Source organism: Artemia franciscana, chromosome 2 (genome assembly GCF_032884065.1).
Source record: "Artemia franciscana chromosome 2, ASM3288406v1, whole genome shotgun sequence".
Taxonomy (NCBI): domain Eukaryota; kingdom Metazoa; phylum Arthropoda; class Branchiopoda; order Anostraca; family Artemiidae; genus Artemia; species Artemia franciscana.
This window is the reverse complement of record NC_088864.1, coordinates 60,653,766-60,915,842: the sequence shown is the minus strand read 5'-3', so window position 1 is coordinate 60,915,842 and position 262,077 is coordinate 60,653,766. Positions and strand designations below refer to the sequence as shown.

The window sequence follows — 262,077 nt, the reverse complement described above, 5'->3', positions numbered from 1 at the left end:
GTACGGGTTTTGAAGACCCTCTCCTTGCTCACGTTCCAAGTCAAACTTTGGTTCATGCTTTTTTTCGTTTTTAAACGTTGTTTTGTTTCATTTTTCTTTTCACTTTTTTGTCTGGTCTACTTGGAATAAATACTGCATGCCAACAGTTTATTCTATCCTATATTTTGTGAGAGGTCAAATGTTCCCCAACACGATACTCGGATGCGAGGAAATATTGAGGTTCCTAGACTTGCTTCTAATAAGTCTTCTTTTTCTCTTGTTTATAGAGCTTCTAAGCTTTGGAGCAAAGTTAGTAAGGCTATTAAGGATAATGGTAATTTTAACCAGTTTAAATCTGATTTACGTGCGGAGTTGCTTGGTAGGTATGCTTTCGAAACAGATTAACTATATTTTCAGTGAATCATTTTTCTTTATTTTTCATTGTATTGTTTGGTGTTTTATATTGTAGTGTTTTGTTGTTTATTTTTATGTTGGTTTCGGTAAATGGTCTCATGCTCCATACTTTTTTCTTATTTTTTTATTATAGCACATCTTCGCAAGCTCCGCTTTTGTTGTGCTATTATATAAAAATGATTATTTTCAATAAAATTGTTCTACTACTACTACTAAAGAATTGTTTTAGATTCGGAAGAACTGTCTCGACGCCAAGCAATGTTTGAAGCTGCATGCAATGAAAGTATATCCCCATTTGATGACGATGATATATGGGCTGATAGAGGGGAATTGGGTTTTTCACCTGGCAAAGCCCCTGGTAAATCTAGTGATGCTGTCACAAGGCTGGACAAGTCTGGATCGACTAGCTCTGATGATGACTCTGTTGCAGAAATGGGAAATATGAATATGGAAGTAGATCGTAAGTTTAAGAATAGGCTTACCGCTAGCCTTACCATCTAGAAGATAAAATAAGAGGTTTGGATGTCTCTAAAAATTTACGTGAATGAATACCATAGCCTTACCATCTAGAAAATAAAAAATGAGGTTTGTAAGTCTTTGAAAATTCACGTGAATGAATACCGTAGTCTTATCATCTAAAAAATAACAAAAGGAGTTTAAAAGTCTCTAAAAATTCACATAAATGAATACCGCAGCATCACATTCTAGAAAATAAAAAAAGAGGTTTGAAAGTCTTTAAAAATTCACATGAATTAATGACGTAGTCTTGTCATCTAGAAAATAAAAAAGGAGGTTTGGAAGTCTTTAAAAATTCACATGAATTAATTACGTAAACTTATCATCTAGAAAAAAAGGAAGTGGAAGTCTTTAAGAATTCATAGGAATTAAAATCGGAGTTTTACCATCTAGAAAATAAAAAAGAAGTTAGGAAGTTTTTAAAAATTCACATGAATTAATGACGTAGTCTTGTCATCTAGAAAATAAAAAAAAGGAGGTTCGGAAGTCTTTAAAAATTCACAGGAATGAATATCGTAGTCTTACCATCAGAAAATAAAGAAGGAGGTTTGGAAGTCTTTAAAAATTCAAATGAATTGATGACGCAGCCTTACCATCTAGAAAATGGAAAAGGAGGTTTGGAAGTCTTTAAAAATTCACATGAATTAATGACGCAGTCTTACTATCTAGAAAATGACGCAGTCTTACCATCTAGAAAATAAAAAAGGAGGTTTGGAAGTCTTTAAAAATTCAAATGAATTGATGACGCAGTCTTACCATCTAGAAAATAGAAAAGGAGGTTTGGAAGTCTTTAAAAATTCACATGAATTAATGACGCAGTCTTACCATCTAGAAAATAGAAAAGGAGGTTTGGAAATCTGTAAAAATTCAAATGAATTGATGACGCAGTCTTACCATCTAGAAAATAGAAAAGGAGGTTTGGAAGTCTTTAAAAATTATTTTCTGGGATGTGCCCAGGAATTCAGTTTTTTAATCTTTTCTATTGGGAAGTGAAATTTCCTTTTTGAAATTTTGAACATTCGTCTAGAGTAGACAAAGTAATTTGAAAGCATCAAGGTTTTCCTAAAAGCTGATTAAAATAAATAGCATCATACAGGTCGAACTTACGTCGAACTAGTATGGCCGAACTTATGTTTCCACAAAAACATTTCGAAGTTCAACTTTGTTTAGTTAGTTAAAATGAAATTCAAAGACTGACCGTGTTTCAAACAGTAGACTGTACGATAGATGTGGTTCAACCCCGCGCTCTAGGTCATCAATGAGGGAAAGATTGAGATGGGTAAAGCACGTTCTACGAATGAAGGATGACAGAATACCGAAGATTGTCCTTTTTGGCCAACCTTCTAGGGCTAAACGAAAAGCAGGTCGTCCACGTCTTAGATGCGAGGATGTCGTAAGAAAGATTTAAGGTAAATGGGAACTTCTTGGGAGGGTGTAAAGAGGGATGTTTTGAATAGATTGGGATGGAGGTGGAGCGTGCGTAGCTGTGTAGCCTTAGGCGGCTTGGTGGTGTGGTGAGTTGTTAGCAGTACTAGCAGTAGTATTATATAGAGGATTGAGATATAGCGAATGTGATACATCGAAATTCAATTCTAGCTCCAAATAGAACAAAGGTCATCTCATCACCTTTGTCATCTAAAAAATAGGAATTTTTTCCCCAAGATACTGAAAAAGTGCGGCTTATAGAAAATAATGTCAAAAGTGTTTGAAAAACGATTTTGTTCGAATATATTTTGCTGAACTGAAATGTAACGGAACATTTTCTAAACTTCAAATCTTGCAAATTAAATTTGTTGATTTGTGTTTCTATACTTCTGAAATTTAAACTTAAAAAAAAATGTATTTCTTGAAAATTGGAACCTAAATTAGTAATTTATTTAAACTTACTTATAAAACAACGCAACGCAATTAAAATATAATAACAAAGTTTTCGTCGCGCAGTTTTATTTCTCAGATACTAATCTCTATATATAAATGATTTGAGTTTTTACTGAGCTCATTTCGTATTATAGCTTGGAGTTCTTTGTCCGCTCCTAACCAGCAAGCAACCACCTCATTAGATAACCCTTGGGACAGTGAAAGTCGTGACGCAACTGAATTTGACTCCACCGACAATTGGGCCAATTTTGACAGCGCTAATTTTGAAAGTTTTGACTCGTCTAAATCCAATGAGAAAAGTGTTGCAATCAGCCCATGGGAAGCTAACACAGTTTCAGATACAGATATGGTCCCGCCTGGTATGGATAACAAAGAGGATAGGGAAATAATCCCTAATGGCCCTACCGAATAAATCGTATGCTGGTAAGTACTTTCAACAGATTTTTTTTTTCAGGGGTGATTGTATCAGTCAAGTAGTCAGGGAATATCGGAAGGAGGCTCATTTGAACGGAAATTAACAGTTTAACTGGAAATTAACAGGAAAAGGAACCTCACAATATGCATATACATTTACATAGATGTAAATATAAATGTCATGATACGTGAATGACAGCCGTGAAGAAAATCAAGTTTCGGTAGTATAATATTCATCCAAATGTAACGAAACATATTCTAACCTTCAAATCTTGCAAGTTAAATTTGTTGATTTCGGTTTTTTATCTTCTGAAATTTATATTTAAACAAAAATGTATTGCGTGAAATTTGGCGCCTAAATTAGTTAATAAATCCAAATCATCCAATATGTTATCAATATTATGGGTCACTACTGCAATTCTGATTAATTCGTATTGGTTCCTCATCCTTCATCATTGTCATCAGTAGTTGCCAGTAGTAGATCTCGGTTTTCTACTACCTATAGCGTTGCATAATTTCCATTTATATTTATGCAAATCTATCGAGGAAATAAAAAAGGAAGAATAAGTTATCAAAATTCTATTTTAGATGCAAAACGGTCAAAGATGAGTTGTATCTGAAAAAACCAATTTATCTGCTATTTAGAATCATCATTTCTATTGAGAAATTGTTTCTTCAATAATGCATGAAAAGGACTATTGATAGATCTTGTTGTGGATGATCTTTTTAAATCATGATTTGGTTTAAAAAATCTAAAAAATATAATACGGGAAGATTTAAGTTTACCGTATTGTTAAATAAAAAAAAAAAAAAGTTTTTTCAACTGAAAAGAAGGAGCAACATTAAAACTTACAACGAACAAAAATTATTACGTATATGAAAGGGTTCCCCCCTCCTTATTAATATCTCGTTCTTCAAGCTAATGTTTTTTGATATTCTTTAAAAAGCTTTTATTGTTCTAATGAAACGACGCTTGTGTTTAAGGAGTCGTTCTTAAAGAGATGAGACCATAATTCAAGCTTTAGTGTAAAGAGAGAGGCATTAAAGAGGTTGTAATTCCCCTCACATACGTAATAATTTCTATTGGTTTTAAGTTTTAATGTTGCTCCTTACTTTCAGCTAAAAAAGCTTCTTTTTTTATTTGATCTCTTATGATTTTTAAGTAATGCCGGAAATCCGACTCTGCCTCCACAGAAAAATCCCTCCTCCCCACGGAATGAAGATATTTAAGACAATTCAATCGGGGTAAAAATTTACCCGGGACAATTACCCTTAACATCTTCACGCCTAAAAATTAATCGGTAAAGAGAAAGTAAGATAAATAAAAAGAATTCAGTAGAGAAACTCTGGCAAATTTCCCAAGTGTAAAATTTACCCTAAAAAGTTTACTCCCGGAAACTTCATTGAAAATTCCCACGTGGTAAATCGCCCCAGAAGAAAATTTCCCCCCACCCAAAAAATGTGTAGATACTTCCCAATAACAAATACTATAGATAAACAAAGGGCAAATTTTTTAATTTAAAGATCGTTCTCCAGGGGCTGTGGGGGAGGGAGGGGTCATGTTATCTTCAACGGTATGGTTTTGCGCATTTCAATTATGCTAAGCAAAATGGCTATCTCAAATTTTTTAACGGACGATTTTGAGGTGGGAAGAGCGTGGTAGGGGGCATAGTTCGATCTTCTCGGTCACTTAAAAACAGTATTAAAATTTTTAATTTTCGTTCGAATGAGGTATCTCCTCATATTATAGGACTATTTGGTAGATACGATCACCCCTGGGAAAAAGCAAAAAGAATAAAAACGAAACATTAAACGCGCGTCCGCGATCTTTCTTCTGGCAACAATTACAAGATTTAACATTTTTGAAGGAAGGAGCTTGAAGCTCCTACAATAGAATTCTCCGATACGCTGAATATAATGGTTTGATTTTCATTAAGATTCTTTGACTTTTAGAGGTTCCCCCCTTTTTTTCAAAAATCTGGCACATTTCCTCAGAATCGCAGCCTTTGATGTGTAATACTAAACTTAATTAATCTTATATATTTGGAATAAGCATAATAAGTCGATTTTTTTTATATATCTATTCATATCAAAATTCCGTTTTTAGAGTTTTGGTTACTATTGAGCCTCTTCACTCCATTCTTATAGTTGCTTACCACGAACTGTTTAATAATAAAATATATTTAAACTCAGCATAAAAAGCAGCATTAAGAACGTGATTCATTTTCAGATGCTAATTCAAATTTATTTTTATCAAAATACAAAATGATTTTATTGAAAAATGTTTCCTAAAAATATGACTCAAAACAGGGGTATAATTTGCTATGGGACAGAGGGACATCTGCCCCTCCCATACCTTAGTTTGTCCCGCCCCCGACCCCAGTTAGCCCTCCAGTTGAGATTTAATTTCTTCAAAATTTTTATCAAAACTAAGATAAGCCTGCATAATTCAAGCATCCACAGAAACGGATCAATTTTCCTCAGTATATTTTTGCCTTTATGGTATTATATATGGCTCATATGGTTCATTTGTCGGTTTTCACTGTCATTTACATTTGATTTGGGAAAATTGGCTCCAACTTCCCCCCCCCCCCGGATTTTGACGGAATTACGCCACTGACTAAAAAGCAGTTGAACTGGCGCTGTAAGCTAGTCTTGTAATTGAAACCAGAAGGATAAAAGAAACCGAGAAGAAAGCAGAAAATTTCATCAAAAATTACAAATCTCAAAAATTTCTAGTTAAAAAAAGAGTACAATAATGCTTTTGATAAATTGTTAGGCTGCCTACGAAGTAATTCAGTGAAGTAGATTGGTTCTACCTACTACGAAACTTGTAATTCTTTTTGTAGTGTCATTGATAACCTCACTACTAACCTCGACCGGCTACTAGCCTCATTTACTACCTTAACCGCAGCAATGTTATAAATTTAAACTAAGTGAATTTCGGTTTGGCTAAATCTAGTTTACCTCCACAATCTATTGTTTATTAAATGTACATTAGTACATTGTAGAGTTAATTGTTTATTAAATTAACTCTACACATATCCGGATTTTAAATATTATAATGTCAGTGACTTTCAGTGAAAACAAGTTTTTCGGGGGTTTTCCTCAGAGGAAGTGTCGGTTTGACTCTTTCTCACAGCTCTGTTTTCAAAAAAAAAAAAATTTTAGCGTAAAGAGCGAGTCGTTGAGGAGGGGACAATTTCTTTCATATACGGAATAGTTTCTGTGTGTTTTAAGTTTTAATGTCGCTCCTTACTTTCAGCTGGAAAAAATCTTGTTGTTTATTTAATTCTAATAAAGTTCAGACCGGTTGCTTCACTCGCATTACCCTAGAGTTTTACGTGTGACGTGTAGGTGTCTCGTGTAATTATATTCTGTACGTAAAAGTATTCTGTACGGCCTTAGCCATCCTTGCCCCTATCCTGTTATAACAGTAATATACAAGAATATTGTTCTACCATTTTATTATAAAAATTATTTTACGTGTGATGTATGTCCACTTTTCTTCTCGTGAGTATTTTCTCCATAAAGCAAACTGACGTTTGAATGTGTTAATTTTACAACACTTTTTTGTTTCAAATAGTTTCTTTCCTTGTAATGATAAATTTTAATGATTCAGATGTTTTGTAATATCAATCAGAAATACGAAGTCTTGCAGACAAAATGGACCATTAAACAAGGTTGTGAGTTTGGTTCGAGTTGAAAATTGACATATTTCATCTTTCAAATCCATGAATGACTTCATAATCTGTAAGTCCCTGTCTATATTATGGCTTTTTCTGGCGATAACGGCCCATAATGACCTACTTCGCCTACTCTGCCTACCGTGCCTTTGCACTTGTCTCTATGCTGCCATCCAGGGCAAATATTTCAAAAGTTATGAGCATTGAAATGTTCTCATTTGGCTTGTGGTTTCATTCATTTAATTTTTTTTTTTAATTCCTTACAATCTTACTTTGGGCAATATTCTAGCATAATACCTGAGAACACATGCTTTAAATCCCAGAACAATTTAAATACAATTACAATAGTCTACCTAATTAGGCTTTGTGATTCCCAAGGCTGCTAACTGGTTGATTGAAGTTTTATTTTTCTTGGAGCTAGGGTGTGTTTGCACATTAGGGGGGTTTGGTATATATTCTATAAATAATAGGTTTACCACAAAATGTAACCTAACCTCAATGTAACCTATGTAACCAAAAAATTTTACTGTTACCAAATGTTACTATGTAACCAAAATGTGACCAAAAAAGATAATAATAAAGATAATAAATAATAATGTAATATTAAATAATATAATAAAATAAATAATATAATATAATAATAATAATAAATGGTAAAGATAATGAAGATAATAAATAATAAAGAAATAAAGATAATAAAAATAATAAAAGTAATAAAGATAATAAGTAATATAGATTTTAGTGCCTCCATGCGTAGCAGACGGTCGTGCTATTATTGTTCAGTTCACGTTTGCGCTGTTCGACTTTAATCAGTTTGGTTCAATTGTTGAGCCGCTACGTAAATAGTCATTGAGATTGGCGGAAAACCAAACTTTTACCATGCACAGTTTCCTCCAAGAATTTTTGTGCACGAATGGTACAGAGATACATAATGTTTTGTCGCCTACGAAGAATTTATTAAATTTTATAAGATCACTTGGATTAAATCATGGGCCGGGTCGTTCCTTACTGCAGTTCCTTACCACGAACTGTTTGATTAGACCTTTGCTAAGCGAAATAGAAAGCAATTATTCCGAGGTCCGCTGGCTATCACTATAAGTCAGTTTTAAGATTCTATAAATTAATCCACACTATTGTTAAGTGATTCATTTTGGCTAAAAGATTCCGTAATTCATAGTTAATGTAATAAAGTATTTGATTGATTAAATTTTATTGCTGTAAGGAAAGGAGCGGATTATAATCAAAAGGGGGATAAATCAGTGCATTCAAATCTAAGTTGGTTGAATAGAAACAACGTTTGCGAAAATTTTACACATTTCGCTACATGTCATATGTACAAATCAATTTCAAGGAAGCCAAAATAAATTAACAAAATTGAATGTTTTGGTACTGAGCCCCCCCCCCCTCCCAAAAAAAATCCCCCCTGGATCACTTTAGCTCTATTCTTATTTCAAAACTGCAGTTCTTTTGGTTATTCCAAAATTATGAATTTTTAGAGCAGTAATACATTTTTTTCAGTGTGCAACTTTGAACCCCAAAGAAAAAATAAACAAGCAAAACCAATAGGGTAGGGTAATACCTTGGTCAAGGGTAATACAAAGGTAACACAAATAATGGTAGTACCATGTTTGCATCAGTACTGCCACGTTGAACCATGAAAATAAATAAGCAGTACTAGCTATTTCAATTTGCCGACTGTTTTCTCCCGTAAAGCCGTCGTATTCAGTGGGGGGGAGGGCTAACGGGTTTGGACACCCCCCCCCTGATATTTCTGTCCGACTTCTAAAAGCGTAATATAAATGTGTGTAAAAAAATTATGATATATCTTTTAAAGTTTTTTTTGTAAGCCCTTTGTACACACATCCTGGATACACCCTTTGTCGTATGAAAAAAAAAATATTTTATGAAATGGAACAAATATGTGAAATTATGAGCAGAGAGCAAAAAGAGGAAGTAATTGTGAAAGGTTGCACATGGCACGGATTTGTAAATCAGACCAGTTTACAGTGGAGTCCATGTGATTTATGCTGTTAGTCGTCTAGTTGTTCATAGTGTTTCAGTTAACCAGTTAATTGATAAATGTCTGTTGTTAGTTTATACGGATTACCCGCAAAAGCTACTATTAAGTCACGCAGTCCGATTGGGGATGCTCGAACGCAAGGTGAAATTATGACATATGTAGATTGCGAAATATGGAAATCACGTAATATGAATGTTCTGAGTTGCCAAGTCTCCTCAGACTGAGGAGACTCTGTTAACAAGTTTCAGTTAACAAGTTAATTGATAAATGTATGTTGTTAGCTTCTACAGATTATATCCGTGAAAGTTACTGTTAAGCCACGCAGTTGGATTGGGGATGCTCGAATGTACTAAAAAACGTGAAATTACGACTTATGTAGATTGTGAAATATGGAAATCACGAAATACGAATATTCCGAGTTGCAAGTTTCCTCGGACTGATCATTGTAAAACAATTTGCAACAAGTCCTTTGAAGTAATTAATCTTGTCATATAGACTCTCTATATATTATTATATTTTTATATAATAGTGCCTAAAGTTTGATCTTTTACTGCTATATGCATTCTATTGAAAATTTATTGTAGTCAGAGTAAAGCATCGCCTGAAAAGTATCAACTATATACATCTTCTATGAGTCCTAATATTGTTTGTAGTTTTTTGTTAGTATTGGGAGATACGAGCTTTCATATCTTAATACAAACAATTTTGATCCTGGCTCAGAAACAAAATAAAACGATCCATATTAGGTTAATAATACTAAAATAATTCTTTAAATTTAATTTTAATTCTTTGGGAATTAAATTCAAAGTAAATTTGGAATTTACAAGCTATTAAGTTAATCCTTATTGTATTTCGTAAGTAAAATCTTAGTTTGTGTCAATTCAGCACTATTTATTAATAGCCGCTAGTTAGTAAATCATGATTTTTAGAAATTACAACCCATAATTCAAGCAACAACTCTTTCCTTACAATTCGAAACCCCAATTCAAATCTACTAATTTACTAATTATTAGTTACTAAATTACTTACTAGTTAAATATACTAATAAAATAAATTTTTTGAGTTTTATTGGAATTTATTTTGAGTGGACTAAAAATTAGTGAATCAGTTTTATTGATTTTTCCCCAAAGAAAATAATTGAATATAAAAAGGGAGATTAGAGTAGATAAAAAAAAATTTAATTTCTTCCTAAACTTAGGTATGCGTTCTGCCGCTCTAATGCTCACTGGTAGCGTATTCCATACAGATGTGCCCAGGTGTTTCATTAAAAATCTAGACCAGGTGCCATGATGTAAATCAACAATAATGTTATCACTACGCCTTGTTCCATAATTATTCAGTTCAGTATTAACTTTTAAAGGCTCTTAAAAACATCAGGGGCAAAACTATTAATACACTGAAACACAAATACTGCAGCTTCGTAATCTCTTATTTGACGTACATTAATTAAAAAAAGCAAAGTTTCCCGTGGGAAGTAAAGAGCGAAGTTTAAACTTAAAACGGACAAAAATTATTACTTTACAGCCTATCTAATATATATCAATAAAACTAGTACAAATAAACAAACTAATTATGTTTACCAATGCTTTTAGGGTTACAAAAAACTAGCGCTTTACTAAAACACAAAAGTCAAGTATGATAAACAGGAATATTGATTTGGGAGTCAAAAGTGAGTATGTAGCCTGACAACAATAAATGAATCTATAAAGGTTTTCATAGTATTCCGCTAGTTGTGACATCATTAACTTTTAGTGTACAATTAAAATTATCTTATAAACATAAGCGTAAAATTAATATTTTTAATTAAGCGTGAAGTAATTGAACAGCATATAGAAATATTGGATTGATTTATCAGGCAGCAGTAATATACAATAGTATATGATATATATGATAGCAGTAATATTACAAAAGCAATGATAAGAAGGGACAAACCATGATTGAAAAAGAATTCAAACTGGAATCAAACGCAATCTTATTTGAAGTTCAGTGCTGTACTAACAGAGCCACGCCCCTAATAATCTAATTCAATATATTGGTGTTTGTGGGACCTTAATTGCGTAGCTTATTAAGGAGGCCTGGAGGAGGAACATGTGGGAGGTGTTTTTGCAAACCCCCAGTTAAAAGTTTTGGACCATAATTATTACAATGATACCGTTTTACACTTCCAAGATTTTCCACTTAAAAAGTGACGACAAAAGTGTTGTTTTCACTGCTAGATCTCGCTTACGAATGGTAGAATCGATAAAAACACGTAAATGTTAGCAAAAGTTTCCAAATGAGTCATTAAATTTCACTCTAAAAAGTTCTGGTAGTCCACTAGCCCCAGCTTTTCCACTTGAGACATGGCACCAAACGTGCCGTACTTAGTGCCATTTCAAACTTACAGGGGGTGGAATTTATTCGTAGAATGTAGATATGAGCAATATTCTTTTATATGGACTATCATAAATCTATTTAATGTGTTCTGATAGCCCGCTAGCCCAACCCCTAGAGAAACGGCACAAAAAGTGCCTTTTTTCGAGTCATAGGGCACTTGCACGTGGTGGAATTTATATAAACCACGTACATATGAGAAATAGCTTTTGAATGAGCTCTTAAGTATATCTCTGTGATGCTCTAGCAACCCACCAGGCCTGGAAAAAAAAAGAAGAAAAAAAAGGACCGTTTTAACATTTTTCAACTTTTAGTTAGTATGGGCTGTGGTTCGCTCTTTACTAGGTGTCAGCTAATGCTTCAACCATGACAGAGTTCATTGCAAATTCTCCACAGAAACTAGTTAACATTGAAATCTGTGAAATCTAATAGATGGTAGAATGTGTAAAAACCTAGTAAATATGAGCAATAGCTTTTAATTGAACCATTAATCATCTATCTATGATGGTGTGGTTGCCTGCTAATGTTTCAGTAGTACTAATGAGCACAAAATTTATGAAACTTACTAAGGGGGCCGGGAGGGTGAGTATACGGGAGGTTTTTTTTTGTAAACCTCTAGTGAAGGGTTCTGGAATATTACTATAACAATAGTACCCGTTTTGTACTTCAGAGCTTTTCCACTTGAGAAGCGGCACAAAAAGCCTTGTTTTCACTGCTATATTGCACTTAAGAACGGTAAAATTGATAAAAAGGCACGTATATATTAGCAATAGCTTTCAAGTGAGCCATTATACATCACTCTTATAAGTTCTGCTAGTCCAATAGCACCAGCTTTTCCATTTGAGATACGGCACCAAATGTGCCATTTTTAGTGCCTTTTGGAACTTGCAGATGGTGGAATTTATAGAAGAATGTAGATATGAGCCATATCTTTTATATGAGCTAGAAAAAATCTTTACTATGTTTTGGTAGCCTGTTAGTGCCATCCCTTGAAAAATGGCACAAAAAGTGCCATTTTAGTGCCCTATGGCACTTGCTGATGGCGGAATTTGTAAGAAAGGTAGATATGCGAAATAGATTTTTAATGAGCCATTTATCACCTCTCTATATTGCTATGGTAGCCTGTTAGGCTTGCTGAAAAAAAAATCGGAGACGAATCAATGCTACCGGAGCAAAAAAGTGATTTTCCTTGTTGTTCAAGGAGGAGGACTGCAACTTCACTGAACATGGTGTTCGACCATGATGATGCCAATGGTACTCTTTTCATTTTGATCTGACACCATTTTTGAGGGCTTTCAGGCTTTTTCGAAATCACTATAATTTTTTTTAGCAATAAACACTTACTTTTAAGACGAGCCGAAATAATAGTTACCATTCCTGAGTCATTGTCAAATGGCAATTTTTTTTTCATTAGGCAGATTTTTTCAAAACCTATTTTGTAGCTTTTGGTTATTATGGGCTGTGGTTCGCTCTTTACTAGTTAGCAGCTACCGCTGCAACCATGATTAAGGTCCTTCTGGGATGTAAACAAGCACATATTAACGGATTGTTTTAAAAGCTTTATTTTGTAGAACTTATTCCTATTTTTGTTATTTCTATGCTACTGTATGTTATTTTATTTATATTATTATTTAGTTATATTTATGTTATGTTTTTAAATTTGCTCCCCTTTTCTTTCAGACAAGGAGTTGCAATGGTGTTCGCGTTTCTGATGTCTCCTGGGAGTCAACCAGTTACTAAAGTGATTTTTATTTTTGATACAAATAAGATGAAATGATAGCACATTCCTGGTTATGCCTATAGGTCCTGTTGATTACTTCGAAGAAATCGAGCTTTTTGTGCAACGTTGCAAGGTGCACACTTGCAGTTCCTGTAAACTTGGTTGTAATATTGAATTTAACATTTGGTTCACATTAAACAATTGTTATAAACAGTTTCTTTTATTATAAATATTCTTGACTTGATTTTTTTTTCGTTTAATAGTATCAAAGCGACATTGATCACGAAGTTCTGAAACAGAGGCGTCTATTTACGCATATATTGGGGGGTCAAGGATTTTTAAGGTACCAAAAAAGGTATATTTCGAAATTAGGAGGGGATTGGGGGGCCTTTTTAATTTTTCCTTTAAGGCTATTGGGGCCAGTTATTCCTCTCCCCCCCCCCCTATAATTGATTCTCCTGTTTAGACATCTGAAAAAATTCGTTGTATTTTTTTTACAGATAAAAGTCTGGTTGATTTTTTTTTTTTAGGCCTTTCAAGTAACACAATTAAAAAATGATGGATTTACGCAACCATTGTAACAGTCTTGGGCGTATATACCCCTTCTGAACCATTTAAAGATGAATTTTTAAATTGTATAAATGCCATAAGGGGGATGTAGACTTTGCACTTTTTGCAGCCCCCGCCACACCATCAATACTGTGAATATTACAATTTTTGCCCAAAAGGACTATAATTTAAGCTTATTTTGCCGCCCCCGGGCGTTCCGCTCGGGTTGCCTGCCTCCTCTAGCTCCCCCTAGATCCGGCCCTGGTCTTCGTTGAAGGTAAAATTTGTTATTTTCTGTGAATTGAGAAAACTCAAATAACGTGACTATAAGATGGAAATACATACTGACAAATATTACATTCTCCTATAAATTCCTCCATTAAAAACTGACTAAGACAATACTTTCTGCGATGTATGTATATTCTTATTAATTAAAAAAAAATATTGTCTGCAATCACTTAATTTCTCAAAAATTATCTAGTACACTAGGTATGCAGAAAGGGGGTCATTTGCAGGGGGTGGAACAGGGGCATCAGCCCACCTTTTATTTTTCCCTTCCCTTCCCCCAACCCCTCACTACATTCCGAAAAAATGGAACTATTATGGTTATTTTCATTGAGAATATTTCAAAAAAGCAACGCAAAAAATTCCCCTACCCAATTTTTTTTCAAAAGGACGTTTTTTCGCTCTCCCTACTTCCTACATTTTTGTGAATAGGGGTGCAATGGGTTGATTGGGGTGCAAGTTCCCACTCTTGATGCTAAAGTTCTGGCTATGCTTGAGGGTATAATTGGCATCTACAATATATTCGAAAATTAGTGCAATGAGTGAGAGGGAACACAGGGGGGGGGGGGGCTAAATCAACAAAAGTGATCTATACCTGCAGAGTTTAGTATGCACAAGTGGCGTTTAAGGGGTATTTCTGGGAACAATGTTTTCTTTAGTTATTTTTTAATGAAGGACAGAGATTCGCAAAATGTTGCATGGAAATTTGGTTGCGACTATACTAAGTGACAATACTGAAATCATACAAGAATAAAAATAAATATTCGAACAAGTATAACAGAGAATTAACTGTGATAGCTCTGGAGAAGAGTTTATATCGGAAAAGAGTGTATTAAATTGCATTCTCTAACATTTTTTTTAAGAAAGAGGAGGATCAAACCCCAAAAACTATCTACTGCCTAAGAATACCGTGGATTTCAAATTGATTTGATAATTCAATACAACGAAAGCGGAGGGGAAGGGTAAATCATGAAAACAATCCTCTTTAGACCTCTTTTTCCGTCATATAATTGAAAAATTGTCACTTTAAACGTAATCATTCTTATTATTGTTCATAGGGAGAAAGGGTTTGAAACTTGCAAACCTACTTATTACCTAGACATAATTTGTAATGGAGAAAGATAATATTAATAGTGAAATGACGATTCAAAATAAGGGCACCTTTGGGTCAATTTTCAACTGTCGACCATGTTCATACATCCTAGAGGGGGTTGCTTTTCACATGTGAAAGGTATATTTGGAGCCTGGTGGAAATCCCTTGCTAGTGGAATGTCAAGGAAGGAGGAGCATATCTCTGCAATCCTGCCCCCCCCCCCCACACACACTTCAGATGCAGTTTCCATGTATTTTAGGACTTTTTCTAGAGCTATAATCTGATAGGTGATAAAAATTTAAAATATTAAGGTGGGTAAATCCCTTGAAACTCCGTCTATAATGTGCATTTTGATATCTAAGTGACATAATGTCACCACACTTCGGATGCTGAGAAGGTTCTATCAGATTATTACAAAGGTTTCATTTATTTTATTGACTTGTGAATCATTAATACGATGTGGAACACTGTGAGTTAAAAAGGATAATAGAACTAAGATAGAAGAAGCAAACTAGAGTAGGAAGGAAAATTCATTTTCTTTTAAGAATTTTCCTCTCTATAAGTAGAACCTTCAACATTAAAGAAAAGAGACAAATAATTGCAGGAATTTCCCGTGGGGCAATTGGAGAATTTCCCATTTAGGGGAAATCGGATTTCCCGGTATTATTTGAAAACGACCAGAAATTCAATAGAAACGTGGTTTTTCAGCTGAAAGTAACGAGCAATGTTAAAACTTCAAACGAACATACATTATTCCGTAGATGAAAAGGGTTGGCCCCTCCTCGATATCCCACATTTTGCGCTAAGGTTTGACATTTAATCCCATTTCTTTAAATACAACTTATGAAGCACAAAGGCGGTTTAATTAAAATCATAATATTTTTGAAAAGTACTAAAAAACTTTAACGCAAAACAAGGAGTATTGAGCAAGGGGCAACCCTTTTCGTATACGGAATAGTTTCTGTTCATTTTAAGTTTTAGTGTTCCGAATTTCTGACGGTTTTTCAAGTAATACCGGGAAATCCTATTTCCCTTCTATGGAAAATTATCCATAATAATAAAATGTTATTTTGGAAACGAATTTAAGAAAATTTCGAAAAACTACCTGTAACTCCTAAAAACAGTGTTGGTTCAAAACAAAAAGTACACCATAGGAGTAGCCATGGATGAAAACCCTCAATTAAATTAAATTCAGTTTATTTTTAAAACGGGTAGCGAACAAGCCGAATATTCGTTTAGTCATCAAAACATAAATATATATACAATCTATAGTCAAATTTTCGAAATTGTATCGATAAGAAACTCAGAGTCCCCATCCCTCGAAAAGCAAGATAAATGCCTTTTTTGCATGAGCAGCTCTAATGTGTTTCCTTTTTTCTTTTCTTTCCCACTGCTAGGGGCGCTATACAATAGCAAAAATGATAGTAAATTTTGGTTATTTTAAATTTAAAAGTAAAGAAGAACATCTTGGCCGCAGTGACAGTAACTTCTTTGGGCAATGATGTCGTTTTCTGTCAGTGACGATCTGCTTATCCATTTCCTCAATTCATTGAATATTCTAATATAATACCTTGTGGCAGTGGAGAAGGCCGCGCCTGTGATCGATTAAGTATACGTTTTGATACCCCCTGGTGCAAGGAAGAATATACTCTCAACACAAAGGTGCAATTTTTTTTTTTTACATTTTACTTATAGGTTATTATTATTATTTTTGTTTTTTAATTTCTGTCAATTCATTTTTGTTAGTATTTCTAAAAGCAAGATTTTTCGTACTTTAGTCAAATGCCTAATTCGTTCGAATTGAAGAATTTGAAAAATCCCTCTTCATGGTCCTTCAAGATAAGATTTTATAAGATTTATTCATCATGAAATACGCATACAATATTACATTTTACTATTCCCCCAGAGACCCTTTGGCCTGTAAAGAAGGGGGAAGACGAACGAGTCACTTACTTAGAAATGAAAAAAAAACAAAAAAATAAATAAAAATAATCACTTACTAACAAAGAGAAGAGCAATTGAGAAGAAACGAAAATATAAATAAAATAAAACTATAGAAAACAAAACAAGATTGAATAGACTAAATTAATTCAGTAGACTAGTAAATTAAATAGAATCCAATGAAATAATAATAAATATATACATATTAAAAAAAAATAGAAACAATAACTTCAAAGAAGCCAAAGAATTTTTAACAATTTTTTTTGAACAAACTGAATGAGTGGCACGTCCGAGCTGATTCGGGCAACTTATTCCGTACAATATGACTCGCATTTAAAGGATTAAAATCTGACCTTACACACGGAGTAAAAGGAAAAGCATGGTCATGGAAAAAAATAAGTTGTTCTATGAGAGGTGAATTCCCATTTTGTAAACCTAGTTGGAATCATTGAGACACTTTTAAAGGGGGTACCCATCTTTGGAGCTTAAATCCAATGCATATATGTTTCTGCCACTTTAAAATGTAATTGGATAAAATTTTTGGTATTGTGAAGATTATAATTATTCTGATCAGAGGTAAAAGATGGCGGAGCACTTAGGGGATGGGGGAGGTCACCATGAGGCTGTGAAAAAGTAAAACATGCACACGAAAGAATATATTGTGACTCGAGATCAAATAATGGGATAACTCCTGGACGATTAATGAGGTTTCTAGCTTTATTGCAAACCTTAGAAAGTAGTTTTAACAGTAAAGGCAAGGTTGACATTCATACTATTGAACAGTTAAAAACGTAAAATTGGATCAAGCAGTGAAAAAGGATTTTCAAAATTGATCCAGGGAAAATATGTTTAAATTTCCTAAAATTACCGAGACTCCTGCATATCTTCATTTTAGTCAAATCAATGTGACGTTTGAAAGACAAGTTTATGTCTAAGAAACGAAGATATAGATCTTTAAATCTATGAATTGTCCCATTTGGCTAATGAATTTCTGATAGCTGGGGATAAATCTGAGAAGCATGCGAAAATGCCAAAAGCTGGATTTGGAAAAATTTAGGGTAAGATAATTAGCATCAAACCATAAAATTAAACACTCAGAAACAATTTCCAATTTAATCGATGCTCTCATTCACAATTTTCCGAAGTGCTTAGTGTGCTATCATCAGCAAAACGAACTAGGACATCAGAAGATGGCAAACCATAGTTAGCACTATTGGCAAGGGAAGTCTTAGGATGACATAGTTCTACAGCAATTAATAAGTTTCTGCTTTTTAACTCGTTTACATAAATCAAAAATAGCACAGGCTCTAGAACTGATCCCAGAGGGACGCCAAAATTCACTTGTGAGGTTGAACGGAAAAGTGGATCAACAGAAATTAACCTATCATTCAAATAAGACTGAAATCAAGAATACATTACCCCTAATACCAAAATGAAATACCTTTGTTAAAAGAATTTCATGGGTTAAGGAATCGAATGCCTTACGAATATCCAGGAATATAACAGCCGAATTAATCCCAAATCTTATGCAGAATGTAAATTAAAGATCAAACATTGCTCAGGGAATAGTATCTGGAGGTAATCAGTGTCAATTTCATTTCGGGGCAACAATAGCGAATGTGGATTCAAGGTAAAGATTTAGAAGAGATGTGTATCGATTGGTAATGGGAAGAGTTTCTTCCTGAGATTCAAAATTGGGAAGGCAAGGACTTGGTAACGGGACTACAGCCGGTCCACCAATTGTACGTTGAGGGAACTGGCACTCTTTCACGTCTTCCCACAGAGGATCCTCCACAAGGGACCCCCCTTATCAAAGACCAGAATATCTTTAAAGTTGATAACCCAATCTCAGATTCCTTCCCAAGTCCATCCAATCTAGCCCGAAATTCAATACCTCCCAACTTCTCCACAGCCCCATACTTTAAAGCCGCATTCCAAGTAAGTAGTGTCAAGTTAACACTGACATTCGTATGGAGATTATACTCGGCTTAGAATGAAGATCGACCAGATTTTAAGAAAAAATTGATTTAAGAGAAGGGTCAATATTTCACATTGATGGGTTTGCAATCTGTCAACTGTCAACATTGGACAGATATAGATTCTCCTAATATCTCAGCAAGGTTTAAGCATCCACTCAAGATTAATGTGATGTGGAATGACTTTAGATAGGATTCTGGGGTCTATCCTCTTTGTCGAATCTATGAATACCAAACAGGACTATAAATGTCAACATATGAATACAAGTCACCATAATAAAAGCTATAATCTGGACTGTTTCCTTTTAGTTTAGGAAATTAGTGAAGTTTATCTTTCGTTTATGCAAGATGGAGCTCTTCCACATGTTGTTATGGTAGTTCCTGAATCGTTGAATTAACATATTCTGGGAGACAGTTAGGATGGTGTAGTTCAATTGAATGGGCGACTAGAAGCCCTGATTTAACGGCTTGCCATTTTTTCTTTAGGGTTGATTAAAGAAGCAAGTCAGATCTGCAAAACCCGAATGTACAATAACTCAAGGGAAGACTACGAGAAAATGATTCTGTAACTCTGCAAGGGCCCCTGAGATAACAAGTCGACGAGATCTCGTAAAGCTTGAGCAGGGGCAGGCGAATGCTAGCACACAGTTTTTATTTCAAATAAAATCTCAAAGTAAGCGCGTTTTGTTCATGCTCATTTTCTCAAATTCGTTAACCCATAAATACATTACAAGATTCTTGGAAAAAGTGATCTTTTTTAAAAACAAGTTTGAAATAACTGACTTTCAATCATCTTGTATGTTTTTATTTTAAACTGGGTACTGACACTATATTCAGAGGCCCATATTCGTAAAAAAAAAAAAAAAAAAAAAAAAAAAAAAAAAAAAAAAAAAAAAAAAAAAAAAAAAAAAAAAAAAAAAAAAAAAAAATACAGAGGTATACTTTTTAACATGACTCAGTTGAGTTTATTTTTTTTCAGTTGTGAGTGAGATAAGCATGCTAGACTATGTCTCACCCACGGAATTTTCCAATACACCACTGAGTAACCGATCCTATTGACGCAACGGCTAAAGAGTTGATTTTTTTTCTAAATTTGCTCCAGCACGTTTTTACTCACAAATAATTAAACGAATCTTAGATAATACGTTTTATTCTCGAAAAATACATAGGACCAAAATTTTTACCAATACTAGGTAACACTAGCTGACCAAATTTAGGTCTAATTTTTCCTACGGCAAACTTAAATACGGACGAGAATTGTTCGGCGAAGCTTGAGAGATCCCTGAAAAATAAGGAAAAATCAACATTTAATTTGCATCAGTAAGAAGTATATTCCAATCAGGTTTCATACAAAATATTTAATATTTTTAATCACTCATTTATGAATCTCGAAAATACTTACATGCCCCTTGGTACGGTACTATAGCTATAGCCTTTAGCTTTTAATATCAACTAAAGTTCTACAATCTACACCTCTACAATTAAAAAAATTAATCAACTCTTTAGTTTAAACATTACTTGACAAATAAGTCAATAGATACCACGGAGCAAATGCCAGTGAATCGTCAAATTACCAAAACAAAGCCAGTTTTTTTTAAATAATGTCGTAAATTCAATTTTAGTCGCTGTCCGGAGAGTTCATATTTATTTCCGCGATTGAATCCCCCCCCCCAAATGTTTGTCTCATATAAACGTAACAAAAACATAAAATCAAATTTTTGATGTGTTTTGTAAAGTTTTTTTGTACCAGCCCCCTCCAAAACAAAATAACCCTATTTTGAACAGAAATCCTTGATATGGCCTATGAAATAGGGATATTATTATTTTCAGCGTAAAAACTTCCCAGAACACAAACTCTAATAAAACATTCCAATTTATTGAGCCTGATACATCACAAAGTATCTTCACCAAACTAATCTATGGTGACAAGAGGAGAAGCATAAACATGGAGGGCAAACACAAGTAAGAATGTTGAACAAATAAACGAAAAACAGTTCAGTATCACATTTTTCTTAAACTCATTCATAATAATAAATGCAAAAATTTGTAAAATAATTCGATTGAGATTAATAGTACCAATTTTGCTGAAGATAACTGTGACATTATTGGATATAATTATCGAAGGGATTCTTTTTATATTATGATGGCCCCTCATAAAGCTCATTTTTGTGTAACTGCCAGACTAGTGGCATATCAACGTGTAATTGACGGCACCGTGAATCATGGCATACAAATTCCTTGCTATACATGTATTTTGGCTTATTTTTGAATAATCTGCATTTCAATTTGGCAGTTAATAGTGTTTATTCCGCATGTAAGATCTGCCCTTTTTTTCTGAGGTTCCCTGAAGCCTTTTAAGTCTTCTTGCAATCTATCCAGTTTTTGCAACTCTTAGAAAATTAGAAATAATACAAAATATAACCATTATAACGCAAAATTGTAGGGCAAAATATCTCTATTCATTTATGAGTATTTTCCATTCAGATTTGTCAGTTAATACACCATGTTCGACCCAAAGAAAAGAGCTCAACCAAAAATAAACCAATGGTATAGAAAATAATGTAAAAAGATTTAGAAATCAGACAAGAGACGAGCCGTAACTAGTGACAAGTTTAGAAACAAAGGACACCAAAATTTCACTATACCAATTTGTATGGGTAAGGGTATGAACAGAAGATGGGTATTTTAATAGAATCTAATCGAAGGAATATGGTTCTGGTTAGATTGTTGGAAGTCCAAAAACCTTGGGTTTGACAATTAATTAATGTGAAATTTGTCAAACCCTAAACAAAGACCATAGCCCCAGTGCTAACCGTTAGTACTAGGTTAAGCTAGTACTACCAGTACCTGTCAATCTTATCCGTACAAAGAAGAAAACATCCAAGGATTTTTGGATACAACTTGACATTCTGGGAAACTACGCAGACATTTTAAAGTCATATTTATTTCTATTATTATGAAATAATTGGTGCTAAGTTTGCCTAGAGAACATGGACCAAGCGGAGAAAAGTGTGCATTGATACTACCAGTCTACCTTAGATAATTATGAGCACTATTTACTGATTTGGCTATAATTAGCTACACAACGTTGCTGTGTATTTTCTCTCTCTCAGAGATAAACTTGTGGTTCCTAATTTAAAGTAGCAAAGACTTCAAAGTATAAAAAAATTTCATTCCATCCAGCCTCTTTCAGTCTGTTCATACCTGAAAACCCAAATTTTCTCACATTTTTCCTTTGGTAGTTTTTAAAGTTTCAACTTTTCAAGAATGTTGACTCTTAGAAACAAAAAAACAGAAAAAAGAGAAAAAAATTCGCATGTTTTAGAGAGGACATAAACATTACCATAAGACCTATAATTTGTTTATAACCGGCTAATAACATAAGAGAAAAGCAGAATACAAAGAAAAAAAAAGGAGAAAAGACAATATAACACAAATACAGAAACTCTACAAATCATCAAAAGGACAAATGAGCTTGCCAAGGGCTGACTTTAGCAGCTTAATGTGAAGTAGCTCAAGCTTACTGGTCACACCAGATGCGCAGTAATTATGAATAAGTTTTCGGTTCTCAGTATGTGAAGGCAAATAAGAATGAACTTAAGATGAACCGAAAGTAATACGAGCGCAGGGGCCTGACATCCTGGCATTTTAGCGTACTGAAAACATCAACAAGGAAAATGCACAGCATGATCGCAAACAAATACAAAGTAGAAACAATAGATTTCTTTATAACAGTTTTTAAATTATCAAACACTAAATTAAGTGATAAATTAGTATACATTGTCGCAAAATCGAAAGACTCAATTCTTTTAGCTGGAACCATTGTTAAAGAATCTATCACCTGCAGTGAATTATTAACACTCCAATATGGATTAAAATTCGAAAATTTTTTAATACCAGAACAATAGGTTTTAAGTTTATTTACAATTTCCTTTAAAATTAAAGAGAGGTCAGTAGCAGCAATGCGGGTTGGACATTTAGCTGCTCCAGCAATAAACCGTGGTTTAGGGGGATTCTTATGAAATTTTACAGTCCAATATATATATATATATATATATATATATATATATATATATATATATATATATATATATATATATATATATATATATATATATATATAAACTTACATTAAATTATGAGAATTAAAACTAAACAATATTATTTAAAAACTTTTTTTTAAAACAGCCCTAGCATCCTTACTTCAACGAAGTTCAACCAGGGCTCAGTTCCTGGTTCAGTTCACCTGGTTCAGAATCAGTTGAATCAGGTTCGCTATTTTCATGATCGCAAAAAGTTAAATGTAACTTGCGTAAAGCTTTCCGGTTAAATTTCCCCCTATTTGCTTCAATTTTAAGATATCCAGCCTAAATCTTTTTTCTAGAATCATCCACAAGCTTATTACGTATACTCACAATGCTGGAGCGTATAGAAATACCAAGCCATTTCAAAGAAAAACAATAGGAAAAGTGAAATGAGAACATCCAAGCGGGATGATGGTGTGCGGGAGTTAAAACATAAAAACATAAATACTCGGAGTTAAAGCATACAAACATAAATGCTCGTAGTTAAAACATAAAAACATAAATACTCGGAATTAAAGCATAAAAAAATAAATACTCGGAGTTAAAACTTAAAAAACATAAATGCTCGGAGTTAAAACATAAAAACATAAGTACTCGGAGTTTTAAACATAAAAACATAAAAATACTCAGAGTCAAGAGACAAAAACATGAATACTCGCATTTCTCTAAATTTAAAGTTAAACTAGTTTGACTAAATGGAATAAAAAACAGTTTCAACCATTTCAGACAAGGATAACCTCGATCGGCTAATCCAATAAAATGTCATTCGCCTAAGCTAAATATGAACTATCAGACATTCCATTATAATAAGTTGGCCAAGTCAAGGCTAAGGTGGAAGCTATACACATTTTAAAAATATGCAGGGATAATACTCCTCCCTGGAACACACCACATCGAGAAGAGATATATTCAACTGGGATTCCTTTAAGTTGCAAGTACACAGGTTCATATCAATACTTCTAAACGAAAATAATATACAAATTCAAGCCAATATAAAAAGAGAAAGTAAACCTTCAGTATGAATAACACGGTCAAAAGCCTTTAGACGGTCTAGTGGTCCAGATGAATCTCACTACCACGTTCAGCAGAATCATTCAAAATTTTAACTAGAACCAGATGAGCATGAGCAACCGAGATCCTAAGGCACATTTTGCCTGGTTTTAACTCTTTTAATCTCAGGGTCGAAGTTCCAAATGGCTTTCCCCGTACAGACAAGAAATTTTTCAAGAGGCACTGCAGCATTTTCGGCGGCTTTTAGACAACAGATGATACTAAGGTAATACAAATTTAAATCTCGAGCTTTATAGGAAGAAAAGGCACTGAGCTGGAGTAAAGGGTAATGAGCTTTCAGTGACGACGTCTGTTAGCGTAACCAGCTAAACACTCCAGTTGGCCTTTTTCCAATTCCGTTGATAAAACCAGTTGGACTGCCTTTCTACTGTTGGGCAATCACTAATAGAAATAATGGTAGACAACCAGAGACTGTCTGCATCATTTACACCCTCATTCACTAAAACCTGACAAGCGGCTCTATCAGAACCACAGATACAAGTAGATATACATTGCATGGGCAAAGTGAGGTGTTGCAGCAAACTTTTTTCGGCTTCGCTGAATAAAGTGTTGCGAGAGCAAAACTTAACTCGAGAGCAAATTGGTCTTACCAACAAATACACCAGAAACAAATAATAGGTATACCAACTAGAGAAAATTGCGAACCCCTCATTGCTGAAGATGATTTTGAGCTAACAGCCACCTATTGCTTAAAACTCTCCTATGGAATTCACAATTGGTATCGGTCTATTTTTGGTTTCATTGTGTACCTTACTACTGAAGTTGTCAGCGCCTTGAAACTTCCAAACTGGTATATGTCATGAAGGAATTTTTCTACCAAAAATGAATGACATATACTTTGATCAGCTCATCAAGAGGCATCGACTGCCGTCAAAAAAAAATCTATCTGTCTTAGTTCAAAAGTTGACTTTTTTGCCGTAGGCCAAGTTTCTAACGTTCTCACTTAGAAAGGAGCTAAGGATAAACTCTAATTTCTTTAGAAATGAGAGAACTTTTAAGGTTTAAGAGACACATCTAATAACATTTCTGTATCGGCCAATTTTTGGTTTCAGTGTGTACCTTACTATTGAAGTTGTAAACGCCTTTAAATTTTCAAACTGATATATCTCATGAAGGAATTTTTCAAACAAAAAATGGATGACATATTCTTTGATCAGCTCATCAAGAGCTATCACCTGCCGTAAAAAAAAAGGATCTATCTGTCTTAGTTCGAAAGCTGACTTTTTTGCCGTAGGCCAAGTTTCTAACGTCATTACTTAGAAAGGAGCAAAGGATAAACTCTAATTTCCAAAAAGTCTAAGAGGCATATCTGATACCATTTCTCTACCGCAATCCCAAGTGCGAAAAACCGAATGATGAACTCAGCTGAAATCACGAACAGAAATGGGTAGAAACAATAGATTTTTGGCCCCAGGCAAGAGTGCTAAGAAGCTTTCCACAATGCAAATTCACATTCATCAATCCGGCCTAAGATCCACACTTTCCGTAACCATCGCAGAGGTTAGACCCTTACCTCTTTCTAGGAATAAGCTGAAATCAGGAGGCTACGAAAAAAAACACAATAAAACCAAAGTATTGCTCTCTTAACACAGTAATAAATGTTGGTTTTCGAACCAAATTGATGATATAGGAAAAGGGTAAATTCTTGGGAACAATCTGGAAGGCGTCCAGTACAGTTTTCAATAAAACATCACAACTAGGTCAACTACTAGTGGTGTCGTAGTTAAAATCATCGAGAATCATCTAGCTAAGACCTTTTAAAATAACACTGGAGATCAGATTTTTCAATTTCTTACAAACTATGCTTAAAGACGAAAAAGATCTGGTGTCAGTTTTATTACACGGTAAATAAAAGTTGATGAAAATTATATTTCCAACTCGAATAGCCAGTAGATGACTAAATACAGTTGTATTCCTAAATACAGTTGTTCTTAACTCAAAAAGCCACAAAAGAATTCACACTGAGGAGAAACCAGTTACTGTTTTAAAGTTTCTCATCAGAGTGGATTCCCCAGTAGCCGGTAACCGGCAGACAACCGGAGATTATCTGTAATCTGAGATGACTCTGTAAGCTAATCCCAGTGTACCCAATTCTTCAGTTTGGGACGGGGGTCAGTGGCGTGACTCTGTAAGCTTAGCCAGAGTCGACCCAGCTCTAAATGGGTACCTGGAGAAATCTGGGGAAGGTAAACAGGGAGGGTGTGCGAAAGCACAGGATGGCTGGCCCCCAACCCCCCATTGCACTTCCTGGCTGAAGGGCCAAGAAACGGAGATCAGCACCGCCGGTACGGACTGTAAAGTCTAATGCCGTATCCTTTACCTTTACCTCATACAGAAACGGGACGCAATTACCACATCCTTTACTATGCATGCTAGGCCGCCAGAGGACTGAACTTTCATCAATTGAGCATGTCTAATAAATAGTCTACGAAGCAGAAAGTTATTACTAGGCACTGTTAACAAATGTTCTTAAAAGAAAAACGATATCATAACTCAGCATCGAATTTTCAAGAGTGAGATCCTTATATTTGGTGCCATTAATGTAAAACAACACTACCGACAGATCTCGGGGATTTATGATATCTTAGAAATACTTTATTTTAGCACAGCGATATAACGTACTTTCGGGCACTGTGGGCTTATATGAAGCAAGGTCTGCACCACATCTCTTACTAGAGATGTGTATATTGAGGAGTAATTATGAAGCCCATTTTCCGGTGAAAAAAAAAAACATGCTCTACCGACAAACCTTACATTACTGCGACTTTTAAAAAACTAATAAGGAAAAATATCAATTTGTTCAAGCAAGGACATGACACACAGGCTAATGATCTAGGAAAGTTCTTGAAGAGAAAATTGAGAAAGGCAGCTTCTGAGTATTACAATAGTAAAGTTAAGGATCTGTATTCTAACAAGCCCAAACAATGGTACAGGAAAATTAAAGAGATTTGCGGAAAAAACCCTGTTGAAGTTAATTTTCATCTCCCTGAGCCCCTTTACAAGATAGCCAACGATTTGAACCTGCATCTTGCGTCCATAGTACGAAGTCTCCCCCCTTTCACTGGCTCAAGTCAAACTATTCCTCCCTCCTCCTCTTTCCCCCAAATTTATCCCTCTGATGTTATAAATAAGATCCGAAAGCTCAAAAAATCAAGTACTTGCCCATTAGACATCCCAACTGACTTGATTAAAGCCTTTTCAGACACAATTGCTGGACCTTTATCTGATATTTTTAACAAAATTACAAAATCTGGTAAATTCCCAAGTTGCTGGAAACTAGGTTTTATAACACCCATCCCAAAGAAATCTTCCAGTCTGACTAAAACCAACATGCGTCCTATTCCACTCACTCCAGGTTTTTCTAAGCTTTACGAAGGGTTCCTTTGTGACTGGCTTAAAATTTAAATTATACCACGCATTGACACCCGATAGTTTGGTAATTTAAGAAAAACCTTCACCACCCATTAGCCACCACCATTACCAAATGTTTGGCTAAACCTGATTTTAATCGATTTCCAAAAAGTGTTTGACTTAGTTGACCACAATATCTTAATTCGTTTACTACATGATAACTTTGAAATTGACCCACTATTAGTAAATATTGTTATATCGTTCCATCACAAGTTGTTAAATACAAAAATACTTACTCTAACCCCCTCCCTAGGTACTGTGGAATACCTCAAGGAACCTTATTGGGACCACTCTTATTTCTTGTCGTGATTAACAAAATTGGCAAGGAATTCCCCCAAAGATGGAAATATGTGGATGACTTGTCGATCCTTGAAGTATGTCATAGGAATATTAAAAGTGACAACGTTGAAATCCTACCCAATGTTCGGATGAATCTAAGAATCTAAATATGACAGTAAATCCTACTAAATTACAGAAAATGACAATCAACTTCTTGAAATCTACTCCTGTTTTTTGCGATCCGATCCCAAGCGAAATATTAGTGAAACATGTTAAGCTTCTTGGTGTCACAATTTCTAACGATCTTAAGTGGGACACACATGTTTCCAACATTGTTAAACAAGCAAATGTTTCACTATCCATTTTTGAGCTGCTAAAAAAATTTAATTGTCCTAAGATACATTCCCCCCGTGTTTACTTATCCTTTATCAGGCCGTTATTGGAATATGCATGTCCGGTCTGGCATTCGCAATTTTCAAATGAACCTAATGACAAAATCGAGTCGGTCCAAAAGCGTTCGCTCAGGATTATTTACGAAGAAGGCAAAATTCCATACTCCTATCTCCTTAAAGCTGCACGGATTACCACCTTAAAAGAAAGGAGGGAAAAAATTTGCCTGCTTTTCGCTAAATCAGTCATTCCCAATCCCCGTACTGAGGACTTACTCCCTGATTTTCACAATCCCATTAGACTCCGACTCCCCCGGTTACCTCCTTAGCAGCCCCAACTTACTCTCCGATCCATGCTGTTACAGAGAGGTTTCGTAAAAGTTTTATCCCCTTTATTCTGGAACACCTTAATAATAATTCGTAATTATATACTTGCCAAATTCCCCTTTTCCTCTATTGCCGTTTTTATTTTTGATTTACTGCAATGTTTTGGTAATTTAATTGCTAAGTTTACTGATTTGCCCTTTATCTTTGATGATTTTGCTTTTTTTAATTTCTTTTTAATTTTAAGTGTTTGACTTAATGTACTGATTTGAAATTATTTTTTTTTAGCTTTTACTGACATATAAAGCGAATTTGGCTCTATAGAGCTTGTGATAGTCTTTTGAAAATCAATATTATCTTATCTAGAGTTACATTCTCTAATGGGATTGTGAAAATCAGGGAGTAAGTCCTCAGTACGGGGTCTCCAGTACTCTACTGGACCAGTAGAGCCCTAGTAGGCTTAGGATGGACATAAGCCAGGAAAAAAGAAATTTACCATTAAATTGTATAATATTAATCATGAAAATATAAATCATGTTAATATAGCCTAAATATACCTAAATCTCGTACCCGACTTTCACACAATCTCTTGTTGCTAGCTTGAGTACGAGCTAGCAATACAGTAAACGAGCTAACTTACACTACGAGAGCTCCCAAACGTCACAGCCTCCTCAACTCCTAGGCACTCTTTAAATAGTAAGACATTGAAGTCAGCGTCAACATTGAAGTCAAGAAGTCACCTATTTGATCCGATGATCAAATAGGGTAGATTTTTGGCCGAATGTTTTCTCACATACGTCACACTTGAAAGATTTTTCTTCATTATGAATATCCTTATGTTTCGCTACATTATCTTCAGCAAATACACTTATGTTAATTCGGATATCACGTTGACAATTAAGATTCGTTAGATACCACATAGATACCACATAGTTAAGGTATGTGGCCCAGCGCAGCGACTATATTTTGGGTTGGGACTGGAACAATTCACCATTAAAATCAGAGAGAACGACACTTTTTACCACATCCAGGGTGTCTTATGAACCTGTGAATAGAAATAATCTCGTACCCGACTTTCACACAATCTCTTGTTGCTAGCTTGAGTACGAGCTAGCAATACAGTAAACGAGGTAACTTACACTACGAGAGCTCCCAAACTTCACAGCCTCCTCAACTCCTAGGCATTCTTTAAATAGTAAGACATTGAAGTCAGCGTCAACATTTGCAGGTACTTACGAAACCAAGGTACTTACGAGCGGAGACTTTTACCATAGCATTTTCCAATATGTTTGGCGGTATATTGGAAAAATCCATAATTCTTAACGAGTGGCCTGGAAAGTCACGACTGTCACACAGTCACAACTGAAGCTGCTTTCGCCTTCCTGGATTGTTCACTTCATCAGGTAACTTGATTACTATACCAGTAACAACATAAGTGAGAACAGCATTCACAGCTATAGCTAATGGAAGCTGAAACAAGTGTTCATTTTAAGCAGCCAAAGGAGCCATAATGACATTAAGTATTTGCTCGCACGCATTAACTTTAGTTGAAAGGCGAGAGTAAGCCACAATTGGAATACAGGGTACTTTGATTGGGCAGCAAATTACGAAATCGGGGACTTGGGCACTATTTGCATTATATTTACAGAAAAGGTCAAAAATGTCTTTCAGATTTCTCAATTTTACTTTAGTTCCAACCCGTTCTGGAATTTACTCGTTCGACCAAAACTTTCTAAAGAATTACACTTAGCTCTGCAAATATCAGCACTACAAAAAAATCTAAACCATAACGGATAATGTCATCCTCCTGAAAATTCCTTCGTACGAAATTCAGCAACGGGGAAATCATCAGTTCACCTTAATTGTCCGTTTCTCGCATTGCTAATTATATCATAATAATTTTCAACGCACTCTTAAGTCTGCAGTGAGAATTATTATAGACGACACTATTTCACTTCCAAGTAAGCAACATAAATTAGTAATAATTCACTACTGCAACTCCAAAAAAACAATCTGTTATTTTCGAAAAATATAAGCAAACAAATCTCACTTGTGTGTATGTATCATCGTAAGATGGGTCTAAGGTAGCCCGATCAAGTGTCTACAGGTTTGCTATAACAATAGCTCCGATAAAATCGATGCTATCCAAATTGATTTTTTTTCTTATTGCTCATCAAACAAACTTATTGAAAAAACTATGAACTAATGAAGAGAAGAGAATACAACTTACTCTACTTCACAAACAATACCATGTTCTTCTTCTAATCCTTTAAGAGTCATATGAACAACACCATCATTCTGTAATGGTGAAAGTGTACACGTCGAATACACTATCGTACCACCAGGCTTACACGCTCTCACCGACGACCTATGGAATTACATTCATTAATTAATTTCACATTAATTTATTAATTATGGTGCATTGATTATATTAATCAATTAATTACAATTCGAGCAGCACCAGCCGAGTGGTTAGCACGCAAGACCTAACATCATGTCTTCGTACTGGCAGGGGTTGGAATTCTGGTATCGCTGATTATTTGGTTTGGAGCAGGGGTATCAGATGGGTGGATCTGCACGCTCAGTCAGAGTCGACCCAGCTCCGAATAAGTACCTGAAAAATCTTGGGAGGAAACACGGGAGGCGTCGGGTGATTTGCACCCAACCATGTATTGCACTTCCGACCGAAGGCTGAGAATAAGAAGATCAGTACCTGCGCTACGAGGACAATTGGTCAGCATGGAAAATTGGACTTTATGTGTTTGAATTAATTAAAATTAATTAATTACAGCCATTAATGAATCTCACTGACAAATTTTTACCATTAATCAATTCATTACTGGGTTTATTTCTAACTTTTGTTTACACTGTGCCAAAGGTAAGATCTTAAATGTTCAGAAGGTAGTAAGGTGTGATCGCCTTTCTATTTTGTTTTTCTTTAAGAGCAAAGATTGAAGTTAAAAATTCAAAATATGGCTTCTGGAACTTTGCCCGAACACCCAGAAAATTTGAGGGATTAAGACAGAAATAAGCCAGTGACACATAATGCCTTTTATGATTTATATAAAAAAACAAGTTTTTTTAACTGCAAGTAGGAAGCACCATTAAAACTTCAAACGAAAAGAAATTATTCCGTATATGAAAGGGGTTGTCCCCTCCTCAACGCCCCGCTTTTTACGGTAAAGGTTGACTCTGTCACAACTCTACTTTCTAAAACAAATAAAAACTTTAGCGTAAAGAGCGAGGCGTTGAGGAGGGGACAACCCCTTTCATATAAGGAATAATTTCTGTTCGTTTTTAGTTTTAAAGTCGCTCCTTACTTGCAGTCAAAAAAACTTATTTTTTTTTATTTAACTTCTGAACGTTTTTGAATCATTGCATGTTTTGATTTTGGCTTACCGCACATGAATAAATGGAACAAAATTTGCATATTATTTTTTTTTTTTGCTAAATGGCTTTTTCATAGCTTTGATCGCACGATTTTGATAAAAAGGGGTGGGGGAGGAGGCCTAGTTGCCCTCCATTTTTCGGTTACTTAAAAATACAACTAGATTTTTAATTTTTTTTTTACAAACCTTTTTGTTATTAATAAACATACGTACCTTATGAATTAACTTACATAACGAAATTCTATATATAACGAAATATCTATATTTGTGTGTTTTTATTACATATATGGGGGGTTCAGCCCCTCGTCAATACCTCGCTCTTTACACTAAAGCTTGAATTTTGTCCCAAATCTTTAAGAATGACCCTTGAATCACAAAAGTCCCCCTAAAGATGTCTGAACACTTCATAATAACCATTACTATATGTAAACACAGGTCGAAGTTTGTAACTCGCAGCCCCTCCCCCGGGGACTGTGGGGTATTAAGTCGTCCCCAAAGACATGTTTATTAGGTTTTTGACTAAGCTGAACAGAATGTTTATCTCAAAATTTTGATACAGTGACTTTGGGGAAAATATGTGTGGGAGAGGGGGCTTAGGTGCCCTCCAATTTTTTGGTCACTTAAAAGGGGCACTAGAACTTTTAGGTTTTGTTAGAATGAGCCCTCTCGCGACATTCTAGGACCACTGGGTTGATATGATCACCCCTGGAAAAAAAAAACAAACAAGTAAACACGCATCCGTGATCTGTCTAGTGGCAAAAATACAAAATTCCACACTTTTTTAGATAGGAGCTTGAAACTTCTACAGTAAGGTTATCTGATATGCTGAATCTGAAGTGTGATTTTCGTTAAGATTCTATCACTTTTAAGGGGTGTTCCCCCCTATTTTCTAAAATAAGGCAAATTTTCTCAGGCTCGTAACTTTTGATGGGTAAGACTAAACTTGATGAAACTGTAATATCAGCATTAAAATGCGATTCTTTTGATGTTACTATTGGTATCATAATTCTGTTTTTTAGAGTTTCGATTACTATTGAGCCGGGTCACTCCTTACTACAGTTCGTTACGACGAACTGTTTGATAAGAATTTTCATTTATTTAACAAAATAAACAGACAGAAATATCTCAACAAAGTACGGTCAATTATCATCAAATAAATATTAGGCTATCATACATCAGAAGGCAAAAACGACACCAATAGCAAAGAAAAGCAAAACGACAAACGAAACAACTTGGAAAACATAAATGACAAGGCTGAGCGATGTTATTTTGCTAAATAAGTTTGTTTAAAAGGGTTTTTGTTTTCAGATTTATTTAAAACCATCACACCAGGCTCTGACATGAATAAAATCTTACTTTGTTCAGTTTCAACTTTACGGATAAAAATAAAGCGTCTTCAAGCGGGTATAAATTCAGCTCACTTCCAGGAAAATCCCTCATCCCGTGATATGGCCTTGTGTGAAGCTCAATTTGCAACGCATGATAGCGCACAAGTCAATAAGACGAAAGACGGGCAGTACGTGCGGTGGAGTGCGTTCTTTTTTACAGAATTCGAAGATGAATGTTACCATTTGTAAAATAGAAAGCAAACAATATAATTAGATTGCGAGAAAAGTTTGTTTAGCTTTTAAAACAATACAAGAATCCAAATTATAAACGTTGTCTTTGCTGCCGTCTTATTATGGAAGGCGATGCTCATCCTCGGTCGAGCATTCAACGTACCAAAACTCCTACATTCTGGTGTATTTTTCTGGTGTTACTTTTTTTATATTCGATATTTGCATTAGATAGTTACGGCTTAGCCTGTTTGCATTAATTCTAAGGATATTTTCAATTCGCTAGTTTATATTTTGTGTTCTTATCTAAGGAAAGCAAAAAAAACACTTGCAAGTTATACGCAAAATCAGATTTCAAGCATATATGGGGCCCTATCCCCCTCCCTCTGACTATAGACATAACATAATCTTAGGTGAATGCAACAAAAACCTCCTGGAAATAGATGATGGTATATAAGAACTAGCCCCTAAAACAGAATAAATAGTTTTTGGCAGTTGTTTTATTAATGTTGGACAATCAGGTATAAGCCCTGATTGTTGGGGCATGATGTAGCATCAATAAAACAATAAGTTACTGCATATTTTATGATGGATTGTAAATATGAACCCAGAAAGACAATATATCGTGTTTAAGTTTTTCTTTTTCATATTGGTTTTCAGCTATTTTCCACATAGGTTTTTGGTTGGTTGTTTTTCTTGATACTAGGAAACATGTACGAGAACGTACTCATTACTGGGATGTATTGGAGCATCAATAAAGGAATAAGCTAATGCATTTCTTTTTGTAAATTTGGACAGTCACCCTTTACTACTACTAACACTACTAACAACTCATCGCAGCACCAAGCCGCCTGAGGCCAACACAGCTACGTACGCTCCTCCTCCCTCTTTACAGCCTCCCAGAAAGTTCTCATTTACTTTTAAACTTCCTTTCTAACATCCTACCACCCCAGACGAAGAAGACCTGTTTTCCGTTTAGCCCTAGACGATTGGCCGAAAAGCACAGTCTTCAGCAATCTGTCATACTTCATGCACAAACCGTGTCATAACAATATCACCCTTTCTTTCATTATAGCCCTAGAAAGCGGGATTGAACCATATTTTTTGTAAAGCCTACAGTTTGAGATACGGTCAGTCAGCCGGGTGCCAAGAACAATCCGTAGACAATTTCTCTGGAAAACTTCTAGCAAATCTTATTTGCTTTTCGGAGCGCCCATGCCCCTGAGCTGTATTTGACCACTGTCATTACTGTACCATCCAATATTCTAATCTTGGTTTGCAAACTTGTCTTCCTAATCTTTCAAATTTTTTTTTTTATCTATAAAAAAAAACACACACTGAGCCTTGGCTATTCTACTTTTAACATTTTCACTACTCACACCGTCTGTATTAATAATACTACCAAGGTAAGTGAAACTGCCCATCTGATCAATCTTTTCGTTATCCAACGTCACCTTTTCCTCTTCACTCATTCCTAGCCTTAGTCACTTGTCTTCATAACATTAATTTTCACACTTATTCTAGCACCCTGAACTCGCAAAACCTCTAAAAGTTCATTCATTTTGATCATACTTTCATCTAGGACGCTTAAATCTTCAGCCTAATCTAAGTCCATGAGATTTTTTCCTCTCATTTGATTCCGTGGTCTACCATTCCCTTTTCTGTGTTCCTTAAAACAAAATCCATCAAAATGATCCATAAAAAGGGGGAGAGAACACAACCCTGATTAACTTCTGATTTAATACAAAACCAGCTGCTAACCTCATTTCCTGCCTTGACCGCAGCAGTGTTATTTTTGTACACAGCACTAATAATTTTAATGTATTTGTCTGGTATACCATGCAAGGATAAGATCTTTCCTAAAACTCTTCTATCAACAAAATTGAACGCTTGTTTATAATCTATAAAACTGAGGACCAAAGGTATTTAACAACTAAGGCACTTCTCAATTATTAACCTAAGAGTGAAAATTTGGTCGACACATCCTCTACCTTTTCTAAAGCGCACTGTTCTTCTCTTAAAACTTTGTCGACAGCATCTTTCAGTCTAAAAAGTATCATATTACTAAGTAATTTGCTACCCATAGAGAGCAGACTAATACCTCGATAATTCCGACACTCACTCTTATCAGCTTTCTTATACAGTGATTTAATTAAGGTTTTCCTAAAGTCGTTAGGTACAACCAATTTTTCACAAATCATATTCAAATCTTAAGTAACTTATTTCTAACCTCAGAACCACCATATTTAAGAAACTCATTTACCACACTTTACCAGCACCTGGAGCCTTATTATTTTTTAATCCTTTTAGTACTTTCGCTAAATCTCTCTCAAAAAATAAATCTTCCTTAACATCCAAGGTATCACAAACTTATTTATTTCCCTCTATCTTTTCCTGCAACTGTATATTGGTTTAGCACATTGTCAAAACGTTCCAACCATCTCTATTTAACTGTTTCTTAATCGCTAATTGTGGCCACGTTTCTATCTTTACCTGGGACAGGTCCAGATTGACTACTCTCTCTCAATTTATTAACATGCCAGTACAACATTTTACTATTATGCCGTATAGCTGCTTCTTCTAGATCCTCAGCAATTTTATCTATGGAATCCACTTTACACTTCCTTAGTTCATATTTCAATACTTTCTCCACTTTCTTTACATTCCTTTTATTTTCGTATGATCTATCAGTCAGATATTTCTTGTACAGACCTCTTCTATTCTCTATTAAACATAAAGCTTTTTCACTAATATTCGTAGCTGCAGCCTTCTTCCACATTGTTAAATTTTTAACTTTCAAGTTCAGTATTTAATTGTTCCTGGACAGTTCCTGTCAAATTCTCATCCTGAAGTCTACCCACATCATAACTTCCTAGGAGGTAGTTACCCTTCCGAAATTTCAGCTTTGAACTAACACTAGACACTACTAGATGGTGATTTTCACTTTTAGCATCAATAACAGCACTCCAATGTACCCTAGTGTCTTGGAGTGATCCTGCCAGTTTTCCGTTTAATATAACATAATCGTTAAGGTTTGCTTTACCATACCATGTCAACCAATGGGCCATTTTATGACCAGACACCGTATTGGTAACAACTAGATTGTTATTCCTACAAAATTACAAAAGTCTTTAGTTTCCTACACAAAATTTACATGCTAGGATACCATTTCTATTGCCCTGGGCGTTAAAATCTCCAAGTAAAAACACCGCATTTCTAACTGGGATGATATCTATTTGCCCATGCAGCTAAAATTTGTCTGAGCCACTAGTATCTCTGTCAGTTGGTTCTACAGGGACCTGAGTACCCCGAACTTTTTAGTCATAAAATAAACAACATTGTAATATTAATACCTTCCCAGCCTAAGCACAAGACTTTGCAGCTTCGTTATTCATCATAAGCCTTACTCCCTGTCTTTGTACCCCATCCTTCCTGCCTGAGTAAACAACTTCTATACCACCTAATTTCATTCTTCCTACCCCTTTTCATGCTTCATACCAGGGATATGAGTTTTTAAAACTCCTAATAAGTCCAGTTCGATTCGTCTGAATTTGTCAGTCAAAATGTGGATATTATAGTTCATTTTTTAACGTCATAACAGTCAAATTTGTTCAAGGATGTTCTTTAAATCACTGAAGTTATTTTGGCCTCAGGAAAAACAATGATCTCAGATACCATTACAGGGATCAACATATCCTCTCAATTCTACACCGAAGCGCTTAAGCTTGCTTAGAACCGGACAGCAAGAAGTCTCGGGGACCTACCCTACCTTTAGAGGGCTGCATTATTCCCCAAGCTAGTATCCTTTATAAAATCTTTCCCCACACACCAATTTACAATATGCTGATGATCTGATATTATGGGCAACTGGCCACACCTTTGAGATTGCACATTCAAAGTTACAAAAGTCACTTTTCCAATTTGAAAAGTTTTCTCAAAATTCTGATTTACCCACAGTACCCACCAAGTCGAAAATCATTCGATTCCACCATAAGCGAAATAATTTTAATGCAAGACTAAATCTAAATTGAATAATTATTCAAAAGGACAATCAAATTAACTACCCGGGTCTCATACTTGACCAAAAACTTAATTTCCGCCTTCGCATCAAAAACAGAATAAAAAAAAAATACTATAGAAAAATAAGAATAATAAAAAGACTATTATCCGCACCTTGGGGCTGTAATGAAAAAGCTTTACTCCAATTTTATAAATCACACATATAAGACCCCATATTGATTATGGGCTCATTGTTTATGGTGCTTGTGCAAAGACCCTGATGCAAAAAATTGAAACAACACAAAATGATTTAATCTGTCTTAGGAAACCAACAAGTACTAAGTTTCTGCTTACTGAGAGTGGATTATCAACAACAAATGAAAGACGAAGATTTATCTTCATAAATTATGTTACAAAAATTGAAGTCAATAGCTCTCATACCGTGTATAACTGGTTAAGAAACCCATCCATATATATAGGTATTGCAAATGCATTGGCCAATCCCCAGAAGAAATTCCCTGTGGCACCTTCCTCCAAAACCCCCCACCCATGGAGTTGGTCAATCCCCATAATAAATACTAATTTCTCAAAGTGGACTAAATAAATTACCTCCATTGATTTCATTCAGAAAAAATTTGCTGAACTTAATACAATTAAATATACAAACCATTTCCAAATTTTTATTGATGGGTCCAAAATGAATGAGAAGGTGACAAGTGGAGCTTTTCTCCCACTCCTTAATATTGCAATGGGTGAGAGAATTCGTGATAGTGTCTCTATTATGTCTGCAGAGTTAAATGTCATATTCATGGTATTAGAGAACCCCATGAATAATCAACCTCTGACTGCTAACTTACAAAATATTATAGTTTATTCTGACTCTTTGTCAGGCCTAGAGCTGCTGTCTTCAACTTCTAATTATAAGATGGTAGATACATTTCATTGTTTTAAGATTATTGATAATCTTGCTTCAAGAGCCTCCAGTATGTTCCAGGCCACTCAGATAAACCATCAGGATGATATTGCAAAAAATGTTTTAAATATTGACCAGCCAAGTGGGAGTCCAATCCCCATTAGAGGCATATACCGCTGAAGATTATAAGACGTATTGTTTCATAAGAATAATAAAATTTTATCGCTCTTCCCCAATAAGCACCTTTCCAAAATGTATCATAGAATTCGGTCTGACTCAAATGGGTTAAATTTTCAGGTGTTTTCATGTCAGTTCCCTAATTCAAGTGGCTCAATCCCCTCTTCCCCTCTTTACAGGTATTGTAATTTAAAAAATGAAACAACTGACTATTGCCTATTTGAATATAATAGGCTGACGTCTGCACAGTATATACTGCAATGTAAACTGTTGAAGTGCTCGAAACACCACAAAATCTCACTATCAGCTGAGAGTATATCTGACTATACCAGCATACCGAGCTCAGAAACCAGTGTTATATCTTCTTATATTTTAACTCTTAGAATCAAAAGATCTACTGAAAGAAATCTGAGCAGATTCTAGATGAATAAGAAGCAGCCGAACCAGTAGCTCTGTTCATCTCTCAGAGTGAGTCAAAAGGAAAAGGGCTGAATAGTCTGAGCAGAAATCTGAGCAGATTCTAGATGAATAAGAAGCAGCCAAACCAGTAGCTCTGTTCATCTCTCAGAGTGAGTCAAAAGGAAAAGGGCTGAATAGTCTGAGCAGATTCTAGATGAATAAGAAGCAGCCAAACCAGTAGCTCTGTTCATCTCTCAGAGTGAGTCAAAAGGAAAAGGGCTGAATAGTCTGAGCAGAAATCTGAGCAGATTCTAGATGAATAAGAAGCAGCCAAACCAGTAGCTCTGTTCATCTCTCAGAGTGAGTCAAAAGGAAAAGGGCTGAATAGTCTGAGCAGAAATCTGAGCAGATTCTATATGAATAAGAAGCAGCCAAATCAGTAGCTCTGTTCATCTCTCAGAGTGACTCAAAAGGAAAAGGGCTGAATAGTCTCGACTGAAAAGCCTACGTTTGCTGAAACAGAGGAAGAAGGACTCATTAATAGGATACATTTTTCCTTGACTTTAAATCTATATTTTTCAAACCATATATCATTAGTTATCATATTATTACTAGTCCATCAATTTAGAAATAAAATACAAATAAAAATGGCAAATAATAACTTAAAAATCGTAATTGGAATACATTTTTTCCTTAATTTTATTTCTAAATTCTTCAACCCTTTTTATCTCATTAATTGTCTCATCATTACTATTCCATAGCTTTATTCCCCGATAAATAAAGGAGACCTTAGACCTTGAAGTGATGACAACTGGAGCAGACAGCACCATGCTTGTTCGACTATTATAATTGTGGCAATCAGACCTAACTTGAAACATGCCTGAGAATCATCAAGGTAAATTATTAGTATTATACTTGAACACAAATAATTGGTCTTAAAAATCCCGTAAGCTAGCAGCTTGTAAAATTTTTTGTCTTCCATACTCCAGTCTCAAAAAATCACTACTAGAATCGTTGCAGATTAAACGGATCGCATTATTTCGGAGAACTCGAATTGGATTCACTAACGCCGGAAATTTCCCTAGCCATACCGAAGAACAAAATAAAATATACGGATGTATTATAGTGAAATACAGCAAACTTAAAATGCGATGCGGGACAAGGTGTGCGAGTTTTCTAAGGATTCCGATGTTCCGTGATAAAATCGCTGACATGTTCCAAACATGTTTCCTAAACGACAAAGTTTCATCAAGTGTAATACCTAAATACTTGACACAAGACTTCCTTTCAATCTCGCCAAAACTGTATTTTAATCGAGAAACACATGGATAATATGTAGCTGTTCTCAAAAATATAATAAAACTGCGCTTAGCTGGGCGAACTTGTAGTTTATTTACGGGCATCCAATTTAAACTATTTATTTATTTTCTTTATTTCCCTCAAAAAATGAGGAGTAAGCTACAATATAAATATAAAGAAAAGACAAATGATAACGCTTACAATAAAAAAAATATCAAATATTGATCAAACACTTAAAAAGAGAAAAAAAGATACAAAACACTTGCTAAATAATTTAGCCTATAAATCATCAAGAGCCAGAACTGTTACTAAAAGATGGAAATAAATTGTGGCCTAAAAGGATAATATTCGCCTTGTCTTCAAATGTTTTATATTTTTTCTTTATACAGACTACAGGATCCTTCACTTTAAGCTTTAAAACAATCTCAGTGTTACTAAAAGACAGGGGAAACCAAGTAAAAATTTGCAAAATTTAAAATAAGAAACTTTAATGGGCGAAAGATCAGAAGATCTGAAATTATGGAAGAGGAGGGACGGGAACAATACGTGAAGCAGAGCAATAGCGCTATACATACGACCAAGGACGTCCCGACGGTAAAGACGCCGAAAACGAATTAAAAGACCAAGTGCCTTGCGTAGTTTCATCTGAACATGCTGAACCAGGACTGGTTTAAAATCTCTTTTCGAAGCAGCATAAGGTAATCCCATATAAGTGACTATTGGCGACGACTGCAAAATAACACCATTGCCGCAATCGAGAGTCAACCTAATAAAGTATGCCTAACGATTGTTTTCTTAATTCAAGTAATCCCTTCTAAGTTCTTGGAAGACAAACAAGCGACGTGTCATCAGCAAACATCGGTACTGTCACTTCTTGTGGATCATGGAATAATTAACTAATATTCTTTTTGGTATTAGACATGGTTTGACTTAGGTCATTTACAAAACTAAGAATAATAGCGGTTCAAGAACAGAGCCCTGTGAGGCTCCACATGTAATAGGAAAGCTTGATGAACGCTTTGAGTCAATCTGAATATACTGCAGACGCCCTGATAAGAATGCACGAAGAAAATTAAACCCATGACCCCTTATGCCATAAAACTCACACTTTAGAAGTACAGGATCATGATCTAAAAATATCCCTAGGAATTAATCAAACAAAAAAAAGCAACCTAAGCCGCTTCAACAACAGTTAACTTAAATATTTACCAGGTTGTTGGCCTCTTCTGAAGGAAATAGGCTAGAAAAATAAAAGTAATACTACTAGATTCCTAATTTTATGTCTGTCCAAATATCTTGGTTACTTTTCTGACAATGCACCCCCCCCCCATCAGATGATCCCAGACATAGCCCTAAGAATATATAATAAACTAAATTATAACATCAATACAATAAAGTTCTTACTTTATAATTAACATATTTTATTAACAGATTATCACGTTTCCATCCATTGTTGTCTAATTTTTAAAATCGTTTGAAATAATATATATATATATATATATATATATATATATATATATATATATATATATATATGTATATATATATATATATATATATATATATATATATATATATATAAATATAATGACAATTCTATAGTTCTCACTGAGGCATAACTATATTTCATCGATCAGAGAACGCAATAGTTTATTTAAACTAAGAAGAAAGATGTCATCACAAGCACAACAGATATATTATAATATATTGGGCTATATGGGACTATAGGGGAGAGGCGGGGTACATTTTCAGAAAAGTGACCATGATATCTGAAAAGAGCAGAAAATAAGAAATCTAAAGGTACTAATTATTCTTGTTAAGCAATTTTACTTAAGAAAAGGTCAACCCTCGGTTGACCTCGGTTTGACATGTTTCATTCAAACAAATGTTTGAAGAGGCTAACCCTCACTGTTAAAGATGAACACTTAAAAGAAAGTTCTATTTCGAGGAAGGATACAATCCTCTCCATAATCTTAAAAAGCTTAAATTAAATATTTCCTTTTACTTTCCCAACTAAAACACCTGAAAAGTACATTTTCAAGCACGTTATATTGGAGTGTCTTTTCACCATACTCAATTAAATCAAGTGGTCTTGATTAGCGTCTCCTGGATAGCTCATCTATAATTTTTGTCTAATAGGAAACAAACAAGAAAATATATATTTTTAACAATAACTTACGTAAGTATTCCAGATTGGGTTTCCGGTAGAGTAATTCGCTCCCTTGAACGCGATGGTTTGAATATATTGTTGTCATTTTCGATGACTGAATGTCGGTCTGTTTGACACGGGACATCGGCTAAAACCTGAAAGAAGAGGAAATAAGCTTTACAAAAAAAAAAAATTCTTTAAAAAAAAAAAAGAAAGCAGCGGTATGATTTATCCTGAATATGTTAACAAGTTTCTTCAACAAGGTTTTGATGGAGGTAAACTTCGCCAAGAAAAAACGACAGGCAATATCGTTATGTGAATTCGGGCTGGTATGTGTAATTAAAGGCAAAATCCTCCGAAGTCTTCAAAAAGCTCCTGTCTAAAAAAGAATACGCTTGAAAAAGAAAGCTTTTGGGAGTTTAATGGTTATATATTAGCTTTTACATTAATACTCTTATCCACCCATTCTCGTTTAGAAGAAATTTTATTTAGAAGATAAAATGTTGGAACGCAAAGTCAAATATTCTACTCAAACTTAACAAGAGCCATGTGTAGAAATTCTTTTTGTTAGATTACTCAATTAGTGTAATTTTCACTAAAATACCAATAACACCTAAACAGAATAATTTTTTACCTCTTCGATCCTTCTTAGGTCTATTCATATCGGAAAAACTCAATTTTCTAAGATTTTTCTTTTCGTTCTTTCAAAATTACGACCTTTTAACGCAGTATTTTTATCAGTGTTGCAACGCAAAACCATGAAAATCAATTAACAAAACTAATTAGTTGAATTTGACAATGCTTTTTGTCTATTTCAAAATCATCAATCTGTAGATTCCTAAAGACAACTAAACCTTTAAATGAAAGCTGCACCTTCTTAAGCTTTCCAGAAATTTTTCCGTCTTTTTTTTAAAGGTTTAAAGAAAAACTTTTGGGAGCATACAGAGGGTGTGTCCTAAATATATCCACCTTGGAACTCCGACAATGTCGGTCATTGGAGGTTGTCAAGTCATTTCACGGCTGTGCAATTTTTTTGTCGTCTTCTGTGACTAGTGTTCAATATTCTGCGATGTCACGAGTTTTCACAAGCCAGGTTTTGATGGAGGTAAACTTTGCCAAGAAAAAACGAAAGGCAATGTCGTTATGTGAATTCGGCCTGGTACATGTAATTAAAGGCAAAATTCTCCAAAGTCTTCAAAAGTTCCTGTCTAAAAAAGAAAAGCTTTTGGGAGTTATGGCAATTCATATAAAGGCTGTGTCCTAAATATATCCACCTTGGAACTCGGACAATGTCGGTCACTAGAGGTTGTCACGTCATTTCACGCCTGTGCAATTTGTTTGTCGCCTTCTGTGACTAGTGTTCAATATTCTGCGAGTCACACGTTTTCAAAATCGAGGGCTCTCCTTGATTGTTCTTGATTCATGTGCCATGTTTCAGCTGCATTAAGTAGTACTGGTATAACATTGCTGTTAAAAGGCGTAGCTTCAGGCGAAGAGGAAAATTCTGAGACCTCCATATGTGACGTAGTTTGATTTAGCTGTCCTATTCTGGTGAGTACTTCTTTCATTGTCGAGTTCTCGATGAAAGTTCCTAGTATTTGAACTGGTTTCCTAGTATTTAAGAACGAAAAATAAGTTTAACGAACTTATTCAACGTCGTTTAAGGGATAACAGTCGCAAGGGACAGAAGAGCTGTCAGCTTAAAAAGTACATGATTGGAGGGGGCAGCAACCCCTTTATATACGAGTGTTTTTCTTTCTCGTTAAGTTTTGATGTCATTGCATACTTTCAATTGAAAAACCTATTTTTCATTTATTCAATTCATGTCCGTTTTTTTATATTGAATGTTACTTTAAATGAATGAATCAGCTGCCCTCTCGAAGACCTTTACACTTTAGCTTAACTTTCAAAAGTGAAAAGGGGAACCTTTACAAAATTTTCCAAGGGGGAATCTGAAATACTGAGATTTATTTTTGGGCTGTGGTGTGCAAATTTCTCAATGAGAGGGGACCGGGTCATTAGACAAACATCACTCCTTATGGAATAATTCCAATTTAACTAATTCCAACGGTTATTTAATTGTAAATACTGAAACTAATTCAGTGCCACTGAAACAAATTAGAAAACCAAGTAAAAACAACATTTAAATAAAAAAATATATACTTTATCAAACGCATCAAGTTCTGTCCAATGTTCAGCTTTGATTGTGGACGTAATTACTTTAGTTGAGAGGCTCTCTTCTAAATTACCCACGAAAGATTTCAGCACATTACGTATTCGTCTCTCCCTTGCCTTGCTTGCATCATTCGCAATAATTAGGGAGGGGTGCATTGTCTGTAGCATAACGTACATCTTTCCACCCGGAGCACTGCACATATCAAGAACCGATTGACCAGGGTTAATTCCGAGGGCAAGAACAGGTAATATTGACGCTCCATCCATGCAGTAGTAGCCTATAAAATACATGGAGATTACACCGACTCAAACAATTATAGGCTACAGATATAATTATGTAATATAATTTTAATAATATAATAATAATTATAAAAAATAATAGGCTACAGCAAGCGCTAGTTTTTGCGATTGTCATGCACCTTTTATTTAAAAATTTCGAGCAAAGGCCGCAACACTAATAAAGAAAGCGCCAATACTGACCAAAAAATAAACAAACTATTTCGTGAAAATCCAAAATTCGAAAAAAAATACAAGGCTGCAAAAAAAAAAAATACTGTAAAACTAAGAAAAATAATGATGCTTATTTGAAATAAATAACAATAAATAGATCCTTGACTTATTCATAGCTTTCATGAAGAAAAAAGTCATTTTTAAATAGAATAGATACATTTTATATGAACATATGGTAAATAATGAATATTTTGGAATTAATTGAGCAAATTTTATGAAAAGAAAAAGATCGTTTGCACCTCTCAAAATAATCAGAAAAAAAAGAAAACATGGACCCTTTTGCCCCTTGTATGAATATAGAATTCGTTCTTGCCATACAATGAGCTGTTGTTTACGTGCGTGCACCTCAGGGGCGTAGCTCCGCAAATTTATTACCTTAAATTACCTTAAATCGCATTTACAGCGAGATAAGGTGGACTGCATCCTCCTGTAGAACATCTCGCTGTTGAATTGAAGAGGTGACACAATTAGTGGGTGTGATGGGGTGTGGCGTCCCACTGGTACTTCCATTCCATTCCATTCTGCGTCTGGTGTGCTCCTGGTGCAGCTTCATTAAGTGGCGTCGTGTCATGGTGGCAAGGGAGGGAGTAAAAATGGAGTTAGCCAAGTTGTTTTGGTGCATTTTCTTGACAAAAATGACATCTCCTCTGTGCCGCCGGTAAACCAATGTGGGTATCTTCAGGCGATGCAGACGTTCAGGTTAGGGAAGCTGTTGGTGTGGGGCACAAAGCTTAGTTGCTCTTCTCTGTACGCTCTCTAGGGCTGCCACATCTCCCTTATTGGTGGGGCAAGAGGGTCTACATTCATATAGTCAAGGGGCATGGGTGTATCTTAATTTTTACCTCCAAATTACTGAGGGGCGCAAGTGCCCCCTTCCCCCAACGACGCTACGTGTGCACCATCCAATATTTTTTCTACAATATTTGGTAGCAACAACAACATAATGAATATATAGCATATTATCCAAAAATAAAATTTCAGGTATTTTATCTTCTTTCATTTTCGAAGCAAAAAATCAAAAACTACAAAGCACTCTCTCAATAAAGAAAAAAAAAAAAAAAAAAAAAAAAAAAAAAAAAAATTCAAAAATACACTTTTGGAAGTACATACCTTTCTGCAAACCATCATAAATTTTAAGGATTTTGGATAAATTTAGAGAATGGACTGAAAAAAAATTACTATTAAGCCGTTACTATAACGATGTACTACGCATTAACTTGTTATTACATTATCACGTTTTACTCTAAACATATGCATTAAAATGTTAATGGATTAAAATATATTATACGAGGAGATGCGTTAAGATACTATGATTAAACTACTATTAATACGATTTATTCTGAATTGTTTTATAAAAAACTACAGTGAGTTAATAATATGTTAATAATTAATAATATATTAAATATCAAATACACAGAAAAATACGCAGAATTTTCTTTATTTTCTTATTAATTCTTACATTAAAATTTCGTTTTTCTATACCAACTTTTCAACATAGCCTTAATCAAGGTTGATACACTACTACAGGCGGAGCTGCAATCTATTGACCGTTTTTGAAGAAATCCAGAGACCCTTTTCCTCTGTTCTTTGCGTTTTAGGGACAAATGGGGCTATATCGTAGGTATAATAGGGCTAGTTCTCGCAGCAAGCCTCATCAACTCACTCAAACCTTCTTGTGTAACGCGTGAAGAATACGCTGGAGCGCTGTCAAGATGGAAGGGAATTGTACAAGGAAGCTTTTCTAAATACTTTTTTTAAGGTAATTGCGTTCTCAATTTCTTCAAATGTATACATAATAGATTACTGTGACAGTTTATCCACCTTCTAAAAACAATAAAAATCCTTAAGGGTTAAAAAAAAAAAACCAGTTGCCATTACCTTGTTAAAAGAAAAGTGTTTTCTGAATGATCTTTGTAAGTTATTGCATAAAATCTAAAACAAAAAGTGAACTTGGTAAGTTATTGCATAAAATCTAAAACAAAAAGTGAACAAGTTCTCACCTTTTTTTAAATAAGCCCCTTCAACTCACCCACCCCTCTCCGTCATTGCTTCTGGATCATTATAATGTTCTAAAAGTGTTTACTCATCTATTTCTGACGTTTTCCTAAGTTCTGCGAGCGTCTGACATGGGTTTTGATCACGATGTCACATTCAAGAATTTGACAAATGTGTCACATTTTTGGTCTTTAAACTTCTTCGGTGTGCCAGAACGAGTCTCAAGTTAAAAAACGTTACCGGTGAAGAGTTGAAACCAGTCTCCGCATGTCGTATTCGATGGAAGATTATCCGACATGTTAATTCTTAACACGAACTTTGAGTGCTTCAGCTTAAAACTTCATCTTTCTAACGCAATAAAATTCCCTACAAATACACTCTATCTGGCAAGAAAAAAACAAGACATTTTTAGGAACAATAATAAAATCTTGTTTACACTAAAGTGAAAAAACCTGCACTAAGATTCAAGGTCACATAATATAGTTCTTTGCAATGGCGTCATCGTTTGAAATTTTATGCACGGAGTACTACTAATGCCATCTTTAAAGAAACGGCGAGAATTTATTCAAGGTCCTTCGAGATGGGACAGCCCTAGCTGAATGGATGTCTATCGGGGTGATGGCTTGAATCCTGGTATGGCAAATTCTTTGGCTTGGCGTGGGAGTCAGTGATATGACTCTGCAAGCTCAGCCATCGCAACACGCAGAGGGTTTTTAATTGATCATGCTTTCAACAACCCCAGCGTACATTTCTCTTCAGGTTCTTCTAATAAAACCTTATTAAAACTTGTTATAAACTGACTAATGCATTCAAATGGTATCATATTAACACATAGGTCACACTTTAGAGTAGAGAAACAAAAAAAAAAGAAATTTAATATTTTCAGTAGAATATGGCAAATAATAATTTCAGCACAGAGGGCAACTATTTTGATCTTTTGTTTTGTTCAAAATTGAGTTATTAACTAAACCTCTCAGGTTGTTATTAATGTGTTATCATATTGTTTTGGTTGCACATCAGAAAACTTTCATCAATGAAGAAAAAAAGATTGACATGGGCTCGAGTCCTGGTATGGCAAATCCTTTGGCTTGGGGTGGGAGTCAGTGATGTGACTCTGCAAGCTCAGCCACCTTAATACGCAGAGGGCAAAACCCCAGCGTACATTTCTCTTTAGGTCCTTCTTATAAAATCTTATTAAAACTTGTTATAGACTGACTAATGTATTCAAATGGAATCATATTAACAAATATGTCATACTTTACAGCAGAGAAATGGAAAAAAAAGAAATCTAATATTTTAAGCGGAAGGATTAGAGAGTTGACCAGATATTAACTAATTAAAATTATATACAGGAAATACTTCATTAATGTCAGCATAGGGTGAGGTTAACACTTATTATGAGCAAAGGTTGCTTATAAAGGGAGAGAAATACCACAATCTTCAGCCAAATTTTGTTAATACTACCATATAATTTGTACTTTGCTGATACCGATTGGATTATACATATTGTGTACAAAAGTACAAGGATTGGGGCCAAAAATAATGAAAAGAAAAGAGGATGAAAAAGTCGTATGTAGGCTTCTACAAACCTCCCTTTAACTCAATACAATATTTAACCCGCACCCAATAGAGATTAATACATTTACTTTTCACAGGGCTGTCGACTGAAAAGGGCTCTGATTGGTTGAAAGTGACTGCATGACATAACTTCCAACCAATCAGGGTCTTTTCCGTTGAATTCTAATTACGGCAAATTCTATTGAACGCGCCATTATATCATTCCTAACTCTGGGGTTATACTGGTTTCCCGAAGAGTCTATTGCATGTTTTGGCGTTGCAAAATAGACCCGTCACAACCGTAGAACAATGAAAGAGTAATAAAATCTGGGACTGAATAGAAAGCATGATCAGGTTTTTTCTATTAACTAACATTCATTCTTTAAACAGTATAGCTAAAATTAGTTTCTCCATCAATTTCAATTTCGATTTCTGATATCTGGGACACAATAGAAAGCACGTCATATAGAAAGCATGATCAAGTGTTTTCTAATAGCTTACATTCATTCTTTAAACAGCATAGCTAAAATTAGTTTTTCCATCAATTTCAAATTTCGATTTCTGAAATCTGGGACAGAATAGAAAGCATGTCATATAGAAAGCATGATCTTAGCATGTCATATAGGAAGCATTAGCTTATATTCATTCTTTAAACAGTATGGCAAAAATTAGTTTCTCGGTCAGTTTCCATCTCCAATTGCTAAAATCTGGGACTGAATAGAAAGGACGTAATATAGAAAGCATGATCAAGTTTTTTCTCTTAGCTTGCATTCATTCTTTAAACAGCATGGCTAAAATTAGTTTCTCGATCAGTTCTATTTCATGGACTTAATTAAAATTGTTTTCTTGAGCGTCAAGGACACAAAGAAAAGTCTTCTTTTAAGTAAACACTTTGCACCGTGTAGTAAAACACGTGTTTTTAAGCGAACATACATATTTGCCACCCTAGGGTGAGAGTTGTCAAAATAACTGGTTGTCTTCAAAAGGAATGGGAGTCAATGTTCTCGAGAGTGGTTAGTCTTGAAGTCTACCTCGAAAGGAATAATGAGCGTCATTTTGCTATTACAACGGTACTAAGATACATAGAAGAAGCATTTATCATGTTTGAGTTCCAGTAATTTTATCTCGTGTTTCTCTTTTAAAGAATGATTTAACCCATATTTTTCTTTGGAAGGGAGGGGTCATCTACAAGCCTCATCTTTTATACGCACCCCGACAACGTTTTATTTTAGAGAAATTAGATACTTACCAGAAGTATTTAAAACACCATGTCTAGGCTCAGGTAATTCTTCGTCATTTCCCTTTTCTCTTGTGTAAACATTCAACATAGCAGGAAAGCTGATTGGTTTTCCTTTAACAACTTTTACTTCATAGTCATAACATGATTGGAAGTATTTCATCTCATCCAGAGGCTCAGCTGAATTTTCACCTCCCTTAAAATGGATAAAAATATTACTAAAAAAAATGATTACTCCTTTTATGGAAGGATGAAAACGTCCCAGCACTCAATGAACTACCGGCTGTGAACTGAGCCCGAGTCACGGCTATGCAATTTGAAAGCGACTTTGCGGTATGAATTCGTTGATTTAGACCAGGCACTTGATGATCCCCGTACAAAATTAGCAGAAACATTCGAATGGTATCAAGTAGAAGGTACTCCCGCTTTTAACTCCACTTTTGTGGAGAGGTTATAATTCCAAAGTGTTTGATATCCCGTTACTCACTTTCAAATGAAGAGTTAATGAAAAGTGGTGCAAATCCACTGCACCACCACAGGACAAAAAAAAAAAAAAAAAAAAAAAAAAAAAAAAAAAAAAAAGGGGTTTTCAAATAAAGGTAAATAATGAGGTTAAGACCTAGGAAAGCATAAATGACACTCATGCCATAGTTAGGGTACAAGGGGGACGAATTCCCAGTTCTTATATCTAGTAGAAATATCCAAAAAACGATATAAGTGTGGTAAATTTCTTGGTCCCCATTTTTGCGACATTCGAATAACCTTTCCTTAGTCACTCTCCAAACACCAAACTTGGCACCCTGTTGTGGTGCCAGTTTGCCCCTGGTCCCGTCCCCCTTCCTCTGCATAATAACTAAGAGTTTGAAGACTTCTCCACCCCTTACCTCCGTATGCAAATGCATTTGTATATTTTCAGTATCCCCTTGCATGCTCCGTAAACCACAGAGACTTAAAATTAAGCAAGCTTCTTTCGCACTTAAACAGAGAACAGATGGCGCTAACAAAAATGTCAATCGATTTTGTAGGATTTTGATAAAAGTAATTTTATCCTGCTAACACTGTGCAATCCGAAGTTACTCTACGATTAATATGTTGACGAAGTTCTATTCATTTTTTGCATATATTCATTTTTTGCATATATTCATTTTTCATGGTCAATTTTTTGCATATAAAATTCTTCTGCATACATATTGTCGAGAGGTCAATATAGGAACAAGAAAGGCCTGGGAAGCAAGACTATGGACTACTGATCCATGATCAATACCTAGTAAAAGGATTAAATAGTACGTTTAGGACTCCTGACTAAAGGCCAAATTGTTACAGCTAGAGATAAAGTACAACTGACCATTCGGGGTTGGTTTTATCATTTTTTGGAATCTGTGGCGCTTTTAATCAAATTTAATATTAATAACAAAGCCTATGAATCAATTAAAAGCCGAAATGCGCCTGACTATGTCTCATAAGAAGAATAAAACTCCTTGTACTTATGTTGTCTATTGAGCTATATGTTGAACTGAACTGAAGAATTAATTCTGCAAAAATGATCGATGAATGAGTGAAGAGTACTTAGTATCTGTTGTCATACATCTTTATGCTCTTAGCGTAAAAACAAAATCTTTTGGTAAAAGCAAAGAGTAAAGTTGAACGTTATCAAATATTTACCGAGACCAACTTTTTACCGAGATCCATGTCAACAAAAATTTTTCGGTAAAAATGAAAAGTAGACTTGAACGTTATCAAATATTTACCGAGATCGACTTTTTATTGAGATCCACATCAACAAAAATATTTTGATAGAAAGGAAGAGTAAAGCTGAACGTTATTAAATATTTACCGAGATCGACTTTTTACCGAGATCCACATCAACAAAAATCTTTTGGTAGAAATGAAAAGTAAAGTTGAACGTTATCAAATATTTTCCGAGATCGACTTTTTTGTTAGAAATAACTAAAAAAGAGGTGAAAGCCTCCATCTTTTCAAATGAAACAATAATTTATATCTGAATTCTTCACTCTAATTAAGTGAAAGAGAAATTTAATCGTAAGTTTTACGTCTATAAGTGGAATACTGTTCGAATTACCCAATTACGCGAAGAATGCAATATTAAAGCTTCAATCCTACACAAACTTGGAATTTATCCAGAAATGTGACTATAATGTGGCTGGTAATTATGTTAAAAAGAGTCCTTAGCGAAAGAAAATGGTTTTAACCCGTTATAAAAAAAGAATGTTATGAGGTAGCTAGGGTTTTTTGTAAGAAGGTTTATGGTATAAAGTCCGTTTTCCGTCAGTATTTAGCTTTACGCTTTTTTAAAAGAATGTTATTGGTAAAAGAAGCATGAATTTCTTAGGCTACACAGTGTAGGCCAATCCTTAACTATAAGTTAAACAATCTTTACAGAGTCTTAACAAATGCAGCAGCAAGTAAAACATTTTTATGAATTGGCGTTTTTTATAACTTTGGGTTATTTATTGGAATTATTTATTTGAAATTATTGAATTTCATTATAACAAATGCAGCAGCAAGTAAAACATTTTTATGGATTGGCGTTTTTTATAAATTTGGGTTATTTATTGGAATTATTTATTTGAAATCATTGTATTTCGTTATAACAAATGCAGCAGCAAGTAAAACATTTTTATGGATTGGCGTTTATTATAAAGTTGGGTTATTTATTGGAATTATTTATTTGAAATTATTGAATTTCATTATTACAAAGGCAGTAACAAGCAAATCATCTTTATGGATTGGCGTTTTTCAACTGTGAGTTATTTATTGGAATTATTTATTTGAAATTATTGAATTTCACTATAACAAAGGCAGTAACAAGTAAAACATTTTTATGGATTGGCGTTTTTCATAACTGTGGGTTATTTATTGGAATTATTTATTTGAAATTATTGAATTTCGGTAGAACAAATACAGCAGCAAGTAAAACATTTTTATGGATTAGTGTTTATTATAAAGTTGGATAATTTATTGGAATTATTTATTTGAAATTATTGAATTTCATTATTACAAAGGCAGTAACAAGTAAATCATTTTTATGGATTGGCGTTTTTCAACTGTGGGTTATTTAATGGAATTACTTATTTGAAATTATTGAATTTCACTATAACAAAGGCAGTAACAAGTAAAACATTTTTACGGATTGGCGTTTTTCATAGCTGTGGGTTATTTATTGGAATTGTTTATTTGAAATTATTGAATTTCGTTATAACAAATGCAGCAGCAAGTAAAACATTTTTATGGATTGGCGTTTTTTGTAATTTTGGGTTATTTATTGGAACTATTTATTTGAAATTATTGAATTTCGTTATAACAAATGCAGCAGCAAGTAAAACATTTTTATGAATTGGCGTTTTTTATAACTTTGGGTTATTTATTGGAATTATTTATTTGAAATTATTGAATTTCATTATAACAAATGCAGCAGCAAGTAAAACATTTTTATGGATTGGCGTTTTTCATAACTGTGGGTTATTTATTGGAATTATTTATTTGAAATTATTGAATTTCGTTATAACATATGCAGCAGCAAGTAAAACATTTTTATGGATTGGCATTTTTTGTAAATTTGGGCTATTTATTGAAATTATTTATTTGAAATTATCGAATTTCATTATAACCAAGGCAGTAACAAGTAAAACATTTTTATGAATTGGCATTTTTTATAACTTTGGGTTATTTATTGGAATTATTTATTCGAAATTATTGAATTTCATTAAAAAAATTCCGCAGCAGCAAGTAAAACATTTTTATGGATTGGCGTTTTTCATAACTGTGGGTTATTTATTGGAATAATTTATTTGAAATTATTGAATTTCGTTATAACAAATGCAGCAGCAAGTAAAACATTTTTATGGATTGGCATTTTTTGTAATTTTGGGCTATTTATTGGAATTATTTATTTGAAATTATTGAATTTCATTATAATCAAGGCAGTAACAAGTAAAACATTTTTATGGATTGGCATTTTTTCATAACTGTGGGTTATTTATTGGAATTGTTTATTTGAAATTATTGAATTTCGTTATAACAAATGCAGCAGCAAGTAAAACATTTTTATGGATTGGCCTTTTTTTTGTAATTTTGGGTTATTTGTTGGAATTATTTATTTGAAATTATTGAATTTCCTTACATTTCATTATAACAAATGCAGTAGCAAGTAAAATATTTTTATGGATTGGCGTTTTTTATAACTTTGGGTTATTTATTAGAATTATTTATTTGAAATTATTGAATTTCGTTATAACAAATGCAGCAGCAAGTAAAACATTTTTAAGGATTGGCATTTTTTCTAAATTTGGGCTATTTAGTGGAATTATTTATTTGAAATTATTGAATTTCATTATAACCAAGGCAGTAACAAGTAAAACATTTTTATGGACTGGCGTTTTTCATAACTGTGGGTTATTTATTGGAATTATTTATTTGAAATTATTGAATTTCGTTATAACAAATGCAGCAGCAAGTAAAACATTTTTATGGATTGGCATTTTTTGTAAGTTTGGGCTATTTATTGGAATTCTTTATTTGAAATTATTGAATTTCGTTATAACAAATGCAGCAGCAAGTAAAACATTTTTATGGATTGGCGTTTTTTGTAATTTCGGGTTATTTATTGGAATTATTTATTTGAAATTATTGAATTTCGTTATAACAAATACAGCAGCAAGTAAAACATTTTTATGGATTGACTTTTTTTTATAAATTCGGGTTATTTATTGGAATTATTTATTTGAAATGATCGAATTTCATTATAACAAAGGCAGTAAAAAGTAAAACGTATTTTTGGATTGGCGTTTTTATAACTTTGGGTTATTTATTAGAATTATTTATTTGAAATTATTGAATTTCCTTACATTTCATTATAACAAATGCAGCAGCAAGTAAAATATTTTTATGGATTGGAGTTTTTTATAACTATGGGTTATTTATTGGGATTTATTTTTGCTGGTTTTTTACTTGAAGTTTTTTATTTGATATTATTGAATTTGGTTATTTATTTTTGAAATTTGAATTCAAAACTATTTTATTTATATAATAGTTTATTTACTAGTATATAATAGTTTATTTATTAGTATATAATAGTAAATTTGTTTGAAATTATCGAATTTGGTTATTTATTTTTGCAGGTTTTTTATTTGAAGTTCTTTATTTTGAGATAATTAATATCGTAATTTATATCGTAAATTTATGTCCTAACTATAAGTTAAACAATATTTGTAGAGTCTTAACAAATGCAGCAGCAAGTAGAACATTTTTATGGATTGGCGTTTTTTATAACTTTGGGTTAATTATTGGAAGTTATTTTTTGAGGTTTTTTATTTGAATTATTTATTTGAAATTATTGAATTTGGTTATTTATTTTAAGTTATTCAAGCAGGTAAGAAGTCATTTACAACATCAAGACCTACTGGTCTCGAAGTTATCAAATCTTTTTAACATTAAATTAAACATGAAGAGATAAAAAATATGGTAATCATGGGAATTCGATCAAAATTCGGTTCAAACCTTGCAAAAAGTATTATAAAAGAGAATAACAGTGCTTAACTAGAAAAACATTGATTTTGTAGAAGGCAGAAATAATTTCTACAAGGCACCCAATAAAGGATGAATGAAAAACTAATGTAGATATACACATGACACTTCTGCGAGGGGAGGGGCATGACAGAATTTCCTGAGGGGAGGGGTTAGAGACACAAAAGGTCATCTCTAAGACACGGCACTTTAATTACGCCAGGTGACGGATCATTACTAGCCTTAAGGGGGAAGAATTCCCCATTCCATGTCTACAAATTTATTTTTTTCAAGTAGTCCTAAGCTGTCTTAATAGTCATAGCATTAATGTACACGCAGTTTACTAAAGTAGACAGAGGTTCACTATTTCTAACATAAATGACCAATGTTCCAGAGCCTATAGCTATGTTCCCACGCAACAGTGTTTTTTAATCTCCATATTTTGTATTTCTGTGCATTGGGTACGTTCTACAGAGTACATTAAACTTAGGGTAATAAAAAATGTACCTTGATTTTCGTTGCAGGAAGGTAGTCCATCAAAATACTGAAGTCCTGACCTTTTGAAGGAACTATTACTCTCCCAAAATTCATATCCATCTCTTCTTTATCATCATCATTTATAGCCTGATATCTTGGTTCAGTGTCAACTGCAAAGATTCCTTTCTTTTCTATGACTTCTGTGGAATCTTTATTTCTATCTTCATTTTCATCAACATTTATCAACTCATCGCTAATGTTTATGCAGCCTTCGAGCTAAATTGAAAATTTCAAAATTAGTGGTTTTACCACATAGCTGTAGCACATGCTTTATACTCAAGTAACACTGTGGTAATTTTCAGTATTTTTACCATAAAACCTAGTGGTTTTACCATATAGCTGTAGCACATGCTTTATACTCAAGTAACACTGTGGTAATTTTCAGTATTTTTACCATAAAACCTAGTGGTTTTACCATATAGCTGTAGCACATGCTTTATACTCAAGTAACACTGTGGTAATTTTCAGTATTTTTACCATAAAACCTAGTGGTTTTACCATATAGCTGTAGCACATGCTTTATACTCAAGTAACACTGTGGTAATTTTCAGTATTTTTACCATAAAACCTAGTGATTTTACCATATAGCTGTAGCACATGCTTTATACTCAAATAACACTGCGGTAATTTTCAGTATTTTATATCGATATTTCTTTTTTTACTGTATATGAATGTATTTGATAGGCATAATCCGTGCTTTATCTAGGAGGCAAAAATTAATAAAAGAACAGGCCTGGGCTAAGTGCCATAATTTCTGAAAATTAACATTCTTTTAAACCCAAATATAAAATTTCGTCCTTATCAGAATTTCAGGATATCAAGCTTCTGAATATTCAAATTTATGGATTATGTTAATTATAAACCTAAATGCCTTTGATCGAACAGTTCATGCATTTGATCAAACAGTCCAAAGAGTTCATGCAAGAGTTTTAATATCAATAGGTACACCAAAAGAGTTGAATTATAAAAATTCCAACTTATAAAGTTTATCCAGTTTAATATAAACAATCAAAAGTTACGAGCCTGAGACTATTTGCCCTATTTCAAAAAAGGGCGGATACAGCCCCAAATAGTCAAGCGATCTGAATGAAAATCGAACCATCAGATTTAGCCTATCAGAGGAATATACTGAAGAGGTTTCTAGCTCCAATATACTACTAAATAAAAATAAAGTTTTTTTTAACTGAAAGTATGGAGCGACATTGAAACTTAAAGTGAACAGAAACTATTCCGTATATGAAAGGAACTGTCCCCTCTTCAACGCCCCGCTCTTTACACTAAAGTTTTTTATTGTTTTAAAATGTAGAGTTAGAAAAAGTCAAACTTTAGCGTACAGAGCGGGGCGTTGAGGAGGGGACAGTCCCCTTCATATACGAAATAATTTCTATTTGTTTTTAATTTTGATGTTGCTCCTTACTTTCAGTCAAAAATTGTTTTTTTTATATTTAATTTCTGAATATTTTTGAATTAATGCAGGTGTGGTTTTTAGACCACCGTACATGAATAATTAAAATGAAATCTGCGAATTAACTTTTTTTTTTTTTTTGGCTAAATGGCTTTCCCAAAGATTTGGTCGGACAATTTTGAGGAAAAAATGGGCAGGGGAGGGGGCCTAGTCCCCCCCCCCCTATTTTTTGGTTAATTAAAAAGACCACCACAACATTTAACTTTATTTACGAAATTTTTTATTGTAATAAATATAAGTAACTTAAAAATTAACTTACGTAACGAACTTCTATATTTGTCTATTTTTATTAAGTATAGGGGGGGGGGTTCGTTCCCTCGTCAATATCTCGCTTTTTACACTAAATTTTGAAATTGTTCCAATTATTTAAGAATGACCCCTGGACCACAAAGGCCGTTTAATTTGAATAAATAGCTCTTTAGAAATTATTAAAAAATATTAGCATAAAGAGAGAGGTATTGAGAAGGGGACGAAAGCCCTCATATACGTAATGATTTCTGTTTGTTGTTATAATGTTGCTCCTTATTTTCAGTTGAAAAAACTTGTTTTTTTTTAAATTTAACTTCTGAGAGTTTTTGAATTAATGAAGATTTTAATTTGGCTTACCGTACATGAATAATTAAAACGAAATTTGCATATTAATTTTACTTTTTTTGGCTAAATGACTTTCTCAAAGTTTTGATAAGACGATTTTGAGAAAAAAGGGCAGGCAGGGGGCCTAGTTGCCTCCAATTATTTTGTTTACTTAAAAAGGCGACTAACTTTTAATTTTATTTACGAACGTTTTTATTAGTAATAAGTATACGTAACTTACAAATTAACTTAGGTAACGAACTTCTATATTCGTACATTTTTATTACGAATATGAGGGGGTTCACCCCCTCGTCAATACCTCACTCTTTACATTAAAGTTCGAATTCTTTAAAAATGACCCCTGAACCACAAAGGCCGTTTAATTAGAATAAATAACTCTTTTGAATTTACCAAAAATACTTTAGTGCAAAGAGCGAGGTATTGAGGAGGAGACAAACCCTCTCAAAAATGTAATAATTTCTGTTCGTTTTAAGTTTTAATCTTGCTCCTTACTTTCAGTTGAAAAAACTTGTTTTTTTATTTAATTTCTCATTGTTGTTTTATATAATAATGGAAAATCCAGCGCCCCATTCATGGAAATTCTCTTCCCCCATCACAAATTCCTCCCTGGAAAGATCTTCTCGCGTAACCCCCGATCCCCCTCGCGTCACCACCATAAAAATACCCCTTGAAAATATCGTTATACTTCGTCAATAACCAATACTATATGTAAATTAAATAAAAAAAACTAGTTTTTTTAACTGAAAGTAAGGAGCGACATTAAAACTTAAAACGAACAGAAGAACGCCTCGCTCTTTACGCTAAAGCTTTTAATCGTTTTAAAAAGCAGAATTGTGGCAGAGTCAAACTTTAGCGTGAAGAGCGAGGGATTGCGGAGGGGACAACCCATTTCATATACGGAGTAATTTCTGTTCGTTTTAAGTTTTAATGTCGCTCCTTACTTTCAGTTAAAAAAACTAGTTTTTTTTTTTTTTATTTAATTTCTGAACGTTTTTGAATTAATGCATGTTTGATTTTGGCTCTCCGCACATAAATTATTGAAATGAAATTTGTATATTAATTTTTTTTTTGGCTAAATGGCTTCCTCTTAGTTTTGATCAGACGATTTTGAGAAATAAGGGGTGGGGAAGGAGGCCTAGCTGCCCTCCAATTTTTCGGTTACTTAAAAAGGCTACTAGAACTTTTAATTTTTAACGAACGTTTTTATTAGTAAAAAATATGCGTAACTTAAGAATTAACTTATGTAACAAACTTTTATATTCTTATATTTTTATTATGTGTACGAGGGGGTTTGTACCCTCGTTAATGCCTCACTCTTTACACTAAATCGTAAGTTTTGTCCCAATTCTTTAAGAATGACCCCTGAATCAAAAAGGCCGTAGAATAAATAGTTGAAATTACTAAAAATACTTTAGCATAAAGAGCGAGGTATTTATCTCCTCCTAAATACCTCGCTCTTTATGCTAAAGTATTTTTAGAACCCCTCATATGCGTAATAATCTCTGTTCGTTTTAAATTTCAATGCTATTCCTTACTTTCAATTGAAAAAACGTTTTCATGTTTATTTTTTCATTGTTTTTTTATAGTAATGCTAGAAAATCCTGCGCCCTTTTCATTGAATTGTTCTTCCCCGTGACATATTCCTCCAAGGAAAGATCCTCCCACATAGCCCCCTCCCATCAACCCCACCCCCCAAACCAAAAAAAATCCCCCTGAAAACGTCTGTACGCTTCCCAATAACCATTACTATATGTAAACACTGGTAAAAGTTTGTAACTTGCAGCCCCTCCCCCAGGGATTGTGGGGGAGTAAATCATCCCCAAATACATAGTTATTATGGCTTTCGACTATGCGGAATAAAATGGCTATTTCAAAATTTTAATCCGTTGACTTCTGGAAAAAAATGAGCGTGGGAGGGGGCCTAGGTTCCCTCCAATTTTTTTGATCACTTAAAAACGGCACTAGAACTTTTCATTTCCGTAAGAATGAGCCCTCTTGCGACACTCTAGGACCACTTGGTCGATACGATGACCCCTGGGAAAAAGAACAAGAAACAAATAAACACGCACCCGTGATTTGTCTTCTGGCAAAAAATACGAAATTCCACATTTTTTTAGATAGGAGCTTGAAATTTTTTCTATAGGGTTCTGTGATACGCCGAATGCGATGGTGTGACTTTCGTTAAGATTCTATGACGTTTAGGGGGTGTTACCCCCTATTTTCTAAAATAAGGCAAATTTTTTCAGGCTCGTAACTTTTGATGATAAAGACTAAATTTGATGAAACTTATATATTTAAAATCAGCATACAAATCCGATTCTTTTGATATATCTCTTAGTATCGAAACTCCGTTTTGTAGAGTTTCGTTTACTATTGAGCCGGGTCGCTCCTTACTACAGTTCGTTACCACGAACTGTTTGACAATGGGCGAAGTTCATCACTTGGAGCCCTCCCCCCGGGGCTGTGGGGGAATAAGTCGTCCTCAAACACTTATTTATTTGGTTTTCGACTATGCTCAACAAAATGGATATCTCAAAATTTGATCCGAGGGGGCCTAATTGGCTTCTAGAAACATGTTTTTTTGTTTTCTTCAGTAGCATTATGCTATTAGAAAGTAAAGCATTTAAATATCAAAAGTACTCCCGTTTTTATCTCGACAACTGAGCAGGCCCTCAAGAACTATCTTTTGCCGTGCAAGGCCAAATTTTTTATATTATTTGTCAAATTTAGCCCCATGCAACTTCTGCATTTCGGCTAAATAATATTGATTGTCTGCTCCAGGAACAGATGCGCTCATTGCTATGACGATTGTAGATGCTTTTCCATGAACAATTTCGCGATTCAAACAATTTTACGGTTGATATCTGCGACCCAAGGAGCATGGTGCTACAATAAGAAAAAAGAAGACCCCTGCCTATGAAACGTCCTGATTTCGTAAGCATATCTATATTTGGACTCTCGCTGATAAATTTCTACTTGGGATCTCTGATCAGAAACCCTGGAATTTCTTGCCTCAAAAAGTGTCTTCAGGTTTATAGTACCTGCGAAAGTTTTTGGCTTGTAATCCATTTTTATGCAGTCCTGAGGTTTTTATATTAAGGGAAAACCTAGCACAGAAACAACCATAGCCCATAGTAACAAAAATTTCAAACACGTTATAAAAAAAAGTCAATTGAGAAAGAAGCTGATTCAGGAAAATGTACTATTATTTTGTTCATTGACAAAAGTCTGTAAAAAAATCATGTGAATTCCAAAAATAGTCTTACGCCCCACAAAATCGTGTCAGATAGAATAAACCTTTCCAATGGAATCGCCATATCTGAAAATCCCATGAAGAATTATAGTAATTATAGTAATATATATATATATATATATATATATATATATATATATATATATATATATATATATATATATTTCTTTCGACCACTTAGCATAGTAGAGGTGGTTACAACTTAGCAGAAGGTTCATTCCACTGGAAATTGAAAGTCCTAGTGCTCCTTTTAAGAGCGAAAAGAGATTGGATTAAAGTAATATGCAATCTTAAAAAGATACAATTATTTGGTATTTAGATACCTTGAAGACGATAAAAATGTGGGGGAATTGCAATTCTAAGATAGCCAACTAATTTAGGCTCTAATATATTGCAGATACACGCTTTTGATAATCTAGATATCATACAAGACCCAAACTTCACAGACACATGGAAGCGAAGATTTCGACTTCGTAGGGGTTCTTATTTTGGGGGTACTTATTAAAGAATCTTATAGAAAAGACAAGAATAAATTGAAACTAGGCGACGCCAAAGTTATATGGCTGCGTACCTTAGGGCTGTGCAGCCTAAGTAATACCTGAAGTGGGTTGACGTCATGTCGTCATCCACTGCTACAAAATATAGGAGAACATAATTATGGAATGAGTGGCATTCATGAAAAATAGCTTCTAACGAAAAAAATGTTTGAATTAAGTATGTTAAGTCGACAACAGAGTTGAATATCCATTTGATTCATATAATTTTGGTCACAATTATAAAATGTTCGATAAAAGAAGGGCAATCAGGGAAAGTTTAACGTGTGTATACAGAAAGGTAAGCTCTTATTAGATTTTATCGATGTGCAAGATCTCAGTAACAAATTAAGAATAGTTTCGCAAAAAGTACTACTTAACTGACAAGAAACGTGACAAAGGGTCCTAGGGAGAATTTTTCAGGGGATTTAGCTAAGAGAACTGGGAATCCCAAGAAGTCCTAAAAACAGTTTCATTCGGCTTCATACAAAAATCTTCCACTGGTTTATTTGCTTCAGCTCATAGTAAAGGAAAATTTAAAAACACTTTTGAAAACAAAAACCGTCAAGTGAGAAACAGTTGGGCATTTGAAGCTGATTCGAGAATGGTAACTAATATTTCGACTACACAGTCAGGCTCTTTATTGTCTTTATAGTCACAGCATTAACCTTTCACTTATTTTTCTTCTTAAGTCTTGGCATAGTAAATCTTATCTTTGAATTACAACCAATGGTGCCCTTTCTTCTTCTATTTTCCATGTTCGTCGGGGTGAACGGCAGGGCGGAGTACTATCTCCAAGTATTTTTAAATTTTGTATTTCTAGTATTCTTGAGAACATTTCTTCTAGGTGTTTTGTTAGGTTAATTGATATTTCATACGTTGGTTATGCTGAGGTTATTTATCTACTTAGCTGGCCTAAACTCAGACTATCGCAGATAGTTTATATAGTTTCTTATGCCCTTACTAAAATCGGTCTTTCGCTCAACGTTGGTAAATGTGAGTATCTTTCTTTCAATTGTCTATCCCCTCCTAAGCCTCTAAGTTCTAAAAATTTTTCCATCCCTCATGTAGATTCAATGCGGTGGCTGAGTTAAAAATTTTTTTTAAAACTTTTCGTGTGTAAAATTGAAGCCAATCGAGGCAAATCTAATCGTACTGCCCTAGGAAAGCTTTATTCTACTTTGTCAGACCTTTGTTCTCTACCTTTCTAGGCTTTATCCTATTTTTAGGAATAAAAATTTTAGTGATATTCAAGTGGCCTATTTCCGTTTTTGTAAATATCTTCTCTATCTCCCTCTTTGGTATAGGAATTGAAGAATAATAAATAAGTTTTACCTTCCGAATATTGCTGAGAAGCTGACTGGTTTACATGAAAAGCTTTCGGAAACGGCTTATCGGCGTTTGTCGCCTCACCATGGTTAGATTCGTTTGTTTTATTCATCTTATTTATGTAATGTTATTGTTGTTTAATTGTTATTGGTGATCTATTGTTTTTTATTATGTAATGTTATTGTTGATTTTTGTTTTTGAATCACATTTTTTTTCTTCACTGTTTACTCCACTATTTATCATGTGATGTAAGTGGGTTATAAATGAATATTATTATGAATCTTAATGGTAAAAATTTAATGTGAAGACAATTTATGAGGATTCTGAAAGATAGCCTGAAAACCCTCAAAAATGGTGTCAGATCGAAATGAGAACTGCAATATTAGAATTGGATTTATCAAAATTAAACACAGAAAAGATACAGCCCCCCCCCTCCATGACCAGCAAAGAAAAATTTATTTTTTGCATGGCTCAATTAATCTGCAAGATCGATTTTTTATTTACTTACCTCTAATTGCGCACAATTTTCAACTGAATCGCCGAAATTGTTGATAACAGCACAATATTTAGGTTCAGACAGTAGGCCCTCGCGGATTTTCTCCCATTTTGCGCCAAAATAACTTCCATAAAAGGAGTCGAAATATTCTAAGGCTTTGGTTGTACCACTTCTTTTTAGCTATAAAAAATGCACAATCGATTATTTAAAACACACTTACATAGCTTAACACAGCCTAGTACAACTTAACACAGGTAATGTAAAACACAAGTCGGCTAACAAGACTGAATTGAATAAAAAGAAAGAACAAATGAACACATTTGATTTGTCAAGACCATAGAATTTCCCTTGCTTTGGTAATTTTCAAGATAAGTTGTAGTTACAACATGATAAATTCGAGAATCCTGTAAAACAAATTGTACAATAATTCCAAAATCTGTCCTTTTCTTTTATGATCTCAGAGAAGGTTTTTTTTTATTAAAATATGTCTACAGAAATAAGGAAAAAACGGGCGTCATTATACCGTTTTCTTTGCTTATTGAAATTTTAAAGTGATGAAGGATCATAGTGTCTGTGCCAGCATGTGTCCAAAAAACTACAAAGTTGGGTCGGAAAATCCTGACATGATTGGAAGTCACAAGTTATACATAGAACTTCAAAAAAAATTCGAGGATCGCAAATTGACAGAGAGTAACAAGAGTTTTGGAGTTGAAAAAAGAGGTTGTTTTGCAAATATTGATACCAAAATTCAAAATATGGACACTTCAAAGGGTGCTCTGACAAGCAGGTTTTTAACATGAAGCCAGTTAAAGTAAGAGAGGTGCTAAACTAGAATGTACAAAGAATATAACTCGAAACAGCTCAGGTTGTGCAACAAATATGACAGACCAGTAAAGTAATCCAGGGTTAGTGAGTGTGAGGTCCATGTGTGAATCCTACTCGTTATAAGGAGACCCAAATATACTGTGTAGCCTCGACATTTTACGTGCTGCATTTTTTTTTTCAACCCTGTGAGAGCAGAGTGGACAAAACTCTGCCTGGAAACTCTGAGGGCTGCAGTTCAAACAAACCTTTCACATAGTCCTCTCCTAAAGGAGCAGCAATTCTTGAGGTAAATGTAATAAAGAATCTGACACGGGTTTGTGATATGTTGTCCATGGGCACCATTGTGCTATGATAAGGTGTTCAAGCTGAAAAGCAACATTTCACATATTCCTTTCCTAAAAAAGCAGTAATTCTTGAGGTAAGTGTAATAAAAAATCTGACATAGGTTTGTGATATGTTGTCCATGGGCACCATTGTGCTATGATAAGGTATTCAAGCTGAAAAGCAACATTTCACATATTCCTTTCCTAAAAAAGCAGTAATTCTTGAGGTAAGTGTAATAAAAAATCTGACATAGGTTTGTGATATGTTGTCCATGGGCACCATTGTGCTATGATAAGGTGTTCAAGCTGAAAAGCAACATTTCACATATTCCTTTCCTAAAAAAGCAGTAATTCTTGAGGTAAGTGTAATAAAAAATCTGACATAGGTTTGTGATATGTTGTCCATAGGCACCTTTGTGCTATGATAAGGTGTTCAAGCCGAAAAGCAACATTTTACACATTCCTCTCCTAAAGAAGCGGAAATCCTCGATGTAAATGTAATAAAGATTCTGACACGGGTTTGTGATATGTTGTCCATGGGCACCATTGTGCTATGATAAGGTGTTCAAGCTGAAAAGCAACATTTCACATATTCCTTTCCTAAAAAAGCAGTAATTCTTGAGGTAAGTGTAATAAAGAATCTGACATAGATTTGTGATATGTTGTCCATGGGCACCATTGTGCTATGATAAGGTGTTCAAGCCGAAAAGCAACATTTCACATATTCCTTTCCTAAAAAAGCAGTAATTCTTGAGGTAAGTGTAATAAAAAATCTGACATAGGTTTGTGATATGTTGTCCATGGGCACCATTGTGCTATGATAAGGTATTCAAGCTGAAAAGCAACATTTTACACATTCCTCTCCTAAAGAAGCGGAAATCCTCGATGTAAATGTAATAAAGAATCTGACATGGATTTGTGACATGTTGTCCTTAGGCACTACAGTGCTATGATAAAGTAGGCTATTCAAACCGAGAAGCATATTTGTTAAGTGGACCAATAGCAACATGATCTGTTTGGCTCCAACACTTGTTGACATCTTCTTTCCAGTCAATTATATCTGATGTCAGATGGCTCTTAGGTAAAGTTGACCCTTATTTGCAAGCAAAACAAGAATATGGGTGGTACTAAATCAGCTGACATGTTTGCAGAAATCTATAGAACATATTTTCATTTGAAGAAATGATACAAGTAAAAATATTGGTGGCCCATTAACACACACAAATGCAATAGCAGACTACTATTTAGACTGTCAAGATCCTTCTATATACTGCTAACAAACAAATGTAGTAAACTTTATGGGCTAAAATAAAACTCTTATTATTTTATCTAAAATAAATTAATTAAATCTTATTATTTATCTAAAATAAATTAAAATTTAACTCTTTTTAAGAGTTAAAGTGATTAAGAGTAACTAGCCCCCCTTCCCCGCCCAACAACCTCTTCCTCAAGAAAGAGGTAAATATTGGCAAGGTTGGCATTTTCTTCACAATAATCGGAAGAACATAGAATAATGCATCCAGGATTGAGTCCTGGGGCAAGAGTTTTCAGTTATGCCCGTGGGGGTCATATAAGGTTTTTATAGAATGGCGTGGCCATATAATCTGCAGATGGGGCTCATCTAATTAAAAATTGGAAATTATAGCGTCCTTTTTAAGAGTCCAGTCAAAAGTGATGAGAGGGCGACCACCCTCCTCCCCCTAAACCCATCATTTATCAAAACAAACATCCAATCCCAATTTTCAAGACATCTATTCTCTTCAGCATTATTGAAAGGTTCAGAAATCATGCCTTTGGGGATGTTCAAAGCCCCCAGGACAAAAACTAAGTTTTGCATTAATATGGATATTGTGCATTAGTAGTATAGTAAATGTATCTTATGCTCCATTTAGATCAACCCATCAATTTAAACAATTTTCAGTACATTATACAACCTTTTAATATCAATTATTGCATATCGTGAACGTTTTCCATCCCTGAATTCAACATGAAAATTGGTTCTTGGTCAAACAGGCTAAATTGACTAATTAGGTCTACTTTTACAGTATTAGCAGAGTTTCTAATAAGTTTTCTTATTCATTTAAATTCTCAAAGGTGTTTTCTATAGGGTGTTGGCTTGTGAGATGTTTCAAACAGGCTAAATTGGCTACTTAGGTCTACTTTTGCAGTATTAGCAGAGTTTCTAATAAGTTTTCTTCTTCATTTAAATTCTCAAAGGTGTTCTCTATAGGGTGTTGGCTTGTGAGATGTTTCAAACAGGCTAAATTGGCTACTTAGGTCTACTTTTGCAGTATTAGCAGAGTTTCTAATAAGTTTTCTTATTCATTTAAATTCTCAAAGGTGCTTTATATATGGTTTTGGCTTGTGAGATGTTTCACACAGGCTAAATTGGCTACTTAGGTCTACTTTTGCAGTACCAGCAGAATTTCTAATAAGTTTTCTTATTCATTTAAATTATCAAAGGTGTTTTCTATAGGGTGTTGGCTTGTGAGATGTTTCAAACAGGCTAAATTGGCTACTTATGTCTACTTTTGCAGTACTAGCAGGGTTTCTAATAAGTTTCCTTCTTAATTTAAATTCTCAAAGGTGTTTTCTATAAGGTGTGGCTTGTGAGGTGTTGCAATCAGGCCAAATGGGCTATTTATTAGTTATTTATTAGTTAACATGCTAGGTTTTGGTAGAGGACAATAGAGCTTTTTTGTGTTTTCTTTATTTTAGGGTATAAATTAAAAGGAAAGTTGTACTTTATTGCAATTATTAATTAGTTGCAATAGTTAGCTAATTATTAGCTTGCATGCTAGGTTTTAGCAGAGGACAACAGAGCTTGTATATGTTATTTTTGTCCTTTACTTTATAGTCTAAATTAAAGTAAAGTTGCAATTTACTGCAACTATTTATTAGTTGCATTAGTTAGTTAATTATTAGATAATCATGCTAGGTTTTGGTGGAGGACAACAGATAGGGGAATGCCCTACAGATAGGTAGAGTAGCTCCATAGGAGACTTAGACCAAGTAGGACCTTGTCCCAGTGGGGCCTATAATAGAAACTGGGAAACCCTCCCCTGGGGGTCTTAATTACAGGTGGAGGAGGAAGAAGGCCCCTCAAATGTACACTCAGCAGGGCCAACTGCCGTGTTCACACGTCAGATGAGTTACAAACCTTCTCCCAGTAATGGGTTAAATTGCATGGTGAAGCAGAACACCATCGTGGGAGGATTCTCTATAGGAGGACAACTGCGGCAGGGCGTAAGATCCAGATTTATGGACAACGGCCTCTGTAAAGGGCTGCCTCGACCCTTTCGAGGTACCAACAAGACTGGGAAACTTGCGGTAAATTTTTCCCACTTGAGGAGTGGCGCCCCTAGAGGAAATTATAGCCTAGTAAACAACACAGCACTCGTGCGGGATTCTGATTATTAGATAATTTTCTGGGCTTGGTTCGTTTTGATGGGCGTTTTCGGGCTGAAAAACCTCTTCCAAGCTAATTTATCTACTATGGGCTGCCTCCCCGTAGTAGCATAATTCCGTATATTAATTGCGTATAGTAGCGTAGTAGGCATGAATATATTATGAGTCGGAGGTAATAGGCTTGGGACTGTCTGTGCAGGATTTCGACTCTTGTTGATAGAAGAGCGTCGCCAAGTGCTGAAAACCATGTTGTGACCAAGATGGGCCCAGGATTGCACAAAGCCTCCAACTTACTGGAGGTCCCAGGGACTTCTTGCTGTCCGGTTCTAAGCCGGCTTAAGCGCTTCGGTGTAGACTTGAGAAGATATGTTGGCCCCCATCCTGCACTGGTATCCGGGATCACTACTTTTCTTGAGGCCAAAATAATTTCAAAGATTTAAAGAACATGAAAATTGGAACTTGGAATGTTACGACGTTAAAAAATGACTATCGCATCGACATTTTGACTGACGAATTCAGACGGTTTGAACTGGATTTATTAGGAGTTTCAGAAACTCATATCCCCGGGGTAGGAAGCATGAAATTAGGTGACATAGAATTTGTTTACTCAGGCAGGAAGGATGGGGTACATAGACAGGGAGTAGGGCTCATGATGAATAAGGAAGCTGCTAAGTCTTGTTTATGCTGGGAAGGTATTAATAATAGAATACTAATTGCTCATTTTATGACTAGAAAGTTTAGGGTATCAGTTATAGTAGTATATACCCCCATTGAACCAACTGATGGAGATACTAGTGACTCAGATGAATTTTACTTACAGTTACAGGAGCAAATAGACAGGGTACCAGGTAGAAATATGGTGTTTTTGCTAGGAGATTTTAATGCCCAGGTTGGTAGAAATAGGGATAGATGATATCCTAGCCTAGGTAAATTTGGTGTAGGAAAAGAAAACAGTTATGGCTATAGGCTTTTGCAATTTTGTAGGTATAACAACCTAGTTATAACCAATACGGTGTTTGGTCACAAAATGGCCAATAAGTTGACATGGTATTCACGTGATGGTAAGACAGCAAACCTTATTGATTATGTTATTGTAAACAGAAGACTAGCAGGATCAATACAAGATACTAGGGTGTATAGGAGTGCCGTTATTGATGTTAAAAGTAAAGATCACCATCTAGTAGTGTCTAAGGTTAATTTAAAGCTTAAATTTCGGAAGGGTAACTCCCTCCCGGAAAGTTATGATGTGGGTAGACTTCAGGATGAAAATTTGAGAAAAAAAATTCCAGGAACAGTTGAGTACTAAACTTGAGGGTTTAAAATTTAACAATGTGGAGGATGGATGGAATAATTTCAGAAAAACAATTTGTGAAGTTGCTGATGGTGTCCTAGGGAAGAGTGTTAAGACTGCAACTAGGAATATTAGTGAAAAAGCTTTAGGTTTAATAGAGAGTAAAAGGGGTTTGTATAAGAATTATCTGAGTGATAGGTCGTATGAAAACAAAAGGAATGTAGAGAAAGTGGAGCAAGCATTAAAATATGAACTAAGGAGATGTGAAGTGGAGGCGATGGATAAAATCGCTGAGGATCTGGAAGATGCGGCTAGACGGCATAATAGTAAAATATTATACTGGCATGTTAATAAATTGAAAGGGAGTAGCCAATCCGGACTAGTCCCAGTTAAAGATAGAAATGGGGCCACAATTAGTGACAAGGAAAAAGTTAAAGAAAGATGGGTGGAACATTTTGAGAATGTGCTAAACCGAGATACAGTTGCAGGAAAAGATATAGATGAAAATGAAAAAGTTTGTGATACCTTGGATGTGAAGGAAGATTTGTTTAGTGAGGAAGAATTAGCGACAGTACTAAAAGGATTAAAAATAATAAGCCCCAGGTGCTGATAGTATGATTAATGAGTTTCTTAAATATGGTGGCTCTGAGGTTAGGAATAAGCTACTGAAGATTATGAACATGATTTTTGAAAAAGGAGAAGTACCCAATGATTTTAGGAAAACTTTAATTAAACCACTGTATAAGAAAGGTGATAAGAGTGAGTGTCGTAATTATCGAGGCATTAGTCTGGTCTCTGTAGGTAGCAAATTACTGAATAATATGATACTTTTTAGACTGAGACATGCTGTAGACAAAGTTTTAAGGGAAGAACAATGCGGTTTTAGAAAAGGTAGAGGATGTGTCGACCATGTTTTCACTCTTAGGCTAATAACTGAGAAGTCCCTTCGTTGTCAAACACCTTTGGTCCTTAGTTTTATCGATTATGAGCAAGCTTTCAATTCTGTTGATAGAACAGCGTTAACAAAGGTCTTATCGTTCTATGGTATACCAGAAAAATACATTAAAGTGATTTGCGCTATGTACGAGAATAATACTGCTGCGGTTAAGGTAGGAAATGAGGTTAGCAACTGGTTTATTATTAAATCAGGAGTTAAGCAGGGTTGTGTTCTATCCCCCTTTATATGGATCATTTTGATGGACTTCGTCTTAAGGAGCACAGGAAAGGCAATTGGAGACCATGGAATCAAATAGGGAGGAAGAACGCTCCTGGACTTAGATTATGCTGATGATTTAAGCATATTAGATGAAAGTGTGAGCAAAATGAATGAATTTTTAGAAGTTTTACGAGTTCAGGGTGCTAAAATAGGCTTGAAAATTAATGTTAAGAAGACTAAGTCACTAAGGCTAGGAATAAGTGAGGATGAACAGATGACATTAAGTAACGAAAAGATTGATCAGGTTGGGAGCTTCAGTTACCTTGGTAGTATTATTAGTAAAGATGGTGGGAGCAGTGAAGATGTTAAAAGTAGAATAGCTAAAGCTCAGGGTGTTTTTTCACAGTTAAAAAAAATTTGGAAGAATAGAAAGATAAGTCTACAAACCAAGATTAGAATATTGGAAGCTACAGTGATGACAGTGGTCAAATATGGCTCTGAAGCATGGGCACTCCGAAAAGCAGATGAAAATTTACTAGATGTTTTCCAGAGAAATTGCCTACGGATTGTTCTGGGTACCCGGCTGACTGACCGTATTTCAAACAGTAGGTTGTACGAAAAGTGTGGTTCAATCCCGCTTTCTGGGGCTGTAATGAAAGAAAGGTTGAGATGGCTAGGCCACGTTCTACGGATGAAGGATGACAGATTACCGAAGATTGTCCTTTTTGGCCAACCGTCTGGGGCTACACGGAAAGCAGGTCGTCCTTGTCTGGGTTGGGAGGATGTCATAAATAAAGATTTAAAGGAAATGGGAACTTCCTGGGAGGGTGTAAAGAGGGAGGCTTTAAATAGATTAGGTTGGAGGAGGAGCGTGCGTAGCTGTGTTGGCCTCAGGCGGCTTGGTGCTGCAGTGAGTTATTAGTAGTAGTAGTAGTAGTAGTAGTAGTAGTAGTAGTAGTATTTATGGGCTGCTTTGCATTCTGCTCATTCCTCTCAGAGCACTATGAGAACTGAGCCACGAGGATTATTTCTCAGCAACTCTAGCAAAATCAGAGTGGGTGCAGTTATTAGGGAAATTGACAGGTTCATAGACACTACTTCCTTTATACTTTTATAAATATTATAGTCATACTGATCATAGATTGCCAAAGATTGTACTAGTCAGCCAACCATCTAGGGCCAAATGAAAAGCAGGTTGTCCCCAAATGGGATGGAAGGATGACATGAGGAAAGATTTAAGAGAAATAGGAACTTTTTGGAAGGGTTTAAAGAGAGAGGCTTTGAATAGATTGGGATGGGGGAGGAGCATGTGCAGCTGTGTTGGCCTTAGGTGGCTTGGTATTGCAGTGAGTTGTTAGTAGTAGTAGTAGTAAACCCATCCAAAATGTATATGCTCATACAATCATCCATACTGCATTTCTCAAATGACTATAATCAAACAGACTTGATTAATATTCAAAATGAACATTTTACAATCAATTTGTAACAGACAAGAGATTAGTGCTATAGAATCAAGTCAAAATCACAAAAACCAAGTTAGGAAGTGCTTGTTTTGCCTTAGCTATCTGTGATAAGCTATGACAAACTACCTGTAGTTTGACTTTTGTCAAACTACGTAGTCCTGTGCTGAAAACACAGGTAGTACTACCTGTAGTCCTGCGCTGAAAACAAAACAAACAAAAAAATAAGCTAACTGCTATTTCACAATGGGATTCATGAGTGGGAATAATGAGCACAAGGGGAAGAAATGTTACATAGAAAAGCCATATACTCCTTAAAAACAATCTCTGGGAGCCAAATTTGTCAAAACAGTGAAGAACGTGGGGTTTATACAAGAACTAAAATAATTATGGAAATTTTTTTAAAGGGATGGGTATTCTAGTCCCTTCCACTTCTCAAGCTTATTTCTTTTTCTTTTTTTAATTTCTTTGGTAATTCTTCCAAATTATGAAGCAGAGAAATTCAAAGAATGCAGCACTGCAACTATATTTAGTCTTGTTTGAGAGTTCATACAGTAAACAACTCTATTGGATACAATCTGGATATAATCTCATTATACAGTAAGACTCAATTGTGATTCCCTATGGACTTCTCTTAATCAACCTTGAACTTGGATTATTTAGTTATTTGATTTCCCTATGGACTTTTATTGAAAATATTTCAAGAATCAGAACTTGAATTATTTGACAACTAATTATTATTGATTTTCGACTCATTAATTAGTTGTGTTACCAGTAAAATTGTACAATGAATATGACACAAACCAGAGCTACTTATATCTGCCCTGGATGTGAGAGGTCGTGTGGGAAAGGTGTGACGATTCAGTGCTCAAAGCGCCTTTTATGGTTCCATCCGCCGTGTGCTGGAATCACACCAGTGTTACGGGAAGAAAACCCCAACTGGAAATGCAGTTCATGCGTTATGGTTGTTGTAACTGAGCACCCTATTGCTGATAATCCTGCATACTCTGTCGTTAACCTCAGCAATATGTATTCCTCACCTTTGGAGAACCCACCCCCTCAAAATTGTCCCAGTAGCTTTGAGAGTTGCCTTTCAAATGACAGTTTAATCCTGCAACTTGAAAAAAAGATCCACAACATGGAAATAAAACTTGAATCTCAAGTCCAATCCCTGTCGCTGAAACAGACCGAAATCGACACTCCTAATTTACAGCTATTCGAAAAAAGTTGTGACGATGTCATGAAAATCGCTGAAAGACTAGGAATTATCGGAGAGGTGAAACTAAGAAAAAGTGTTCCTTTTTTATGTCGACTGGTGCATGCAAACTTGGTGAACAATGTCCGTTTATTCAAGAAAGCAAAAATGATACCGATAAGAAAGATAAACCAAATCAACGAGAAAATACCTGTGTAATCAAAGTGTGCAAGTATTTCGAAGGAGATTCCTGCTACAAAAAAGAGAACTGTATAGTTCTACACATATGCCGAAAATACAAACTGAAAAAGTGCAAAGCAACAACTTGCAATTTCGATCATGTCGATCTTTGCCCTATGTTGGCTTATGCCAAAAAGTTGTGCAGTTTTGCTCATAGTGATTTAAAATGTCACATTAATCGTTCAGTGCCTTTTAAGTATTTTGACCGTTTGTCTCGTTTTAACCGTGATCCAGTATTCGATTATAAAATGCCGAGCCATAGTCAGGTTGTTTATCGGGGCAATGTTTCAAGCAATAATCCTAGACCTGAACCGGTGCTAAAAAATTTGTCGAGGCGAGGGGACCAAGAGCTGAGTCAAAGAAACCCACTTTTTAGGTTCCCCTTCTCCCAATTGCGCCCACGACAACCTTTTCCAATACCGACATTGCGTTACTGGATCCCTTCTTCGCGGTCACCGCGGGTCAGTCGGGCTCAGCATATCTCTCCGGTTCTCCTTAGAGCTCTCCCCCTTCCTCCTTCTCACTGACCCTCCGCCAATCCCTAGGTCTATCCTTCCTAAAATATCAGCGTCCCGCATTTCGACTATAAGCCACGCCATCCCACTTAGTAACAGGTTTTCGCTATTAGAAGAAACGGATCTTATAGAATCGTTTGAACACCAGGAAACTTTTACCCCGGGCTCTCTCAATTTACCCCCAACTTTTAAAACTGAACGTCTTCCCCTCCCACTTCAAAATCGGTTTATTAGTCACCCTACTACTATGCAAATTGATCTTGAGCCTACCCATAGCACCTCCATCCTTGCAAAATATGATAAACCCAAGCCACCCCCAGAAAATGTTCATACACCTCCTCACCCTCATACTCCTTTTTCAAATCGTTTTCCAGATAAAACGGGTGTTTCTAGTACTCGTAATAGTAAACATAAGAATAATAAACTACATTACCATTTCCCTAGGTTGTTATTAAGTAATACAGAAAGCCTTAATTTAAAAAAAAACTTATTGAGCTTGAAATTACAGCGAATAAGCTAGCAGCAGATTTAATTTGTATGACCGAGATTCGGTCCCAAAACCCGGATACTCTGAAGATGGCTCATTCTAATGAGTTTATTAAACTCCGCTCACATGATCATTACCTTGGTAAAAAGGGTAGAGGGGTAATGATTTTTTGTCGCCGATATTTTTCGCCAAGGGAAGTTATTGTTCCAGGAATAAATGAGTATGATAAAATAATTTGGATTAAAGTTAAACCGAAAGTTCTACCACGCCCATTAACTAATATTATTGTAGGTTGTTTTTATTATTCACCCAGCCAAAAATCGGGAAGCTACTTTAAAACAAATTGTTAATATCCCAACCACAAAAAGTGGTACTTCCCTTGACATTATTTGTACAAACATGCATGAATTCTATCAAAGACCCAATTCCCTCCCCCCACTTGGTGGCAGTTACCATCTTACACTTTCGCTAAATCCGATACGAGATCATCCGCAAGCATAAACTTGATGTATTTAAGTGTCGACCAATTACTGATAGCCGTCTACTCAATTTTTGTACATGGCTTTCAGAAGAGAAATGGGAAGACGTATTTGCTGCAGACGATTCGAATAAGAAAGCCGAACTTTTCCAAGAAAAACTTATCAATAATTATTTAATTCATTTTCCAGAGGTCAAAAAGAAAAAATGTTCTAATGATAAGGCGTATATAAATGATACAATAAAAAGTTTAATCTGTTAAAAATTAAGACTGTTCTGCCAAAGAAAAATTGAAGAAGCTAACCCACTAAGAAAATCTATAAAGAAGCAGATTCGGAAAGCTTCAGCCCAGTATTACCGTAATAAAGTAAGTGAACTCTTTAAAGCACGGCCGATATAATACAGTCAAGAAAGTTAGTGGTAAAACAGTCAAAAATGTTGACTTTAATTTTGATGTACGGCCGGTACATCTTAATTTTACGGCCGGTACATCAAAATGTTTGATTGTACGGCCGGTACATTTTAATTTTGAAGCACGGCCGGTAGAATACAGTCAAGAAAGTTAGTGGTAAAACAGTCAAAAATGTTGACTTTAATCTTGATGTTCCCTCTGAAACTACAGCTACCTCATTAAGTGAGCACTTTGCTGCTATTGTACAAACCCTTCCAGGTCTCTCATTTCATATTCCCCCACCCCGAGCACCAGACCAGGAAATCACTATAGTACAACCTATTGATGTTTAGGCTAAAATACGTAAACTAAAGAGAAGTTCAATATGCCTCCTTGACATTCCAATTGATTTAGTAAAAGCATTTCCTGATAAGTTATCAAAACCTTTATAAAATATTTTTAAGACAATTACCTAAGTGCTGGAAAAAAGGATACATTACACCCATACAGAAGAAAGGTTTTAGATTAGATTTTTATGGAGTTCGACCAATTACCTTAACACTAATATTCTCTAAACTGTATGAGAGTTTCACAGCAGATTGGCTTAAAAAAACGATATTTGTACTTACTGATGAACAACAATTCGGAAACATGAAAGGTTTATCAACAACACATTACCTGGTCAGTCTCATCGATACTGTATGAAAATTACTTGACGAGCCAGATATCTGGCTCAGTCTCGTTTTGATTGACCTCCAAAAGGCTTTTGATCTAGTTAGTCATAATGTGTTAGTTGAAAAATTTCTGAATGAATTTTTTGTCCTCCATTTTCTAGTCAATATTACTGGATCTTTTCTGTCAAATAGAAGTCAACTTGTTAAGTATAAAATGTTTATTCTGATTCACTCCCTATTTCTCGCGGAGTTCCGTAGGGTACGCTATTAGGTCCTTTACTATTTTTGGTAATGATTAACAATCTTGCTAATGAATCAGCCAATTGATGGAAGTTTGTGGATGAAACGCCATTGCTCGAAAAGTGCAGAAAAAAGATTAAGAGCAGTGCAATGGAAATTCTTGAAGACGTTGCAAGTGAAGCAGTCCAGTCAAAAATTAAAGTGAACTCCCATAAATCTCACATTTTGATCTTTAGTATTCTTAAATCAAAGCCATCCTTTATAACCCCAATACCTAATGAAATAATTATAGCAAAAACTAAACTCTTAGGGGTCACACTGACTAGCGATTTGAAATGGGATGCCCACATTTGCTCTATTGTTAAACAGGCTAGTACATCTCTGTCTCTCCTTAAGCTATTTGCTAAATTTTCGTGCCCAAAAACACAATATTCTCCACCATTATATATCTTTTATCCGTCCACAGCTCGAGTATGCTTGACCAGTGAGGCATTTTGGTCTTACGACGGATCAGTCCGATAGATTAGAAATTATCTAGAAGAGAGCCCTGAGAATTATTTACGGTCACGGCAAAGTGCCTTACATTCTTGTCCTCAAGGAATTCCACCTCCCTACCTTGGCAGCCCGACATCTTACTCTTTGCATCAATTTCGGAAATAATCTGCGTTATAGCCCACGCTTCCAATGTATACTCCCAGCCCATTACTGTCCTCCCAAACCCTGTTTACCTTGATCAAAAGCACAAAAAATCCCGGGTTTATATCAAATTAATGTAAGAACTGAGCGCTACAGAAAGAGCTTTGTGCCAGCAATTGCTGTATTCATAAATAAAGGAAACTTGTAATGCATCATGTTAATGTGTCATTTATATTGTTAATGTGTTAGTTTTGTTGTTTCATTTTTATCTGACAGGCCAGTTGGATTCATCAGTTTATGTTTTTATAATGTAGTCTACTAATGTTTTTGCTTATGCCCTCATTTTTTTATGTCCAAATTTTATTCATTGTGCTCATTGTATTTGACAGGCCATCGCAGTAGGCAATGTTTAATATTTCATTGATGTGCTTATGTAGGCTAGCTGACTGAAGGCAACAAGTTCGGCAGTTTTTGTTGTGAGAGTTTGCTAGATGATAAAGTACTTCTATCTATTATTATGAATTAAACATACAAAAGTAATAACATTGGGTGTGAACAATTTAAGGCATTGCTATATATATTCAGGTACCATGACAGAAAAGAACTCAGGATTGAACAAAGTTTAGTTCAGAGAGAGAGTCGGAAAAATCCACTGGTTTTGCTTTCAAGTGGATGAAAACTGTAATAAAAGATTCAAAATTTTTGGAAATATCATAACCTGGAGTGTAGAAATCTTCCAGTGTCCCTCCTAGTATCAGAAAGCATTGACGGCAAAAAGCTACAGTAGGATGATGTCTGAGAAGGGTGCTGTTCTCTCAGATTGGCAATGGAAGATCTCTTGTCTGCAGCACTAGAGAGGTCTTTGTGGAGCAGCACTTTTGTCACCTTATGCGCCAGACGGCATGGGAAGATGTAAGTATACGTAAGTAAGTTCAACTTTGGAGTTGATCAAGCGCACCCTTTCCACTCGCTATTCTACTCACTAGTCACCTATATATATCTCTAGCCTCCCCACATTTTTAAGAAAGATGTTAAGGTTCTTGAAGAAACACAAAGATGTACCAATAAAATGGGCATGCGCATCCTGCAATTTGGGCATACAGGAATTCTCTTACCACACAAGACTGGCTAAACTAAAGATCCCAACACTAAACAGCAGAGTGGCCAGATGGGGCGCATTTGCACCATTTTGGTGCTGTTTTGAGTAGTTTGCATGTTAACTTGTTCAAATTGGTGCATTTTTTTTGGGGGGGGGGTCGTTCATTCGGTGCATTTTCTCTTTTATGGTGGAGCAACTTCAAACCAAACATCTGGCAACACTGGTATACAAGAGAAAAAGACATGATACCATTTTAATCTACAATTAATGAAGATCAACATTCTCCATGTATTGTTTCTAGTTGTTGGTCCTGATTGAAGAACCACAGGTCAACAAATGAAACTTTTAAAGCAGACTATCTGAATCAGAGTCTGTACTCAATTCTTTCCTCAAGAATTATCAACAATTGGAGCAAATTCTTTGTTGATACAGTTACTGCTGACTGGTAACATTTTCAAATGAAAGCTGGATGATGAGGGGTCCTCAAGGGAGTGGATACAACTTGGAAGGTATTGGTCACCACACTATACCTGGTCACTAAACAACACTGGATACGGTTTATAAATCATCAACTCCAGAGTTTCAAACAAAAAATCCTTAGATTGCTTCAAGCTGCAATTTAAGTTAAGTAATTTTTTTTTCAATAAAGTTTTTCTGGTGGCACTAAAGAGCAAAGGTAAACTTAAAATGTACAAAATTATTGCTTAGTAGTTTATGCAATACATAAATGCAATATTGGTTCAAACAAACTAACTAGTAATATTTTCCTATATTTGTAGAATTACAGAAAACTAGAAAAAAGCTTTATTGGAAACACAAATCAATGCAACCAAAAAAAGATTAGGAGCCAGATAATTTCATAAGTACCTTTTAGAAAATAAAAGACTAATTTCTGAGGTGGTCAATAGTCTTTTGCTGGTGGTCATGAAAGCAGTAAATTGATTTACATAATTTTAAATCTCTCAAATTCTCAAGTATAACCCGTTTTCAGTAAAGCGCTAGTTTTTAAAATTCTGCAAATTTAGAGAAATATAGCGAGTGAGTTTATTTGAACCCATTTTGTACATAAATGTTGCATAAACTGCGAAGCAATTTATTTTTTGTTAAGTTTTATGTTTGCTCTTTACTTCAATCAGAAAAAATTGCTTATTAAAATTAATATTTGTTCGTTTTAAGTTTTACAAACATACACAAAGAATCTTAGACACAGATTTTTTGTTGAAACAAATCAACTAAAGAAATCACACAAGAATTTGTTAATATAGAGGATAATACATATATAAGTTTTGTTTCCATTCCTCTTAAGCTTTCCCTGTAAAAATCTGGAATTTTGCCAAACAATGAGTCCAAGGGGTATATTATCCTATGTATCTTTGAGGAGCTGAAGATAAAAAATACTGTTGTAGCCTATATGAAGTTCTATCCTATATATGATATATAGATATTTTCGAAAACTGAAGAACATTAAGCAAAATTTAGATGCAATTAAAATAAAATACAAAAATTTGTGTTACAACTACTACAATTTTTCTGTCACATTGCTAAGAAAAATTTAGAGCTCCTCATGAGAAAAAATCCTTCTTTATTGCATCTTGGATTTCAAAATTTTAGGCAAAATCAGATTGTTTGGCAAAAAGACTGTAAAAAAATAAAAGCTTAAGTCAGCAAAAAAGTCAAGATTTAATAATTGCAAGCTACAGCTTAAAGCCTTATTTCAGAAGCTGGGAAGTAAAGTTTAAGAAGATGGAAAGTTTTCTTATCTTTACACAATCAAATCAGAGCAGATTTTAGTTGAGTCTATGGATGCATTGAACCAGAAATAAAAAAGAGGGAAAAATCATGAGCATTCAAGGCAAACGTATTTCCACGAAGTTGTATGTACTTTTTAAAATTCCTACAAAATTCCTTTTGTAATAAACTTTTACTATTAAGATTAATCGAAATAATATTTACTATTCCTGAATCAGCTTCAAATGGCAGTTTTTCTCATAGGACAATTTTTTTTTTTCATTACACGTTTTCAAACTTCAGATTATTTTGGGCTGTGGTTTGCTCTTTACTAGGGTGTTAAAAGGGCTCAGAAGTGGTACACAAAGGGTTTGATTATAAATCGTGGGTTATTGATTTTTGACCATACAGATTTGTACAGTACCATGATTATACCCTACCAGCATTTCTACTCCTGAAATTCTACTGAAAAAATACCACTTTGGATGGTATATTGTACTTTATGATGGAGCTATTGAGAAGTATTTACAAACAGTACATAGATATGATCAAGAATTAGACAAATGAGCCATTAGACATATCTCTATGATGTTGCAGTAGCTTGCTACTTCTGCTAGTAAGCCCATGATTTAGGAAAGTTACTAGGAGGATAGGAGGGAGAGTATATAAGAGGGGGAATTGTAAAACCCAGGTTTTAGGTCTTCAACCATTCAGATTATGCTAGTACCCTTTTCATAGTTTCTAGCCTTTCCACTCCAGATATGGCACTAAAAAGTGTAGTTTTTGGTGCCATATGGCATTTTTGATGGAATTATTAAGATAAGTTTATGAAAAGCATGTAGAGGGGAATATTAGCTTTTAAATAAGACCTTAAAAGCATCTCTATGATGTTCCATTAGCCTGCTAGATATGTTAGTTAGTAGATAATTTATAATAAATATCAAGGGGGCGGGGAGGGCTACCCATCCTCATTAATAAGAATTGTCTATTTATAGCTTCACTACTAGACAAGGCCCAATTATTAAACTCATTTTCAGTTATGATTTCAAACTAAAACATATAGGTACTATAAAAATATAAGGCAAACAAACGCAGAGCTAAGTCTTACTGAATAGGAAATAAATAACCAACTCAAAAACTCTACACCTACAAATGATAAAGTCCAAATGTAAACAAAACGTATTTCATAGACTCTAAAAAACGTATATATCAACTGCTACATATCTTTCAAAGACTAGACATATCATCGAAGGAGAACTCCCAAGACAATGGTCAGAAGCAACTGAAGCATGTGTTCACATAGGGCAAGAAAGGCCAAAGTAGAAAAATATCATTCAGTGTGCCCACTCATTATCTAGCAAGTAGATTCAAGGACATATTAGGGAAAGTAAAATTTTCCTGGCTCTAGTCAATAGCCTACAATTTCACTTTCTCAGTCCTTTTTGACAGGGAAAAACCTTTGAGTGTCCCATATCTACTGTTTATTAGCCAACTAGGGAAGTTTAACCTCTTATGAGAGATTTTAAATTGGATAGAAACATTCCTGAAAATCCAAATACAAAAACTCACAATTGAAGGTATTTTGTCTAAACCTGCCAATGTAATGAATGGAGCTGTGCTTGGTCTATTCCTTTTCATTTTATTCATAAAAAAAATTAAAAGAGGTGTCATAAAGATGTCAAACAATTTCCAACTAGACATTTAGCAGAAGATTAGAGGTATTCATTGAATCTGTTTTGAAAGAGCCCAGAAAGGAACAGCCAATCACTTCTTCTCCAATAGAATTGTGTCCTACTGAAAATCCTTGGCTGATGGAATGGTAACAGCCCCTAGAACCAATGCCTTCAAATTCAGAGCTAATCATGACAAGTAGATGCAACTATAGAAGACAGAGTGGGTTGCAACCAATTTGAGTCATTGACATTTATTACTAAAGGTAATAAACACAACAAGATCCATGTAGATGACAATAAACTATATATTAAACTATATTCCTGAAAGATGCAGTTACTTTTCAAGATGACATTGACAGGCTAGCTTACAGAAACCAGGACTGAATTTCAGCCTAAGCAAATCAAAGGCAATCTTCATAGGGAAGATAAGACAGTCACCTAGTCTATAAAGATACGACAAACTAAAAGATGTAATATTGGTCAAATCTAAAAAAAAAAAAAAAGAAAAAAAAAGATGCTCTTAATATTGGTCAAATCTAAAAAAAAGACTCTCAATCCAACTTTCACACAAAAAAAAAATCAAGATTAGGCCAATCCTGACCAGAAGTTGAAATAGGATATCAGACCAAATTTTTGGAGCCTTCAAGCTGTAGACAATTGGAATTCTCTCTCTGATTCAATACCATAATTAATAGTCCACCTAATATCCACCAAAATGAACTTAAGAATTTTTGAATAGATCATCTTTATACACATGACATCTAAAACATTAAAAACAAATTTATAGACAGACTATGCATACTGGGGATTCTGAATTTCGAGTACCAAAACTCAAAGCTTTAACAAAGGCACTACACTTGGTAGCTTAATATGCAATAATCTGTCTTGGAAGCTGGGAAGGAAGGCTTGGAAGCTGGGACAAACTTGTAAAAAAAAACAAAAAACAATTGTGTACAAAATGAATAGAATATATCCAGAAGGTGTGTAAAAGCATAAAACCATGAAGTTTTGGGAAGAGGTTCAGCTTGAAAAGCCACCTCAGCCTGCAGAGTCATGAATACCTTCCTTAACTGACATGTTTGGTGCTTCATTTCTTTTCTAAGCAAAACTATACAAAAAATACAACACATGACAGAAGTTAAGGGCTTCTTTGATCTCATAAAATTTTTGTAAGAGCAAGCAGCCTGTTCTAGCTGAATTTGTTGGAAAAGCAGCCATGATCTTCAGAAAGAGCATAAAAAAGAATATGATGGTTAGAAAAACAGATCCAGTATGTATTTGGCTCTAAAGTGCAAATAAGGTAGCATGCTACTTACACCCTATTGGTTCTTATTTGGTAGCAACCCCTGCCAGAAGGAAACACTATAAAATTCTGAACAAAGCTTTAAATGATAAAAAAATACTTATGTATATCTTTCTTAAAAGTAAATTGCATTACTTTAGGCTATCTCTGCTCCCATCCCTGTGATATGCAAATATGTAGAGCCAAATCATATACACTGATTGAATTTTACATGGGTCAACTCTTTGCTTCATTAAATAAGAAAAGAAAGTTTTTTTCAACTTAAAGTAAGGAGCAGCATTAAAACTTAAAACAAACAGAAATTACTACACATATGAGGGGAGTCATCCCTCCTCATTCACATTAAACTTTACATTATTATTTACTTTACATTAAAGTTTGACCTTTTCCCAATCATTTAAGAATGACTTCATAAAAACAAGGGTCACCTAATTAGAATAATAAGCTGTTTTAAAAGTTATAAAGAAAACAACTTTAGCACAAAGAGCAAGGTAATGAGGAGGGGCAAAATATTCTACAATATTTTGTGTTTGTTTTAAGCTTTGATGTTGATCCTTGCAATCAGCAAAAAAAATTGTTTATTTTTTATTTAATCTCTTATTTTTTTTACATAGTACTGGAAAATCCAGGTCCCCTCCATGAAAAAATCCCTTACCCCACAAAAAAATTTCTCTAAGGAAAGATAAATAAATTAAAAAATAAACAAGTATCCATGATCTTTCTCCTGGCAGAAAATATGAAGTGTGTATAGTAGCTTAAAACCTCTATGGTAGGGTTCTCTGATCTGCTAAATCTGATGGTGAGATTTTCATTAAGATCACTTGATTTTTTGGGGGTATTTCCACCCTTTTTAAAAAATTAAGCAAACATTCTCAGGCTTGTAACTTTCCATGGGTAACTTTAAACTTGAAGAAATTTTATATTTTGAATAAGCATCAGAGCTTGATTCTTTTGATGTGTCTATTATAACCAAAAATCTATTTCTTAGAGGTTTGGTTACTATCAAGCTGTATAACTATAGCTCCTTACTTACAGTTAATTGCCACAAACTGGAACATGAAAGGCTGAATCAGGATTTAACTGAGTAGTTAATGCAGTTTCTAACAAATACAGATGAAAACAGACAACAAATCTGATAGAAAACAGACAGTAGAGCATTTGGTGAGGATGGAAATACATTCTTTGCTGGAGTGGCTGCAGTTTAAAGTGGTGCTCCCCAGGACATAGTTTTCATGTCAATATATATATAAATGACAGACCAAAATCATTGAGAACAAACTAAAGTCTCTATGCTGATGACTTGAAACTTGTTGGTTATGCAGACACAGCACAGGATATTATGCCAACTCAAAGAAATCTATATGTATAACTTCCTGAATGGATACTTGAATTTAATGCTTCAAATTGCAAGACCATCAATAATGGAGAAAAAATCTATGTGCCAAGTACTATATGGACTATAATGATGGATTATGTAGAGTTACACCCAGAAACAACACAGACAGAGACCATGGTGTCCTGATTAATGATGAGCTGAAAGTTTCATCTTAATGCAAGTGGCTCTTGCATAGGCCAACCTGATATTAAGATTATCAAAAGAACACTCACAAGTAGATCTCCAACTGTCATAACCAAGCTATATAAGAATCTTGTTCAACCAAGACTACAGTTCAGGATGTATATTGTAGACTATACCTAATCAACAACACTAATAAAGCAGCCTGAGAGTTAGCCCAGAGAAGGGCAACAAAATGCATTAAAGGCTTGTGTGATGTCCAATATTCATCCTGTCTCTAGAAGCTTAAACTACTGTCTTCAACCCCTCATAGCAAACAAGGCAATTCAATAACAGTATACAAGCTTCTAAAAGCTGAAGATGTTATTCCTGGACTCGTTCTGCCTGTAAACTCAAAGAAGACTCAAGGTCACTTTCAACAGTTTTTCTGGAATAAGCAAACACCAAGCTCTTCTCTAGCAGAGTTGTCAGCCTGTGGAGTTACCTTAATGAAAGAACAATATCCTCTACCAGCATACATGTATTCAAGTTGTCTATGGATAAGGATTAGTTTAACAGACCACAGTACACTTCTTTGGGTGCCAAAGATGATGCATCTTAACACTGTCACTAAGCTGGGAAATACATAATTTCATTATACTGCTAGCAAATGCAATTTAAGGTAAGGTAATTAATGAATTCATATAGGCCAAATATAACTAAAAATTCAAGGCATATATAATAAGGTGGCTATTTATTTGGGTAACATTTATATTAATGGACTACTCAGGTAGCTAAGAAATAAATTTACCTTCATAGTCAGAATTACATCCTGAATCCAAATCTAATAGCCTATGCATTTGCATCAGAAATGAACTTTACCCCCAACCCTATACAGTGTGTTTCTTAGCTAACTGAATAGTTTGTTAATATAAGCATTAGCAATTTATTTGCATATTAGGGGTGGTGGGGGTAAAGTAAAGTAAATATTGCATAATTTTTTAAAGCAATTTTTAAAAGCATACGTGTGTGCATGTATGTATGTATATGTGTATATATATATAGAAGAAATATTAAGAACAGTGCAATGAAAATTCTCGAAGACGTTGCATAGTCTAAATTAAAGTAAAGTTGCAATTTACTGCAACTATTTATTAGTTGCATTAGTTAGTAAAATTATTAGATAATCATGCTAGATTTTTGTGGAGGACAACAGATAGGGGAAAGCCCTATAGATAGGTAGAGTAGCTCCATAGGAGGCTTAGACCAAGTAGGACCTTGTCCCAGTGGGGCCCATAATAGAAACTGGGAAACCCTCCCCTGGGGGTCATAATTTCAGGTGGAGGAGGAAGAAGGCCCCTCAAATGTACACTCAGCAGGGCCAACTGCCGTGTTCACGCGTCAGATGAGTTACAAACCTTCTCCCAGTAATCAGTTAAATTGCATGGTGAAGCAGAACACCATCATGGGAGGATTCTCTATAGGAGGACAACTGCGGCAGGGCGTAAGATCCAGATTTATGGACAACGGCCTCTGTAAAGGGCTGCCTCGACCCTTTCGGGGTACCTGCAAGACTGGGAAACTTGCGGTCAATTTTTCCCACTTGAGGAGTGGCGCCCCTCGAGGAAATTATAGCCTAGTAAACAACACAGCACTCGTACGGGATTCTGATTATTGGATAATTTTCTGGGCTTGGTTTGTTTTGATGGGTGTTTTCGGGCTGAAAAACCTCTTCCTAGCTGATTTATCTACTATGGGCTGCCTCCCTGTAGTAGCATAATATTTGTAGGCATGAATATATAATGAGTCGGAGGTAATAGGCTTGGGACTGTCTGTGCAGGATTTCGACTCTTGTTGATAGAAGAGCATCGCCAAGTGCTGAAAACCATGTTGTGACCAAGATGGGCCCAGGATTGCACAAAGCCTCCAACTTACTGGAGGTCCCAGGGACTTCTTGCTGTCCGGTTCTAAGCCGGCTTAAGCGCTTCGGTGTAGACTTGAGAAGATATGTTGGTCCCCATCCTGCACTGGTATCCGGGATCACTGCTTTTCTTGAGGCCAAAATAATTTCAAAGATTTAAAGAACATGAAAATTGGAACTTGGAATGTTACGACGTTAAAAAATGACTATCGCATCGACATTTTGACTGACGAATTCAGACGGTTTGAACTGGATTTATTAGGAGTTTCAGAAACTCATATCCCAGGGGTAGGAAGCATGAAATTAGGTGACTTAGAATTTGTTTACTCAGGAAGGAAGGATGGGGTACGTAGACAGGGAGTAGGGCTCATGATGAATAAGGAAGCTGCTAAGTCTTGTTTAGGCTGGGAAGGTATTAATAATAGAATACTAATTGCTCATTTTATGACTAAAAAGTTTAGGGTATCAATTATAGTAGTATATGCCCCCATTGAACCAACTGATGGAGATACTAGTGACTCAGATGAATTTTACTTACAGTTACAGGAGCAAATAGACAGGGTACCAGGTAGAAATATGGTGTTTTTGCTAGGAGATTTTAATGCCCAGGTTGGTAGAAATAGGGATAGATGGTATCCTAGCCTAGGTAATTTTGGTGTAGAAAAAGAAAACAGTAATGGCTATAGGCTTTTGCAATTTTGTAGGTATAACAACCTAGTTATAACCAATACGGTGTTTGGTCACAAAATGGCCCATAAGTTGACATGGTATTCACGTGATGGTAAGACAGCAAACCTTGTTGATTATGTTATTGTAAACAGAAGACTAGCAGGATCAATACAAGATACTAGGGTGTATAGGAGTGCTGTTATTGATGTTAAAAGTAAAGATCACCATCTAGTAGTGTCTAAGGTTAATTTAAAGCTGAAATTTCGGAAGAGTAACTCCCTCCCGGAAAGTTATGATGTTGGTAGACTTCAGGATGAAAATTTGACAAAAAAATTCCAGGAACAGTTGAGTACTAAACTTGAGGGTTTAAAATTTGACAATGTGGAAGATGGATGGAATAATTTCAGAAAAACAATTTGTGAAGTTGCTGATGGTGTCCTAGGGAAGAGTGCTAAGACAGCAACTAGGAATATTAGTGAAAAAGCTTTAGGTTTAATAGAGAGTAGAAGGGGTTTGTATAAGAATTATCTGAGCAATAGGTCGTATGAAAACAAAAGGAATGTAAAGAAAGTGGAGAAAGCATTAAAATATGAACTAAGGAGATGTGAAATGGAGGCGATGGATAAAATTGCTGAGGATCTGGAAGATGCGGCTAGACGGCATAATAGAAAAATATTATACTGGCATGTTAATAAATTGAAAGGGAGTAGCCGATCCGGACTAGTCCCAGTTAAAGATAGAAATGGGGCCACAATTAGTGATAAGGAAAAAGTTAAAGAAAGATGGGTGGAACATTTTGAGAATGTGCTAAACCGAGATACAGTTGCAGGAAAAGATATAGATGAAAATGAAAAAGTTTGTGATACCTTGGATGTGAAGGAAGATTTGTTTAGTGAGGAAGAATTAGCGACAATACTAGAAGGATTAAAAAATAATAAGGCCCCAGGTGCTGATAGTATGATTAATGAGTTCCTTAAATATGGTGGCCCTGAGGTTAGGAATAAGCTACTGAAGATTATGAACATGATTTTTGAAAAAGGGGAAGTACCCAATGATTTTAGGAAAACCTTAATTAAACCACTGTATAAGAAAGGTGACAAGAGTGAATGTCGGAATTATCGAGGCATTAGTCTGGTCTCTGTAAGTAGCAAATTACTGAGTAATATGATACTTTTTAGACTGAGACATGCTGTAGACAAAGTTTTAAGGGAAGAACAATGCAGTTTTAGAAAAGGTAGAGGATGTGTCAACCATGTTTTCACTCTTAGGTTAATAATTGAGAAGTCTCTTCGTTGTCAAACACCTTTGGACCTTAGTTTTATCGATTATGAGCAAGCTTTCGATTCTGTTGATAGAACAGCGTTAACAAAGGTCTTATTGTTATATGGTATACCAGAAAAATACATTAAAGTGATTTGCGCTATGTACGAGAATAATACTGCTGCGGTTAAGGTAGGAAATGAGGTTAGCAACTGGTTTTGTATTAAATCAGGAGTTAAGCAGGGTTGTGTTCTATCCCCCTTTATATGTATCATTTTGATGGACTTCATCTTAAGGAGCACAGGAAAGGCAATTGGAGACCATGGAATCAAATGGGGAGGAAGAACACTCCTGGACTTAGATTATGCTTATGATTTAAGCATATTAGATGAAAGTGTGAGCAAAATGAATGAATTTTTAGAGGTTTTACGAGTTCAGGGTGCTAAAATAGGCTTGAAAATTGATGTTAAGAAGACTAAGTCACTAAGGTTAGGAATAAGTGAAGATGAACAGGTGACCTTAGGTAACGAAAAGATTTATCAGGTTGGGAGCTTCAGTTACCTTGGTAGTATTATTAGTAAAGATGGCGGGAGCAGTGAAGATGTTAAAAGTAGAATAGCTAAAGCTCAGGGTGTTTTTTCACAGTTAAAAAAAGTTTGGAAGAATAGAAAGATAAGCCTACAAACCAAGATTAGAATATTGGAAGCTACAGTGATGACAGTGGTCAAATATGGCTCTGAAGCATGGACACTCCAAAAAGCAGATGAAAATTTACTAGATGTTTTCCAGAGAAATTGCCTACAGATTGTTCTGGGTACCCAGCTGACTGACCGTATTTCAAACAGTAGGTTGTACGAAAAGTGTGGTTCAATCCTGCTTTCTGGGGCTATAATGAAAGAAAGGTTGAGATGGCTAGGCCATGTTCTACGGATGAAGGATGACAGATTACCGAAGATTGTCCTTTTTGGCCAACCGTCTGGGGCTACACGGAAAGCAGGTCGTCCTTGTCTGGGTTGGGAGGATGTCATAAATAAGGATTTAAAGGAAATGGGAACTTCCTGGGAGGGTGTAAAGAGGGAGGCTTTAAATAGATTAGGTTGGAGGAGGAGCGTGCGTAGCTGTGTTGGCCTCAGGCGGCTTGGTGCTGCAGTGAGTTATTAGTAGTAGTAGTAGTAGTAGTTTTCAGAGTTTTGCAGTATAACCAACAAATAAGAACCTTAATTAGTATTTAACCTGGACAGTTAGTCTTTTTAAGATGAAGGGAAGGGTGAAATTTTGTCAAAACCTAGGGGAGGGATCAAAGTTGGAGCCAGTTTTTACAAATCAAGGGAAGATAACAGTGAAAAATGAAAAAGGATGCATATATTACCATAAAGACAAGGATATACTACCAGAAAACTGACCCTTTTCACTAGCCTATATACTTGAATTATCTTAGTTTGGAAAAGTTTGTTTTGGCAGAAATTAAATATCTACTGGCGGGACTGAAGTTTCAGAGAGGGGCAAAATTGGGTGTGGAAGGTGCAGTTGCTCCCTGCCTCATAGCAAATTACGCCCCTGGATGAAGGATAGATCAAGGGCCATGGCAAAAACAACCCTGGGTTAGCCTAGTAATTATTAGTCTGAGATAACAGTCCCAGAAGACAAGTATTAATAAAAAACCTCAGCTTCCTCTTTGCTGTATCTTGTTTTAACACCAACAGTTGGAAATCTACTTTTGGATCTTCTAAAAATAACTTGAAATTGCTTTGTACGAAGTCTGCATGCCATAGTGTTTAAATAATTATGCTGTTTAAATTACTATTATGCCATCTAATATATAATAGATATGTTTGATTTCTTCATGTAAATCAATCCATACCATCAGCCATTTTTTTGCACTTTGGGAATTTATACTGTTTAATTACATAAGAAGATGGTTTTGAAAGCAGTTTGTGTTCTTCGAGGTGAAAAAGTCAACGGAGTTGTTAAGTTTTCTCAGGATGTAAGTAGGCCTACTTTAATCAGGCTGCCACAATCTTAATGTAGCATTGCCTAAACAGGCTAGCCTAGTAGGCCTAGTTAGGTTGTTTATCATGGGAATAAGCTATTTCTATGCTCCATATCAAAAATAATTACATGAAATAATTTGTGCTAAAATTCTAGTTGATTGACTTTTGGCTATCTTGGAAAGGGGTTAGGTTAGGAAAATTAAACTTTCAGGGATGAGTCTAAAGGCTAAAGTATCTCCAGGGAAGGTATTTTGAAGTACCCACCTCCAACCCTTCTCTCTCTAAAGGGCTGTAGCCTAGACCCACCTGAAATGTTCACTTCCCTAACCTAAACCCTTTCTAAGATAGTAAGAAGTCAATTAACTAGAATTTTACCATAATAATTTGTGGTAAAACTCTAGTTGATTGACTTTTGGCTATCTTGGAAAGGGGTTAGGTTTGATTAGGAAAATTAAACTTTCAGGGATGAGTCTAAAGGCTAAAGTATGTCTCAGGAAGGTATTTTGAAGTACCCACCCCCACTCCTTCCTCTAGAGGGCCCTGAAATTTGCCTACATGACAGGTCCTATAGGCCTACTTATTGAAATTTTGACTAAACAACATTTTACCTTAATTTTCAGTTACTAGTTGCTTTTTCTCTGCCTTTAGTTCTGAAAATATAATTCCTGTTATTTGACTAGAATTTTGAGCCATATCAATGTTTTTTTTCAAAATTTAGGAAATGTATTTACATATCTTTAATTCTTTATAAAATGGAATCAAGTAAAGTTATGAAGCTGAAAACAATTTTTTTGTACTTCAATTAAGAAGATCTATTTTGCAAGGTTTCACTTTTATAACACATATATTTTGAAGGCCATCAAAGGTCAAGTCCTCTAGAGGAAGAAGGAGTAGAGGTAGTTGCTTTGAAATACCTTCCTGGGATGTACTTTAGACTGTACATTCATCCCTGAAAGTTTCATTTTCCTAACCTTAACCCTTTCTGAGATAGCAAGAAGTCAATTAACTAGAATTTTACCCAATTTTATTGTAGCCTACTTAATTCAAGCAGAAGATCTATATTGCAAGGTTTCACTTTTATAACTCACATATTTTTAAAGGTCAGGGCACTCTAGAGGGAGAAGGAGTGGAAGGAGGGTACTTTAAAATACCTTCCCAGGACAAACTTTAGCCTTTAGACCTATCCCTGAAAGTTTAATTTTTCTAACCTAACCTCTTTCCAAGATAGCCAAAAGTCAATCAACTAGAATTTTACCTAATTTGCTAGACTTTAAGCAACTCTTATTTTTGCATGTTGTTGGAACAATCACTTCTATTGCAAATTCAATTTTAAGCACTTTTTGACCTAACCTAACTATAAATAATTTTGGCACTGAGAAAATATAGGATTATTTTGTCAAAAACCACAGTGAGGGAAACATAGTATTATTTTGTTGAAAATAAAAGATAACTCATATTTTAATTTAAAATTCATCATTTTTAAGAGCAAAAAAGTGCTTAAATTTGGATTTGGGATAGAAGCAATTATTGTTTTCATTAAGAGCATAAAAAAGGCATCAAGTGGTATGTTCAATTTATTGGTAAGTCAATAATATGAACAGTGATATATTTACCTATTTTTTGTTATGTTATGATTCCTTTTTTTAGGGATCTCAGGCTCTTATTAAAATTTTCTCAAATTTGTTTTAAACAGGCCTAACATTTCATAAGTAAGGCAAAAGTGATTACCATTCTTGAATCACCTGCAAATGGTAATTTGTTCTCACTGGGTAGTTTTTTAGGAACACATTTTTAATTTTTGTATAGGCTACTAGGCTATGGGCTGTTTTGAGCCACTTTTAGGGTTCAAAATAAAATTTGTCCCCTAAATGGTTATTGAATTTGAGAAAAGCATCTTATGTTTCAGCAAACAAGGGCTTTTCAGTCAAGACTATGGCTAAACAAAAAAAAAAACAATTGTATATATAAATACTGGTTTTAGCTTCAAATGGCAATTTATTAGCACATTTTTAACTTTTGTACAGGCTACTAGGCTATGAGCTGTTTCAAGCCCCTCTTAGGGCTCAAAGTAGAATTTATCCCCACAGCAATTATTGAATTTGAGAAGAGCATCTTCTAATGTTTCAGCAAATAAGGGCTTTTCAGTTTAAGACTATTCAACTCTTCTCCTTTTGATTCATTCTGTGAGATAAACAAAGCTACTGAATTGGTTACTTCTTATCTATCTTGAACCTGTTCAGATTTCTTTCTGTTAATCTTTTGATACTAGGGGTTGAAATATAAGAAGGTATACATTGAGTTCTGATCTCCGTGTGCAGATATAGTCAGATAGACTCTTAGCTCATAGTGACAAAAAATGGAACAATTGACCATTGCCTACTTGAATGTAACATTCTGATATCTGTAGTGTATATCCTGCAATGTAAACTGTTACAGTGCTTGAAACACCCCAAAATCTCACTACCAACTAAGAGTCTATCTGACTATACCTGCACACACAACTCAGAACTCAATATTATCCTCTTATATCTCAACTATTAGAATCAAAAGATTTACTGAAATAAATCTGAACAGATTCAATATAAATAATAAGCAACCAATTCACTAACTCTATTCATCTCACAGATTGAATCTAAAGGAAAACAGCTGAAGAGTTTTGACTAAAAAGCCCCCATTTGTTGAAACAGAAGAAGAAGATCTAGCCAAGTATTGAAGACTTGGAACACTTGCTGAAATAGAAGAAAAAGAAGGAACACACTTTCATCAGAAACAGTTGCTATTATCATGATCTAGTCTTCCAAAGTAATTTAGCCTCTACTGATGCCCATACTAGGTCTTATCACAATCCAATTTGATTTTATTATTATTATTATTAACTGTTTTTGTGACTTGTATGTTTTCAGTGTTTTTTTTTTTTTTTTTTTTTAGATTTGTATATATGTATTATGTTGTCAGCACTGTCATAAATTTGTTTGTAATGTTTAGTGCAACAAGCTTGGAAAAAAACTTACTGTATTTTAGTATTAATAAATAAATATATAGAGTAGATTGTATATTTATCCATCAGCAGGAAAGAGGGGTGTATAGAACAATATGTTCTTAGAAATGAGATTAGTAGGTATGTATGGTTGTTCTATAATAAACATTTAATATATTTTAAGAATGTATTAAAGACGTTTTTATTAGTGCATTAGTCTTCTACTTAAGCTCTAGAAAAAGCCTCCACTAAATTAGCCTTAGGTTTCCTATTCAGGTACTCCCCAAGCATGGTAATGACATCTGTTGCGTTTTTTTTTTCAGAAACACTCCCCCCAAATGGGCTAGATATAGCCTTAGTAATGAATCTCTGGCTGGCCAGATGCAGTTCTACTGTGCATAGAGTTATGTTTATGGCATGTTACTTAGGTCTGTGCACAAAAGACTTTTTTTTTAATTTAGCATCAAGCATAAAGATTCTAATTTATTCTTTATACTTTGTTGTGAAAATTTTTCCTGAAATAGTGTGCTAATATTTATACATATGCTTCAAAATTAGGAGCTAACAGGGAAAATACTCAGTAGATAGACAGCTAATCAACACTTCAACAGCTAAACTACTATAAAATCTTTATCATACAACCTAGAAATTGGCTTTGTCCAAAAAAAATTAATGTGTATGTGATTAGCTTAAATGTAATGACCATATTTAATATTGAATATCTTAAAGGTGCTGATAATCAATGGCTTATCTGAATTATCTTGACACTAACACAGACAAGTCCAGTGGACACCAGTCCATGATGAAGGTGGCTCAAACATTGAAAAGTTTTAATGCTAATCAACATTGATTAGTATTAATCAGTTTCTATGAATCAAATACCCACAGGGTCAGGCTTAAAATACATGTATTGATGCAGCAAGTCATGATGTGCAACTTGAGAAGTGGCTGACATACTGAGCCATCTCCATCACTCATCTTGTCTTTTTTTTCTATTGGAATCCATGTTTGTTCCAACAGCCACAGGTCATCTGGGCTTCTCTCAAAGCCCAAGGCTGAAATAACTGTTTCATAGCAGCATTCTATTCTGCTGAGCATTCCATTGGATCAATACCTTGTCTGAAATTGCTCTTGCCAGTAACACAGACAAGTCCAATGGACACCAGTCCATGATGAAGGTGGCTCAATTTGTCAGCCACTTCTCAGGTTGCACACCATGGTCTTTCTGATGGTGGTAGTGTGGTATTTGAAGCACTTTATTAGCAATCTATTTTGAAGAGTATTCTGTGCTAGCATTAGTACAACACATTCAAATAGGCAATGGTTTCATTTCTATTTGCAGTGGAGATACTGTGGAATTGAGTGCAAAGGGCTAGTAGCAAAAGTAGTAGACAAACTCTCAAATATCACTAAATGCCACTGCTTAACAAATTGGCTTTTGAATTACATTCAAATCAGCAAGCTTTGATTAGATTTTAAAATTTAGCTTTTAAGCAGGAATAATCAAATTGAAAAATAGGTATCTCTCCCCCTGCTTCTTTGAAATGCTTATGGCTGAGTAATGTGAATGCTTATGGCTGGTTCATGTAAGAATTGTCCCTAAATGAATGAATGTTACTGTCAGAAGAGAACTAGTGCATATTTATTTGTGCAAAGCTTGACAAAACCACAAAATGAGTCAGATTGTATAACCATTACTGAGGAAGATAGATTTACATATTTCATATGCATGCTTAGTTTAATTTCAATAAATTCTAAGGGTTTTCAGCTAGAGAAACTATAAAATCTTTGGATTTTAATATTGTGCAGTATGTTTTCGTTTCTTTCAAAATGCAACTGCAGCAGAAAGGGAGATGGCTGATTCTCAATCAATTTTGAGCAAAAAAAATAATAGCCAAAATAAATCTGTATTGTTTTTGGAATCAGGTTGGAAGGCCAATAGCACAAGGAAATCTCCCACTGTTGCATATAGGAGAAGAGTTTATGCCATTTTAACCTACAAGCTGATGAAGGCTGACATGCTTCCAGCATTATTTCCTGTTTTTGATCCTAATTCGAGAACCAGAGAACATTGGGTGAAACTTGTAAGGCAGTCTACCCTAGCCATAGTCTACAAACAACTCTGTTCCTCAAGAATTATCAACAATTTGGAGCAAATTTTCCAAAGACATGTTTATGGTTAAATTTCTTGACATTTTCAAACAGAGGATGAATGCTGAGTGGCCTTAAAGGGAGCAAAAACTTGACTGGGAAGCTACTGATAATCCAACTCTGCATGACAACTAAACAACAATGAAAACAACTTCAAGCATCAACTCTGGAGCTTCACAAGGAAGATCCTTGATTGCTCCAAGCTGCAATTTAAAATAATTTGTAGTAAGGTAATATCGTATGGATAATCATACTACCAAGAAAATCTTAGTTACCGTTTATGAGTTTAAGGGTGATGATGACCAATAATCAGCATTTATATTCATATATCTATGCAAAAAGACTCCTATAATTCTGAAGCTGTCTTCCCTATTGAAAATACTTTTTAATATTTTTTCTGTTTGTACCTATGACTTAATCATCTTAGTGAGATATATTTCTAAGAGGCTCCAGCAATGATATGTCTGTTGTGGAATGTTTTACAATACAGTTAGGAGTAGGTCAAATCACATCTTTCTCATTTTCTTGTTTTACTTCCATATTACATTTTTTTTCTCCTTTTACAGACAGAAGAAGTACAATATCCTTTCTAGATTTCCAAATAATCAAATCCCCTGCACATAGGCCAAACAATGAGTGAGATAACTAAAATTCTGAAGCATACCAATAAAACAGAAGGGAACTCAAAATGCTCCTTGGGGAAGACTTCTGGTATTGGGACTAGTCTCCCCTCTAGTCTCATTAACTTGAACATAAAAAGGCCTTCATGAAATTTATGAAAGAGTAAGGGGAAGATCAATGTAAGGAAAAGATCAGTAAAGAAAAGAATAAGGTTAATTAAAAGATCAATCATTTTATCTTGGATTACATTTTCATTGGCATCTGACCAATCAGACACAACTGCAATTGTGACATGTATGGTTTTAAGACAATTACAAACATTAATTTCAGTGGGTGATGTTATCTGCAGAGCTACCATACAGTTAGGGGTAGATCTAAGCACATCTTCCCCATTTTCTTGTTTTACTTCCCTATTATATCTTTTTTTTATCTCCTTTTACAGACAGAAGAAGCGCCTATATCAATTTCAGGCTCAATTGATGGTCTCACTCCAGGCAAGCATGGGTTCCATGTTCATGAGTTTGGAGACAACACTGATGGTAAGATTAGTCAACTACTTAAAATGAGTTTAGAAATTAAGAGGGATTTAAGGAATATAGTTGGAGTTTTTAAAAAACTTGTTGATGTAAAAGAAATGAGGGACATATCTTCTCTATACTTGTCATTTATATATATAGTATTTGATTAGCTGATTTAATGTTTAATTTTACAGATATTTTGGAAAATTTGTGATGATTACAGAGTCTTGAAACTCATTTTACCCTAACAGCAGTATTTTAGAATACTTAACTTTCGGAAAACTTGGTGTATAACTTTAGCATGGACTTCAGTGTTTTCAAATACTATGTATAATTACTAGGAAATAGTGTACCATCAAATAGTAACAATTAATGTAATGTATTATTATGTAGTTACTATCATGTCTTAACAGCAATAGCTCTTCCTAGTTGTCTGTGAGCATAACCTGAATCAGCTATTAAATGATTTCTAATCACATGTTTTAATTTCTTCTTTATCAAAATTCATGGTCACCATGGTCATGAGACTTCTATTTTTTAAACCCAAATTGACCCCTGTAAAAGTAAACACCAACTGATACCCTGAATTTAAAACTGTTTCACACCACCTGTTAGTGTTCAGTATTACTGCTTAGTTCATCAATGAACATCAAAATAGGAAGATAACCTGTACTTACATGACTTTTCTATGAATACATGCATAATGTTTGACTCGGTAGAATCTGATAGGCAAAATGTTCCAGCTTGTCAAAAGAAAGTTTAGATTAGTAAGCATTGAGTCAGTATTCTAACATTCTTGTTTCAGTCACGTCTTGAGTTTTGAATGGCTCATTCATATGCAAATTCCTGAAAAGCATAATCATTAGCTCCCATTAAAATGCAGTTATAAAACAAGGAGAATTAAAACTGAGAAAAGTAATGGCAGGAGAAAATGAAAAAGAGAGCATGGGCACAAAGAAGCTCAACACAGGGCATAAATTCACTCACAGGAATGAAACAAATACTGCACAATACAGTAATGTGACAATGCTTCACCAGTCTAACTGAATTATGTGCATACATGCTATAATGTGTATTAAATTATATTATATTTATATTTAAATTATACAAAGTAATTTTCTGATGTGGAACAACACAAATTAGATACTAAAAATGGAAATAGAATTCAATAGGGATTAGTCATCAGATAACCATAGTAAAATATAGTTTAAAAACAACCTCAAATTTGCTTTAAATTTAAGAATACTATTTGGATTAGAATTTTGATGCGGAACTAGAATCAGGTAAATTTTTGATACTATCTTGTCCTTAGTAAGAAGTATGTTTGTGACAGTGATGTAAATTTTTGTTCTTGCTAGATTCTTTATGTGAAGTTTAGCTGATGTCACAAGCTTCTTATGGGTAGATGTTGTTTATGTGCCTAAGGTCATCACTTTTTCTATCCCTCTCTTACCATAGAAACAAGCGAATTCTGACCTTATTGAAAGAATAAACTTTTCTTTGGGTTTACATGTCCTTAAAAAAGAAAAAAAAAATGAGAGAAGGGCTTAATTATTTGGGTTCATATAGAGTTGTTTGTTTTAGTGAAACTTTTCTGGGCTAAATAACATTCCCAGCTTTTGTTTTTAATATGGGTCTTCCCCTCCTCCCCATCATAGTAGAAAATTTGTAGACATGAATATCTAATCAGCTGGAGGCTGCTTGTGCAGGAAGCTGACTGTTGCTAACAGAACTGGATCACCTAGTGCTGAAAACTATAATGAACAAGATTGTATACTTGATGTGTATTTGTATTCATTTATTTCAGTTCCAAAAATTGTAGGGAGGTATATGAACTAACAACAAGGCTTTCACCTCTTTGACTTCTTCTTCAGAAAAACTAGCTACTGGAAGTGCTATTCTCCTCCAGTCTACAATCAATGAATATATGCAATTATGAACAATAATACACTGTTATTGATTGTGGGAAGTGCGAGTACCTGAGCTACCTGTCCCCAGCAGTTTAAGGCCACTAGGCCAGCTGGTACCAATACAGCTCTTCCTACTCATTCCCGCTCTCTTCTGCACAATCAAAAACTAGAGATAAATCACGTCCTTTTAAAAATTGACTTCTTCAAGCTTTAATCATTATTAAACAATATTTCTCTTCTTTAAGATATCAATTGCTGCCTTAAATATCTTAACGATCAATTTCCCATGGCAGGTTAGAATCCAGGATAGCTGTATAAGTATTTTGAATCTTAGCCAAGGAGGAGAAATGCTTAAGAAAAATAGTTTCATCACTCTGAGCCTGGCAATTATTTAATTAAATTGTTTTCATAAAACTCAGGATGCTAAATTATATGCTTTTATGCAGGGTTTTCATGGTGTTAATAAAGTTAAAGCTGTATGCGGAGTTAATAAACCGTTTTATTCGCATAACTTTGTTGACGTTATTGCTGTCAGAAAAAAATTGAACTTTATTAAGTTTTTCAAGAAATTAGCACAAAGTTCAGCCAATAGCAGAAGACTTTTGGACAATTTTAAATAAATAAATAAGTGTCTACATATATAATAGGGTATACTTGTTTAAATATTTTACTTGGTAAGAGAATAAGGGTTTGATAAAAAAATATTTTCTTCCAAAGCCTTACTTAGTAAAAAGCAAACAATGCTAAGAAAACAGTTTTCTCAGCTCCACATCTGATTAATTCCATTATTTGGTATGAAAAGTTGGTTTACAGTCTAAAGGTGAAATTCTTGTGGACGGGGGTGGGTTTAGTTTTTTTCTAGTGAAATGTTATAATAGCTGGATCAAGTTTTATGAATGAAGGGAGAGAGGTTGCCAGGAATTTTGCTTTTTGGCCATCTGCTTATGGCCAAACAAAAAGCGGGTTGTTCTCAAATCAAGATGGAAGATGTAACAAATATGGTGTTAAGTATATTAGAACTTCTTTGGGGAATAAAAAAACTTTGAGCATATTGGAGGGAAGAGGAAGTGTTTACAGCTAAATTTGTCTTGGGTGGCTGTGTACTATAGTGAATTGCTAGTGGTAAAATTGTAGGGTAAGGACTTCTTGCTATCTAAAGAAGTAGCCAAGTTAGGTGAGTGAAATTTTAAAGAATTAATCCAAGGCCCAAAATATGTCCTGGAAAGGTGTTATCAAGCTACTATTTCTGTCTGATTCTTATTACTAATGCTTAGAAGATTGCATACAAGACAGGGACCTATTGAAGCTTTGACTATAAATATTTAACCTGATATTAAGTTTTTAATATCTTTCAAAGCCTTCAGTTTTTCAAAAGTAACTCCTAGTGTTTTAGTTGAATTTTAAGCCATATTTTGATTTCCCCCCAAAATCTAAGATATGAATTTTTGTAAAATTTTAAAGCCTAAAAATAAGGATTGAATATAGGTATTAGGCTAAAAATAATTTTTTTATGTCTCATTTTAGCATTAGACTTTTTTCTCAAGGCCTCATTTTCTCAACTTAAAGATTGTAAAAGGTCATCAAAGAGTAGAGCCCTTTGAAGGGTGGAGTGGAAGTTGGTATTTCAGAATATTTTCCCAGGGAATCATAAAGGCTCTGATACATTCCTGGGAGTTTCATTCACCCAACTCAATTACTTACCAAGCAGGAAAGATAACCTAGAGTTTTATTATTTCAATTAACCCTCTCCTCCCTATGAGTTTTTACCTATATCGGAAGGCTCACTAACTTTGGCAAAATTCTAGTTTGAGGGCTTTTGCTCACTTGGAAAGTAGTCGAGTTAGAAAAACATAACTCAAAAATTATTGTTATGAACAAAAGAAAAAAAATATTTAATGCCCATGAAATGTATTGCTCAGAACTTTTTTTATAGTAATCAATGCAAAAATAAGTTGTCCTTTTTGTGGGTTTTAGCCATCCTGATAATTCAAAATTAATTTTCAACAATTCCTGGATATAATATAGATTCCGTTCGAAGTTTGTGCTTAAAAGGAAGTCCCATAAGAATAAAGGTGATAGAGGCGTTTTTTGGCATGAATTCAAAATTGGTTCTCTGATTTACAGGCTGTACTTCCGCTGGAGCTCACTACAACCCTTTTGGAAAAACTCATGGAGCACCCGAAGATGAGGAGCGTCATTTGGGAGACCTAGGAAATGTTGTTGCTGATGCATCTGGAAAAGCTGCTGTTGAAATGACTGACCCTATGATGAAACTTTCTGGTCCACATTCCGTTATTGGCAGAACCTTAGTTGTGAGTTTTTTTGTTGTTGTTTTAATTCACAAATAAGTTTTTTTTTGTAATTGAACTACAGAGAGAAAAAATATGAAAGTGAAAGCTGACTCCTGAACTTTTGATTGTAAGCAAATTTGACCCCATTATGTAGCATGCAGTTTTGGGTCTAGGATTTTAAAGAAGGATAGCTGCCTTGAATATTGATTACCTTTTTTTATCTCAACATATTCTTAATCTAGTATTCGATGCAGGTTATTTCACTTGCGCCTTAAGGGGCTGGGGGGGGGGTCCTAGCACAAACAGCAAAAACCTAACACAAATCTTAGATTTGAAACCGAACATTTCAGCTTCTTATCTTGAAGCCTTTATCAAGGAAAAAAATGGCTATTTTAAGAATTATTTGTTATTTTTATGTTATACTCTCATTCCCATATGCCTGTTCTTTTTGCTAGATGTCTCACAAAAGATCAGCCATCCGAAATTGAGTATTCTCAATAAAGAACTCTGGTCTCCGTATCCTGTATTTATATTGATATTCTGTCTCCATATCCTGGTAATTTGGCAACTAAATACTATACTATACTAATAATGAGTAATCACACTTCCCATAATCCACACAATTCTCTCGTTGCTTAATTTCCTTGAGTATTATAATATTTAGAGGTTTGGCAAAATAAATAAACTGTCAAGTTGTATAGCAGAAAAAAATTAGACATTGAAGGCAAAAGGAAATCTTTTTGTTTATATGAAGATGGTATTGGGTATGGGTAGTCAAAACATCAAATGAACAATCAGAAGAAAACCTGCTAGAAGCCGAAAGGAGTCTATCGTGGATTCCAGGTGCTGTGTTTCAGAAGAAGAACATCACTGTCCTCTGCAATATTTAAAACAAAAACCTTCCAGTGCCCACTAAGTTCATTATGAAAAATCATATTGCAAAAAAATCTCTAAAGTTTGACTAGCCAAGTAGGTGACCAATCTCCATAAGAGACATATAATCCTGGAGAATATCAGAGGTGCAGTTAAATAAGAATAAACCAAATCTATCTACCATCACCAACAAGCAACTATCTAAAATATATAACAGAATTTGTTCAGACTCAAACTGGCTAAATTTTCGAGGGTTTTCATCAGTTTTCAAATTCGAATGGCTCAATTCCCTCGACCCCTCTTTGCAGACATTGTAATATAAAAATAAAACAATTGACCATTGCCAATTTGAATGTAATATGCTGATGTCTGCACAGTATATCCTGCAATGTAAACTGTTAAAGTGCTTGAAACACCACAAAATCTCACTATTAGCTAAAGAGTCTATCTGACTAAACCTGCACACAGAGCTCAAAACTCGGTTTATCCTCTTATATTTCAACTCCTAGAATCAAAAGATTTACTAAAAGAAATCTGAGCAGATGAGCATGTCCAACATAAATAAGAAGCAACCAATTCAGTAGCTTTCTTCATCTCACAGAGTGAATCAAAAGGAAAAGGGGTGAATAGTCTTGACTAAAAAGCCCTTATTTGCAGAAACAGAAGAAGATACTCGTCTCAAATTCAATAATTGCTGCGGGGATAAATTCTATTTTGAGCCCTAAAAAGGGCTCGAAACAGCCCATAGCTTAGTAGCCTGTACAAAAGTTAAAAATGTGCTCATAAAAAAAACTGCCTAGTGAGAACAAATTGCCATTTGAACCTAAGTCAAGAATGGTAATCATTTTTGTCATCTTGAATTTTTTAATTTTGACATTTGTCTTACATTTTTGTCATCTTAAAATGTTAGGCATATTTAAGAGGTTAAAAAGTGATTTCATTAGTCATTTTAACAGCCGATTTTTATTAATTTAGGTTTCTTTATATATCTAATTGTATGACCTTGAAGTAATACTTGCTAGTTTGTATTTTTGCTGTTATTTTTAGTAGTCCTTTGCATTAGTTAGTTGTTGTTTTTTACATTCTTATGTTAGCTTAAAGCTATAATACCTTTATTTTATTTTATTCTTGAAAATTTCCCTAAAGAGGCCTATATCTATCTGTTGTTTTGTATTCTGTATCATATCAGAGATATTTCGGAAGCTGAAATATCTGCTGAAGCTGAAGCTGTGAAGCAAATTTATCTGGGTTTGTTTGGTTTATACCTCTTGTCTTTGAAAGTAACTCAAATAATTTCTTAGACCATGCTGTTTTTTAATTTACAATTGAAACGAAAGTCTATTCATAACTGGGAAAAATTAATGCAGTGAGACAAAAAATATGTTTACTTCAAACTTGATTATAAAAGTCGATATTTTGGCTTCATATATGGAAGCCTTTATCAATGAAAAAAAAAGCTTAAACTAAACATGAAAAACGGAAGAAAACTCTAACGATATTCAAAAATTATCTTTTTTTATAATATTTGTATGTTTTCTTTTTTAAGCTAAATTTTTATATAATTTTTTCCCGGATTGTTAAGGGCTTCCTGATGTGAAGCCAAAATATTCGGACTTTTATAATAAATTATACATTCAAAAAGTTTTATTTTTACTGCCTTAAAAATTTATACCTTTTTTTAACAAATTTTTGCTTTAGTTGAAAATATCTAATTGTTTTCAACTATTAAAAGATACTGATTAGTCTGAAAAGAAAATGAGAAAGGAATAAATTTAAAAAGAGATGAAAAATATTAAAAGAAAAGTGTATCAAAATAAAATGTGATATTTAACACGTCTCAAAAACATCCTATTGTATATATTTATTCCTAATTTGCTTCATAAAATAATGACTAGGTAGTAATTTTTTAGCCAGCTATCAATCATTGCTTCAAAGCAAGTCATTTGAAATTTTAGTATTATTATTTTTGTAAGTTATGTAGTCTTTTTTAAATGAAAATAATCACTGAAATGATCCATAAGTTTGATTTTTAAAAAAGACTAGGTTTTTGCATTTGTTTCTGAATTCTTATTCTTAAACATTAATAAATATGAATTTGGTTTTAGGTTCATTACGATGAGGATGATCTTGGAAAAGGAGGTCATCAACTCAGCCCGACAACTGGCAATGCTGGGGGTCGTGCAGCGTGTGGTGTTATTGGCATTGCCAAACCTTGAAAAGCTTTTTCTATATGTGATTCCATGTGATTTTTGTGTACCTTAATGAAAATTTGTATGAAATAGAATAGTAAATGCAGACTTGCCAGCATATTTATTATTGCCTTTATCAAACAGTTCGTGTTAACAAACTGTAAGTTGGAGGATCTTTCCATTGAGGAATTTTCCATGGAGGGGAGCCATTTTACAGCATTATTTAAAAAAGGATCATAAATTAAATAAAAAACAAGTCTTTTCAACTGAAAGTAAAGACCCACATTCAAGCTTCAAACGAACAGAAATTATAAAATAAAACTTTCTTTTATTTAATCTTAAAGTTAGGTCTTAATGAGCAGTTCAGAAGCCCAATAGACCAATTTTAACATTTTATGAAAACTGTGAGTTTTAAGTTTATATTCAATAGATTCAAGCACATACTCTTTTTTCTATATAAATCAGTCTTCTTTTTAGTGTCCTATGTCAATTGTTTTATAGGTCATAAGTTTTGTCTTCTGAACAGGTCTTCCTCTTCTCTTTTAGGGAGGGAAATATGTGTGAAATGAAAAAAGTATGCTGATATTGAAGAAAATGGGCATTAAAGTTAAAATGGAGTACTTTAGACCCTTGTTGAATGTTTGAAAAAAACATGACATTTATAGTTCCCTAGTCTCACTTAGACCCTAAACTAAATGGTGGCATAAATAGTCTTGAAGGAACCTGCTCTTTAGTCAGATATTCAAAAAAAGATAGATCTTTTTATTTACTGAAAAAATCAGTGCTCAGATGACCCAACCAAGCAATGCTCAAATAAGTCATATTTAGTGGTTGAATCACGTATTATGTCTGATATTCCCAATTAGGAAGTAACTTGCTGCTTATAAAATTATTTCTAAAAGCAGCATATAAAAAAAGTTTGTTGTTTCTTCTGCACTTCAGGACCAGTTATTTAGGGATGTTTGTACCTTGAAAATTAACTGTTAATCTTGGTTTCCTGATATTATTCCCGAGTAGAAATTATGGAACATTTCAGAAGAAGATTAAGCATATTCTTTATTGGCTCTTTTCTCCCAGCAAACTGTTCGTCTCTAAAAACCATATTTGGGTGCACATCTTTTGAAATTTTTATTTCAAAATAAAACTTACGGGACTTGAAATTCGAAACTTGGATAATGCCATTTTTAATGCATTATCTCATAATTTCCAAGGACTAAGAGCTGACAATATACTGAATTGCTTTACCTATTTATATATATTCTTTCCAATTGTAAAACTGAAAGTGGGAATTTCTAAGGGGTCATAAGCTACATGTTTGTAATTCAGTCATTGTTTTTTGTTTCGTTTTTTCGAACTACTACTATGAATATGAGAGGAAAAACGTAAAAATCTAAGAATAAATAATATAAAGTTTTGTCGGGTAATCAATAACTGCATTAATTTGAACATTGGGAAGAAAGGATCAATGGATCCGTGGCATTTATCTGTGTTAACGACGATGCAGTAGTTAAACAAACGGTTACGTCATATTGGTACCTAAGGTAAATAATTCCGTAGTAAATAAATTTTACCCGTTTTTAATAGATTTCCTTTTAAATTACAAAGTACCTTCAGGCAAATAAACCAATGGGGTATATTTATGAGGACAGCAATTGAACTGTTTATTACTTCTTGTCCTCTTAAAAACCGCTATTCAAAATAGGTGGATATCTTCATTCGCCTCAACGTATGCTAAAGAAAAAACAAGCCTTGCAAGTCAGATAGAAAATTAAAGGTAAAGTCCATTCTTGCTATTAGTAGTTCGCAAAATAATTGAACGTTGTCTATTGTAATCTTATTTCAAACCCCCTAAGTGTATGTAAGCAAAATATCAGATGACCAGCAATGATGTAGATGTTTCAAAGAAATGCCCACCTAAATTGTTTAAGGGGGTTGGGACTGAAATTAGTCCATCGCAGTGAAAAAACCTCTCTTTTTCTCTGTGACAAGAGGTTTTGATGCTTTTTGCCTCTAAATGCTTTATTACGTATTCTGTTTGTGGACGAAAAACCACCAATTTCGTATCTAAAAATACCTGTGTTGAAAACTTTATATAGAAGTTGAGCTCTACTGTGTTTTAAAGCAGAGTTGAAACAAAACCCTTTGCTGTTGAAAGAATAAAGCTTGAAACACTGCTTCAGTTGGAAAGACAACTTTTGTTTATGTCCCGTAATCGTGAAGGCGCTTTCCTAAGGGTTACGTGGTTAGTTCGTGAAAAGTAACCAAGTTTAAATGCAGCACATTAGTTACAACGTTCAGTTGCATCATTTTATATGTAACCAAGAGCGCGGTCGGGCATCCCTTATCCGGCTAAGCTTAACTTCTCGAGGTAATTTGCAAAAGATAACAACAAGTACTTATCTGGTCAAGAATTGGCTGAAACAGTTACGGACAAATTAGTAAATAACATCAAGGATCGCGTGCATTCCAATGCAAACAGTTTATTTACAAATCCCTAATGGTGAGTCACTGTCCAGGGTGCTAAGCGTATTTTCCCTGGAAAATACCTTAATGGGAACCATGGCAAATGAAAATAATGAGGAAACAAAGGAATTTCGGAATATTCTACCTGTATTCCAATATGTAGGCGGAATAAATCCTATAGAATATCTTATACTATTCATTTTTGCTTTTTTTATTTAATTTTTTGTCATTGAACAGTTGCCTTGTGATGGAATTGAACGGTGGTAACAGACTGGGACGAAGAATCTGTTGATTCTGAATTATTGGACACCGTTCAACCGTTGATCTATGGTAGAAGTTGTCAAGGTTAACAGCCTGGGACTAAGAAGCACAATTAATCACTTCCCTTGGAGTTGGTCTGGTACCAACAGCTAGATGCCATGAAGTCAGTTCATGCTTTGTGGTCAAGAAAGTGTCCGCTAGGCGTACATCCGACAGTTGTCTCGTCTGAAGTACCGTCCAGGGGTATATTCTTACCTTTTTTTTATAATTCAATTTAAATAATATTGAGTCAAACTCTAAATCGGAATCAAGGAAATTTAGAATTAATTGAACTCCTTACTCAGAATAAATAAGCAATGGTTTAAGCAAAGAATAAACAAAAAAAGTTCATCAAATCCTGTTAACAACAAAATTTTGGACATCATGTCGAATAAAAGAATCATCTGTTAAAGCTATTAGCAATGATTTTCAAAAATGGCAAGTGAGCCCAGGGGTCACATGTTTGCAAAGTCCTGGAAATCCGAATTCCAAGGTTGTTCTTTGAGGGGGGGGCGGCTGTTGCTAATTAACAGATGGCAAATCTCAAGCACTCTTAATGGGGGGAGAAAATCCATATCCGAATTGTCAAGGGGCTAAAATTTTCCTCCACATTATTGGGGGGAGGCGGGCTGCTCCCCTTAAACGACGCCCCCGCTAATTGAGTGACAATAGTACTTAGGTAGCCCTGTTCGCGGCTCAGAGCTTCCAGGGTGGCAGCTACTGCGATCTTCCATCCGAGAGAGCCAGCTTTGCAATGAATTATTAGTTCGCAGAAGGCTTTGGGTGCATCGTATGTAAGCATTCCATAAAATAGAAAATGAGGAGGGATGATCAATTTTGCTCTTAGATGACAAATATAGGTGTCCTAAAACAAGTCTGTTAACTCGATAAAGATCATTGACAAACTCCTCCTGGAAATCTGCAAAACTTTGCTACTAGGAAGAAATGGTATCCTCCGAACCTGTAAAGAAAGCTCAGGGTCACCTCTGTATCACTGCTGGAGCCCAAGACCCTGGACTTTTCCGCAAACGCTCTGGCACAGATGGAAAAGCAATGTTTCGTCTTAATTGTAGGAAATGCCAACTTGAAGCCATTAATTGATGCAGCTTTTTAAATCTACTTTTACTAGCTGGGAGAAAGGACGGGCTCTATATCTCTGATCTCTTTTAAGGGACGGATATATGTGGCCTGGGATTCATTGGGCAGAAGGGTGAAAAGGCAACGAATGGTGCTGCTATCCTGAAGAGCTTGGATGGTGTAGAGCTGCTAAAATACATGGAGGTTATTTTAAAGGTCCCTTCTGAGACCATTGGTCGGACCTCCAGAGGACATCCAGGTTTCTCCGGGTTCCTAAAATGAAAAATCTTCAAGAATCTTTTACACAGCTGTAAGAAATCAGGAATCTATTCCTGATGCCAAGTTTTTGGAGATAGTCAGGTTTCCAGGGGGAGGGATATTCATGTCGTCAATGGTGTCCATGACGATTAGTTTTGGAAATCTCGCGTAAAAAGCATCGTTTTTGTACTGCTATCGCTTGCCTACTGATCTACTTAAATTGGAACCCAAAATGCTACGTGTGTCTAGCCCTTTATTTCTGATGTTATTTATGTCTCATCTAACCATTTACGGTTCTAAGACTCCAAGGACAAGTAATCGGATAATAAATCTTTGTGTGTTCGAACATACTACGACTAAGTTTTAATTAAAAGACTCATAGTAGGTATATTTTGATATTTACGGTCTATCTACAGAAACAAGAATTACATAAAAATTATAATTTTGGTTTGAAAATGTGCCTTATTAGCAAATCTATTGGGACAAAGGAAGCACGCGCATAAAATCTGTGTGCATAACCAAGCTTCGCATTTGATGCTAAATGATCAACTATTTTCTTAACGGTTCCTATGCTGTTGTCAAAGAAAGGATTAGTGGTTTAATGCAGATAAGGAGGATGGAAGTGTAATTAAAGATACTCACCCTTGTGGTCTTCACTTCGAATATAGTTCAGGAAAAGGTTATTTGGCAAGGACAATAGCAACATTCTCGTTAAAAAATACTAGATGGCATCCAAAATATCTTAATTCAATTTTATAAACATGCTCTTTCTAAAAGAACCTAAACTCTTGAAAGAATCCATGAAAAGATGTTAGTTAGTAGCCTAGCTGTGTTGAAAAATTCCAAAATGATTTGTTCAACCTCGCAAGTTTTTGAATAGAAAATGCTGCAAGAGGTAAATTTGAACAGGCCAATTGTACTAGACCATGATTCCAGGAAAAGACTAAATGATTTTTGTAGGCCTAGTTATTTGATAAATAATTGCTTCGGTGGTGTTAATTTTTTTTTAATATTTATTAAACCATAAGTCAAAGAAACGAATGATGATGAAGATTACCACCTCTCTCAGCAGGGGAGGATAGGCATAAGGGTAAATTTTGGGTAAATATTGAACAGTTATAGGCTATAATCAACCTACAAGTCAAATGAACATACCACTAGAGGCTATTTTTTATGCTCTCTCTGAATATAATAAGTGCTTCTCTTGCAAATTCAGTGATCAGCCTTTTCTGGGTCTGGAAAATGATATTTTTTCTGTAAAGAGTTAAAAAATTGATTTCATATGTACTATTTCACTATAAAATCCATTTTGTTGGTAAATGTGTGACAGTTCATATAATTGATTTACCAATAAAGTGAATATACCATTTGATGCCATTTTTTTGTTCTCTATGAATATAATAATTGCTTCTACTGTAAATTCAAATGTAAGCACTTTTTAACCTAACCTAAACTAATCTTGTAATAAATAATTTGGTAAAATTCTAGTTAATTGACTTCTTGCTATCTCAGAAAGGGTTAGCTTAGGAAAATGAAACTTTCAGGGATGAATCTACAGACTAAAGTATGTCCCAGGAAGGTATTTTGAAGCAACTACCTCCATTCTTTTCCCTCTAGAGGGCCCTGACCTTTGATGACCTTTAAAAATATGTGTGCTATAAAAGTGAAACCTTGCAAAATAGATCTTCTGCTTAATTGAAGTGCAACAAAATTGTTTTCAGCTCCATAACTTTGCTTAATTCCATTTTATAAGGTTTTAAAGATATGCAAATACATTTACTAAATTTTGAAAAAAAGGGTTTAGGTTAGGAAAATGAAACTTTCAGGGATGAATCTAGAGACTAAAGTATGTCCTGGGAAGGTATTTTGATGCAACTACCTCCACTCCTTTTCCCTCTAGAGGGCGCTGACTTCTAATGACCTTTAAAAATATGTGTGCTATAAAAGTGAAACCTTGCAAAATAGATCTTCTGCTTAATTGAAGCACAGCAAAATTGTTTTCAGCTTCATAACTTCGCTCAATTCCATTTTATAAGGTTTTAAAGATATGTAAATACATTTACTAAATTGTGAAAAAAAAAACATTGATATGGCTCAAAAATCTACTCAAATAACAGGAATTGCATTCTCAGAATTGAAAGATGAGAAAAAGCAACTAGTAACTGAAAATTAAGGTAAAATGTTGTTTTGTCAAAATTTCAATAGGTATAGACCTGTCATGTAGGCAAATTTCAGGGCCCTCTAGAGGGAGAAGGAGTGGAAGTGGGTACTTTAAAGTACCTTCCCAGGACATATTTTAGCCTGTAGACCCATGCCTGAAAGTTTCATTTTCCTAACCTAAACCCTTTCCAAGATAGCAAGAAGTCAATTAACTAGAGTTTTACCAATAATTTTAGCACTGAGAAAATGTAGCATTAATTTTTTTGAAAACAACTAAAAAAAAATGTTACTGAGAAAATGTGTTATTATTTTGTGGAACATGAGCAATAACTCATACTCTCATTGAAAATTTGTCATTTTTAAGATCTCAAAAAGTGCTTAATTTGAATTTGTGGTAGAAGCAATTATTATATTCATAAAGAACATAAAAAAGGCATCAAGTGGTATGTTCACTTTGTTGATAAGTCAGTTGTATTAACTGTCATAATTTTTTAAAAATTTGTCATTTTCAATAGCTCAGAAAGTGCTTAAATTTGAATTTATGGTAGTGGTGATTATTATATTTGTAAAGAACATAAAAAAGGCATTGAATGGTATATTCACTTTAATTAGTAAGTCAGTTGTATGAGCCATCATAATTTTACCCATTTTTTAAAATTATATAATCCACAATCATTGATTTGTCATAATTGAGTTGGATGACAAAATTCAGAATGATTTCTCAGTCCCTCAGCTGTAGACAATCAAGGTGTGTGTCCTGAAAATTGGATCATTTGCCCCTCTTCTATTTGGGTTGGGTTGATAAAACCCAACTTTAATTTATTCTTCTTTTCTCAGGATAAGTTCATAGGCTTCTTCTCAATTATGGCTGTATGAGATGTTGCCTTAATATGTAGTTTCTCTTGCCATAAAAATTACATTACTATTATGGTAAATGGCCTTGCTGTAAGCACTGCTTATTAATATTCAAAATATAGATGAATATGTAAAGATGTAAATCAGCTAATAAGGTGATAATATGAGTTAACATCATATTAGGGTTTATCCAATTCAATAAGGTCAGCATATTTTGACCTACTATATATTGTGTTGTAGATTTAGATCTATTATCTGTTTAAAAGCATGTATGAAGAAATCTTTTTTTGAAGATTAGGTTAAACTTTTTACTTCAGTCAGTGGGTTTGAGTTCAGTCTTAGTTTGATTTTCAAATTGAAGAAATTCACTTGTTTTCTTTCCAGTATTTTACAATTCCATGCTATGTGCTCAGGGGTTTCTTCTGTGTTCTTACAGTATCTGTAAAATGGGCTATTGGCAACTTTTCCATTTGGCCAGTTTATTTTGTATGAACAATAGTGGTGGTTGAGGTTAGCTGTATTTGTACACAGGTGATGAAACCAGACTGATTGTATCCTGGTCGGAAAGGGGGACAGATTTTGTGGTTTTAATTTAGGTAATGTTTTTAGTTGTAATCTAGTTGTATCCCTTATAATTAGAGGTTGCACCAGTTCCATTTGGCTTTTTGCTTCTTTCTTTGCTAACTTTTCCATTTTCTTCTATACCTAGATGACTAGGTGTATATTGGAATTTAATAACACAGCCTAATCTTCCAAGAATGTTTAGGTTTTTTTTGGTTTCATGTAGGTCTATGTCCAGTATTTCAAAATTAGTGTATCTTAGGATATTGAGAGCAGATTTAGGTTAAGAGAATATTACTATATGTTTATTGCTCTGGTTCAGTTTAATTAATGCCCAAATTGATTGCAGCTACTTCAGCTGTTAGTATGCTGGTCCTTGTTCTCAATTTTTCCACCTGCCATGTTTCTTCTATTGGATTTAATATTTTTCAACATTTATGTGAAATTATTGTTTTTAAGCAGCCTAACAGAATCAGAAGGAAACTTGGTGGAATTGTTTTGATTTTTTTGTTCAACTTAATCTTGACAAATTAATGTTTGTGAATTATATAACTTTGACAAAATGGATTTGTAATGAAATAGTAAGTTTGAAACAAAAGTTTTAACCCATTTTTATATCCTATAAAGATGCAAGGAAATTAAAATGAACCAATTGGATAACCAAGACAAACCAAAGCAGCTAAAGCAAAGGGCATTAAAAAAAATGTCTAAGTGATCATATTTGCAAATGAAAAACAAAGTAACATATGGTTAGAAGACAATCAGCAGTGAGAAGCACAGCAAAACAAAAGCAGAGAACAAAGAAGTATTCTATTAGAAGAACAACGCCATCACAATGTTTGATGCCAACAAGCCTTGGCACAAAACCCAGTAAAAATCTACAAAGATGCTATAAACTGTGTAAGTGTTAATTACAGGTCATTGAGACAGTCACATTATTTCATCAAAATCCTGGGGGGGGCAAAGTTGCAGAAGATTTTTCCAGTCAAGTGATAATGAACAGTTTTATTTCAGGAATAAAAACATAATCAAAACAAAGAGATTTTTCACTAATTGACCAAGGCAAAGTGATGCTTCTTCAAATTTGCAAATTTGTGCACTGCATGATTAACGTCAAGCCTCTTTGCTTTTTTGGGTTGGGTACCAATGACCAAAAGTTCACTTAGCTGGTCATCTCACATAGACATGCAAAGATATGTTTTTAGCTGTTTTACACAAAAAGAATCTTTCATTTGATGCAGTTGACACAGGAAGCAATTAAATTAGGTCAAATGCATTAAGGACCAAGCTGAATGTTTCCAGATTCTTCATGAGAAGTGATCAAGCATGCAATATGTTCTGTGGTCCAAGCTGTGTGAGGTATGTCTTTCCAAAATTTAATTGTGACATCAAAGTTAGCTCGTCACATTTCTGAGATGGTCACTCATTCTGAAGCACGTGAAACAATCTTGGATCAAGGAACTCAATAGACTTGGAGTTGAAGGCTTAAAGTGACTGCAATAGAGAGTTGTTGAGATCAAGCCAACAGTTCAGCTTGAAGACCAGTCAGTCAATAACAAAGTAGAGAAAATCCACTTTAAAGTCAATAAATGGTTCATAAGTCCTGCCATTCCTGGCGCATTTCTGTTTCCGGGAGTCAACAATGGAATCAACATAAGAGATGGCTAAACTTTTGTTCAAAGAAACAGAGTGTCTTGGTTGCTGAACTTCAATGTCCAGTCTCTGATACTTCTCTTTAACAGATGATACAACTGTATCCCAGTTGTTATATGGCCTCATCAGCTGCAGATGATCCTTGAGAGATATCAACAGGACATCTTCTTCTGAATATACAAAGGATCAGAATGTAGTTGTTTTGAGGTATAACCAATTAGACCAAGTAATATTTCCCTTCTCTCATCTGCTGTTCTTTCACTTGATGTGACCTGCAAAGTATCCATGATTGCTGTCAGTCTTAAGGCAATTTTCTGTACAGAAATATACTAATAAGACAACCTTGTTTCTACAAGCCGCTCTAGTTCTAATGGTTTTTCACCATGTTCTTCCTGGACCTTGACAAATAGTTTGTGACATGGCCTGCTTCTTGACTGGAATACATAGAGGGCCTGACAAGTTGAGAAAAAGTCCCTGACACTAGGACAGTCAGTAATGAACTGAACTAGTAACTTGTTCAGGCAATGGTCACAACAACGAATGTTCCTTGCTTGTGGTGTAAATTCCTTTAGAAAAGCTTGAACTCCATTGCAGGCTCCACTCATGACACTGGCTCCATCAAATCAATGGGCTTCACAGTTCTCCCATGCTAGATCATGCTTCTCCATTAAAACCCAAATGGTCGAAGCAAGGCTGCTTGCATTAAGCTTTTGAAAGTGAACACAGCCAAGTGGCTCTTCACACACATCCCCATTAAGATAAATAAATCTGACTATAAGGCTCAGTTTTTGGCTCAGTCTGGTCTATTTTCGATGGATAGTATAACAAATTATTATGAAAGAAAACTAATCTGTTTCTTTGGATTTTTGAATTATTCAGGCCGTTCTTATTTGGATGAGATTTTTGAAGACGCTAAATTCTGGGTGAAGGATGGGCAAACATCAAGCTGGGGGGGAGTGGGGTCTGCAAGGCAGTTGCCCCCTGCCCCATAGCAATTATGCCTCTAAATTGGGACCCTTCAATGTTGTACGTATTTATGGAGGAGCCCTCTGTTTTCCCAAAGAAAGAGTAGCAAACAAAATTGATTCATTTGGAGATAAGCATTTGCATTGTTGAATTGTATTACCACCTCCACAATTTCCGAATGAATTGTTTATCTTTTTTTAGGATGTCATAAATCATAAGGGGCTAAATCAGCAAGATCAGTTGAATTAAGAAACTTTCACATGAATTCAATTCTTCCTTACTGTTAATGCATCAAAAAATCCTTTATTTCATAGGATCAGTTTTCTGGGGTGTAATTTGGCATGAGATCATAGATACCGAAAGAACTTCTTTCCCAGCTTTTCCCCAGTCATTTATATTTTTGCTTTAATTGTGTTGTTATATAATTCAATTACAACCAGAAATGGTTCAATGACTATACCCTCTGAAACACGTAAATTAGAGATTAGCCTTAATTATCATTTTATTCTTCAGTTTCAAACCATAGGGTACCAAATCAGCAATTTTAGTTGAATTAAAATATTCTGTCATAAATCCAAGTCTTCCTTGCTGTTTATCCTTTACAGATGCTAAAAATAATATGTTCTATATTCCATTGTTATTTTAGGAGTATCTATGTAATTCCATAGCTATTGTGTTATTCTTTATCTTTAGGTCACATTTTCGTTTTTAATTCAATTTGATTTTTGTCATTTCTTGTTCCATGCCTTTTTCCTTGGCTATTTAGAGTTCCCTGATAGACCTGCCTCATGGGAAATTCCCTCTCTACTGAACATTATCCTTGGGCAATTCCCCAGTAACATTCTCTCCATATGTAAAATTATGCAGCCAAAGTTAAATAAAGACAGATAAAAAAAAAATTAGTACCTGAATTCAGGAAATTACTGCCAGAAAATTTCTTCCCCACTGAAAATTCTTCCTGTGGGAATCCCCTCCTCCTGCATAACATTTATAAAATTTATCTAAGGGGTCATGGAGAGCTAATTTAACTAAGCAAGCAATTAGGCTTACATATCAAACATAGTAAAGGACAAACCAAAGGGAGCTAGGCAACTGAATTAGTCAAATACGACATCATACTCAAGGAAAAAGTATTCCAACAAAGGAAAAGTTGAATGCCTTTTCCCTTTGATATTAAAAAAACTAACAAATTTCTTCTATAATTCACTGGCTATATATGATGAGATATGATATAACATACATAGTCCTACTAGGATGCACTGGAATAATATGTAAAAGATACCAAAGAATGTGATGTTTTGAAAAATAAATGGAGAGTCCCAAAGAATGGGATGTTTTGAAAAAAGTGATATTATAATGTGTGTAAAACTTGCATTTTTTATTTGTCTTGTGTATTCGTCTTGTATGTCTTTTTTTTGTACTTTTATTTATTCTGTCTCTTTTTTTGATTTTGACTGGTAATAATGATTTTGACTAGCTGAGTCCCGGCAGCTTTGCTGCCAGGCCCCAGCACGGCACACGGCGGGTTTCTATATATGGATTCTCATTGTCCCTTGTGTTCTATTGCAGTTTTTTCAAAGATATTTGATTATTAAAGAAAGTCCAATTTCTAACAATGATATCTACTAAACTTCATAGTTTTGGTTTTCTTTTTTAAGGTTTTTGAATTCTTGTAATCCCTTGTTTTTTAATTTTAATTTTTTTTGTTTTTTCTTTTTTTTAGTTTTTTTTTAGTTTTTACTTTTTAGTTTTTTTTTGTTTACCTTTTTTAGTTTTTTTTTACAGTTTTTTCTTCTTTCTTTATTTTATTTTTCGTCTTTATTTTTTAGTTTTTTCTGGAACATGCCCCAGCAACACATGTGCAAGGTGCTAATTTTTAACTGTATAAAACTTGCGGATATACAACTGGCAATTCCTCTGATATACTCTGGTAATTCCTCGACACGCATTCTTTTTTTACTTTCTCTTTCAGCCGCAGGCCAGGTTTCACGTTGCTCTTGTAATACATCACCCTCGGAAGGCCCTGTCGAGATTGTTGCCTCTATTGCGTTTTCCATTGTTTTTTTTTACACTAAGTCGCGTGCCGCTGCAAAGCTTTGGTGGGTTAATATTTCGCAACAGTATTATTGGTACGCCGGAAGATCCTCTGGAGATCCAGGGAATTTATAAATTCTGTTGGATAGTTAACCGCTTCATTTGATTCCAGAACTGTGTCGACTGGCTTGTAAATGACTGCCTGGTCTTGAATCTTGGTCAGAATAATATTGTTGATTTCGTGGACGTCTTTGTTTGTGGCTGCCAGAATCGCTCGTTCACTTAGCCATTTATGATTTTTGTAATTGGTTAGAATATTCGGAAATATCTTTTCAACCAAATCGTTTTTTGACGTCACTAAATTACAGAATTCAGGAGGTAGTTGTATACGTCCTGAAATTGAGTCAACTGGGAGCGTTCCGTTTCAAATTGCCAGCAATTTATCTGTTCTGAGTTCTGAGTTCTTTATTTAACAATAAAATCCATAAACAAAAAAAAATGCTTCAAGACAATCTCCCCCATAAGGCTCCATGGCCGGGAAAGAACAAGGGAGAAAAAAATACCAACAAAAAAAAATATATAAACAAAATCCAAAAAACAAAATTGAGTCGCCCGCCTTAATAATCTCCAAAAATGACAAGCTAGGCAGGGGGTAGCACATGATTTCACCAACTCAATTAAATATCCAGCTCAATCCAGAGACATCAACTCCAAGGGAAACCGGAATATAAAATAAAGAGAAAAAAAACAAACAAACAAAATTATTTACTAGCTAGAAAATCTCTAACATAATTTTTGAACATACTAAACGAGTGGCAGCTTCGTACGAACTCTGGGAACGTGTTTCAGATCCTGTTGCAAGCTGTCAAAGGGTTGAAGTCAGACCTCACTGACGGTGTGTGAAGAACCGGTAAATTGTTGGAAGTGCGGAGATGATAAGTCGATTGATCAGAAACAAAAGATATATTATTACATAGAACAGCAGGAAGATGGCCGTGCAACTGTAAAAAAATGAAAGAAGAACAAGAAAGAAAATAGAGAGATTTCAAATCAAGCAATGGTTTAAGTGAAAATCGGTTAGTTTCCTGAATAAGAGTCCTTGCTTTATCATAAAGTTTTGAAAGTGGCTTCAGAGACGAGGGAAAAGTTGACATCCAAATAACAGAACAATAAGAAACATAAGACTGAACTAGGCTGCAGAACAAGAATCTAAGAATCGACCCTGGAAATATATATTTGAGCTTTCTAAGGATTCCGAGACTCCTGGAGACTTTCATTTTAATCAGGTCAATATGATGCTGGAACGAAAGATTTTCGTCAAGCAAGAAGCCTAGGAATCGAACATAACGATCCTTAGGTCTACTTAGAGAACCTCTTGATACATTTTTTTCATTTAAATCAGGGCAAACCTTTGAGACTCTGGAGAAAATGAGAAAACATGACTTCGACATTTAAGGCAAGATTATTTACATCAAACCACTGGATAACTCTTTCAAAAAGGGCTATCATCCTTGAACGAAGATCAGACTCAGTTCCACCAGCTGTGCCAAGAGTACTGTCATCAGCAAAAGCAATAAGTGTATCTGGTAAGGACAAACTCTTGTCACAGCTAGTGACGGATACTGGTTGACAAAGACGACAGCAAATGGTAGGTTTTAAATTTTTAACCGCATTAATAAGGTCATTGACGTAGATTAAAAAGAGTATCAGTCCAATGACAGATCCTCGTGGAACGTCAAACTCTATTCCAGAAGGATTAGAAAAGTCCGGATGAACCGAGATGACTCGACCAGATAAATATGATAGAAACCATGAATAAGCATTCCCTCTTATACCAATATGGGACATTTTCAAAAGAAGAATCTTGTGTGTTATTGAGTCAAATGCTTTTCGAACATCAAGAAAAAGAGCAGCATGTATCAAACCAGAGTCAAGAGCTGAATTTAAATAATTCAAGAGAGTTGCACATGCATGCTCAGTTGAGTGTTTTGCCCTAAAACCAAACTGAAAATCATGAAAAAAGTATTTAGAATTAAGAAAATCAAGAAGTCGAGAAAGTATAGCTTTTTCAAAAATTTTACTAAACATTGATAAAAGAGATATTGGACGGTAATTTGCAGGATCATTCCTTGATCCACCCTTATAAAGGATGATAACACGAGCACGCTTTAGAGCACTTGGGAAGACACCATTTTCAAAAGAAAGATTGACAAGTCTCGTGAGGGCACACACAATGACAGGAAGAATGAACTTGACAACCTTAGTCGGAATACAGTCTGGGCCAGAGGATGAAGAACCCCTCAAACAATTGACAATTCTGGCTATTTCAGCTTCAGAGACAGATTCCAATGCCATTGATTTAGGACAAGGCGGTCCTAGATAAGACCTAAAATCAGGTAGAGAAGAAGAAGGACTTACAGAAGAGGCTGTAGTTTTGCCGATATTAGCAAAATAGGAAGTAAACGCATCTTGAACTTTTAGCTCACCCTCTACATTTTTCCCGTCAATTACAACACTTGAAGGGACAGAAGGAGGCAGAAAAGATGGCCTGATAACAGAATTGATTACTTGCCATGTCTTCCTAATGTCTTTACCGCACGCAGAGAATTTTCTATGATAAAATAGCGATTTAGCCCTTCGGCAAAGCAAATTGTAAACTCTTCTATAAGCTTTGAAAAATTGAAGCCGAGAATCACGCGAAAATGGCTTAGAGCACCTGTAAGCCTTCCAAAGATAATTTTTCTTCCTCCAACTTTTAAGGAGTCCAGGGGTCATCCAAGGATTCAAAGGGGTTGTTCTTTTCGATGCTGGATTCAACTGGGGTGCATCACTTGTATCAAAGATAACTTCTTTCAATGAATCATAAAACGAATTAAACAAAGAATCTATGTCAGATCCATTTTCAGAAATACTCCACGAACGACCTGCCAACCGTGACCTAAGAATATGCAAGCCCTGATCATTAAATTTTAAAGAGGAAAAACCTGCTTCTTGGCTCCTCCTTGGCAACGAATCGGAAAAATCATACATGGAAAAAACAGGAAAATGGTCTGAGATATCACTCATCAATATAGAATTTCGCACCAAGGTCAAAGATGAAAAAATATTATCAAGCAAAGAAGCAGTATTGTTAGTTATGCGAGTTGGAATGCATGCAGAAGGTAGTGTTCCACAAGCGAGCATTGTCTAAAGAAAATCCAAGGACGAGGATGACCTCCGGTCACACAAATTAAGGTTGAAGTCGCCTATAATTACAAGTTCACATGAATGAAGTTGGATTATTTCCAAGACCTCATCAAGAATCTGAAGGAAAGAGGGAACAGACCCACTAGGAGACCCGTATATATTACCAACTATCAAAGTTTTAGCTTGGGTTTTAATCTCAATAAATATGGATTCAAAAATTCCTTCTTCATTTCTTGACAGGTCATGTCTAACAGAGTACGGAAGATATTCCGAAACATAAACAGCAAGGCCACCTTTAGCCATCCTACTTCGATTCAAATATTCCATCTTATACCCAGGGAGATGCAATAAAGATTCATTTTTCGAATCAAGGAAAGTCTCACAAAGACCAATAAAGTCAGGGTGGCCACTACGCACAATTTTTTTCAACTCATCAAACGAAGAGCAAAGACCCTGAACATTAAGCTGAAGTATAGAGAATCGATCATCTCGTTTGGATGCTCGATCTAAATCCGATACGTATTTACTACTAACTGAAAAATGGGGATTTGATGGTGATTTGCTAGACTAGCCAACTGAATTATTTATCAAACTAAGAACATCAATTGGGTTATTTTGAATATGAAATAGTCGCTCACCCAAGGAGGAGATGTCACCCAAACTAGAGTCAGACAAATTAAAAAAAAACATACAAACTATGATCCATCATGTGCCACTCACCACCCAGCTTGGCATCTTCATAACAATGACATGTGGACAGCAACTAGGCAAACAGAACGATGAACTCATTTTTTGAGAAAAAAGAAACTGAAACAGAAAAAATAAAGGCCAAAAACAGAAAACCTGAATAAGAGAAAAACTTGTATACAAAATGAAAAACAACAAAAACATAACTAAATCTCCCAATCCAGGAGAAAAATTTATAGATCATAACTTACGAAAAAAAAATAACAACTAACAAACATCAAACAAATCACTAAAAAAATGAACAAATCACACATATTACTCATCATCTCCGACTATCACGGCGGGGGAGGGAACCACCGAGGTCGCATTACTAGATAGTTTAAAGGGGTCAAAACATGAGTCCTCAATTCGCAACCAAGTCTTACTCTTTGAAGACTTTTTCGCTTCAATCCATACACTAATTCCTTTCGTTATTACTCGGGTTTCAGCAACTCTTGTTGAAGTGTCAGATGATGTACGCAGATTATAGCCGAAAGATAGCAGTTCTTTTCTACGACGTACCAATTCACGCGGGAGGTCAGAAGTGATACTTTTTCCAGATCCTTTCAGCTTACCATAATTTTTCATAATAGCGTCTTTATCTGCTAAATTAGCCAAAGTGACGAAAACTGGCCCGGCTTTTAGTGTAGTCCTAGACGTTGCCCTAGTATTAGAGCCTGATGGTTTCTTTCCATCCAAACGATAGCAATTGACGAAGGGCATTGAATTTGCGTTACTGACTCCTATTTCAGTGAGAAACTCACGAGTAGCATTTTCCGAGTTACCACCTTGAACAGCTGGTATACCGTGAAGTAGAATATTCTGTCTTTTTGAAACAAGTTCAACTTGAAGACAAGACTTTTTTTAGATTTACTACTTCGGTTTTGAGAACCGTATTTTCTTCTTTAAGTTCCAAATTCTCATTTCGCAAAGCCTCAATCCCCTTTTCCAGGCTAAGAATCTTCGTCATAAGCTCAGTGTGTTTATGATCAAAGTGCGTGAGAGACATCATAAAATTATTCAATAATCTCCCCTAGATTGGTTAATAACCAAATCAAAAATCCATTAAACAGAGACTTACTGGCAAGTGTTCAGCAGAGTGATCGTATTGCAATCGGGCACGCATGTTTATAGTTAATTTTAATGTCTTTACGTGTACCCATGAATTCGAATTTTTAAGGCAAGTATTCATTTCGTCTGCTGGTGTCGATCTAGGAATAGCAGGTAATATTTGCCTGAAATCTTCCGCAAGCAATATTAATGTGCTGCCAAAGGGTTTGGAAATGTCCTCGCAAATATTGCAGTGATCGGTCAAGAGCCTCGAGTGATTTTTTGTGTGCCATTGGGCACTCGTCCCAAACAATAAGTTTGCATTGCTGCAATACTTTACCCATCCCAGATGATTTGGAAATGTTGCACATGGGAGTTTGTGTAGACTGCATATTCAGAGGCAGTTTCAAAGCGGAATGAGCCGTTCTTTCACCAAGCAGCAACGTTGTGGCTATTCCTGACGATGCAAGGGCCAATGCTATGTCATTTTTGGATCGAATTGACGACATAAATTGGAAATTCCTAATCTGGCCCTTTCTCTTTGAGCCGCAAGCCTGGTTTTGCGTTGCTCTGGTGTTTCCTCCTGCTGTTCCCTTTTTGGTGACATTGTAGGATAATTATACACGCATTGCTTTTGTAATACAGCAACACGCCTTCTTTTTTTACTATCTCTATCAGCCGCAAGCCTGGTTTCGCGTTGCGAACATAACGTTATTTATAGATTTTTATCTCTTTTCAGCTTTTTCCTTTTCTTAGATTTTTTAGTTTTTTTGATGTCATATTGAATATGACGTCATGTTTAGTTCTTTTTTAGTTTTTTCTTTTTTTTAGTTTTTCTTTTTTTGCTTTTTCTTTTTTTAGTTTTTTTCTTTGTTTAGTTTTTTTTTTAAGTTTTTTTAATTTTTACTTTTTTCTTTTTTAGTTTGTTTCTTTTTTAGTTTTTTTTCTTTTCTTTTAGTTTTTTATAGTTTTTTCTTTTTTTTTAGTTTTTTTTTAGTTTTTTACCTAATTTAGATTTTTTATTTTTTTCTTCTTTTTCTTTTTTAGTTTTTTCTTTTTTTCTTTTTAGTTTTTGGCCTTTTTAATTTTTTCTTTTTCAGTTTTTTTTTGTTTTCTTCTTTTTCTTTAGTTTTTGTCTTTTTTTAGCTTTTCTTTTTTTTAGTTTTTTTCTTTTTTAGTTTTTCCTTTTTTATTTTTTTTTATTTTTTTAGTTTTTTCTTTTTAGTTTTTTTTTTGGAAATGAAAATCACACTATCAGATTCAGCGTATCAGAAAACCCTACTGTAGAGGTTTCAAGCTCCTATCTGCAAAATGTGGAATTTTGTATTTTTTCGCCAGAAGAAAAGGTCACGGATGCGTGTTTGTTTGTTTTTATTTTCAGGGATGATCAATCACCCCATTGCTCCTTGAATATCTTGAGAGGTCTCATTCGAACGGAAATTAAAATTTCTAGTTCCCTTTTTAAGCGACCAAAAAGATTGGAGGGCAGCTATGCCCGCTCCCCTGCCCCCCTTTTTCCCAAAATAGTCTGATCAAAATTTTGAAATATTCATTTTATTCATCATAGTGGAAAGGCCCAATAACTATGCCTTTGAATATAATGTGTCCCCCCTCCACAGCCCCAGGGGAGAGGTCTTTGAGTTATAAAATTTACTTATTGTTTATTCATTAATTTGTTATTGAGAAGTATGTATACATTTTCCGATGGGGGTGGAACAAATTTTCTTCTGGGATTTTTTCCATGGGGGAATTTTCCGGGGGGGTGAACTTGTCAGAAAAAATTATACAGTGGGGGAATTTGCCAGAATTCCTATAAACGATTCTTTTTATATGTCTTGCTTTCTCTTTTCCGTCTCAATTTTACGAGTAATAGTCCAGGTAGATTTTCACCTTGGTTGAATTGTCTAGAAGATATTTCCATGGGGAGGAGGATTTCTCCGTGGAGGTGAGGCTAGATTTCCTGGCATTATTGAAAAAATGATCGAAAATTAAGTAAAAAACCAAGTTTTTCAACTGAAAGAAAGGCGCAACATTAAAACTTAAACGAACAAAAATTATTAATCTATGGCGTTTTAATCTATGGGTAGCCAAATCTAAGTGTAAGGAGACGTTTGCCTACTGAACTTTGCAAGAAAACAAATATTAATGTCTTTTAATTGACTCTAGGTAACAACTTTACCAGTTAATTGACTTTGGACAACAACAGTACCGGATCCTTGATTCTAGACAACACGGTACAAGGTGTAGTGTCCCAACAGATTAAAGGTACAATACGCAACTTACAACCACAATAAATACGCATGCTTACATCAATTCAAACCAATTAAAATTCCAGCAATGACCAGATGCCAAAGATATTTCAGGGTAACTGGCGCACTGGAAACTGGTGCTCGCGTGTCAGTGGTGTTAGCTTATATTCAATATGCCTATCCACGTATCTTGTTTCAAAACAGGGATGTGGGCATTTCTTAATTTCATATTTCAACCTATATATCCTGTAGCTTGGTTATTTTCAAAACTTCTTATCTTAGTCAAATTACGCCTGTTTATTTATTTTAATAAAATCAAATTCTTGCTAGAATTGTCAGCTTACCACAAAAGTCCATACTAACTAAAGGCCCATGTAAAGGGAGGTCCAGCTTTTCTGCTGGTTCTAGATATTTTTTTTTCCTTTTATTTAAATAATAAACAAAAATATAAACTATTACAGATACGCTAGGGAAAAATTTAAATTTTCCTAATGCGTAGCCATTAACTACATAAACATTGTTCCTGTTATGGGGAACAAGCTTCTTTGATTTAAACATGGACACGTCCTACTGGACTCGTTTATTGGACACGTCCTTTCATAACTAGATTGACACGTTCTTTCATGAATAATATAGCTTTTTTCCCTTTCACAATATACCTTTTGTTTATATTTTATGTCAGCAACTATCGCTATACACGTTGAAAATTTCGTTTAAAAGTATCATTTCTTAGGATCCTTTCCAAAACCAAAATTTTTATTATGTAAATTTCATTTGAACCGAAGCTCCATCTGTCATTAAACATATATATTTTAAATCAGTGTCAAAAGAGGAACTATTTTACTATTCAGAGAAGAAATGAGAAATTTTGAAAACTAAAGCCACTACAGGCTAACTATTCCCTAAACCCAGTAAATTCAAATTTTCCAATTCGTCATTTTGGACAAAAAAAAGGAATGGGAAAACACTAGGGACGTATAACTCTGAGAAGAAACCGTTCTTTTAACCTCTAATGCTGGGAATTAGGGTTGACACCATAAAGCGCAATTATTTTCGAATTTGGAGTGTTTCTTTTTTCATGTAAATAAATATTAAAATAAATAAATAAAATTAATTATTAATAATTATAAAAATAATTAATAATGATATAATATAAAAAATATTAAGAATATAATATATTAATAATAAAAAATTAATAATTAATAAATAAAAAAATAAATAAATAATAAAAATAAATAAAATTATTTATATTTTTATATAAAGACGACGTGTTGCACTTAACTTGCTGTTCTAAAAATATGTCAAAAGAAGTCCCAAAACTTTTCTCCACTAGAGAAACCCTACTTGTTAGTACAATTTTTTTTTATTTTGATTGAAATAGTTGTATATAAATTTTAATTTTCTTTTAGTGTTTGACCCATCCTGGATATACCTTTTAAAATGGATGAAAAAACCTTTTGTCTAAAATGGAGTAACTACACTGATGTACTTAGAACATATTTTGCTGCTCTTTTGAATTTTGAATATCTCACAGATGTGACGCTCTCCTGTGATAACCAAAGTTTGAAATGCCACAGAATAGTTTTGTCGGCATCCAGCCCCTACTTCCACAATTTACTTGTTAGCAATTCACAATCGCACCTTATAATCGTTTTGAAAGATGTTAAATTTTGCGACTTACAAGCTTTGATGAAGTTCATATACACTGGAGAAGTGATGGTTTCACAAGCCCAGTTGCGCTCTTTAATCAAACTTGGAGATACTTTAAAAGTTACTGGACTTTGTGATACTGGTGAACCATTAGATGTGATTAAAGAGACTAACTGCCCTTCAGAAGCAGTGGATGTATCTAAGCAACTTGTGAAGAGAAGAAGGATTGATACAGACCCAGAAAATAGTGTCTTGGGTGAGAATTTATTACAGTGCACTGAATCTTCTGTTTCAATTGACGCAAGTGGAGCCCTGTCAAGTGATATAAATGAGGTTGAGCCTAACTTCTTACCATTTCAGTCAAAAGATTATCAGTTCAGCTCAGCAGTTCACTCCAGCTCCTCAACAGTTCAGCAGAAAGATTTCAATGAAACAAATCCTGTCGTAAGTAATTTTTTTTTAAGAGACATGACCGGTCATAATATAAAGTAATGTCTGCATTAAAATAAAAAATCTGCGGGTGTGGGTGTTGAAGGTTTTTCTAGTTAAAACAGAGACAGAAGATAATTAAAAATCTAATAAACAACTGTAGGCTATTTTTTTTTCAGCAGGAGAATTTTTATGGACGAAACGTGGAAACCTTTTGCATGCCCATGTAGGGGCCCGACAGTAGGAGAGGGCTACAAATTCCTTCCTTCTTTTTCTTATCGAGACTGTTTAGTTGTCAAAGGAAGTTAAGTCTCTGAATTCAATCTTTTGTAAAATACTGTGTCTCCATGGTTATATGAGTAGACCTAAATAATGAGACACTTTTTGCCAGATATTTCTTTTATTTCAAAATTTTTTAGCACAGACTTCGCAATTCTATTCAGCATTTTCTGGTTGGAGAATAATCATATAATAAATTGTTATAATTAATAAATTAATAATAATAATATAATTAACAATAATAAATGATATGATATAAATAAACGTAAATAAGTAACAAAATATGTAATGTAAATTTAATAAGTATAATAAATGAAAATTTTCTCTTTACTACACTTTTTTGACTAAGAGTTAAGGTCTTTATTTTTTTTTACCTAGTATATAATTTACTTTAAATGCCTGAAATTGGTAGAAGTTACAAGTAGGCAGGCACGTACGCAGAAATTTTTTTCGGGGGGGGGGGACCAAAACTTTCGAAACAGCAGATACAAAGTAGCCCTTTTTTATTTAGTAACTAAATAAATTCAAAAAGCACGTATATCGGAAAATACAGATTAACTTTAATCTGCAGTATTGTAGCGGATGGGGGGAAGAAGACTGAAGCCTCAAAAGTACGTTTTAGGCTCAGGTTATGTTCATAGCGATTTAGAACCAGAGATTAATCTATTATATCCCAATGAAAGGGACATTTTAGGGTTAACAGTGCAATATGGGTGCTGTGGGGCGGTAGTTCTTCTATTGCGAAAACGTCGATTTTAATGAAAAATGATAGTTTCCAAAATTGATCCATTAAAAGTTGTACTTTATCCTGAAAATGGGGTATAAACGCCCTAATATCAAGGATAATTTTATTTTGTTGTGGAAATCAAACTCTCTTTAGGAAAAAAAAACAACAAAAACAGTACAATCGCTAATTACTTCAAAGAGGGTAAAATGTTAGGCAGAAAATGGGTTAATAATTGGGCAGTGACTTGACCGGATAATTGCATGCTGTAAAATCCCAGAAAAGGCTTGACACATGTATCTAGATTCTTAATAAACGTCCTACTTTTGCCAGAAATCCCAAGAAACCATGGGGAATTTAAACATTTCACAAAATTTTGGGAGGGGGCGGGCCCGAAGGCCCCCCCCCTGCGTACGTGCCAGCAAGTAGGCTTTTAAATTATCAAAATTTTGGGCTTTTTTTTATCCAGGAGACTAAATCTTGGTATTGACTAGATAAACGTAGAATGTACACAAATAGAGATTCGTAATGTAACCAAGTCATAAGTTACTAATAAGGACTGGATACAAACGAGGGTATCTATAAGGGGAATGGATATCTTGACTACTTTTCAGTCTAAACTGCGGTCATTTTATTTATGCATAATTAAGCACGGCGCCTAGTTATGGACACCAACCGTTCCTCACCAACACCGCTCTTAAGTCTACGGTCTATTTACATTATTTCTTGTGCTTCTTTTGTTTTTCATCAGCTTCACGGCAATCTTCCAAAATTTCTTCGGGAAACTCCTATATTTATTTCTGATTCAGCTCCATATAGCCTTCGTTCTTCATGTAATATCTGCATTTCACCTACCCCTACTATTTGATCAGATCACAATCCCCTCATTGCTTGTCAATAGATCTTGAATTCACTACCTTCTTCAGTGCAGAGATGCCACTCGTTTGGGACCTTTAAAAGGATTCTTAAGGATCATTTAGTAAACAATCAAAAAGAATAGCATTTTTTTCCCTTTTCCTTTTCCTCTGAGGTGTTGATATCCCCTGAGTGTTTGTTCATGGTGTATGGTTGTTTTCTCTCCGCTTTGACTCCGAGGCCTCAGGTATGTTCTCTTTTTCGTCTTGTATGTTATTTGGCTATTGTTCTCTTTTTTTGGTTGTTGCTTATATTGTATTCTTTTTGTATCCCCCTTGTATCCCTGGCCAGGGAGCCTTTCGAGGGGGAATAAGAGTATTGTATTTCCATTTTGTATTTATTGGTCAATAAAACTCGGAACTTTGATCCAACCTTAGAAAGGTAGAACTGTGTATCAGTTAGAAACCTCTTTTCAGACCTTTAGTCTTCATTAAAAAGTATTAGGATACAAAAACATAAGAATCTTTTTTTTTGGGTGGGGCATGGTATTTTATTAAATATTCGAATTCTTACTTTAAAATCAGCATAATATAATCTTTCACTTTGTTGTTTTTTGATTATTGATTTTTCATTTTTGACTTTATCTTGGTCATGTCAAATGCTCTACTTCCTTCTTTTAATTTTGATTACTAGAGTGAAAGTTTTATCATAATGGGTGGGAGGCTAATGCAAAAATGGAAAGTTCTTTATTTGTTTGAATTATAGTAGCTAGGAGCTCTGTCTGCTTTTTATTGTCAAAAGTTTCTTTTCTTTACGGAGCTCTATTTGTTTGGTTTTTGCTGTATTCTTATATTGCAATAAAATTATTGTTTTAGTTCATTAAGAATGAAGTTTTAGAAAATGTCTCTGAAGAAGTTGCTGTCGAGTCTGTCGTGATTGATGAAAAAATCCGAGATCAGGAATGCACTTATCAAAGCGTAAGTCGAAATAGATTCGTTTTCCTTTATTTTTCCGTTGGATGTTGTCAGTGTTGCAAAAAGCAAAATTATTCGTAAGAATCGCGTCTTGTTGTTAGTTTGCTTTTCTTTCTTTTTTTTGCCCAATGACACAACTTATACGTATATGGTACTTATCTGTAATTCAAGTAGATAAGTTTATTAGTTGTTTAATATGTATGATGAATAAAGATTTGGTCCATATAGTTGTGTATCTGCTATATGATGCAAATATTGTGCAAACACCAGATTTATTTTCTATTTCTAAGCTAGATTTTGTCAGTGATAGAATCAGTAAAATTGCTCTTAATGTACCAGTGACATGAAAATAAAACCTTTTTCTCTGGACCCCTCTTTCATGCCTGAAAATTTATATTTTCTCAGATTTTGCTTTTGGTTGTTTCCTATTGAGTTTTCAATGCAGTACTACATTATGATCAGTGTTGCCACGCTAAAGCCGTCCCAGCCGAGTGGTTGGCACGGTAAACTTGGCATACTTCGTCTGTTAGGATAAGGGTTTTGGTCCTGGTGTCGTTGGTTATTCGGTTTGGAACGGAGGTCAGTGGTGTAACTCAAGCTCTGACAGAGTCGACCCAGTTCTAAATGGTCACCTGGAGAAATCTGGGGAAGGTGAACAGGAAGGGTGTACAAAGGCACAAGACGGCTTGCTCCCCTCTCCCATTGCACTTCCTGGCTGAAGGACCATGAAACGGATGTCACCACCGCCATTAGGAACTGTTAAGTTCAGTGGTGTTTTCTAGGAAGTTCATTAGTTGATGGAATAAAAAGTTTAAGGGTTCTTAGGGCATTATTTTGTAAAATCTGTATTAGTTTAATAAGCTTTTAAATGTAGATTTATATACTAGAGAACAATAATTGATATTAGTTTGAATCAGAGCAAAATAAATACTTTGTGAGTAGGGTAAATAAACATTCAATCTTCGCATTAAACCAACATACCTTGAAATCTTTAAGCGTAGATTTTGAATGTGTCTTTTAAAAGATAAGCTATCGTCAATCACAAGTCCAAGGTACTTTATCGTTTTCACCCGAGATATTGATAATAGATACTTTGAAGAAGTAACTTAGGTAATACGAGGGCAGATATTTGACTTTCTGCCGTAAACTATGAAATTAGTTTTTGATAGGTTCAGAGCAATAAAATTTGATGAACACCAAACAAGAACATTAGAAAATGCAATATCCAGTTTTGCCTCCCAACTCCTCGTCACTCCTCTCAAAAATTGAAATTACCGTATCATCAGCAAAATGTGTGTTGAGACACGGGATTGTAAAAGCGCGGTGAATATCATTTATATAAATTAAAAAAGCAGAGGACCTAGAGCCCTGAGGTACCCCAACCTTCGAAGACTGAGGTACAGGCCAAGAGAGGAAATTGCCTCCATCTAATTGTTGCTTTCTCTTATCAAGATAAGATTTAACTAAATCCAACGCCGGTCCGCACACACCACTATTATCCAATTTATAAAAAAGAATACCATGGGATATTGTATCGAATACTTTTTTTAAATCTAAATATATTGTTGCTGGAATTTCACCTCTGTCTAAGCATTCATGAATATATTGGATGAGAGCAACGATAGCGTGTTCAGTATTGTGTCCAGGCCGGAAAGAATTTGTGAAGAAATTAGACGATTTAAGAAAGTCATAAAACCTCTTATAAATTGCCTTCTCAAATATTTTAGAAAATGCTGACGAAATAGAAATAGGGTGGTAATTATAGGGCGGTCACCTTTATGAAGCTGAATTATCCTCGCTTCTTTAAAAGCAGATGGGAAAACTCCAGTTTTAAATGAAAGATTAATTATATGCTGTAATGGTAATATTACTGCAGACAATATTTCTTTAACAATTATAGAACTGGACCCTTCAATTCCCGCTGAATTACCTGGATTTAGATCACACACTATTTTTGTTATTTCAGACTGAGAAATAGGCCCGAGAAAAATTGAATTAGTTTGAGGAGATGGAAGGTATGAAGAAAAATGTTTATTACTACGTAAATCAAACTGTTTCATTACTGATGAAACAATTTTCTCTCCTATATTAGCAAAATAAGTATTCAAAATATCAGCCACTTTCTCCGATTTATTAGTAGTCGATCCATCTTCTAAACTAATAACTTCAGGAAACTTAAACTTCCCTTCTTTTTTAATAAAATAATCAAATAAAGACCACGTTTTGCGAGGAGAATTTTGAGCTTCTTCGAAAGACTCATTATAATACCTATGTTTCGACAATCGTATCAGTGTGGTTAATTTATTTTTGAAAATTCGAAAATTTTTAATATTATATAATCAGTTCGATTCTTTGACTGCTTTTTAAATAACTAATTTTTTTCTTAACTGATGTCAAAATTCCAGACGTTATCCATGGCCTTATAGGAAATTTTCTCTGCAAATTTTATTCGTAACAAATGGGCAACTAGAATCATGGCAGCAATTGAAATTTCTTAGAAAAGTATCAGTTGCCATATCTTTCGCCATATCAGTCGCCATATCCTCCGTGGATATTACATCCTGTCAATCCAACAGTCCAAGGCTTTCAGTCAGGTGGTTAATGTTATTTTTATTTATTAACCGTACTTGACGTTCCTTACTTACCGTGGGTATTTTATAAATAAAAGCTAAATCTGAAATATTGAATATTGAAATATCCGGAAAGGATAACATCTTTACTTTGAAAATGAGGTTGATGCAAAAAAATCATGAAGTTTAGAGAGGAAAGACTTGACTGGAGAAGAAGGCGGTCGGTATCCTACGCAAAAAAAGTATATTTTTTTTTCCAAGACTAATTTCAGTCACCATTACTTCAAAAAGCATTTCTTCGTGAGAACCTTCATTTGCAAGGCGTCGAAAAGAGATATCTTCTTTAACTAATACTGCTAAACCACCTTGGTGCCTAGTCAATCGGTTTTTAAAAATAATTTGATATCCAGGAAAAACAACCTGAGGAGTCAGGTCGGTAAGAAAACTCTCACAGAATCTAACGACATGACAAGATGGTTTATGAACTACATCGACAAGATCATCCTGTGAAGTAAAAAAAAACCCTACAATTTAAAAATCCTGTTCTCACAACAACGGTACTTTGAAGATGAGAAACTTCGGAAGGTACTTTATGTTTACAATTTGGAAAATTAATTAGCCTACTATCATTTATCTCATTTTCTACAAATTTATCATGGCTCTGGAATATGGAAAAATCAAAAGGATTAGACTCAAGGTATCTCAGTCTATCCCCAATACAATTATCATCCAGTATACAAAATCAGAATTATGATCCGAACCAGCAGTAACTTTCCCAAAATGAACACCGTCGGAGACATAGAATAGATTCATAATAAGCTTCAGAGGGACAAAAAATCGCACAAGAAAAAATAGGATTTTATAAACAGAGAAACATTACTTGTTGTAAAGTAATAAAAATAATCTCACTAAACGAAATGTCATTATTAATCACCGTAACTAGTCAATCTTAACTTAGTGTGAAGACGGACACTTTTTACGTTCGCAAAAGTTGTGTCATGATTTTTCACTTTTTCCAGGAGGGTTCGTTTGGACAAATATCAGAGTCCATTCCCCTCTATGATATTTATAGAAGGATAGAATCTTAAATAAAAGTTATCTGTTTGCTGGAAAATATGACGCCTGTAAAACTAATAAGGAGTTTGACTTGAGACACTTCTTAGGTAATAATCTAAGCTTTTTAGTTAAGTGTCTATTTGATATTGCTTTCTGTTAAAAATTAAATTGTTATTCAGAACTTGTTTTAGCTTAGAAGACTTTGAATGGGCCACGATAAAATTCCTTTTCGTTCTTAAAATTGACTAATAAATTAAAAGGAAGAAAACGAGCTTAATCCAAACTCAAACATGAGTGGTGTTGAAATGTTTAATCGAAGAGTCGAATAAGGTTTTTTTTTAGGAATATGAACTGCAATCCTTAGAACTTGTAAATAATCTGGCTGACTATACCAAACAACCATTACTGTCCAACTATCTTATTTAACATTTATTGTGTTAAACATTTTTGACAATAGAGTTTGTTGTGGGCATTCCTGAAAAAGAGAATTGAAAATTTTGTATAGAATTATTTAGATTAATTGAGGTCAGTTATTTTTTACATTTTGTTTGTACTCCTAAAAATTAAAGATTTTCTTCCTATGTATGAGAAATTTCTTTTGAAAAAGCGAAAACTTAATAAGCATCATCACACATATATCTATCATATTTATGAATGGTTCTTCTTTCCCAGGAACATATTCGAGTTGAAAATTCACCGAAAGTTATTGAGCCAGCGATGACAGATGACCAATTTCAAGAGGTCTATCGTCTAAGTAGAACAACTTTCCAAATTTTGAAAGACATGTTAATCCAGGAAAAAGTGTGCAAGGAGATGTTCCCAAGTGAAACACTTATAGACAACGAACGTCCAGAACATCCAGTTCCTTTTGAAAAGGCACTATTGATGACACTTTGGTACCTTGGGTCGGCTATATCAATTGGTAAAATTGCATTGACTTTTGAGGTAGCAGAATCCACCGTTTCCAGATGCATTAAAAAACTTTGTCGTGTTATAGATTCGTTAGGCTACAAATTTGTTGTTTGGCCGACTAGTGCTGAAGATATTGCCAAAACTGAACAAGACTTTGTGGATTGCTGCGGCATCAAAAGGGTAATTGGTGCTGTTAATTGTTGCCATATTCGGATCAATTGCAATCACAGCCAGCATCAGGAGTCATATACAAACAAAAATGGTTATACGAGTACCATATTACAGGGAATCTGTAATGCGAACAAAATGTTCACTTCTTTCTTTTCAGGATTACAAGGCTCTAATAGTAATGCTACGGTTTTCCTGAGAAGTAGGGTTGGACAGAAAATCATCTTGAATCAGACAGAATTGGTACCAAGTGGGAAGCACATACTGGCAGACTCAACGTACCCCCTTACAAAGGAACTGCTAAAGCCCTTTGAAAACAAGGAATCTTTAACTGAAATGCAGAAAAGATACAATGTTAACCATTTTTCTGGAAGAATATGTATTGAAAAGGCTTTTTCATTGCTCAAAGGTAGATGGAGGAGACTTCTTTGCGTTGACTGTGATCCGTCTTTTGTTTCTCGTTTGATAGCCAGTTGTTGTATACTTCACAATATATGCATAGCAAATAAAGACAAGTTCCAACCGCAGTATGTGGAAGACCTGGATTCAAGTCCCCTTGCTATCGTGGAACCTGAAGCTCATAATGTCATAGATAAACTGCCTGACAAATCAGAAACGGATCTGTTAGCTACTACCACAGCTAAAAGGGATGGAATAGCTGCTAGTTTGTGGACTATTGTTACTCCTAAGGAACTTCGAGGTACTCCTAAGATACCAAATACTTCGGTGTATAATTCGATGTATTTTCACCCATGCTCATAGACTTCAAAGCTTCATCATAATCGCTTTCGCAAACAAACAATTCCCTGCGCCAACTGTTCTACAGTCTTATGTCAAAAGATGCCAAGTAATTTTGTCAGTGTTTGTTAAATAGAGTGAGTGCCTTTTTTTGGATAGATTTCTTTTTTAATCCCCTTGATGATCAGTTGAGTGGTCTAAGTTGGGTAAACATCCTCGCCCGAAGGCTTAAGGAGCTGTATTTAATATTTGCTTTCCAGTCGTATAGTACTGTATAAGTAATTTGCAAACTTTCTCGCCTCCCCTGATATTAAACACACGTACTCCAAATTGAAAATCTGGTAAAATCTTTGTTGAGGAGTTACGGCGTTTGACTCCCCTGAACTTTTTGTCTGACTCTTAAAAAATATTATAAAAATCCATATAAACGAATATGTGATGTGTTTTTAATTTTTTTATTGTACCCCCCCCCCCAACAAAAATCCTGGATGCTCCCTTGGATATAATTTACAGCTGAAAATGTTACTTCTTCAAAATGTTAAAAAGGCTACTCCTTTCGACCGTTTTCAGTATTTTGTGTTGTACTTTTTTATTATTTTGAAATAAACGAAAGCTGATGTCTTGATTATTTTCATTTCACATCTTGATAATGGAAAATGAAGATAAAAAGCTGAATTAAGCAATTGTAAATAAGAGGTTGTTTGCGACCGATAGTGCAAATTCATCTTATTTTGGTCACTGCTGTGTGACCTATAGAATACATACAACTACATTCAAATTTATCAAATTACCCTATTCAAGCTGAACCAGGTCTATTCCATGTTTCCTTGTTGCCAAACTCCCCGAAGACCTTGGGGTTGATTAGAGATGTACACATCCCAAATGAACGTCAAATTTCAAGACGACTCTGATTCCAGGATGACATTTTTGATCGCAGTCTGTTTATAAGTCAGTAAGATATTCCATGTTAGTGTGAGCTGGTTGCACTGCAAATCATTGTGTTTGATTTTTCAGACTGGTTCCAAAATAGCTCCAGGGCTGCTTTCAATCCCTGGGCCAGTTCTGGGTCCAAAAACGTGTAATGTACGTGCGTGGAGTATAGGTTCAAAAGAAGAATACGAAGAAACGAAAAGAGGTTCTAAAAATACCTTATCAAATTGTGAAAAACAACTATTGATTTACAAGGTGTAGGAAAATTTTTTTCTAATTAAAAAACTAGTTATACATGGAAAACTATGTATATCCATCGTTTTAATGGATTTTTAGACCTCAGAAGGTCTGGCCATAATTGTATTCATTTACTATGCTTGAGAAAAAAAAGCCAAATAAAATCTGGCCATTTTAGGTTATGATAACAGAATTGTTTTTTTTTTTTGCTAAGATCCTATTTCATCGATTGTAAATGATGGAAAAGACTAAAATGTAAGATATGAAATATTATATAAAATACGATATAATATAAATAATATAAAAAATAATATAAAATATTAGAAGATAAGAAGGAATTTTCTGAAGACAGTCACTATCCCTCGTTATCTTCTTGTATTTTGAACTTAGCTGACCTTACGTCGCTCTGCTCAGATTTTTGTTTTCGTAATCAAGTTGCTAAAATATGAAAACTCACTGTTATTTATTTAAAGTGCTCAAGTTTGTTTTCTGTCCAATAGGGCGTTGAACCAAGGATTTTGATGATAGAAAGGATCTAGAAAAAACGAACAAAAACAACCGAATGAAGAATAGCAGGCGTCCGATTTTTTTGAAGTTGTTTTTTATAAAAAGTTGTCCGATCTTATCACATTGATTGGCAAACAACTCAGCCTAGTGGCTTATTCCTATTAGTTCGTTCACGTATTTCTGTATTCTATTCTTCGTATAGTTCGTTCGTTTATTGTTTGCTTAGTTCGTTCATCTAAATTAAATAAAAAAACTAATTCTTTTAACTGAAAGTAAGGAGCGACATTAAAACCTAAAACGAACAGAAATTACTCCGTATATGAAATGTGTTGTCCCCTCCGCAATCCCTCGCTCTTTACGCTAAAGTTTTTAATTGTTTTAAAAAGTAGAACTGTGGCAAAGAGTCAAACTTTAGAATAAACAGAGCGAGGGATTACGGAGGGGACAACCCATTTCATATACGGAATAATTTCTGTTCGTTTTAAGTCTTAATTTCGCTCCTTACTTTCAGTTAAAAAAACTAGTTGTTTTTATTTAATTTCTGAACTTTTTTGAATTAATGCATGTTTGATTTTGGCTCTCCGCACATAAATTATTAAAATGAAATTTGCATATTAATTCTATTTATGGCTAAATGGCTTTCACTTAGTTTTGATCAGACGATTTTGAGCAATAAGGGGTGGGGAAGGAGGCCTAGTTGCCCTCCAATTTTTCGGTTACTTAAAAAGGCAGCTAGAACTTTTGATTTTTAACGAACGTTTTTATTAGTAAAAAATATACGTAACTTAAGAATTAACTTACGTAACAAACTTTTATATTCTTATATTTTTATTATGTATATGAGGGGGTTTGTCCCCTCGTTAATACCTCGTTCTTTACGCTAAATCTTAAGCTGTGTCCCAATTCTTTAAGAATGACCCCTGAATCAGAAAGGCCGTAGAATAAATAGTTGAAATTACAAAAAATACTTTAGCATAAAGAGCGAGGTATTTATCTCCTCCTAAATACCTCGCTCTTTATGCTAAAGTATTTTTAGAAACCCTTCATATGCGTAATAATCTCTGTTTGTTTTAAGTTTTAATGCTACTCCTTACTTTCAATAGAGAAAACTTTTTCATGTTTATTTTTTCATTTTTTTTTATAGTAATGCTAGAAAATCCCGACCTCTTTTCATTGAATTTCTCTCCCCCATGACATATTCCTCCAAGGAAAGACCCTCCCACATAGCCCCATCCCCTCAACCCCACCCCTAAACCAAAAAAAAATTCCCTGAAAATGTCTGTACACTTCCCAATAACCATTACTGTATCTAAACACTGGTCAAAGTTTGTAACTTGCAGCCCCTCTCCCAGGAACTGTGGGGGAGTAAGTCATCCCCAAAGACATAGTTATTATGGTTTTCGACTATTCGGAACCAAATGGCTATCTCAAAATTTTGATCCGTTGACTTTGGGAAAAATGAGCGTGGGAGGGGGCCTAGGTGCCCTCCAATTTTTTGGTCATTTAAAAAGGCCACTAGAACTTTTCATTTCCGTTAGAATGAGCCCTCTTGCAACATTCTAGGACCACTGGGTCGATAAAAACACCCGTGATCTGTCATCTGGCAAAAAATACGAAATTCCACATGTTTGTAGATAGGAGCTTGAAATATTCGCTATAGGGTTCTCTGATACACTGAATGCGATAGTGTGATTTTAGGGGGTGTTTCCCCCTATTTTCCAAAGTAAGGAAGAATTTCACAGGCTCGTTACTTTTGATGACAAAGACTAAATTTGATAAAACTTCTATATTTAAAATCAGCATGAAAATCCGATTCTTTTGATGTATCTTTTAGCATCATAATCCCGTTTTTTAGAATTTCGTTAACTATTGAACCGGGTCGCTCCTTACTAGAGTTCGTTATCACGAACTGTTTGATGCATCAAAATACATTTCGGAAAATATTGAAATTAGATGTGCTTTAAGCTAGAAACCTCTGAAATCTGAAATCTTTTATTTTCAGCCTTGTAAAATTCCTAGTTTCTCCGGCGATTCTGCCAATGGGATGCATATCATCACCAAGTCCATATATTCAACACGACACTCAAAGTATATCTAAACTTGAAATAAAGCGTCACGGGTCCAGAAAGTCCAGTTTCAAAACTTCGTGAAAAACGGAAAAGAAAAGAGCAGGACAAGTGTCGTTTAGCTTTCTTGTTCGAATTATAATTAAATAGCTTTTTTTCTTATATTTTGAAGATACCTGACATTCTGGACCATTCAATTGTTCATAATACATAAAACTTTATTTACACCATGCTAGGTGAATTTTCGTTTGAACGGGAATGTTGCATTTTTTTTTTCTTCCAAGTATGTCTAATTAAGTCTAATTTGACTTTTAATTCTTAACTCTTTAATTCTTAATTTTTGCGAGTCTTTGTGGGCTAAATAGAATTTCAGTTGAGATTGTACTTAAAATCCGCATTTTTTGTGTAGATTTCGTCGAGTTTATACCGATGTATCGATATGTCGTCGATTTTCCATCACGTACATTTTCCTAGAATGTTCAGTTCCATTGTTTGTTCTCGAGTGTTAAGTTTAACAACACGCATTCTTGAAAGCATCAAAATGAATATCCCCAAAGTTTTTTTTTATCCTCTTTTGCGCTGAAATTGATGCATCCTTTGACATATTCCAGTCGCCAAGTTTTCTGTAGAAAAACTTTTTTCTGGAGTATGGAGGATTAGTAGGCTTTCGGACTTGACCTTGCCTTTTCATATATTGAAGCATTTTTGTGGTCAATAAAACTAAATTCGTCTTGACCCCTGAAATTCTTTGTTTTCAGAAAGGACGAAACCGAGTTTCATGACTTCTCACATACATATCCATCCTGTAAGTGGTTATTAGTTTTTTGAACAATGCATATTTTTGAAAGGATCATATGCACTTCGGTGATGCTCAGTTATGACGTTTAGATAAGACACAGTTGCCATTGTTTTTCATTTTATTGGGTACTCTGGATTTCAGCGGATTCTTTCTTCTCATGCTCATTCTTTTATGAAGAGTATCATACATTTTTTAGCTATTATGAGTGATATTTCAGCCATTTTTTCCGAAGTTTTAGCTTAAAAGTTTGTTTTAGTCCTATCTTTACATTTTTCTCTCCACGTTTGCTGGCACTCCGAATCCTGTTTTTATAGAAGTTTATAAATTGCTCGTTACTCGAAGATTACCCTTCCCCCAAGAATGACGTTGCCTGTCATGTCATATCATCGATTGGGGAATGGTTTTCTCATGTCTGGGAAAAGAAAACGAGATAAATTGGATACTACGAAGCCAAATATCTTTGTCTAGTTAACTGAAATTAGAGCTGGTACAGTGTCAAAGAGAAAGAGAAACGCACCTAGAGAAATGAAGGATTTTGAAACAAAAATGGCGAAACAAAAGTTTTCAAGGACTTTGGTAGAGCATGTTTTTTACTATTGTGGTCATTTTGTATAGTTTGAGGAGGCTACATCAAGGGCGTAAATTGCTATCGGACGGGGAGGGGGCTCCATCTCTAACGATAGAAGCTTAACACAATGGGCCTGGGAACTCATAAAAAAACACAGTTTTGCGAAAATGTCAATAGAGACACTAGAAGCTTCAGTATTGATTCAATCTGTGCTGTTATTTTAAAATTAGCCCATAGTTAATAATTGTAATAGGTCTGGTAAAGTCGCTAGGGGATTAGAGTAAATACAAGGCCAAAAAGAAGAGCAACATTGGATGACAAAAGGATTATTTCCCATCAAAATAATTCATTACATGTCAAATTCGTTTCTAATTTTTTTTTATCCATTTATTTTTGTGAGCTTATAAAGCATTCTCAAAGTGTATGTTCTCTACGCTGTGTTGGATCCTTTAGCATTTGTATATATATTGGTTTTCTCTTTTTTTTTAATTTTTGATTTGATTCTTTTTCTCTTGTAATTGGTCATGTTATAAATTATTTTAGTTTTTATCGCTGAAGACACCCATTTTTATCCAGGTGAAGTATCTATCGTGACTCTTGTCTTTTCTTTCTACTGGCCATTGACCCGTTTTTTTGTTTTTTCTTGAGACTTTTCTCTTTTTGTTTTGTTTAGGCCAGTTCGGCTTTAGATCTTTTACGAGTTAGTTTTAACTGGAGCTGGTCAGTGTCATCGGGAAAACAAATGTGTCTAGAAAAATAAAAGATACAGTAAACTGATTTTCTCGCTGCTTGAACAAGGCTTTTTTCTATTTCAAACAAATGAGATTTTCTAGCGAAAAAAAATATCGTCACACAAATATAGAGCCATAAATCTTTATTAATAAAAATATGAAGTTATATACAACACAGTGTTTCATCAGAGGCCTTTCTCCTTGGATTGGAAGCACCTGCGACAAATCCCGCTTGTGTTCTAAGGGAAATTATCCTCGGTGCTGCTATTAATATATCTGGTTCACCAGGGTTCCTTTCCAATACTACATTCTGCCTTTTCACTCGTGAAGCCACATCTATAGAATCAACTGAAATAGAATCCTTGTCATCATTTTCTGTGATGATAGAAAATTGTTTCTTTCGTCTATTTTCATTTGCAAGTGGACTTCCATCAACAGTGGCAAATTCTTTAGAAAAAACTTCCCGTTTGGTTTGAAATCCCAGTGAAGAAGAAGCGGAGTATTTTACGCGGACAGGCCTGCCATCTTTTTCAGTAAAACCATAATATCCAGACACACTTCCATCGCTTTTTCGCTCTTCTGTTTTGTAGTGATCATCGGTTTTGTAGCCGTACCTGTCAAATAAAATACAAAGTGTCAATGTTTTGCGTCCGCTTCTAAGCTGAAAAAACAACAACTATTGAAATTTGGCAGTTATGCACAATAATGCAGTACAATAATGCAGAGAGAATTTCCCTCGATTTTTCTGGCATAAATTTCATGTCGGGGAGCAGTGGCGGTTCTAGGCCTAGGTAGGGGGCAGATGCTCCCAGTTTTTCTGACATCTGTCATTAAATTTCTTTTATTTCATATCTTTACACTCCTATTAAGGTACTTTGCACCCCGCCCTCAGGTTATAAGGCCTTAGAACGCTACGGAGGGGGAGGGGTTGGACACCCCCAAACTGAATTTATATTATAGTTCTAATGCCATCTGGTTCGGCCTTATACATCTCTCGACTAAGGGTGTTTTTAAATCAGGTCTTTGTTTTCTTTATATTGAGTGTTTTCTTTGTTCAGTATTTGAAACTGTTCGGTTCTTTCTTTTTTTTTCTCCATTTCGTATCCCCAGCTATAACTCAATTCAAGATTTCCTAAGAAATTTCTTTCAAATGTTTCAAATCTATAAAATTTTTAGGACAGTACAACTTTTGGTAAGTGTTGCCATGTTGAAAATCGAAAGAAAATAAGCAATTGAATTTGACAACGCTTCTCGTCCGTAAAAATTGATAAAATTAACAATTTGTTAATTCCAAAAGACAAGTACGCCTTCTAAGAAAAGCTATTTTGAGGTATTTTAAAATGGTAGTCTACCCGCGAACAGAAACTACTACAAATAAATGTAGAGGTATCGCTTCTACAAACCTTTCAAAGGCCATAGCATAATTTGTGCTTCACTAGAAACAAACTGAATTTTAAATATTTTCTCTTTTATAACACAAATAAACCGAAATTGCTATATCTAAGAACTTGTATCATTGTATTTTGAACAGTCATTCTACTTTCATTAGTTTTTCCTGTAATCACAAGGATTATCGGGATTTTCTTCCTTTTTCTGTATTTTGGCATAATACAACAATGTATAAACTCCATATTATTCTCGGTAGAATGCGAATGACAATCCACGTCATTTAAAGGATTGAGAAGGGGTGGCCCAACTCTTCTTTGACTTAACCTTTATTTGTAAAACTTGATTATTTGGTAGTATTATTCTATTGTTTTGTTGTTGATATTATGAATAAAAAACACTACTCGAAATATAAAGCATTGTCGGTTAAATACAAATTACGCTCTGATCTTTAGAAGGTTTAGGGAGACAGTAAACCTATTAAATTCCGTCGAATTTTTAGCTAGTTCTGAATGCAAACGACTTTGGTCCGAGCTAAATGCCATTCGGTACTCAACTGGATTCTGGCGCATTGGCAAATTACGAGCGGAGAACGGGCGTTAGATTAAAAGAGTCATGACAGTGATGGGTAAATGCTGTTACTTCCTAAGAAAACATTAATCCTGGCTGAAATGATGCTCGTTTAAGTGCCATTAGGTTTTGGTCAAGTAGAAGAAGTAAATTGTTTCTCTATTCATACTCCAAATCACGAAATAACGCATATAACCTATTGGTCGAACGCATCAAACTACAAATAACAAATCAGGAAATTATACATATTATACATACGAATGTAGAAAACATGAAATTACACATATGAATTTATGGTATGGGGTAGTAAAGATTTTTGTTTGATGAAGCACAAAAGGTATGAAAGCAATTCGATGAACGCGAAATGAAATGGAGACAAAAGGTATGAAATTAATTCAACATAAAATGAGTGAAACAGAAACTGAAACACAATGAACACAAAAGGAAACACAAAATGTACGAAAGTAACTCTATGAACTCTTTACAAAAGTTAAAAAGTCACGCACATGTATAAGCCTTTTTTGGTGAGCTGAAGTTTCTTTGGTTACTTATTTCTCAGAACACCAGATAAATAAACGATATAGGAATCGCACAAGATTATGAAACAATCTCTGATATTTAAGAGGCCTTAACTTGAAGACTATCCCCAACACTTTTTTTTTTCAAACTAAGTATCAGCAAGTTTTAATGAACGTTATAATATCTTACTTGTAAATCCCTTCTCCAAAATCAAGCCTTACGATATTTTCAACTGCTGAGTACTTGATTTTCGGAGGACTGACCTTCTTGATCTGTTGCCGTTGTATCGGTTTGTCATCGTCTATTGGTAAGGCTACAGCGTGTAGTGCCAGCAATGAAAGTAATGCGACTGATAAGAATGATGTATCTTTTGGAATGATAAAGAAAATAAACAAATTTAATGATAATTGACTATATCTTTTAATGTATCAAAGCCAAAGACCTTATTACTAGCTTGGTAAAATTTCATTCAGAAGTTTGAGATAATCACATTTCTAATGGGTGAAATATATGGCGATCGCTTAGCACGTGAGATTTAAAGCCCCACGGAATTACTCATGGTAAGCGATCTTCTAACTCCCGTCTCTGCAACAGTATACATTGGGGAAAAAACTGAAGAAAAGACGCCTAGAGGCTGCTGAAAATAGCATAATTTGATGTCAATGCGTCACCTGAGAGCAATTTGACTAAAAGTAACAATTTATGGCGAAACTGAGTTACAAAGGCTGAGTTACTATATTGTGATTTGTACTGAAAAATATTTTTTCTTTACCAAGAGGGGATGTTTGGTATATCTATCTGTCTATTTGTCTGTCGGTCCTGGCTTTGCTAGTTCGGGCACTTCCAGATAAGCTAGGACGATGAAAGTTGGCAGGCGTATCACGGAGCTACTAGAAATTAAATTAGAAATAGCTCATTTCCCCAATTCGACTATTTGGGTGAGGGGAGCGAGCGAACAAGGTAGCTGAGAAGAATTTTATTAGAATAATTTTCATCATGTCCCTAACCTAACAACCAGGGGCCCTACAATCCAGTTTCACTGGAGACCTTAACATTCAATTCCAATGGGGGCCCTATCATCCAGTTTCACAAGGCCCCTAGCCTAACCACCGGGACCATCGAATCCTATTTTCACTGGGGGTCTAGGATCCAATTCCATCAGGACCTCAGCATCCAAGTTCATCAGGCCCCTAACCTAACCCCCAGGGGTCCCTAGCATCAAATTTCACTGGATGCCCTAAATCCAATTCTGACGGGGGACCCTAGCATCCAATATCACCGGGTCCCTAACCTATCCATCCCCTAGTGAGCAATTCCATCCAGAAGGTCCTTACGTAATGGGTTTTGTCTACTTTTGACTGTAACGTAATAGGACTTGTTACAGTCTGTTTTTCAAGTGGGGAATCCCCGGTCGTAACTGAGGGGAAGCACACATGTGGGTGCTACATAATGACGATGTACATGTGGGATATTACATAATACTTTAAACGATTTTTCTTCGGGATTTCTTTTTTTTCAAGGTGTTTTATCTTCAGGATTTAATTTTCTTTCAAGGCGTTTTTTTCTTTCAAGGCGATTTTTTTTCTTTCAAGGCATTTTACTCAGGGAACCCTATATAACTAAATATTTTTGTCCGTAGTAGGTTTCGAAAGGGGTCCCCCATCAAAGGAATGAAGCCCAAGACATCTGGACCAAGAAACTCTCTAATGTTTTAGTTTGGGAAATAGATTCTATGAAATAACCTATTGCACGCAAGGAAAATCCCCAATTCACATATACCAGAATGATTACATGAATTGCGTGTTTACATATGATTACAGTGACTGATATGCAGGGTCAAAAATCGATTACTGAAATTTACTTACATTTGAAGTACACCTGCTTGTTGAGTAATGAATTAGAGGATATTATCAAATAATATTGAGGTATTTTTTCACTAATACAGTCTTTTTCACACGTATGACATTTTTTCGGGCATTTTCATGCAAAAATATTCGTTACACTAGAATCGACCATTTATGCTTAGTGAAAAAATACCCATTAGCGTTTCTTCTTATGACTCCTAGCAATTGAGGCCACCATGGCAATATGTGGCTGGCCAGTAAAATACAGAAAAAGTAATTCAAACTCAAAAAATGGAAAAAAACAAAACATGAAATAAAGCTTATAAAGTATAAAATATAAGCAAAAAGAACCATAAAATTAAAGAAAGGTAGGGATCCTACCAACCAATTCCAGAGGGGATGCTTGTTATTAGAGCTGAATATAAAACACATAAGATATTTTGAGGGCTTTTAATGGAAATGCCTCGTTTCTTTGAGCTAAGACTATGCACTCCCGGGTGACAAGCGCACACTTGGATAATATTTTCTCTTCAAATTTCACAATCTCGTTAGAGGTAAATTTAAGCCCTATTAATAGCTATTTCTGAGAGCTTACAATGAAAATACCACGTTTCTTTGAGTCAAGGCTATTCACGCCACCGTGACACTATGTGGCTAGCCCACCCTTCTGGAACAAATTTCAGAGGGGGAGGGTAGTTATTAGAGATGCATTTAAGCAATATTAATAGGTTTTTCTGAGAGGTCCTAACGAAAATCCCTCATTTCATTGACTGGGGTGTTAGATTTCAGACACCCCATCGCCGAAAAACTCATTTAACACCTCCCATCTTAATTTTAAGCTTTAGAGCATGTTAGTACAAGCAGTTCATGCCACCGTGGTAATATGTGACTACCGCATGGCACACCGATGATACATATTATCATTCCTAGGACATTTTTACCTGAAATTTTCATGATAAAATATGATTTAAATCCATTGATTCATGTTTTTCGCAAGCCAGCCATCCGTGATACACAATGTCGATTCACGCCACGGTGTCACACAATGGCCCCTGGCACCCCCTTATTATTCTTAATACATTTTCAAACATTCTCATAATAAAAAAAATCATGCTTTAAATCCATTGTTTCGTGTTTTTCTTAAGGAGACTTCTTCGTGGTGCCTACCCCCAAAAAACATTTCACACCACCATGATAATATGTTTCTGGCCCGTAAAACACAAAAAGAGCAATTCAAACCCAAGAAATGGAAAAAAAGAGAACTTGGAAAAAGCTCATAAAGGATAAAATATAAGCAAAATGAACCATTAATTAAAGAAAGGTAGGGATCCTACCAACAAATTTCAGAGGGGGAGCTTGTTATTATAACTAAATTTAAACCACATTAAGATATAGATGAGGGCTTTTAATGAAAATGCCTCGTTTCTTTGAGCCATACTTATGCACATTCACAGCACCATGGTAATATGTGGCTGACCCGTAAAACACAGAAAAAAGCGATTCAAAGTCAAAAATGAAAAAAAGCATGAAAAAAGCTTATAAAGGATAAAATATAAGCAACAAGAACCATGAGTTAAGGAAAGGTAGGAATCCTACCAACCAATTCCTGAGGGGAGGCTTCTGATTAGAGCTAAATTTAAACCACATTAATATATTTTTGAGGGCTTTTAATGAAAATGCCTCTTTTCTTTGAGTCAAGATTATGCTTATTACCTCCTACTCATTATATATTCATGCCTAAAAATATTATGCTATTACGGGGAGGCATCCTATAGTAGATAAATTAGCTAGGAAAAGTTTTTTCAGCCTGAAAACGCCCACCAAAACAGACCAAACCCAGAAAAAATATCCATTAATCAAAATCCTGTGCGAATGCTGTGTCGTTTACTAGGCTATAATTCCCTCGAGGGGCGCCACTCAAGGGGAAATAGAGCTGACCGTAAGGTCCCAGTCTTGCAGGTACCCCGAAAGGGTGGAGACAGTCCTTTACAGTGGCTTTCTCTGCAACCTCTGTAATTGAATTAATTCGTAAACACATATTAATCAAATTAATCAAATTTGTAAACATATTTAAACATATGTTTACTAATATAAATCATTCTTATTTAGATTTTACAGTTTTCTTTAAATAAGCTAAACTAATCACACTAGAAACGCAAAAATTTATAAACCACACCTTTTTTTAAACCATATGCACTTTACTAGTGAAAGTGAACGCAAAACAGATATTTTTGTGCAAAAAAACCACTAGACAAGATGAGTTTGTTCTAAAGTAAGATTAATAACTGATAAACATATATCATAGGTATTATAGCTATTATGTTAAGAAATTCATATTTTTTGATGTGCTACATTACTAAATTTTAGAGACAGTCATTTGTTCAAAAGCCGTCCAAAGATCACATAACAAGGCCTTTGGGGTTGACACAACCCCCCAGAGTCTGGGGCAAGGGCTGTAAATTATGCCCCGGGCATATAAGGTTCTTATGGGACGGATGGTTGCATAAACTTCGGATTGGATGGGACAATTCGATTAGAAGTCGGAAGATCTAGTGCCGTTTCTAAGAGTGAAAAGTGAAAGGAGGACAAACAGCCTCTTCCCATGATCCTGTCATTCCCCAATACACATCCAGTCAAAATTTTAAGAGAACCATTTTGCTCAGTATTATTGAAAGGTCAAGTAATTATGTCTTTGGGGATGTCAACCTCTTCACATTGTCAACTTATATTATCAATTTAGACACTTAAGGGTAAGTTGTGGGTGATTTTGAACTATCCGGAAGGCACTATAAGTATACTTTCAATACTACCACTACAGTTAATGTAACTAATGGCCTAAAGGTATTAAGATGAAACTCTTAGGGAACGTTGAGGAGTTTCAATTAAAGGAAAAAGCTGTAAGCATACAGATATCCAAAAGGGCATATAAGCAATATCATAGGCAGCACCACTCTATAATAGCAAGAAATATCATTGAAACTTTTAAATTAGCTGATACAAAACTAAAAGTTCTGGTGCCCTTTTTAAGAGTAAAAAGAGATTGGAGGGCAGGCAACCCTTCTCTCAAGCCCATTCATTTTCCAAACGAATCCAGTCAAAACTTTGAGACATTAATTTTGTTCAGCATAGTAGAACGGTCCAGCAACTATGTCTTTAGGGATATTAGGCATGTCAACCACCCACAATTATGCAATTGGCCCATTATGCTTTAAAACTAAATGTATGTATACGTTTATTTCCTGTCATATTGCAAAAAAATTACAAAACTGACGGAGTAATACGAGAAAAAAAACGAAAGAAAAAAAACACACTTCTGAAAACGAAATCAAATTCAGCCTTTATAACAAGAAAAAACTATCGGAAAACACTTAGCAAAACTCTATTACTGTCCAGGCGTGTTGTATAACGCTCATTTCGCTTTTTTACTGCACGCACTGGACTAGCTACTCCGTAACGAGTTGATAGAGTTGCAGTACTGGTCCATAGAGGTAATCTAAGCAGATATTTTACATATTTGTAAAAACACTTCTTTATGTCGCTGACATCTGTCTGCGAGAAAAGAGACCAAAATGGAGCAAGCGCAAACAAGTGGGAACTACGAAAGCATTATATAACGTAGCAAGGATGCGACGGTTAAATTTGAACTTCAGCGCTACCAACAGGCCATATGCATTCCTAGTTTTATTCGTAAAAAAAATCTTTAAGCAAGACCTGTGTCGATCGGATATTTTTTCCAATTGGGGCTCCAAGGTACGTAAGACGTTCTTGGTCTTGTATGACGTGCACACCAAGAGATACAACAACGGGATCTTGGCAATGGCGATCAAAAACTACTATCTTTCTCTTACTATGATTAAAATTGAGACCAATACGATTATATTCATCTGAAAATATACCAAAGTTTTCTTCAATCCCTGCTTGTGTTCTACTTACATTCAATATGTCATCTGCGTAATTTACTTATGAAACGTCTATTCCATTAAAATTACATGTCGTGAGGGCCTTTTGCTGGGGCTCGATTACACTGTTATTGAACAGGGGCAGGGAGGCCAGAGCTCTTTGTCTGATACCTTTTTAAGTGGGTATTGGCAGGGTAAGATCTACAACACCAGGTAAAATAGGGACCTTTACTCTAGAATTAAGCTTTCTATACATGTCACGCATAGCCCTAACTACCGAATAATCTGTACCGCGTATATATGCTATCAGCAGTATCTGTGCATGTATGCCGGAGTCAAACGCACTAGAAACTTCTATCTCAGCAAAAAACCTCATCATTTTCAGCGGCATGAAGTAACAAATTTGCAATGAGATGATGAGCATGCTCACGACCTAAACCTTTCTTAAAACCAAATTGGTTCTCTGGCGTGTAACACTTACTAGAAATTTCATCAACAACCAATAGCTCAAATACTTTGCATAAAACGGGAGAAACAGTAATTGGCCTAAAGGAGGAACAACAGTCAGCTGGCTTTCCTTTTTTCAAAATAGGACTAATTAAACCAGTACTGAATAAATTGGGGACAATACCCGTAACAAAAATGGGTATCGGGACTGGAGAATTCACCTTTTAAAGTATTTGTACCACTGTTCAGTACTGATTTGAACATCGCTGCAAAATTTAGACTTATAATGCCTTAGAACAAGAACCAAATTCCAAATGCTTCGCACAAATCAAATCCGCACCACGGGAAGTCTTTTTTCGTAGTTTCAGGATGCATTTCGGGACCATTGATGGAGTTACGACGAAACCGATGTCATTAGCAGACTCGAGTGAGAGCCCGTCAAGTTCTTTCTCAAACTGAATCTCGAGCAATGTATCGGGAGTGGAGAATTCACCTTTTAGAGTATTTGTACCACTGTTCAGTACTGATTTGAACATCACTGCAAGATTTAGACTTATAATGCCTTAGAACTTTCCAAATAAAATTGGGATCACTTTTAGCCTTGCTAGACATTTCGGCTATTGACTTTGCCTAGTGACGTTTTAACACTTTTCCAAAATAGCGCTTTGTGTAGAGACGGATTTCATTCAACACTCCACCAAGCGGTCTGCCACACTCCCTCTAGATATGGAACCAAAGTTTTGACTTTACACAGGAATTGACGAGATCTGGATTACCTAACCAGCCAGGTTTTCGGGTTCCGACTTGAAACCTCCGGACTTGGACACTTGAATGCTCAGCGACACGTAAGGCATGGACAATTTTAGCATAATAAATATTTAGCAGAATTTGCTGCTCATGCACACTAATAGACGATTTCTGAGAGAGAATCTGAAAAGGCACTTTGATTTTAGTAAGGATACCATCACTTATAGCCTGAAATGTGAGCAAATCGGTTTTTTTTCAATCACTGATTTCGCGCCACTTGCTACAGCTGCTTGACCTGGTGGGCTCGGGAGGCATCAGACTAATGGGAAAGATGTTTCTGATCGGCAGATGGTCAGAGGTCTGGAACGAAGTGATAACAGTAGTTTTTGAGTCCGGTTTTTATTTCGAGATAGCAAAACATAAAATCAACGGATGATGTGCTTCCTGAGGGGTGGATGTATGTAAAGTCTTGGTCTTTTTCTACTGGGACAAGCTGGTGGCACATGCTGCTTAGAATATTCGTTCGACTACTACAGTCGTCAAAGAGATTACACTTGATGTCGCCAGCCAAAATTACTGCAAGATTAAGAGACTCACAATCTGAGGCAAGGGTGCTGAGAGCTCGACACGTTTCATCAAAGAGCACTTCGCAGTAATTAGTAGGTAAGTACACCGAAGCAATCACAAGATTCTGGATTTTAACCGCAATGAAATAGTCACTATCACGAAAGAGCTCAGGCATTAGTTCGTTTCGTACGAGCACAGCAGTGCCACCACTCGGTCTACCCATACCTCTATATTTAGCAGCACGACAGTAAGTGATAGTATTAGCGTCAACATTAAGGAGAGGGAGGCTATCTGAGGTAAGCAGGTACTCTTGCACGCAAATTACGTCATTTGTTTTGCATAGAGTCTGAATAATTGACAGCTTTAGTTGGACCCCACCGTTAATATTCCACGGTGCGACTCGTTGTCCAGGATTCATTTTGGCGGATGCATGAGTTTCTGTGCAACTGGAAAATTGTAACTATAACACGGGTGATCAGTCTGGGAGCAAAGGGCACACAGGACATTTTTCAGGCAGGGAAAATCACGTTTGCTGGAGTGTCCTTCTTGTCCACAGCGTGAACAACGGGCAGTGACCTTACAGGCGCCAGACATATGACCATACGCCTGACAGTTATAGCAGCGGCTTGGGAGGGGCACGAATTCCTCCACATGAACCCGCTCATATTCGACGGCAACAGGAACCAACATGGCGGCAGTGAGATCATCACGGCATGAAAATTGCAGCTTAAAAGTCCCAGTACTGCCAATACATGAGGCTTTGATGCAGTTGGTTACTAAATCACAAAGATGGTCTTCAGTAACGTTTTCAGGGACGAAGCGACCTATTCCATAGAACATAGGAATTTTCAACTGGGGCTTTAGAGATTCATCTTTGGCCTTAATAGAGTTAGCGATTGCGGATGCTGCATTTTTGTCACTGACGACAAGGCGCCATGTCTCTCTACCAGGTTTTAGCTCGGCTATCGATATTTTCGAATCGCCACAAAGATTGTCTATAAAGGCTCTACGCTCCTTGGGATCAACCAACTCTTTTGGCGGGTTTTTCAGGACGACGGCATAGGTTGGCTTTGGAGGTGGCTTCAGAGATGCTTCTGGAGTGGGTATGTTGCTACGTTGCGTCTGGACAAAATTGTCCAGTTTCAAGCACAGTTCATTAACTTTGCGGGTTAGGGTTGCACTCATCTCGCCGGGGATAACGGGAACTTCGTCAGGCTCGTAGATCACAAAACGTGGCAAAAGTATTTGGCACTTGGCACACTTTTCTAGAATTTTCACCATGTCAAGACAGTTTTCTGATCATTTCTGCCTGTCACTAGGACGATTACTGCAGTTCGCGAAACCCCAAAGTTTTTTCTTAGCTTCCACTATCTTTTCACTTTCAAAAAAATCCCAGGCAGTTTTCGCTATACCAACATGAATATTTCCAATCGCCCTCACTCGAAACAGAAAGTTGAGAATAGGGCACCTTACCAGTTGATCGTTATGCATCTTGAATGCAATTAAATATGATATATAAGCGATAATAAGCGAGGGAAGCGTAGTTTCTTGCTACCTGATCCCCGCAGTTTAAGGGAGAAACCACTCCCGGCAGGTACAACGGCCCTTGCGACAAAAAAAACTCCCCTCTTCTGCTCGCTTATTAATAAAATTGAAATATATTCAAGTTCTTAAGTCCTTGTATGAAAATCCACCCCACAATTTAAAAAGTCACTGAATTAATTCAAGCAAAAAATCAAAAGGCAGTTACATAAATAAAAAATTATCAAAACTTTAAAATAAATATCAGTATATCTCAGTTAAACTCATAATCCACGGTCATTTACGTTTTTTTTTCTTTCCTTATTTTATGAAGCAACGTTGTCTCTAAAGAATTGTTACCTATCTTAAGGACTCTCAACATTAGAGGACAAGATGGAAGGTCAATTGGATGTGGATCCATTGGTAGTACAGGACTTTTAGCTCAAAAAAGGGTCGAACCCGGACAAAATTGCAATATAAACGAAAATGGTACCAAAATGATCAGAAAAAAATTCTGTACAACATACTAAAAGTCTCCATAAGTCCGAGTGGTTGGAGTACCCGTAAAACAGGGGAAAAGGGGAAAATGTGGGGGAAATTGGGAATACTGCCGAACATACCCAGGAAATAGTTCAAAGTAAGTTTTCCAGGGTTTCCCCATATGCTGATTACGAAATTGACATTTAAAATTCAGTATAGAAAAAGAGTACTACGGAAAACGGGGGAACAGGGGAAAGAGGGGAGAAAAGAGAAGAATACAGGGTAGGGGTAGAAAGCGGTTTGGAAGATATTTTCTGGGGTATTCCTATCTGGTGATTATGAAATTGAGATATAAAATGATATACAAAAATAGATTAACATAAAACGGGGAAATGGGGGGGGGGAGGGAGGGGAAAAAGGAAAATATACAGGGTAGGGGTAGAAAGCATGTGGAAATGTGTTTTCTAGGGTTTTCTATCTGCTGATTATAAAATTGACATCTAAAACAAAGTTCGAGAACAAATACAGGAGATCTATAGAGGTTCGGCTACCCCATAGGTTCGGAAAAGGCAAAAAAAATTCGAGAAAGAAATACGGAAAAATACTGAAATTACATTATTCCGTATTCCTCGCCGTTATCGACAAGCGCGTGGGTTCGTCAACATAATCCTGTTCTAATTCGACATCCAGTAAGAGAAGCAAGGTAGACTAGTCACCGCGGAGTTCCAGTGCCGACGACAAAACCTATCCTGACGGAATGACATCTAGCGGATCCAATAGTCCCCAGTCTGCGTGGATGCTTACACATGTGACATGGTAGCAGGACAAATCAAGGTACGACGAGATACTAAGGATCTACTGACGTTTCTTGAATTCCTTCTAGAGAACTCTCCTTTCACTAGTTCCACAGAGCTTAGAAGTATAGGTTCCGGGCTGATTGCCCATAAAGGCGTCAATGCAGAGGATGCTAAAGCTGTAGGTGAGCTGATCCTCCAGCGCATGGATGGCCAATCCGTCGAAAGTTTTTCATTCAAGAAGAAAGACAAAGTCGTTACACTGGCATCCGATGGGAACATTAGGATAGATGGCGAGATTTTGCATATCGATCCTGCACTGCTTTTTCAATGTCTTTCGACTGCTGCCCATACATCTGAAAATGACATGGCAGAAACTCTACATTACGAACTGTGCAGTTATCCGCCCGCTTTGTTTGAGAATCCTGGCATAATGCGTCAGCCAGACAAAACTGCACTAGCGAAAGCAATATGGAAAGAAGCGAACACGGACTCGATTCACCACCTGCCAGTGTCAGATCGTGTCACTGTAGTTGACGGAGGTTGGTTGCTTCAGCAAGTACCTTGGAAGATTGGTGATACTTATGATTCAATCTGTGACAGCTATGTTAGTTTCGTTACTCGACGCTGTACCTCCCCTACTGTTGTCTTCGATGGATACAGCGCTGGTCCAACCACGAAAGATGCTACGCACAACCGACGGTGTAAGGGAAGCCAGCATCAAGTGATCGATTTCAGTTTAGGGATGAAGCTCCAGAAAAAGAAGGAAGAGTTTTTGAGCAACTCTCAGAACAAACAGCGAATTATAAGCTACATCGGGGAAAAACACAGAGCCAAAGGATTTGAAGTAGTCCATGCGAAGGACGATGCTGACTATCTAATCGTGAAGACTGCCGTAACGAAAGCAGAAAACTCTGAAACAATAGTTCTTGGCAACGACACTGACCTTCTGATTCTACTCTTGTATCACCTCCCGCCTAATGCAAAAACACTTTACTTCGAATCGTCAACGAACGCAAAAGAAGCGATAACACGGTTCTGGTGCCTCAACGAAGTGCAAAAAAAAAAAAAAATGGGAGAAGTATCCAGGCTGCTTCTGGTAGGGCACGCACTCTTGGGATGTGACACGACCTCACGAGTTTTCGGACTTGGAAAGCAAGCTGTGCTACCTCTTTTGAAGAAGAGCGAAGTGTTCAGAAAAAAATGCAAAGTGTTTCTGGATGAATCATCGTCCAAAGATGAAATTGTGAAAGCGGGTGAATATCTTCTCCTCAGCTTGTATAAAGCACGACCAAACGAAGATCTCACTAAGCTGCGACATCGAATTTTCTTGGAAAAAGTTTCTTCGTCTAATACTACGGGAACCAGTCTAATACTAAGGGGAACCAGCTTACCTCGACCCGGCTGACTGGGGTTGGGTCCTCAGAGACCATAAATACTCACCTGTGATGACCCATTTGTAGCCCGCACCTCAGACTCTTTTGAGTGTCGTGAGATGCAACTGTAAGACAGGCTGCGAGAACTCGCGATGCAGCTGCAAGAAAAATGGATTAGCGTGTACGTTCGCGTGCGGAGAATGTCAGGGTATCAACTGTTTGAACAGGGACAACGAGATTGTCGAAGACGAGGAGCTCGACTAGTGATATCAATGCTGTGTTTTTCAAGTCAACTATACTGCCTTCGAAAGTGCAAATTTTACATATAATAGCCATTTTATATATAACTGCCAAGCGGTTGTTTTCTTTATGTTTAGTAATTCAAATGGTTGTAAGAAATGTCTGTGATTCAAGAAAGTACAAGTTTGATACTTAAGCGAGTTATTTTGTCCATAGGCCTACTTATTAGCCATTAGCAGCTGGCTCAGGAGTCAGGCCTCCCTTCCCCTTTTCCGTTGTTTCCTCCAGTTTTGTTCGGTTTTCATGGTTCCCGTTTTCTTTCCTTCATTTTAGGGGTCAGTTTCGTGATCAGCAGATAGAAAACCCCCAGAAAACACATTTCCACATGCTTTCTACCCCTACCCTGTATATTTCCCTTTTCCCCTCCCCCCCCCATTTTCCCGTTTTATGTTAATCGATTTTTTTGTATAATTTTATTTCTCAATTTCGTAATCACCAGATAGGAATACCCCAGAAAATATCTTTCAAACCGCTTTCTACCCCTACCCTGTATATTTCCCTTTTCCCCTCCCCTCCCCATTTCCCCGTTTTATGTTAATCGATTTTTTTATATCATTTTATTTCTCAATTTCGTAATCACCAGATAGGAATACCCCAAAAAATATCTTTCAAACCGCTTTCTACCCCTACCCTGTATTCTTCTCTTTTCTCCCCTCTTTCCCCTGTTCCCCCGTTTACCGTAGTACCCTTTTTCTATACTGAATTTTAGATGTCAATTTGGTAATCAGCGTATGTGAAAACCCCAGAAAACTCACTTTAAACTATTTTCTGGGCATGTTCGGCATTTTTCCCATTTTCCCCCGCATTTCCCCCTTTTCCCCTGTTTTTCGGGTACTCGCCCCACTCGGATTTATGGGGACTTTTAGTATGTTGTACAGAATTTTTTTCTGATCATTTTGGTACCATTTTCGTTTATATTGCAATTTTGTCCGGGTCAAACCCTAAAAGTCCTGGACTATGGATCAATCAACATGACTTGATCTTTTCTTTTATGACAGCAGAGGATTTCTGTGGTTGAAACTAGTCTAGTTTCATAAGTAGCCTACTAGTTCTATCAATTGCTAAAATCATTTCGCTAATGAGATCTACTAATATACTCCTAAGCCTACTGATAAGAAAAACTAAGCATCGACCAGTAAAGTAAATTTTCCAAAATTAGGGGGGAGGGGTTAGGCAAAATAATTTTTGTTAAATCAATGGGGGACAATTTTTTATTTTAATAAATACGCCTTTTTTCATTGTAAATATCAGGGGCGTAATTTGCTATGGGGAATGGGGACAACTGCCCCTCTAGACCGCAGTTTGCCCCCAGGCCTAAGTTCCCCCCCAGCTGAAATTTAGTTTCTGGAAAAAACCTTGTCAAAATGAAGATAAGCATGCACAATTCAAGCATCCAGAGTAGCAGGTCAGTTTTCTTTAGTATATCTTTGCCCATATGGTACTATATGGCTCATTTTACATTTTTCACTTGATTTGGGAAAATTGGCTCGGTACTTGTGTATTATTCAGAACACACTCAGTAAGTGAAGTTAAGTTCTTTCGTGAAACAAACTACGATAGAGGTACATTTTAATTAAACATTTGTTACTTGTTCATTATTCAATTGATTCAATTCAATTCAGAACACACTCAAGAATTTTGCTATGAATATCCGGTTTCATAGCCATAAAGACAAAACTCAGTTTAGTTTGCTACGCGTAGTGATAGAAGATAGTGTCTGAACATGGATTTTGGAATGAAGATTTGGGATTTGCCAACGACTGAAAAAGAGGCAATTATATTTTTCCAGGCTAAGGGGTTGTTGCCTACAACAAAACAGTGCGTAAATGGACATAAAATGATTTTACAACCCAACCTGACATCGTAAGTTTGTTTCATGAAAGAACCTAACTTCACTTGTTGAGTGTGTTCTGAATAATGCATAAGTACCATTGGCTCCAAGTTTGCTTCCCCCAGAATTTTGACGAAATTACGCTAATGATAAATGCCCCAAAAAAGTAATTTTCCAAATCTAGAGGGCGAAAAACTAGGAGGCACATGCCCCCCCCCCCCAAGTGTCGTTGGTACAACGACCAAGTGCGCTGTTGGGTACAAACCTTTAACAGGATGATTTAGTAATACTTTTTTTCTAAAAGTAAACAATTAAATCCTTATAATTTGTAATTTTGCTACTCACCATGACTACCGACATATCATAGAACTATCAATGATATTTTATATCCATCAACAATTGCTTTAATTTCTTTCAAATAAATAAAGCAACTATCTAAGACCTCCTTGTACAATCAAAAATTATCCTTTTAGAAGCCAGCCAAATAAAAGAATAGTTTACAATTTGTGGAAGTTGATAAAGCCATGAAAAAAAAACTCACTTTCAACTGCCATTTTATAAATTATGCTTGAAACGTTATATGATGACTGTTTTGTTTTACCAATGGGTAGAACATAACCCAAAAAACCGGATCTCTTATGATAATTACCACGCTCAGTTTCAACCCAGATATAGGCTTTTGTACTCTAATGCATAGAAGCAGTTAATAACCTCTGTGACTTGGCTAGTGTTGTATTAATACCGCCCAATTGCACATTAATTGTCTCACAACAAGTCACAACTATGTACGAACAATTTGCATCTCTACTAAAACATTTGAGAGATTAAACAAGGATTCCGTGACAGGGAAAATACGGGTGGCACACCTTGAAACCCCTTCTAAGGTTCTTCAAATAACAGCATATGAAAAAAAGATAATATTTACTTAGTAAAAGGTTTAAAACCAAAAGCGACAACAGGGAGGAGCAATGGCCATGAAAGAGGGCACTCACGGGGGAGGGGAGAGGGGTTATTTTGCTCTCTAGACAACCGAACATATGCGGATATTATGTGAAAAAAGAGGCATTTATCTAGTAAATAAACTGTTTTTTAATCTCAAACCTCCTTTCAGGGTTGTATCCGGGATTTTGTTCGGGGGAAGGGGTAAAACAATCTTCCCGTGGTCTTAGTCTAATGTGCTTGCCTGTATTTTTGTTACTCTTGTACGAGTCAGACAATTATTTTTTTGAGAGGGGGGGGTTGAGTGTAGGGGTTTCAAACTAGGTAAACACACCCCTTAGTACGGCACCGCTCTCCTTATATATATATATATATATATATATATATATATATATATATATATATATATATATATATATATATATATATATATATGTATTTCTTACCATCTGTATATAAGAAAAGTGCACTAAGAGTATGAAAACAAGATCTAAGAGCTCATATGGCACTTGTGACGAGGCAAGAAGAGCTAAGAACCAAGAGCTCAAATGGTATGAGCTCTAACAAAATTCTAAGAATCAATAGATTGATTTAAAAGGAAAATCAGAGGCTTACTGCCGGTCAGGATTTAAAATAAGAGCTCTGAGTCACGATGTCCTTCTAAATGTCAAAATTCATTAAGATCTGATCACCCACTCGTAAGTTATAAATACCTCATTTTTTTCTAATTTTTCCTCTCCCTTTAGCCCCCCAGATGGTCGAATCCGGGAAAACGACTTTATCAAGTCAATTTGTACAGGTCCCTGACACGCCTACCAATTTCATCGTCCTAGCACGTACAGAAGCACCAAACTCGCCAAATTACCGAACACCTACCCCCAACTCCCCTAAAGAGAGCGAATCCAGTACGGTTACGTCAATCACGTATCAAGGACATTTGCTTATTCTATCCACCAAGCTTCATCCCGATTCCTCCACTCCAAGTGTTTCCCAAGATTTCCCCCTCCAACTCCCCCCAATGTCAAAAGATCTTGTCGGGATTTGAAATAAGAGCTCTGAGACATGAATTCCTTCTAAATATCAAATTTAATTAAGATCCGATCACCTATTCGTAAAATAAAAATACCCCAATTTTCATGTTTTCCAAGAATTCCGGTTTCCCCCTCCAACTCCCCCCAATGTCACAGGATCTGGTCGAAATTTAAAATTAGAGCTTTAAAGCACAAGATCCTTCTAAATATCAAATTTCATTAAGATCTGGTCACCCTTTTGTAAGTTATTAAATAAAAAAAAACAAGTTTTTTCAACTGAAAGTAAGGAGTGACATCAAAACTTAAAACGCACAGAAATTACTTTGTATATGAAAGAGGCTGCTTCCTCATCAACGCCCCGCTCTTTACGCTAAAGTTTGACTCTTTCTCTCAATTCTTCTTTCTAAAACAGTAAAAAACTTTAGCGTAAAGAGCGGGGCGTTGATGAGGAAGCAGCCTCTTTCATATACAAAGTGATTTCTGTGCGTTTTAAGTTTTGATGTCACTCCTTACTTTCAGTTGAAAAAACTTGTTTTTTTTTATTTAATTTCTGAACGTTTTTGAATCAATGCATGTTTTGATTTTGGCTCTCCGCAGAGGAATAATCAAAACAAAATTTGCATTTTTTTTTTTTTTGGCTCAATGGCTTTCTCATAATTTTGATCGAATGATTTTGAGAAAAAAAGAGCGGGGGACGAAGCCTAGTTGCCCCCCGATTTTTTGGTTAATTAAAAAGGCAACTAGAACTTTTAATTTTTTACGAATCTTTTTATTGGTAAAAGATTTACGTAACTTATAAATTAGCTTACGTAAAGAACTTTTGTATTCTCATGTTTTTATTACATATATGAGGGGATTCGCCCCATCGTCAGTACCTCGCTCTTTACACTAAAGCTTAAATTTTATCCCAATTCATTAAGAATGACCCCCTGAATCACAAAAGCCGTAGAATAAGTAGTGGAAATTACCGAAAATACTTTAGCGTAAAGAGCGAGGTATTAGAAGGAGGTGAGCCCCTCATATGGGTAATAATTTCTGTTTGTTTTAAGTTTTATTGCTGTTCCTTACTTCCAGCTGAAAAAGCTTTTTCACTTTTATTTTTTAATTGTTTTTTTTTTTTTAATAATGCTAGTAAATCCTGCTCTCCCTTCATGGAAATTTTCTTCTCCCATTACAAATTCTCGAAGGAAAGTTCCCCCAGCATATCCCCCTCTTCTCAACCTCTCCCCCAAACCAAAAAAATCCTCCTGAAAACGCCTGTATACTTCCCAATAACCATTACTATATGTAAGCACAGGTCAAAGTTTGTAACTTGTTGCACCTCCCACGGGGACTGTGGGGGAGTAAGTCGTCCCCAAAGACATAGTTATAAGGTTTTTCGACTACTCTGAATAAAATGGCTATCTCAGAATTTTGATCCGTTGACTTTGGGAAAATAATTAGCGTGGGAGGGGGGCTAGGTGCCCTCCAATTTTTTTGGTCACTTAAAAAGGGCACTAGAACTTTTCATTTCCGTTAGAATGAGCCCTCTTGCAACATTCTAGGACAACTGGGTCGATACGATCACCCCTGGGAAAAAAAAAAAAAAAAACAAAAAAACAAATAAACACGCATCCGTGATCTGCCTTCTGGCAAAAAATGCAAAATTCCACATTTTTGTAGATAGGAGCTCGAAACTTCTACAGTAGGGTTCTCTGATACGCTGAATCTGATGGTGTGATTTTCGTTAAGATTCTATGACTTTTAGGGGGCGTTTCCCCCTATTTTCTAAAATAACGCAAATTTTCTCAGGCTCGTAACTTTTGATGGGTAAGACTAAACTTGATGAAACTTATATATTTAAAACCAGCATTAAAATGCGATTCTTTTGATGTAGCTATTAGTATCAAAATTCCATTTTTTAGAGTTTTGGTTACTATTGAGCCGGGTCGCTCCTTACTACAGTTCGCTACCACGAACTGTTTGACAAATACCTCATTTTTCCAAATTACCCAAATTTATTTTCCAAATTTTAAGATTTGATCACTTCTTCGTAAGTTAAAAATACGTCATTTTTCTAATTTTTCAGAATTAACCCCACCCCCCCCCCCCCCCCGAAAGAGTGGATCCTTTCCAATTATGTAAATCACGCATCTAAGACTTCTGCTTATTTTTCTCACCAAGTTTCATTCCGATCCCTCCAATCTAAGCGTTTTCCATGATTTTATGCCCCCAAACTCCCCCCAATGTCACCAGATCCATTCGGGATTTAGAATAAGAGCTTCGAGACAGGATATCCTTCTAAATGTCAAATTTCATTGAGATCCGATCACCCGTTCGTAAGTTAAAAATACCTCATTTTTTCTAATTTTTCAGAATTACCCCCCCCAACTACCCCAAAGAGAGCGCATCCGTTCCGGTATGTCAATCATATATCCAGGACTTGTGCTTATTTTTCTTACCAAGTTTCATCCCGATCCCTCCACTTTAAGTGTTTTTCAAGATTTTAGGTTTCCCTCTCACAACTACCCCCCCCAATGTCACCAGATCCGGTCGGGATTTAAAATAACAGCTCTGAGACACGATATCGTTCCAAACATCAAATTTCATTAAAATCTGATCAACCGTTCGTAAGTTAAAAATACTTCATTTTTTTATCTTTCCAAATTAACGGGCCCACACTCCCCCAAGATGGTCAAATCGGGAAAACGACTATTTCTAATTTAATCTGGTCCGGTCCCTGATACGCCTGCCAAATTTCTTCGTCCTAGCTTACCTAGAAGTGCCTAAAATAGCAAAACCGGGACCGACAGACCGACAGATAGACAGACCGACAGAATTTGCGATTGCTGTATGTCATTTGGTTAATAAATAAAAAAAACTAGTTTTTTTAACTAAAAGTAAGGAGCGACATTAAAACTTAAAACGCACAGAAATTACTCCGTATATGAAATGGGTTCTCTCCTCCGCAATCCCTCGATTTTTAGAAATAAGGGGTGGGGAAGGAGGCCTAGATGCCCTCCAGTTTTTCGGTTACTTAAAAAGGCAACTAGAACTTTTAATTTTAACGAACGTTTTTATTAGTAAAAAATATACGTAACTTAAGAATTAACTTACGTAATAAACTTTTATATTCTTATATTTTTATTATGTATACGAGGGGGTTTGTACCCTCGTTAATACCTCGCTCTTTACACTAAATCGTAAGTTTTGTCCCAATTCTTTAAGAATGATCCCTGAATCAGAAAGGCCGTAGAATAAATAGTTGAAATTACTAAAAGTACTTTAGCATAACGAGCGAGCTATTTATCTCCTCCTAAATACCTCGCTCTTTATTCTAAAGTATTTTTAGAACCCCTCATATGCGTAATAATCTCTATTCGTTTTAAGTTTCAATGCTACTCCTTACTTTCAATTGAAAAAAACGCTTTCATGTTTATTTTTTCATTGTTTTTTTTTTATAGTAATGCTAGAAAATCCTGCGCCCTTTTCATTGAATTTTTCTTCCCCCATGATATATTCCTCCAAGGAAAGATCCTCCCACGAAGCCGCCTCCCCTCAACCCCACCCCCAAACCAAAAAAATCCTTCTGAAAACGTCTGTACAGTTCCCAATAATCATTACTGTATGTAAACACTGGTCAAAGTTTATAACTTGCAGCCCCTCCCCCAGGGATTGTGGGGGAGTAAGTCATTCCTAAAGACATAGTTATTAAGGTTTTCGACTCTGCGGAACAAAATGGCTATCTCAAAATTTTGATCCGTTGACTTTGGGAAAAAAAATGAGCGTGGGAGGGGGGCTAGGTGCCCTCCAATTTTTTGGTCACTTCAAAAGGGCACTAGAACTTTTCATCTCCGTTAGAATGAGCCCTCTTGCGACATCCTAGGACCACTTGGTCAATACGATGACCCCTGGGGAAAAAACAAACTAACAAATAAACACGCACCCGTGATTTGTCTTCTGGCAAAAAATACGAAATCCCGTATTTTGTAGATAGCAGCTTGAAATTTTTGCTTTAGGGTTCTCTGATACGCCGAATACGATGGTGTGATTTTCGTTAAGATTTTATGACATTTAATGGGTGTTTCCGCTTATTTTCCAAAACAAGGCAAATTTTCTCAGGCTTGTAACTTTTGATGATAAAAACTAAGTTTAATGAAACTTATATATTTAGAATCAGCGTGAAAATCCGATTCTTTTTATAGTTTTGTTTTTTAGAGTTTCGTTTACTATTGAGCCGGGTCGCTCCTTACTACAGTTCGTTACCACGAACTGTTTGATACCAAGTGCCATAAAAACGAGAAGGAAAAACGGAAAAGACACTGACAAAACAAGGCTTACGTATAAATATTGACAATTTAAGTTTGAAGGACTCATTCAGCAAGGGTCAAATTATTTAAGATTTTACATCTTACGACACTAAGCACTTGACAGAAGACAAATAAGTGGAAAATCGATAATTCTATTGCCGCGGACTGCTTATCTACGTGGTCAAATAGGGATACTGAGAAAATACAAAAATTTCTATTGGATTAATTCTTGGAAAAAGCGACTTGCAGAGGGGGTTGGCTGCCCTCTGGTCACTTTGAATCTTACAAGGGCACTAGAAATTCTGATTACCAATCTAAGGAGTCCCCTCCGAAGCATATACGATCACCCTTTCTGAAAAACCTTATATGACTCAAGGTGAAACTTGCAACCCTTTCTCTGAGAGCTGTAGGGGCAAAGGTGTCTTCCTTAAGGATATAATTTCGAGATATACGATCAACTTACTGATTATAAATACGATGAAAAAAATCCCCAGCTTTTGATAGGATGTCTTTGGGGAAATGGGAGGAGGACTGGGTGCTATCAAATCACTTTTGACTCTTAAAACGGGCACTATAACTTTCAATTTAAAATCAAGTGGGTCCCATTTGAAGTTTACACGATCACCCAATTCGCAAAAACCTTATATGCCCAACGGATATGACATGCAACCCTATCCCCAGGGCACTTGAAACATTAGCCAACCGTAGATGCATTGTTATATATTCTTTGGACTATTTTAAACAAAACTCCTGTCACAAAAAGTCAGTAAGATTCGTTTGTTGAAAAGAGGATTAGTTAAGGGAGGGGAAGAGCTACCCTCCATTGTTTGAGAATCTTAAAAAGAAACTAGAACTTCCAATTTTCAGCCAAATGAGCCTCCTCTAAGGTTTATACAACCGTTCCTACCATAAGAACCTTAAATGCCCCGGGGCATAACTTTTAACCCGTTCCCCAGGCTCTAAAGGTTTGTTTCAACCCTAAAAGCCTTGTTACATTATATTTGGACTTTTTTAAACAAATAGCTATCTCAAAATTACTACCAGATGCATTTCGGGAAAATACGGCGTGTGTGTTGGGGGGAGGGAGTAGCTGCCCTGCAGTATTTTAGCCATAATGCTTCTAATGACGTCCATATCCTTTGGAATCCCGGTCCTGACACTTATTTAAAAGTTTCTTCAATATGCAGGCACTTGTTACGTATAGAGAGCATTTTCTTCAAGATATAATGTTTGTGACGTAGTAGGACTTGTTTATTACGTAATAGGGAGTGTTTTTCCTTTCATTCTCACGTAATCGCTTAAAAACCTAAGGGTTTAGGCAAAATGTCTAGGCCCGCCAATTAAGATGTCGATATTATCATGCAAACGTTGGCGTTACATAATAGTTGTTTCTTTTGTTGTTATGTTGAATGCTTCAAAAACTAAGGATATTGGAAAACAACCAGGATCCCCCAAGTAGGGACATAGTCCAAATTAATCTTACTCCAATATTTACATAGCTTTTTCTGATTTACATGCAAGCCTTTTATTTTCATTGTTGCTAACATAGACGAACGATTTTTCAACAAGAACAAAGAAGTTCTGCTATACGGTCCTGTATAGATTTTCAACAATATCTTACAAGACTTGGTTTACTCGCATAGCAGGACCGAGTAATTCAATTTTGACCTCGGAGAGTATAAAATCCAGTTTTCAGACGGGAAAACTCATCAGTCTTATATTCAAAATGAACAGTGATTATACCAAGAAATTTAAAATGGATTTGACCTCTGCTTATAAACAGGCTAGCCTCTATGTATGTTAATGGAGTGATCCCCTCCCCCAATAAAAAATAGGGTGAGATTATACTCAAATATTAGCCAGTGTGATTATCTATGTGAAAATAGCAAGTAAAACCCCATCCTCCTATTGCATGGTTCTCTTGGTTATAAATTAATTTTATTTCCTCGCAACAAAATATGTTTTACTGTAAAAATCTTATCTCCCTATTAAAGTCCATTGAAAGATTGGAACATGCTCCAACGGAAGGGGTTAAACACAACTTAATTTATTTCCGTCAGATATTGAGGGTAAGCATTTAATGATATAGGGTTAGTTTCCAGCAAACGGCTGGCGTCACATTAGGGACTCATTCTTGACAACCGGTAAATTTGAATGCTCTCACATTATGAGCGTTTTCGCAATAAAGAAATACTTTTTCTCTACAAATTGATATGAGTCATTTTTCTTCATTAAATTTATGATTTGTGAGAAGGGTGATATGTTTTTATATTCTAAGAATGGCTAGCTCTAATTTAACCAGTCAGTATATCAGAAGACTGTCGGAGAAGGAGGCCATAAGCCGAGTGTTAGTTAATGGGTGGAAAAGGATAACTTTTTAACACCTACTTTGTGTAGTAAATTGTCTGCTAGACAAATTGAATCTGTGCATGAAAGTTGGAGGGTTGATTTTTCCAGCCAGTTTAATGAAATAATAAATAGAAATTTAGATATTAATGCTACAGAGATCTTCACAAATGAACTATCAAGGTAGATTTTTAAGAAGGATACACTACCCTTGTATTGCGGTGCTTTGGTCTTAAAATTTTTTCGTTTGAACTCTCAGGGACTGAATTATGCGAATAATTTCAGACTATTGTTGGGTATAATTTGAGTATTGTTTCAGAGTTCAAAGTGTCAACATCTAAATTGGATACTGCTTGGACATTATTAATTCAGTAAGTTTTATGTGAAGAAGCAACAAATATCACAATAGGGATTATAATGACGTGTAATCCCTACTTATACTCACTGACCTACATAGTGAAGATATTTTACGGACATTATCAATTCAGTTGGTTTTTTATGTAAAGATTTACATCATGTTGCAATAAGAATTATAATGACTTGGACGATGATTTTTGATTGTGAAATAAGAGCTAGTTGGATGGTAATTAAGCAATGATAGGCTCTATCTTTGTTTGTCCGGTGTTGAGCTTTTTGCAGCGGCATTTAGCGAAAAATAAGGACAACATCATTCAAATTGCTGCGAAGTTTTTTGAAAAAGATACAATTAAGCATACGATCGAGACGTGCAAAAAGGCTTTTCAAGTGAACATTTTGGAAAAGCGAAGAGATTCCACCCTGCTATATCTTTCCTTTCAGATATTTAGAAATTAGTTAGTCGTTTCCAAATGATGCACCTACAATTGTGGTTTCGCGCTTAAACGAGTGTGTCTGTATGCTAAATTTCTTGGTGGAAAAGCAAGAGACTTGCTCAGAGGTTCCATTCTCAACTGTTTGACCATCAGTGTTATCACGTCAGCCAACCACCACTCCTGTCCTGTTAATAAACATTCTTGCAAGTATTAACGCGCATAAGCCGAAGAACCGGCTTGAATTTATGCAGAAAATTGGCTGAGCAGATAAAATAAAGCACATAGTAAGTCGAAAAAATGGACTGTTTGTTCATTTAACCGATGAAGAGTCAGCCACTGCAGCAGTTGCAGCCACTTCCCCCCCACATTAAAAGAGTTATTAGAACTGAATATGCCAGTATTATCAAGATGGATCCTGATTATCATGTCCCCCAGATTCCAGGGCTTGATAGCAGTGTTCTAAGTGCGAAAATGTATGGAAGTTCCAGAATAGTGCAGCTGAACTTTAAAAGCAAAGAAGAACTTGATATGGCAATCAAGTTTGGCATCAAGATTGAATAATGCCTATTTCGAGTGAGTATGCCAATTGAAAAGCCTAAGCATTGCCTAAATTGCCAAGGACTTGGGCATTTTGTAAGGGACTGTAAGAACCCTGTTAAATGTAATAAATATGGAGGGGATCACACAAACAAGAACCAAGCATGTTCTTCTCAGATTGTTAAGTGCGCTAATCGTGAAGGGAATCATCATAGCAATAGCTTGGTGTGTCTGGAGCTTAAGAAGCACCTCCCTGTTCAAAGGGCCTCGGGAAGATGCAACTCGTCTGCCCGTGTTTAATTTTTAAGTGACGATTATCTTCAATTCAACCGCATAGTTATTTTATCAAAATATTAATGGTGCTTGTGACAGGCTTCTAACTTTCGAAAGGCTATTTAGTAGTTATGAAATTGTGTGCATCAACGAACACCTTCTCACAGCTAGTCTCGCATAGTCTCACAGCTAAAGTTGTCACGTGACCACTAGTTCTTTGGCCATCCTCCCAGCGGCCTAGCAATTGCAGTGAATAAGAAGTTTTCTTGCTATATTTCTGATTCTTCTGATGTATATATTTCAGTTGATTTTAGTTCTTTTGTTTTAATGTGTGTGTATATTTATTTGCAGTGATTTTAACACGGATCTGAAAAATGAGAATGCGCCACTGACTCAAATATTACTTTCTTCCCTTCCTAGTGGCGTTTTTTGCTAATAATTAGTTAATAAAACACATATATGTATAATAAAAGTCTTTGTCCTCATCTTTTTATTTCTTATTTCACGATGAATGTTCAATATATTTTGCTATTGCAATCAAGGCATCTTGTAGCTTATGCACATCTGTAGTCATTAGATACACCCCGTTCAAGATCGTCTCTAACATAACTACGAAATTCTGAGTAGGGAAGAGGAAAAGACTATAAACCCTATAAGAAGGTGTATCATATACTAGCCGAATGGGGGTTCTTATTTTGTATTTCACCGCTGTTAGTGCCTGCAACTTCCAATAGAGCAAGAGTATCCATTCCTAGATACATGCTAAGAAAAAAAATCCATATCCACGATGTTAGTGCTCTAATAACATCCCCTAGACTATCAGATAGCAAGCATATTTGCGGAGTAGATCAATAATCAAGAAAAATGTTGGTTTCTAACGCGTACTGGCTGGAATTGTTTTCCAGTGGTTTGGAGAAGTAAACAATTAACTATGATGTAAAATCGGGTAGTTTGCGCTCGGGAACGTTAAATGCAATTTGGCTCAGTTTTCTAAGGCACACTTCCGTTGGGAAACTCTCTGGTCTTACGTTTGATTCCTAAAGCTGAAAAAATCTTTGATGATGGATTACAAAGGTTCTCAGAATCAAAAGACATCTTGTGTAAGCAGTTTAGAGAATGTCTTGATGAATTATCTCGAATCATCTTGATGAAACATCTGAATCATCTTTTCATACACGTATAATATAAGCTAAGAGTAATATGCTTTAAAATTGTTTGGGAATTAGTTGATTAATAAAACTTGTTTGTACAAAAGAGCCTTCATTCTCTAGATTTCTTTTTTTACGTGTAGGTAACCATTGGCAATGATAAGTATCGGCAGCTGATCAGGATTCTGCTTGTACTCCTTTTGGCATGCAGAGTCAGGGTGACATTTTTTACAATATAATGTAACATCATTTTTATCATATCTCCTTTTAAAGTCAATAATACTATTTTGATTCCCATTACAAAATTTACGTGTTTTAACATCATAAGACTCTCCAACCTCGGCCCATTTACCCTAGATTTTAAAAAATAAAACAATTAAATTATGTAAAATATTCGCTTAAAACCCTCAAAGGTTAGTATGTTCCTAGTCAAAATGTTCTCAAATACAATAAATTGGCTAGTGTCGATGACTGACCACAGAGTATCATTGGGGGGGGGGGGGGCAGCTGCATAAAATAAACCTGGAACCAACTCAACTCAGAGTGGAATTGGCCAAACTAGAACTGTGGATCGGGCGCAGAATTGGTGGAACCAGAACCAGAACTAGAACTGGGATTAGAGAACCTCTGTAATGGGACCAGTAGTGAGATGATCGGAATGGGATATAATTTTACTAGAAAAAATTCAGAAAACACGAAGGCAGTAATATGCTTGGCTTGTAAAAACACAAAGCAATGGATTTAAAGCAGGATTTTTATCAATAAAATGTCTGAAAATGCTTTAGGAATGCTAATAGGCACAACCAGTTATCCAGAATTTTTATCGTATAACAGCTGGTTGAAAGGAAATAAGGAAAATGCTTATTCAAGAAAATGTTTTAATTTATATGCCCTTTTCAATATTAAAGGGAAAGTTTTTTACCAATTTACTAGAAATAAGAAGAAGGCTTTATTCAAGAAGATGTTTTAGATTCTAGGTCTTTTTAACTAAAAGAAAATACAAAAACCAGATCAAATATTAAAGAAAGGAGCGATGTTAAAACTTAAGAGCATATCTAAAATAAAGGAGGGGGCTGCTCTATTCTTAGAAGTTTATTTGTGTATTTTAAAGAAGGTTTTAATTTTAAATGGGGAAATACATAAAACCGCTGGTTGAGTGGAATAAGGAAAAGGCTTATTCAAGAAAATGTTTTAAATTCTATGACCCTTTTTAGTATTAAAAGAGGATTTCTTTTTACAAAATCACTTAAAATAAGGAGATGGATAATTTCAGAAACTTTTCTAAATTCTATGTAGTTTTTAACAATAAGGAAATGTGAAGTTAAAGACGAACAGATAATTGAATTTGATCAAACGTTTTACTAAAGGTAAGGAGCGATGCCAAAACTTCAGAGTCATATTTAAAGTGCAAGGAGGGGAATGCCCTCCTCTTAAAATGTAATTTTTGTGTATTTTGGAAGGTTTAAGTTTCACAGGGAAAAATATATAAAAAACTGGTTGAATAAGGAAAAGGCTTATTCAAGAAAGTATTTTAAATTTTATGCCCTTTTTAACAATAAAGGGGATTTTTTTTTAAAAATCACTGAAAATGAAGAGAAGGCTCAGTTATTCTTCCACAGTGATTCTTAAATATATTTCACTGTTGCAATTAAGGCATCCCATAGTCTATATACATCTGTAGTCATTAGGCATACCTGTTAAAACTTGCCGCTAATATAACTGTAAAATTATGTATAGAGGAGAGGAAAAGACAGATTAGTGAGAGGAAAGCCAGATAAGATGGTGTATCATATTCTAGCCATATTGGTACTCCTGGTTTTATTTCACCGCTTTTAGCACCTTCAACTTCTAATCGAGTAAAAGCATCCATTAATTAAAATTTGCACAGAACAATATCAATATCCACAATATTGGCGCTCCGATAATATCCCTTGAAATATTGTATAGGAATCGCATGTGCAGAATAGATCAATAATCCATAAGACTGTTGGTTGCTAGCTTTTGCTGGATGGAATTGCTTGGTAGGGGTTTGCATAAGTAAACAATTAACTATGAGGTAAAACCAGGTGGTTTGCGCTCGGGAAAATTGTATTGCGTAGAATTATTTCCATGATAACAGTACTTGTATATTGACTCTGTTGTCTAAGGCAACATTCCGTTGGGGAAATCTTTTGGTCTTACCTTTGATTCCTACAGGGGACACAATCTTTGATGATCGATTATAAAGGTTCTATGAATCAAAACATATTTTATGAAAGTTTTTTTTGGAATGCCTCGATGAAATATCTCGAATTACCTTGATGAAACATCATAATTATGCTTTCCTAGCTGTATAATATAAATTTCAGTGCCCTAAGAGTAATATACTTTAAAAATATTTATGAATTTTTCCACATATAGGTAACCATCGGCGATGTTAAGTGGCGGCAGCCGGTCAGGATTCTGCTTGTACTCAGCTTGGCATGCAGTCAGGGTCACATTTTGTACAATATAGTGTAAATTGATTTTTATCATATCTCATTTTAATGTTAATAATATTATTTTGATTCATACTATAAAATTCACTTTTTTCAATTTTCTTAATTGAAGCAATGTCACACATGATACTTTCATATGAAGAGTCACTTTCTCTAACAGCCAAATAAAAATTGGTAGGATTATAATCATATTAGCCACTTCACATCGATTCCGTAAAAACAATCTCTGTTATTATTCCAGCAGTTTAAGCGTGGACCAAGTCCTACCTTCCAATAGAATTTAAAACCCCGACAATACCAGTCTCTTAAAAATAAACTGAAATCACATTTCGTGTGTTTTCCAATCCTGGTAGATTAAATATTTTCCTATTGATCATATTTATCAAAGTGACAAATAGAGCATAAGAAACAAATATTGTCAGAGTTACAAATATCTTACATAGATATCAACAATAGTATAATTCTCACAGGATGACCAGCTTCCCAATATACACAATCAAAATGGACTTGGGTGTTGACAGTTGACTTTCTCACTTCCAAAAAGAAACTGACTTGCAATCCATAAAACAAATGTCTTCTAGGAGGAGAAGAAACCGTGTGACGCCACAAAACTTAGACGACTTATTTATTTTTTGAATAGTATCCAGGTAGCATTCAAAAGCAAATCCACAATATTGCTTTGTTTCTTTTCCTGGCCCACGAAGTAAAAGTTTCATAAAATAGTCCATAGATAGAGAATTTTCCATTATATCGGTTTTTCATTATCCATTTTCCATTATATCGGTAATCATATTCTGAGTCAAGATTTTCTTCTGCACTGACGATATTTGAAAAAAATCTTTCAGAATCAAACATTCTTCCTAAGTAATATGATTTCCTATAATTTTTCTGTGTCACCACTTCATTTATTTTTAATCTTGACACTCTCACTACCGATTTTAGACTAACAAAGAATGAGGATTCTATTTACGTTATTTTTGCCAATAAAACATTCAACCAGACAAACATTAAAATGAAATGGGAACAAGGTCAATCCTTTTTTATATATTGATTCACACCATTTTCTTCAAAATATTTCACTAATTCATTTAATCTATTTTATAATATTTGCATGTTCATTATATTAACTTTTGCTGCAAAACATAGCTGTTCTTCCAACTTGAAGTTGCACAATGATATTATATAATTCATAAGTATCTTGTCCATTCTAGGGTTAGCTGACAACCCCTTGTAATTTCTATTGCTACGTTAAGTACTCTAGTAAGTACCCTTTTATTTCACCATTGCTAGTGCTTTTAATGTCCAGGAGAGAGAGAGAGAGAGAGAGAGAGAGAGAGAGAGAGAGAGAGAGAGAGAGAGAGAGAGAGAGAGAGAGAGAGAGAGAGAGAGAGAGAGAGAGAGAGAGAGAGAGAGAGAGAGAGAGGGAAGAGGGAGAGAGAGAGAGAAAGATCGGTATATTTAAAAACTATCGTAGCATAGCTAAATTCAGTTTTTTTTTACAAAATCATACATTTAAACAAAAATCGCACACTACAACTCAGCATTGAAAATAGATGTGAAGAAAGGCACAAATGAGTTGGCGTAACTATTAGTTCGTGGTTTAGGAGGTAGAAGTTTATTTTGTTACCGAGTCGGCTGCGTTGGCTACTTTGGCTACGACTTGGCTACGTTGATGGTAAAATCATGATTTGAGCATTCGGTCTTTAGCTGATCAAATAACTGGTCTGAAAACTGTTTTGTTATGATAGTGCTTTCAATCGGGTAAGCGAGCACTATGGACAGATCATCTAAAAACTTGTAACGGTCGTCGTGATAATTAAACAGGGATTTAATTACAGCCAGGAAAATTATTCCAGCTAATTTGGTGCCTTGTGGGGCCCCACAAGAAGTATCTGACCATGATGAATCCGAATCATTTTCATAGAGTGCAAAGACTTTTTGTTTTCGGCCAGTGAAGAAGTCAAGTACAAGGCCAAGGGTGCATCATTTGGCACCCATTTCCTGGATATTCATGCCTGCAGCCAGGTGGCGGATTAGGTCAAAGGCCTTTCTGAAATCCCCTGCGCAAATGTCGAGGAAACAGCTACTTTTTTCGAGCCATGGGATGACACAGTGAAACATCCGTACTAGGTAGATTGTAGTACTACACTTGGGGAGCCCACAGTACTGGAATTTACCAATACGCCCATGAATTTGTTTCAGAAGAAACTTGAATATGAAGGCCTCGGTTATTTTCGCCAAGCAAGGTGTAAGTGAGATCGGGTGGAGATTTTCGCATGCACTAGGGGGCGCCATGAATTTTTTTCAGAAGAAACTTGAATATGAAGGCCTCGGTTACCTTCGTCAAGCAAGGTGTAAGTGAGATCGGGCGGAGATCGTCACATGCACTAGTGAGGCGCTTTTTAGGAACCATTCTAATATAGGCCGTTTCCACTGTGACAGGAAATAGCCGGAAGAAAAATACTTGTTTATGATGATGGACAGTGGTAATGCTACGAAAGCTGCATATTCACGTAGTAATTTCACAAGTAATTCACCAGGGTATGAAGATGTATCGGGCTTGATCTTCCATAATTCCGTGTAAATGTCGAACTCACTGACTATTATGTTGCTCTCAGGCTCACATTTTTCAAGTATGGTGGACTTTTCGTCAGCCGTAATAGGTGGATAGGTAGTGCAGATCTTGGTGAAGAATTCGCTCACTTCTTCCGCACTGAATAAAGACCCATCATCATCATTGCTGATCTTTACTCTTCTGCCAGAAGCTTGGCCGGCCACTTTTTTCACAGCGTTGTGCCACTTTTTGGGGTCTGAAGTAAGTAACTGGTACGGCTTGGTTTCACGACCATATCGAACTTTAGCTTTCTTTACCAAAGAGACTATTTGATTTCGTAATTTCTGGCCATTGATAATATCATCACAGGAGTAGAGGCGAGACCTCTTTTTCATTAGTGATTTAATAGCTGGAGAGATCCATGGTTTGTCGTATTCACTAACAACAAATGATTCTGTTTTAAAGATCTCTAGGTATTGACAGTATAAATTGGCATTGAAATCAGATACCTTAGTATCCAAGGGCTCGTTACTGTACACTTCAGGGAAGTCATATGTGCCAATCCATCGACCGTATTCAGAGATGGCCGACTCGTACAGATGGCCGTACAAGGACGAACAGTGACACGGGATAGGTTGGGCTTTGGTAAGGACTCTCTTGCTCTCCACATAATCGTTTTGTGGTCTGACATGCCAACCGAAACAAGAGAAAAAGGAGGGGAGTAAAAATCATCACAATATGTAAGTATAAGGTCCAATGTGCCACCCAAAGAGTGGGTGGGTATGTGCACTACTTGTTCTAAATTTAAACAAGATGATAACCAACTCTTCTTGGTTTGGTTAAAGTCTCCTCCTATAATAAAAGCTGGGCTACTGTAGAGATCAATAGTCGTTTGGATGTGGAAGCACTGTGGAACAAAAGCAACGGGGAAGAGATTTTGGTTTGCAAATAGCCCGGATTACTTCATGAGCTGGATCAAATTACTCCAGTAATAATTTGCATGGGATGTCTTTCCGTATGTACAAGACAACACCTCCACCTAGTCTATGCTCACCTCTATCAGCACATGTGCTCAGGAAAATTTCGTAGCCTGCCATATGACTTGAGAACCTATCAAGATTCCACGTTTCTGTAACTGCGATAACTGGGATACTATTCTGACGGACGATAACTTCAAATTCTTCCATTTTATTACATAATAACTGGGAGTTTATAACGGGAAAATTTGGCATTCTATTTTTCGAATTAAAAGTCACTGACTTTAATAGAAAGGAGGCTGATCACTACTAGTCGAACATATCGTAGCTTGATTGAAAAGAATAAGAGAAGGCATATTCGTATTTGTAGAATATTCTATCTCAACAAGGATACGTTGATGGGGTTCGGTTTTTGGAGCAAGACTGGTTGTTATTAACGAAACGATAACTGGGATCGTCAGCTGACCTCGTTTGCCACCACACTTGCGGCATCGTTTCCGCTTCTTACGGTTAGACAGGAACTCTTGGGGCAGTGGTCCCAAGACCACTATCTGGTGTACATCCGAGCAAACATAATGCTACGAGTTTTGCAAAACAAGATGATGACAATAGTCTAGAAGCATCCATTACTAAAGAACATTCCAAGAGCATTATCTGCAATGTTGGCACACTGAACTGTTATCCAATACTGAGGAAAGTAAACCGTATGATCTAACAAGTCACGTGTCGTTGACCTTCAAAACTCGCTTTTGCCGGATTATAAAGTTCCACCGAAACAAAACCAAGTCACGCGAGATTACCTCATGTTCATAAGTAAACATTAGGCAAAGATCAATTTTTATACAACTGGGGCTTCCCTGCTTGACTAGCGGACCCTGGAGGTTTTTAAGTAACTAATTAACAATCAAAGAAAACCTATTATCTAACGCCTGAATTTGAATGATAATATCGACCTATTGATAGGCTGACCCTGAAGGTTTTTCCCTACACCCTTAGGCTTTTAAGCAGTTAGGTTTTTTAACATGACAATCAAAGAAAATTCACTCACTATTACACAACAAACAAGTCTTATCATATAACAAACACCTGCATACCGAAGAAAACACTTCCTATCACATAACAAGCAACTGGATCTTGAAAGAACTTTTGAAAAAACCGTCAGGACCGCGATTCGAAGGGATATGGGAGTTGTAGGAGGCGTTATGGCTACATAACTCCCTGCGATCACTTTGACTCGTGTAATTGGCACTAGAGCTTCTGATTACGAATCCAATGGGCCCCTCCGAAGTTTATACGACCACACTTTCTACAAAAAAACTTATGCGCCCTTGGGACATAATTTATAGCGGATAAATTATAAATTATCTGCGTTGAACAAAATGGTTCTCTCAAAAATTTAATCCGAAGTGTTTGGGCAATGATGAGGGTAGGGGGGTATTTTCCCTTGCATCACTTTCGACTATGAAAAAGGGCACTAGCCCTCTCAATTTCCAGTCGGTTGATCCCTTTTTGAAGTTTCTACAACAAATCCTTCTATGCGAAGTGTTCTGGTCTAAAACCAACAAACAGACCAAAAAAATAAAATAATATTTTGTGCAAACATCGTCATTCACTAAGGCAGCACATAAATTGATTTTATCTAAAAAAAGTAATTTTCTATTAATCATAAAAGGCACTAGATATAGCAATTTTCTTTAAAATGAGCCGTTAAACAGCTCTCGAAGATATTCCACTGCCCAACTAGCTGGGGACGAAAACAATAGAAAAAAGATGCTGTAAAGCCAAAATATAGTGTTTTCAGCTATTTCCCTTGTTTTTCAAGTCAATGGACTCACTTTGTTCTTTAAGCCAAGAGACTGCAAGTTTCCTTTATAGGGGTTTCAGACAAGGCAGTTTCACTGGTTTACTTTGTTTTTTGATTTGAACTCATTTTTAGAAATTATGGGCTATTTTATTTCTTGGTATGGGACGTGAACTTCTTGTACTAGGTTGCCAATACCGTTCCAACCCCGACACAGCTGCAACCACGAAAAGTGAGTTATTTTCTTGAACACAACTAATTTCCAAAAGACTAAGAAGCTCCCCATCTAGAACTTTACCCTCTAACTATAGTGAACTTAGTGAAACTTCCCCGGATTATACATCATAAATCATATGGTAGCATTCATTGGCAAGAGTAGCATGGTGCAGTTTAAGCGTGCTGGGCCTTTAACTCAGAGGGTGATGGATCAAAACCTCACTAAAGAGGGCTGGGTTATAGGTGACTTTAAAAGGTATTTTAAATCTTTTGTTGCTATTTGCCTTGGATCGTTTTTAACTAGGTTGCAACTACTTCTGAAACCAGCCCTGGTTAGACTGTATATTTTAATTACGCAACTAAATGGGTTTTAATTATAGATTTTTATTTTAATTAAGGGAATTGAGATCTATGGAATTAAGGCAATTAAGAGAATTAGTGGAAAATGGCATCAAAATAATCTAAATTTAAGAAATAAAACTGTGTTTAACTTTATAGCATTTTTAATTTAACAGCAATTGCAAAATTATCCTGTCTCTAAAAGCTCAGCAGAATCGGTATCTGAGAGAAACTATCTCTGATGATTAATTTTTGAAGAAAGTAAAAAAAAGGGAGGAACTAAAATGAACTTGGTACGTTGAGGTGACTTTTCAAGTTGTTTAACATGTTTTTGTTGTTTTGTGTTTTTGTGTTTGCTGTAATTTTTTTATTTTGTTTATTGGCCTACTTTATGGGATTTTTTGATCTTAAAAATAAACAAAAACAAAGCCCAATGGAAAATTTAAGGAGTGAACTTGTCGAAAAATTTAAAGATCCAAGGAATTGTTTAAAAGGGGTAGTGATGCCGAGTCTTCTTAATAGGAAAAAGGAGGGAAATATAAAAGGAACGTTGTCGAAGCTTAAGGATCACTTTGTAGCATCGGCAAAATAAGATTATATACAGGGCTAGGCAATATTACAAGTAATCATGTATAATGACATTCCTGTACCCCAAGCCTACCTATGACGAAAAAATCCCACTATTACAGAGATCTTTTAGCCCAGATCAAAAAGGGCTATGAATGCTTTAGAAATCAATCTTCTATATATATAAAAATAAGTTGTTTGTGTGTTATCCACCAGGACAGCGAGAGTCAAAACATATCAAAACTGAAAATGATAGCGATGATGATTGGGTTTGGGATTTTGACTTGGATAAGGTCATCAATGCCTACCAGATTTTAGTTAAAAAAAAACAAAGGTTCGGCGATATGTATTTTATAGTGACGCTGAAAAATAAAGAAGAAAAAGAAAACAGAAAAAAGAAAAATGGTAAAAAACTAAAAAAAATAAAAAGAAAAAACTAAAAAAAACCTAAAAAATAAAAAAAAGAAAAAACCTAAAAAGAAAAAAACGTAAAAAAAAAGTAAAAAAGGTAAAAAACTAAAAAGAAAAAAAAAGAAAAAAGCTAAGACACTAAAAAAAAAGAAAAAACTGAAAAAAACTGGGAATTGCACAAATATTTCTGTATATTTTGACAATAGATTAAAGTAATTCGAAAACCTTAAAACAGATACCCAAATTTTGAGGTTTATTATAAACTGTTGGAGCTTTAGCATGCTTGGCACGTAAAGATTTTTCCAAGTGTCAATGTTCATTCTAACAAATTGAAGAAAACAAATCAATAAAAAGAAGAAACTAAAAAAAAAGAAAAACTAAAAAAGAAAAAAACTAAGAAAAGAAACAACTAAACAAGAAAAAAAAACTAAAAAAGAAACTGTATCTATATATATATAAAAATAAGTTGTATATATACATGTTTGTTTGTTTGTGGGTTTGCATTTGACGTCATTATGAGTATATAAGAATTTGTATAGGACGTCATTATAAGATGACACTACAGACCGGGACACCGGGACACAAATGACGACCGGGACACAGGGAATATAAATGACGACCGGGACACTCAAAGAGAAATTACAGACCGGGACACAAGTGACGACCGGGACAGAGGGAATATAAATGACGACCGGGACACTCAAACAGAAATTACAGACTGGGATACCTGACACAAATGACGACTGGAACACAGGGGATATAAATGACGACCAGGACACAGGGACACAACTACAACGGGGACGCCGGGGGCACAGGGAGAAATATAAATGACGACTGGGACACAGGGAATGTTCGATTAGCAATCACCATCAACAAAGCTCAATGGCAATCGTTAGAAAAATGCGGTATAGATCTGAATAGGGATTGTTTTCCCATAGAGAATTATTATGTTGCATGTTCAAGAGTTGGTAAACCTGACAATCTATTTATATGGACAGACAATGGGACAGCAAAGAATGTCGTATATTCGCAAGTTTTACCTAGTTAAAAATATATATAGATATATCTATCTATATTCACAGGTGGGACACAGGGACACAACTACAATGGCGCGTAACGACTTGGCGCGCTGGGGGGCTTGGGGGGGGGGCGAAGCGCCCCCACCAACTATCTAGTCCTTAATATGAAAAGAACGGCTGAGGCAATCGAGTTTAAACCATCAAAGATGCCAATTCAAATTTTCTAAGCTTTACTGAGCCTTCAGATGCAAACTAAATGATTGTTTGGGATTTGTTGTCTAGTTTTCCTTAGTCCCCACGTATATTTTACAGTCTACACCTGGTCTACACCTGTCTACACCTACGCGGTGGGGGGGAAGTAGTAGTTTCCTAGTAATGACCAAGTTGATTCAGGTTACGTTTGATGAAGTCGTTTATAGTAAGGTATATTTAAAATAATATACATATATTTTTTTTTCAACCGAAAGTACAAAACAACATTGCAAAATACAAAAATAGCCCATATATGTGTGGGAATACACCCTCCTAAATCCCTTTTTAGTTAAAATAAAGTTTCTATTGCTTTGACAAAAGTTTTTAATAGAAACAAATAATAGATAAGGAAAAATAAGTGGATTATATGACAAAACTGAGGAATTACAAGGAAAATAATTAAAATCTAGGGTCAATCCTCCCCCCCCTTCTTTATCTGCTTAGCGGCACGAACTATTACATCAACGTCTTTACCTGTATCTTATAAATACGTTCGATGTTTATAGTAAGGTATGATCTTTTAATCCTGATTTTTAGGGAATCCTCTTCTAGCTGCGTAAAGTTAAGAGTCAATCATATGATATGACTCTAAACATTTAAAAAAATGTTAAAAACTGTTTAGCGTTTAATTGCAAACACTAAATATTTAGCAAACACTTGCAAACACAAACAAACGATTGCAAACACTAAGCAACTTGTTTAGGTTTTTATCTTTTTTTAAAGTAAACCTGAGTTTCAGGTACATTCTTTTGACTCTGCAACCTTCAGATTCAATCAGATGTCTGATACTACAAAAAAATATTGCTCTTTAATGGCAGTACATATTTTTGTCATTTTTTGACATTCCTGATTTTTAGGAAACTCCATTCAGCCTCTATCAAGGCAATATTCAATCAAATTATTTTGCATTAAAGACAAAATAAAACTGTCAACAATTAATTATGCTTTATGGCAAAATATATTTCGGCCCTTTTTTTTTTACCAGTCTGTGTTTTTATTAGAAGTGATTTTTAGGGAACACCAGTAAAGTTATGAGTAAATTAGGTGATTGGACACTAAAGGTAATAAAAGGTAAAAAATTATTTGTTGTTCACGACAAAATAAATTTTTGACCGCTTTTTAAAAATAATTCAAATATCTAGGGAACGTTTTTCTGACTTTACGAGCCTGAGAGTTATTCAAATGATTTGACAACAGTTACTAAATAAACAGCAAAAAATTGTCTAGTGGTTGGTGGCAAACTAAATAATATAAAAACAGATGACACCAAATAACATAAAAACAAAGCTCAGAAAATCAGATTGGCCTCTGAAAAGCTCATACATTGAATGCAAATTTTATTTTAAGATTGCACAGATTTTATTTTCACGAGATAAATGGGCACACCTTAAAGAACACACCACATGTTACAACATGTGGTGTCTACTTTAAAGTGTGTCCCAAGTATGCTCCTGTTTTGACCTCTTTCTTTGATCTGAACAAAAGTGTAGCCAGAATTCCATTTCTAAGGGGAGAGGAGTCGTACTAAAAAAAATTTGAGGACATAGATTCACATTTGTTCTTTTCTTCTACAAATATACGCATTCACATATGTTCTTTTCTTCTATAATTATATATATTGTTTATATATATATATATATATATATATATATATATATCTATATATATAAAAATAAGTTGTGGATGGATGTGTGGATGGATGTGTCAGGTGACGTCACCTGAAAAAACTGGATCAGGTGACGTCAAAACTGAAAAAACTAAAAAAGGCAAAAACTACAAAAAAAACTAAAAACTAATAAAAAAAATAAAAAAGCTAAAAAACTAAAAAAACTAAAAAAAGGCAAAAACTACAAAAAAAAACTAAAAAAAAACTGAAAAAACTAAAAAAAGGCAAAAACTACAAAAAAAAAACTAAAAACTAATAAAAAAAGTAAAAAAGCTAAAAAACTAAAAAAACTAAAAAAACTAAAAAAAGGTAAAAAACTAAAAAAAATAAAAAATAAAAAAAAACTAAAAAAAAGGAAAAAACTGAAAAATAAGCTAAAATAAAGGTAAAAACCAATAAAAAACTAAAAAAAAAAAGGAAAAAACTAATAAATGACGACACTCAAAGAGAAAAAAAGGCAAAAACTACAAAAAAAACTAAAAACTAATAAAAAAAATAAAAAAGCTAAAAAACTAAAAAAACTAAAAAAAGGCAAAAACTACAAAAAAAACTAAAAACTAATAAAAAAGCTAAAAAACTAAAAAAACTAAAAAAAAGGCAAAAACTACAAAAAAACTAAAAACTAATAAAAAAAATAAAAAAGCTAAAAAACTAAAAAAACTAAAAAAACTAAAAAAAGGTAAAAAACTAAAAAAACTAAAAACTAAAAAAAACTTAAAAAGGTAAAAACTAAAAGAACTAAAAAAGAAAAAAATAAATGACGACACTCAAAGAGAAAGCGACCAGGACAAAAGGAATGTTCGATTAGCAATCAACAAAGCACCGGGACACAGGGAGTATAAAAAAAAGAAAAAAAAAGGAAAAAAATAAAGGAGAAAAACAAAACTAAAAAACGAATGCATATACAGACCGGTACACCGGGATACAAATGACGACCGGGACACAGGGAATATAAATGACGACCGGGACACCGGGACACAACTACAACGGGGACACCGGGGGAAACAGGGGGATATAAATGACGACCGGGACAAAAAAACTAAAAACAAAAAAAAAACTATAAACTAATAAAAAAACTAAAAAATCTAAAAATCTAAATAAGCTAAAAAAGAAAAAAAAAGGAAAAAAATAAAGGAGAAAAACAAAACTAAAAAACGAATGTATATACAGACCGGGACACCGGGATACAAATGACGACCGGGACCCGGGACACAGGGAATATAAATGACGACCGGGACACAGGGACACAACTACAACGGGGACACCGGGGGAAACAGGGGGATGTAAATGACGACCGGGACACCGGGACAGGGAATGGTCGATTAGCAATCACCATCAACAAAGCTCAAGGGCAATCATTAGAATCATGAGGTATAGATCTGAATACAGATTGTTTTCCCATGGACCATTATATGTTGCATGTTCAAGAGTCGGTAAACCTGACAATCTATTTATATGCAAAGACAATGGGACAGCAAAGAATGTTGTATATTCGCAAGTTTTACGTAGTTAAAACCATATATATATATCTATCTATATTCACAGGTGGGACATAGGGACACAACTACAATGGCGCGTAACTATTATGGCGCGTAACGACTTACGCGCGCGGGGGGGCTTGGGGGGGGCGCGAAGCGCCCCCACCAACTAGGTGTTGGGGTGGCGCGAAGCGCCACCCCAACAGCTAGTATATATATATATCTATATATATAAAAATAAGTTGTCTGTGTGTGGATCTGTGGATGGATCAGGTGACGTCACCTAAAAAAACTGGATCAGGTGACAAAACTGAAAACTGAAAAAAACTAAAAAAAGGCAAAAACTACAAAAAAAACTAAAAACTAATAAAAAAAATAAAAAAGCTAAAAAACTAAAAAAACTAAAAAAAGGCAAAAACTACAAAAAAAACTAAAAACTAATAAAAAAGCTAAAAAACTAAAAAAAACTAAAAAAAGGCAAAAACTACAAAAAAAACTAAAAACTAATAAAAAAAATAAAAAAGCTAAAAAACTAAAAAAACTAAAAAAACTAAAAAAAGGTAAAAAACTAAAAAAACTAAAAACTAAAAAAACTAAAAAAAAGGAAAAAACTGAAAAATAAGCTAAAATAAAGGTAAAAACCAATAAAAAACTAAAAAAAAACTGAAAAAACTAAAAAAAGGCAAAAACTACAAAAAAAACTAAAAACTAATAAAAAAAAGTAAAAAAGCTAAAAAACTAAAAAAACTAAAAAAAACTAAAAAAAGGTAAAAAACTAAAAAAATAAAAAAAAATAAAAAAAGGAAAAAACTGAAAAATAAGCTAAAATAAAGGTAAAAACCAATAAAAAACTAAAAAGAAAAAAAGGAAAAAACTAAAAAAAATTTTCATCTAAAAAACTAAAAAAAACTAAAAAAGGTAAAAACTAAAAGAACTAAAAAAGAAAAAAATAAATGACGACACTCAAAGAGAAAGCGACCAGGACAAAAGGAATGTTCGATTAGCAATCAACAAAGCACCGGGACACAGGGAGTATAAATGACGACCAGGACATAAGTAAAAAAAAAAACTAACAAAACTAAAAAGAAGGTAAAAACTACAAAAAAACTAAAAAGAAAAAAACTAAAAAAAGGCAAAAACTACAAAAAAAACTAAAAACTAATAAAAAAGCTAAAAAACTAAAAAAAGGCAAAAACTACAAAGAAAACTAAAAACTAATAAAAAAAATAAAAAAGCTAAAAAACTAAAAAAACTAAAAAAACTAAAAAAAGGTAAAAAACTAAAAAAACTAAAAACTAAAAAAAACTAAAAAAAAGGACAAAACTGAAAAATAAGCTAAAATAAAGGTAAAAACCAATAAAAAACTAAAAAAAAAACTGAAAAAACTAAAAAAAGGCAAAAACTACAAAAAATCTAAAAACTAATAAAAAAAGTAAAAAAGCTAAAAAACTAAAAAAACTAAAAAAACTAAAAAAAGGTAAAAAACTAAAAAAAATAAAAAATAAAGAAAAACTAAAAAAAAGGAAAAAACTGAAAAATAAGCTAAAATAAAGGTAAAAACCAATAAAAACTAAAAAGAAAAAAAGGAAAAAACTAAAAAAAATTTTCATCTAAAAAACTAAAAAAAACTAAAAAAGGTAAAAACTAAAAGAACTAAAAAATAAAAAAAATAAATGACGACACTCAAAGAGAAAGCGACCAGGACAAAATGAATGTTCGATTAGCAATCAACAAAGCACCGGGACACAGGGAGTATAAATGACGACCAGGACATAAGTAAAAAAAAAACTAACAAAACTAAAAAGAAGGTAAAAACTACAAAAAAAAGAAAAAAAAAACAAAAACTAATAAAAAAACTAAAAAATCTAAAAATCTAAATAAACTAAAAAAGAAAAAAAAAAGGAAAAAAATAAAGGAGAAAAACAAAACTAAAAAACGAATGTATATACAGACCGGGACACCGGGATACAAATGACGACCGGGACACAGGGAATATAAATGACGACCGGGACACAGGGACACAACTACAACGGGGACACCGGGGGAAACAGGGGGATATAAATGACGACGTGGACACCGGGACAGGGAATGGTCGATTAGCAATCACCATCAACAAAGCTCAAGGGCAATCATTAGAATCATGAGGTATAGATCTGAATACAGATTGTTTTCCCATGGACCATTATATGTTGCATGTTCAAGAGTCGGTAAACCTGACAATCTATTTATATGCAAAGACAATGGGACAGCAAAGAATGTTGTATATTCGCAAGTTTTACGTAGTTAAAACCATATATATATATATATATATATATATATATATATATATATATATATATATATATATATATATATAGATATCTTCTATATATATAAAAATAAGTTGTCTGTCTGTGGATGTGTGGATCAGGTGACGTCACCTGAAAAAACTGGATCAGGTGACGTCAAAACTGAAAAAACTAAAAAAAGGCAAAAACTACAAAAAAAACTAAAAACTAATAAAAAAAATAAAAAAGCTAAAAAACTAAAAAAACTAAAAAAAGGCAAAAACTACAAAAAAAACTAAAAACTAATAAAAAAGCTAAAAAACTAAAAAAACTAAAAAAAGGCAAAAACTACAAAAAAAACTAAAAACTAATAAAAAAAATAAAAAAGCTAAAAAACTAAAAAAACTAAAAAAACTAAAAAAAGGTAAAAAACTAAAAAAACTAAAAAATAAAAAAAACTAAAAAAAAAACTGAAAAAACTAAAAAAAGGCAAAAACTACAAAAAAAAACTAAAAACTAATAAAAAAAGAAAAAAAGAAAAAAAACTAAAAAAACTAAAAAAACTAAAAAAAGGTAAAAAACTAAAAAAAAATAAAAAATAAAAAAAAACTAAAAAAAAGGAAAAAACTGAAAAATAAGCTAAAATAAAGGTAAAAACCAATAAAAAACTAAAAAGAAAAAAAGGAAAAAACTAAAAAAAATTTTCATCTAAAAAACTAAAAAAAACTAAAAAAGGTAAAAACTAAAAGAACTAAAAAAGAAAAAAATAAATGACGAAACTCAAAGAGAAAGCGACCAGGACAAAAGGAATGTTCGATTAGCAATCAACAAAGCACCGGGACACAGGGAGTATAAATGACGACCAGGACATAAGTAAAAAAAAAACTATCTATATATATAAAAATAAGTTGTCTGTGGATCTGTGGATCGTGGATCAGGTGACGTCACCTGAAAAAACTGGATCAGGTGACGTCAAAACTGAAAAAACTAAAAAAAGGCAAAAACTACAAAAAAAAACTAAAAACATAAAAAAAATAAAAAAGCTAAAAAACTAAAAAAACTAAAAAAAGGCAAAAACTACAAAAAAAACTAAAAACTAATAAAAAAGCTAAAAAACTAAAAAAACTAAAAAAAAGGCAAAAACTACAAAAAAAACTAAAAACTAATAAAAAAAATAAAAAAGCAAAAAAACTAAAAAAACTAAAAAAAGGTAAAAAACTAAAAAAACTAAAAACTAAAAAAAACTAAAAAAAAGGAAAAAACTGAAAAATAAGCTAAAATAAAGGTAAAAACCAATAAAAAACTAAAAAAAAACTGAAAAAACTAAAAAAAGGCAAAAAAACAAAGCACCGGGACACAGGGAGTATAAATGACGACCAGGACATAAGTAAAAAAAAAAATTAACAAAACTAAAAAGAAGGTAAAAACTACAAAAAAACTAAAAAGAAAAAAAAACTAAAAACTAATAAAAAACTAAAAAATCTAAAAATCTAAATAAACTAAAAAAGAAAAAAAAAGGAAAAAAATAAAGGAGAAAAACAAAACTAAAAAACGAATGTATATACAGACCGGTACACCGGGATACAAATGACGACCGGGACACAGGGAATATAAATGACGACCGGGACACAGGGACACAACTACAACGGGGACACCGGGGGAAACAGGGGGATATAAATGACGACCGGGACAAAAAAACTAAAAAGAAAAAAAAACTAAAAACTAATAAAAAAACTAAAAAATCTAAAAATCTAAATAAGCTAAAAAAGAAAAAAAAAGGAAAAAAATAAAGGAGAAAAACAAAACTAAAAAACGAATGTATATACAGACCGGGACACCGGGATACAAATGACGACCGGGACACAGGGAATATAAATGACGACCGGGACACAACTACAACGGGGACACCGGGGGAAACAGGGGGATGTAAATGACGACCGGGACACCGGGACAGGGAATGGTCGATTAGCAATCACCATCAACAAAGCTCAAGGGCAATCATTAGAATCATGAGGTATAGATCTGAATACAGATTGTTTTCCCATGGACCATTATATGTTGCATGTTCAAGAGTCGGTAAACCTGACAATCTATTTATATGCAAAGACAATGGGACAGCAAAGAATGTTGTATATTCGCAAGTTTTACGTAGTTAAAACCATATATATATATATATATATATATATATATATATATATATATATATATATATATATATTATTTTTATATATAGATATATATATATATATCTATATTCACAGGTGGGACATAGGGACACAACTACAATGGCGCGTAACTATTATGGCGCGTAACGACTTACGCGCGCGGGGGGGCTTGGGGGGGGGGGGCGCGAAGCGCCCCCACCAACTAGGTGTTGGGGTGGCGCGAAGCGCCACCCCAACAGCTAGTATATATATATATATATATAAGGTAAGGTAAAGGATACGGCATTAGACTTTACAGTCCCTACCGGCGGTGCTGATCTCCGTTTCATGGCGTGTCATTTCATTCTTAAAGAAGATGTTCCAAATGAAAAATTAAATTTTGAAGCTTCATTATTAGTGTTAAAAACGGTTTGAACATTACACTGTGGTTAAAGGTGAGAGACTGATTTACCAGACTTGCTTTGGCTACAGAGAAAAGAGAACCGGTGAAGAGAACATTACACCGTTTTTAGAGGTGAGAGACTGATTTACCAGACTTGCTTTGGCTACAGAGAAAAGAGAACCGGTGAAGAGAACATTACACCGTTTTTAGAGGTGAGAGACTGATTTACCAGACTTACTTTGGCTACAGAGAAAAGAAAACCAGTAAAGACAACATTACACCGTTTTTAGAGGTGAGAGACTGATTTACCAGACTTGCTTTGGCTACAGAGAAAAGAGAAACGGTAAAGAGAACATTACACCGTTTTTAGAGGTGAGAGACTGATTTACCAGACTTGCTTTGGCTACAGAGAAAAGAGAACCGGTAAAGAAAACATTACACCGTTTTTAGAGGTGAGAGACTGATTTACCAGACTTGCTTTTGGTAAAGAGAAAAGAGAACCGGTAAAGAGAACAATACACCATTTTTACAGATGAGAGACTGATTTACCAGACTTACTTTGGCTAAAGAGAAAAGAGAACCGGTAAAGAGACCATTACACCGTTTTTAGAGGTGAGGGACTGATTTACCAGATTTGCTTTTGCTAAAGAGAAAAGAGACCGGTAAAGAGAACATTACACCGTTTTTAGAGGTGAGAGACTGATTTACCAGACTTGCTTTTGGTTAAGAGAAAAGAGAACCGGTAAAGAGAACATTACACCGTTTTTAGAGGTGAGAGACTGATTTACCAGACTTGCTTTTGGTAAAGAGAAAAGAGAACCGGTAAAGAGAACATTACACCGTTTTTAGAGGTAAGAGACTGATTTACCAGACTTGCTTTTGGTTAAGAGAAAAGAGAACCGGTAAAGAGAACATTACACCATTTTTAGAGATGAGAGACTGACTTACCAGACTTGCTTTGGCTAAAGAGAAAAGAGAACCGGTAAAGCGAACATTACACCATTTTTAGAGATGAGAGACTGACTTACCAGACTTGCTTTGGCTAAAGAGAAAAGAGAACCGGTAAAGCGAACATTACACCGTTTTTAGAGGTGAGACTGATTTACCAGACTTGCTTTTGGTAAAGAGAAAATAGAACCGGTAAAGAGAACATTACACCGTTTTTAGAGGTGAGAGACTGATTTACCAGACTTGCTTTTGGTAAAGAGAAAAGAGAACCGGTAAAGAGAACATTACACCGTTTTTAGAGGTGAGAGACTGATTTACCAGACTTGCTTTTGGTTAAGAGAAAAGGGAACCGGTAAAGAGAACATTACACCGTTTTTAGAGGTGAGAGACTGATTTACCAGACTTGCTTATGGTAAAGAGAAAAGAGAACCGGCAAAGAGAACATTACACCGTTTTTAGAGGTAAGAGACTGATTTACCAGACTTACTTTTGGCAAAGAGAAAAGAGAACCGGTAAAGAGAACATTACACCGTTTTTAGAGATGAGAGACTGATTTACCAGACTTGCTTTTGGTAAAGAGAAAAGAGAACCGGTAAAGAGAACATTACACCGTTTTTAGAGGTGAGAGATTGTTTTACCAGACTTGCTTTTGATTGAGCAAGTCTGAAAGACCCTCTGTTCATAAAGAGTGGCTTTGAATCAATTAGAATGCAGGATCCGATTTCTTTACTTTTAAGAATCTAGAAGATGGATAGAACTTACAAGCTGTTTATCTCCATATAACTATTTTTGTTAAAAATAATCATACTTTCATAACATCGAGGTGGCACTTTAAATTATAATTCCATCTGTTTTTATGTTTGTGTCCCGCTTTAGATATTTTGCATTTATAGTTTTGAAATGCTATCAAACCAAGAACGTACATTTGTATATTTAGTCCTTGCCATTTCAAAAGATGACTTAACCGTAAAAAATGACTCCATGGCTCCTTACGGTTTCGTAACTACATATTCTACTCTAAGGTTTAAAAAAAGAGTACTCAGTTGGTTTTGAACAAAAATCAGTCATTCCGACTTATACTAACACTTCAACCATTTCTAACAGCACAATACCTTTCTATTTATAGATAAAATTAAATTTCATATAAATATATAACTAACAGACAACTTTTTATATTAAGACAATGAAGATTGAACTAAAAAATTCCTTAACATTTTGACTTTACATCCAGAAGCTTTTTTAAGAAAAAACGATAAAAAAACGTTGATCTAGATTGAAAAGCTAGATTATACATGAAAATAAAATTTAAAAAATGGAAAAATGCTACAAAGAAAGAAGAAGCAAAAGAAACGCAAAAGAACTCAAGTATAGAACTAGTTACTGAACGAACAGAAATCATTCCGTATATGAGGTGTGTTACCCCCCCCCCCCTCAATACCTTGCTCTTGACGCTAAAGTTTGAGTTTTGTCCTTATTTTTTAAGAATGACTCATGAAAGAAAAAGCCCGTTTAATTAAAATAAAAGGCTTTTTTGAAAGTAGTAAAAAAATTTAGCGTGAAGGGAGAGGTATTGAGGAGGGGTTACCCAATTCATATAAGGAATAAATATAGTTTTACAAAGCGCAAGACGCAAGTCCTTACTAAGTATTACTCAGATCCGAGACTTTACGCTCTTTTTAGTTTGAATATAGCGTTCTTTCATGTTTTTACATTATTTTCTTGTTTTGTAGCTTTTTAGTGAATATTTTCCGTCTTTTCTTTCTTCTAAGCATGAAATATAAATAAAATATACGAAAAACAAATATCCGTATATTTTTTTTTACAGGATAAAAAAAAGTTTTAACTTTTTCCTATGCATTAATATACTATCGTTTTGTTCAAACTGGTAATTCATCTTTGGGATTAGAAAATCAGGGTATACGGCACTTGTACTCTAAGTAGGATATCCTCTTCTTCTTCTATTAGAGAAATGCGACTCAACACCAAATTTCCGCGCAAAATAATGGACACTAGTCCTTGGTATAGAATACTTCAAAGCCACTTCCGTAATAGTGTGTCCTTCTTGGATTTCGGTCATCGCAGCTTTAATGACATTACTGTTATACTTTGGTTTCCTTCGTCTGCAACTTGGTTCACTATCTAAAATAAGAAAGGGCACTTAAAAAGGGCACTAAAACTTCCAAATTCCAATAAAATGAGCTCCATCCGATCCAAAGCTTATACGACTACCCGTTCCCTAAGAACCTCATATTCCCCGGGCATACCTTACAACCCTTGCCCATAGGCTCTGGGGGATTGTGTCGACCTTGAAGACATTTTATATGATTTTTGGACTATTGGTAACAAAACGGGTATATTAAAATTTCACTGGGATGCGTTTTGAGAAAAGAGGATGTCAGGGATGGGGACTAGTTGCTCTCTATCATGTTTGACTCTTATCAGGGAACTAGAACTACACATTTCAAATTAAATGAGCCTCTTCTAAACCTCACACGACTATGCCTTCCATAAAAACCTTATATGCCTCTGGGGCATAACTTATAACCCCACCCCCAGATTCTGGAGGATTCTTTCCACCCCTAAGGCCTTATTATATGATTTTTAGACCCTTTTTGAACAAATGACTGTTTCAAAATTTTTATCGGACGCACTTGTAGACAATACGAAGTTGGCAGTGGGACGGCTGTCCACGATCCCTTCGAGTCTTAAAAAGGGAGGTTAACACCTGATTTCCAATCCAAAGAGCCCACTCTAGAGTTAATACGACCACCATCTCCATAAAAATCTTATATGCCCTCGGAAAATAACTTACAAATCTTGCGCTGAGGGCTGTGGGGTGTCATCCCCAAAAACATAATTTCCAGACCTTTCAACTACGCTGAACAAAATAGCTATTCTTTCTTTGGTCAATACTCACTTATCTTCATCCAGCTAAAATCATAAAGACAGACTATCAAACTATCAAAAACATGAAAATGAATTCAACTTAACTTTAAAGGGATTACTAATTTTCATATGGATATTCAAGATATTTATAAATTTGAAAACAAATATAATATTAACATTTTTTACTAATATGTTTTGGGAATTGATGGGCTTGGGGGGAGGGGGCTTGTTTTCCTCCAATCACTTTCGACTATTAAAAAAGCCCTTTCGATTTCCAATCGAATGAGCCTTTTTTGAAGTTTCTATGACAGCAAATGGCTATGTCAAAACTTCTATCAGACGCATTTTGAGAAAATACGAGTGAGGGAGTATCCGCCCTCCAATTACTTTGAATCTTAAAAAGGGTACTAGTACTTCTGATTAAAAATCAAATGAACCCCTTCGAAGTTTATAAGATCACCCTTTTTATAAAAAACCTTATATGCCCCCAGGTCATAACTCACAACCTTGTCCTAAGGGCTGTGAGAGGGGGTTGTCATTTCTCAAAGAAATAATTTCTGGATCTATTGACTACGTTGTACATGCCAATCTAAAAAAATTGATTGGATATGTTTTGGGAAATGGTGATTTTAGGAGGGGGGATAGTAGCCCTCCAATCATTTTCGACAAATAAAAGAGCACTAGCCCTTTCAATTTCCAATCGAATGAGGTCTTTTTGAAGTTTCCAAGACAACAGGTCGCCATCTCAAAATTACTATCAGATGCATTTCGGGAAAATACGAGGTAAGGGGGGAGGGAGTTTCCACCCCCCGATCACTCTGAATTTTATAAAAGGTACTAGAACTTCCGATTGCTAATCTAACGAGACCCCTCTAAATTTTATACGGCCACTCTTTCTGCAAAAACATTATACAACTTACAACAAAACCCCAGACATAACTTACAACTCTGGCCCTGAGGGCTGTGAGGTTGTCATCCTCAAAGACATAATTTCCGAACCTTTCAACTACGCTTAACAAAATGGCTATTTAAAATTTTGATTGAATATATTTGTGGAAATGGTGGGCGTGAGAAGGGGGTTAATCATTTTCGATTCTTAAAAGGGGCACTAGCCCCTTCAATTTCCAGTCGATTGAGCCTTTTCGAAGTTTCTACGGCAACAATTGGCCAATCTCAAAATTTCTATCAGATGCAGTTCGGGAAATGCGAGGTAGGGAGGGGGTATCCACCCTCTAAACATTCTGAATCTTATACAGGGCACTAGGAATTATGATTACCAATCCAATCAGCCTCCTCCAAAGTTTATACGATCACCCTTTCTATATAAACCTTATATGCCCCCAGGACATAACTTTAAACCCTTGCCCTGAAAGCTGTGGAAAGGGGGGCTATCATCCTCAAAGACATAATTTCAGGACTTTTCAAATGCGTTGAACAAAATGGCCATCTCAAAATTTTGATTGGATGTGTTATGAGATATGGGGGTCGTGGTAGGGGGGTTAATTGCCCTCCAATCACATTTGACTATTAAATAGCGTATTAGCCGCTTCAATTTCCAATCGAATGAGCGCTTTCCATAGTTTCTTTGACAATAAATGGATATCTCAAAATTTCTATCAGATACAATTCGGGAAAATACGAGGTGTGTGGGGGGGTATCTAGCCTCCGATCACTCTAAATTCTTAAAAAGGGCGCTAAAACTTCTGATTGCCAATCCAATGAGGCTGTTCCGATGTTTATACAACCAAATTTTCTATATATACCTTATATGCTCCCAAGGTATAACTTACAACCCTTTCGATTACGTTGAACAAAATGGCTATCTCAAAATTTTGATTGAATATTTTTGGGGAAATGGTGGGCGTGGGAGGTGGGTTAGTCGCCCTCCAATCGCTTTCGACTATTAAAAAGGGCACTAGCACCTTCAATTTCCAACCGAATGGTCTCTTTTCGAAGTTTCTAAGACAACAAATGGCCATCTCAAAATTTCTTTTAGTTGCATTTCCGGAAAATACGAGGTGTGGGAGGGTGCCACCCTCCGGTCACTCTAAATGTTAAAAAGGGCATTAGAATTTCGGATTATCAATCCAATGATCTCCCTCCAAAGTTTATACGATCACCCTTTCTATATAAACCTTATATGCCCCTGGGACATAACTTAAAACCCTTGCCCTGAAAGCCTATACAACACTATATTTCAGAGCCTATACAACATTTATCTATAGAACTAGCTCAAATCAACTGACAAGTGATATTTCCCTATATTAGTAGAATTTTAAAAACTTATTTTTTCAGTGGAAACTGAGTTTACTTGAGTTCTTTTTTTTAAAGAAATTTTGTATGGCAAAAGATATTAGTGTCATGGAAAGTGAAAGACGTTTTAGAGCCTTATAAATTTGTCTTTTATTTTATGTAGGCTGTTAGAGGACTTTTCTGCTTCTAAAACGCCAAACTTTTATTTCAGGAAGCGTTTCATTCTATAGCTTCTCGACTATATTTAACTAGCGTTTTCGTTTCATTTGCGCCATCTCCTCCGGAGTTCCTCCCTCACAAAATAGTAATTTTGCAAACATGGTTGACGGTTCAAAGAGATTAATATATCACAAAAGTCTGAAGTACTAATGGAATTAACATATATAGAAATATAAAAACTGTCCGCTTAGCTGTATGAATAATTATGCCTTTAAGACACTAATATGCTGAGCAAATTAGTGTTATAAACTAAATTAACTATAAATTTATTTTGTTTATTTATTTTATTTATAAACTAATTAAATTCTATTTAATTTATAAACTAAATATGTTAACTTAGCACTGCAATCTACCACCTGCAGTCTCAACTGATGCTAGAGGTGGCAGTGAGACTTTTGAAATAGCACCAATCAAGTTCCTTTTCTCGTAATTTGTCTAACCCGTGGTTCCCACTGCTGCGATTTCGCGCAAAATCCTGCGACAAATGACACAAGTGTGACGAACGACGCAAAACCATCCGTTTTGCTGCAATGTCGGATACGTTGGATAATTTCAACTCTTACGACAAATCGCATGTGTTGTGCACAGATAAAGTGCAATAGCCTTTTTCTGAATTTGGCTTAACACTCTCACTGCTTCTATAAAACCAGTGGGGTCCACAAGTTTTTCTGGATGACAACTTGTTTGATAGGTGGTAATTCCAGGGACTGGTGGCCCATCCTTCTACTAACACTCTCATTTGGCTTAACACTCATTGCTCCTCACTTAACACTCATTGCTTCTGTAAAACCAGTGGGGTCCACAAGTTTTTCTGGATGACCACTTGTTTGATAGGTGGTAATTCCAGGGACCGGTGGCCCATCCTTCTACTAACACTCTCATTTGGCTTAACACTCATCGCTCCTCACTTAACACTCATTGCTTCTGTAAAACCAGTGGGGTCCACAAGTTTTTCTGGATGACCACTTGTTTGATAGGTGGCAATTCCAGGGACTGATGGCCCATCCTTCTACTAACACTATCATTTGGCTTAACACTCATTGCTCCTCACTTAACACTCATTGCTTCTGTAAAACCAGTGGGGTCCACAAGTTTTTCTGAATGACCACTTATTTGATGGTGGTAATTCCAGGGACTGATGGCCCACCCTTTTGCTAACACTCTCATTTGGCTTAACACTCATTGCTCCTCACTTAACACTCATTGCTTATGTAAAACCAGTGGGGTCCACAAGTTTTTCTGGATGACCACTTGTTTGATAGGTGGTAATTCCAGGGACTGGTGGCCCATCCTTCTACTAACACTCTCATTTGGTTTAACACTCATTGCTCCTCACTTAACAATCATTGCTTCTGTAAAACCAGTGGGGTCCACAAGTTTTTCTGGATGACCACTTGTTTGATAGGTGGTAATTCCAGGGACTGGCGGCCCATCCTTCTACCAACACTCTCATTTGGCTTAACACTCATTGCTCCTCACTTAACACTCATTGCTTCTGTAAAACCAGTGGGGTCCACAAGTTTTTCTGGATGACCACTTGTTTGATAGGTGGTAATTCCAGGGACTGGTGGCCCATCCTTCTACTAACACTCTCATTTGGCTTAACACTCATTGCTCCTCACTTAACACTCATTGCTTCTGTAAAACCAGTGGAGTCCACAAGTTTTTCTGGATGACCACTTATTTGATGGTGGTAATTCCAGGGACTGATGGCCCATCCTTCTGCTAACACTCTCATTGCTTCAGTTTGGGAACCTGATTTGAATTCTTCTAGAGTTTGTCGCAGCGACGCAAAAGTCTGCGTTTCTTTGTGAACCTCCATCCGATTCTGTCGTACGTCTGTTCTGCCAGAAAGAAATCGTATCGGGATTGACGCAGCAGTGGGAACCAGGGGTAAGGTAAATAGGTCGTCTATAATGAAAGATCTCGAAGTCAATTTTCCAGCGTTTTTTAAACGAACCCAATACGAGAACTATCAACCCTACAACATCAACTGGTGACATATGAGAAACCCCTTCGATATGATAAACCCATTTTGATCTGTCAAATATATAGTTGGAATATATTTTTCCGGTTATAAGATACTTTCCGTGCTGAACCAAAATAGCGTTCGGCTCTATATATATTTTTATCAGTTCAGCATCAATTTATCATCTTATTTTCACATCTGGCACCTGATGGCTGTGAGGCACAATACATTATTACTGAATGTTTTTTTTCTTAATAAAAACTGGACTGATATGATTTATCGTCAACTGCCAGGTTCACTTCGCCGCTGCGCTGCCTGTTCTCAAAAAAGTGATTTTAAAACAACACAGGAAATCCGTGGCCATTGATAGACTGTCGGATTTCTCCGAAAAATGGCAACTAAGAGAAACCTTTTTCCTTCTTTACTTTTGGCTCATCAGTTGTGATCTGAGTGTCATCACTTTCCGGTTACAAGATACCGTGCTTGGTTCCGTGCTGAATCAAGATAGCGCTCGGCTCTATATATTTTTATCATTTCAGCCTCAATTTATCATCTTATTTCCACATCTGGCACCAGATGGCTGTGAGGCGCAATAAATTATCACAGCACCAGATGGCTGTGACCAGGACCGGATTTAAAGCTTCGGTGCTCCTTGGTCCAAGCGTTTTTGCCGCTCCGTTTTGCGAATTTTTTGGGGAGATCCCCGCAAATTTGGGCATAGTGGAAGTGCTTTACAGATCACAACGGATGAGCCAAAGGTAATGAAGGAAAGAGGTGACTCCCAGCTGCCATTTTTCGGAGAAATCTGACAGTCTACAAGTGGCCACGGAATTCCTGTGTTGTTTTGTTTTAAAATCACTCTTCTGCGAATAGTCAGCGCAGCGGTGGTGTGAATCTTTGACGATAAATCATATCAGTCCAGTTTTTATTTAAAAAAAACATTCAGTGATAACTTATTGCGCCTCTAGGCCCAGGCTTATTGGTAAATCAAGGCCTGGCTATGACAGTTCTTGAAATAGACTACAGACGAGCGTCATTTATTTATTTCATATAAATATAAATTGGCTATCTAGAATAGAAATTCTACAAGTTCATTTTACAAGCGGTTGTTTTTTGAACAACCAAATATGACTACAACCAGCCCTGGTCAAACAATTGGTGTAGTTTAAAAACGATATAGAATCATTCTGGTACAAAAGAAGACAACAATGTACAATCACAGGTCATATTGAAGTTTTATGTTCAGTGGGTTATCAAATTAACTTTTTATTTTCTTATTACAATTTGATTTTGAAAGGCCAAATAAGCAAGGACTAAAGGATACTTGCAATAAAACTGGGAAAAAATTATTCTACCTCTTTGTAAAATATCCGAAATGAGATTCAACTCCAAATTTCTTTGCAAAATACTGCAGACTACTCCTCGGTATGGAATACTTCAAAGCTGCCTCTCTGAAGCTGTGCCCTGTTTGGACTTCAATCAAAGCAGCTTTAATGATACTATTATTGTATTTTGGTTTCCTTCGTGTATAGCCTGGCTTCACATCTAAAAGTGAAATTTTTATGCGATTTTAGTGAACTGTCTTAGGGCGTGTTACGACACGCAAGAAATATTTATGAAGGTAAAGATTTCTTGCTAATTGGGGAACGTCTGTTTGCATAGGTTAAAGTTTTTATTTTCGTAGAATATTAAGAGAACTTTATATTATGCGATTGTTATTTCAAGTTCAGTTTAAGCGTTTGGACGGGGTTGTTGGGCTTGTTACGACACGCAAGAAATATTGATGAAAGTAAAGATTTTTTGCTATTTGGGGAATTCTGTTTGCATAGGGTAAAGTTTTTATTTCCATAGAAGATTACGAGAACTTTATATTACACAATAATATTTTTTATTTCAAGTTCTGTTTGAGTGTTTGAATGTTAACTTTCCCTTCAAATCTAATAAATTTCTAATAAAATCTAATAAAATAATTAAATTTTTCATATAAATCCATAACAAGTTTGGACTATTTTTAGCACACCCAAGAAAGATTGAAAAATTATCCAAAACTAAAACATCTTTTTATTTCTTGATTTGAGACTAAGTCTTTACTTTAATTTAGAAATGTGGTTTTTAAAACCCAGCAAAACTATCATTTTTTGAATGGTTTGGATTCTTGATTGAAAATCAATAATGTCATTTATCTTAAGTTAGGAACAAGTTTATTTTCCTATTTGTTGAGAATGAGAGATCAAGATTAGGTCTAAAGTATCAACTACCCCTCAATTTCGAAAACTTACAAGTTATCTGAATGATCTTCCTGGGGGCGTTACCCCAAAATTTTCTCTCTTGACATTTTCAAGAAGGTTCAACAGTTATCTAAAACCTCGATAAGAAACTAGAGGCAAATCAGATATTTAATTACATCTGACACTGAGAATTTAGGAATAAAAAAAAGTGAATCACCTACAAAAATAATTAAAAAAAGATAGTTCTTTCAGCTTTTACTAGCCGGCAAATCAGATATTTATTACATCTGGCGCCGACAATTCAGGAATAAAAAAAAGTGAATAACCTACAAAAATAGTTTAAAAAAGATGATTCTTTGAGGTTTTACTAGCGGTCTATGTTAATATTTTGCAAATTATTTGGTGATTTTCATTCCTATCTTAAATTACCCTTGTTTCTCTCTTTCTTCTTCTACTTTTTGAGAAGTCTATTTTTGTTGTTATTGGTTTGTTTCTTGGGACACAGGACACGAATCGAGCATTACCTCACTGTCTTTTTTTTAAGGTGGCATTTTGTTTACTATGTGGATTCAATAAAAGCCAAAACTTTAGGAAAGGTTTCTTTTCGATGAAATTCTTTATAGTCATGGAATTTATATTCAATTTTATTCTTCTACATTAGTAATTGTGATCATCGCAAGCTAGTCCACTTTGGCCTTTCTCCTTCGAAGAGATGCAAGCTAGAATGCCTGTAGCATTGTCAGACGCTAAACTAAAGTTTTTTTTTCACTAATTTTCTTTTTTTTAGAACTTTATATTTCAAGAATAATAAATTTGCGAACTACCAACAACACCAATAAGCCAAAAAACTACTGCAAAGCCTATAACTAGAAAGCCCCTATAACTAGAAGTGCAAAAACCAAGATTTTCATGTTGGTTAACGGTTACATAGGCTGTGATTCTAATGCGGAATATCGAGATCAAACAGTTCGCTGCAACAAATTATAAGTTCTTAACAATCTCAGAAAAGTCGAAATAACGATCATTAGAACGGAGATTAAAAGTTGCAGGACCCTTTTTAAGGAGCAAAACAGATTATTTAGCACAAAATTAGCATTTTATGCCATTTTGTGACAGAGAACAACCATTTTAGCTCGAAGGGTACTAAAAGGCTTTCAAGCGAAAACCATGAGATAGCCAACCATTCTAACATTATTGTACCAAGCAAAGATCAAGCTTCCCAATTACAGAGACAGTAATGCCTCGTGTTGGTAAATTCGTTCCTGAAAATGCACATAGTCATAACAAAAGGAAATATTTGCTAATACGTTGATTTGTTTGCTACTTTAAAAGTTATGTAATATGGTGCATGCTTTCTCATCAGCTGTTATTGTAAGTGAATGGTGAATCTTTGAGTAGATGGTGGGAGTGTGCTTAAAGCCTCAAAATGTATTTTCTGTCCACGTTTTCAAACTCTCCTTGAGTCTTCATATAAGTATAGAAGAAGGTTTGGGAGAAGAAGAGGGCTAGCATTATCCTCTAATCTCAATTCATCCTTGGGATATGAAAATGTTTAATGTTTCTGTGTAATATAACGGAGATCAGATCCCCGGAAGGCAATTACTCGTACTTCTTAGTCAATCTGTATAGCTGTGTACTTGCATCATTGATCAACGATCCTACAGTTGCCACTATTTTCACTTTGTCAAATTATGTTCTTTACCCTTTATTAAATAAAAAAAAGGAGAGCCAAAATCAAACATGCATAAATTCAAAAACGTTTAGAAATGAAAAAAAAAAGTAGTTTTTTTAACTGAAAGTAAGGAGCGACATTAAAACTTAAAACGAACAGAAATTACTCCGTGTATGAAAGGGGATGTTCCCTTCTCAACGCCCCGCTCTTTACGCTAAAGTTTGACTCTTTCTCTCAGTTCTACTTTATTAAACAGTAAAAAACTTTAGCGTAAAGAGCGGGGCGTTGAGAAGGGAACATTCCCTTTCATACACGGAGTAATTTCTGTTCGTTTTAAGTTTTAATGTCGCTCCTTACTTTCAGTTAAAAAAAACTAGTTTTTTTTATTTCATTTCTGAACGTTTTTGAATTTATGCATGTTTGATTTTGGCTCTCCGCACATAAATTATTAAAATGAAATTGTAACCTGCTATGATAACTCAACCTCAAAAAAAAAAAAAAAAAAAAATCAAAGGAAATGAAAATATAAAAACACACTATATATTATACACAATATATTCTACCAATATTTTGGAATATCTGTAGATTATTCTGAAATCCTTTATTTTTCTCATTCTTTTTATTTGTCTTACTTTCCCTTTGACTGCTCAATTTTAAATACGGGGAGAATTTTCCAGTGGGAATCAGCCTAGAGCAAACTCAGGGAGAGGGCAAGCTTCACAAGGAGATTTGTTATCACTGGGATTTTAATGGGATAAATTTTTCATTTTTTTTAAATTATGTACATTTTTAATACCTTCAAGCTTCTCAGGGAAGGAAAACGGAGGTGCACGCCAACGTTCGCAGGGAACATCCCTATGAAAAATGTTTTATTGAAGAAAATACAATGAAAACGACGGAAACAATGAGCCTATGAATAATTCTCTGCATTTCAGACTCCCTCCTAATAAATTTATTGGAGGAATGCCCTTTTTTAAGGATGATTATCATTTTTGAAGGATTATAACAAGAATATTAAACTCGAGTTTAGAATCCGGGAATTTAAGGAGGTATTGGTAGCCTCCCTTTCCATTTAAGAGAGCCTTGGATGAGACAGTTCGCAGTAACAAAATTCAAGCGAAGAGCCACCCTTGCTAATAGAAACCAAAACTCTAAAAATTAAGTTTCCTTTAATATATATGCAAAAAAATTTGTTATACTAAAGAGGTAAAAAGCATTATTTTAAAGTTGCTCAGCATTTCTAATTGCATATGAAAATTTGTGTAATTTTTGAAACAGGAACCACCTCTGCTAAAAAGGGGTTGGATCTTGACTGAGATTATGCAACAAAATTCACCATGCATGAGAACTCCCAATAGAAGAATTACAGTCTTTCACTTCGAAAACAAAGGGAAAAAATTAGTTTTTTTGCATGAGTAGCTCTGACTTATCTCTTTTTTCTCTACTGTGATAGCAGGGAACTGAAACATCTTAGAGAGCTATTTAAGTACTTACATGACAGCTATTGTTTATAACTAAGCGTTTTTTTGCTTTCTTTTATTTGTCGTGATAATGATATCACAAAGTGCTCTATGACACAAAAAAGATCATTTTTTAGCATCATTTCTCGATTGGAAAGGCTGGGAAACACGAAAAGAATATGAAACCAATCTCCACGGTATAAATTCCTAAACCTTAAGCTTACATCCCTCCCCCTCGTATGTTCTCCTTACTCAGTTACATAAATCATATGTTGACTAGCAGAACTAATGCTAAATCGTAGTATATTGTTTAATGGCTCATTTCAAAGCTCTAGATTATATCTACGTACTTTTTGTAAATTTATCTTAGTAACGTACGTACTTTTTGTAAATTTATCTTAGTAATCTACGTACTTTTTGTAAATTTATCTTAGTAACGCCATCGTAAAGTAGCATACGAAACCAAAAATGCTTTTTGGTGTTGTCTGAAGCTAAAAGACAAAGAACAATAAAAAGGGCACTGTTATAATACCATAGTAGAAAACCCTCAACAGGAGGTTTTGAACCAAGCAGCTTGAAAAACGAGGATAATTGAAATAAAAAGTGGCGGTAGGGAGTGAGTTCCGTGTTTATTAATAACTTTTCAGCTTACTAGCAGGGCTGGCAGGCTAAAAATGATAATTTCGAGAAGGAACTTGAAACGCCAAAGGACATCCTTTGTATTTTTACTTCTCGAGTAATAACAGGACACAAAAACATCGTAAAAAGCTGTCGAAGAGCTAATTCAAAAGCTAATGCTTTTGTAAGTTTAGAGATAATTTGTCTTCACGACGTCATCGTAAGGTGGTATAAGATACCAACAATGAGACGTACTATGTCATTTACCATTGAAATTTTCATTGCCAAAACTATTAACCGAATGCTCCTCTTTCAGTGCCCTTAATAGGTGAAAATTGAAAAACGAGCTTCGAAAAAAACTCCTAGTAAAAAAATTTTTCCACTCAAACTCAAAACTTATTCGAAAATAAAGGCAAGTGTTCATGTTTACCAGTAAAAATACTACTACTACTAACTACTAATAACTCACTGCAGCACCAAGCCGCCTGAGGCCAACACAGCTACGCACGCTCCTCCTCCAACTTAATCTATTTAAAGCCTCCCTCTTTACACCCTCCCAGGAAGTTCCCATTGCCTTTAACGAAAGTAAAACAGTTCAACCACCCAGACAATGACTAAGCTACAAAATTTTTTTTTGTAGTTTCACATTTTTTGGGAATTTGGAAAGAGCTTCAATCTCAGATGCGCATATTTTTTCCCACTGTGGCAGAAAAATTATAATTTCTGAATTTCCAGGAATTTTCGTAATGTATTTCACATAACACAGTATTTCATAGATAATTGAATCTTTTATCGACAACTCTTCAAGGATGCCAAGGATACTTGGATTTTTTATGCGATTAAATAAAAAAACAAGTTTTTTAAATGAAAGTAAGGAGCGACATTAAAACTTAAAACGAACAGAAATTACTCCGTATATGAAAGGGGCTTTTTCAACGCCTCGCTCTTTACGCTAAAGTTTGACTCTTTCTCTTAACTCTACTTCTTAAAACAGTAAAAAACTTTAGCGTAAAGAGAAGAGCGTTAAGAGTGGGGCGTTAAGAGCGGGGCGTTATTTCAACCGAGACATACCAGTTTTGGTGGCCTCATTTCAACCAAACTGATGCGAAATAATAGTTAGTGCTCTAATTAAACTATTTCGGGGTTCAGACTTGAGATTATTTCTACAAGAAATGGTGGGTCGTTTTTTGGACATCAGGACTTGAACCAGAAAAGATTGGTATATTTCAAAAATGAAAACTAATTTCCATGTCGTACCCTTATGGAGTCCAAATTGATCCAACCTTTGTGGCAGGAAGTCTGTAAATTCCGTCCACTAGGACATATACCAAAATGCGGATCTAAGCTTAATCCAATGAAAGATAAAAGCTGCGGCCGTACTTGCGTGTTTTAGGGTCTGGAACAATTCCTTCCTCTATGGGGGGTGTGGCTTTCCGGGGTTTAAAACTGCATCCAGTATTTCGCTTCTCCCTGCGCATAAGGTTGTTTTTGAGGTTGCGTAATTGCACAACAAATACCAAAAGGCAAATTTACAGGGTCGACCGCAACGAGATACGCAGGAAAAGTGACTTTGGTGCCTTTTCTATTCAGAAAAAAATGACAAAAAGTGAGTATTCAGAACAAAGGCGCAGGGAATGTCACTACTAGTCACTACTTTTCCCTGTCACTACTACGATCTAGTCACTACTTTTGTTCTTATATTTTGACTCCGGGAGAGTCCTCCAGTTTGTCTACGGATGAGCAGGGTAAATCCCAATATTTCATTCATTCTTTTGTATCATTGATTATAAGAAGCGAATAGGAAAGTTATAACAAGGTTGTACTACTGCACTATCGGCTCACACATCTTGGTTACCTAATAAAGGGCAAATCCCGACCCATAGTAACCGAGGGTAAAATGTGCTTAAACAAACTATTTACCTGAGTAAAATCAAATATTATTCAGGGTTCTAGGCGTTTACCCCGAAAAAATACCCCCCCCCCTTGACGCTATTGACACTGATGTGACAATTGCAAAGCCCAATTCACATAAACACCCTGTCGAATACTTGAGATCCGTCAAGGGTGGGGACCAAATCTAAGTGAACAATCGGTTTTACACCGCAATAAATCTGTGCGGGTATCATCTCATATTTTTGTTTTGGTAACCTTACATAATCACAAAAACACCAAATTTTAAGCAATCTGGGATGAATGTCTATATTAACTTTCAACACCTTTTATGGGAAAAAGTTCAGAACCTAAAAGATAGAAAAGGATGGTAACACTCGTAAACTATATATCAGCTCTTCACAAATTTGAATTGAACACTCGAATTGTCTTTTTCATATATTTCGCTAACTGAGCTTCCACTCACTCAATCAAACCTTTCCGTGAAAGTGCTTCTTCAAATTTCGTTAGAGTTCTTTTTTTTTTTTTCGTTGGAAAGTGCTAAGGAACGGAAAAAAGAGGAATTTACACACCACAAGTACCTTAAAAACTTAGAAGAAACAAAACCTGCAAATCCATTTTTGCTGAAAAGACTTCCATATGAATTTCTGCAATTTTTGGCAGTAACGGGCGCCAAATTAAAAAAAAAATCGAGCAAGAAAAAAATGTATGCGAACAATCATCAAAATTAAACTAAAAACATATGACACCAAAAAGTTTAAGAAGGTTTAGCTTTCCTTTGAAAGGACAGTTTGCGCTGGGAACAAAAAAATTTTTATTGTTTAATTTTTACGGACGAAAGTGTGGTCAAATTCTACAAATTTGTTTTTCCTATCTTCCAAGTGTGAAACTACCACAAATCACCATTAATAAACAAATGGAACCCAAAACAAACAGAAATTACAATAAGTAACCTAGTCAGACTCAAAACGAGCAAAAATTAAAAGGAATAAGGCTGACAACACTCATGTCTTCTCAAGACTGAAACATAATTTGCACTTCACTAAAAAAAAAAAAAAAAAAAAGAAAAAAAAAAAAGTGTATTGTCAGTTTAATATAGATAGTCTGATATTTATTCCTTCTAGTCTTAATACTTCTTTATTTATTAAAGTAAAAAAGTGAAAACTTTTAAAATGTATTTTGTTTTCAGTAAAGTGCAAATTATGTTCTGGTCTTGAGAACTTAGTTTTTTTGCCTTTTAGATTATTTGACTTTATTTCTACTCATTTTTGGTTTAATGACGCTCTTTAAACCAACAACAGCTAAGAGCTCATATGGCACTTGTGACGAGGCGAGAAGAGCTAAGAGCCAAGAGATCATATGGTATGAGCTCTAACAAAATTCTATGAATCAATAGATTGATTTAAAAAGGAAAATAAGAGGCTTAATGCCGGTCAGGATTTAAAATAAGAGCTCTGAGTCACGATGTCCTTCTAAATATCAAAATTCATTAAGATCCAATAACCCACTCGTAAGTTATAAATACCTAATTTTTTCTAATTTTTCCTCTCCCTTTAGCCCCCTAGATGGTCGAATCTGGGAAAACGACTTAATCAAGTCAAATTGTGCAGCTCCCTGACACGCCTACCAATTTTCATCGTCCTAGCACGTCCAGAAGCACCAAACTTGCCAAATCACTGAACCCCTCCCCCAAACTCCCCCAAAGAGAGCGAATTCAGGACGATTCTGTCAATCACGTATCAAGGACATTTGTTTATTCTATCCACCAAGCTTCATCCCAATTCTTCCACTCCAAGATTTCCCCCTCCAACTCCCCCCAATGTCAAAAGATCTGGTCGGGATTTGAAATAAGAGCTCTGAGACATGAATTCCTTCTAAAAAAACAAATTTCATTAAGATCCGATCATCTATTCGTAAGATAAAAATACCCCAATTTTCACGTTTTCCAAGAATTCCGGTTTCCCCCTCCAACTCCCCCCAATGTCACAGGATCTGGTCGGAATTTAAAATTAGATTTTTAAAGCACAAGATTCTTCTAAATATCAAATTTCATTAAGATCTGGTCACCCTTTCGGAAGTTACAAATACCTCGATTTTCAAAATTACCCCTCCCCCCTTCAATTCCACCAAAGAGAGCAGATCCGGTCCGGTTATGTCAGTCACGTATCTTAGACAGGTTTCTATTCTTCCCATCCAGTTTCATCCTGATCTCACCGCTTTAAGTATTTTCTAAGGTTTCCGGTCCCCCCAACTGCCCCCTTCCAATTACGCTTGATCCGGTTGAGATTTAAAATAAGAGATCTGAGTTACGAGGTCCTTCTAAATATGAAGTTTCATGAAGATCCGATCACTCCTTCGTAAGATAAAAATACGTCATTTTTTTCTTATTTTTCAGAATTAACCCCCCCCCCCAATAGAGCGGATCCGTTCCAATTATGTAAATCACGTATGTAAGACTTTTGCTTATTTTTACCACCAAGTTTCATCCTGATCCCTCCAATCTAAGCGTTTTCCATGATTTTAGGGTCCCCCACCCCAAACGTCCCCCAATGTCACCAGATCCGGTCAGGATTTAAAATAAGAGCTTTGAGACACGATATCCTTCTAAATATCAAATTTCATTCAGATCCGATCACCCATTCGTAAGTTACAAATACCTCATTTTTTCTAATTTTTCAGAATTAACCCCTCCCCCAACTACCCCAAAGAGAGCGGATCCGTTCTGGTTATGTCATTCATGTATCTAGGACTCGCGATTATTTTTCCCACCTAGTTTCATCCCAATCCCTCCACTCTAAGTGTTTTCCAAGTTTTAGGTTTCCCCCTCCCAACTCCCAACTCCCCCCCAAAGTCACCAGATCCGGTCGGGTTTAAAATAAGAGCTTTGAGCCACGATATCCTTCTAAATATCAAATTTCATTGAGATCCGATCACCCGTTCGTAAGTTAAAAATACCTCATTTTTTCAAATTTTTCAGAAATAGCCCCCCCCCCCAACTACCCCAAAGAGAGCGGATCCGTTCCGTTTATGTGAATCATCTATCTAGGACTTGTGTTTATTTTTCCCACCAAGTTTCATCCCGATCCCTCCACTCTAAGTGTTTTCCAGGTTTCAGGTTTCCCCCTCCCAACCCCCCCCCAATGTCACCAGATCCGGTCGGGACTTAAAATAAGAGCTCTAAGACACGATATCCTTCTAAAGATCAAATTTCATTGAGATCCGATCACCCGTTCGTAAGTTAAAAATACCTCATTTTTTCTAATTTTTCAGAATTACCACCCCCCCACCCCCGAATACCCCAAAGAGAGCGGATCCGTCCCGATTATGTCAATCATGTATCTGGGACTTATGCTTATTTTTCTCATCAAGTCTCATCCCGATCCCTCCACTCTAAGTGTTTTCCAAGATTTTAGGTTTCCCCCTCCAACTCCCCCCAATGTCATCAGATCCGGTCGGAATTTAAAATAAGAGCTCTGAGACACAATATCATTCCAAACATCAAATTTCATTAAGATCCCATCACCCGCTCATAAGTTAAAAATACTTCTTTTTCTATTTTTCCGAATTAACCGGCCCCCTACTCCCCCCCAGATGGTCAAATCGGGAAAACGACTATTTCTAATTTAATCTGGTCTGGTCCCTGATATATGTCACTTGGTTAATACCAAGTGCCATAAAAACTTGTTTCGCATGTCTCCCATTAACAGACACTATCTGTAAGTAATTAAATAATAAAAAAAAACAAGTTCTTCGACTGAAAGTAAGGATCAAAATCAAAGCTTAAAACGAACAGATATTACGTATATGAAAGGGGTCGCCTCCTCCTTAAGACCTTGCTTTTTACGCTAAAGTTTTTTTTTATAGAATTTCAAAACAAAGCTTCTTATTCTAATTAAACATTCATTGTGTTTCAGGAATCTTTCTTAAAGACTTAGGACAAATTCAAAACTTTCGTATAGAGCAATGTCTTGTGGAAGGGACAACTCCTTTCATATACGTAATAATTCCTGTTCTATCCAAGTTTTGATGTTGCTCCTTACTTTCAGTTGGGGAAACTTGTTTTTTTAATTTAATTTTTGATCATTTTAAAATAATACCGGGAAATCCGGCTCTCTCTCCGTGAAAAATTCCGGTGCTTGTGTATTATACACCACTCACACAAGTTTACGATGTGTAAAACTCAAGAACAAACCGGTTTCTTCGTTACTTTTGAACCGAATTTGGACTATATATTTGCACATTAGGGGGAGGGGGGTAAAGTATAGCCGGTCCACATGCAAAATGTGTTAGGTACAATCATTCTGCATATTGTGAATTAAGAATTGTTTTCTGACTTCAAACTGCCAAATAATTTACCCCTCCACCCTTTTATGTGCAAATATATAGTCCAAACTATTTATTTGCATCTATTCTGTCACCTGTCCTTGTCTTGTCTCAAGCCAAGCTGAAAGAAACTAACGAAGATACCTGTCTGTTCTAAAGTTTTACACAGCGTAAACTTGAGTGAGTGGCGTATAATACTCAAGTACCAAAATTCCTTCCCCCTACGGAAAAAAACTCAAATAAAATTCTCAATTTTGGAAAGCCTTATTTTCCACGGTGGATTTTCCTTGGGGGATATTTTCCGCAGGAGTTATTTTCTGCGGGGGAGGGCTGTATTTTCTGGGGGAGGGGGTATTTTCCGAGGGGTAAGCACCGGCCACCATTATTCACAATAAAATCCGATTCAAGGGTGGTAACTGTTAGCCACAAGAGCATGAAATCCGTCAAAGATGGACCCGATTCAAAAATAGTACAAATGGTCATCCATAGACAAAACCTAGAAATCCGGGTTCGCAGCCCCCTCCCCACTCTCAGAAGTCACATTTGAAATAAGTATACAATTTATTCTACAATATAAAAATTCCCTTTGTCCATAAAGCTCTTTGTTAAAAGCCAGTTTTTCAATTTTCAGCAACTGAACACTGACGGATTTGGAGGGCAAAATCACGGGAGGAGGGAGGATGGCAGAAAATTAAAAACTTTCGACAAGGTAGTGCATACATCGTCCATTTTACGACTGAAGGTTGGGGTCAATAAAAGGTTTAAAGCAGGTTTTTATTTGTTTTATGTTGCGAAGTGTATTTTTCAGTATATTCCCTTCTTTGGTGGTCATTTCAGAAAAGCAAATAATCCTAAACAAGATTAGAGGAAAAATTTTCTTATTTTTACTCTCTTTTCGGGAGGTCCAGACTTACAGAATTCTTTCAAAATTTGCTGGAGGACCCTTGCCCTCCTTCTGAGGGAGGTCTTTAAGCTCCGAGTCGCTTAATTGGAGTGAGGGATGACAAACTTGCAACTAATTTGGACCCATATACCTTTATACTATAGCTTTACCATATGATTTTAGGACCCATATAATTTTACCAACATGACTTAGTGACGGTTTTACATCAATTCCAGTTAACTGAATATATTAAATCAAATGAGGAGAAACAAATAGGACTTATGATTTGGCAAAGTGGGGAAATTTAAAAAAAAACTGATGCTGCGTGAATGAGATTCTACAAGTTGAGACTCAACTATAACGTTTTGTTGATTGATTTGAAGGGTGCAAGTCTTAACAGGAGGGAAAGGGCTCACCCCACCCCCCAAATCTGCCAGACGAACCGATAAGGGTTAAGGGCACGATCAAAAGCTTGTGATTAAAGATAAATGCACAACTTATACAAAATTAATCTTGAACCATTTAAACATGCTGCTTTAGAATTTCAAATTATTTCTTTTTTTTCATTCTCCTGTGTCATATAACCATTACTAATTTCTCACAGATAACAGCCCGTTGCTCAATGTATTTTTACATTACATTTGTACCTTACTGAAATAAACAATAACTAATTCGATTTTCGAAAGGGCAAAAAAGTGACTTAGTGACAATTTCAAAGAAAAAGTGGAAAAAAGTGACAGGCTAAAATAAAGGTGACAAAAAGTGATTTTATTGACTGTGGTCAACCCCTGAATATCACACCATCCCATAAAACACAGTTCAACTTGTTAGCCACACACATACTTGACGGGCCTTGGTGCCAGGAAGCTTGTTGCTTTCATAATTACAGCATGTATATTTATTGCATTTATTTAGACAAACAGCAGGGAGAAAATCTTCTGGGAGAATTCTAGGAGAAAAAGGTACAAAAACTTTAAAACCGACGTATCCTTTTGCTTCTACTACTGTATGGTTGCGGCACCAATTCTTTGTTAAGAAAGCATAGTGCAGAGCTGCTCTGTCATCTGGTTCACATTCAATAAAAAGGGGAATAAAACCAGAAGATATAAATCAATTTCTTCCTGACGTCCTGGATCGTAATTTTAAAGGTGTCTTTATCAGCATAGAAATATTAGAAGATACGTGTAAGTTATCGTCACGGTAATCACGGAGTGGTTTATCACAGAGCTTGTTTCTGAAAACATGGGAATAGGAAAGAGAGGGGGTCCCCTGATTGTAAAAATACTGTTTGATACGATGTTGAAAAAGTAAAATTTGACCTTCTGGTATTATATAATATTGTTCTCGGTTTAAACACATATATATCCCATGTATCTAAATTCATTGTGCTTCCTGGATTCAACTACTAGTCTATACGTTTATTTTCTATAAATGATTGACACCCTTCTTGAATGATTAAAATTTAACCCTCTGAACAGACAATTCAGCACGATATAGGGCGATTCTTTGTCCCTAACTTTCAGTCCGTAAATATTTGAGCATTACAGTAGTCTCAATTCAGATAACTTGCTTGTATTTTGGGGGTTAATTTTTTTTACAGAAAGGAGGTCTTAGCTTTGAAGGGATCACTTGAACCAGTTTGAACTACCCCTTCAAGCCCTGATTGTCTGAATTTAGCTTTAGTCAACTAACCCGTAACGAACAAAAATGTATAAACCATGACACACTTCAAAGTGGAACAGGTTACGGTTAGGGGGGGGGCAGATATAGAGCATAATCTTGGAGGAGGCCCACTGTGACAAGGGCGCCAATGAGCAAAATCTTGAGGGGGGCAGTATGACAAGGGTACCAATAATTGACCAATTTGACAAATTTATTCTAGAAAGAGTAAAAAACAGGATAAGAGGGCGCCAGAAAAAAACTTAGGGGGGGCAGGGTTCCCCACCCCTGGATCCGCCAGTAGTTCCGGTGATCCAAAAGGATTAGGACTTTTATTGAAGGCATATTTAAAGCAACAGATTCTCAATTGAGGGTGAAAATACTTGTAGAGAAGTGAGAAAGGACTTAAAAGATTAATTTTAGAAAGAACTTTGATATAGTTAAGTTGCAAGGTGGTATTTGATCAGTGGCAGTCCAGGAAACAACCTTTGGCATGCCAAAGGCATATTCTGAAAAATTTGAGCCCAATCGAGTTCAATTCCAGATTATCTGCTGGAAATACGGTTGGACACAAACGAAATAACAAGGAAGGAATAGTCCAAAGCCTGGTATGACCTATAGTGCATTATTAATAGCCGTATTAGCAGTTTTAAAACTAACATATTTTTATTGAATTTACTGATCAAGATAGAGTTTATTGGCAGCCAGTTTACTGAGTTTTACCAGTTTACGGTTTACTTTTAGCCCTACCTTAAAGTCTCAAAATTTCTTTTCGCATGGAAAGTCAACCAATAGCTTTCATAAATTGCGTCCTAAAGTTGTCAGTGAAAGGTTGCCGCATAAAAACTAGCAAATTCCAAAAATTAAGCGCAGGTCTACTGCACTTTCTAGCGAAATGGTGACAAATTTGATGGCGATCAGTCTGTATTGACTTTTACCTAGGCTAAATACGTTTTCACTAGGATGAATTGATGCTAAAGCTAGGTTCTGACATGAAGCAAATTTCGTTTCGGCAGCTTGATTCCACGTCATAATATATCTGCAATATTCAACGTCATACAATATCGAATTGGTTTCTGTAAATTCCACGTCATACAATATCGAATTGGTTTTTATATCGAATCGGAATTGAAATTTCCGTTTATTCAGGCGATAAAGTTATGTTTATAATAAATAAAAGCTTCTTGTTTGAAAGATTTTTCCGGCGGATAAAAGTTTTGCTTGTATTGAATAAAAGCTCTCTGTTTGAAGCAAGAACTATCGCATCGTACAATACCAAAAAATGTACTGTCGACATTCTTTTTAAACAGGCATATAAACCAGTTAAATTTCTTCAATAAACTTTCTTAAAATATTTTTTAAGAGTTTCACTTTAAATCAGACAATCCCTACGTACTCTCAGAACGTAAAGACACAAACTTGCTAGCATTTCAAATGTTTCTTACGATAAAAGAAAACAAATTTTTCCGTCACTTGTATTTATTTTGTAACGTTGAATTGAATTTCTATTTGTACTCTATAAGCCAATCAGAGGCCATGTCGACGAATCCCATTTTGGCATAGACACCATATAAATTATTCCAGTTAAAATTTCTATGCCTACTACACAGTTGAATGAACAAGAATTTTTAAATGTGTGTCGGAAAACAACTTCCTCTGTTTGAAGTTTCCTACTATATGGAGACTAAAAATGCCTTCAGTAACCCTTTAGTGATATCCCCATAAGAAGTAAGAATTAATGCTAGTAAATATTTACTTTCGTTCCAAATGGTCTAAAGTCTTGCATATAGCAAGATTCTGATAATCGCATATTGTTTCTTTGTCATTATTAGAGAAGCGCATCCATTTTATAGGTTTCTAAAATACCCCTCCAACAAGACTAAAAATGCGTAAATTGGGCTTGCTTACAGTTAACATTACCTGCAGAGAGAAGCGTATTAGTCCATGAGCCCTGTAGGCGGCGGGGCGAGATCTGTATACTATATTTATTCAACAAAGAGTGCTAAAACTCAAAAAAAAGAGAAAAAAACCTCAAACGAGGTTTATTAAATAAATATAGAATACAGACCTCGCCCCGCTGCCCACGGGGCTCATGGACTAATACGCTTCGCTCTATAGGTAATGTTGCCTGTAAGCAAGCATACTTAATGCATTTTTAGTTTGCCCCATGGAGGAAGAGGGTCAACCAGAAATGGATGCGCTTCTCTAATAATGACAAAGAAACAATATGCAATCATCAGAATCTTGCTATATGCAGTAATACGCCCTTTAGAGCACTTGGCCCTTTAGAGCACTTGGAACATAAGTAAACATTTACCTTAATGCTAATATTAAGGAAAAATGTTGAAAAGGGATTTCTAATAAATTTTATGGACATCAATGTGACTGTGCCAATAACAGATTTTTAAATAAGTTCTCTACACTCAACACACATACGAACATGTAAAAAAGGGAAGAATCTTCTTCCATGGATCAGCAACGTACTCTCATTAGGAGTTTTCCCCGGTGTTTATTTTGTGGGGTTTGTCAGTTTCGCTTCTAAACAGCCCAAATAGCAAAATTAGAAACCAAACAATTATTAAAAAAACAGATTCAAATATAACTATCTAACAATAATACATAAACATGGGTTCAATGTTCAGTGGGTACCATCACATAATTCTTTTTCTTTTCAATAAACTGTGTGAATATTTGTAGACAGAAGTGTCGAAAAAGCAAGAAGCCACTGTTTCGCTGTGTCTAAAGAATGAGCTTTGTCCTAGTCGACTCATCGACTTCATAGTGAAATTGCACAAATCATTTTTTGTACCATGTCTATACAGGCTCTAGGTAGGCGAAATAGGCTCAGCCCAGAAGGCATTAGAATTAAGATGACTTGACTGAAATTCTTCTCTTTTTATGAAGTGAGACAATTCCAAATTTCTTCGCGTAATTATGGAGACTGGTCCTTGGCATGGAAAACTTCAGAGCTACTTCCGTGAAACTGTGTCCTTTTTGTATTTCTTTCAATGCGGCTACAATCATACTATTTTTGTACTTAGCTTTCCATTGTCCCCGATTTGTTTCATTGTCTAAAAATGAAAATTTCTACTGTAACTTAAATGAAATATTTTGTAGCTGGAACAGAGTTAATATGAATCAAAGAGTTCAATGAAAAACAGAGAAGACTGGAAACTCCAGCTGTTCCTATGCAAAATAACACCAACGCCATCTATGAGCACCTCGTCTATTATAATGACATTGCAGGAGCGATTTAGATTCATAGACTTTTACTAAATTGCAACTGAGAGCTGTTGCACTACTTATTACGGTAATATTTTTGTAGCAGCCTATAGGAGTTTTCTAAAATTCCATAAGGGCTAATTCAGAACTTCATAGGCAGCCCATGTATGAAGCAGAGTCCAGAAATCAAAAATTTCTTATCCTTCCAGGTTGTGTCTTTTCTGTTAAGAAGTTTTCCATTTGTGAGTAAAGAGTCGTATTTTTTGTATTTAAATAATTTGGCAGATTATTCAATAAGGTCTCATGGGACTTAGTGTGAACACGGGGCACGTAAACAAAATTTACTTTGGGGAGAAATATTTCACCGAAACATGTGAAGTATTTTAAAATACTAAATATAATGCAGGAGTCATCTAATGTCTCAGAGAGATTGACAGAGAGGCGAGGGGGAAGGGGCAATTTTCTCGAGGTTCCATGCATTCCGCGTTGTAACCTTGATGAGCACCATGTTAGTTATGACATGGATACTATAAACAGATTATGTAACTTACAGCTCTTGCAAATTCCTTGCTTATACGTATGAACTTTCTCTAGTTTAATAAATAAATTCAAATAAAATTTCATTTGGAACCTAATTCAACATTCAATTATTCAAATTTAAAACAATGACCACAATCAACAAATAATATCTATAATGTCACTATTATAATGTAATGTATATAATGTACTAAACATCGATAAACAATTACAAAATGCTCAAAATTTGGCGGGACCTATTGCATCACTTACATTAAAGGTTAATTAAAGGTTACATTAAATTAAAGTACATTAAATACAGATTCGTCATACAACGGTCTTTAGGAACGTAAGTTTCAACTGGTTGTAAAAAAAAGGAAAAAAAGCCAAATAAATTAAGCATTTATAGTGTAATCTGAAAACTGCATCTTAGTTCTAAGACATAATTGCTGCAATAGCTCGGAAATTCTTCGGCCATCTGTGTCTTGAGCGAGTCAGTGGTTTCTTACTGCTCTCGTCATTACTTAAATACTACACCATTATTAAAGAGGATTCTAACTGGGATAAAACTACGGGTTAAGTGGGTAAATCTAAAGAAAGCACGGGAAATTTTTTTCTAGAAGGAAACTTATAACACGCGTTTCCTGGATGCTAAAGGGGTATTGGTTCAACTCATGAAACGATGAACAACGATTACCAGGAACCTGTGCTGTGAAATGTTGAAAAAGTTTAAAAGGATTAGACGACACAAACACCGTGGTATGCTGGCTATGAGTGCCGTACTTATTCACAGCAATACTTGATTTCACCCTTCTTTGGTAGCAAAGTATTTTCTGGGAATGTTCAAATGGGGCATTTTCAATTGCCCATCCCTTAATTCCAAGATTTATAAGACAGAAGATTATCACTACTTCCTCAATTTGAAGAAGTTTCCTAAATCTCAGGACTTCAGGGGTGATGAGGTCAAAGATTGGTTCAAGGGACAGTTGGCAGATTTTTATGCTGATCAAATTTCTAAGCTAGTGCTAAATTTGTATATAAATGCTTGAATACGTATCAAATATCCTCGTTGTATATATACCCTCGTGTGTATAAATCTTGAATACCCTTGATGTATATGTACCCTCGTCTGTATAAATCTTAAATACCATCGTTGTATATATACCCTCAGGTGTGTAAATCTTGAATACCCTCGTTGTATATATACCACCGTGTGTATAAATCTTGAATACCCTCGTTGTATATATGCTCTCCTGTTTGTAAATCTTTGAATTCCCTCGTTGTATATATACCCTCATGTGTAAAAATTTTTAACACCCTCGTTGTATATATACCCTCGTGTGTATAAATCTTGAATACCCTCATTCTATATATACCATCGTGTGTATAAATCTTGAATACCTTTGCAAAAAAGCTAGTTTTCAGATGCATACAATACATAATTATTTTTTTATTTTGGTGTCTTTTTCTTTTAACACATCAGATGTTACCTTCCAAAAAACCCGCGTACAAATAAAAAGATAAAAATCCATATTTATCCATGAGTCTGTGGTAATAAATAATCTTCAAAGCAATTTCTTTCAGACCAAGTGGTTTGGATGTGACTCCACCCTCCCCGCGCTTGTGTTATGACTAGGGTAATCTTTCTTCCTCTTCGAAAAATGAGACTCGACTCCAAACTTTTTTGCGTAGTGATGGAGACTAGTCCTCGGTATAGAATACTTCAAAGCTGTTTCCGAAACTGTGTATCCGTTTTGGACTTCAATCAAAGCAGCTTTTATGATCCTATTATTGTGTTTGTATTTTCTTCGCACGTTGCCTGGTTTACCATCTAAAAATTAAAATTTCTGCTGCAATTTGTTTATTATGAATTCCTTTGAAATGAAAATGTTGAAAGTACAGAAATAATTTTATATTCATTCTGACCAACTTCAGCCGTTTTCTTCAGCTTATTTTCTTTTGAAAGTGCAAAGGGAGAAAAATTTCAAAATTTCTCCTCTCCTTATTTTACTTAATTGAAATTCCAGTACCTGTTCAGATTCTGGCTTTTTTTTTCGCCATGTTCAATAAAGGATCTACCAAAGTAGACAGAGTGAATGATGTCCCCTGACATAGTTTTTTATGCGCACAAAAAGGTCTTAAAAAACTAATTTACAGGAAGCCTGGGCTTTAAAAGTGAGTTTATTTGTAAATTTATACGTCCTTTTTTCCTGTTATATTTAAGTTCCAGCACGACTACAGTCATAAGATGAATAACAATAGAATTACTCATGATAAAAGCCAGTAAACATGGGCTTTAATCAACCTTCGAACAGAATATGTTGGATTTACCAGTACAAATCAGGATTGGCTCCTCGGAATGACCTGCCTCTGAATCTAGCCTAACACATTGAAACAAATTTTTAATGGTCAGGCTTGGCCAGGGCAGTCTCAAAATTACATGTCAGTTTAGGTCAGCCATCAGGAAGTAACACAGTTCAGCCCAACCAACAAAGAAAACGATGTGAGGTGGTTTTAAATTCTAAACTTAGTTCTTGCTGTTGGTAAGTACTTTGAATGAATGAGTGAAATTTATTTCTCGTTTTTCAAAAAAACGGAGTGAAGGTCAAATAGAGAAAAAGGAGAAGAAAAAAAGAGAAACAATTATATGCAGCATGGACAAAAAAGAGAATCCTCCAGCAAATCAACTAAAACCAGACGGATAGGTTACATTTTAATAAAATATCGCGTAAAAATCATATCTAAGATCAAGCAATCTTCCAAATTTATTCTGTCTTTTAAAACCAGTGGTAAGAGGATCTCTAACTCCATGTTTCGATGTTACTCTGTGATTTCTGACCCAAAATAGGATATTAAGAAGTCATTAAATTATTTTAATGATAAGAACGGAGAACTCACTAATCCCTTTCCCACAGGATGGGCCACATGGGATAACAGAGCGTGCAAGATAACAAAAACACTAAATAGAGGCCCAAATAAAAACGGTTAAGCAACAATTTACTGCCAACAAGGAGTCCATAGGTACGGCCGGCTTTTTCTGCAAAATAATATGGAAGGGAAGGGTATGAGGTACGTTTTTATGGCTCTTTATCATTTTTTGGATTAAATAACCATTAAAAAAAAAATCATGCACTGATCCAAAAGAAAAAACGTTGATAAAGCAAAGTAGCTGTTCAATGAGCTTAGCATTACAATAAAACAAATCCATACCCGAATTCATTATTCCCTCTGGAATATTTTTTTCTTTAGCTTTTTTATAACTTCCTTCAACATTGACACTGAACTAAGAAATCTATAACATGGTCTGAATTCTCGATTGCAGCATCGAGCTATGATTCACATTGTAATTGGAGTGTTTGGTCCTGTGGCAAAACCTCAGATTCAAAACAGGAGATCCACTCAACTTCAGTTAGAATGGGCCAAGTCACTGTTTTAGATGAACTATGCTCGCGCGATGTTTCGGCAAACACTTGGCAAAACGGCGTTTAGTATACAAATGGACTTCGTTTACAGGACCCCTACGAGGCTTTTCGCACTCTTTCTAGAATGAATACCAGAACCTAGAGGCACGCCGACTACCAACAAACGAAGCGTTTTTAGATCAACCAGGGAGTTTAAAATAAACGCAGACCTTTCTGATTGGATCATCCCCTTTTCTGTCCAACGCATTGCGTGAATTAGCTCGATTGTATATTCATAGATATTAGAATATATAGATATAGAATATATAGATATAGAATATATATCTATATATAGAATATAGATATTCATAGATATAGAATATATCTATATATTCTATATCATAGACATAAAATATATAGATATTCAGCAGAGTCTGCTTCTCTGACATAGCTGATGACTGTCCTTCTTGAAGTAACTTGAATGGTGTTTAATCTTCGCAAGTATATTCTCACAGACTGACTGAAACAAACTAAAAGCTGTTTCATCCCATTCAGGTATATAGAACTAACCGAATATCAAATCTCTTTATAATTGTGAAATAGTCTAATGTGCTAATGTCAGTCATTACTTTAGCGATTGCTTCAGTGGTTGTTTGTGAAGAAATCAAGAAAAAGTATGGACAGAAGGTTGAGCCAGAGTTGTGACTGTCAATGAAGTCACTATCGTTATTTGCATAATCGAGATCCTTACCGAAAGAACGAATAATCTGAACTCGAGGGCAAGATTCATTTTTGCCCACGATTTAGTTGAGATCCCCTCAACTGAACTGAGAGCATCTGACATAAATTTAGCAAGTTTGCTACACCCAATGCCTAGTTTCCTGTCCGAATTTTTATCTTTACAATCAGTTGGCGAGTAGAAAGTAAATACAAGCATACAATTGGTCTTCACTTGTAAAGAAAATATACTTAGAGGCATTAACTAAAGGCATTAGATCAGCTCTTGGTGAAACTACAATGCCACCAGATGGCCTGCCTCTTCCGCTGCCAACCCCCCCCCCCCCTCTTTCAAGAGAAAATGCTATCACAATTATGCGAAAATTCTTCTAGAAGAGGGAGCTTTAGTAGAACACTATCATTTATTTTCCAGAAAAGGATTTGAATAATAGAATGAGTCTATTATTAAGTAAAGCGTGCGTGACTGGCACTCAAACACGTCTAAATGGTGATCAGCTAAATTACCTATGTTCCATTTCATAGGGTTCTTGCACGGAGTCTTTAGCTTTCGAATGATCGCCGGATCATCTTCTGCATTTAGAAGCATTCTTAACAAGAGCTAGAAGCTCATATGGCACTTGTGACGAGGTCGAAAGAGCCAAGAGCTCATATGGCATGAGCTCTAGCAAAATTCTAAGAATCAATAGATTGATTTAAAAGGAAAATCAGAGGCTTAATGCCGGTCGGGATTTAAAATAAGAGCTTTGAGACACGAGGTCCTTCTAAACATAAAATTACATTAAGATCCGATCACCAATTCGTAAGTTAAAAATACCTCACTTTTTTCAATTTTTCTCTCCCTTTAGCCTCCCTGATGGTGGAATCGGCGAAAACGACTTTATCAAGTCAATTTGTGCAGGTCTCTGACACGCCTACGAATTTTCATCGTCCTAGCACTTCCAAAAACACCAAACTCGCCAAAACACTGGGCACCCCTAACTCCCCCAAACAGAGCGGATTCATTTCGGTTACGTCAATCACGTATCTGCGACATTTGCTTATTCTACCCACCAAGTTTCATCCCGATCTCTCCGCTCTAAGCATTTTCCAGGATTTCCGGCCCCCCCCCCCCAACTCCCCCCAATGTCACCTGATCTGGTCAGGATTCAAAATAAAAGCTCTGAAGCACAAGATCCTTCTAAATATCAAATTTCATTAAGATCTGATCACCCGTTCGTAAGTCACAAATACCTCATTTTTTCTAGTTTTTCCGAATTATAATAACACCCTAAAAGAGAGAAGATCCATTCCGATTATGTCAGTCATGTAGCTTGGACTTGTGCTTATTCTTCCCACCAAGTTTCATCCTGATCTCTCCACCTTACGCGTTTTCCAATATTCCCGGTCCCCCCTAGCTCCCCCCCCCAATGACAGTGGATCTGGTCGGGATTTGAAATAAGAGATCTGAGTTTCGATATCCACCTAAATAAGAAATTTCATTAAGGTCCGATCACTCCTTCGTAAGTTGAAAATATCTCATTTTTTCTAATATTTCAGAATTAGCCCTCCCCCCAACTCTTCCAAAGAGAGCGGGTCCGTTTCAGTTATGTCAATCACGTATCTAGGACTTGTGCTTGATTTTCCCGGACTTGTGATTTGATTTTCCAGGACTTGTGTTTAATAGTAATTACCATTACTGGTAATTATAGCACTGCATCGGCACAAACTAGAACTCGCTAACAGGAAGGCGCTCATAGCTAACCCATAAATTTCTACAGGAGGCTTTGTCGAGATGTGCCTTTTCAGCCAATTTGAGTCAAAATGATCGTGTTCTAATTAGCTGCCTAGCTTCAAAGCAGTTTGCTACTAGTGGAAAAATATTATCAGCTGTAAGATTTTCAGCGATCCGGAACGATTCCAAAGTCTAATGGGTTTTTCGCGTTAACTTCCAACGACTGGCCATGAGTGTTGAGAGCTGGCGCTATCGACTGAGCAGCATCTTTATCGAACAAAATGAGACTTTTGGCATTCTTATGAGACTTCAATTCAAAGATGAGGTCACTACTATTGCCACAAATTTTACTAAGAAAGTTTTTTTTTGCGATTCGGGATCATTCTAATCTTTAGGTTGTTTTTTTTCAAGACGAGCGCATAGATTAGTTTAGAAGCCTGGGATAGCCCGTTATACGACGGGCCATCATTAGCCCTGAGCATTCCAGAATCAACCAGATTATTAAACTCATTATAATAAAGAAAAGTTTTTGGCATGCTATTTTTCTGAAGTCATACGGCTTTAATATGCCAACGCCAAACTACAAGCTTATCATCATTTAATGGTTGATATTGAGTTTTAGCATATACCGAAATAAATTTTTGAAATTTCCTTTATTTTTTTAAGACTGAAATATACACTGAAAAAGGATGAAAAACATTCAAAAACAACTTTTTGTATTTTTAGGGAAGTTTAGATCGCTTACTAGGAAACAATGATTCTGGCTGAAAGAATAAATAGAATAAATCAATGAATAAATAAATCTCAAAATAAAGAATACGATAATATAAGTATCATGTCCTATCAGTATAAATTACAGCTATAGGCATTTCAAAAAAGGTACTTCACAGAGGCTTTATTAAGTACTTCACAGAGAAGATACATCTTGAGCCCAAACTTTGAATGTCTAGCGTAAGAATTAGCTTTGACGTAAGAAGGCATTTTTCACTAATTAAAACGTAAACATGAGCTCAGAATATCTATTCAAAATGTCACCCCTTTCTACTACCACCTTAAGCTCAATATAATCACTCATGGCAAAAAAAATATTATGGTATATAATCGCAACGGTCATGACATTTGAAATATTTTATTGTAATATTATTATTAAACGTCGGTACAGTTCGATTACAATGTATGAGGCTCACAGCTTATACACGCACTGACAACTATCATTGATAGTTCGATAAATGTGTCCAATAATCGTTGACAGTTTCAAAAATTTAAACACAGTTCAAAGGTCTCAAATACCAAAATGACAAGGCCTGAATTTTTCATCTAGCAATTCGAATTTGAAGAAGAGGGGCAAAGAGACGACTAGATGTCATACAAATAGCTTTTATGATCCTTGATTTAAAAAAAAAAACTGTACACAAATATTTACATGGAGAATCCTTCCCATAATTTAAATAGTACAGCGTTACTTAGATCACAGTCATTCTCTCCCATAATTGGCTGCAAAGTTTTTTATGTCAATTTTGAACTAGAATATTCATATTTAGTTGTTGAAAGGTTAGTGGTTTGTTGAAGAACAGCAGAGATTCCACCTACCCCAAGCATAACAAATCCAAGAAGCGTTGTTTGAACTTGGCTGTCACCAAGGTCTTTCCATCAAGGATTGGGAGCTCTCGAGGGCAAATATAGCCTAGATATTGATATGGCTTTGCGCTGCAGTGTTAGTCTCAAGTGGATTTGTTATTCTATTAGTAATTTTTCTTTGTATATGATGACGCTAATATAAGACGCTAAGCAACAAACATTTGACACTTTAAATCTTGAAATCATTTGCGAAAAATTCAAAATAAACGAGCCAAAATGTGTCTAAATGAGAATAGGATTCGTTTGAGGGATTTTACTGTTTCTTCCATGGGCAAAAGTTAATAGTTTTATTGACGTAAGCTTTGCTTCAACTTTCGAAGAGACAGTGTATGTGTGGGGGGGAGAGGAGTTGGTACTTAATTAACATATTTTTGAGAATCTGACCACCCGGGTTTATGTTTTACAGTTTAGGGTTGCTCGACAGGATTCCCTATCTATAAATCTACCATCTGACTAAATGGATGCAGTAAAATGGAACCATTAAACTACGAGACTTTGTTTAGCAGAGACTTAGTCAGCTTTCACAATTGATACTTTACATCTTTTGACTTAATGCGACTGATCCAAGCACAAGAAATCTATACAAAGAATGCAGGCTGGGTTCTGTTCGCAAATTAAACAGCTTTACCTCAGATATTTCAACAGAACTAAAAATTCATTGGCTGATAGATTCTACTAATGTTTGATAAATTATAAACTTTGCTACCTTAAAGTAAAAAACAAAAACTGAACTCTTGAGGCATTACCAATTAGCGTTGCTACAATAAAAACATAAATCTAATTGTGAGGCAAAATATATCAAACTGATATATTTAAAAAAATATAATTCAGGATTTTTACTGGCTAATACCTACTAACATCTGTATTCCATTTGCCGGCTGAAAGAACCCATAGAGTTAATCCACAGAATTCAGTTTTTTTCTTTAATTTTTCAGTTTTTTTCTTCCTTTTCTTTTTTCATGTCAAAAGTTCATTCTTTTTTCATCCTTTTTCTTTTCCTTGTCAAAACTATTTAATTGAGCTCACTCGGCGTCTTTCTTTGATTTTTATTTTTTTTTTTTTTTTATTCCTTTTCTTTCGTCTTGTCAAAAGGTTAAGCTCATTCATTTTTTTTTATTTGATTTTTTAGGGTTTTTTCTTTTTTCTTACCAAAATGCATTCCATTTAAGTAGCTCACTAGTTAAGCTAAACTGATCATCACACCTTTCTAGTTACAAGTCGCATTAACATTTTGCTTTAAACGTATTCTGGTGAAAAAGATAGTATTCAACCGTACATCTGTGCACTACGGAGAGCCCCCCCCCCCCTCCCCAAAAAAGACTCAGTTTATTTCCAATTCGTCAAATTAATTTGCTTTTTAATGTTTCTCCTATTTAAATGTTTTTTGAATCTCTTTTTTATACAGGTGTGTTCTTACAACAGATGAGGTATTAAACGTGGTTCATAACTTTACCTTATACAATTGAGCTCACTAATAGTTCGATCATTTACAATCAGAAAACAGGTACTAATAGGAAGGGCTCCATCTACCTACTTTAAGATTATGGCTATTGAGATTTTTTTTTTCAATTGTGGAAAAAAGCCTCAAGCCGCAAATTACAATATCTGGCTACTCAAGTTAATATTAGATTTGTGTCTTTATTATATCATATTCAAAACTTCGAACTAACCTGATTCATTTAAGGTTGACGTCATAAATCCTTCCTCATGATCTGGTACTCCAAAAGCAGTCCCCTGGAATAAGAGAGGAAAATATAATAGGAAAACAGGAAAGGTTCGCTTTTCTTCTTCTTCTCCTTTTATAAAGTGTTTATTAAGTAAAAGTTCCTTTGAAAAATGGTAATAGCATTGAAATGGAACTGTGAATGAGATTAAACCAAAAGCTGTAAGCGGAATTTATTATTGGAGAATTGGGAGACATTCTTCCGCGTTTTGGATGTGCCGAATCTAAAACAAAGTACTATATTTTTTTTAATTTGTTGTTCAGATGCAAAATCATTTCCTTTACATTTCATCTTTGGCTAGGTTTTACCTTAGTTTTAAATTTATTCTTAACTTTTGGAATCTAATCTTAAGAAAAGAAAACAAGAATAACAAACAATCTTTTTGACAAAAGAAGGTCAATTAATATTAGTTTTCGTTCCTATGATTACTTTGATAATCAAAGGTCCGACATAATTTTTTTTTTTATTAATATAAACAGTGACCAAGAACATGGGTAGAGGAGTGATTTTCACCTATTTCACCCCCTTGTCCTCCCAAAATGCTCAGACGTTTCTAATATGATGTATCTAATCTTATACTTCCTATATAATTCGCTTCCCCCCTTTTCAAACAGATTCTCGCCTATGGTCTCTCAAGAATCATAATATTAGGGAGGTTGGGGTATCAAAGGATTATTGAAGGTAGGTTCTTCATCCACAAACATTTTCCTGAAATCTTTTACACGGGAGAGTCCTTTTGGGAGGAGAATGCCTCATAGCATCGTTCATTACAATAATGGAGTTATGCATAATAGTTTGAGCTATAGGTGGGGTTTATTATCGAAGTAATTATAGATGGTAATAGGCAATATATAAATTTAAGTCTGTAAACCACATAAACATTACTACAGCTTGTGACAGTTCGCACCTGTTGTATAAGCGACTTTTTACTCTCTGAAAATACACTTTAACAGATATAATAGAGATTATAGAAATTAAAATTTGACTTGAAAGTAACAATTGAAAGTTGACTTACACTTTCATTCGTGTAGTCATAATCTCCAAAATCTTCCTCAGGACGAGCGACATCTTCAGTTGCACTGTCAACACATTCATCCTTGACTTGCTGAAAACAAAAAAATAAAATAATTAAATAGTAATTACTTGTTCTTTATTTAATACATTTCCTTTCTTTAATTCTTTTTTACGAGAAACAAAGCAAATGATTATGAAAAATTGAAAAAATTATAGTTACAAATGCGAAGAAATAAAATAATTGGAAAAAATGGTTAACTGTAAGTAACTGCTCAGGTAATATCCTCTCAGATACAAAAGCTACTTCCATAATATCCAGTATTCACAGGATTCCATCAGTTGATGGAAAGTGGTATTTTAAGTATATATCGCTTGCAGGGATTGAGAGACAACATATTTGCCATTTCTCTGACCCATCAGAGGCACTGAGCTGAACAACCAACCAGTTGTAAGTCTAAAAAACTAAACGGACCAAAACAGCTGAAATAGCATATTATTAAAACAGTAAAATGGCTTTTGAAAGACAGAAAGACAACATATTTGCCATTTCTCTGACCCATCAGAGGCACTGAGCTGAACAACCAACCAGTTGAACAACCAACCAGTTGTAAGTCTAAAAAACTAAACGGACCAAAACAGCTGAAATAGCATGTTATTAAAACAGTAAAATGGCTTTTGAAAGACAGAAAGACAACATATTTGCCATTTCTCTAACCCATCAGAGGCACTGAGCTGAACAACCAACCAGTTGAACAACCAACCAGTTGTAAGTCTAAAAAACTAAACGGACCAAAACAGCTGAAATAGCATGTTATTAAAACAGTAAAATGGCTTTTGAAAGACAGAAAGACAACATATTTGCCATTTCTCTAACCCATCAGAGGCACTGAGCTGAACAACCAACCAGTTGAACAACCAACCAGTTGTAAGTCTAAAAAACTAAACGGACCAAAACAGTTGAAATAGCATGTTATTAAAACAGTAAAATGGCTTTTGAAAGACAACATATTTGCCATTTCTCTAACCCATCAGAGGCACTGAGCTGAACAACCAACCAGTTGTAAGTCTAAAAAACTAAACGGACCAAAACAGCTGAAATAGCATGTTATTAAAACAGTAAAATGGCTTTTGAAAGACAGAAAGACAACATATTTGCCATTTCTCTAACCCATCAGAGGCACTGAGCTGAACAACCAACCAGTTGAACAACCAACCAGTTGTAAGTCTAAAAAACTAAACGGACCAAAACAGCTGAAATAGCATGTTATTAAAACAGTAAAATGGCTTTTGAAAGACAGAAAGACAACATATTTGCCATTTCTCTAACCCATCAGAGGCACTGAGCTGAACAACCAACCAGTTGTAAGTCTAAAACACTAAACAGACCAAAACAGCTGAAATAGCATGTTATTAAAACAGTAAAATGGCTTTTGAAAGACAGAAAGACAACATATTTGCCATTTCTCTAACCCATCAGAGGCACTGAGCTGAACAACCAACCAGTTGTAAGTCTAAAAAACTAAACGGACCAAAACAGCTGAAATAGCATGTTATTAAAACAGTAAAATGGCTTTTGAAAGACAACATATTTGCCATTTCTCTAACCCATCAGAGGCACTGAGCTGAACAACCAACCAGTTGAACAACCAACCAGTTGTAAGTCTAAAAAACTAAACGGACCAAAACAGCTGAAATAGCATGTTATTAAAACAGTAAAATGGCTTTTGAAAGACAGAAAGACAACATATTTGCCATTTCTCTAACCCATCAGAGGCACTGAGCTGAACAACCAACCAGTTGAACAACCAACCAGTTGTAAGTCTAAAAAACTAAACGGACCAAAACAGCTGAAATAGCATGTTATTAAAACAGTAAAATGGCTTTTGAAAGACAGAAAGACAACATATTTGCCATTTCTCTGACCCATCAGAGGCACTGATCTGACCAGTTGAACAACCAACCAGTTGTAAGTCTAAAAAACTAAATGGACCAAAACAGCTGAAATAGCATGTTATTAAAACAGTAAAATGGCTTTTGAAAGACAGAATTCAAACTTACACTAGGGTAGTTGAAATTAGTAGCACTGTCACTGAACAGACTTGAAGAACCAGCTTCTTCACCATAATATTGGAGGCTGTTGACGAACTGACCTATAGTGCCTGTTGGTTCTTCGCCATGATTTGACACCACCTCACTTTCAACAAGCTAAAAAGAGGCAAATATTTAGATTTTACTTTACTACTGATCCCAACTGACAATCCTAGAGTAGAATTTGAGCCCCTCCGTTCCATCACTGCCGTACCTATAGGTCGCATTTTACCTTTATCTAATAACCTCTTTAATCGAATAGTCCCTGTTATTGCCTTTGATAACAGTTTAACAAACGATCTTTGGTGATATATATGCACAAATACACATTTTGATAGAAAAATCTCAGAAAAACAGAATGTGAACTTGGTCAATCCTAGAGCCGACACATGGCATTAGGTAATTAAATTACAAATGTAACTTCCTGAGAACAGCTAAGATAAAGTAAAAGAGTCCCCAGAAGGAAAGTCTTCGTCAAATAGTTGAAAAAACAAAAATTTTTCAAAGGAGAGGAGCAACATTGAAACCCAGAATGAACTGTAATTGCCCTATACATGAGAAAAGCAACTGCCAATATCTCCTAAATTTTTATGCTAAAGTTGAATAAGTATTGAACTAAAAAGATTTCCGGGCGCAGAAAATATTGCCAGTTGACGATTGCAAGTGTTTTATTTTCTATTTACCTTTCAAAACACTTAAACTAGGAAACTAATTGTAGTAAAAAAAAATGCAAATGAAAACCTTCAATTCTGGAGGTAATGCAAAAGATAAATGAACTTTCTAGCATATTGCTCTTCTAATAAATAATTTAATCTCGAAGCCTTAAAAGGAAAAGTAATAGTTTAGCGTAAAGAGTGAGGGATTACATACAATGTCGTCACACCTTCTTATTCATAGGCTAGTTTAAGCTTGTTTTAGTTTTAATGTTATACTTTACTCTCGTTTAAAAAAAATCTGTTTCTTTTTTATTTAATTTCTGATAATTCTTGCTCTCAAATTCTGGGCTTTTCATGAAATTTGCCATCTGAAGCATAATGCGTCTGTTATTTCAATCTTTCTCATTCAAACCATTGGAATAACTAGTTAACTAATATAGCTAACAAACCCCAGCCGCACGATGTTGCGTGAGGCCAATACAGCTACATATGGTCCTTCTCTGTCTCAACCTGTTCAAGTCCTATTAAACCCCTTCTCAGAAGTTCCAATATCCTTAAATAGTTAAAGCCTTAGACTAACTAGCAATTATACTAGAAAAATGGGTCGTTTCTTGCGACCTCTTACCACTTTATTCGGGAGCGACCTGATTTTCGTTTGACAATACATGTACAGTCGAAAAGGGCAATCTTTGCAATATGTCATCCTTAATCTGGACAGGCGTCCTAACCATCTCAACCATTTTCTCGTTTTAGCCCTTGAAGGTGGGATAGAAACACATTTTTTGAAGAGCCCACTGTTTGGAAACGGATGCAAAAAACAACTTGTAGACAATTCCTCTGGAAAAGATATAGCAAATCTTCCTATACTTCTCAAAGCGCTCACACTTCAGCACCATACTTGGTCACTGTCATCACTATAGCTTCCACTATACTTCTGGCTCGCAAATTGGGCATGCCAACAGATGGTTTTGGCTATTTTGCTTCATACATCTTCACCGGATCCACCGTCTTTACTAATAAAACACCCTAGATAAGTAAAGCAATGAACTTGATAAACATTCTTGCTACCCAAATTCACCTTCATTCACACCTAGTCTAAGCGACTTTAAGTTTAGTAATCCTCTAGATCAAAATATCAATAAAATCTTTACTTCAATAGTGTTTAGCAATCTTAATTTCTGCTCTTTACTTTTTTTTAAAAAGCAGGTTTTCTTAATTAGATTTCTGTTCACTTTCAACGCTGTATTTTGGAAATTGCAGAGAGTTTACCTCCAGAAACACAGTATTTATGCAATTCGATATTTCTCAATGGAATAATTATTATGGCACTTGGTTTTAACCAAGTGACATACAGCAATCACAAATTCTGTCGGTCTGTCGGTCCCGGTTTTGCTACTTTAGGCACTTCCAGGTAAGCTAGGACGATGACATTTTGGCAGGCGTATCAGGGACCAGACCAGATTAAATTAGAAATAGTCGTTTTCCCGATTTGACTATCTGGGGCGGAGTGGGGGGGGGGGGGGGCGTTAATTCGGAAAAATAGAAAAATTGAAGTATTTTTAACTTACGAACGGTTGATCAGATCTTAATGAAATTTGATGTTTGGAAGGATATCGTGTCTCAGAGCTGTTATTTTAAATCCCGACCGGATCTGGTGAGATTGGGGGGGGGGATTTGGGAGGGAGAAACCTAAAATCTTGGAAAACACTTGGAGTGGAGGGATCGGGATGAAACTTAGCGGGAAAAATAAGCACACGTCCTAGATACATGATTGACATAACCGGAACGGATCCGCTCTCTTTGAGGTTGTTAGGGGGGGGGGTTAATTCTGAAAAATTAGAAAAATGCGGTATTTTTAACTTACGAACGGGTGATCGGATCTCAATGAAATTTGATATTTGGAAGGATATCATTTCTCAGAGCTCTTACTTTAAATCCCGACCGGATCTGGTGACATTGGGGGGGAGTTGGGAGGGGGGAACCTAAAACTTGGAAAACACTTAGAGTGGAGGGATCGGGATGAAACTTGGTGGAGAATAAGCACAAGTCCTAGATACATGATTGACATAACCAGAACGGATCCGCTCTCTTTGGGGTAGTTGGGGGGGGGAATTCTGAAAAACTAGAAAAAATGAGCTATTTTTAACTTACGAACGGGTGATCGGATCTCAATGAAACTTAATATTTAGCAGAATATCGTGTCTCAGAGCTCTTATTTTAAACCCCGACCGGATCTGGTGACAATGGGGGGAGAGTTGGGAGGGGGAAACCTAAAACTTGGAAACACTTAGAGTGGAGGGATTGGGATGAAACTTGGTGGGAAAAATAAGCACAAGTCCTAGACACATGATTGACATAACTGGAACGGATTCACTCTCTTTGGGGTTGTTGGGGGGGGGGGGGGTTGATTCTCAAAAAATAGAAAAAAATGAGGTATTTTTAACTTACGAATGGGTGATCAGATCTCAAAGAAATTTGATATTTAGAAGGATATCGTGCCTCAAAGCTCTTATTTTAAATCCCGACCGGATCTGGTGACATTGGGGGGAATTGGGGCGGGGGAACCTAAAATCATAGAAAACGCTTAGATTGGAGGGATCGGGATGAAACTTGGTGGGAAAAATAAGCAGAAGTCTTAGATACGTGATTTACATAATTGGAACGGATCCGCTCTATTGGGGGGGGGGGTAATTCTGAAAAATTAAAGAAAATGACGTACTTTGAACTTACGAAGGAGTGATCGGATCTTCATGAAACTTCATATTTAGAAGGACCTCGTGACTCAGATCTCTTATTTGAAATCTCAACCGGATCCAGCGTAATTGGGGGGGGGGGGGCAGTTGGGGGGACCGGAAATCTTAGGAAATACTTAAAGCGGTGAGATCAGGATGAAACTGGATGGGAAGAATAAAAACCTGTCCAAGTTACGTGACTGACATAACCGGACCGGATCTACTCTCTTTGGTGGAGTTGGGGAGGGGGGGGGGGGGTAATTTTGAAAATTTATGTATTTGTAACTTACGAAAGGGTGACCGGATCTGAATGAAACTTGATATTTAGAAGGATTTTGTGCTCTAATTTTAAATTCCGACCAGATCCTGTGACATTGGGGGGAGTTGGAGGGGGAAACCGGAATTCTTGGAAAACGTGAAAATTGGGGTATTTTTATCTTACGAATAGGTGATCGGATCATAAATAGGGATCACGAATAGGTGATCGGATCATAGGTGATCGGAAAAAATTTGATATTTAGAAGAAATTCATATCTCAGAGCTCTTATTTCAAATCCTGACCAGATCTTTGACATTGGGGGGAGTTGGAGGGGGAAATCTTGGAAAACACTTGGGGTGGAGGAATCGGGATGAAGCTTGGTGGATAGAATAAGCAAATGTCCTCGATACGTGATTGACGGAACCGTACTGGATTCGCTCTCTTTGGGGGAGTTGGGGGCAGGGGTTCAGTGATTTGGCGAGTCAGGTGCTTCCGGACGTGCTAGGACGATGAAAATCGGTAGGCGTGTCAGGGACCTGCACAAATTAACTTGATAAAGTCGTTTTCCCAGATTCGACCATCTGGGGGGCTAAAGGGAGAGGAAAAATTAGAAAAAACGAGGTATTTATAACTTACGAGTGGGTGATCGGATCTTAATGAATTTTGATATTTAGAAGGACATCGTGACTCAGAGCTCTTATTTTAAATCCTGACCGGCATTAAGCCTCTTATTTTCCTTTTAAATCAATCTATTGATTCAGAGAATTTTGTTAGAGCTCATACCATATGATCTCTTGGCTCTTAGCTCTTCTTGCCTCGTCACAAGTGCCATATGAGCTCTCAGCTCTTGTTTTTACTTTAAATGTCGCAAAATATTTAGCAAAAAAATTTCTGCTACAGATATTTCAATTTGCAGCCGTCCTCATTCGTAGTGCTAAACAAATATAGGGAGATGGAGGGTATACAGGCACTGAAGCATATACATCTGCTTTCAATGTTCAGTCCCAAATGCCACAACATACTCACATTTCTCTTAAATTTTATGGACCAGCCTTAGAACTTGGAATGCGGTATTGACATAATTTGATCATCTACATGAATCAGGAAAGGTTTTTGATTCCTAATTTTTTTTTTAACTTAAAAAGTCAAAGTTTAATCCGAATTCAAATCAATTACAACATTCTTATCGTTTTAGAACAATTCAATGATAAGATTTTTATTTGAAATTAGTTATTTACGCAAGTTAGCATTATTTTCTGAAACGTACTACAGAAGTAAATATTCTTGACCAAAATAACTCCAGAGCCAAAATTGGAAAAGAAGAGGGACTAGTTCATCTCGTTATTTCTGTCTCATAAAATGTGACTAGGAATGGATCTCTCCCAAGATGTGACGACCTCTGGTTTAATGTAACCACCCTTGCTAGAGGAAAAGACGACAAAACACCTTAGGCTACTACATTCCAGACGCAACGCTTTAGTGTTGCCTGTAGTAAAGGCAATAAAGCTTCAATACTTTATTATGTTTTTCTCCTAGAGGCACTTCACTCATGAACTTTGGAGGGGACTCAAGTGATTGGAAATTGAAAGTTCTAGTTTCCTTTTTAAGAGTAAAAAGTGATCAGAGGGTAACTAGCCCCTTACACGCCCTCTTTTTTCCAAATGCAGCCAATCAAAATTTTCAGATAGTCATTTTGTTCAAAATAGTACAAAGACCATATAACAATGCCTCTGGGGTTGACACAATTACCTAGAGCCCAGGGGAATGGTTGTGTTATTCCCAAGAGCACATAGAATTTTATCGAAAGGGAGGTTGTATAAACTTTAGAGTAGATTCATTTAATAAGTTCTAGTTCTATTTTTCAGAGTCAAAAGTGATCGGAGGGCTACCAGCCCCTCCCTCCCCTCTTTTCTCCAAATGCGTCTGATCAAAATTTTTAGATGGAAGTTTTGTTCAAAATACTCTAAAGATCATATAACAATGCCTCCAGGGTCTAACCCCAGAACCCGAAGCAAGGGTTGTAAGTTATGTGCCGATGGCATAAAAGGTTTTATGGAGATGGTGATCATCCCACGCCCTATTTTCGCCAAATACATCCGATTAAAATTTTGAGATTGTTATTGTGTTCAAAATTGGCAAAAAATCATATAAATGCCTCCAGGGTTGACGCGACCCCCAGAACCCGGGGGCAAGGGTTGTAGGTTATAACCCAGAGCATACATGTTTTAATGGAAGGGGTGGCCACATAAACTTTGGAAGATGCCCATTTGATTGGGAATCAAATGCCCCCACAGACCCATGCAAGGACTGTAAATTACCCAGTTTGTCCATTTTTAACATGCAGGATTTATCATTGGGAAAAGGTGAGAATGTTTGATCATGGGTGTGTCTGGAAAAAATAAGCGTATTGGGGTGAAATTTACGGGATATGGTGGGCTAAACCCAAAGGATACTATGTGCATAAACAACAAATAACAAGTAGAACAATAGGGAATTTTTTTATGAGACAGTGGGATTCCAAACTTTAAATGAATATTTCGACCACATGTCCAAGGGCCGTCCTCAGCATAACACAAATGAAAATAAAACAATATAATAGAGTAACTTACATTAAAATATGATGTTTAAAACTTTCTTTTAACAGCCCTAGCATCATACTTGAACGAAGTTCAACCATGACTGATAGATAAAGTGAAGTGAGACGATACAATTCATTCGGACGAAATAAAAATAATTAAATACACGCTTTCAAAGGTAATCTTGCCTTTTTGAAGGCACACCTCAAAGGCTTTTTTGTAGAAGGTTTACTAGTATTGCCTATTAGTTTTGTAATAGGTTTTTTTACATTATTTTTAATTAAATTTGTATATAATGTGTTTAGTGAGTATTCCCCCAAATCCCTATTTTAAAATATACCATGATTTATTCCGATTCTAATTTAAATTGATTCCCGTGCAACCATTTAATTAAAGTGATCTAACAAGTCTTCTCTTGACAGCAAATTGTTAACTAAATTTTTCTGGTCCAAAAGGAAAATACTAACCCTAAGAATGAGTATCATGGTTTTTGAGATAATTTAAGGTTAACAAGGTTAGTCGGATTGGAATCCTTATAAAAATTATCTGTGTTGTGTTCTCTTGACAAGAAATTGCCAACTACATTTTTTTTTTAGTTAATGAGGAAAATAGTTATTGATAATAATAAGCCATTATTTTATTGAAGATAACTGAAGGTTTGGAAATTCGCTCAGTTTGGGATCCTTATAGAAATTATCAGCATATGTGTTCCCATAACAAAAAAAAATTCCACTAAATTTTTTTCCCCACTAAATTCTGCAAAAATAACTAGCACTTAGTTGTGTTCTATTTTCTGGTTCATGAGGAAAATAATTAGCCCTAATTGTAAATGTTATTTCCTTAACGGTAATTAAACGTTTCTAGCGTTAGTCAGTTTTACATTCTCAGGGAAATATTGTATTTTTATGGCAGGAAGATTACTAACCCTAAAAAAATATCATTATTTTATTATAGTAAATTTAAGGTTGATAAAGGCGATCAGTTTAAAATCGTTACTAATATTACCAGTGTTAAATCCTCTTGAAAAAACGTTGTCAAAAGAGTTTTTAGCCCACAAGTTAATTAACCCTTACAAAACTTAATAATAACCCTTAAAAAAGTATTATTTTATTACAGATAACTTAAGTTTCATAAAGTTATCCATTTTAATACCCTTTTAGAAATTGGCAGTTCTGGCCCAATGACGAAAATATTTAACCCTCATGTCATCCATTATGTAACTATCATTATATAAAACTTAAGTTTCAAAAAAATTATTCAGAAATAAGTTAAGTCATAACTTGGTTCTGTTGATCATATCTTCGGACGGATAAGTTTAGAAAAAGTTAATCAGTCACAAATTAAGTCATAACTAAGTATCACAAAATGGTAATCAGTCATAAGTTAAGTCATAACTTAAGTTTCACATCAAGTCAATCAGTTTAACATCCTTATATCTGGTGAGGTAAAACTGTCTTTGTAAACAGAAAAGAAAATTCAGTGAACTTACATGTGAATCTTTCTGTTGAACCAGGGATGAGCTTGGCCTAGTCTCACTTTTATTGTTTAACAAGGTACCACTAGCTGCAAGAGGAATAGATGGCACGCTGTCCTGCAATGAGTCATGCGTTAAAACACTGTGCTCTGAGTCTAAGTCCACTCTTCTTCTTTTCAGGGTGGGGGATGGTTTTGAAACTTCAGTTCTTTCAACAGGGTAAGCCGTATTTGTTGTCTTGTCTGATGATTCCCCAGGATCTGCAAGACCCGTGACTTTCAGCATATCAGCCAAACTAAGTAGAGAATTGAATTGCGCTTGTGCAACAGTTACTTCTCCAGTGTATATAAACTTTACTAAAGCCTGTATGTCACAAAATTTAACATCTTTTAGGATTATAATAGGGTGAGAGTGTGAATTGTTAATAAGTACATTCTCAAAATAAGAACTGCATGCAGACAAAACTAGCCTGTGACATTTTATGCTCTGGTTGTCACAAGAGAGCGTCACATCAGTAAAATGTTCACGATTTAAAAGAGTAGCGAAATTTCCTTTATATACATCAGTGTAGTTATTCCATTTTAAACAAAACTCTTTTTGTTCCATTGCAAAAAGTATTGTACATACAAGGTCAGCAACACACTAAAAAAAAGAAGAAAAAAAAATAAAGTTAGATATGTTCGTCACCATTCAGTTTATTAATAAACTTGGACAAACGGAAGCAGCTTATAAAACAAAGGATTTTAATATCTCCTAAAATACATGAAACGATGGGAAGAAGTCTCCTCTCCAGCTAAAGCTACAATGGAATACATACTACATTTTCCGCTATGGAGATCACAAGGAAATAAGGCTCACTGAAAAAACTTTGTTATTGTATGAATTTAATATAAAAGACACACAAAAAACAAGAAAAGAGTAAAGCTTGCGTTTGAAGAAGCTAAAAAATCTCCCCAAATCTAAAAATACAGCAAATCGTACGCTACGGTCAAAGTCAGCGAGCCAACGAGCTCGTCATCTCAGCTGCTGAAGAGAATTGTTACTAGCGAGGATGAAATTGCAAGAACGCAAAAATCAATGATGGAAAAAATTACTTAGATAGTTTTAGAAAAGTGTGAAGATAAACAACACAAAAGTCGGGATTCCTTAAAGCAATCGTGCGAGACGATAATTAGTGAAATGTATGCCTCAATGTCCCTTGAGTTTACACCTATGTTTCAGAGCATATTACAGTCATACAAAAGTTTGAAAGCAGAAATTCAAGGGTTGGAAAATCGCGTGGCATAGATGGAGAGTAGAATAGATGATTTCAAACAAGAAAAGCTCCTAGATAGCCCAGTTTTCAACAGTGTGAAGCAGTTACCGGGTGAAGATGTGAACGCCACAACTACGTAGATCATAACGCTTAAAATGGAAGCAACTGGTTATTCGCAAAATGACATTTGAGTATTTACTGCTGCCTTTGAAATAATTTTACTGCATAAGGCCAAAGAGATATTGCACCGGTGACTGTGAAATTCAGAAACGGCAACGAATATATATATGTATATATATATATATATATATATATATATATATATATATATATATATATATATATATATATATATATGTGTGTGTGTGTGAATTTTAAGACAGTCAAAGTGAGAATTTCAGACTTAGTTCTGATTTTTAGTTTCAGTTTCAGACAGGTTATGAGTTCAGGAAAGATAAGAAAAATAAATCAAACAGTTTGTGGTAACAAACTGTAGTAAGGAGCGACCTGGCTCAATAGTAACCAAAACTTAAAAAACAAAATTGTGATACCAATAGATACATCAAAAGAATTGGATTTTAAGCTGATTTAAATTTATAATTTTCATCAAGTTTAGACTTATCCATCAAAAATTAAGAGCCTGAGAAAATTTACCTTATTTTCGAAAAAAGGGGGAAGCACCTCCTAAAAGTCATAGAATCTTAATGAAAGTCATACGATCAGATTCAACGTATCAGAGAACCCTACTGTGGAGGTATCAAGCTCCTATCTACAAAAATGTGGAATTTTGCTTTTGCCAGAAGAGAGATCATGGATGCGTGTTTTTTTGTTTTTGTTGTTGTTGTTTTTCCCCCATGGGTAATCGCACCGACCCAGTGGTCCTAGAATGTCACTAGAGGGCTCATTGTAAAGAAAATTAAATGTTCTAGTGCCCTTTTTATGTGACGAAGAAAATTGGAGAGCAACTCCCACGCTCATTTTTTCCCATAGTCACAGGATCAAAACTTTGAGATAGCCATTTTGTTCAGCATAGTCAAAAAATAAAATAACTATGTCTATGAGGACAACTTAATCCCCAAGAGTCACCGGGGGAAGGGCTCAAAGTTATGAACATTGCCCATTTTTTAAATATAGCATTGGTTATTGGGAAGCATACAGACGATTTCAGGGGGAATATTTCTGGTGGTAGGAGGGGTGAGTGGTAGGGAGTTACGTGGGAGGATCTTCCCATGGATGAATTTATCATAAGGCAAGAGAATTTCTATGAAGGGGGCACAGGATTTTCCAGCATTATTTACAAAACAATGAGAAATTAATAAAAAAAAATACATTTTTCGACTGAAAGTAAGGTGAAACATTAAAACTTAAAACGGACAGAAATTAGTACATATATGAGGATGTTCGTCCCCTCCTCAATACCTCGCTCTTTATGCTTAAGTATTTTTTGGTAATTTCAAAAGAGCTATTATTTCTAATTAAACGGCCTTTGTCAGTCAGGGGTCATTTTTAAAGAATTGGAACAAAATTCGAACTTTAGCGTAAAGAGCGAGGTATTGACGAGGTATCGAACCCCCTCATTGACGCAATAAAAATACGAATATAGAAGATCGTTACGTAAGTTGATTCGCAAGTTACGTGTATTTATTACATATAAAAACGTTCTTAAATAAAACTGAAAGTTCTAGTGGCTTTTTTAAGTAACCAAAAAATTGGAGGGCAACCAGGCCCCCTCCCTCGCTCTTTTTTCTCAAAATCGTCTGATCAAAACTTTGAGAAAGCCATTTAACACAAAAAGGTAAAATTAATATGCAAATTTCGTTTTAATTATTCATGTACAGTGAGCCAAAATAAAAAACTGCATTAATTCAAAAACGCTCAGAAATTAAATAAGAAAAACAAGGTTTTTCACTGAAAGTAAGGAACGACATTAAAACTTAAAAAAGTTTGACTCTTTCTCACAGCGTTACTTTTTAAAACAATATAAAACTTTAGCGTATAGAGCAGGGGGTCGAGAAGGGGACACCCCCTTTCATATGCGGAATAATTTCCGCTCGTTTTGATTTTTAATGTTGTTCCTTACTTTCAGTTAAAAAACTTTTTGTTTTTTTTTAATTCAATTATACAAAAGGACAATTTAAGCAATAGATAAAAAGTTTTGTTAGTAGAATAGTTAAAAAGAAATTGTATCTACATTCAAAGACCGAATATTGCAACTTCACAACCGAAAGGCGTTATCATTTTGCGGGGGAGAGGGCACCTATTTTATCATCTATGCTTGGATTAAGGAGATTTTGAACCAACTTATGAAAAAGGGGAGAAAAATATGAAGAAACTAAACAAATAAGAGCTATACTAGAACAGCCTGAGCATTGACAGAAAACTCAGACCTCTCAACTGGTTTCAATTCAAGAAAATTGAGAATAGGGAGGAACAATTTTTTTTTTTCAACATTTTGATGAAAATACCAAGTCAATGTCATTAGAGGCCACTTTTCAGGCATGCAAGGCAGTATTAAAGCAGTTGCACCACATGCAATTTACATTCACTGACATGCCCATAGACTAAATCTTGTGTCGGGTGATTACATTAAGAATTTGAAACAAATGGCACCTTTCTCCTCGATTCTTCAAGAGCTGTATTGTTTTTATCGCGAGTAGCAATACACACTACCAACTGTTTGTTAATGCACATAAAGCCACTGGGATAAATCATCTACTAGAAGATGGACATACTGACTTAGATTGGTGAACAAAGTACTGAATAGATACAACAGCATTTTAGTCATATCCCCAAGCACGCAAGATATCTAGGGACGGAGAATTGGCACCTCAGTCCCACCGACTTGCAACCATTTACACTCCGTCTAGCAGCAACTTTTTTGCTAAAAACTCACTGTCTGAGCAGCTGCAGGTACTATATCTAGTTTTCTCAAGGCTACTGGTCTTATTGTAGATATGCAAGATTAAATTATAGACATGCAAACTGAAAAAGCTTTTGATGAAATCTTTAATGAAGCAAGACAAAAAAATCTCATGAGTGCAGCCTCTCTGAAAACCTTTTGCAAAATTTTCAGAGTTCTGATTTCTCATGTAAAAGATTAAAGCATGCAAAAGAAGTAGCTCCCCACTTACCTGATTGTGCAATCACGGCGATTTTGGGAGAAACTGATCTTGCTGAAGTGAAAGAATCAACTAAGCATGCTTTCAGAAGGGATTTTTGATTGGGATAGACAGATTCTGCTGTGAGTTTGAAAGCCACTTCATGAATGCCCTTCCATTGCTAGAGTCAATCTCTGCATTAGAGGTTGATTCATCGCACTTTTTCAATACTAGCTGACTAGCTAAACTGACAGCACATTAAAAAAAAGCTTGTGTTGACACAAAAGCTTATAAAAGCTTACATAACAAAAGATCTGTTTGCCTTGCAAACAGATCTTACGTGAAGATATATTGACTATCTAGTCAGCAGGCCAAAAGATCTATTTGAACTTCATGATTGCGTGAAGCCAGTGTTGATAGCAGGGCTGCCAAATTTATTTTAAGGAGTGTGTCATATTTTTTCCGAAAATGCGCTTTTTGTGTCATCTCAAATTCCATAATGTGTCACAAAATGTGTCATATTTTTTTGCTACAAGTGGTATCATATTTAATTGTCAAATCTTTATTTAGAGTTTTGAATATATAATCTTTTCCAAATCAGTTCAAAAAGGAGTAAACTTAACCTTGTCCTATTATCTTGGGATCATGACTTTTTTGTGACGTCATGAAAGAAATAGAAACATTCGATTAAATTAATGTTACACACTATGAATTTGTGTCTGGGCGGCCAATAAGGCAAGTTTACATTTATAAAAGTTTAAGGGACAAGCAATTTCGACAGCAAATTGAAAATAGACTTTTAGTATGACGTCGTAATCGGCTCTCTACGTAATCGGCTTTATTGGCTAAGCTTTTTATTTACTCAATATGTAAGCCATTCAACCTGCTTCAATCTAGTATTTTTGTCATATTTTTCGGTGCCTTTTTAGGCCACATGGATTATTCTGAAGGAAAGACATCTCTGGAAATTTGTAATCCTGTCCGAGGTTGGATACCCCTCCTGTACTCCTAAAAATGGGAGTTGCTGCTTATGCACACAGCTTTGGTAAACTGCATGTTGTTTAATTTTTACTATTAAGTACGTACCAGTTGGCTACATCAAATACTCAATCAAGAAGCCAATTAAGTTCAGATACTCAGCATGCATTTTGATTTGAAATTTCCACCTATGGCTGTTTTTTTCGCGTGGTTTAAATTTTATATAGCCTACGGTGATGGCATCTGTCCTGTATTCTGCACTGTTTGTGTACTACTGCCACCGTTAGGCAGCGCTATTCCCTTCCATTAATTTGTAGCTTTTCTGGAGGTAGAAAATTGAAATTTTACTTTTCTTTTATTACCATTTAAAAATCAAGACAAGGATGACAAAAAAATTTCATTTTTTTTTAAATGTGTCATTTTTGTCGATTGTGTCATTTTTTTATTGAAAAATGTGTCATTTTCGTCGATTGTGTCATCATTTCGTCTGAATGTGTCATTGTGTCATGCAACATCAAATTGTGTCATTTTGACATAAAATGTGTCAATTTGGCAGCCATGGTTGATAGCATATTCTGAGGTTTTGAAAATTTTACAAATCTCCATTACCCTACCTATAAGAATGGCTAGTAATGAAATTTTATTTTCTATATTAAGCCTAATTAAAATCTATTTAAGATCAACAACGGGCAACAAAAGACTCAGTGATCTGATGTTGATGTTTAGTGAAAAAACTCTTTTGAAACTGTTAGATTTTGAGGCTGTTATTTGTGTTTTTGTAAAAATGAGACATCGTCAATTCACAGAGTTGCAATAAACCTATGAATTACTTTCCAACTTAAACTCTCTGATTTAAATAAACCCTTTTAAATGGCTGTACTAATATCAATTACAAAAAACTTTTTCCACAAAATAAGTTTTCCAGGGTAAAGTGCAATTTATCTTCTAGCCTTGAAGAGGCATAAAGGTTGTGAACCCTAATCATGTTAATTTCTGCAGGTTTTGAGTTCCGACTCTGTTATTTATTGTAGTTTCTGTTTGTTTTGGATTTTATTTCATTATTGATGCTGATTAGTAATAATTTTAAGCTTGGTAGATCATTTGATTCTATTTTTGTCAATTTTTAGTTTAATGGAGGTCTTTACTTTTCCTTGAAAAACTTATTTGTGGAAATTTTATTTTATGAATTTCTGTTCATTTTACATTGACATTGTCTTTTTCAGGGAAAAAGAATTAGGAGGCTAATTGCCCTCCAATCTGTTTTGACTCTAAAACAGGCACTAGAACTTTTAATTTCCAATCAAATTAGCTCCTTAACAGTATCAATGATATTACTAGTTATGATAGAGCAACACTGCCTATGATATTGTTTATATCCCCTTTTAAAACAGACATATTTTTTTTGTTTAATTGAAACTCTCCCTAAACGTTCCCTAAAAGTTTCAATGTATTACTCCTAGTGTCATTAGGTATAATAACCATAGAAGTAGTATTAAAAGCATATTCACAGTGTCATCTGCCTTGTCCAAAATCCACCACGACTTACCCTGAAATCTAACTTAATAATGTGAGCTTGTAATTGTGATATTGCTTTGTCACCCTTTTGACAATCTCCATGATCATAATTCTTTTTTATTAAAATCAACATTTGCCAAAATAAGTCCTTGAAAGCATCATCTTAAAACTCTTAGCTTATGTAGTAGCAATTGTTGTAATGGTAGCAGTAAGCATATATCACCTTAGATTTTTATTTCAACTTCTCCTTCAACATACAATGTTCCAACTTCACAAACAAATTAATTCTTAGGATATACTCTTTTGACAATCTAAATACACATAGTATATTTTATCAGTTTAAAGTTGCCATCAATTTCTCTTAAATTTTCCTTTGATAGACTTAGCCTTAATAGTAGTATTATGGTAATAGGAGAAGTAGTTTCAGTGTTAGTGTTGAATTAGTAGGAAAAGTAACAATAGTAGCAGCACATTAATATTGGTAGTAGCATGTACATCTTGCTTTTTGATCAGTTGAACGTCCCTTTCATGATGCCCAAGAAGTTTCAACTTGACATGGTAAGCCATTCCAAGAACATTGCTGATATGCACTTTTGACTCCCTTTTGATACTCTTTTTTGTCTTAATACTCTAAGCCTTGCAAGTTGTTGCAATTGAAGTTGAAATTAGAGCAGTAGTATTAGTAAAAGCAGCAGTGGTAGCAGTGTTAGTAGTGACATGCATACATTACCTTTTTGTCAATTGATCTTCTCCTTTAAAATACCTGAGTCCATCCTTAAGATATGCCCTTTTGACAATCTGCATTCACATAGTGTGTTATGATTTAGAGCAAATTCCCTCTCAATATTCTTTCAAATTTTCACCTTCATACACTTAGTCTTAATTATACTAGTACCATAGCATAAGTGGTAGTAGTAGGAACAGTAGTAGCAGTAATAGCATGTTAATATTATTACTAGTAACAGAAGTAGCAAGAGTATTAATAGCAGGAGTAGGTATGTTTTGTCTTTTGGTTAAATGAATATCCCAACTATGATAGCCCTGAGGTTTCCTCTTTATATGATAAGCTATACCAAAAATATTGCTGATATACCTGTATCTGCAATCTATATACCCATAATATCCCTTGATTTAGTTCAATGTTCCCCTCAACATTTCTGAAGATGTGTATTTCAATATTCTCAGCCTGCTACAATCTGCTTCAGAAGTAGTAGTTTTTGTGATAGTAGTTGTGGACTGATTTTAGTAGTTGCTAAAGTTTATATAGCCATTCCTTCCATAAAACCTTAAATACCCTCAAGGGTAACTTACTACCCTAGCACAAAGGTTCTGGTGGTTTTTAACAATGCCAAAAGTTTTTTTTTTATATGATCTTTGGACTATTTTGAATAAAATGCTATCTCAAAATTTCTATTGGATATATTTTGGGAAAACTTGATATGTAGCAGAGGGTAGCAGTAGGCCTACTCTGATCACTTTTCCTATAAGAAAAACCTTATATGTCCGCAGGGCATAACTTACAACCCAAGTCCTAAGGGCTTTGGTTGCTCTCAAGTCACTTTTGACTCTTAAAAAGGGAACTATAACTTCCAACTTCAAATCAAATGAGCCCTATCTGGAGTTTATGCAACCAGCCATTCCTTAAAAACCTTATATGCCCTCAGAAAATGACTTTCAACCCTTGCCCCAGGGCTCTAGAGGGATGTGCCAACCCTAAAGGCAATGTTATATTTTCTTTGGGATGTTTTGAACAAAACTGCTATCTCACAATTTCAAGAGTAATTATTGAAGGTTGGGGGCTAGTTGTCCTCCATCATTTTTGACTCTTAAAAAGGAACAAGAACTTCCAAATGTCAACCAAATTAGACTCCTCTAAAGTTTATACAACCATCCCTCCCATAAAAACCTTAAATGCCCCTGGGACATAACTTACAACCCTTGCCCTGAGGGCTGTGGAGAGGGGGTGGTCATCCTCAAAGATGTAGTTTATGGACCTTTCAACTATGGTGAACAAATGAATCTCAAAATTTGATGGGATGTGTTTGGGTAAATAATGGGTGTGGGAGGGTGTAATGTTACCCTCCAATTGGTTTTGACTATTAAAAAGGGCACTAGTGCTTTCAATTTCCAATTGAATGAGCTCTTTTTGATACAAAAACTACTAAAATAGTGCCCTGGTCTATAAGAATTGTGCCAACATTGTTTTTTACAATGCAGTAAAGAACAATGTTCTTTACTATATTGTAAAAGCATGTGTTATTAATATATTGCAAAAACGCCTTCAAATTGTGCAAAGTTTCTGCACATTATAAAGTAAAATTCTAGTTTAGCTACTTTTTGCTATCTTGGAAAGGGGTTAGGTGAGGAAAATGAAACTTTCAGGGATGGGCCTACAGTCTAAACTATGTCCTGGGAAGGTATTTTGAAGTATCTACCTCTACCCCTTCTCTCTATAGACAGCCCTGACATTTACAAATCTTTGTGATATAAAAGTGAAACCTTGCAAAATAGATCTTTTGCTGGTAAATATTTTGCAGCTTATATAATTGACTTACCAATGCCTTTTTTTTATGTTCAACACAAATATAATAATTACTTCTATTGTAAATTCAAATTAAGCACTTTTGACCTAACCTTACCTAACTAACCTAACCTAATCTAACTATAAATAATTTTGATGCTGAGAAAATGTAATATTATTTTGTTGAAAACAACCAAAAATGCATAATTTAATTGAAAATTTGGCATCAAGGAAGAAAAATTCTAAAAGCTCAAGACCTCAAAAAGTGCTTAAATTTGAATTTGCAATAGAACCAATTATTATATTCATAAAGAACACAAAAAAAGGCAGCAAGCGCTATGTTCAAAGTTTGATACCAGTGTTTTAAGCCTTTTTTATACCCCATATTGTGGTCATTTTTAAGAGCTCAAAAAGTCCTTATATTTGAATTTGCAATTTGAATTTTTAGCAATTATTATACTCATAAAAACATAAAAAAAGGCATTGAGTGGTATGTTCACTTTATTGTTAAGTCAATCATATAAACTGCAGAATATTTACCCTTTTGCTTAAATGAAGTACAACAAAATTCTTTTCAGCTTCACAACTTTGCTGAATTCCAATTTATGAGGTTATAAAGATGTACAATATTTCCTAAATTTAGAAAGAGCTATTGACATGACTTAAAATTCTTCTCCAATAACACAACTGCATTTTTCAGAGCTAAAACCAAAGAAAAAAAACTGATAACTGAAAATTAAGATAAAATACTATTTTATCAAAATTTCAATAGGTATAAACCTGTCAAGTAGGCAAATTTCTAAGACTTAGAAATCAGAAAAGGGTTAACATGGAGCTTGGCAATACCTTCCCAGAGTATGTTTTATCCTGGACTCATTAATTAAAGTTTGACTTTCCTAGCCTAACCCCTTGCCAAGATAGCAAAAAGTAGCTAAACTAGGATTTTACTTTAAAATTGTTTTCTTAACATGTTTGCTTTGGGATATCACCAGATGGCTAATTTGACAGCATATATATATATATATATATATATATATATATATATATATATATATATATATATATATATATATATATATATATGCTGTCAAATTTGTCAAATATATATATATATATATATATATATATATATATATATATATATATATATATATATATTAATATATATATATATATATATATATATATATATATATATATATATATATAATATATATATATATATATATATATATATATATATATATATATATAAATATATATAAATATATATATATATATATATATATATATATATATATATATATATATATATATATATATATATATATATATATATATATAAATGAAACATGTTAAGAAATATATATATATATATTAATATATATATATATATATATATATATATATATATATATATATATATATATATATATATATATATATATATATATATATATATATATATATATATATATATATATATATATATATATATATATATATATATATATATATATATATATATATATATATATATATATATATATACAAATCAAGGAGCCCAGCTGGACATAATGAAACATGTTAAGAAAATGATTCTTACTCAATAATATGCAGAATAATCATAGTTAACAAATTTTTCAGGGGTTGAACCTTTATCTTTACTTCTTTCATTGTTTTTGCAGTTTTTGTTAAGAAATTCATGAATTTGTTAGAACCTATAGGCCTATATTTACAGAGTATATACCCCTGCCACCCCCCCCCCTATTGTGCATATAAATACCAAGAACTGCATCCTGAATCTGAATATAACATTCATTTGCATCACAAATGAACTTTACCCCCATATTAGCCATATGGTTGATGTCTGTTTGCTTCTCCATAGCCATAATTGCAGGGTAATACCTTGTGTAAATATGGAGCAGTCCCTCTTCCTAACCTACAAATAAAGCAAACATACCACCCAATGCCTTTTTTGTACTCTTTCCAAATATAATAGCTTAATTGCTTTTGTTGCAAAATTATTTTTAGGCTCTTAATATTATTTCTTCTTTACACCTTCTTTATTGACTTCTTTATTTTGAAGCAACTACCTCCACTCCTTCTCCCTCTAGAGGGCCCTGACCTTTGATGACCTTTAAGAATATGTGTGTTATAAAAGTGAAACCTTGCAAAATAGATCTTCTGCTTAATTGAAGTACAAAAAAAAAATTGTTTTCAGCTTCATAACTTTGCTCAATTCTGTTTTATAAGGTTTAAAGGTATGCAAATACATTTTCTAAATTTTGAAAAAAAAAACATTGATATGGCTTAGAATTCTACTCAAATAACAGGAATTGCAGTTTCAGAACTAAAGGCAAAGAAAAGGCAATTAGTAACTGAAAATTAAGGTAAAATGTTGTTTTGTCAAAATTTCAATAGGTATAGGCCTAGACCTGTCATGTAGGCAAATTTCAGGGCCCTCTAGAGGGAGAAGGAGTGGAGGTGGGTACTTTAAAATACCTTCCCCAGACATACTTTAGCCTGTAGACCCATCCCTGAAAGTTTCATTTTCCTAACCTAAACCCTTTCCAAGATAGCAAGAAGTCAATTAATTAGAATTTTACCAGAATATACCACCTTTTCTCTTGTTTTAGATTCAGCTTATATACCCTTGTTAGTGTTAATCTTATTTGAAACTAGTTTAGACTACTCATAAATTAAACTAACAGTGACAAAATTAGGAATCAATTACACATATAATAAGGCTATAGACTATTATTTGGATAAGGGTAGAAGGGTAAGGTTAAAATTGGACTTACAACAAAAGCAATTAATATAGGCCTATTTTGGAAGAGCATAAAAAAGGCAATGAGTGGTAAGTTCAAATTATTGCTGGGACAGAAATACTGACTAATACATATTTATCAATACCACATGTTTCCCTTAGAAGAGCTTCAGTGTAAGGGAGTTATCATTTAAATACGCTGCATAGACTATTATTTGCCCATAAAGTCATTTTTTTATTTTAGTGACTTAAATTTCTGTCATACATTTCTAGGGCCGTATCTGGGAACATTAAAGAGAGGGGGGTCAAATGTCAGGGTAACACCATTATATCAAAGAGCATAAAACAAGGAAGCCAGGCTTAATGATGCTATTTAATGTCATAATGATGTTTCCTTCATAAGGGCAGAAACTAGATACTATTGCCTTCACTTCTTTACAGTTGTACTTCACTTAGTAATGAGGTTAATGACCAACCTATGCTAAGCTAGCACTGATATATTAATTCACCAGCTTGTAATATTCCATTTTTCTCTTGCACACGTGAAACATGCACTTGAATTAAGCTGGGTTAGAAAATACAGCAGTAGCACTAAATTCAAAATAAAAAATCTGGATCTGAAGAGCTCGGAAAAGCAAATTATTAGAACGTTTAGATTCGGCGTTTTCTGGAAAACTGAGAGCCAGGTAGCAGTCTATACTACTAATGTAGATTGCTGCATGTCTCCCAGTTTTCCATTCTCCAATTTTCTGCCCAGTTCTCCGATAATCACGTTTGTCCTAGATTTATTTACTGGTCATAAAGACGTGGTTCCAACATAACAAGGAAACCGTTAGGTTCACAATGAGGACTCTGGCCATCATTTCTTGTCCACGAAAAGTCAGCATTATCCAGCAGGGCTTTCGTCTGTTTTGGTCATGTTGCCATTTTAACACCTCCTTATAAGCTAACTTCTCTAGATGGTTATTGGGCAAAAGTTATGCCTGTAACCAAAAATTAATCATATGTATGGTCTCTTCTGTCACATTTTCGGTAAGCCCAGGTCACCTTTAAGAACAACCTCCCTAAGGTCCTCAGGACAAGGGCAGTAAGCTAGGCAATTCGTTCATTGTTTACACACAGTATATGTTATTGAGCAGGGTATGCATGTTTGAACTTTACTTTCCAAGAAGACGAAGGGCATTCAAGTGAGGCTTTTAGAGAATGTTGAGGGGAGTGTTGAACTAAGTCAAAACACATTATTTGTTAAAGAATTGTCAAAAGGGTGTAAACACGGAAATAACTAAGTATATTAATTAGGAGAACTCCGGAAATGATAAGGGATAAAAAAAAATATTTGCGTGCTACCAATACTACTACAACTACCACCAAAACTACTACCAGACTACTCCATCTGTAATATTGAGGGGAAAATCAAAATAAATCAAAAGGTACTATGTGTATGCCTTTCGTCAAATTAGCATATCTCAAAAATTAATTTGGGTATTAAGTTGGAACTTTCAGAGAATGCTTAAAGGGGAAGATCATCTCACCCAAAGGCAATATGTGCACACTGCTGCAAATACTACTATTACTGCTGCATTTAATACAACTACTACTTCCATTATACTGCTTGTAAGGCTAAGAGCACTGATAGGAAAATTTGATAACATACAGATTATCAAAAGGACATATCAACAATGTCATAGTAACGGATATTTGTATAAAGTTGAAACTTCTAGGACTTGATTAGAGGGATGTCCTACTGACCAAAATACAATATGTTAATGCTATTACAAGTAATACCAATTCTATTACTGTCACTACTATTATAAATATACCTAAGGATATGAAAATGAAATTTTCAAGGAATCTTGAGGGGGGGAAGATGAACTGGATCACGACATACCGCCTGTATGCAGGTTGTTGGAAAGATGTGACAGAAACGTCTTAGGAACAGTTTGGTATGTGAATTTGAAACTAAGAGGTCCTGTTGTGACGGATGTTGAACTAACAAAAAGAAAACATTTTCCTTCTAATACTACTGCTTCAACTCATACTACTACTGTTACTATTATTGCTACTTCTATTAATACTACTGCCACTAAAGCTTAGGCTACTCGTTTAATTCTACTGCTAATATTATTTCTACTGCTATTAAAGCTAAGAAAATTAAGATGAAATTTGGGATAGATAGAAACTCAATATAACTAACTCAAAACATACTATGCCTACACAGGTTGTCTAGCAGATGCATCAGATATGCTTCAGGAACGGCTGATGGTATAAAGCTGAAACTTTCAGCGCGTGTTGAAGGGGATGTTGAACAAACCAAATGTGCTATGCGCATACTCCTACTAGTACCGCTGCAACAATTGCTACTCTGCAATGTAAGAGTATTAAGGTGAAGCTTTTAAGGATTACATAAAAAAAACTAGTTTTTTTAACTGAAAGTAAGGAGCGACATTAAAACTTAAAACGAACAAAAATTACTCCGTATATGAAATGCATTGTCCCCTCCGCAATCCCTCGCTCTTTACGCTAAAGCTTTTAATTGTTTTAAAAAGCAGAATTGTGGCAAAGAGTCAAACTTTAGCGTAAAGAGTGAGGGATTGCGGAGGGGACAATGCATTTCATATACGGAGTAATTTCTGTTCGTTTTAAGTTTTAATGTCGCTCCTTACTTTCAGTTAAAAAAACTAGTTTTTTTTATGTAATTTCTGAACGTTTTTGAATTAATGCATGTTTGATTTTGACTCTCCACATGTAAACTATTCAAATGAAATTTGCATATTAATTCCTTTTTTGGCTAAATGGCTTTCTCTTAGTTTTTATCATACGATTTTGAGAAATATGGGATGGGGAAGGAGGCCTAGTTGCCATGTAACTTTTCGGTTACACAAAAAGGCAACTATTAATTTTAATTTTAACGAATTTTTTTATTAGCAAAAAATATACGTAACTTTAGAAATAACTTACGTAACGAACTTTTATATTCTTTAATTTTTATTATGTATATGAGGGGGTTTGTACCCTCGTTAATAGCTCCTTCTTTACACTAAATCGTAAGTTTTGTCCCAATTCTTTAAGAATGACCCCTGAATCAGAAAGGCCGTAGAATAATTAATTACTAAAAATTACTAAAAACACTTTAGCATAAAAAGCAAGGTATTTATCTCCTCCTTAATACCTCGCTCTTTATGCTAAAGTATTTTTAGAACCCCTCATATGCGTAATCATCTCTGTTCGTTTTAAGTTTCAATGCTACTTCTTCCTTTCATTTGAAAAAACGTTTTCATGTTTATTTTTCATTGTTTTCTTATAGTAATGCTAGAGAATCCTGGGCCCTTTTCATTGAATTTTTCTTCCCCCATGACAGATTCCTCCAAGGAAAGATCCTCCAACATAGACCCCTCTCCTCAGCCCCACCCCCAAACAAAATAAAATCCCCCTGAAAACGTCTGTACACTTCCCAATAACCATTACTATATGTAAACACTGGTCAAAGTTTGTAACTTGCAGCCCCTCCCCCAGGGATTGTGGGGGAGTAAGTCATCCCCAAAGATATAGTTATTATGGTTTTCGACTATGCTGAACAAAATGGCTATCTCAAAATTTTGATCCGTTGACTTTGGGAAAAAAATGAGCGTGGGAGGGGGCCTAGATGCCCTCCAATTTTTTGGTCACTTAAAAAGGGCACTAGAACTTTTCATTTCCGTTAGAATGAGCCCTCTTGCGACATTCTAGAACCACTTGGTCGATACGAAGACCCCTGGGAAAAAAAAAAAAAAAAAAAAAAAAAACAAACAAATAAACACGTACCCGTGATTTGTCTTCTGGCAAAAAATACAAAATTCCACATTTTTGTAGATAGGAGTATGAAACTTCTACAGTAGGGTTCTCTGATACGCTGAATCTGATGGTGTCATTTTCGCTAAGATCCGACGACTTTTAGGGGGTGTTTTCCCCTATTTTCCTAAATAAGGCAAATTTTCTCAGGCTCGTAACTTTTGATGGGTAAGACTAAACTTGATGAAACTTATATATTTAAAATCAGCATTAAAATGCGATTCTTTTGATGTAGCTATTGATATCAAAATTCAATTTTTTAGAGTTTTGGTTACTATTGAGCCGGGTCGCTCCTTACTACAGTTCGTTACCACGAACTGTTTGATTATTTAGCTGGATGTTGAACTAAATCAAAACAAACTGTAAGCATATGGATTTTCAAAAAGGCTACAAAGCAATATCTGAAGAACAAATTATATTATTAAGTTAGATCTTTAAGGGTAAGTTTTGGGGGATTTTGAACTAGTCAGAAGGCGCTTTTTGTATACTTTTAATACTACCACTATAGTAAGGCTACTGTAACTAATGACGCTAAGGGTATTAAGGTGAAACTTTTAGGGAAAGTTTAGGAGTTTCAACTAGACAAAAACTGTTGCATGCAGATTTTCAAAAGGGCATATAAGTAATATCATAGGCAGCACCACACTATAACAGCTAAAAATACCACTAAAATTTTAAAGCAGCTAATTTGATTCGAAATTAAAAGTTCGGGTTCCCTATTTAAGAGTAAACAGAAATTAAAGGTCAAGCACCCTTTCTTTTTCCAAACACATCCAGTCAAAACTTTGAAACAGCCATTTTGTTCAGCATAGTAGAACGGCCAAGCAGCTATGTCTTTAGGGATATTGGGTATGCCAAACGACCACAATCAAGCAGGCCCATTAAGCTTTAAAACTAAATGTTACTTTAAACTAAATTAAAAGGCAATGAGTTTAAGGTAGCGAAGAAGACACAGTAATATATCGAGAACGACTGGGAGTATTAAGTTAAAACTTTTGGGGCTAATACTATTAATACTTCTGCTCATACAGTTTTAAATGAATAAAAATAGTGTAAGTTTATCCAGGTTGTCAAAAAGTATAGATAGAATCTTTTGGGAATGATATTGTTTTATTTCAAATCAACTTCACGAGTTGTAAATTAAATTAAAAAATACTGTTTGTGTCAGGATTAAAAATTGTTGGAAACGTTCTCCAATATACAAATATCAACCAAAACTACGGATTCTTATAGAAAACAAGAGCTAAGAGCTCATATGGCAGTTGTGACGAGGCATGAAGAGCTAAGAGCCAAGAGATCATATGGTATGAGCTCTAACAAAATTTTATGAATCAATAGATTGATTTAAAAGGAAAATCAGAGGCTTAATGACGGTCAGGATTTAAAATAAGAGCTCTGAGTTACGATGTCCGTCTAAATATCAAAATTCATTAAGATCCGATCACCCACTTGCATGTTATAAATACCTATTTTTTCTAATTTTGCCTCTCCCTTTAGCCCTCCAGATGGTCGAATCTGGGAAAACGACTTTATCAAGTCAATTTGTGCAGCTCCCTGACACACCTAACAATTTTCATCGTCCTAGCACGTCCAGAAGCACCAAACTGGCCAAATAACTGAAACCCTCCCCCAACTCCCCCAAAGAGAGTGAATCCAGTACGGTTCGTCAATCACGTATCAAGGACATTTGCATATTCTATCCATCGAACTTCATCCTAATTCCTCCACTCAAAGTTTTTTCCAAGATTTCCCTCTCCAACTCCCCCCAATGTCAAAAGATCTGGTTGGGATTTGAAATAAGAGCTCTGAGACATGAATTCCTTCTAAATTTCAAATTTCATTAAGATCCAATCACCTATTAGTAAGATAAAAATACCTCAATTTTCACGTTTTCCAAGAATTCTAGTTTCCCCCTCGAATCCCCCCAATGTCACAGGATCTGGTCGGGATTTAAGATTAGACCTTTAAAGCACACGATCCTTCTAAATATCAAATTTCATTAAGATCTGGTCAACCTTTCGTAAGTTACAAATACCTCAATTTTCAAAATTACCCCCCCCCCCAAACTCCACCAAAGAGAGCAGATCCGATTATGTCAGCCATGTATTTTAGACAGGTTTTTACTCTTCCCATCCAGTTTCATCCTGATCTCACCGCTTTAAGTATTTTCAAAGATTTCTGCTACCCCCCCCCCCCCAATTACGCTGGATCCGGTTGAGATTTAAAATAAGAGATCTGAGTTACGAGGTCCTTCTAAATATGAAATTTCATTAAGATCCGATCACTCCTTCGTAAGTTAAAAATATGTCATTTTTTCAAATTTTTCAGAATTAACCCCCCCCCCCCCAATAGAGCGAATCCTTTCCAATTATGTAAATCTCGTATCTAAGGCTACTGCTTGTTTTTCCCACCAAGTTTCATCCCGATCCCTCCAATCTAAGCGTTTTCCATCATTTTAGGTTCCCCAGCCCCAAACTCCCCCCCCAATGTTACCAGATCCGGTCGGGACTTAAAATAAGAGCTTTGAGACACGATATCCTTCTAAATATAAATTTAATTGAGATCCGATCATCCGTTCGTAAGTTAAAAATACCTCATTTTTTTTAGTTTTTCAGAATTAACCCCCCCCCCCCCACTACCGCAAAGAGAGCAGATCCGGTTATGTCAGTCCCGTATCTTAGACAGGTTTTTATTCTTCTCATACAGTTTCATCCTGATCTCACCGCTTTAAGCATTTTCTAAGATTTCCAGTTCCCCCCAACTGCCCCCCCCCCAATTACGCTGGATCCGATTGAGATTTAGAATAAGAGCTCTGAGTTACGAGGTCCTTCTAAATATGAAGTTTCATGAAGATCCGATCACTCCTTCGTAAGTTAAAAATAGGTTATTTTTTCTAATTTTTAAGAATAACCCCCCCCCCCAATAGAGCAGATCCGTTCCAATTATGTAAATCACGTATCTAAGACTTCTGCTTATTTTTCCCACCAAGTTTTATCCCGATTCCTCCAATCTAAGCGTTTTCCATCATTTTAAGTTACCCCACCCCAAACTTCCCCCAATGTCACGAGATCCGGTCGGGACTTAAAATAAGAGCTTTGAGACACGATATCCTTCTAAACGTCAAATTTTATTGAGATCCGATCACCAGTTCGTAAGTTAAAAATACCTCATTTTTTCTAATTTTTTAGAATTAACCCAACCCCCCCACCCCCAACTACCCCAAAGAGACCGGATCCGGTCTGGTTATGTCAGTCACGTATCTTAGACAGGTTTTTATTCTTCCCATCCAGTTTCATCTTGATCTCACCGCTTTAAGTATTTTCTAAGATCTCCGGTCCCCCCTCCAATTACACTGGATCCGGTTGAGATTTAAAATAAGATATCTGAGTTACGAGGTCCTCCTAAATATGAAGTTTCATGACGATCCGATCAGTTCTTCGTAAGTTAAAAATACGTCATTTTTTCTATTTTCAGAATTAACCCCCCCCCCCAATAGCGCGGATCTGTTCCAATTATGTAAATCATGTATCTAAGACTTCTGCTTATTTCCCCCCCCCAAGTTTCATCCCGATCCCTCCAATCTAAGCGTTTTCCATCATTTTAGGCTCACCACCCCAAAATCCCCCCAATGTCACCAGATCCGGTCGGGAATTAAAATAAGAGCTTTGAGACACGATATCCTTTTAAATATCAAATTTCATTGAGATCCGATCACCCGTCCGTAAGTTAAAAATACCTCATTTTTTCTAATTTTTTAGAATTACCCCCCCCCCCCTCCCCACCAACTACCCCAAATAGAGCGGATCTGTTCTGGTTATGTCAATCATGTATCTAGGACTTGTGTTTATTTTTCCCACCAAGTTTCATCCCGATCCCTCCACTCCAAGTGTTTAGGTTTCCCCCTCCCAACTCCCCCCCAATATCACCAGATCTGGTCGGGATTTAAAATAAGAGCTCTGAGACACAATATCCTTCTAAATATCAAATCAAGGAGGCACACTCGTGCCTCTTTAAAGAGGCGAACCACGACAATGTTAAGCGATCTTCGGTTCCTGTGGTCGCAGAGGGATGGGGAGGGATGCATTTCGTAGCCCGAGCTCTAACTAAGAAACCTGCCAAATTTCATCCTCCTCCGACTTTTCCTTCATGGAGAAAATCTGGCCGAAAGTTTCGACCCACCAACCCCCTCCCCCCCTTTAACGTTGTCCGATCGGGCTGAAATTCACAAGTTAAGGTCCCCTAGGGCCCAGGAGCTTATCCGCGAAATTTCAGCTTGATCCGATAACTCCTTCCCTGTTTTCCAGAAACCACGCATAGCCACATAATGTTCATGTTCTCCTTTTGTTTCTTTTTCGCCACGCCTACAGGTTACAGCCGACATCGGATCTGGGTGTACGAAGACTCATTCGACGCGGAATTCTCCGAGTAATTTTCCTGGAAAGTTTCGTCGGAAAATCTTAACCCCCGATTTTCTAGCTTAGAAAAACCCATTTCCCCATAAGAGCCCATGTTAATTTTTGAAATTCTTAAAAGTTATATTTATACACATGCAGGTATTTCGACTTCAAACATGCCCGGTTAGCTCAGTCGGTAGAGCGTGGGACTTTTAATCCTAAGGTCAAGGGTTCAAGTCCCTTATCGGGCAGTTTTTTTTCACAAAATATGAAAAAAACTTCGTTTTCTTGAAGAGTTAAAGAGGCTGCGTCCCAAAGTCGAACCTTAAAACGTACAGGAATTAGGAGAGGCAGTCCTAATTCCTGTACGAGGAGTACAGGAATTATTAAATTACATCCACCATGGATTGTAGAAAAACGTACAGAAATAATATGAAAAAACTTCGTTTTCTTAAAGAGTTAAAGAGGCTGCGTCCCAAAGTCGAACCTTAAAACGTACAGGAATTAGGAGAGGCAGTTGGGGGGCTACCGCCCCCAAAACCCCCCGCTTTTAAAACCTCTTTTGTACAGGTTTTTTGTTTTGTTAATTAAAAGAGGGCCTTTCCGAAGCCAAGAGCGGGGGTTCAGGGGGGCGGCAACCCCGCACAACAAAAAACCTGTACAAGAGTCTTTAAAAGCGGGGGGTTTGGGGGGCGGCAGCCCCCCAACTGCCTCTGCTAATTCCTTTACGTTTTAAGGTTCGACTTTGGGACTCAGCCTCTTTAACTCTTTAAGAAAACGAAGTTTTTTTCATATTATTTCATTGAGATCCGATCACCCGTTCGTAAGTTGAAAATACCTCATTTTTTTAATTTTTCGGAATTAGCCCCCTCCCCCAACTACCCCAAAGTGAGCGGATCCGTTCCGGTTATGTCAATCATGTATCTAGGACTTGTGCTTATTTTTCCCACCAAGTTTCATCCCGATCCCTCCACTCTAAGTGTTTTCCATGATTTTAGGTTTCCCCCTCCCAACCCCCCCCCCAATATCACCAGATCCGGTCGGGATTTTAACAGCTCTTAGACACGATATCCTTCCAAACATCAAATTTCATTAAGATCTGATCAACCGTTCGTAAGTTAAAAATACTTCAATTTTTCTATTTTTTCCGAATTAACGGGCCCCCCACTCCCCCCCCCCCCCAGATGGTCAAATCGGGAAAACGACTATTTCTAATTTAATCTGGTCCGGTCCCTGATACGCCTGCCAAATTTCATCGTCCTAAGTTACCTGTAAGTGCCGAAAGTAGCAAAACCGGGACCGACAGAATTTGCGATTGCTATATGTCACTTGGTTAATACCAAGTGCCATAAAAACTGAAAGGCATAAAATATTATTTTTTTTTCATGAAAAAGACTACGTCAATAAAAAAGAACCGAAATTAATTTTAAAACTATTTCCACAAAACAACTTTTTCAAAGGAAAATAAAAGCTCCATAAAGCAAAAAATGAGCGGAAACTAAGTCAAATAATCTTCCAAGCGTAGAACTACCACAAATCAATATCAATAAATAAATGAAACTCAAAATGAACAGAAAATACAATAAATAGCCGAGTCAAACCCAAAACAAGCAAAAATTAACATTAGTACGGCTGATAACCCCCATGCCTTCTCAGGACCAGAACATAATTTACGCTTTACTGATAACAAAACACGTTTAAAATTTTTTCGCTTTCATAAATAAGAAATTATCAAAACTATAAGGAATAAATATCAGCATATGTCAATTAAACTGACAATCCACGTTCATTCGTATTTTTTTTCTTTCAGTAAAGCGCAAATGTTCTGGTCTTGAGATGGCATGGGAGTTATCAGCTGTATCAGCAGTTATAAGCATGTGTAGTGATAGTAAATTTTGCTTCAAAATTATAAACAGCTTTTTTTTACTATTTCAGCACCAAAATCTTGACCATGGGAAAAAAGACATTTCTGAGCACAAGCGTAAAGAGTGGATTATTGAAGGATACGGCTAATTGAAAAAAAGAGAATTGAAACAGAGATTTGTTTGAACAAGAAGACAGAGGTGTGCAGGAAGTTGATTGTTGTAGCATACAGTAAGAAGCCTGGTGGCTTGAATTCATTTTATGATCTTTGGTTCCATGTTTTCCAGAGGAAGAAATACCTAAGAATAGGCCATTCGAGAAACCTTTCGGTTTCATATAAATCGTATTCTTTACCAACTCCGTATTCTGCTTCAGGATCTTGAAACCTTTCCAATTATTCCACAGCGTCTTCAATTTTGGATGGGTATTCAGCGAAAATCAAAGTGTCATACAATTGACTAATTCCTTATCCAAGTGGCCACTTTCAATACAGAGAATCTCGTTATATTGCACTTGTACAAATGGTTTTAATTCTCACGGTGGTTGTGAAGGAGTAAAAAAACTATAGTTTGGTGTGTAGTTGTGACGGTGCATGTTACTCAGATTCTGAAAACTATTTTTGAAGTATGTATTTATCATTATCTTTATTTCATAATGAATATTATAGGGTTTTTCTACTTTATACCTTATTAAAAAATCTGTACCAAACTGAAATAGTTGCTCTACACTTTTTTTTTATTCTCTTCTTAGCAAAGCCTCTCCTAACTAAATTTTTGCTAATGAAAATACCATTCAATCGATAGCACTGATGACTATTTTTTTTAATCACTAACTTGCTTGCATTTTTGTCCGTAAAATAATCCCTTAGGGAACATACCCCTTTTCTATTGCTACCATCTGAGTTTCAATAACACCACATCAATCAGAACACAATTTTGTCATGAAACTCTTTTTGGAACTATGAAAGAGATATAGCCTCTTTGAGAACCTAACCCTTCTCTTATTCTAAAAGGATAGGTTATTAAATTCAGTGATACCACAGTACCCTTTGTAAAATATTCACTTAATAAAGCTTTTGCGACTACAAAGGATCCCTAGTCTTTAAGAGTAGATCTCAGTTTTTATTTTAAATAAAACAAAAATGCTTTATTAACACTTTTTTAAATAAAACACAAAACCAAAAACAAACTCAATTGGTGCAACTCGTTGAAAATTCATAACTATTAACTAATATAGTTTTTGGTTTTCACATTTTCCCATAAATTAGGACAAGATAAAACATCGATGTCTGAATATGATTTGCATGTTGTTTACGAAGGACTGTAGCGAATCTATGCAGGATTCCAGGAGGGGGGATGCAGGGAAACAATGTAATGGTATTTTTTCTTTAGCTTTTGCTGCTTGAAAAATTCATCCAAAAGTAAACTGCAACCAAGTTAAGGGGTTCACCCACTTCCCTGTTTAAGATATAATGAAAGTAACAAAAACACGTAAATGTAACAAAACTGTCATTAGAAGGAATTCAATGTATATCCAATATAGTTAATGTTCCTTTAAGATGAATCCTCTTTTTTGCATTAAAATTGATTCAAGTTGCTTAATATATTTTCTCTTTCTTTCCCGGTATCTCTTAGCTGCAAGATTGGACCGTTCAGCAGGACTCAAATTCATTTGGTCAGGTGCACCCCTTTTGTTCAACTTCCGTTTCTTTAAATCTGCCAAACACGTTATTTCATCATCTTCAAGGGTTTTAGTCCCTTTAGCCTGATAGGGTGGAATTTCTTCTCCCAGTTTTTCAAATTCGTTCTTCAACTGCAGAAAGTACTCCTTTTGCTTTCGTCTGTACTTTCTGGCGGCTTGTTTGTTTCTCTCTATCTTGATGCTTGTATTCTCTCTGTCGCTTGATTTTCGCCTTGGTGTCGTTTTTGCGCGACGGCTTTTACCTTAAAAAAAGACAACAAACAATAAAAAGAGGGCACATGCTTGCCATGCAAGTAAGTGGTTTTCCTTATTGTTCAAGGTGGAAGGGGGAATGAAACTTACCCGAGTGGGGTTTTCGACAACAGTGATTCCAATAGAATAACAAAAAGAGTGCTAACCATGCAAAAAAGTGGACGTCTTTTCAATAAAAGCGGGGAGCAGTAAGCTTCCTGTGTGGGATTTTCAACAATGGCGGTTTCAATGCTGTACTTGCTGTTTTGGTCCGACACCATTTTCAAGACATTTCAATTTTTTTTTTGAAATTCCCATCAATTTATTTTCGCAACAAATTTCTGGTATTAAGACTAATCGAAATAATAGCTACCATTCCTAAATAGAAGACAAAGGATAATTTTTTCAAACCAGACATTTTCTTAAAGCACGCTTTTGAATTTTTGTTTAGTATAGGCGCTGTTTCGTTCTTTACATTGTCGTAGCTATCGCTGCAACCATTACGTATTTTGTTCTATGGAAGAATAAACAGAAAGGAGGAATTGAATTCATACCACACCACAATTTCTTAGTTCAATAGAAATTGCCGATTCAACTGAGTGTGCCGCGTGCCATAACCCGAGCGAAGCTCGAACTCTTGGTGCTATATATTATGAATATATCATGGTTGGGAGAGTAGCCACAGCCTAGCAAAGAATGAATCCAACTCAAAGTAACCGAAGATTCAAAAGCCAGTTTGACAGAAAAAAAACTACTGAATTAAAAAGAAATGTCAATTAAAGCTGATTTAGGAATAGTAACTATTATTTCAGCTAATCATAGTAGTTAAAGTTCTTTGCAAAACCAAAATTATAGGAATTCCAAAAACAGTCGGAATCCCTCCAAAATTGCTGTCAAACCTCGAAATGACCCGTAGAAGCCCTACATTATTCCATATTGAACGATACGAAAATCACTTTAGAGTTTAAGAAATTAATTGGTGTCTGTTTTTACCAGTTTTTTCACTCAAAGATGGTCTTACCAAATCAGTGATCGCAAAATGCTGGGAAAGGACTCATTTCAAGGGACATGGACGCATCAAGTCCCTTGTTTAACTTACAAATGATAACATTCAAATAACTGCAATTTCTTACAAAACTGCATCTTTAAACCCAATGTGAGACAATAGAAGCTTCTTTTAATTGACAAATACAAGCGTAAATTTACAAAATTTTGTAAATTATACAAAAGGAGAAAAATGTTGGGATTTCTTTGATTCACAATGCACGTTGATGCAGAATCATAAAAACAATGCAATTTAACTTCAATGGTGTTAAGTTTTGAAAATAAACTTGCTTTTTCTTTTTATTGAGATATTGAGGAAGATCCCATAGCTGATGTTTTTAAGCAACAGCGATCCGAATGCAGCTTCAGATGATCTTTTCTTGAATATTTTTTGCCGCAGTTGGGGCATTCAAATGGTTTTTCTTTTGTGTGAACACGTATGTGGCGTTTCAAAGTGTAAAAATTACAAATTTTCATCCCACATAAATAACATTGAAAAATTTTCTTCCCCAAGTTTCTACTTTCGAACGAATGTATCCAAGTTTCTTTCCAGTTTCTTGTATCCAAGTTATCATCATGTTGGGTCCCGAAAGGTCTTTCACCTTCGTGAATAAGACGGTTTGAGTTTTTTTGTGCTTGTAAAACAGCGTCATCGTAAGTCTGTGATATAAGAATAGTGCAAGGTCGTTTCAATCCTCTCCTGTCACCCTGAGACTGCAGTACATCCTTAAAATCTAAAATGAAGACTATTTAGAATATAAGGGGCAAAAGGTTGGATCTTGATTCCACATAGGTGGATTAATTAAATTCCTTTACAAAATAATATAAGCACTGTTTCAGCGGTTGATTTGTTTTATTCCCAAACTTATACTACTGTTTCAAGAAAATCACTAATAAATAGGATTTAGGGAAAAAGGCTGGACAAAGGAACTCCTTTTCAATTTAAACAGGGCCGTGTACTTTCAGCATGACCAGGTTTTATGCCATCCTTTATACTAAGGACATGTTATCATCCATATGCATGAGCTTTCGAAATTCTGGAAGTAAACAATGCGTCTTCTATGAGAGGGACTGTTTGCAAGCCAAAAGGATACTACGCATTTAATAAATAGCACTTTACGCTAGCTTCTGAACTAAGATTTTATTCCAAGTTAATGTTCCTTTTCAGATGTTATTTTTTGGCACTAGCTTATTCAACACACTGTCTCCAAAACTTTAAAAGATATGGTTATAGTATTCACATAGTTATTTTCTAATAAAACCTAAGCTCAAGACAATCCAAACAAGACATATTCCAATAAACTACTTGGTGGCTTGAACAAACAGAAACGTCCATTGTTTAAAAATCTGTTTTCTTTATTTTGCAGAAGAAACAAATAAACCGTCACTGGATGAAAACTAAATTCCCGTATAGGATTTTTTATACTGAACTTTATTTAGTCGAGTCTATCTACTCTAATCCGTCTAGTCTGGTCTGTCTAGTCGAGTCTGTCTTTTCAATAGATATCATATCCGTATTTTCATGTTCTTTAACCTAATGAAAAACTGTGGCATCAACCGTAAAATCACTGCACGAGTGGGAAAAACCCCTGCATTTACCGACCGAGATAAATATTTTGGTTTATGTCATACTCTTTATTTAACCAAATGGAAAATTGTAGCACCATCCACAAAACCACGGCAGTCAGTAATACTACTGCATTTACCGACCAAGTTCGAGGTTTCTGTAGATGACATGTCAGTATTTTCCTGGTTCTTGTTTAACAGAAAAAAAATTTTCGGCCGCATCGGAAAATCCTGTCCCTTTTCAGTATATAAAAAAATCAATAAAAACAAGTTTTATTTTCTCGAATTTTTAAGAAGAATGCAATTCTTCTCTATTCCCAATCTTCTCTGGCACACTTAATACCCCATCTTAGGGCATACTTATCGGTGCCACATCTTGGCAATACTAAGTTTCAAGTTTGGGGGACATAGGAACTAAAAAGCTCCAGAAGCATTTTTATTTGAAACTGAAATATTACTTGTTTCATTTTCTGGAGAGGATGACCAAGCTAATTCCGTCTCCCTCACCCTAAAACGGAATACACCACCGACCCCCTCTTTCACTGAAGTATCATTTGTTTTCTCCCCTAGACTTGATGACCAAACCGTTTGTCATACAGCTCTCTTATGGAATACCATGCTCACTCCCATTGTCATTGAAGCCACATATGTTTAAGCTTTCGAAATAAAGGTCTAATGTGCCTCAATCTCTTAAAACTAATCTCAATCTTTTAAAACTAATCTCAATCTCTTAAAGCTAATCTCAATCTTTTAAAACTAATCTCAATCTCTTAAAACTAATCCCTGATAAAAATATTTTGAAGATCTGACGATCTTTATGTTGCCTGTGATGAGAGATTACTCTTAGAAATCCCCCAATGAGTATTACAAATAAAGGTTCCCGTACGAGCTTTCAGATCTCTCTCATTAGCCTCTCTACGGATCTCTCTTGCCTTCTCGTCTTCTTACCTATCTATTTGGAGGAGGCTTTAATTTTGTATTAACCAAAATGGAGGATGGCATATGCGGATTTACATAGGTGGAGTTAAGTCGATAACTACGATAACATCAATAGAAGGACTATTAAAATAAGTTTAAAAAATCTACGTAGTCCGGCTGATACAATAAGGTAATTTTTCGTTGCCTCTTGAGAAATTTGGCTGCGTGCTTCTCCTCTGTAGCCTTTACGCATTGAAATTACAAAAAATTTAGTCCTAGTCACAGAAGGGGTAAAAAGTTCGTAAATGAAACAAAAACAGTGTTTCTAAGCATGCTACGTAAGTTATCGTTATCGTTATAATTATTCATGGTTTGTGTGTCCTTTCAAAAAGAGCCCCATTGGAAAATATCCATTGGATATGCCCATTGGATAAACTTATCATTAGATGCGAGTTTAAATTATTTTATGTAATCAAACGGTTAACTAACCTGGTTCACTCATTGTCGTCTTCTTAAGTCGTTTCTTTTGATCTGGTACTCCAGAAACACTTCCCTGGAATAAAACAGGAAAATATATTCGCTTTTTTCTTCTCCATTTTAATAAATTTTTATTGCACAAAACAGTACTTGGGCGCTGTTAATACAATTGAATTTTAAATAACATAGAATCAAAAATCCGCCCACATGATTTATTGTACATAATTAAAATCTACCCACGTGATATATAGCAGAATTTCAAGCCGTTTCTGTGTATTTTAGCTTTGCTGGAAGAACCCCATCATGTTAAAATCAGATACAAAATCCGTTCAAGTTTCTATTTTTGTTTGAAATGAGCGTTCTCTGCTTCCAGTAATGGGTAAAGTGGCCCGAGACTAGCTAGCAAAAGCTTGGATATTGACCTTTGACGTCAATCATTCTTAGCCAGCTAATTAGTTTTCTTTGTACAAACAAAGCCTCGTAAAAGATAAAATGAAACAAGGGGCAAAATAAAATTAGGTTTTTCCATTCAAGCACGACAAGTTTAAAAACCCGTCGAAGCTCCGAAAACTGTTTTAGCCATTACACACAATGAAGCCAGATCGAGAGGTACAAGATTCGTGAACAATATTTAACGTGAAGCGGAGAGTTAGTTAAGATAAACACCTCTAGAAAGTTGATTAGCCTGTCCTTATAGGATTTAGTACAACAAAAAGCAAGATCATAAATGCTAGACATAGAATGTATTGCTAATGAAGAAAAACATGCATATATTAGGAGTTAAGATAAGGGCCCGACCAATATTATCGGGCCGATATGAGTGTCAGTGTCATTATTGGATATCGAAAAAAATATATCAGTTATCGGTCGATTTTTTTTTATTATTTATTTTTTTATATGCGTATTGTCCAGAAGATGGCACCAGATTTTCTCAGGTAATTTTGCTTATCCAGTCCTTTGGGGCGGAGCTACCAGCTAAGTCTGACCATGGTGGAGAGAGCAGCACAGGTGAGTCAAATGTTGTCAATACACACCCGGTGCAACGTTCTAAATGTATGGTGACTTCAAGAACGTACATCCTCTACCAAAATAATTAAAAAGAATATAATAAACAATAATTTCCTGTTTAATGAATGCTCACTCGCGTCGGTGAAAGATCCAAGATTCAATCGGTTAAAACCATGATATCCAGTCAGGGGCATAGCTAAGGGCAGAAGGGGTGTCTCAAGCTGGGGAGGATGGAGTTCCAAGGCGTCGACACCGCCCGTCGACACCTTGGAAATTTAGCTTGTGTGTCCGCATTTGTCGGCATACTCGACAATGTTGTCGACTCATTATTTAATTCCTTCCTCCAAACTTAAAATTCTAGTTGCACCCCTGCTTCCAGTATACCTAGCATGGATTCGTTAGTAAGAGACTATATCATATGAATGTAAAGTTTTCATATTAACAAGCGAATGATGAAAATTTCAAACCCCGCTATTGAAATTTGGGTTTTGAATAATCAATTTCAATAAATAACTTCGCTTCTTTCAATCACATTTTTGCGTATTTGTGTTTATGTAACTAAACCGGCTTTCTTGATCAAATTTTTTTCTTATTTGTCACTTCCGCAAATATCCACCATTTCGCTTTTGTGCTCAGAAGCTGCTGATCAGAAAAGGTAATGAAAATAAAACAATTACTGTAAATGGCCTAATTTTTGGAATCCACAGTGAATGAATGAGGCTGTTCTTTGGTGTGTAATAA

General features: G+C 35.2%; 7 protein-coding genes, 1 long non-coding RNA gene and 1 other non-coding gene across 22 annotated transcripts in view; 5 read left to right on the top strand and 4 right to left on the bottom strand.

Moving 5' to 3' along the window:
* The first annotated feature begins 603 nt into the window (after positions 1–603).
* Positions 604–13,244, top strand: LOC136043885 (uncharacterized). Its single transcript, XM_065728903.1, has 3 exons — positions 604–853; positions 2,922–3,210; positions 12,961–13,244. The coding sequence occupies exons 1-2, from the start codon at positions 652–654 to the stop codon at positions 3,197–3,199; spliced, it is 480 nt and encodes a 159-aa protein (XP_065584975.1). The 5' UTR covers positions 604–651; the 3' UTR covers positions 3,200–3,210; positions 12,961–13,244.
* A 6,732-nt stretch (positions 13,245–19,976) lies between these two features.
* Positions 19,977–89,760, bottom strand: LOC136043871 (5-methylcytosine rRNA methyltransferase NSUN4-like). The gene is made up of 8 exons (XM_065728838.1): positions 89,617–89,760; positions 63,501–63,668; positions 55,789–56,034; positions 49,771–49,954; positions 44,448–44,737; positions 42,315–42,439; positions 30,634–30,771; positions 19,977–20,126 (listed from the first exon to the last, which is right to left on the bottom strand). The coding sequence occupies exons 1-8, from the start codon at positions 89,722–89,724 to the stop codon at positions 19,979–19,981; spliced, it is 1,407 nt and encodes a 468-aa protein (XP_065584910.1). The 5' UTR covers positions 89,725–89,760; the 3' UTR covers positions 19,977–19,978.
* A 7-nt stretch (positions 89,761–89,767) lies between these two features.
* On the top strand, positions 89,768–103,583 carry LOC136043872 (superoxide dismutase [Cu-Zn]-like). Its single transcript, XM_065728840.1, has 4 exons — positions 89,768–89,938; positions 96,137–96,233; positions 100,247–100,434; positions 103,392–103,583. Exons 1-4 carry the CDS (start codon positions 89,870–89,872, stop codon positions 103,500–103,502), a joined length of 465 nt encoding a protein of 154 aa, XP_065584912.1. The 5' UTR covers positions 89,768–89,869; the 3' UTR covers positions 103,503–103,583.
* Positions 103,584–108,312: 4,729 nt separating this feature from the next.
* Positions 108,313–133,993, top strand: LOC136043873 (uncharacterized). Of its 3 annotated transcripts, none has more exons than XM_065728841.1 (4): positions 108,320–108,468; positions 124,423–125,107; positions 127,826–127,927; positions 132,223–133,993. In XM_065728841.1, exons 2-4 carry the CDS (start codon positions 124,454–124,456, stop codon positions 133,390–133,392), a joined length of 1,926 nt encoding a protein of 641 aa, XP_065584913.1. In that variant the 5' UTR covers positions 108,320–108,468; positions 124,423–124,453; the 3' UTR covers positions 133,393–133,993. The 3 variants fall into 3 exon arrangements, with proteins under 3 accessions (XP_065584915.1, XP_065584913.1, XP_065584914.1); XM_065728842.1 differs by lacking the exon at positions 108,320–108,468 and adding an exon at positions 111,918–112,049; XM_065728843.1 differs by lacking the exon at positions 127,826–127,927 and having other exon boundaries at positions 108,313–108,468.
* A 5,341-nt stretch (positions 133,994–139,334) lies between these two features.
* LOC136043870 (uncharacterized) lies at positions 139,335–156,133 on the bottom strand. The gene is made up of 3 exons (XM_065728837.1): positions 156,029–156,133; positions 141,871–142,048; positions 139,335–139,820 (listed from the first exon to the last, which is right to left on the bottom strand). The coding sequence occupies exons 1-3, from the start codon at positions 156,039–156,041 to the stop codon at positions 139,370–139,372; spliced, it is 642 nt and encodes a 213-aa protein (XP_065584909.1). The 5' UTR covers positions 156,042–156,133; the 3' UTR covers positions 139,335–139,369.
* A 26,823-nt stretch (positions 156,134–182,956) lies between these two features.
* LOC136043886 (uncharacterized) overlaps positions 182,957–262,077 on the top strand; it is a 166,621-nt gene continuing 87,500 nt past the window's right edge. Inside the window, exon 1 of the long non-coding RNA XR_010621745.1 lies at positions 182,957–184,075. This is a non-coding gene — a long non-coding RNA (uncharacterized LOC136043886). The remainder of the gene's footprint in view (positions 184,076–262,077) is intronic.
* LOC136043883 (protein tramtrack, beta isoform-like) lies at positions 186,076–244,924 on the bottom strand. Of its 10 annotated transcripts, XM_065728893.1 has the most exons (8): positions 244,783–244,850; positions 239,746–239,903; positions 236,556–236,597; positions 232,185–232,811; positions 224,443–224,589; positions 222,386–222,475; positions 221,317–221,380; positions 213,594–213,989 (listed from the first exon to the last, which is right to left on the bottom strand). In XM_065728893.1, exons 4-8 carry the CDS (start codon positions 232,773–232,775, stop codon positions 213,739–213,741), a joined length of 1,143 nt encoding a protein of 380 aa, XP_065584965.1. In that variant the 5' UTR covers positions 232,776–232,811; positions 236,556–236,597; positions 239,746–239,903; positions 244,783–244,850; the 3' UTR covers positions 213,594–213,738. The 10 variants fall into 10 exon arrangements, with proteins under 10 accessions (XP_065584960.1, XP_065584962.1, XP_065584967.1 ...); XM_065728890.1 differs by lacking the exons at positions 213,594–213,989; positions 236,556–236,597; positions 239,746–239,903; positions 244,783–244,850 and adding exons at positions 188,363–188,499; positions 195,043–195,232; positions 244,341–244,402; XM_065728892.1 differs by lacking the exon at positions 239,746–239,903 and having other exon boundaries at positions 244,783–244,887.
* Trnak-uuu (transfer RNA lysine (anticodon UUU)) lies at positions 252,707–252,779 on the top strand. Its single transcript has one exon. It is a non-coding gene; the product is annotated as a tRNA-Lys (tRNA).
* The window catches only part of LOC136043879 (protein abrupt-like), a 36,557-nt gene continuing 29,979 nt past the window's right edge, over positions 255,500–262,077 (bottom strand). For 2 of the 3 annotated variants that reach the window (XM_065728860.1, XM_065728862.1), the window contains 2 exons: positions 260,341–260,404; positions 257,481–258,101 (listed from right to left, as the gene is read on the bottom strand). In XM_065728860.1, coding sequence (XP_065584932.1) covers positions 257,668–258,101; positions 260,341–260,404 — 498 coding nt within the window. In that variant the 3' untranslated portion in view covers positions 257,481–257,667. Of the gene's footprint in view, positions 256,335–257,480; positions 258,102–260,340; positions 260,405–262,077 lie in introns of those variants that run through there. The other variant, XM_065728861.1, reaches the window with a different exon arrangement.

Bases quoted from the DNA above. Each gene is read 5' to 3' on its own strand.
- LOC136043885 (XM_065728903.1), top strand. From the start codon at position 652: ATGTTTGAAGCTGCATGCAATGAAAGTATATCCCCATTTGATGACGAT. The intron at 854-2,921 runs GTAAGTTTAAGA...TTCGTATTATAG, and splicing joins TATGAATATGGAAGTAGATC to CTTGGAGTTCTTTGTCCGCT.
- LOC136043871 (XM_065728838.1), bottom strand. From the start codon at position 89,724: ATGGCATGCAGACTTCGTACAAAGCAATTTCAAGTTATTTTTAGAAGA. The intron at 63,669-89,616 runs GTTTTTTATTAA...CATTTTTTATAG, and splicing joins ACAGCAAAGAGGAAGCTGAG to CTAAAAAGAAGTGGTACAAC. The intron at 42,440-44,447 runs GTATATATTTTT...CTCTTCTTTCAG, and splicing joins AACTTGATGCGTTTGATAAA to GTTTTAGCCGATGTCCCGTG.
- LOC136043872 (XM_065728840.1), top strand. From the start codon at position 89,870: ATGGTTTTGAAAGCAGTTTGTGTTCTTCGAGGTGAAAAAGTCAACGGA. The intron at 89,939-96,136 runs GTAAGTAGGCCT...CTCCTTTTACAG, and splicing joins TTGTTAAGTTTTCTCAGGAT to ACAGAAGAAGCGCCTATATC. The intron at 100,435-103,391 runs GTGAGTTTTTTT...ATTTGGTTTTAG, and splicing joins TTATTGGCAGAACCTTAGTT to GTTCATTACGATGAGGATGA.
- LOC136043873 (XM_065728841.1), top strand. From the start codon at position 124,454: ATGGATGAAAAAACCTTTTGTCTAAAATGGAGTAACTACACTGATGTA. The intron at 125,108-127,825 runs GTAAGTAATTTT...TTATTGTTTTAG, and splicing joins TCAATGAAACAAATCCTGTC to TTCATTAAGAATGAAGTTTT. The intron at 127,928-132,222 runs GTAAGTCGAAAT...CTTCTTTCCCAG, and splicing joins AGGAATGCACTTATCAAAGC to GAACATATTCGAGTTGAAAA.
- LOC136043870 (XM_065728837.1), bottom strand. The intron at 139,821-141,870 runs GTAAGATATTAT...TTTATTTGACAG, and splicing joins TTTGGAGAAGGGATTTACAA to GTACGGCTACAAAACCGATG.
- LOC136043883 (XM_065728886.1), bottom strand. From the start codon at position 244,379: ATGCTCTTCCAAAATAGGCCTATATTAATTGCTTTTGTT. The intron at 232,812-244,340 runs GTAAGTCCAATT...TCTTTTTTTTAG, and splicing joins CTATATTAATTGCTTTTGTT to TGTGTTGCTGACCTTGTATG. The intron at 224,590-232,184 runs GTAAGTTCACTG...GCCTCTTTTTAG, and splicing joins TTCAACAGAAAGATTCACAT to CTTGTTGAAAGTGAGGTGGT.